This window comes from Coregonus clupeaformis, chromosome 24 (assembly GCF_020615455.1).
Source record: "Coregonus clupeaformis isolate EN_2021a chromosome 24, ASM2061545v1, whole genome shotgun sequence".
Taxonomy (NCBI): Eukaryota; Metazoa; Chordata; class Actinopteri; order Salmoniformes; family Salmonidae; genus Coregonus; species Coregonus clupeaformis.
Window position 1 is genome coordinate 32034482 of NC_059215.1, and position 288358 is coordinate 32322839.

Genomic DNA, 288358 nt, shown 5'->3' on the forward strand with positions numbered 1-288358 from the left:
AACATTGCCCGTTAATGCCACCTAGTGTGACACATACAGAAGCACTACTCATTTTTATTCCTGCCTGCCAGGACACAATGTCAGTAAACATGCATGGCAAAACCAGTCGATAGCTACATTCCTAATTTAAAATTATTAATTTATATTTATATTTATATTTATATATATATATTTATATTTATATATATATATATATATATATATATATATATATTTTTTTTTTTTATTATTATTTTTTTTTGCAAAAAAAATATTTTTGGGGAGGACAGTACACATGATACACAAAGTGACCGTCTCGGTTCAGAGACTGTGTTTCAAGCGCTGAATTGCAAAAGGATGGAAGGAGGATGGTGTTTTTTTCCAACATCTTTATCTGAGGAAAACTCTCCTGTGTTCTTCAATAGACTAGAAGCTGGTATCTTTACGGTAATACAGTGAGACTTCAGGGAAAGACCGCACAAGATCCAGCAGCACCCTCTGTGTGTTTCTCTCTCCATCTTTCACTCTTCCTCTCTCTCGCTTTTCCCATCACCTCTTCTCCCTCTAACTGTACCCTCCCACTCTCTCTCTCAAGCCCTTCTCTCCACTCTCCCTCTCGCTACCTGAATCAAGTATATGCATCCTCTCACTCCCTCCTCTTCACACAGAGCAGTTGCGTCTCTTGCTGGGGCCTGGCTGTGCAGTGGTGGCGGCAGCGACCGAGGCCGAGGCGGGGGTTGAGGCTGAGGTCAGCCAGTGCCTAGCCCCGTGTCAAAGGCTGGTGGAGGACACAGAGAGCGTGGGCGACGAGGGCGGTGGGAAGTTGAGCAGCTCTAGGACGGCCACGCCCACACTGCTGCGCCGCGTGAACATGCAGGAGGCCGCCACCCACTTGTTGCTGCGTGGGTTGTACTTCTCGATGGAGTTGAGGCTGGAGCTGCCGTCATTGCCGCCCACAGCGTACAGCCAGCCATCCATGGTCACCAGGTCGTGGGTACTCCTGCGGGAGGACAGGACAACGTGCAGACTCAGTAATAGCTCAGGCACACCACAAAGACTAAAAGCTAAAAGCAGCGGGTGGCCGCAGTGTGTTAGCAATCACCTGCTGGGTGTCAACAAACAGTGGTGATTCAACATGTAGAATTGTCGGGAAATGAACTGAAAAGTACAGCCGATGTTCTGTGGTCAGAGGCGATAGGATGGCCACCCGCTTTTTTCCTCTTGGTTCCATTGCAACAGGCAAGCTCAATCAAGTACAGTGTTTAAAATGAACTCAAATAGTATTTTAACGCAGGTCTGCTGGCCATTCAGTAATATTAATTGATCAATTAACTACTAGGCAGAAAAGAAAACCAGAAGGACTTCCCTGCCTAGCCTGTTGCTAAAGACTGAGCTCACTGCAGTGTAAATGGAGGCCTGGGGCGTATTCATTAATGCACAACGTAACAAAACGATTTGCAACGAAAGGTGAAAAAAGGTGTTTCTTATGGACAAATTAAGGCAGATCCCTCCCTGTTTCGGCCAGTTTGCTTCCATTTGGTTCCTATTGAATATGACTCTACTGAGACTAGATCAGGCTCTAGATGAATTTGAGCCATACTACTGATTACAGCAATGGTTTATTTATAGGGCCGGGAGCGTCCACTGTTGTCAGGTTTCCCTGCTCAAATCCTTTCTTATTGACGCTGTCTGTCTCCCTTTGTGTGTGTGTGTCTGTCTGTGTATGTTTGTGTGTGTGTGTGTGTGATACTAATTTAATTTTAATCTCCAAATCCTGGTCTCTGAGGCCCATTGTGTATGCAGGTTCCTCCAGAAACCCAGATAATTTGCTGAGTAAGGGCTGGAATGAAGGAATGAAAACCTAAAACCAGCCTTTATGCATTATAAAGGCATTTATGAGGAGCAAGATGGCTCTATGTATGCATTGATTATGCAGTTATAGCTAGAGGTGGTTGGTAGTAATTGTGATGCGGCTGGCGGTGCCCACCTGCGGATGTTCATGGGCGCCACACCCTCCCAGGCGTTGGTCTTGGGATTGAATCGCTCCACCGAGTTTAGGCAGCTGGTGCCGTCGTTGCCCCCGGCGACGTAGAGCATGCCCTCCAGCACGGCCACCCCGGCACTGCTGCGCCGACTCAGCATGTTGGCGATGGCCGTCCACGCATTACTCTGTTCCGACCAATCATAGAGGGTTGTTGGGAGTCACATGATCAGTTTTGAGCAACTTATCAGTGATTGTTGAGGTTGAACTCAAAACTTAGCTTCTACTTTTTGATCTGGGCAGAAGTTCAGCTTTATGGTCCGGTTTTAACCAGATTAAGCCTACTCATGGACTTTAAATATAGCCTGGTGGAACCAGCCTGATCACTACGTTCACCATTCTATTTAACAGAATGGTGAACGCAGCAATCAAGTTCGTTCCACCAGGCTACTGAAAATCATGCTCAGTTGAGATTCTTCTATAGGCTTAATCTGGGTCCAGGAAACTGGCCCTATGTCTTAATGTGCATATTGTAGAGATCTGTCCGTTTGTTTGTTTATTACCTGTGGTTCATATTTCTCCACTGTTGCTAGGTGTGAGGAGCTGTCATATCCTCCTACTGCATACAGACTGCCATCTAGAGAGAGAGAGAGAGAGAGAGAGAGAGAGAGAGAGAGAGAGAGAGAGAAAAAGAGAGAGAGAGGGAGGGAGCGAAAAAGAGAGAGCAAAAGAAAGAGAGAGTGAGTGCCGTGACAATAAGCTCAAAACGCTACATTTCAGCTCGCAAAAATAAAAAATGTTTGATGAGGCCCATATTTACTAGGAAGCGGGTAGTAGGCCAGGGATGGGCAAATTTGATGGGGGTGGGGGCCACAAAAAATTGGAACTCATCATGAGGGGCCGCAGTGGCTCATGGATCTGTGTACCGGCATCCACACCCAAGTATGCAGTCGGAGCCGGCCCTAGCCTTTTGGGGCCCCTAAGCAAAATTTAGTTGGGGCCCTCCCCACCTTGTGAGCAAAACATTTTAGCAGTCCCCTTGACAGCAAAGATACGTTTTAGAGTTAATTTCCTGCAATTCTACTCATTTTGCCGGAGACAAATGTTTTTAATATGATATATTTTGATCAATGGGGGGCCCTGGTAGGTAATTCGACCATGATTACTACAAGTTTAGCAGAAAGTTTAGATAGCTAGCAAAAATGTTAGCCGGAATTGGCTAATTGAATGACTGTCAGTTACTGACATAACAAGAGAAGAACTGCTGATGCACAACCAAAATTTGAAATTGCACCATGTATAATCCATTATTCTAACTCTCAACAGTAAATTGAGACCCCGACTGAGTTCCCCCAAAAAAATATCAGCGGGCCTACAAAAGGGGGTGGCCCACCAGTTGCCCATCCTTGCTCTAGGCTAACATACAGTAAGTATATCCTTTCTCAATAGGTGACATCATCACACAAGAGGTGGACAACACTTGCTCACCTAGAGTAGCCACACGGACGTATCTCCTTCGGGTGCTCATGGCAGAGATGGAGGTCCAGGTACTGGTGAGAGGGTCGTACCGCTCTGCACTGTTGGGGTGGAGGGGGGCATTCATTATATACATTTATGGAGTACAAACGTCATGTCATCTCAGTATTTGCATCCGTGACAGTCAAAATCTGTTGTGACAAAGCCCTATGGACTATAGTCAAAAGTAGTGCAGCATGCAGGGTGCCATTTTGGACACAAGGCTTATAATTATTATTATCTATATATTTCTTTATGTACCTGTTGAGACAGGAAGCTCCGTCGTAACCACCGGCGGCGTACAGTAGGCCGTGCAACACTGCCACGCCCAGACAGCTCCGCCGTGTCCCCATGGAAACCTCAGGTTGCCAGGAGTTGGTGACAGGGTCGTAGGACTCCACGGTGGCCAAATCAGAGGTGCCGTCATACCTGAGGGAGACAGAGTATATCAGAGAGAGAAGTGTATCTAGGCCAGGGATGGGCAACTGGCGGCCGGCGGATCAGTTGGGGTCTCAACTTACTGTTGAGAGTTAGAATAATAGACTACACAAGGTGCAATTTCGAAATTTGGCTGTGCATCAGCGTCACTCAATTAGCCCATGTCAGCAAAAAACATGATTTTGTTAGTCTACCGATCTAAACTTGTAGTAAGCATGGTCAAATTACCAACCAGGGTGGGGCCCATTGATCATCAGTTATCATATTAAAAATGGCTGACATTTGCCTCCACCCTATGGCAAAATGTGTAGAATTGCAGGAGATTAGCTGTAAAACTGCAGATTTTTCTCTCCGACCCATGGCAAATTGAGTAGAATTGCATGAAATTTGTTATAAAATTGCTAAATAACTTTCTCTTCGCTATCACGAAGGGGGGGGGGGATACGCAGACCCATGATGAGTTTAAATTTTAAATTTTAGTCATTTAGCAGACGCTCTTATGCAGAGCGACATACAGTTAGTTCTGTTTTTTGGTGGACCCACCCCCATCAAAGTTGCCCATCCCTGATCTAGGCCAACCACCCTGCCGCTAGGGTCTGGGCACATATTCACAAAGGGTCTCAGAATAGGAGTGCTGATCTAGGATCAGTTTTTCTTTTTCGTCATATTGAATAAGACGGGGGAGACCTGCTCCTAGATCAGCACTCCTAGTCTGAGACCCTTTGTGAATAAGGGCCCTAGTTCCTCTTCAGGTTTCTTACTTTAATCTCATCTCAAAAGGAGGCTTTATTTGTTAAGCAAGTCTTCACAAATGTATTTTGTTAACAGTTAAATACAAGAAACGTTCTTTAAATAAAATAAATTAATCATCTGTTTATCTATTTGACAGGGTATGTCATCTACCTCATTTCCATCAGTAGCACCTGGATAAAACTTTGACATTCCAGACAGTGATAGTAGTGCATCAGATACTACTTTGTTCTATCTTTCTCTTGATTTACAAAGACAAACGTATCTGTTTTGTTTCCCTCTCGGGTAGAGAAGACGTGCCTTGGCTTCAAAAGTCAGAATTTGCATAATTACACTTGAGGGGACTGCTAATGTTAGTCTGCCAACAGTTTCCTCCTACCACAGTTAACTGTTTATCTTATTATACAAATGCCAATAATCCAACATGTTTTCTTGAATGAGAAATTGGATTACAAAATACTGTATCTCACCATATCCTAGTTTCTCTTTCAGACATATTGTAAACTTGGTAACACTTTACTTGACACCCAGCGTCATAACACATTATGACACGGTCATAACCATGTCATAACAGCTAACATAATCTATAATATGGTCATAACACTGCCATGACACATATTTAGACCTGTTGTGACATATATTGCGTTATTTTATGGCCTTTTATGAAACCTACATAAGTGTCAAAGCTCACAAAACCTACCACACAAGGCAAAACATTATATCACACCATAAACATACTGTTTAAACATAGGCTACTGTATGTTATATAAAAAAAATGTAAATTGACCATGTTAAATTATCATTGTGATTGCACACACATTGATGTCAGACAATCACCTACCCCAATGCTCTGTTGCTGATAACTGGGATGAATGCAGGAGCAGATTTCAGGAGAAGGACGAGACACCTTCTTTTTGACTGATGACTGATATAAGGGCATGTACGTGATAGGCCTATCTGGCTTATATGATTATGATGCTCATAACGCTTCTTGACAGTGTCATAAAGTGTATTTTCTTAGTCCAAGTAAAGTGACACAGGATGGTCATAAAGCTTCATGACAGTGTCATAAAGTGTATTTTCTACAAGATATTTAAAATATGATGAAAAAAACATGACTGTAAATAATTCAATACAACAAAAACAAAGGATTTAAGAGAAACTTTCAAACCGAAAACAAACTTCTTGGCAGGAAAGAACTAATTTGAATAAATGTTGACACTTATGTAGGTGTCATAATCAGCCATAAAATAACACGATATATGTCACAATAGGTGGAAATATATGGGTCATGACAGTGTTATGACCATATGACAGGTTATGAAAAGTTATGTCGGCTGCTATGACATGGTTATGACCGTGTCATAACGTGTTACGACACTGGGTGTCAAGTAAACTGTTACCATAAACTTAAACTGCGCTAGCTAGCATAATTAACACTAGTGTAATCTTCCAGTGTTGAGGACATTGGTTATGGCTTCGAGAATACCCAAATCCAGACCATCTGGAGGTCAAAGGATGGTCTGATGAGGTCATTTATTACCCTCCCACCGCGTACAGCTTGTTGCCAATGGCCGCCACGCCCACCCGTGCCCGCCGAGTGGACATGGATGCCACCATGTGCCAGCGGTCAGTCCGGGTGTCGTAGGCCTCGCAGTCGCCGTGGATAGCAAACAGACTGCCGCCACCTGGGCAAAACACACAGACAACAACAACGTCATCTAAATATCTGAAGCGGTCATTCAAATACACTATATATACAAAAGTATGTGGTCACCCCTTCAATTTAGTGGATTTGGCTATTTCAGCCGCACCCATTGTGGACAGGTGTATAAAATCGAGCAAACAGTGATGCAATCTCCATAGACAAACATTGGTAGTAGAATGGCCTTACTGAAAAGCTCAGTGACTTTTAACGTGGCACCGTCATAGGATGCCACCTTCCAACAAGTCAGTTCGTCAAACTTTTGCCCTGCTAGAGCTGCCCAGGTCAACTGTAAGTGCTGTTATTGTGAATTGGAAACGTCTAGAAGCAACAACGTACAGAAGCCGCGAAGTGGTAGGCCACACAAGCTCACAGAACGGGACCGCCGAGTGCTGAAGCGTGTAGCGTGTAAACATTGTCTGTCCTCGGTTGCAACACTCACTACCGAGTTCCAAACTGCCTCTGGAAGCAAAGTCAGCACAAGAACTGTTCGTCAGGAGCTTCATGAAATGGGTTTCCATGGCAGAGCAGCCGCACACAAGCCTAAGATCACCATGCGCAATGCCAAGCGTCGGCTGGAGTGGTGTAAAGCTCGCCGCCATTGGACTCTGGAGCAGTGGAAACGTGTTCTCTGGAGTGATAAATCACGCGTCACCATCCGGCATTCCGACGGACGAATCTGGGTTTGGCGGAAGCCAGGAGAACACTTCCTGCCCCAATGCATAGTGCCAACTGTAAAGTTTGGTGGAGGAGGAATAATGGTCTGGGGATGTTTTTCATGGGGAAGGCCCTTTCCTGTTTCTGCATGACAATGCCCCAGTGCACAAAGCGAGGTCCATACAGAAATGGTTTATCAAGATCAGTGTGGAAGAACTTGACTGGCCTGCACTGACCCTAACCTCAACCCCATCGAACACCTTTGGGATGAATTGGAATGCCAACTGCGAGCCAGGCCTAATTGCCCAACATCAGTGCCCGACCTCACAAATGCTATTGTGGCTGAATGGAAGCAAGTCCCTGCAGTAATGTTCCAACATCTAGTGGAAAACCTTCCCAGAAGAGTGGAGGCTGTTATAGCAGTAAAGGGGGGACCAACTCCATTTTAATGCCCATGCTTTTGGAATGAGATGTTTAACGAGCAGGTGTCCACATACTTTTGGTCATGTAGTGTATCTATAGATATATGGGTATTAAAACACAGTGGGCAACATTTTACTTTTTACAGGTGCAATGCCCTAAAAAATACACAAATATTTCTAGACATGGTAAGCGCCAATCTTCTTTTGAATAATTGCTGCATCCAATCTACTTCAAATGTAATGTTTGAAAATGTAATGTTTTATGTATCTGTGAACAAGTTAGCTTTTAACCATGGGCCAAATTCAGGATCCCTATTTTCCTAATGGCGGTCTACAGTTTCAGTAATTTAAGAATGTGTATTTGTTGGGTTTGTATTATAAACACATTACAGTATGTATGTATGTATGTATGTATGTATGTATGTATGTATGTATGTATGTATGTATGTATGTATGTATGTATGTATGCATGTATGTATATACAGTACCAGTCAAAAGTTTGGACACACCTACTCATTCCAGGGTTTTTCTTTATTTTTTACTATTTTCTACATTGTAGAATAAGCCTGTACATAATAAAAATATTCCAAAACATGCATCCTGTTTGCAATAAGGCACTAAAGTAAAACTGCAAAAAATGTGGCAAAGAAATTAACTTCATGTCCTGAATACAAAGCGTTATGTTACGTTTGGGGCAAATCCAACACAACATATCACCGAGTACAACTATTCATATTTTCAAGCATGGTGGTGGCTGCATCATGTTATGGGTATGCTTATCATCACTAGTTAATTTAAGAAAATAACACTAATAAAGCTAAGCAAAGGCAAAATCCTTGAGACAAATTCACCTATCAGCAGGACAATAACCTAAAACACAAGGCCCAGATATACACTGGAATTGCTTACCAAGATGACATTGAATGTTCCTGAGTGGCCTAGTTACAGTTTTGACTTAAATCTGCTTGAAAATCTATGGCAAGACTTAAATGGCTGTCTAGCAATGTTCAACAACCAACTTGACAGACCTTGAAGAATTTAAAAATAATAATGTGCAAATATTGTACAATCCAGGTGTGCAAAGCTCTTAGAGACTTACCCAGAAAGACTCACAGCTGTCATCTCTGCCAAAGGCGATTCTAACATGTATTGACTCAGGGGTGTGAATACTGATGTAAATGTGATATTTCTGTAATTCATTTTCAATAAAATTGGAATAAGTCAAGGGGTATGAATATTTTCTGAAGGCACTGTATGTATGTATGTATGTATGTATGTATGTATGTATGTATGTATGTATGTATGTATGTATGTATGAATAGTGCTATGAAAAAGTATTTGCCCCCTTTCTAATTGTCTCTACTTTTGCATATTTGTGATACTGAATGTTATCAGATCTTCAACCAAAACCTAATATTAGATAAAGGGAACATAAGTGAACAAATAACACAACAATTACATATTTATTTCATAAACAAAGTTATGCAACACCCAATTCCCCTGTGTGAAAAAGTAATTGCCCCCTTACACTCAATAACTGGTTGTGCCACCTTTAGCTGCAATGACTCCAACCAAATGCTTCCTGTAGTTGTTGATCAGTCTCTCACGTCGCTGTGGAGGAATTTTGGCCCACTCTTCCATGTAGAACTGCTTTAACTCAGTGACGTGTGGGTTTTCAAGCATGAACTGCTCGTTTCAAGTCCTGCCACAACATCTAAATTGGGATTAGGTCTGGACTTTGACTAGGCCATTCCAAAACTTTTTAGCAATTTTCATGTAGACTTGATTGTGTGTTTTGGATTATTGTCTTGCTGCATGACCCAGCTGCACTTCAGCTTCAGCTCACAGACGGATGGTCTGACATTCTCCTGTAGAATTCTCTGATACAGAGCAGAATTCATGGTTCCTTCTATTAAGGCAAGTCGTCCAGTGTTTTGTTTTCGCCAGGCATAATGGGACCCATCTCGTCCAAAAGGTTGACTCAAGTTTGCCAAAAAGCACCTGGATGATCATCAAGACTCTTGGAAGAACGTTCTATGGACAGATGATTCAAAAGTATACTTTTTTGGACGACATGGTTCCAGTAATGCCTGGCGAAAACCAAACTCTGCATTCCACAGTAAGAACATCATACCAAAGGTCAAGCATGGTGGGGGTGGTGGTGTGATGGTTTGGGGATGCTTTGCTGCCTCAGGACCTGGACGACTTGCCTTAATAGAAGGAACCATGAATTCTGCTCTGTATCAGAGAATTCTACAGGAGAATGTCAGACCATCCGTCTGTGAGCTGAAGCTGGAGCGCAGCTGGGTCATGCAGCAAGACAATGATCCAAAACACACAATCAAGTCTACATGAAAATTGCTAAAAAGCAACAAATTTGAAGTTTTGGAATGGCCTAGTCAAAGTCCAGACCTGATCCCAATTGAGATGTTGTGGCAGGTCTTGAAACGAGCAGTTCATGCTTGAAAACCCACACGTCACTGAGTTAAAGCAGTTCTGCATGGAAGAGTGGGCCAAAATTCCTCCACAGCGACGTGAGAGACTGATCAACAACTACAGGAAGCATTTGGTTGGAGTCATTGCAGCTAAAGGTGGCACAACCAGTTATTGAGTGTAAGGGGGCAATTACTTTTTCACACAGGGGAATTGGGTGTTGCATAACTTTGTTTATGAAATAAATATGTAATTGTTGTGTTATTTGTTCACTTATGTTCCCTTTATCTAATATTAGGTTTTGGTTGAAGATCTGATAACATTCAGTATCACAAATATGCAAAAGTAGAGAAAGTTAGAAAGTGGGCAAATACTTTTTCATAGCACTTTATGTGTATGTGTGTGTGTGTCTCTGTGTGTGTATGTACCCTGGTGGGTAACCTCGGGGGCACACTGACCGACGGCAAAGAGCACGGGGCTGGCGCCCTCGCAGCGGCGCGGCCGGGTGCGGCTGTTACTCAGCACACCCCTCTGCTCGGGCATAAGATGGTACTTGAGGGCCTCGATGAGCAGGTCCTTGCACTCAGAGTGGTGGCGCACCAGCAGCTCCGTGTCCACATTGCTCATAAGGAAATCCCTCCGCAGCAGGGGCAGACGCACGCACTTCATCAGCTAGAGTGGGGAGGGGAGAGGGGGCAGACGCTTTTATCCAAAGCGACTTACACTACTGCGTGTATACATCCTCGTATGGGTGGCCTCAGCAGGAATGAAATCCACAATCCTGATGTTGTAAGTGCCATGCTCCACCAATTTAGCCACACAGGTGCACGTCTAATCTTACCCAGGGAACGTGCTGCCTGCGCCCATCTATGTCATGTTTGACCCAGCTCAGCACGGCCCGGTATACCTCCTCTTCTGACGGTACGTTCAGGTTGTCACTGGAGATCAGATCCAATACCTTAACAGAAAGAGGGGGAGAGGGGGAGAGGGAGAGGGAGAGGGAGAGGGAGAGGGAGAGGGAGAGGGAGAGGGAGAGGGAGAGGGAGAGGGAGAGGGAGAGGGAGAGGGGAGGGAGGGAGAGGGAGAGGGAGAGGGAGAGGGAGAGGGAGAGAGAGAGAGAGAGAGAGAGAGAGAGAGAGAGAGAGAGAGAGAGAGAGAGAGAGAGAGAGAGAGAGAGACACTCATCACGTGGGATGGGCCACAACAGTTAGCACGACACAAAAAGAAAACATTAACTCATTCACCTTGGCATGTTAATTTTGGAAGGACTTGAAAAAGGTCAGTGTGGTGTACGCTTAAGTGGGTGTGTGTGCGCATGCTGCAGAGAGGCTAGCACTGTTCCCAGAGTGGGGTTGGGCTGGGCCGTAGTGGCCAGCTGCTGCTGAGATCAGTGGAATAGCAGCAGCCTCAGAGGAAGAGCATCAGCTAATCCACAGGAACTACAAAGATACACAGCACAGTCCAGTCAAGCACAACACAGTACAGCATAGCACAAAATGAACAGCCTCTGCTCCTCTAGTACTATTATTACCCTGCCCTGTATCCCCCTCAACATAACACATAGGCTACTGCAGCATATACAGACACAGTGCGTGTGTGTGTGCATCTGTCTGACATGTAAAGTGTACCTGTCACAAGTGTGTGAGAGAGCTAGCAAGAGACAGTATCTATATAACAAATGTATGTGTACATCAGCCATGATGACACTGTGTAGTAGAATATGACCATGAGGTCCAGTCAAAACTCCAGTTCCCAGTCCCCTCGTCTAAAAGGAGGAAATCACAAGTTTCACAGCTCTGTGAGCTCAAAGATGCTCAGAGCAGTTGGTTAATAAATCCTACCCTGCTGCAGAGCTGTGACGGGCAGAAGAGAAAGACAAGAGAGAGAGGCAACAAAAATAAAGAGATAGAGAGAGGAGAAATCAAAGGGAAAGAAAAGGGAGAGCAGCACCATAGCTGGCTGCCCGCAGCTCTGTTTCAGACGTCACCTAGCCATTTTACTCTTGGTTAATGGACTGTGCCCAATACATTTCATTATGGCGCGGGTCTGAGACTTGACAGTCTGGGAGAGATATTGATTGATTGAATTGACCATTTATTTGACCATTTTCAAAATACATACAGTACTAGTCAAAGGTTTGGACATACCTACTCATTCCAGGGTTTTTCTTCATTTTTACTATTTCCTACATTGTAGAATAATAGTGAAGACATCAAAACTATGAAATAACACATGGAATCATGCAGTAACCAAAAAAGTGTTAAACAAATCAAAATATATTTTATATTTGAGATTCTTCAAAGTAGCCACCCTTTGCCTTGATGACAGCTTTGCACACGCTTCGCATTCTCTCAACCAGCTTCATGAGGTAGTCACCTGGAATGCATTTCAATTAACAGGTGTGCCTTGTTAAAAGTTAATTTGTGGAATTTCTTTCCTTCTTAATGCGTTTGAGCCAATCAGTTGTGTTGTGACAAGGTAGGGGTGGTATACAGAAGATAGCCCTATTTGGTAAAAGACCAAGTCCATATTAGAACAGCTCAAATAAGCAATGAGAAACGACAGTCCATCATTACTTTAAGACATGAAGGTCAGTCAATATGGAACATTTCAAGAACTTTGAAAGTTTCTTCAAGTGCAGTCGTAAAAACCATCAAGCGCTATGATGAAACTGGCTCTCATGAGGACCGCCACAGGAAAGGAAGACCCAGAGTTACCTCTACTGTAGAGGATACGTTCATTAGAGTTACCAGTCTCAGAAATCGCAGCCCAAATGCTTCACAGAGTTCAAGTAACAGACACATCTCAACATCAACTGTTCAGAGGAGACTGCATGAATCAGGCCTTCATGGTCGAATTGCTGCAAATAATCCACTATTTAAAGGACACCAATAATAAGAACAGACTTGCTTGGGCCAAGAAACACAAGCAGTGGACATTAGACTGGTGGAACTCTGTCCTTTGGTCTGATGAGTCCAAATTTGAGATTTTTGGTTCCAACTGCCGTGTCTTTGTGAGACGCAGAGTAGATGAACGGATGATCTCTGCATGTGTGGTTCCCACCGTGAAGCATGGAGGAGGAGGTGTGATGGTGTGGGGGTGCTTTGCTGGTGACACTGTCAGTGATTTATTTAGAATTCAAGGCACACTTAACTAGCATGGATACCACAGCATTCTGCAGCGATACGCCATCCCATCTGGTTTTGCGTTTAATGGGACTATAATTTATTTTTCAACAGGACAATGACCCAACACACCTCCAGGCTGTGTAAGGGCTATTTGACCAATAAGGAGAGTGATGGAGTGCTGCATTAGATGACCTGGCCTCCACAATCACCCAACCTCAACCAATTGAGATGGTTTGGGATGAGTTGGACCGCAGAGTGAAGGAAAAGCAGCCAACAAGTGCTCAGCATATGTGGGAACTCCTTCAAGACTGTTGGACAAGCATTCCAGGTGAAGCTGGTTGAGAGAATGCCAAGTGTGTGAAAAGCTGTCATCAAGGCAAAGGGTGGCTATTTGAAGAATCTCAAATATAAAATATACAGTGGGGGAAAAAGTATTTAGTCAGCCACCAATTGTGCAAGTTCTCCCACTTAAAAAGATGAGAGAGGCCTGTAATTTTCATCATAGGTACACGTCAACTATGACAGACAAATTGAGGGGAAAAAATCCAGAAAATCACATTGTAGGATTTTTAATGAATTTATTTGCAAATTATGGTGGAAAATAAGTATTTGGTCACCTACAAACAAGCAAGATTTCTGGCTCTCACAGACCTGTAACTTCTTCTTTAAGAGGCTCCTCTGTCCTCCACTCGTTACCTGTATTAATGGCACCTGTTTGAACTTGTTATCAGTATAAAAGACACCTGTCCACAACCTCAAACAGTCACACTCCAAACTCCACTATGGCCAAGACCAAAGAGCTGTCAAAGGACACCAGAAACAAAATTGTAGACCTGCACCAGGCTGGGAAGACTGAATCTGCAATAGGTAAGCAGCTTGGTTTGAAGAAATTAACTGTGGGAGCAATTATTAGGAAATGGAGGACATACAAGACCACTGATAATCTCCCTCGATCTGGGGCTCCACGCAAGATCTCACCCCGTGGGGTCAAAATGATCACAAGAACGGTGAGCAAAAATCCCAGAACCACACAGGGGGACCTAGTGAATGACCTGCAGAGAGCTGGGACCAAAGTAACAAAGCCTACCATCAGTAACACACTACGCCGCCAGGGACTCAAATCCTGCAGTGCCAGACGTGTCCCCCTGCTTAAGCCAGTACATGTCCAGGCCCGTCTGAAGTTTGCTAGAGTGCATTTGGATGATCCAGAAGAGGATTGGGAGAATGTCATATGGTCAGATGAAACCAAAATAGAACTTTCTGGTAAAAACTTAACTCGTCGTGTTTGGAGGACAAAGAATGCTGAGTTGCATCCAAAGAACACCATACCTACTGTGAAGCATGGGGGTGGAAACATCATGCTTTGGGGCTGTTTTTCTGCAAAGGGACCAGGACGACTGATCCGTGTAAAGGAAAGAATGAATGGGGCCATGTATCGTGAGATTTTGAGTGAAAACCTCCTTCCATTAGCAAGGGCATTGAAGATGAAACGTGGCTGGGTCTTTCAGCATGACAGTGATCCCAAACACACCGCCCGGGCAACGAAGGAGTGGCTTCGTAAGAAGCATTTCAAGGTCCTGGAGTGGCCTAGCCAGTCTCCAGATCTCAACCCCATAGAAAATCTTTGGAGGGAGTTGAAAGTCCGTGTTGCCCAGCGACAGCCCCAAAACATCACTGCTCTAGAGGAGATCTGCATGGAGGAATGGGCCAAAATACCAGCAACAGTGTGTGAAAACCTTGTGAAGACTTACAGAAAACGTTTGACCTGTGTCATTGCCAACAAAGGGTATATAACAAAGTATTGAGAAACTTGTGTTATTGACCAAATACTTATTTTCCACCATAATTTGCAAATAAATTCATTAAAAATCCTACAATGTGATTTTCTGGATTTATTTTTCTCATTTTGTTTGTCATAGTTGATGTGTACCTATGATGAAAATTATAGGCCTCTCTCATCTTTTTAAGTGGGAGAACTTGCACAATTGGTGGCTGACTAAATACTTTTTTTCCCCACTGTATAAAATATATTTTGATTTGTTTAACACTTTTTTGGTTACTACATGATTCCATATGTGTTATTTCATAGTTTTGATGTCTTCACTATTATTCTAAAATGTAGAAAATAGTAAAAATAAAGAAAAACCTGGGAATGAGTAGGTGTGTCCAAACTTTTGACTGGTACTTTACATAAGGGCGCTCCAGCCAGTGAAGCCTCCAGATACAATCTAAGACAATCATCAAGGATAACACAATAAAGCTTAACAGCTTATTTCCATTGTGGTCCTTTTGAAGGGGGGAGGGGGAATGCAACAAGATTAGGTGCCAATTGTAATGGCAACAGACAATGACAGACAAAATTGTTGTTTGTTTTATAACATGAGATAATTAGTACAATTCCCTTTCCTAATAAACAACTTTGGACAGGTACATATCCCTTGTCTCACATACCCTTAATATATAAAACAATCAATACCTAATATATACAAGACAATCACAATATGATAAACAAGGCACCAAAAGGCAGACCATATGCTATCCGGGGCATTTCCTTCTCAGCCACGTACTATAATCTTACGACTCAATTTTGAGACATGCTACTATTTAGCAATTTTTTCAGTGGGAACTTGAAATCACCTGTGGAGGTTATACGTTTCAAATTCTTCGAAAGACTATTCCAAAGAATGGCAGCGGAGTATAAAAAAGTTTATTTCCCCATACCACTTTTAAATCTAAAAAAGGTACAACGTCAGTTTCACTCCTTCTAGTGGAATAGTTATGGTTATCCCTTCCTAAGTTAAAGTAGTTACATAGGTACCTGGGGACCATACTGTGGACAATCTTATGTACAAGACTATTTAATCTGAGAGACTCTCTCCTCCACTTTGAGCCATCTAAGGCTTTCAAAGTGGGAATAGTCAAGATGCGTAAGTGCTGGAGGTTTAAGAATAATCCTGACTAACCTACTACCACCTTAAAATCTGGGGATTTCCTCAGTTTCAGTTTGGACCAGAACAAGATGGATTCTGTTTTTCCAAGGTGAAGTGACAGCTTACTGTCATGTTGCCATTTACTGACATTCAGAAGTTCAGCACTGAGGGCTTTCTCAACCACCTTTTTGTCTTTGTGGGACACCAGCAGCGCAGAATCATCTGCATATAGGAAAAGGTCACATGTACAGGCAGATTTCAGATCATTTATCTACAATAGAAAGGAAAGTGGACCCAGCACACTCCCTTGGGGTACCCCGCAGTTCAAGATTTTGGATTTAGACAGGGTCCCATCCACATCCACCATTTGTTTTCTTCCTTGCAGGTAAGAGCTAACCCATTTTACTGCTAAGTTGTTAAAGCCCATGGCTCTTAGCTTGATTAACAAAATCTCATGATCCACTGTATCAAACGCCTTTTGGAGATCTAACATAACCATACCACAAAATGTCCCTCTGTCTACTTCCTTCCTTATGTGGTCAGTTAGATATAGTAGGCAAGTGTCGGTGGAATGGGATTTCCTAAAGCCAGATTGGAGCTCATAGAATAGGTTATGTAAGGAAATATAACTGTCAATCTGCTCAAACATAATATTTTCCATGACCTTCGATAAAACACACAGGATTGAGACAGGCCGATAGTTTCCATGATCTAACTTATTCCCTTTTTATATAAAGGAATTACCCTTGCAAGTTTTAGTTCACTGGGAAAACACCCTAGTTCAATAGACAGATTTACAATGTGAGTTACACAGGGGGTGATAATTACCGCAGCATCCCTTAGAAATCTAGCAGGAATGTTGTCAAGGCCAGTTGCTTTGGAATGGTCAAGTTCTTTCAGCTTCTTTAGCACAGTTGACTCAGACACCTTTTCAAATGAAAATGCTGTGTTTACACTCATGGAGGGGATCCACCCCTGTAGTGTTCTGGTCAGGAAGAAAAACATTTTATAGCCCCCGCCTAACAGCTGTTAGAATTTTGGGGGGGATATGGATGAAAATACCCTCAAATTAAAGCTGACAGTCTGCACTTTAACCTCATAGTCATTGTATCATTTCAAATCCAAAGTGCTGGATTACAAAGCCAAAACAACAATAAATGTGTCACTGTCCCAATACCTTTGGAGCTCACTGTATGTGATCGTATACAAATGTAAACAAGGTTTGAAAATATCATGTTTTAGTCAAATGTTATACAGTATCTGTTTGGGCTTCTTGCGGTCAATTTGCAGTCTACAAATTATTTATAATTATGTTCCGGCCCCCTGATCATCTATTCAATTAAAAAATAAATACATTAAAAAATCGTCCCGCGGCTGAATCTAGTTGATAATCGCTGGCCTAACCTGTCATGTCTCCGACCCAATCTCTTTAAACTTCTTTTCACTAATAACACACCTAGGTACAGTGAGGGGAAAAAAGTATTTGATCCCCTGCTGATTTTGTACGTTTGCCCACTGACAAAGACATGATCAGTCTATAATTTTAATGGTAGGTTTATTTGAACAGTGAGAGACAGAATAACAACAAAAAAATCCAGAAAAATGCATGTCAAAAATGTTATAAATTGATTTGCATTTTAATGAGGGAAATAAGTATTTGACCCCTCTGCAAAACATGACTTAGTACTTGGTGGCAAAACCCTTGTTGGCAATCACAGCGGTCAGATGTTTCTTGTAGTTGGCCACCAGGTTTGCACACATCTCAGGAGGGATTTTGTCCCACTCCTCTTTACAGATCTTCTCCAAGTCATTAAGGTTTTGAGGCTGACGTTTGGCAACTCGAACCTTCAGCTCCCTCCACAGATTTTCTATGGGATTAAGGTCTGGAGACTGGCTAGGCCACTCCAGGACCTTAATGTGCTTCTTCTTGAGCCACTCCTTTGTTGCCTTGGCCGTGTGTTTTGGGTCATTGTCATGCTGGAATACCCATCCACTACCCATTTTCAATGCCCTGGCTGAGGGAAGGAGGTTCTCACCCAAGATTTGACGGTACATGGCCCCGTCCATCGTCCCTTTGATGCGGTGAAGTTGTCCTGTCCCCTTAGCAGAAAAACACCCCCAAAGCATAATGTTTCCACCTCCATGTTTGACGGTGGGGATGGTGTTCTTGGGGTCATAGGCAGCATTCCTCCTCCACCAAACACGGCGAGTTGAGTTGATGCCAAAGAGCTCGATTTTGGTCTCATCTGACCACAACACTTTCACCCAGTTCTCCTCTGAATCATTCAGATGTTCATTGGCAAACTTCAGACGGGCCTGTATATGTGCTTTCTTGAGCAGGGGGACCTTGCGGGCGCTGCAGGATTTCAGTCCTTCACGGTGTAGTGTGTTATCAATTGTTTTCTTGGTGACTATGGTCCCAGCTGCCTTGAGATCATTGACAAGATCCTCCCGTGTAGTTCTGGGCTGATTCCTCACCGTTCTCATGATCATTGCAACTCCACGAGGTGAGATCTTGCATGGAGCCCCAGGCCGAGGGAGATTGACAGTTATTTTGTGTTTCTTCCATTTGCGAATAATCGCACCAACTGTTGTCACCTTCTCACCAAGCTGCTTGGCGATGGTCTTGTAGCCCATTCCAGCCTTGTGTAAGTCTACAATCTTGTCCCTGACATCCTTGGAGAGCTCTTTGGTCTTGGCCATGGTGGAGAGTTTGGAATCTGATTGATTGATTGCTTCTGTGGACAGGTGTCTTTTATACAGGTAACAAACTGGGATTAGGAGCACTCCCTTTAAGAGTGTGCTCCTAATCTCAGCTCGTTACCTGTATAAAAGACACCTGGGAGACAGAAATCTTTCTGATTGAGAGGGGGTCAAATACTTATTTCCCTCATTAATATGCAAATCAATTTATAACATTTTTTACATGCGTTATTTTGGATTTTTTTGTTGTTATTCTGTCTCTCACTGTTCAAATAAACCTACCATTAAAATTATAGACTGATCATGTCTTTGTCAGTGGGCAAACGTACAAAATCAGCAGGGGATCAAATACTTTTTTCCCTCACTGTATGCCTCTAAGACCAACTCAGACCCTAACACAGACTATTGACTCCAACACCTCAAATCTGCCCAAAGGATTACTGGAGCGTTCACTTCTTTCCACATGATGCTAGTTTGCTAACTGTCCCATTCAATCTAATGGTCTCCTGGCATCTTGTAACAACACATACACCATGGCTGTGTGCAAGGCTGAATACATTGCAGACGCATGCCAGATCTCACAACACCTAACTAGCTAACCACATCACATGATATAGCAATGAGATGCCCGACTGTGCAGTCGATGACATGACAAGCAACGATTGGAAGCAAGTAATGTCTGCAATGTAGTCGGCCTGGAACGTGCCCATCTTTGGCAGTGCTCTGCCTAATTACCATTTCGAGGGTATGACCCTCAACAGGGCTGTCATAGGACAAGTCCAGACAATGAATAAGTGACTGCTATGCTGAGTTGATGTGACAGAAAACTATGATGAGTAAAACTACAAGAGACACTGATTGACAAGGAGCTGAGGATGTCTTTGTCTAGTGAGTGTTGAAAAGGCACTACGCACTTGTCTTTGCTGCTTGCTCTTTGAAGGCCCTAGAGCCGGTTGAGGAAAGGTTAGAACACGACCAGATGTGCTCCTCCTTTTGCCGGAAAAGGGGTGAGAGAGAGTGTCAGAGAGGGAGAGTCGGAGAGGGAGGAGACTAATGATAAGCTAACCTATCTCAGTGTGCATCTGACCTTGTTTGTCTGTCAATTTACCATTTAAAATACCAACTACCAGAGAAGTGGACAGCACTCACCAGTGTTATTTTCCTAGTGTGTCTACAGCTTGCAGTCTCCCAACATCAGCACGCAAGTCAAAGTGCACCAAAAGTGCCCTGATAGCTTTCAACAATTCCAATGCAACTCATTAGCTAAAGGAGATCCCAATGCTGCCACTAAATGCCACATCAAGTTGTTCTGTGAGGAAACGCATATAACATGCTATTTCAGTACTCTTTCTGGCCCCTACCTGCTTTAGCGGCAGCAGCATGAACTCCTCAGTCTTGGACACCTCCACAAAGTGCTGCAGGACGTACTTGTGCGCAGACTTGAGCAGGTCGCTGCAGGAGTGCGTGTCGGCAAAGCTGCGGATGCCCAGGCAGTTGGAAGGGTCCAGCTGGCTGAGGAGGAACTTACAGCAGGCATCCCTCACCCCGTTGAGCTGCAGCAGGCTGGCCGCTGGGAGCAATGTCTGGAAGTCGAATTGGATGGAGTGATATAGGACATGATGTAGAATGTGGCAGAATGATATGGGATGGGATGTGAGGAATGGTATAGGATGGTACAGTACAGGGTCGGAGACAATAGGTTTATGGTGTGATGGGAAAGGATGGGATTTGACAGTATATAAAATGGTTAGGAACATAAATACTTTTACGAAGTCATGTAAGTATCAGTATCTTATTGTGGAATACTTGAAAGGTTTTGAAGGGCAATTACTTAGCTCCAAATGACTTCAGAGGTAAGTAGACAAAGCTATTACAACAAGAGTCAAATACATCTTAAACACTGACAGATTTCGTGCCTTCCACAAACTTCTGAGTAACTCTCATGTTAACCCTTTGCTAGGTACACCAGTGGTCAGAGAAAATGATATGCTTCAAAAAAGTGTTCAAGACTAACATTTAGAATAATGATGGTACATTAGGGCTGCGTCACAAATGGTGGCTTTCCCTACATACTACTTTTCACCAGAGTACTATGCAATGCACATAAGTAATGCACTCTATAGGGAATAGGGTGTTATTTTAGATGCAGTAGTCTTTTCTCCCTACCTGCACGTTGCCCTCCCCCACCACGATTTCTGCCGTGTAGGCATACTGAACCAGCTGTTCCAACGCCTGGGGGTCAATGTCATGCAGGGTCACGTGGGTCTGGCGACTCTCCGACATCTCATCTGTATGACCAGAGGCAGACAACAGAGTTTTCCACTTAATAAAGTCTGCAGTACATGTGCCTGTGTGGACAATCCAATACAACACTCATATCTACATTTAACTGAAAGAAATAAGTGTGTGTGTGTGTGTGTTTAATGTGGTATACTCTATTGTCACATACAGTATATCTCACATAGACCACTTCGATTTCCCATAATACACAAATTCTTATAGAGCAGTCACTGCATAGCACTATGACATTTTCTATAATTTGTAGCAGTCTGTGTGATCAATTGTTTTGACTGTCAGACAATCTTTGTGTAATTCCGATTCCTAGATCTATGCAGCGCTTGCACTAAGCCAAACACTGGTGAAGAAGCATGATTACAGCAGCATGGAAGGGAGTTCAATTGTGCCAACAAGTAGAAAGAGCCATCACACACGCACAAGCACGCCAGCATTTTGGTTATATTGATTAGATTGTCGGCTATATCAGCAGATTTGAATAGGCCTAGGTTTAAAGCATGGTCAGTTGAAAAGAAGCCTAGTGGGAAGTCTTAAAGCCTCTCTCTCCAGGGACATACCCTCACAAAGCTCTAGTCTGAGCTGCAGGAAGGAGGAGGAAAACTGGGACACACACCTCACCTGGTGACCTATGACCCCAACAGGAAAGAGAACGCACACAGACAACAGGGAGGAGGAAGGAAATGGTCACTGGTGAGGAAGTAAGAGCAAACAAATGAGGTGTTGCTCACAAGGTGAGATGCCACTCACACATTGAGAGAAATGTAGCACAGTTCAATGCACAGTTCATTCAAGCATCAACCAAGAATCACCACAAACATGTCACACACCACTTTGTTCATGGTTCTAATAATTTAAACACATCCAATTCATTTATATTCCGTAGCAATGGAGAATCGTGCAATCTTCAATAGTGTAATGAGGCGTGGAAGAGAGACAGGTAGGGTAAAGAGAGGGAGACGGTGACTCAAAGGGGGTGACTAACACTAGTGGTGAACACTTGTGAGGGCGTGGAGGAACCGAAGAGCAGTGTCAGTAGCAGGGAGCGCGAACTCCGCAGAGGGATATTTACTTGTAAACATGGCATGGAAGTAGGGACTGCAGGAGGCCAGCACCACCTTGTGCGCCTTGATCTCCTTGTTGGAGACATGCAGCACGATGTCGCAGAGCAGGCCGCGCTGGCGCATCCTGTTCATGGACACGAACGAGTCGTGGTAGTGACGCTTGGAGTTGTGCGAGATGCTGTGGCCGTCACGGTTCAGCAGCTGCATGCCCCCTTCCATCATGGTGCCGTGCTCAGCAGCAGCCGGCTCCTGCCTGGGCCTCACTCTTGGCGACTGCAACACACAAGAAGAGCCATTTTGGTTTATTCCATACAAATACAACACAATTAAATTGACCCCAATTTGATAAAATAATAATTTACCCAGGGGGTAATTGTATCTAACTGTGTCATCTGAAAAGTGTTAGTGTTGTCACGATACCAGAATTTTGACTTCGATACCGGTACCAGGTTTAATATCACAATCACGATACTCTATACCAAAATTATACCACGGCAACAAAAAAAGGCTTATTAGTCAATTGTTTGGCATCTTCAGTATCATTATATTAGATTTTCTTTACGTCAACATTTTTCAGAGACAGCCACGTATGCATTAATGTATCAATTATACAATCAATTTGACTTTGTTTTTCCCAATCTAACAACATAATGGTAATTATTTATTTGAATGGTAAATCTCTATAGATGAGAATGGCGCTGCAATGGATAGCTGCCGTTTTACAGGCTCCTGACCAATTCTGCTATTTTGTGAGTTTTTTTTGCCCTGATCTTAACTTTTTCTGTACCGACATCTTTTCTTATGACCGAAAAGAGCTTCTGGACATCAGAACAGCAGATTTGTATGAAGATTTCTACTTCAACAAGTCGCTGATGCAGGATAAACTGCTCACCCCGGACAAGGCCCTAATCCCTGAGACTCGGAAAAGGAAGATATTGCGTAAGAGAGGCCGATGTGCGGGCACCCTGACGAAACTACGTTGGTGAGTAAATAAACCGCCTCTTCCCTCCGTTCTATTGGCAAAATAACAATCACTGGAGAACTGTATTATCCTATGTTTCTCAGAGTCGTGGCTGAACAAGGACATGGATAATATACATCTAGTTGGTTTTCTAAGCATCAGCAGGACAGAACGGCAGCCTCGGGTAAACTCAAGGGGGAGGTGTGTCTCTTTGTTAACAACAGCTGGTGCGCAATCTCTAATATTAAGGAAGTCTTGAGGTTCTGCTCACCTGAGTTAGAATACCTCATGATAAGCTGTAGACCATACTATTTACCAAGAGAGTTTTCATCTATATTTTTCGTAGATGTCCATTTACCACCACAAACCGATGCTGGCACTAAGACCGCACTCAACGAGCTGTATAGGGCCATAAGCAAACAATAAAATGATCATCCAGAGGAGGCTCTCCTAGTGGCTGGTGATTTGAATGCAGATACATTTTAATCAGTTTTACCTCATTTCTACCAGCATGTAACCTGTGCAACTACAGGCGACAAAACTTTGTTTACGAAGCATGTGACAAATAAAATGTGCGCTCTCTCTAACCAGTAATGACATCAAGGCAAGAGGGGGGTGGCCCGTTGGAGCACAGTCAATTCGCTGAGGCAATAGATCATCTTTGGGAGAGATGTGAGAGAGACCAAATAAGTGAATGAATAAAGTATTTCGTGACAATTAGCTTTGAAATCAGCATATTTTGCGTTATGGTTTGCACATTATCACAAACATAGTACTAGGGTAGTGAATTGATGTTAGCTTTAGCTGTCAGCTAAGAGGGAAAGTTAGCCTACAATAGCTGGAAGCTACCGGTATCTTCATGCATTGTAAGGTCTTCTCGCCTGTATGGACATTGTTTTGCTGAGCAAGAGGACAAATACATTAGAGTGTCTAGTTTGAGAAACAGACGCGTCACAGATCCTCAACTGGCAGCTTCATTAAATAGTAACCGCAAAACACCAGTCTCAATGTCAACAGTGAAGCGGCGACTCCGAGATGCTGACCTTCTAGGCAAAGTTGCAAAGAAAAAGCCATATCTCAGACTGCCCATCTTAATCTTTTCTTTTTATTGGCCAGTCTGAGATATGGCTTTTTCTTTGCAACTCTGCCTAGATGGTCAGCATCCCGGAGTCGCCTCTTCACTGTTGACGTTGAGACTGGTGTTTTGCGGGTACTATTTAATGAAGCTGCCAGTTGAGGATCTGTGAGGCGTCTGTTTCTCAAACTAGACACTCTAATGTATTTGTCCTCTTGCTCAGATGTGGTCCTCTGTAGCTCTTGGTCCTCTGTAGCTCAATTGGTAGAGCATGGCGCTTGTAACGCCAGGGTAGTGGGTTCGATCCCCGGGACCACCCATACGTAAAAATGTATGCACACGACTGTAAGTCGCTTTGGATAAAAGCGTCTGCTAAATGGCATATTATTATTATTATTATTATTATTATTATTATTATTATTATTATTATTATTATTATTATTATTATTATGTGCACCGGGGCCTTCCACTCCTCTTTCTATTCTGGTTAGAGCCAGTTTGCGCTGTTCTGTGAAGGGAGTAGTACACAGCGTTGTACGAGATCTTCAGTTTCTTGGCAATTTCTCGCATGGAATAGCCTTCATTTCTCAGAACAAGAATAGACTGATGAGTTTCAGAAGAAAGTTATTTGTTTCTGGCCATTTTGAGCCTGTAATCAAACCCACAATTGCTGATGCTCCAGATATTCAACTAGTCTCAAGAAGGCCAGTTTTATTGCTTATTTAAAATCAGCACAACAATTTTCAGCTGTTCTAACATAATTGCAAAAGGGTTTTCTAATAATCAATTAGCCTTTTAAAATGATAAACTTGGATAAGCAAACACAACGTGCCATTGGAACACAGGACTGATGGTTGTTGATAATGAGCCTCTGTACGCCTATAGATTTTCCATTAAAAATCTGCCGTTTCCAGCTACAATAGCCATTTACAATATTAACAATGTCTACACTGTATTTCTGATCAATTTGATGTTATTTTAATGGACAAAGAAAATACTTTGCTTTCGAAAACAAGGACATTTCTAAGTGACCCCAAGCTTTTGAACGGTAGTGTATGTGATTATGTATTGTACCAGAATTAGCTCATCGCCAGCTGCAGCCTTTCGAAGGGTGTGTGAGGTAAAGAAGCACGCACACAACATTTTCCTTTGGACTCTCTCATCCGGTGAATTCTCACGTTAAGAGTTATCACGTAACATCAGAATGTTGTATAAGCATCTAGACACCCTATACTGTATCTTACTAATTGTGTTCAAATTAATATTTAAATTCCTGTCAACTGTATGTTACGCCACCACCAGTGGCTAAAAGGTGCCATTTCTACCAAATGTCGCATATTTGATCATGGCCCACCGTAGGAAAACACCACTTCAGCAAATGGGATTATGCTATTATATTATTATAGCCTAGGCCCTATAGCGTGAATATAGGCTACCTTTGACAGTGCTGCAAAGGGTCCATATGGCCCACATTAGCTACAAGACTGCTGCGACTCAGTAGTATCTTTTGGGACCATCCTGGAAGTAAATCAAATTAAGCTTTATTAATATAGCACATTTCAGACATGAATGCAACACAATGCACTTCACATGATTTTTTAAAATAAAAAACAATGAAGATACAAAAATAAATACACTATATGGCCAAAAGTATTTGGACACCTGCTTGTCGAACATTTCATTTCAAAATCATGGCCATTAATATGGAGTTGGTCCCCCCTTTGCTGCTATAACAGCCTCCGCTCTTCTGGGAAGGTTTTCCACTAGATGTTGGAACATTGCTGCGGGGGTATTGCCAGAAGAGAATTAGTGAGTTCGGGCACTGATGTTGGGCGATTAGGCCTGGCTCGCAATCACAGTTCTAATTCATCCCAAAGGTGTTCGGTGGGGTTGAGGTCAGGGCTCTGTGCAGGCCAGTCAAGTTCTTCCACACCGATCTCGACAAATCATTTCTGCATGGACCTCGCTTTGTGCACGGGGCATTGTCATTCTGAATCAGGAAAGGGCCTTCCCCAAACTGTTGCCACAAAGTCGGAAGCACAGAATCATCTAGAATGTAATTGTATGCTGTAGCGTTAAGCGGCATTGGAACTAAGGGGCCTAGCTTGAACCATGAAAAACAGCCCCAGACCATTATTCCTCCACCAAACTTTACAGTTGGCTCTATGCATTCATGCAGGTAGCGTTCTCCTGGCATCCGCCAAACCCAGATTCGTCTGTTGGACTGCCAGATGGTGAAGCGTCATTCATCACTCCAGAGAACGAGTTTCCACTGCTCCAGAGTCCATTGGCGGCAAGCTTTACACCCTCCAGCCGATGCTTGGTATTGCGTATTGTGATCTTAGGCTTGTGTGTGGCTGTTCGGCCATGGAAACCCATTTCATGAAGCTCCCAACAAACAGTTATTGTGCTGACGTTGCTTCTTGAGGCAGTTTGGAACTCGGTGTTGCAAAAAAATATTTTTACATGCTACGCGCTTCAGGGCTTGGCGGTCCCGTTCTGTGAGCTTGTGTGGCCTACCACTTCGCAGCGGAGCCGTTGTTGCTCCTAGACGTTCCACTTCACAATAACAGCACTTACAGTTGACCGGGGCAGCTCTAGCAGGGCAGAAATTTGACGAACTGACTTGTTGGAAAGGTGGCATCCTATGACGGTGCCATGTTGAAAGTCACTGAGCTCTTCAGTACAGGCCATTCTACTGCCAATGTATGTCTATGGAGATTGCATGGTTGTGTGCTCGATTTTATACACCTGTCAGCAACTGGTGTGGCTGAAATAGCCGAATCCACTAATTTGAAGAAGTGTCCACATACGTTTTGCCAAGTAGTGTATTTACTACAGAACAAACATAAGAGGATAAAAACAAAAGACTAAAAAAGGAAAGGAAAAGCAAAGCTAAAAAGGTGTGTTTTAAGATCTCTTTTAATTATGTCCACAGTTTCGGCCCCCCTCAGATTCTCTGGCAGGCTATTCCAGAGGCAGGGGGCATAGTAACTAAAGGCTGCCTCTCCATTCCTCTTGGTACCAGGCTTTGGGATAGTTAAAAGGCCAGTGCCAGAGGACCTGAGGGACCTACTGGGTACATAACTCAAAAGTATGTCTGATATGTATTGGGGTGCACAATCGTGGATTGATTTAAAAACAATAGAAGAATCTTAAAATGAATTATTAAACTCAAAAGGCAACCAGTGCAGAGACTTCAGAACCGGTGTAATGTGTACTCTCCGTCTGGTCTTGGTCAGTACCCATGCTGCAGCATTCTGTATGTTTTGCAGTTGACCAATGGCTTTCTTGGGTTGACCAGACAGGAGAGCATTACAGTAGTCAAGCCTGCTTGTAATAAAAACATGGATGTGTCTTTCTGTATCAGCCTGAGAGAGAAACGGCCGCACCATGGCAATGTTCCTCAGGTGGTAAGAAGCTACTTTGGTCACATTCCTAATGTGTGATTCGAAATTGATTTAAGAATCTAATATTTTGGTGTTTTATCTTTATTGCCCGTGAATTAAAATGTGCGGCCAGATTCTCTCTCTGTGCTTTGGCTCCAATAATAAGTACCTCTGTCTTGATTTAGCTTGAGGAAGTTGTGAGCCATCCAAGTAATTAAATCACTAATACAGTCTTAATAATGTATCTGTGGTACTAAAATCCTCTGGTGAAACAGAAATGTAAATTTGGGTATTGTCTGCGTAGCAGTGAAAATCAATGCCATGCTTTCTAATAACACTGCCACGGGGTAACAAACTGAACAGTACCGGACCCAAAATCGAACCTTGTGGAACACCACATGTGATATCTATTTTATCTGAGTTATGTTCACCAAGTAGTAGCATATTGACAGTAAAACATTTCACCTGGCCAAGGCTGAACTTCAGTGTGTGTTTGTGTGTGTCTGTGGGGTGGTTACAGGGGTTATGTTACAACTAGATAACAGTAACACTACCTTGCTTTGGATCTAGAGAGAGTGAGTTTCATGCCTGATAACTTAGGGCCTACACTTTAAGAATCCACTGTCTACGATCTATGTATGCTATAGATTCCATAGACTCTATGGAGACTTTGTACTAAATATATCAGTGTGGGATACATTAGAATATCCTTTAACAAATTAATTGTTTATCCATTGGCAGAGTAGCGTGTCAAATGTCACCACTGCTGTATAGGGCTTGTGTCACACACACACAGAGACTTCTGCTAATACAGACATCATGTTCTAATGCCCACCGCAAATAGCTGGCATTGGGCTATTTTGCACATTGATACTTTGCAAACGTTGAAATGACATTCAAGCAGTGGAGGCTCCTTGGGGGAGGACCATCCTCCTCCGAAGAATTTCAGAAAAATTAAAAATAGTGAAACATTAAAAAAGTTCCTTTTTAGATAACACTATACTAAATATATTCATGTCACCAAATAATTGACTAAAACACACTGTTTTGCAATGAAGGTCTACAGTAGCCTCAACAGCACTCTGTAGGGTAGCACCATGGTCTAGCCGGAGGACAGCTAGTTTCCATCCTCCTCTGGGTACATTGAGTTCAATGCAAAACCTAGGAGGCTTGTATTTCTCACCCCCTTCCATAGACTTACACAGTAATTATGACAACTTCTGGAGGACGTCCTCCAACCTATCTGTAGCTCTTGCAGCATGAACTGACATGTCCACCCAATCAAAGGATTAGAGAATTAATCTAGTACTGAAAGCATAAGCTACAGCTAGCTAGCTAGCACTGCAGTGCATAACATTTAGTGAGTAGTTGACTCAGAGTGAGAAAAACAAAAATGAAGAAGCAAGAGAGCTAGCTATTTTTCATATTTTTTTCACTTTCACTTACTTAGCTACTGATTGCAGCTAGCTAGTTTAGCCTACTCAAACACCCGGCTCAAACAGAGAGGGATGCTATGTTAGCTAGCTGGCTATGGCTATCCAACACTTGAAGTCTTCCAAGTCAAGGTAAGCTTTTGGTTTTATTAATTTATTGCCACCGGAGCCTACCGGTGTAACTGCTCATCTCTTTGCTGTCTGTACACTGTAGTGCATGATTTGGCAGTTTTACTAACGCGTTAGAGCTAGTAGCTATGTTGACTATGACGTTATAATATGGTGACAACGATGTAGGCTGTGTGTAGCGGTTAGCGGTTATGATATGAAAGTTTGGCTCTGAAAGGTTTTTTCGCATGGTCACAGACTGCTGATGTGTTATGCATTGAAGTCCACAAGCGAAGGGAAAAGGTGAGGGAGGAGAGTGTGTAGATGCGAGAATAAATTATACAACGATCAAAGAGACCATGCTGTATGTATGTGGCTGCTATGAAGTGAACTGTGTTTGGAATGTGATCAGGGATGTATTCATTCCACCGATTCTGTTGAAAAACTTTTCAAATGGAATGAAATGGGGTTAAACATACCTGAATTTGTCCAATAGAAACTCTCGTTTGCAACTGTTGGACTAATGATTACACCCTAGATCAGCTAGATGCAGGCAAGAGTGTGCAAGGCGGTATTGAATGTGTCAATGTCTGTCATCTTGATTACTCAAATTTCTCTCGACCTGTGAACCTTGCGTACATTGTAAACTTTAATTCATAGGCTAGGTTGTAGCAACTTACATTTAAGTCATTTAGCAGACACTCTTATCCAGAGTGACTTACAGGCGCAATTAGGGTTAAGTGCCTTGCTCAAGGGTACATCGACAGATTTTTCACCTAGTCGGTTTGGGGATTAGAACCAGCGACCTTTCGGTTACTGGCACAACGCTCTTAACCACTAAGCTACCTGCCGCCCCAACTTCATGATGGGTATAGGGAAAATTCGCCTAAACCTTTCGCTGTTTCATTGAGCTGGGTGAATATGCTGTATTATAAATAAGGCTATGCTTATTTTTTTTAAAAACTCATCCTCCCTCATCTGAAACTGCACCGACCGCCACTGCATTCAATACCGTTGTATTTTCAACAGATACAAGTTTGCCACCACCTATGAATGAGAATGCATTGTGTCACTGCAGTGATAGGGCAGTAAAAGACACACTGACTATTATCCGTGGCCATGCCACCGATGACACACAAAGCTATCCCACATACACATAGCGACCTTTCCTTTTTCTGACTCATTCATCATTCTGGATGGCTGCCAGACATACGGCTTCAATTTATACAGGCAATTTCCCCGTTGTGACCATCACCATCTTTGTTCGTTTATCAACATGCATGCTGTCATCACGCCTTCCTACTTGAGCTTGTTTCTATTCATTTATATTTCTAAAGATGTGATGCTGCACCCCAACTGCCACACCATCTACTTCGAATAACAGTATCATCAGCAAGAAAATAAATGCAGAAAATTCTAATTACCGGTGATAAACGTTGCGGTTTCGTTGAACACACCGCCCCTCTTCACTGAAATGATGGGGAAAGTGAAAACAACACGAGACGCATCCAATTTGATAATCTCTACTGTCTGTCTACGATATGAAGAAAGCCTCTATTCAAGCCTGTTGTTGACGTACGTAAATGCAAACTGCATGAGCAATGAGTGACAATAAAATGTTAAGGTGGACCTACAGCAGTGATGCTTAGATACTACCGTTGCCGCGTGGATAAAACGAAACATTGGCAGGAATTATGTTTGTTTGCTGTGTAATTGTAAAACGTGTTTATGACATTCATAAATTATAAACCGGTATGTTCAAGATGCTATCTAGACCACCTTAAATCGACAGTGCGGCTGTAGCCCAGTGAGCACCGTCCGACGCCGACGTCCACGGACGTTGAGATTTGGTCCGTCCACCCTGGCCTTGATTTCAAATCAAATCAAATCAAATTGTATTTGTAGACCTTACAGTGAAATGCTTACTTACAAGTCCTTAACCAACAATGCAGTTTCAAGAAAAATAAGTGTTAAGAAAGTATTTACTAAAATAAACTGAAGTAAAAAATTGCTAAGTAAAACAAAGAAAATATAAGAAAATATAGAAAAATAACAAATAATTAAAGAGCAACAATAAAATAACAGTAGTGAGGCTATATATAGGGGGTACCGGTGCAGAGTCAATGTGCGGGGCCACAGGTTAGTCGAGGTAATTGAGGTAATATGTAGATGTAGGCAGTGGCGGCTCCTGAAAAAATTCTCAGGGGGGGCAATTTTTCTGATGATTTAGGTGACCTACACACATTTAAAAAAAGATATGTCCAGCAACAACATGAAGACAGGGGCAGCATATAAGTCAATACCAGAAGCATTTATTGACTGATCTCAAAAGTGTTGGCTTTCCAGGGTTGGTGGAGCCCTCAGTTTCATCTTTGCCTCGCAAAGCTAACTCAAACACTCCGCAAAACTTCACACACTGGATTAGCCGGCTGAGGATGTGGCGGTTCTTGCCGCCTTCAGGGTGAAAGAGTAAGCAGGGGTAGCAGAAGACTGCATTAGCTACATCGCAGCCTGCTAGCCAGGTTTTTCGTTCGTACCAATTTTTGGAAAATCCTCGGGTGTAGGACTTTCCCCCTTTAGTAGAAACCTGTTGAATTATTAAATTTGGTCTGGGAGGTCCTAATTGTTTCGTTGCCAATTTATCTTGATTTGTTCGCCGACAAAAAGGAACTTCTTTCAAAGAGACAATCGAGTTGCACTGAACGCTAGCCATCTTGACAGTAGTACGTGAATTGATTGACGCTGCTACCCGCTCTTTTCTTAGTTACGTTCATGGTTATGTTACGTATGACGAAAGCACGTAAGTGCAAGCCCTCAGAAACCCATAGAGATTGTATTGAAAGCTCTGATATTTGAAAAAAAAAGATTTTACATGAGAGTCTATGAGAGACTTCTGGGGCGATTTTCAACCTGACTGAAATCGCCCCAAAAGGGGCGGGGCCATTTGAAGCACGACTTTAGCCTGATTGGACATTTAGTGGCAGATCAGACGTCTAGATTAGAACACTGATAACTACTGTTGCCGTGATATAATTGATTAGAAAAAAAATCCCTTCCTTTTCCCGTTTGGCAGTGCGTCGCCCATATCGCCCTAATGAACACACCGCCCCTGGATGTAGGTAGAGGTAAAGTGACTATGCATAGATAGTAAACAGAGAGTAGCAGCAGCGTCCACAGACGTCGTTTTGTTGTCCGGCATCGATTTGGCCCAAACATAGACGTCTATGATTGGTTCAGATTTGGCCCATCTTCATTTCAACGTCCACAAACGTCTGGTCCGGACTTGATTTGGCCCAAACATAGTCGTCTATAATTGGTTCAGATTTGGTCCGGTCCGGACTCGATTTGGCCCAAAAATAAACATCTATGTTTTGGAAGTTTAGACAGCACAGTACAGTAGAGCTGGGGGTTTTTGCCCTAGCACTACACAGCTGATTCAAATAATCAAAGCTTGATGATGAGTTGGTTATTTGAATCAGTTGTGTAGTGCTAGGGCAAAAAACAAAATGTGCACCCAGGGCGGGCCCCGGGACCGAGTTTGGGAAACCCTGCAGTAGAGCACAGCAGAGTACAGTACAGTAGAGCAGAGTACAGAAGAGTACAGTAAAGTATAGTTCAGTACAATACAGAATAGTACAGTATAATAGAGCACAGTAAAGTACAGTATAATGTACTATATTGTACTGTACCCTACTGTACTTTACTGTACTGTACTCTACCGAACTAAACTGTTCTGTACTGAACTAAACTCTACTGTACTGTGCTGTCCAAACTTGTGAAATAGGCATCTATGATTGGTTCAGATTTGGTCCGGTCCGACCAAATGTGGTCTTGTTTGGGGTTGGAGCTCATTTGAATAATACCCAGCATGCATTGTAAGGGTTCATTTACATTTAGGGCAGATGCTCTTATCTAGAGTGAATTACAGTAAGTGTATTCAACTAAGGTAGATAAACAACCACAGATCACAGTCATAGCAAGAAAAAACGTTTCTGTAACCATTATTGAGAATGTTATAAAATACGTTTTTTTCTGTTGGTCTAAAAACTTTGAACATGGTCACTGCCAGTTCTAAAGCGTTTGAAAAAACGAATGACAGAAGGGAGCAATAATAAATATTCCATACTGCAATATTCAGTTTGCTCCATTTTCCTATTTTAATTGGAATTTTTGTAATGTGATATAATTCTTTCTTCATTGAGATGTAGAGATAAGTGAATGTATGTACGGTTAAAATTTGGCCATAGAAACAATGACCCAAAATATATGAATTTTCAACGTCCGTAAAATACATATTTTCAACATCTGTAAAATACATATTTATAACATCTGGAAAATACGTGTTTTCAATGTCTGGAAAATGAGTATTTTCAACATCTGGAAAATACTTATTTCCAAGGTCAATATGTATTTTCCACGGCCAGAAAATAAGTATTTTCAACTTTCATTCAGAACTGAAAGTTAACCTGATTTCAATGTCATATACATTCATGCTACACACTTATCACAACTGCTGCTGCCACAGACTCTTATTATGATTGCTAAATACTGCACAATTTAAACATTTGCCCCCCAATCCCCCCTTCCCCAAAACACATGTAAATATTGGACTATAAATTGTGCCTTCCTGTATTATACTTATGCTAACATGTTGAGCCATTTACTTTAAATTCGTATTCTTATCTTTTATTATTTCTTATTGATGTTGCATTGTCGAGAAGGAACCAGCAAGTAAGCAATTCGTTGGATGGTGTATATACCATGTGTATGCCGTACATATGACTAATAAAATTGACACCGAAAAGTACTAAGCTAACGTTAGCTAGTTTCTCCTTTCAGGCTATGTGCATTTTAAAACAGTTTTTATATCTTGCAAAAACACAGAGAAAGTGAATTGATACATGTTCTGCTATTGCTCATGATAACGATTGAAAAACTGAATCCAAATCCATTCAGATGAACAATAACCTCTGCAAAATCTATTGGATTTCTTCTTCTTCTTCAGTGGGGTTTATCGGTGGTTGGCATCCACCATTATGGTGCATTACCGCCACCTACTGTACTGGAGTGTGGATCTACTGGATTTTCTAAAACATTTTAAATTTAACGTCATACAACTTGCGTCAGATTGGTGGCGTTCGAGGTCGTTTTCTTTTGTTTTTCTTGTGCACAGATGATCAGTCTCACGATGACTGTGAAAGCATTTAACGCCACAAGATCCACATTCATATGATAATAATATAATAATAATATAATATGCCATTTAGCAGACGCTTTTATCCAAAGCGACTTACAGTAATGTGTGCATACATTTTTACGTATGATACAAACAATGTGACCGACCAGTGGGTTGCAAACCCGGATCTCATGCCAGAGGACCACATAGCTGAATATGAATACATCCAAGTCGTAAAGACAAAGCCCAACCTCCCAACACATTTTAAATTTTAGTCATTTAGTAGACGCTCTTATCCAGAGCGACTTACAGTTAGTGAGTGCATACATTATTTCATACAGGCCCCCCGTGGAAAACGAACCCACAAGCCTGGCGTGGGCAAGCGCCATGCTCTACCAACTAAGCTACACGGGACTACCTCAACAGTTTCCCCACATAGGACGACTAACAATTTACATCGGTCCAATTAATGGTCCCCATGGCACGCCCAAATGTCACCTACAGGGCTCCAAACTCCAATTCACATACAAGGGACGGTACTTATGTTTTGTATTGACTTGGGGAGCAGTCAATACAACTCTCCAGGTCCCAGCAGGCAACTGATGCAAGGTATAATTATAACCCAAGTGTGGTCACCAAACCACCTCTGTGGTTTGACCCTTTGATCTTGTCCTCAGGGTAGACCACACAGATGTTTTGTATCCAAAAATTCCATATAGAGGCATTGGCTTTTCAACAGGAGCATGTCCACCTTGCCTCCTGTACTTGTGCAACGAGAGCAATTTTGACGCTGGTGTGCAGCGCGACATAAAAAAAGATGAGCTGGAACGCCCCCATAGACTAACACCGTTGCATTGTGGGATCCGAATTGGTAGTCACGTTTTTGATCCAGCATGGCAGGAAAACAGAAAAGCAAAAGGTAAATTGCTCACAGTGAAATGTGGGTACTGATAACGAACACATTTGTTCTATTACATAACAATATAGCTAGCTTATTTATGTATTGTACGTGTCAAGTGTTTTGTGTCGTTCTTTATTTCCCTTGGAATGTTGAAAGCAGAGTTGGTAGCTCACTTGTAATAATCAACGTTAGCCTTAGCTAATAGTTAGCTAGCTTGCTTGGTTTGAAACATAATGGTTGGCTAACTCGCTAACCAAGTGAGTTGAGCGAGTGATTAACATGTAACGTCCTCCCCCGTTCAGTTTGTAAGTTTGTTTTGGCATGACTTATTGAAATGTAACGTTAAACGGATCAAACGAACTAACGTTAGCTAATTTCGCCAACTAAACTAACTTTACACGCCATCATAGTCACTGGGAGTGAGACTGTTGTAAAATATTTACATTTACATAATTTAGCAGGCAAAGTGTAGCTTGTTTGAGTGTAGCTAATTAACTGACCTTTGACTTTAATTAAATATATTTATGTTTGCTAAATTGGCTGTGTATTGTTTCTATGTTGCAGGAAGTTGGAGGACCTCAGTGTGGACGAGTTCCTGCTATCTGGCTTTGACTCGGCAGGTGAGGCTGATTCTGAGGATGACACTCCCACCCGGCATGGACAGAAATCGAAGAAGAAAGCAGGGCAATCAGCAGCTCAAGACAAGTAAGTGTTTCAGTCTCACTTCTTCAGTCAGTATCTGCCCCAGATACTTTAGTGTACCCGAAAAATACAAATGTCCTCCCAGGTCACCTGGTAGAATGTTATTTAATACATGAGTATGTCCTGTCTTGCAGGGGTGATGACAAAAAGAAAGGCAAGGCATCTCAGCACAAAGACTCACTGTCAAGGTTAAAAAGTAAAGATCCAGAGTTCTATAAGTTCTTGCAGCAGAACGACCAGACCCTGCTCAACTTTGACGACACCGACAGCTCCGAGGATGAGGAAGAGAGGAAGTACCACACGCTGCCCAAACAACTGGAGGTACTAGGGCTTTGACTTTGAAAAATGTTTCATGATGTGAAAACGTAATTCAGATTATGTATAGACTGAATATAGGGTAAGTTGATGCACATTTGTTTCTGATCTAATATGGTAGCCTATGCTTGATTTAAACCAGCAGCATTAGAGATTAACATCTAATTTTACACGTGTAAATGTCATATTTGAGGGGATGCTGATTTTACACTCAACATGTATTTGTTTATTTTCATGATTTGTATTCCTTAGCATGTTTTCTTTGTCTCTATAATGGTCTTTACATTTTTCAGAATAATGTTAACTTCAAGGTTATGTGTGACGCTAGGAGGCCAGTTCTGATGATGAGGAGGAACAAGGAGAGTCCACAAAGAAATCCAAGAAGACAGCAGAGGTTATCAAAGTAACAGAGAAAATGGTTGATGAGTGGCAAGCTGCAATCAAGGTAACACTTACCTACAGACTATCCACCTAGCATAGACCTCCTCCATTTTCCTCTACCAGACTTTAGGTGTAGTCATTGTAAACAGACACAACCACACCGGGATGCAGGTTGCATAATGGCCCTTTTAAATAACCAACTTTTGACGCATATTTTCTCTCCGCAAATAGAATAGTGCTGGGTCCCATCTTCCACCTCCCAAACCTCTGGGTTAACTACCGTCCCATGAGTGTCATGATAAAAAACAATGCCTACCGGGCAGCATTAATTTGGAAGGAAAACGTATTATTACATGAAGTCAAGACGCTTTTGTGTCTACTGTACCACAATGCCAGTGCTTTTGCCCTTCGTTCTTATATGCATCTTTTCTTGCCTCCCATCCTTTGTCTTCAGGATGAGCCTACACCTCGCCTCTTCAGAGAGGTCACACAGGCCTTCAAGGCTGCTGTGGCGACCACCAAAGGAGAGGGGGGAGATCCATGTCGATACAAAGTGGCCGACAGTTCAGGTAGGGATCATACCCCCCATGAGTGTGTATGATCCCCTCTTTAGTAGTGTCAACATACTTTAGCCCCAAGGACGATGACATAATTTGTGGTGTGTGTGTGTGTGTTCTCCAATAGTGTTCAACGCGTTGGTCCTGTTCTGTATCCGAGACGTGTACGTGGCTCTGCAGAGGATGCTCAACCTAAAGCCAGATAAAGACCAGAAGAAGTAATAAATGGACACCTTTCTTCTTTACAAAAGCTTTAACCATTTCCCTAACACTTAGTTTTGAGTAGAACAATAGCTAAACAGATGAGCCAATGTATTTTATTATCTGTGTCAAGGTGAATATTTTTTCAGGTGTATCCATTTTGGTCTTCCCTCTGATTTTCTCATCTTCAGGCCAGTGCTTCCATCGTGCAGTCCTAAATGGCAGAAGAACCAGGTGGACATCAGGATGTATCTCAGTGGGATCGTTCAGGTCTGTTTGTTTCATCCTCTGTCCCATTTTCCCCTTGTTTCCCCCCTCTTGTCTGAATTGTCACTGATACCTTTCCTTTTTCTTGCATACAGTATTTGTATTGGATGTACCCTCGTGTTTTAAAAATGTTTCTACCTTTTTACTCTTGTCGATGAACATTTTCAATTGATGTACCTCTACTTACAATGGCAAATAAATTGAACTTTAACTCTCCTACTCCGTTCACAGCTCTTGTCCTGTCTCACCGAGGCCACCGTCATCAGTGCAGTTCTGAGGCACGCCAACCAGCTGGTGCCCTACTACCTGTGTAACCCCAAACAGTGTCGCCACCTGCTCAAGGTGAGTTCCGGTTACCACAGCAGCACCTATATGTAGGCTGACCAAACTGCGTGATGATCATCAGGGGAATTATGCAAATAATGTCTCTGTAATGTAAAGCAGTTATGATTTAGTTCTAGGGATGATAACCCTGCAGAGATAAACCACATTAATATCAGTTGAGTTTATAAAGGGTGTTGTGGAGCACTGGAGGATCCCTCCCTAGGAAATGACATATTACTGCTGTCAGAAGAAAACCTTGTAACTCCATTTGCCCCAGTATTTATTTTTATTTTTACATGAATTGAAAGTAGTAACTCTGAAGTTTCATAAATGGTCAAATATGGATGTTTTTGTCATTTCCTGAAAAGTTTTTAAAGATGCAAGGCTTCTGACAGCGACACTATGCTCTGGACTGGTAGCCTTGCTATTGGGACCTGGGTCCATTCCGAAGTTAGCTCTCACAGTCCACTTCTCTCACCTTTTTCTAGCAACTGATCAAGCAGTGGAGCACCGGGGAGGAGACGAGCCGTGTGCTGGCTTTCCTGGCCCTCAACAAGATCTGCCGACACAAGCAAGACACCTACCTCAACCCTATTTTCAAGGTATGTCCTCTACGTCTGTTTCTCGCTCTCTTCCATGTGTGAAATATGCTTCATTCATTTGGCCCGCGGTAGTTAATACCCTTTAGGAGTGAGTAAGTAAGGTTTATGTCTCCACATCTGCATTAAAAATGCTAAGCAAATATAGCTACAGTGAGGGAAAAAAGTAATTGATCCCCTGCTGATTTTGTACGTTTGCCCACGGACAAAGAAATGATCAGTCTATATGTAGGTTTATTTGAACAGTGAGAAACAGAATAACAACAAAAAAATCCAGAAAAACGCATGTCAAAAATGTTATAAATGGATTTGCATTTTAATGAGGGAAATAGGTAAAAAAAGATTTCTGGCTCCCAGGTGTCTTTTATACAGGTAACGAGCTGAGATTAGGAGCACACTCTTAAAGGGAGTGCTCCTAATCTCAGTTTGTTACCTGTATAAAAGACACCTGTCCACAGAAGCAATCATCAATCAGATTCCAAACTCTCCACCATGGTCAAGACCAAAGACCTCTCCAAGGATGTCAGGGACAAGATTGTAGACCTACACAAGGCTGGAATGGGCTACAAGACCATCGCCAAGCAGCTTGGTGAGAAGGTGACAACAGTTGGTACGATTATTCGCAAATGGAAGAAACACAAAAGAACTGTCAATCTCCCTCAGCCTGGGGCTCCATGCAAGTTCTCACCTCGTGGAGTTGCAATGATCATGAGAACGGTGAGGAATCAGCCCAGAACTACACAGGAGTATCTTGTCAATGAACTCAAGGCAGCTGGGACCATAGTCACCAAGAAAACAATTGGTAACACAGTACGCAGTGAAGGACTGAAATCCTGCAGCGCCCGCAAGGTCCCCCTGCTCAAGAAAGCACATATACAGGGCCGTCTGAAGTTTGCCAATGAACATCTGAATGATTCAGAGGAGAACTGGGTGAAAGTGTTGTGGTCAGATGAGACCAAAATCGAGCTCTTTGGCATCAACTCAACTCACAGTGTTTGGAGGAGGAGGAATGACCCCAAGAAAACCATCCCCACCGTCAAACATGGAGGTGGAAACATTATGCTTTGGGAGTGTTTTTCTGCTAAGGGGACAGGACAACTTCACCGCATCAAAGGGACGATGGACGGGGCCATGTACCGTCAAATCTTGGGTGAGAACCTCCTTCCCTCAGCCAGGGCATTGAAAATGGGTAGTGGATGGGTATTCCAGCATGACAATGACCCAATGCACACACCCAAGGCAACAAAGGAGTGGCTCAAGAAGAAGCACATTAAGGTCCTGGAGTGGCCTAGCCAGTCTCCAGACCTTAATCCCATAGAAAATCTGTGGAGGGAGCTGAAGGTTTGAGTTGACAAACGTCAGCCTCGAAACCTTAATGACTTGGAGAAGATCTGCAAAGAGGAGTGGAACAAAATCCCTCCTGAGATGTGTGCAAACCTGGTGGCCAACTACAAGAAACGTCTGACCTCTGTGATTGTCAACAAGGGTTTTGCCACCAAGTACTAAGTCATGTTTTGCAGAGGGGTCAAATTCTTATTTCCCTCATTAAAATGCAAATCAATTTATTACATTTTTGACATGCGCTTTTCTGGATTTTGTTTTTGTTATTCTGTCTCTCACTGGGAAACTTACAAAATCAGCAGGGGATCAAATATTTTTTTCCCTCACTGTACCTAGTTAGTGGCAAAAGTGTATGCACATAAACATTCCTGAAAGGTGGCACATACAGTGGGGGGAAAAAAGTATTTAGTCAGCCACCAATTGTGCAAGTTCTCCCACTTAAAAAGATGAAAGGCCTGTAATTTTCATCATAGGTACACGTCAACTATGACAGACAAATTGAGGAGAAAAAAATCCAGAAAATCACATTGTAGGATTTTTAATGAATTTATTTGCGTTTAATAATACATTATTTAATTTAATAATATTTAATAATATATTATGGTGGAAAAATAAGTATTTGGTCACCTACAAACAAGCAAGATTTCTGGCTCTCACAGACCTGTAACTTCTTATTTAAGAGGCTTCTCTGTCCTCCACTCGTTAGAAGGATTACTTTATCCTATCCCAGGTATTCCTTAAAGAGGTGGGGTTTCAAATGATGTCCAAACATCATGCTTTGGGGCTGTTTTTCTGCAAAGGGACCAGGACGACTGATCCGTGTAAAGGAAAGAATGAATGGGGCCATGTATCGTGAGATTTTGAGTGAAAACCTCCTTCCATCAGCAAGGGCATTGAAGATGAAACGTGGCTGGGTCTTTCAGCATGACAATGCCAACAAAGGGTATATAACAAAGTATTGAGAAACTTGTGTTATTGACCAAATACTTATTTTCCACCATAATTTGCAAATAAATTCATAAAAAATCCTACAATGTGATTTTCTGGATTTTTTTCTCATTTTGTGTGTCATAGTTGACGTGTACCTATGATGAAAATTACAGGCCTCTCTCATCTTTTTAAGTGGGAGAACTTGCACAATTGGTGGCTGACTAAATACTTTTCCCCCCCCACTGTAACAGTACAAAGTGGAAGGTATAAAGTTGCCTGCACAATGTTGGAACTCCCAAAATGGACATTTTATTATTTTAAACCAAACTCTTAACACCCTTTAACCTCTTGTTTTTCCCTCAGCAAATGTACATCTCGTACGTGCAGAACTGCAAGTTCACGTCGCCCACTGTTCTGCCTATGATCAACTTCATGCAGCGGACGCTGACAGAGATGTACTCGCTGGACACACAGGCCTCCTACCAGCACGGCTTCATCTACATCCGCCAGCTGGCTATCCACCTGAGGAACGCCATGACCATGAAGAAGAAGGTAAGCAGTTCAGCACTCCTACTCTAAGATGCTTTGTGAATACGGGCCCTGGATGTTGGAAATAAGGATACGGCAATGATGTCATAGGACACCAGGAAGTACAGCTAAAGATGATAATAGAAGTAATGACATTATCTATACGATTGTTTTTATAGTGGTCTGTGATATTCTAACATTGGAGCTAAGGGTTCCAATATTGGTCTAGACCATTGCTTGTCTCAGACTGTATCCCAGTAATAATTTAGAAACCACCAACAATGGCATGTATATCAGTGCTGATGGTAAATGTGATGTGTGTGATCCCTGCAGGAGACGTACCAGTCGGTGTATAACTGGCAGTTTGTTCACTGCCTGTACCTGTGGTGTCGTGTGCTCAGCACCCTGCACCCCAGCGATGTCCTGCAGCCCCTCATCTACCCACTGTGCCAGGTCATAGTGGGCACCATCAAGTGGGTACACACACACACACAGACCTATGTGCTTAACTTGGGATCATACTGTTACATGGGCTATTATATTGTATCACACACACTACCAGGATATCACACAGAGAGCTATGGGGAAGGATAATACTGGATCTCTTTTCAAAAAGTAATATGAATATAAAGCTAAACCATCTGTTTTCACCAACTATTAGCATTAGTATACAGTTGTTGTATAGATCAACAATAACAAGTGCTTTAGTATGGATACCCTCTCTTAGGGTAGAATGTCTAGTTAGCATGATACGAGCAGCCTATGGTCTCCGCAGATTTTGTATTGTTTTTCAGTCTGACTTTAATTACGTTCACATAAAACATAAAAACGGACACAGATTAAGCCTAGTCCTAGACTAAAAAGCATGCTCAATGGAGAATCTCTATTGAAAGCGAAAAAATGTTTGGCCCAGTACTAAGCTTAATCTGTGTCTGTGAAACTGCACCCAAAAGTTGAACTTCACACTTTCACCAGCAGGTGGTAGTGTTGACCACTGTTGTGAATCTCCATCTGTCTTGCTGTGCAGGCTGGTACCCACTTCACGCTACTACCCTTTGAGGATCCACTGTGTGCGAGCCCTCACCCTCCTCTCTGGCAGCACCCACACCTTCGTGCCCGTTCTGCCCTTCCTACTGGAGGTAAGACCCCCTACCCCCTGCTCATCTCTCCTCCCAGAGCAATACCCTCCAGGGCCTGTATTTACAAAGCGTCTCAGAGTAAGTGTTCTGATCTATGATCAGTTTGGCCTTTTTTACTTGTTTATGAATAAGAGTATATTGACAGCAGGACCTTATCATAGATCAGCACTCCTACTATATGACTCTTTGTGGTCCTGCTGGATTTATCTCCAACCCTACTGTAGGTCAACTAGTTCAGGGCTCTCCAACACTGTTCCTGGAGAGCTACTGTCCTGTAGGTTTTCACTCCAACCCTAATCTAGCACACCTGATTCTAATAATTAGCTGGTTGTTAAGCTGAATCGGGTTAGTTACACCTGGGGTTGGAGTGAAAACCTACAGGAGGGTAGCTCTGGAAGAACAGGGTTGGAGAGGCCTGAAGTAGTTAAATGCTAACCAGGACCGTGATCAGCGGAATCCGGTATGTTAATTTACAACAGGGTCGGTTCAAAACTCTGCATGTATTCCCAGTAGCTCACTAGGAGGAGGGTTGGCCACTTGTGTGGCCTAGATCAGAAAGGATTGAATAGATGTGAGCAATACGGCGCGAGGACAGCATTGGGCAACAAAACCAATGGAGAAACAGTGTGGGAGTGTTGTAACATTTTGTTAGGTATCAGTGGAAAACAGTCCGTGTAGGTCTCAATAGCTAACAACGAAATAGGTTCTGAAAGATGAGGGGGAGGAAGTAAATCTGAGTGGTGTGTGTTTGTGACATCAACCTTATTCCCGCCCCCCACCCCCCAAAAAAACCCTGCGCTTGACTTTTCCTACTAGCACTGACTTTGCTGATAACTTCTTTATTGAGGGGAAATGGACTTACTACAACTGTGATATGTGGTCTGGATAAGAGCGTCTGCTAAATTACTAAAATGTAAATGTCAAATGTTAGAAACCTTTGTTATTAGTGCAGGTCACACACTGTCAACATTTTCAGTTTGACTGTGTGTGTTGGTTTGGCATGCGAGTATGTGTGGTGTGCATGCGTTTGTAAGGGTTTCCATTAGCTGGCAATTGAACGGTACGTTCATGCTGCGAACAGCCCGTTACATCTCATCCCAAAGATGCGCTATTGGGTTGAGTTCTGGGGACTGCGCAGGCCACTCAAGTAAACTGAACTCGCTGTCATGTTCCAGGCAATGTTTTTCCACTCCTCGATTGTCCAGTGTTGGTGATCGCATGCCCACTGGAGCTGCTTCTTCTTGTTTTTAGCTGATATTAGTGGAACCCGGTGTGGTTGTCTGCTGCAATAGCCCATCCGTGACAAGGACCGATGTTCAGAGATGCCGTTCTGCACACTGTTGTACTGGGCTGTTATTTGCCTATTTGTGGGCCTGCCTGTCTGCTTGCATGATTCTTGCCGTTCTCCTTTGACCTCACATCAATTAGCTGTTTTCGCCCACAGGACTGCCGCTGACGGGATGTTTTTTGTTTGTTGCAACATTCTCGGTAAACCCTAGACACTGTCGTTTCTGGATGCCGTCCGTTTCTAAGATACTGGAACCGGTGCACCTGGCACCGACGATCATACCACGCTCAGTCACTTGTTTTGCCCATTCTAACGTTCAAACAGTAACTGAATGCCTCTGCCTGATTTATATAGCAAGCCACGGCCACTTGACTCACTGTCTGAATGAGTGAACCATTTTCGTGAACGGGGTGGTGCACCTAATAAACTGGCCACTGAGTGTACTGTGAAGTGTAATGGGAGGGTGTTGGGTGTCGTGACAAACAATGGATGCCATTAGGGCTGAGATTTGCCAGAGACCTCGCGATAGGATATTATCACTATACTTAGGTGCCGATACGATATGTGTGATTTTTATTGCAATTCGACGTTCCAAACATATTGCTCACCAGATGTCTGCTGCAGAGGGACAAGGGAGAGCCATGAGAAAATGAGTTTTCATTAGTCATGGAAATAAAGGTGCTGAAAACAAATTGACCCCTTATTTGAAAATAAGAGAACAAGCTATGAAGGAACATTTATGGAGTTTTGGTGCAGGTACAGCCAACTAGTGCAAAAATAATATTGTGATATTCTGAAAACGATACGTCGTCAAAAATAATATCCCGATATGTAACTATCGATTAATTTTTGTCAATTATTTTCCCATCACTAGATGCTATGCCCAAATTTAAAGCATGCCGTGCTAAGAACGTTCAACTCTGGTAATGTTACAGCCCTTTAGTGAAGCCTGTGAAATCTGGTGCGTTATATTTGCTCTTTGCAAAGGGTATTCCTCAAGCTCTGATATACAACCTTAACTCCTAACCATAACCCTTACCTAACCCAAACCTTAACCCAGATACCAACGATCGTTCACTGAGGCAACGCTTTGGGCGAGAGGCAGCGCTGTGCCAGCGGCAGATTTTGTGATTTATGTTTTTCATTTGGAGTGACAACTACCAGAATTCAGTGGCTTCAGCCCTACAATCGTTGAAAACTTAGGACACAATTTCAATGTTTTGGTATTTATCTATGTCGTTTTCCAGCTGGCTAGGAGACAGCTCAGTCTTCAGAGCCAAGGCATTTTTTTTGCCAGAATCAGTGCAGTGTATCCTCCTTTCACTAGAGTAACAGTTTTGCCATAAAGAAATATTGTCTTTCTGGTGCTTCTACATTTTATGTGGCGCTTACATTAATGTTTTTTTCTCAAATATAAGAAATCAGCTTTCTGAGTATCTTTGTAAGCACAATCCATAAAGAAAAAGTAAATGTTTAATTCCAGCCAAAATAAAACATATATCTGTAGATGTATCGGTTATCAGTGAATATTTCCGCAAGGGGTTGGAACTGAAATTATTTTCCAATCGTTAAGTTCTGAACAGAACCATTCTTTTTTTCGTTCCGTTCCACTGTTCCGACCAGCAAAATAAAGTTTGGTATCGGTTCGAATCCAAACAAGGTACTGGTTTATATTGTTCCTGTCTGTTCCTTTTTAAACCTCTGAAATCATATATATTTTTTACATTTTTAGCTCGGCATTAAATTACTTAACCGATCATGCAGTGCGGATAGAGCAGCTTGCTATGCAACAGGCAAGCTGTAGCTCAGTGAGTTGTTTACATGCGTGATGGAAAGTGTAGTGCACGAGCTGAAACAGGTGGGGAGAGAGGGTAAAGGAGGAGGAGGCTTGGCTTGAAGTGCTGGCCATCTTGTGATGACATGCATTATCTGAATTAGGCCCACAGAATTATACCTACAGAGGAGCGGCTTCTGTTCAGTGTTGGCTTAAGATTGGACCAAAGAAGGTAGCTAGCTAACAAGCTTGTGTGTGCAGAGAGGCACCAGAATTAAAAACACGTCTTACGTTTTGTAGTTAATAAATCCAATGTGAAATGTGATAGCTATAGTATTCCTAACTAGCATCGAGAAAGTTTTCAGTTCTGTTCCCTGAACAGGTTCCAACCCCTGATTTCCACTCTAGAATCGGTTCCAAAAATCCCATACAGTGGGGAAAAAAAGTATTTAGTCAGCCACCAATTGTGCAAGTTCTCCCACTTAAAAAGATGAGAGAGGCCTGTAATTTTCATCATAGGTACACGTCAACTATGACAGACAAAATGAGGAAAGAAATTCCAGAAAATCACATTGTAGGATTTTTTATGAATTTATTTGCAAATTATGGTGGAAAATAAGTATTTGGTCAATAACAAAAGTTTCTCAATACTTTGTTATATACCCTTTGTTGGCAATGACACAGGTCAAACGTTTTCTGTAAGTCTTCACAAGGTTTTCACACACTGTTGCTGGTATTTTGGCCCATTCCTCCATGCAGATCTCCTCTAGAGCAGTGATGTTTTGGGGCTGCCGCTGGGCAACTAGGACTTTCAACTCCCTCCAAATATTTTCTATGGGGTTGAGATCTGGAGACTGGCTAGGCCACTCCAGGACCTTGAAATGCTTCTTACGAAGCCACTCCTTCGTTGCCCGGGCGGTGTGTTTGGGATCATTGTCATGCTGAAAGACCCAGCCACGTTTCATCTTCAATGCCCTTGCTGATGGAAGGAGGTTTTCACTCAAAATCTCACGATACATGGCCCCATTCATTCTTTCCTTTACACGGATCAGTCGTCCTGGTCCCTTTGCAGAAAAACAGCCCCAAAGCATGTTGTTTCCACCCCCATGCTTCACAGTAGGTATGGTGTTCTTTGGATGCAACTCAGCATTCTTTGTCCTCCAAACACGACGAGTTGAGTTTTTACCAAAAAGTTATATTTTGGTTTCATCTGACCATATGACATTCTCCCAATCCTCTTCTGGATCATCCAAATGCACTCTAGCAAACTTCAGACGGGCCTGGACATGTACTGGCTTAAGCAGGGGCACACGTCTGGCACTGCAGGATTTGAAACCCTGGCGGCGTAGTGTGTTACTGATGGTAGGCTTTGTTACTTTGGTCCCAGCTCTCTGCAGGTCATTCACTAGGTCCCCCCGTGTGGTTCTGGGATTTTTGCTCACCGTTCTTGTGATCATTTTGACCCCACGGGGGGAGATCTTGCGTGGAGCCCCAGATCGAGGGAGATTATCAGTGGTCTTGTATGTCTTCCATTTCCAAAAAATTGCTCCCACAGTTGATTTCTTCAAACCAAGCTGCTTACCTATTGCAGATTCAGTCTACCCAGCCTGGTGCAGGTCTACAATTTTGTTTCTGGTGTCCTTTGACAGCTCTTTGGTCTTGGCCATAGTGGAGTTTGGAGTGTGACTGTTTGAGGTTGTGGACAGGTGTCTTTTATATTGATAACAAGTTCAAACAGGTGCCATTAATACAGGTAACGAGTGGAGGACAGAGGAGCCTCTTAAAGAAGAAGTTACAGGTCTGTGAGAGCCAGAAATCTTGCTTGTTTGTAGGTGACCAAATACTTATTTTCCACCATAATTTGCAAATAAATTCATTAAAAATCCTACAATGTGATTTTCTGGATTTTTCTTCCTCAATTTGTCTGTCATAGTTGACATGTACCTATGATGAAAATTACAGGCCTCTCTCATCTTTTTAAGTGGGAGAACTTGCACAATTGGTGGCTGACTAAATACTTATTTTCCCCACTGTATAGTTTGGGCTCTAGTGTGTGTGTGTCAGTGGGTGTTAGCCTCCTGTGGTAAGTAGTGGTGGGGAGTCTACTCCAAAATAATAGATTCCTCAACCATTTCTGGGTGTCAAGCTTAGATTCCGCTAGGAATCGACTCCTAAGATTCAGTATTTTTGCAACGGAGGAAACTGTTTTGCATAGTCTACCTCGAGAACACAAACTCTTGCATCTTTCACAGCAAAGAAAGAGCTAGCGGGAGAGGGAGGGGCACCAGGCAGACCGTCAGAACCGTGCATCAGTAATGAAAAGATCTAGGCTATAGGCTATCGCAATGCTGTATTTTGCAATAGCTTGGCTTGCAATGTCTAGCGCAAGTTCTTTAAAGTAGGTATAATCAATGAGTAGGCTGAGCTATTCTACACGCAACAGACACTAGTGTTTTTCATAGCGAACAGAAAAAGGAGCAGGCGAGGGAGAGAGGATTGGGGCAGGCAGAGAGACGGTCAGAACAGTGCGCATAGGCTATATCTTGGTAATCTGTATCTAGCAATGCCTCATAAATTCACCTTAAGTATATATTAGGCTATCACTGAGTATAGCTAAACTATTCCGTCATAGTTTCAGTGAATTGGAGTTGAACATTGCCAAATGCATCAGTTTAATTAGGCCTAAATGTGCAATAAAATATATTGCCTATAGCTTATTTAATGAAAACATACAGGATGGTAGATCTCCACGAACAGGGTTGGAGAGCCCTCTCCTAGGCAATAGAACGCAAAGCAGCAACCCCGCTAAACATTTTGAAAATGGCACGTTCACTTTATCATCCATAAATAGTGAAGTGCAAATACGGTTCAGCAGCTCTAATCAGCAGGATGTTGGGCATTGTTATTAGGAAGGATGTCTACCATGGATGGAGCGCTAAAATAATGATTATGATCACACTTCAATTTAAATATTATGGGGAGACCGATACATTTGGCAGCCAAGCACGAATTATCAGTGTGTAGTATAAAAATAAAATAAAATAATAAAAAATAAAAAATAATGTATGCACTCACTAACTGTAAGTCGCTCTGGATAAGAGCGTCTGCTAAATGACTAAAATGTAAATGTAGCCTATTGTCTAGACATGACGTTGAAATATCTTCACAACTACAATAAACACCTCCTGGCTTCTGTCATAAGAGTCAAATCAATTTGGAAAAATTAAGAATTACAGGGGGCCGTTTGGGAAAAAACGAATCCTATGTGAATTGTCCTCTGACAAAACCAACGTCTCTAGTAATACTGGTCCGAATAGGGCTATAACATGGTAAATAATAGGCTTATCAGCGTACAGTGCACCGCATAATCCCGTGGTATCCGTCAAGGCTGCAAACAGCAAAGATATCACTGAAATATTCTAGTTCCTACACATCACCTTCTATAGTCAAACAAAATAAGCCTTTTATAGCAAATGGGCAGTATCATGCTCATGTCAGTCCTATAGAACGCAAATGTAGTCTTCCTTGTAGGACTTTGCAATAATGAGGTGGTGTGTATGTGTGTGCGCATCCGTTTCAGCGTGTTTTGGGAGTCGAGCAAGAGTCAACTCCTTTCGACTCCAGTCAGAGTCGACTCAAAAAATCCTGGACTCGTGAACCACTAGTGGTAAACTAGCATGAGAACGGCAGTATGGAGGTGACCGCTTGGCCTTGTGGGAGTGATCACTGTGTTATGTGTGGACGGTTTGACCAGAGCGATAAAGACAGGGCTGTGGTTACGCTCTGCTCCTAACGCGCTCTGCAGACCACATCCTTTCTGCCTATGGCGCAGCCGTCCACCCCTTCACCCCAGCACACAGACGCACACACTCCATTTCCTGTCTGTCTTCTCTTTTACTGTTCCCCTCGTTAAACGGAAAAGAGAGGCTGAGGTGCGCACTGTTTTAATTGGAGCAGCAGAAGCAACCCCCATGTGCTCCTCTGTGTTTGTGTGTGTGTGCTGGGGGTGGACTGCTGCGCCATAGGCAGAGAGGATGTGGTCTGCAGAGCGCGTTCGGAGTAAAGCGTAACCACAGCCTTGTCTTTATCGCTCTGGTCAGACTGCACACACATGCACACACTCCAGACCATCACGGTGACCACGCCCCACAAGGCCAAGCTGTTGCCCCCATACTGCCGTTTTCATGCTAGCTTACCACAGGAGGCCAGCACTCACTAAGACACGCACACACTCCATATACAATAACACAGACCACACATCATACACACACATGTCCATGCACACCACACATACTCGCGTGTGTGTGTGCGCATGTATCTCTCCAAGTGGGGGATAGCGGGGGGGTGGTATATGATTTGGAGCTTCCTGCTCCGGTGTCTTCCTCTGTATCAGGGCTGAACCATGTCTTCCCACTTCCCCCAGCAGACCGCCACCACATCCAATGTTTGTACAGACATACCGGGCCAGGAGCGCTCCACTCGCCTAGTACCAACGTCCTCTCACACACACACACACACATAGCGATACGCAAAGACACAAAATAATATACAGGGCTAGGCCCATCTAGCACACAAACACGCACATTGAGATGTACAAAATATAGGTAAAAACACAAATATACACTGGCACATACTGTGCTGATGCGCATGCACATTATTTTGCCGTTAATGGTGTGCTTGTTTAAGCTCTACTTTGGCAGTATCTTTACGTTGAACATTTACTAGTGTCTATTTACATTGAACATTTATTAGTGTCTATTGTCAGGAGTCTGAATGATTTTCCATGAGACAAGCCATGGAATGATTACCAAATGATGCTGATGTCTGGCTCGTGTGAGGGCACTGTCGCTGTTCTGTTTTGACATTGTGTAATTTGTGTCATGTCTTTGCAAATTTTGCGTGATTTCTGAACGCACTAATTTTGTGTTCATTGCTTGTTTAGATCATCCATCAGGTGGACTTCAACAAGAAGCCTGGCCGGATGAGTGTGAAGCCCATCAAATTTGATGTTATCCTGAAGCTCAGCAACACCAACCTGCAGGAGAAGGCCTATAGGGTGAGTACTGCTAGCTTAGCATGCTAACTAACTAGGCTTGTCTGCCACAGGAGAATACTTAGACTGGGGGAGTACTGCTAGCTTAGTTAGCATGTATTATCTGTGGCAGGAGTAGGCTTAGTACTGGGTAAATCCATTTTGACAGCACCTCTTTTGATTTGAACAAAACCTTACATGCATACAGTACCAGTCAAAAGTTTGGACACCTACTCATTCAAGGGTTTTTCTTTATTTTTACTATTTTTTACATTGTAGAATAATAGTGAAGACATCAAAACTATGAAATAACACATATGGAATTATGTAGTAACCAAAAAAGTGTTAAACAAATCAAAATATATTTTATATTTGAGTTTCTTCAAATAGCCACCCTTTTCCTTTATGACAGCTTTGCACACTCTTGGCATTCTCTCAACCAGCTTCACCTGGAATGCTTTTCCAACAGTCTTGAAGGAGTTCCCACATATGCTGAGCACTTGTTGGCTGCTTTTCCTTCACTCTGCCGTCCAACTCATCCCAAACCATCTCAATTGGGTTGAGGTTGGGGGATTGTGGAGGCCAGGTCATCTGATGCAGCACTCCATCACTCTCCTTGGTCAAATAGCCATTACACAGCCTGGAGGTGTGTTGGGTCATTGTCCTGTTGAAAACGATAGTCCCACTAAGCCCAAACCAGATGGGATGGCGTATCGCTGCAGAATGCTGTGGTAGCCATGCTGGTTAAGTGTGCCTTGAATTCTAAATAAATCACTGACAGTGTCACTAGCAAAGCACCCCCACACCATAACACCTCTTCCTCCATGCTTCACGGTGGGAACTACACATGCGGAGATCATCCGTACAAAGACACGGCGGTTGGAACCCAAAATCTCCAATTTGGACTCCAGACCAAAGGACACATTTCCACCGGTCTAATGTCCATTGCTCGTGTTTCTTGGCCCAAGCAGGTCTCTTCTTATTATTGGTGTCCTTTAGTAGTGATTTGTTTGCAGTAATTTGACAATGAAGGTCTGATTCACACAGTCTCCTCTGAACAGTTGATGTTGATGTGTCTGTGACTTCAACTCTGTGAAGCATTTATTTGGGCTGCAATTTCTAAGGCTGGTAACACTAATTAACTTATCCTCTGCAGCAGAGGTAACTCTGGGTCTTCCATTCCTGTGGCAGTCCTCATGAGAGCCAGTTTCATCATAGCGCTTGATGGTTTTTGCGACTGCACTTGAAGAAACGTTCAAAGTTCTTGAAATGTTCCGTATTGACTGACCTTCATGTCTTAAAGTAATGATGGACTGTCGTTTCTGTTTGCTTATTTGAGCTGTTCTTGCCATAATATGGACTTGGTCTTTTACCAAATATGGCTATCTTCTGTATACCCCCCTACACAACTGATTGGCTCAAACGCAATAAGAAGGAAAGAAATTCCACAAATTAACTTTTAAGAAGGCACACTTGTTAATTGAAATGCATTCCAGATGACTACCTCATGAAGCTGGTTGAGAGAATGCCAAGAGTGTGCAAAGCTGTCATCAAGACAAAGGGTGGCTATGTTAAGAATCTCAAATATAAAATATATTTTGATTTAACACTTTTTTGGTTACTACATGATTCCATATGTGTTATTTCATAGGTTTGATGTCTTCACTATTATTCTACAATGTAAACAGTTGTACAAATTAAGAAAAACCTTTGAATGAGTAGGTGTGTCCAACCCTTTGACTGGTAGTGTGTTTGCCCATATGTAGAAGTGCTCAGAAAGTGACCTTTTGGACCTGAATGCCCAAACATTCACAAGATAAAGGTGCTAAAAGTTGACCCATTTTACATACCCCACCATACCATGAGACATGCATGTCTTTATCACTGGAAAATATAATCGGTTGTGATTGTAAAGGCTTACTAACAGGGTTGTGAAACTATTTTATCATTTCTGGAGAATTTTATTTATAAAAATTGTCATTTTTTAACCTTGAACGTCAAGTATCTAAAAACATTTAAACTTTAAAAAAAAACACAAACAGAGTGCATTCGGAAAGTATTCGGACCCCTTGACTTGTTCCACATTTTGTAACTTTACAGCATTATTCTAAAATTGATTAAATATATTTTTTCCTCATCAATCTACACACACTACCCCATAATGACAAAGCAAAAACAGGATTTTAGAAATTGTTGGACAGAAAATACCTTAATTACATAAGCATTCAGACTCTTTGCTATGAGACTCGAAATTGAGCTCAGGTGCGTTCTGTTTCCATTGATCATCCTTGAGATGTTTTGTACAACTTGATTGGAGTCCACTTGTGGTAAATTCAATTGATTGGACATATGGAAAGGCACATACCTGTCTATATAAGGTCCCACCGTTGACAGTGCATGTCAGAGCAAAAACCAAGCCATGAGGTCGAAGGAATTGTCTGTAGAGCTCTGGGGAATGGTACCAAAACATTTATGCAGCATCGAAGGTCCCTAAGAACCCAGTGGGCTTCATCATTCTTAAATGGAAGAAGTTGGAACCACCAAGACTCTTCGTAGAGCCGGCCGCCCGGCCAAACTGAGAAATCGGGGGAGAAGGGCCTTGGTCAGGGTGGTGACCAAGAACCCGATGGTCACTCTGACAGAGCTCCAGAGTTCCTCTGTGGAGATGGGAGAACCTTCCAGAAGGACAACCATCTCTGCAGCACTCCACCAATCAGGCCTTTATGGAGAGTGGCCAGATGGAAGCCACTCCTTGGTAAAAGGCACATGACAGCCCGCTTGGAGTTTGCCCAAAAGGCACTTAAAAGACTCTCAGACCATCTGATGAAACCAAGATTGAACTATTTTGCCTGAATGCCAAGCGTCACGTCTGGAGGAAACCTGGCACCATCCCTACGGTGAAGCATGGGGGTGGCAGCATCATGCTGTGGGGATGTTTTTCAGCGGCATGGACTGGGAGACTAGTCAGGATTGAGGGAAAGATGAACAGAGCAAAGTACAGAGAGATCCTTGATGAAAACCTGCTCCAGAGCGCTCAGACTGGGGTGAAGGTTCACCTTCCAACAGGACAACGACCCTAAGCACACAGCCAAGACAACGCAGGAGTGGCTTCGGGACAAGTCTCTGAATGTCCTTGAGTGGCCCAGCCAGAGCCCGGACTTGAACCCGATCGAACATCTCTGAAGAGACCTGAAAATAGCTGTGCAGCGACGCTCCCCATCCAACCTGACAGAGCATGAGAGGATCTGCAGAGAAGAATGGGAGAACCTTCCCAAATACAGGTGTGCCAAGCTTCTAGCGTCATACCCAAGAAGACTCGAGGCTGTAATCGCTGCCAAAGGTGCTTCAACAAAGCACTGAGTAAAGGGTCTGATGTAAATGTGAGTTTTTATTGTGCAAAAATCTCTACCACTCAGTTTTTGCTTTTTCATTATGGGGTATTGTGTGTAGATTGATGAGGGGGTAAATAACAATTTAATCCATTTTAGAAATAAGGCTGTAACGTAACAAAATTGGAAAAAGTCAAGGGGTCTGAATACTTTCCGAATGCACTGTGTTGTAGCTTAGATCCTATTTTACATAATCTAAGGTTTTTGTGTTGTGCCCGCCATCGGTGCTCTTGAATACAGGGTGGGTGTCATGTTTTGGCTGATAAATGTACCACAATGGGAATAACATTTTATAACTTTCAAATGGTTGGTTGAAGGTCCACACATCAGATAATGTTGGTTTGAATGGGAATATCTGTTTTAAATGATACTGTCAATCCTCCATAGGAAACCTATTGAAATCATAGAAATATAGATCATAGAATAGACATGACCATTTAAGTTGACATTCGACGGTGGATGGACATGCTGTCATCTTTGTGGTAGTAATTAGAAGTAAACATTTCAATTGAATTTAAATTTCAATGGTGTACCAGCTAAATTTCACTGGTCTGAAGGGATTGGTCACTTCTATGAATTGTATTTCTATGATGGAAATTACACCCACCCTGTTTTCAAGAGCATTTTGTCTCAGCCAATGGCGGGTCTCATGGTGGGGTATACAAAATAGGTTAACTTTGAGCGCCTTTATCAACTGAATGTTTTGGCATTCCGGTCCAAAAAGTATCTTTCTGACCACTTCCATGGGCAAACATGTATGGAAAGTTTCCTTTAAATCATATCAAAAAGTGATATAATTCAAAGGTATTGACCCTACTTCCAGATTCATATGATATTGTTAGGGCTAGGATAAAGTTTTTAACTGGTAGGTGTAGTTCTGTCCTCAAGAAAACGAGTGGTCAATAGAGTATATTCTCATGCCACTTTTTACCTCTTGATACTTTAATCATCTCAATGAAGAATCCAATTAGGCTACCACTACTTAGGCATGCGGATTGTCTGTGCACCTCTCCTTTAACTGGGTTATTTCTATGACTTGTTTTGGCAAGCTTAATGGTGATGCACCTGTTTTCTAATGGTTGCCGATATTGTGGAAGTGCCTACAATGGTGTGGCTTGGCACCTTAGTACAAGGATGGCTGGAGGTCAGATAGGTCATGAATATCTCTTAGCCCTAGCTATTTTAGGATGTCTAGAGGGCATGTGTGACTAGCTTAGGATGTCTATTCTAGGAGTGGCCTAAGTCTACAGGTTGAAAGTAGCATGTCCTTCAAAGATCAATCTGCAGGAGTTGTGCGAAAATGGCTTTTGTTGTCCTGCATCAGCACATTAGTTTCACATCTTTGCTGTCTTGGTTGTAAGTCCTAGACAACTACCTCGCGCTAATCAGTAAGAATTGATTTAGTATAATGGCCATTATGCAATTCCACCCTCCCTCAAATAAAACAAATATATTGGGAAACGTACCAGATTAGATTACGGTGCACTACTCAACCTATTGTCTGTGTCACTTTAATAGAATAACGATGGCATTCTAACGCATGGCAACAAGAGCAGCTGACCAACTCCATGGCTTAGGCCCTACTAGTTCATGTTTTTTCACACTCCTCCCTGACACTGAGTGTTGCCCTCCCTGTGTGCATAAGGGGATTGAGGGCAGCCTGCAAAAGCCAACGTAAGGGGCTCTAACCAAGCCAAGAGGATTGCCAAGAGGATTGCCACACGGCCCTCTGGGATTATCCCTTGCACTCCGCTGGTCAGGACTGGCTTCGGTGCTGTTGCCAGGGGCAACCAATGCCACCGGCTCCACCAATTGCTTCTACCATGCAGTCAGTGCCTGGTGACTCACCCTTGCTACTGCCAGACATGGCTAAATGAATACCTATCTGACCATTAGACCAAGTAGAGAGAGTCTGACTACAGTAGGCTGTATTACATTTACATTTTAGTCATTTAGCAGACGCTCTTATCCAGAGCGACTTACAGTTAGTGAGTGCATACATCATTTTTTATACTGGCCCCCCATGGGAATCGAACCCACAACCCTGGCGTTGCAAACGCCATGCTCTACCAACTGAGCTACATCCCTGCCGGTCATTCCCTCCCCTACCCTGGACGACGCTGAGCCAATTGTACGCCGCCCCATGGGTCTCCCGGTCGCGGCCGGCTACGACAGAGCCTGGATTCGAACCAGGATCTCTAGTGACACAGCTAGCACTGCGATGCAGTGCCTTAGACCACTGCGCCACAGTACAGAAATTAGCGTTATTGCCATAAAAGAACTGAAATGGGTAGAGCATTCTCTCATACCCTCTGTTGCTTTGCTTCTGTAGCATTCAATGTTATTGCTGCCGGGTTGGCGGACCCATGCCAAATAATTAGGAATAAAGGACCATGTCTTTGGATGAGCTGGTGGTAATGTTATCTTAACTGAGGGTCAGGGGTTAAGTGTTGGTGTGTGGCCAGTCGAATATCCACCGGGGTTAGTACAGAGCCCTGGGGGATGCCACACGTTGGCAGCACCAGGTGGCAGACAGCAGGTGACCGCTTCGAGATAATCGGATATGTCAGGTAAATCCAGTCTGTACTGATGGCTGTACTCACATAAATAGCTGCGATCCGTAAAGTGTGTGTTTGAGACTTAACATGAGGAGTGGTATTAGTGCGCTGAGGTGTCACTGTAATCTAGCTCAATGTTTGCACGTGTATTCTCACAGATTGGCAACCCTCGTCACATTAACTCCCCTCCTTTCGCCCCAAAAGTATCTTGAATGTTAATGTGAAAATCACTGTGTGTGTGTGTGGTCATTTCAGCTTTTATTTTTTGATTGTGTACTTTTGTGTTTCAGGATGGGCTGATAGAGCAGATCTATGACCTGATCCTGGAGTACTTCCACTCTCAGGCCTGCTCTATCGGCTTCCCAGAGCTGGCCCTGCCCACCATCATCCAGGTAATACCACCACCTCCTCTTCTCTCCACCCCTAGTCAGCTAATGGAACCTCTTCACCATTTGATGCAATGGCATAATATCCATAACCTAAGCCAGGGAAAGGCAACTGGCCCTGGAAGGCAAAAACACTTCAAGTTTTAATTATCTTCTCCTAATCAAGGACTGATTCAGAGTTTCAGACATCAATATGCGGTCTTGGTTGGCTTTTTTTATTCTACACGTTTGGTAAATGGGCAGCTATTCAACATACTAACTAAAACATCTTGAGGTGTTGTTGACTATCAAGTAAAAAAATTATCTTAGCTGCTAGCCCCTCTACGGCAAACACAAGGCTGCAAGAAACTTGACTTGGTCTTATGGTGAGTAGGCCAGATGGAAAAAGAGGGTGAGAGAGAGGGGGATGAAGAGTAAAGTGTGTCTGTGCTGACCTTTAATGGCTCCACCGGCTTGCTGTTGTTTTAACGGCCCTGGCGACCAACCACTGAGCCCACTTCCTGTCAGAGACAGCCAGCAGTGGGTGGGAGGCGAGCTCCTCTACAAGTAATGCCGAAAGACTAACGAAGTCAGAATCTGCCCTCGCCAACGCAAACAATGCATGACTTCTCTTCTTCTACTCCAGTTTTTACTGTTGCTACACACACACACACACACACACACACACACACACACACACACACACGTGAGCGCTGGGCATAAAGTAGCGACAGTCCAGAGGGGAAAGACAATTCCAGACTAGGTGATTTTATATAGCGTTTTTCACTCTTTCTCTTCCCCCCCTCTCCTTTCTACCTCCCTCTTCCCTCCTCTCCGCTGCGCCACAGCTGAAAGCGTTCCTGAAGGAATGCAAAGTGGCCAATTACTGCAAGCAGATCCGCCAGCTGCTGGAGAAGGTACAGGAGAACAGCAGCCACATCACAGCCCGTAGACAGAGGGCCGCCTTTGGAGTGGCCGACGCGTCCGCCGTGGTGAGTTTGGCTGTGTGTGTGCCCGCCCGTGAGCAACTGAGCCTGTCCGTGCCAGGTCTTCTGGGCTGCTGTTCCAGAGCCCTCATTTCACCTCTTCAACATGCGCGCGCACACCTCTCTTTCCCATCAGTGCCTCTGCTCCCCCAAAAATATAGACATTCACCCAGTACATACATAAGATTTCATGATTAAATTCAATGTTAATTTTGAGATTTTTCAGTAGCCAGCAGGCTAAACTTCAACGGTTGATTCTTGAGTTGCGTTGGTTGTTGCATTCCAACTAATTGTTTCAAACACGCACACACAGACACCAGTGTCAGCTGGGGAGCACTCCAAACGACTGCCTAGAGCACTCCCACCTCCTCTTAACCCCCTGTACACCCCGTTCCCAAAACACACACACACACACCATCCTGGGCGAGCTCCCATAGGAAGTGCCTGTGAAGGTCTCCACCAGCCTAGAGCGTTTAACCATCATGTTCCCCCTGACCCTTAACCCCTAGACCCCTCCTCTGGCTGTGTCTGTTACACACACAGACAGGGAGGAGATAAGAGCCAAGGCTACACACTTAGCGGCTGCTGCAGTGAACCTGAGTAGGAAGCAGAGGGAAGGATGCTGGAGGAGACATCCCTAGGTGAACACTGTGGCGTTAGAGGAGGGCTCTGTGGTCATTAGACCCTCCTTTATAGGTTTGAACCAGCCTCACCCCCCCCCCCCCTCATCCCTTGCCTTAATGAGGGGACATTGTTGGAGGTGTGTGTATGCATGGGCAGAAGTGCCATTTCCTGTGTGCGTTTTCTTCTCACCGTATGCACTCTCTACCTGCCCCACCAAACACACACACTCCCCAGGCTGCATTGGTTTGCACCTCCAATCCTGGCTGAGTGCCTCGCCCCACACGCGTGATAAATATTTAAGAGTGAAATTAAAGAGGGGATGTCGCTGTGTGTAGTTTAGCCTTGAAGAAGTGTGTTTGTGTGCGCTTGCTTCGAGAGACTGAGACAGACAGCTTGGCACCGGGGGCTGCGCCTGTCGCCACGGCTCCCAGCCCAGAGGAGCCTGTCGCCATGGCATCCGTCCCCATGCTGCACGGCAACCATGTTGCCGGGTAGAGGCCAGCCCCCTTTCCGGCTGCCGTGGAAAGGCCATCACTCCCCTCTGGCCCCAGACACCCAAACGCAGATCACATTTGAATGGGCCTCCGCTGAAGCCTAAATAGCTTTTTTCTTGGTAGGTCTATGCTTTCTTAACAATTTTGAGCAAAATGTTTTTGCCATCTTCTAGAGTAGTTAGGCTAGGTGTGAGAGAACAGCGGAGCCTAAATCTCAACCCTAATCCGATAGCATTGTTTTGTCTGGGTTTTAAGTGTTTTCAAAAGCCCTGGGTCTTTCTGTTCATGTCTTGTCCTCTCCTCTTTGTTCTGGGGCCCAGCCTAATAACCGCCATTGTAAATTGTCGTAAATAGGTTTAGCTAACCGACGAAGGAAGCTGCGGTCTATACGGTCTATTGGATTTGGAGGTCAGATAATCCTATTGGGCCTGATCAATGCCATCAGCAAAGACCTTTAGGGGAAGGGCTGGCGTAGATCGTCCAGTCTCCTCTTTCAGCTTCTCTTCTCGCTCTGTCTCTCTCTCGCTCTGTCTCTCTCTCGCTCTGTCTCTCTCTCGCTCTGTCTCTCTCTCGCTCTGTCTCTCTCTCGCTCTGTCTCTCTCTCGCTCTGTCTCTCTCTCGCTCTGTCTCTCTCTCGCTCTGTCTCTCTCTCGCTCTGTCTCTCTCTCGCTCTGTCTCTCTCTCGCTCTGTCTCTCTCTCGCTCTGTCTCTCTCTCGCTCTGTCTCTCTCTCGCTCTGTCTCTCTCTCGCTCTGTCTCGCTCTCTCGCTCTGTCTCGCTCTGTCTCTCACACTCTCGCTCTCGCTCTGTCTCTCACTCTCTCGCTCTCGCTCTGTCTCTCTCGCTCTGTCTCTCTCGCTCTGTCTCTCTCGCTCTGTCTCTCTCGCTCTGTCTCTCTCGCTCTGTCTCTCTCGCTCTGTCGCTCTCGCTCTGTCGCTCTCGCTCTGTCGCTCTCGCTCTGTCTCTCTCGCTCTCGCTCTGTCTCTCTCGCTCTCGCTCTGTCTCTCTCGCTCTCGCTCTGTCTCTCTCGCTCTCGCTCTGTCTCTCTCGCTCTCGCTCTGTCTCTCTCGCTCTGTCTCTCTCGCTCTCTCTCTCTCGCTCTGTCTCTCGCTCTCGCTCTGTCTCTCTCGCTCTCGCTCTGTCTCTCTCGCTCTCGCTCTGTCTCTCTCGCTCTCGCTCTGTCTCTCTCGCTCTCGCTCTGTCTCGCTATGTCTCTCTCTCGCTATGTCTCTCTCTCTCTCTGTTTCTCTCGCTCGCGCTCGCTCTGTCTCTCTCTGTGTTTCTCCCCTTGTCAATAGCAAATAATGTTTGAAATCTACACTGAACAAAAATATAAATGCAACATGCAACCATTTCAAAGATTTTACAGAGTTACAGTCAATTGAAATAAATAAATTAGGCCCTGATCTATGAATTTCATATGACTTGGAATACAGATATGCATATGTTGGTCACATATACCTTAAAAAAAATAAGAAGTAGGGGCGTGGATCAGAAGACCAGTCTATCTGATGTGCCCACCATTTGCCTCATGCAGCGCTACGCATAGAGTCGATCAGGCTGTTGATTGTGGCCTGTGGAATGTTGTCCCACTCTTCTTCAGATCCTTGCGACATGGGGCCGTACATTATCATGCTGAAAAATGAGGTAATGGCGGCGGATGAATGGCATGACAATGGGCCTTAGGGTCTCGTCACGATATCTCTGTGCATTCAAATTACCATAAATAAAATGCAAGTAGGTTTCTTCTAGGTAGTGTTAGCTAGCGCTAGTCGGCTGTACCTGCGCCAAAACGCCTGTATTTTTCATCCAATAGCTTGTTCGCCATCTTCTTTTTAAATGGTGAGCCAACAAGTTTTAAGGACTTTATTTCCATGACTGATCAAAACTAGTTTTCTCATGCTCTCTTGTCTCTCTGCAGCAGACATAAAGTGAGCAATATGTTTGGAATATCAAATTGCAATAAAATCGCAGCATCGCAATGCGATACACATAGAATCGTGAGAATCGCAATACATATCGCGTTGAGTATTGTGATAATATCGTATCGTGAGGTCCCTGGCAATTCCCAGCCATAACACACACAAACAAATACGGAGTGGATATGTAACAAGTGTGTTTCATGATTGTGTGTGCCTGGTGGGCAGGCGAAGTGGGAGAAGCAGACTGCGGAGGAGGGGACGCCCCTCACCAGGTACTACAGCCAGTGGAAGAAGCTAAGGGAGAAGGAGATCCAGCTGGAGATATCTGGGAAGGAGAGGGTAACTATCAGACGCACATACCAACTGTTTTAGACTTCAAAGATGAAAGTATTTTCAGGGCATTCATCCAAATTCAACAAACGTCTCCATCCTATTTTACGAATGATACAAGTAACTTGGAAGGTTTGAGTAAGATAATGCATTGTCAGTGGGAGATTGGTGGAAATGTTCAAGGTTGCATGCAAACATTTTTGAAGAATATGACCTTTTTTATTAGTTTTCGATGATTTTTCAATGGGGTCAGTTCTCTACAGTTAGTGGTTTTAGAAAAGAAACTGAGATGTAGGCCTAATTTAATTGACAGAAGATCTCTCAATGTGGCTCCAGGCTTCCGTCTGGGGAGTGTTAACCCTAAATGTTTGTAAAGTGTTTTGTAAGTGACTTTGATGAATGTTCTGAATCTTGAGATCTTGAGCAATGGTCTCATTGTCATATGGTCCCAAATCACCTGTTTTGACAATAGGTTTTCCATAACACTATATTTTGAAATGGAACTGCATATTAACATTTCCTCTCTCATTTAAGATGGAAGACTTGGACCTCCCTGAGATCAAACGCAGGAAGATTCAGGAGAAGAAAGCGGTGGACAAGAAGGAGTTCAAGGATCTCTTTGAGTCCGACAGCGACTCAGACGACGACGGAGGACTCAAAGTCAAAGGTAACCCTATTTACATTGGAAGGATAACATTCCGAAACGGGGAGGGATGACTTGTCCCTGTCCATTAAGAAACAGTAATTTTGGTTTCCTGCTGCAAAATAATTCCCAAAGCGTGACCATAACGACCCTGAACCAGCGTTAACGCAGTTCGGCAATTTTGTCTCAAGGCCTTGCACAGGGATCTCAAAGTCTCAGAATTAGCTATATTTGAATTCCAATTCCAATTGCCTGACAAATCTCTTGATCTGCAGGCACTGTCTGACTACATTTCCTGTTAGAGCTGGCCAGTAAATAAAGACTGCTTGAAGGTCCTATGCTATGCATGTCTTGGCCACTAGGAGGCTGTATTGAGTTGCACAGAGACCATCTACAGCAGGGATCATCAACCAGATTTAGCCATGGTACGATGTTTTTCTTGAGCGGATGGTCCGTGGGCCGGAACATAATTACAAATAATTTGTAGACTGCAAATTAACCGGAACAGGCCCAAACAGATATGTTTGACTAAAACATAATCATTTTGAACCTTTACATTTTTTTTTTGATACCAGTTGTGGAACCCTGATCTACAGACTGTTGGCCAACAGCACATAAGCACAGTCTCTAACACACACTCATACACTGTAGTAGACTATTGAGCGCCTTTATGGCAAGGATACAGCTCCTCTTCCCTTTCCGGGATGAACATTTGGCTCATTCTGAGGGAATGTACAACTGGCCTTACTGTAGCCATGCTGCTCTCCCAGCAAAACATGCTCTGTCCAATTAGTTGAGTCTACTTCTCTCTCTCCTATGTTTCCCTTTCTCCTATATTTTGTTTTCTCTATCCTTCTATATTTCCCTCTCCCTTTCTTTCTCCTATATTTCTTTCTCTCCCTATCCTTCTATATTTCTCACCCCTCAGCTGAGTGCAGCTGTCACTCCTGTCTTCCTTTAAGCCCTGTGTGTCTGGACCTCTGCTATGGGTCATCCACAGGACACGGGCAGGGCAGGAGTCCTCTTTTACAGCTTTACAGTTGGACACGCTCGACGGAGGGAAAAAACCTTAGAGGTCGGAAGGAGAGAGTGAGGGGGCGGTAGGGGATTTTTTTTCATCTGGTCCTCATTGTAGGGAGAGTCTCCGCAAATGGGCGGGCAGCTGCCGGCGAGCCACCAGCCCACCTCGCCCCAACGGCCCGTCCCGTTGTTCTCTCACAGGAAGCACAGGCATGGATCCCGGTGGGGGTTCCTAATTCAAACCAGCCCACTGGAACAGCCAGAGGTGTCCGCTCCCCAGTACTTCCCCCTCTGCTTCCCTCCAGCTCACAATGCTTAACTGGCTGCCCCCGCATTTCCTCCGCATACACAAACCAACCCACCCTCCAGCCCTTGACAACCTTCCAACCTTTGGGCAGCTTACTAAACTGTGGTTGGTTGAAGTCTGCTGAGATGCCCCAGTGGTGGAGAGGAGGAAAGTGTGAGGGGAGAAGAAGACTGGTTTCTATGAATGTGTCTAGTTGTTATTGTGGGGGTGTTAAGTCCTCCAGGTCGTATGGGGGCAGACGGGCATGTAGATCCTGCTGTCCCTCACAACCCCAGTCTAGGTCGCAAATATACAGGTTAAAACGAGGATTCTAATATCCCATAACTCTTTGCATACATGCGGAAGAATTCTAAACCATGGGACCAGAAATGCGAACGAAAATTACTGGAAGTGAATGTTAGCAGTACAGAAAGTTTGCCATCAAAGTGGAAAATAAACACAATCGTAGTGAAGTTCAGCAAACACATAGCATAACTTTTCCTGTCATTCTATTCATTTAAACATTTTTTAAATTATCTACATCCACTTTATTTATTTCCAGACTGCTGGTCACATTTTCAATCCTTATCCTGTAGAATCAGCAACGGCGCTGGTCCCATTAATTTTTGTTTCTTTTTGAACGCTTCCGCATGGAATTATTACTTTGTCCTAACCTGTATATTTTCGACCTCAACCCCAGTCAGGATGTGTGTGTGTGTGTCAGGGTTTCTGTTAGCCCGTAATAGCCGACTTTTGGACGATAATAAAGCAGATAAATAAAATTTCCGCCTGGAAATTGTCTGGGAGAAGAATAAAAAAATGCCATTGCGAAATAATGCTTTTTAGCCTATTCATTGATGGAAATACCAATTGATGTAAATACATTTGACTGGTCATTCTTATCGGTCATTCTAGGTAGCTCACTGTGTATCTGTGTGTGTGTGTGTGTGTGGTCAATACGCTCTTAGTAGTAAGTGTTGGATAGTGTGGCAATTGAAGTGTCTGTGCCTCTCTCTCTCCTGGCTACCAGCATCTCATCAAACCCTACTTTAAAGCTCAGGGACCACTCTGCAGTGGCCTCTGCTACACACACACACACACACACACACACACACATACGGGATAGACTCGCCCATTTTACAGAAGGAATTTGTAGCTGTCTGAAGTGAAGCCTGCCTGCTATCTCCATTTTATATATTTAGGCAGCGACTGAGTGTAAGATGTGTGAAATTGGCTGTGGTAAACTGTCATGAGTAATGTATTCTCAGCTCCATCACCATGCAGGTAATAGGCAATTCCAAGGTGGTTAGATGCTACCTACCTGCCTGCATGTACACATTTCTGGGCCCATATTCATAAAGCATCTCAAGAGTACGCGAGCCTGATCTAGGATCAGGTCTCTGTTCATGTAAACATATTAATTATGATCCAAAATGAAAACTGATCACATATAAGGACTCATACTCTGAGATGCTTTATTAAAAGGATGCTTCAGGATTTTGGCAATTAAGCCCTTTGTCTACTTCCGCAGAGTAAGTTGAACTCGTGGATACCATTTTATGCAGTTTGAATGAAGTTGCTAACTAGCGTTAGCGCAATTGCTAATTAGCATAAGCACAATGACTGGAAGTCTGGTAACTGCTAGCATTCAAGTAGATATGATAAACTTCCAGTCATTGTGCTAACGCTAGTTAGCATTGGCTCGCGAAACTACCTTCCTTCATACTGGATGCAGATACATAAAAATGGTATCCACGAGTTCATCTGACTCTGGGGAAGTAGATAAATGTCTGCATTGACAAAATCCCGAATGATCCCTTTAGTACAGCCTTAAAGTGTTCCACTACCTAAGTGTATAATATTACAACCAATCTTTACAAAATGGTGTATCTGAGTCAGGGTTTCTGGTAGCCGGTAATAGCCGGCTTTTGTCTGATAAAATAAATAGAAAAGCGCTAAATAAAATTGGTGTCGGCCAATTGTCCGGGAGAAGAAGCAAAAATCCCATTGCGATATAATGCTTTTTATCCTCTTCATTGATGGAAATACCAGTCGATGGAAATGCATTTCACTGGTCATACTTATCGGTCTATAGGTTTATTTGCATAATTTAGTGGAATTATATTGGCGCATGTGTACAGTATATTCACTATGTATCTTATTTATCACACGCGTACAGCAGGGTTCCCCAACTGGTGGCCCGCAGTGGTTTTATTTGGCCCCCCAAGTTTTCGGAGCAATTTTCTTATTTTAATTAATTTTATTGTTGGACATAATAGACTAAAAACAACAGGAAATCAGCTCCATGTGATTTTGATTCAAGAAATCTGTTCCCAAGTATTCCCACGCATAATAGAGAGATACGTGATCGTATAGAAATGTAAGCAAGGTTTGAAATTATTATGTTTTAGTCAAACATTATACACTATCTGTTTGGGCTTCTTGAGGTCAGTTTGCTATCTACAAATTATTTTAATTATGTTCTGGCCCCGCGACCATCAGCTGAAGAAGAGATCGGCCCGCGGCTGAATCTAGTTGATGATCCCTGGCGTACAGATACAGAGCCTTTGAGTGGAAAATCTGTCAGACAGTACCAGAGCTGCTGCTGCAGCATCTTGTGGTGCTTTCTAGACAACTGGGAACTCAGAAAAGTAGGTTGGTCGGAGCTCTAGAAAGAAGCCAGAGTTACCGAGTTGGAATGCCGAGTTGGATGACCGTTCAAAACGATTTTTTCCAGTCGGAGATAGTCCCCGTCCCCCCCAGTTGTTGAACGCACTGAAGTCGGAAGTCGGAGATTTCCGAGTTCCCAGTTGTTTTGAACGCGACTTCAAATGGCAAGGGAAGGCAGGCTTTACACACCACTTTGCAATGAGCTGGAGGCAGTATGCATTTTGAAAACACACTTAATTGTTTGAAACCTGAATGTTTTAATACATATTATGAGGCATGTCTTTCCTTGCTTCAAAGTAGCCTATTAGATCTTCTGTCTTTCAAAATGTATATTTTCATATGTCGCATGAAACCAATCGCATGTGCAATGCCTTTTTGACAATGGCGTTTTCCCACTAATTGCATTAAGGAACGAACATTTGTGTTTAGTCTACTGCCTTATGTGCATTTCTGCGCTTATAATGTGAAGAAATAATAGTTTATCAACATTTTTTATCTAAACGTTCTGATCTGTTGCATCAGATTCATTGCATTCTTTTACATATATATATGTTTTTAATGTAGCCTAGGCCCATTGGTTGTATGAATTTGGGATCTATCGTCCCACAACTGTCCCAGAGTCTGTTTGGAATAGGCTATTTCTTTTTCGACAACTGACCAATAGAATAGGTAGCCTAAACTTTTCTAGTAGATTGATAAAGACTAGCGATTCTGCTGTTCATTACTCGTCTTGTTGTCTGAGAAAAAGTAAATGTGGACAGTTATTCTAACATGTTCAAAGTGCCCATCAGAATACGTTGGAAGGACCGCACGTCATTGAATCCTCGACTTCCATGTTCTGTTAATATGAATAACCATATTCTAAATGTGATTTCTGTCATTCTGATCATCGTGGGTGTACAACCAAATCAGGTTACGCACCCAGTGCATATGGGTCCGGTAAATCGAAATGTTTTTGGTCAAATGTCCGGTGGCACATTTTCCTTATGGAATCCCTGATCTGAGTAAAACCAAGTCAAAGCTAATGAGTATTCACTGGTACTTCATATTCTATTTCTCTTTCTTCTTGTCAGACAAAAAGGGAGGATCTGACGACGATGATGACGATGATGCTGATCTTCTTCAAGAGCTGTCTGACCTGAGTGATGATGAGGGGGTGGGGGAAGAACATGATGGTGTCTCAGGTTTGTGGACTGACAAATATGTGCTTTTCACACTACTGAACTCAACCAAGCCGAGCTGTACTGGGCTGGCCTGGTTACGCATCCACTGTAGTTTCTGGAACCGTGGTTGGAAAGGCTAATGTGAAAATTTAACATGCAAGCCAACACAGTACGGTTCGGTTCAGGTCTGCACACTAGTGTGAGTATTAGATGCCTGGTCCAGAATTTAACACCAGCCTCCTACCACTTTTGAATTGGCAGATCTGTAGGGAATATGATGAGATGTAATCAAAATGGTGATGGCTCCACCTAGCCTTCCAATTGAACTGAGGGGAGCTTCCAACATATTGTTCATTCCATCATAAGGAAACCTGCCATATTCTCCACTCAACCCCATTTTGGGCAGAACTAACCCCCATCATATTTCAGACCAAGCAATTTGCATCCATTGCTGCCTGATATTGCCTTGGGGAGGTCTTGTGGTGTGATTAGTTTTCTACATGTTTAAAATGATCGTATAACATCAGTATGAAAACAAAAATAATTCAAACTTGCAGTGTTCCAGACATTGATCACTCCTACTTAAGGGGCAATCAGAGATTGGTACATAGGCCCACATTTTTTGACTGGCATTGTTGTTTGAATCCCAGATTTCCCCTTTAAATGAATCCATCCTTCATGCTCTTCCTTCCCCTGTCTCTATAGATGATGATGATGATGATGATGATGGTGGTGGTGATGATGAAGAGGGGGCTAAAGCCTCCAAGGCACCCAAGCAGCTGTCTAGCGTGGCTCTGAAAGAGTTGGCAGAGGGAGACGAGGACTTGGTGGAAGACCTGGAGCTCTCTGACCAGGACTGAGACACACACACACACACACACACTGACGCATGCATGCACACACACACACACACACACACAGGCCCGTGCGTAAACACACAGAAACACACACTAAAACATGTGCATACACACACACACAACGATTGGGGGTGGAGAGGAGAAGTGTTGGTTTGTAGCTCCTCATCTTTCCATACTTTCAATCATTACTGCTTTCCCTGTGGACTCCTTTCTACTATATTTTGTTTTAGTTTGCTCCATCAATGTGTACAGTTCAAACATGTTCTTAATGTAATTGCACATTAAAAAACTGACCATGCAATTGTACAAACTATAAAATGATTCCTAGACCTATATGTTTGTTTCTTAGTGAGATACCCTACTGATGTATTTATGCATTGTTCATTTCAGTGTACAGGATTGTGAATTAACAAGTGTGGTGGGTTGTAGCCAATAAGTGTGTGCGTGCGTGTGTGTGCCCGCGCAAACGTGTGTGTGAGAGTACATGAGCACCTGTGTTCCACTGTTTGAACTTGGGATTCCCGTGCGTTTACTAGGATTGCCTTTAGTAAAGGCTGTTTGTTAGAAGAAAGGGCTTGACTATACTGTAGCTGGGCTGTACCAGGCTGTGCTGGGTATGGGGGAGGGGTTCCAGCCCCAGGGCAGCAGTGTGCCAGGCGGCCACGGCCATGTCTGATGCTGTGCCAGTCTTCTCTGCCCAGGTGGTGAAGCAGGAACACAGACTGTGCCTGTTTCCTTGCCAACTAACCCCCCCCCCACACACACTTTGCTACCTTTCTTCATCCTCCCTTTCTCCCCCATCACTACATTTCCTTCCCTCGTCCTTCCTCTGCTTCTTCAGACTGCCTCTATATCATTACTCCTCTCCTTCCTCCCTCTCTTCTTCCTTCTGGTAGTGAGTGTATCAATGGTAACATTGGTACAGAACTATGAATGCCATCCATTAACAACCCCTAGGCACTTGTGTAGATCTGAAAGGACTGAGTAGGTATGAGCAATATGGCTCAAATTCAACCTAGAGCCTAGCAGCAAGAAAGAATTGATGCTGCAAAAATTGTCTCTTGGTTTTCTACTCATGCTTTCTTAAAAAAAATTTTTTTTGACATAATATCTAATATTTTTTGCAGTGCATCTATAAGACCTTTTTAAAGGTTGTGTGCATACCTGGGTTTCCATTAGGAAAATGTGGCGCCCGACATTTGATCAGCAGCATTTTAATTTACTGGACCCATATGCATTGGATGAGTAACCTGATTAGGAAGTCCACCCACGTTGCTCAGAATGACAAACCACATTTAGATTATGGTAATTAATATTAACAGAACATGCAAGTGGAGGATGCAGCAATGTGTGGTCTTTCTTACCAAATTCTCATGCCCACTTTGAAGATGTTAGAATAACTGTTGACATTTTACTTTTCCTCAGCCAACAAGATGACTAACGGACAGCAAAATCACTAGCCTATGTCAATCTACAATCCCCCATAGTAGAGAAGTTGATCTATTCTATTGGTCAGCTTGTCTTGAAAGAAATAGCCTATCCCAAACAGATCAGGCTGTTTAGCTTATTGATAAACTATTTATTCACATAAGTGCAGCAATGCCCACAAGACAGTAGGCTACGCGCCAATGTAAATTCCATAATGCAATTAATCGGAAAACACCATTAGCCTATCAAAGCGCACCCCACATGCTAGCGTTTTCATGTGACAGATGAAAATATTTGTTAGAAATTTAGAAAGAGGGTAGATCTAACATGCAACAACTAGCATGGGTTGCTAATATGACTAGGATTGTGCCTTTGGCTAGGCCTACTGGACAATGAAAAAGTTGTACATATACTGAACAAAAATATAAATGCAACATGTAAAGTGTTGGTCCCATGTTTCATGAGCTGGAATGAAAGCTCCCAGAAATATTCCATATGCACAAAAAGCCTATTTCTCTCATTTTGTGCACAAATGTGATTACATCCCTGTTAGTGAGCATTTCTCCTTTGCCAAGATAATCCATCCACCTGATAGGTGTGGCATATCAAGAAGCTGATTGAACGGCATGATCATTACACAGGTGCACCTTGTGCTGGGGACAATAAAATGCCACTCTAAAATTTGCAGTTTTGTCACAACACAATGCCAAGTGTTGAGGGAGTGTGCAATTGGCATGCTGACTGCAGGAATGTCCACCAGAGCTGTTGCTAGAGAATGGAATGTTCATTTCTCTACCATAAGCTGCCTCCAACGCTGTTTTAGAGAATTTGGCAGTACATCCAACCGGCCTCACAACCGCAGACCACGTGTATGGCGTCGTGTGGCCGAGCGGTTTGCGGATGTCAACGTTGTGAACCGAGTGCCCCATGGTGGCAGTGTGGTTATGGTATGGGCAGGCAAAGGCTACGGACAATGAACACAATTGCATTTTATCTATGGCAATTTGAATGCACAGAGCTACCGTGACAAGGTCCTGGGGCCCATTTATCGTGCCTTTCATCTGCCGCCATCACCTCGTGTTTCAGCATGATATTGCACGGCCTCATGTCGCAAGGATCTGTACACAATTCCTGGAAGCTCAAAATGTCCCAGTTCTTCCATGGCCTGCGTACTCATCAGCCACCCATTGAGCATGTTTGGGATGCTCTGGATCGACTTGCGTGACAGCCTGTTCCAGTTCCCGCCATTATCCAGCCACTTCGCACAGCCATTGAAGAGGAGTGGGACAACATTCCACAGGCCACAATCAACAGCCTGATCAACTCTATGCGAAGGAGATGTCGAGCTGCATGAGGCAAATGGTGGTCACACCAGATACTGACTGGTTTTCTGATCCAAGCCCCTACTTTTTTTTTTTAAAGGTATCTGTGACCAACGGATGCATATCTGTATTCCCAGTAATGTGAACTCCATAGAATAGGGCCTAATTAATTGACTGATTTCCTTATATGAACTGTAACTCAGTAAAATCTTTGAAATTGTTGCATGCTGCATTTATATTTTTGTTCAGTATAAAATAATTGCCTCCACGGATATTGGTCAGATTTCAAACAATTAAGTAACGTTACATATTTTGAAAATGCAAACTGCCTCCAGCTCATTGCAAAGTGGTGTGTGACGCGCTGATGAAGCCTGCCATCCGTTTGCTGCATTTGCTGTTTGAGATGCTGTAGCAGCAGCTCTGGTGCTGTCTGACAGATTTTCAGCTCAAAGGCTCTGTATCTGTATGCTGTACACGTGATAAAATGCATAACGAATATAGACTACTGTACCAAGCCAATTTAATTTCACAAAATTATGCAAATTAACCTATAGACGAATAAGCATGACCAGTCAAATGTATGTACATCGACTGGTATTTAGATCTAAGAATAGGATAAAAAGTATTATTTCGCAATGGATTTTCTTCTTCTCCTGGACAATTGGCCAGTGAAAATTGTATTTATCGGCTTTTGCGATAAATACAATTGCGAGTAAAGTACATGTCTGTTAAATATTTTTATGACAGGCCTGATGGAAACAGAAGATTTGTTGGTAAACTAAAAATCATCTTGCTCTTTTGTCCATAATAATATCATCATGTGCATCATGATATCTGAGTGAGAGTGACTAACGAAAACATTGAGGGCCCCAAGGCTGGTAGTTCGACCATGATTACTACCAGTGACGATTTTAGCATGTAAATCTTGGTGGAGCAAACTCCCAATTAATTTTATTGATGCATGCCAGCAAAGCCACTACACAACACAACACTAAACAATACATTCATTGCACTATAATGGTGACAAACGGTGCCCACAAACTATTAGGGCCTACATAAAGCTGTACCAACAGCAGAGCTTTCTTTTCAGCACCATGGAGTCAATCCTTACCACTGCTACACCTGGCTATCAGCGGAGCCTTGTCTGGCAGCGAAACAATTTATTAAGCCTCATTTACTGCCTTTAAAAAAACAGCTGATATGGCTGACTTGCTTAACCTCTACGGGATCGGTGTCCCGTATACGGGACGGTTGAGCTAACGTGCGCTAATGTGATTAGCATGACTGTTGTAAGTAACAGCAAACCTTCCAGGACATAGTCTCAAATGGGCAGAAAGCTTACATTCTTGTTAATCTAACTGCACTGTCAAATTTACAGTAGCTATTACAGTAAAAAAAAAACATGCTATTGTTTGAGGAGAGTGCACAACAACAAAAAACGTATCATGGTAACTGGTTTGATACATTCACCTCTGAAGGTAAATAATGTACTTACATTCAGTAATCTTGCTCTGATTAGTCATCCTAAGGGTCCCAGAGATAAAATGTAGCATAGTTTTGTTTGATAAAATCCATTTTTATATTCAAATGTAGGAACTGGGTTCTACAGTTTGAACCCCTGCTGTCTCTGGCTCCACACCCACCCCACCCGGCCATCTAGATGTGTGAAAGTTAGTGTATAAGCTAATGATCTATCATGTATGACATTCCTGGTAGTGTGTAAACTTACATTTTGTATTACCATATCATTTTTGTATGTTCTCTATAGTTATGTACTTGAAAATGTATCAATTGACCAATTCGGCACATTTGGGCAGACTTGATACAAAATAGTCCAGTATTGCAATGCTTCACTGGATCAATCTGAAACTTTGCACACACACTGCTGCCATCTAGTGGCCAAAATCTAAATTGCGCCTAAACTGCAGTATCATATTGTGGCCTTTCTCTTGCATTTCAAAGATGATGGAACATTAATTTCACATTTCCACACATTTCAAAGTGTTTCCTTTCAAATGGTATCAAGAATATGCATATCCTTGCTTCGGGTCCTGAGCTACGGGCAGTTCGATTTGGGTGTCATTTTAGGCATAAATTGAAAAAAAGGGGTCCGATCCTTGAGGTTAAACAAATGTGGTTTCTACTGACAATTGAGATGTACAAACTATGGCATAAGGGGACGACGAGCGGATAAGAGGCAATCCGTAATTTCGATTAAGACATTAATGAGCGAGCTAGGACGGATGTAGTCAGTATAACTATTTGTTCAGCACTTTTGAAATGTAAAGTGACAGAATTCAGAACATGGGCCATTCTTACAGTATTCTCCCTGTACACCAAGTCAAAACCATAAGATAATAAAGGGGCCATATAAACAGACAATGAAAGCTCTTACAATATTCAATGATTACGTTTCTCTAAAACAGGCTATAGGCTACATGTGCACCACCAAGTCAGAACAGTAGGCTAAGTAATGAAGGGGAAAAGGGACAACATTATTAGGGTGAGGCACATGGGCTACTAAAAGCTTACTACACAACATACACTTAGTATTACTTTATTAGCTACAGTATACATATCTACCTGGCATATTACATAATTTATGCAGCAGCATACAATACATTTTTGGACTTACCTTGCTGTGCTGTGCTCACTTGAACAGGAAGGTGGCGCGGCTGTCCTTGTGGGCAAATTATGTCATGAAACTTTGTCATCAAAGTCTGGCTTTCTCTGGATTTATGGTGCTTTCAAGACAACTGGGAACACAGGAAAAAAACAAGGTTGAAACATGACGTCAGTGATCTTCAGGTCGGAGCTCTAGAAAGAGGCCCGATTTCCCAACTTCGAATTCCGAGTTGGATGACCGTTCAAAACGTATTTTCCCAGTCAGAGCTAGTTTTTTCAAGAGTTCCCAGTTGTCTTGAACTCACTGAAGTCTGAGATTTCCCAGTTTCAGTTGGTTTTGAACGCGGCAGAAGTCATGCTGGATTGACAGCATGGCCAATGTATTCAAACTTTTCTGGGCCATGGTGTTAAATGTTTATCCTTTTAAGCTTGGAAAATAGACCCTTAAACCCAGACTTGGACCACACACCCACTCCACTGAAAAGCTTTGCAACGCTTGCAGTTAGCCATTGATTCCTTCCTTTACATTGTTTGCAAAATGACATGTGACATGTATTAATGCCAAAATAACATGCAAAACAGGCAACAACAACAACAACAAAAAAGCTTTTAGCTAAACATGTGGGGCTCAAAACAGGTCGCCACTGGTTACTACTTACAGTGCATTCGGAAAGTATTCAGACCCCTTGACTTTTTCCACATTTTGCTACGTTACAGCCTTATTCTAAAATGGATTAAATACATTTATTTCCTCATCAATATACACACAATACCCCATAATGACAAAGTGAAAACAGGTTTTTATAAACTTTTGCAAATGTATAAAAATTAATAAAAAACAGAAACCTTATTACGTAAGTATTCAGACCCTTTGCTATGAAACTCGAAATTGAGCTCAGGTGCATCCTGTTTCCATTGATCAACCTTGATGTTTCTACAACTTGATTGGAGTCCACCTGTGGTAAATTCAATTGATTGGACATGATTTGGAAAGGCTCACACCTGTCTATATAAATCCCCACAGTTAACAGTGCATGTCACAGCAAAAACCAAGCCATGAGGTTGAAGATCTCCAAGACAGGATTGTGTCAAGGCACAGATCTGGGGAAGGGTACCAAAACATTTCTGCAACATTGAAGGTCCCCAAGAACACAGTGGCCTCCATCATTCTTAAATGGGGAAGTTTGGAACCACCAAGACTCTTCCTAGATCTGGCCGCCCTGCCAAACTGAGCAATCGGGGGAGGTGAGCAAGAACCCGATGGTCACTCTGACAGAGCTCCAAAGTTTAGTGGAGATGGGAGAACCTTCCAGAAGGACAACCAGCTCTGCAGCACTCCCCCAATCAGGCCTTTATGGTAGAGTTGCCAGACGGAAGCCACTCCTCAGTAAAAGGCACATGACAGTTTGCCAAAAGGCACCTAAAGGACTCTCAGACCATGAGAAACAAGATTCTCTGTGCTGATGAGATTCTCTTTGGCCTGAATGCCAAGCGTCACGTCTGGAGGAAACCTGGCACCATCCCAACGGTGAAGCATGGTGGTGGCAGGATCATGCTGTGTTGATGTTTTTCAGCGGCAAGGACTGGGAGACTAGTCAGGATTGAGGGAAACATGAACAGAACAAAGTACAGAGAGATTGTTGATGAAAACCTGCTCCAGAGTGCTCAGGACTTCAGACTGGGGTGAAGGTTCACCTTCCAACAGGATAACAACCCTAAGCACACAGCCAAGACAATGCAGGAGTGGCTTCGGGACAAGTCTCTGAATGTCCTTGAGTGGCCCAGCCAGAGCCCGTACTTGAACCCGATCGAACATCTCTGGAGATGCTCAGTTGGTAGAGCATGGCGCTTGCAACGCCAGGGTTGTGGGTTCGATTCCCACGGGGGGCCAATATGAAAAGTAAATAAATGTATGCACTAACTGTAAAGTCGCTCTGGATAAGAGCGTCTGCTAAATGACTAAAATGAAAATGAGAGACCTGAAAATAGCTGTGCAGCGACGCTCCCCATCCAACCTGACAGAGCTTGAGAGGATCTGCAGAGAAGAATGGGAGAAACTCCTCAAATACAGGTGTGCCAAGCTTGTAGCGTCATACCCATACTCATACTTGAGGCTGTAATCGTTGCCAAAGGTGCTTCAAAAAAGAACTGAGTAAAGTGTCTGAAAACTTATATAAATGTGATATTTCAGTTTATTTTATTTTATAAATTTGCAAAAATATATTAAAACCAGTTTTTGCTTTGTCATTATGGGGTATTGTGTGTAGATTGATGAGGAAAGAAAACAATTTATTAAATTTTAGAATAAGGCTGCAAAGTAACAAAATGTAGAAAAAGTCAAGGGGAATACTTTCTGAATACTTTCTGAATGCCCGGTTTAGATGGCTTGCCGCTAGACTAATTTACCAATCTAAATGGTTTTAGCTGACATTGGCTAATTGAGTGACCGTCAGTGACTGACATAACCAAATTTCAAAATTGCACCTTGGCTATTCTACTATTCTAACTCTCAACAGTAAGTGAAGACCCCAACTGAGTAAAAAAAAATATATATTTTTTTGTCTTTGGAAATTGTTCCGCGGGCCTACAAAACGGGCCACCAGTTTCCTATCCCTGATGTAGGCTGTATCTTCGAGCTGTTGGCTAGAGTGCATGTGCCAATAGCACAGCCTTTTATCCGCAACAAGTCAATTTCATGGAAACACATCTCTGGTGGGAAAATATGCATATTCTTTTTATGGTGATTTAAGCATATTCACATGAAAATCTGTCGCAATTTGGATGGAAACCTAGTTTGTGACCATAATCCATTGCACATCTACTTGTCCAGTCTGTTTCTTTTACACCTGCTACGGAAGAGACAGAAGAATGGCTGATAGTGAGGGGATATAGAGAGCAGCTGTTGCTTCGTGAGGTATCTCTAACTGAAAATACATGATCTAATACATGATCATAGTTGGTATTCAGCAATCATAAAAGTATGCCTTATTTACTTTGAAGAACCAAAAAATAGTGGTTTTTCTTAGACAGCATAGGCAGCAGCTCTATAGAGATGAGTTGATGACTTGGAATGAAATAATAAAGATATCAAATCTAATCAAACTATATTTGCCAAATGCGCCGAATACAACAGGTGTAGACATTACAGTGAAATGCTTACTTACAAGCCCTTAACCAACAGTGCAGTTTTTTAAAGAAAAAGTAAAATATAAAAAGTGTTAAGTAAACCGACTAGTCGAGGTAATTGAGGTAATATGTACATGTGGGTAGAGTTAAAGTGACTATAAATAAATAATAAACAGAGTAGCAGCAGCGTAAAAGAAGGGGATGGGGGGGGGTGGGGGTGCAGTTCAAATAGTCCAGGTAGCCATGATTAGCTGTTCAGGAGTCTTATGGCTTGGGGGTAGAAGCTGTTGAGAAGCCTTTTGGACCTAGACTTGGCGCTCCGGTACCGCTTGCCGTGGGGTAGCAGAGAGCACAGTCTATGACTAGGGTGGCTGGAGTCTTTGACAATTTTTAGGGCCTTCCTCTGACACTGCCTGGTATAGAGTTTCTGGATGACAGGAAGCTTGGCCCCAGTGATGTACTGGACCGTACGCAATACCTTCTGTAGTGCCTTGTGGTCGGAGGCCGAGCAGTTGCCATACCAGGCGGTGATGCAACCAGTCAGGATGCTCTCGATGGTGCAGCTGTAGAACTTCTTGAGGATCTGAGGACCCATGCCAAATCTTTTCAGTCTTCTGAGGGGGAATAGGCTTTGTCATGCCCTCTTCACGACTGTCTTGGTGTGTTTGGACCATGATAATTGGTTGGTGATGTGGACACCAAGGAACTTGAAGCTCTCAACCTGTTCCACTACAGCCCTGTCGATGAGAATGGGGGCGTGCTCAGTCCTCTTTTTTTTCCTGTAGTCCACAATCATCTCCTTTGTCTTGATCACATTGAGGGAGAGGTTGTTATCCTGGCACCACACGGCAAGGTCTCTGACCTCCTCCCTATAGGCTGTCTCATCGTTGTCTGTGATCAGGCCTACCACTTTTGTGTCATCGGCAAACTTAATGATGGTGTTGGAGTCATGCCTGGCCATGCAGTCATGGGTGAACAGGGAGTACAGGAGGGGACTGAGCACGCACCCCTGAGGGGCCCCAATGTTGAGTATCAGCGTGGCAGATGTGTTGTTACCTACCCTTACCACCTGGGGGTGGCCCGTCAGGAAGTCCAGGATCCAGTTGCAGAGGGAGGTGTTTAGTCCCAGGGTCCTTAGCTTAGTGATGAGCTTTGAGGGCACTATGGTGTTGAACGCTGAGCTGTAGTCAATGAATAGCATTCTCACGTAGGTGTTCCTCTTGTCCAGGTGGGAAAGGGCAGTGTGGAGTGCAATAGAGATTGCATCATCTGTGGATCTGTTCGGGCGGTATGCAAATTGGAGTGGGTCTAGGGTTTCTGGGATAATGGTGTTGATGTGAGCCATGACCAGCCTTTCAAAGCAGTTCATGGCTACAGACATGAGTGCTACGGGTCGGTAGTCATTTAGGCAGGTTATCTTAGTGTTCTTGGGCACAGGGACTATGGTGGTCTGCTTGAAACATGTTGGTATTACAGACTCAGTCAGGGACATGTTGAAAATGTCAGTGAAGACACTTGCCAGTTGGTCAGCGCATGCTCGGACTACACGTCCTGGTAATCCGTCTGGCCCTGCGGCCTTGTGAATGTTGACCTGCTTAAAAGTCTTACTCACATCGGCTACAGAGAGCGTGATCACATAATCATCCGGAACAGCTGATGCTCTCATGCATGCTTCAGTGTTGCTTGCCTCGAAGTGAGCATAAAAGTGATTTAGCTCGTCTGGTAGGCTTGTGTCACTGGGCAGCTCGCGGCTGTGCTTCCCTTTGTAGTCTGTAATAGTTTTCAAGCCCTGCCACATCCGACGAGCGTCAGAGCCGGTGTAGTACTATTCAATCTTAGTCCTGTATTGACTCTTTGCCTGTTTGATGGTTCATCGGAGGGCATAGCAGGATTTCTTATAAGTCCCGCTCCTTGAAAGCGGCAGCTCTACCCTTTAGCTCAATGAGGATGTTGACTGTAATCCATGGCTTCTGGTTGGGGTATGTACGTACGGCCACTGTGGGGACGAAGTCATCGATGCAGTTATTGATGAAGCCAGTGACGATGTGGTGTACTCAATGCTATAGGAAGAATCCCGGAACATTGTCCAGTCTGTGCTAGCAAAACAGTCCTGTAGCTTAGCATCTGCGTCATCTAACCACTTTTTTATTAACCAAGTCACTGGTGCTTCCTGCTTTAGTTTTTGCTTATAAGCAGGAATCAGGAGGATAGAGTTATGGTCAGATTTGGGAGAGCTTTGTATGCGTCTCTGTGTATAGAGTAAAGGTGGTCTAACGTTTTTTTTCCTCTGGTTGCACATTTAACATGCTGGTAGAAATGAGGTAGAACGGATGTAAGTTTCCCTGCATTAAAGTCCCCGGCCACTAGGAGCGCTGCCTCTGGATGAGCATTTTCCTGTTTACTTATGGCCTTATACAGCTCATTGAGTGTGATCTTAGTGCCAGCATCGGTTTGTGGTGGTAGATAGACAGCTACGAAAAATATAGATGAAAACTCTCTTGGTAAATAGTGTGGTCTACAGCTTATCATGAGATACTCTACCTCCGGCGAGCAAAACCTTGAGACTTCCTTAGTATTAGATTTTATGCACCAGCTGTTGTTTACAAATATACACAGACTGCCACCCCTTGTCTTACCGGAGTCAGCCGTTCTATTCTGCCGATGTAGCGTATATCCCGTCAGCTGTATGTTATCCATGTCGTCGTTCAGCCACGACTCTGTGAAACATAAGATATTACAGTTTTTAATGTCCCATTGGTAGGATAACCTTAATCTTAGGTCGTCCAATTTGTTTTCAAATGATTGAACATTGGCTAATAGGATTGATGGAAGAGGCAGTTTACTCGCTCGCCGTCGGATCCTTACAAGGCACCCCGACCTACGTCCACGATATCTCCGTCTCTTTCTCATGCGAATGACAAAATATCAAATAAAACGAATGTAATATACACAATAATTGAAATATTTTATTATATAAAGTAATGTGAATATATGATGGTTAGTAAGTGATAAGCAGTAATGGGCGGTCACTACCATGGGACTTTTATTAATTGTTTTATTCTGTGTTACAGCATTCAACCCAAATAATCAAAACCGAAATCAAAAACCGTGATTATTTTTTTCCGAATCGAACCGAAACCAAACCAACCTCAAAAAGCACTAATCGCTCAGCATTATAAATTGTCGTCCAAAAGCCGGCTATTAGGCCTACCAGCTAACGGAAACCCTGGTGCATACAGTACTTGCACACAATAGCAACCAGTTGAGCAGAGCTGAAGACCAAGCCAATGAAATCCCAGCGGTGGCCAATAGGGGATACATGTCAGTTTGACAGCTTCAGTGGAAACTGTTTTCTTTGAAGGATAAAGGTGGGTGTGAGCGCTCGCGTGTGCACTTTTCTTTGTTTGTTTGTGTGTGTGGAAGGGTCAGGTTTATCCCCACAGGCAGGGAGGCCTTTGCCTGCAGCTGAACCTCACACTCTGACAGCTGGTGTTGACCTGAACCATGCCCCCAGGGGTCCACTCCCCTACACACACACACACACACACACACACACACACACCATCCAACAGTCAGAGAAAACATTACAAAGAGTATTCACTGACTACTCGTATCACTGACTACTAGTATTCAAGTGAGGAGGAGAGAAAAAAGTAGTTGAGTGTTTCTGTAGGATTTATTTCACCAAGTGGTGAAAAGAAAAATAGAATCAAGACAAAACAGAGATGGGAAATCTAGACCATTTTAATGAATTGCTTACACATAGTAAAAAAAAATCCATAACACATTCTAAGATTTGCATTATAAAGTACTTTGTGCCTCTTCCCTCGACCAAGAGAAAACAAAGTGATGTTCTTTGGGATCCATTGCGAGGACTAAGTGTCATATCCTGTTTATCTACACTGAATAAAAATATAAACGCAACGTGTAAAGTGTTTAATGAGCTGAAATAAAAGACCCCTGAGATGTTCCATATGCACAAAAAGCTTATTTCTCTCAAATGTTTTGCACAAATTTGTTTACATCCCTGTTAGTGAGCATTTCTCCTTTGCCAAGATAATCCATCCAACTGACAGGTGTGGCATATCAAGAAGCTGATTAAACAGCATGATCATTACACAGGTGATGGGGACAATAAAAGGCCACTAAAATGTGCAGTTTTGTCACACAACACAATGCCACAGATGCCTCAAGCTTTGAGGGAGCGTGCAATTGCCATGCTGACTGCAGGAATGTCCACCAGAACTATTGCCAGAGAATTTAAATGTATTTTTTCTACCATAAGCCGCCTCCAACGCAGTTTTAGAGAATTTGGCAGTACGTCCAACCGGCCTCAAACGCAGACCACGTGTAACGACAACATCCCAGGACCTCCACATCCAGCTTCTTCACCTTCGGGATTGTCTTAGACCAGCCACCCTGTCAGCTGATGAAACTGTGAGTTTGCACAACCGAATAATTTCTTTACAAACTGTCCGAAACCGTCTCAGGGAAGCTCATCTGCGTACTCGTCGTCCTCACCAGCGTCTTGACCTGACTGAAGTTCGACGTCGTAACCGGCTTCAGTGGGCAAATGCTCATCTTCGATGGCCACTGACAAGTGTGCTCTTCATGGATGAATCCCGGTTTCAACTGTACCGGGCAGATGGCAGACAGCGTGTATGGCGTCGTGTGGGTGAGCGGCTTGTCAAATTGTGAACAAAGAGCCCTATGGTGGCGATGGGGTTATGGTATGGGCAGGCATAAGCTACAGACAACAAACACAATTGTATTTTATCAATGGCAATTTTAATGCACAGAGACACCGTGACGAGATCCTGTGGCCCATTTATCGTGCCATTCATCCGCTGCAATCACCTCATGTTTCAGCATGATAATGCACAACCCCATGTTGCAAGGATCTGTACACAATTCCTGTAAGCTGAAATTGTCCCAGTTCTTCCATAGCCTGCATACTCACCAGACATGTCACCCATTGAGCATGTTTGGGATGCTCTGGATCGATGTGTTTGACATCGTGTTCCAGTTCCCGCCAATATCCAGCAACTTTGCACAGCCATTGAAGAGGAGTGGGACATTCCAATGCCACAATCAACAGCCTGATCAACTCTATGAGAAGGAGATGTGTAATGCTGCATGAGGCAAATGGTGGTCATACAGATACTGACTGGTTTTCTGTTGCGTGTTGCGTTTATATTTTTGTTCAGTGTAACTACAGTGCCTTCAGAAAGTATTCACACCCCTTGACTTTTTCCACATTTTGTTGTGTTACAAAGTGTGATTTTAAATGGATTAATTTTATTTTTTTATGGTCAACGATCTACACAAAATAATCGATTGTGGAAGAATAAATCAATAAAAAAATATATACATACAGTACCAGTCAAAAGTTTGGACACACCTACTTATTCCAGGGTTTTTCTTAATTTGTACTATTTTCTACATAGTAGAATAATAGTGAAGACATCAAAACTATTAAATAACACATATGGAATCATGTAGTAACCAAAAAAGTGTTAAACAAATCAAAATATATTTTATATTTGAGATTCTTCAAACTAGCCACCCTTTGCCTTGATGACAGCTTTGCGCACTCTTGGCATTCTCTCAACCAGCTTCATGAGGTAGTCACCTGGAATGCATTTCAATTAACAGGTGTGCCTTCTTAAAAGTTAATTTGTGGAATTTATTTCCTTCTTAATGCGTTTGAGCCAATCAGTTGTGTTGTGACAAGATAGGTATTTGTTTAACACTTTTTTTAGTTACTATATGATTCCATGTGTGTTATTTCATAGTTTTGATGTCTTCACTATTATTCTACAATGTAAAAAATAGTACAAATAAAGACAAACCCTTGAATGAGTAGGTGTGTCCAAACCTTTGACTGGTAGTGTATGTGGAAAATAAAACGCTAATATATCTTGATTAGATACAGTACATGACCATATGTATGTGGACACCTGCTCGTCGAACATTTCATTCCAAAGTCATGGGCATTAATATGGAGTTGGTCCCCCTTTGCTGCTACTGTATAACAGCCTCCACTCTTTTGGGAAAGCTTTACAGTAGATGTTGGAACATTAGTGCAGGGACTTGCTACCATTCAGCCACAAGAGCATTAGTGCGGTTGGGCATTGATGTTGGGCGATTAGGCCTGGCTCGCAGTCGGCGTTCCAATTCATCCCAAAGGTGTTCGATGGGGTTGAGGTCAGGGCTCTGTTCAGGCCAATCAAGTTCTTCCACACTGATTTCAACAAACCATTTCTGTACGGACCTCGCTTTGTGCACGGGGGCATTGTCATGCTGATACAGGTAAGGGCCTTCCCCAAACTGTTGCCACACAGTTGGAAGCACAGAATCGTCTAGAATGTAATTGTATGCTGTAGCGTTAAGATTTCACTTCACTGGAACTAAGGGGCCTAGCCTGAACCATGAAAAACCGCCCCAGACCATTATTCCTCCTCCACCAAACTTTACAGTTGCCACAATGTATTGGGGAAGGTAGCGTTCTCCTGGCATCCACCAAACCCAGTCCAATGGCGGCGAGCTTTACACCACTCCAGCCGACGCTTGGCATTGCGCATGGTGATCTTAGGTTTGTGTGTGGTTGCTTGGCCATGGAAACCGATTTCATGAAGCTGCCGACGAACAGTTCTTATGCTGACGTTGCTTCCAGAAGTAGTTTGAAACTCGGTAGTGAGTGTTGCAACCGAGGAAATACGATTTTTATGCGCTAAGGGCTTCAGCACTCGGCGGTCCCGTTCTGTGAGCTTGTGTGGCCTATCACCTACCACCGGGGCAGCTCTAGCAGGGCAGTAATTTGACGAACTGACTTGTTGGAAAGATGGCATCCTATGACGGTGCCACATTGAAAGTCACTGAGCTCTTCAGTAAGGCCATTCTACTGCCAATGTTTGTCTATGGAGATTGCATGGCTGTGTGCTCTATTTTATACACTTGTCAGCAACGGGTGTGGCTGAAATAGCCGAATCCACTCATTTGAAGGGGTGTCCACATACTTTTGTATATATAGTGTAAGTATTCAACCCCCTGAGTCAATACATGTTAGAATCACTTTGGCAAGTCTCTAAGAGCTTTGCACACCTGGACTGTGGAATATTTGCACATTATTCTTAAAAATTATTCAAGCTCTGTCAAGTTGGTTGTTGATCACTGCTAGACAGCCATTTTCAAGTCTTGCCATAGATTTAAGTCAAAACTGTAACTAGGCCACTCAGGAACATTCAATGGTTTTTTGACAAGCAACTCCAGTGTATATTTGTCCTTGTGTTTTAGGTAATTGTCCTGCTGAAAGGTGAATTTATCTCCCAGTGTCTGTTGGAAAGCAGACTGAATCAAGTTTTCCACTAGGATTTTGCCTGTGCTTAGCTCTATTCCGTTTATTTTTATCCCTCCCAAAAGAAACTCCCATGCCGATGACAAGCATACCCATAACATGATGCAGCCACCACCATGCTTGAAAATATGAGTGATATTCACTGATGTGTTGTGTTGGATTTGCCCCAAACATAACGCTTTGTATTCAGGACAAAAAGTTAATTTCGTTGCTACATGTTTTTGCAGTATTACTGTAGTGACTTATTGCAAATAGGATGCATATTTTGGAATATTTATATTCTGTACAGGCTTCCTTCTTTTCACTTTGTCATTTATGTTAGTATTGTGGAGTAACTATAATGTTGTTAATCCATCCTCAGTTACAGTTGAAGTCGGAAGTTTACATACACTTAGGTTGGAGTCATTAAAACTTGTTTTTCAACCACTGAACAAATTTCTTGTTAACTAACTATAGTTTTGGCAAGTCGGTTAGGACATCTACGTTGTGCATGACACAATTCCAGTGGGTCAGAAGTTTACATACACTAAATTGACTGTGCCTTTAAACAGCTTGGAAAATTCCAGAAAATGATGTCATGGCTTTAGAAGCTTCTGATAGGCTAATTGACATCATTTGAGTCAATTGAAGGTGTACCTGTGGATGTATTTCGAGGCCTACCTTCAAACTCAGTGCATCTTGCTTGACATCATGAAAATAAATCAGTCAAAAAAAATTGTAGACCCCCACAAGTCTGGTTCATCCTTGGGAGCAATTTCCAAACGCCTGAAGGTACTACGTTCATCTGTACAGACAATAGTACGCAAGTATAAACACCATGGGACCACGCAGCCGTCATACCGCTCAGGAAGGAGACGCTTTCTGTCTCCTAGAGATGAACGTACTTTGGTGCGAAAAGTGCAAATCAATCCCAGAACAACAGCAAAGGACCTTGTGAAGATGCTGGAGGAAACAGGTACAAAAGTATCTTTATCCACAGTAAAACCAGTCTTATATCGACAACCTGAAAGGCCGCTCAGCAATGAAGAAGTCACTGCTCCAAAACCGCCGTAAAAAAGGCCAGACTACGGTTTGCAACTGCACATGGGGACAAAGATCTTACTTTTTGGAGAAATGTCCTCTGGTCTGATGAAACAAAAATAGAACTGTTTGGCCATAATGACCATCGTTATGTTTGGAGGAAAAAGGGGGGGCTTGCAAGCCGTATAACACCATCCCAACCGTGAAGTACGGGGGTGGCAGCATCATGCTGTGGGGGTGCTTTGCTGCAGGAGGGACTGGTGCACTTCACAAAATAGATGGCATCATGAGGAAGGAAAATTAAGTGGATATTGAAGCAACATCTCAAGACATCAGTCAGGAAGTTAAAGCTTGGTCGCAAATGGGTCTTCCAAATGGACAATGACCCCAAGCATACTTCCAAAGTTGTGGCAAAATGGCTTAAGGACAACAAAGTCAAGGTATTGGAGTGGCCATCACAAAGCCCTGACCTCAATCCTATAGAAAATTAGTAGGAAGAACTGAAAAAGTGTGTGCGAGCAAGGAGGCCTACAAACCTGACTCAGTTACACCAGCTCTGTCAGGACAAATGGGCCAAAATTCACCCAACTTATTGTGGGAAGCTTGTGCAAGGCTACCCGAAATGTTTGACCCAAGTTAAACAATTTAAAGGCAATGCTACCAAATACTAATTGAGTGTATGTAAACTTCTGACCCATTGGGAATGTGATGAAATAAATAAAAGCTGAAATAAATCATTCTCTCTACTATTATTCTGACATTTCACATTCTTAAAATAAAGTGGTAATCCTAACTGACCTAAAACAGGGACTTTTAACTAGGATTAAATGTCAGGAATTGTGAAAAACTGAGTTTAAATGTATTTGGCTAAGGTGTATGTAAACTTCCGACTTCAACTGTATCTCCTATCACAACCATTAAACTCTTTAACTGTTTTAAAATCACCATTGGCCTAATAGTAAAATCCCTGAGCAATTTCTTTCCTCTCCGGCAACTGAGTTAGGAAGGGTGCCTGTATCTTTGTAGTGACTGGGTGTATTGATACACCATCTAAAGTTAAATTAATAACTTCACCATGCTCAAAGGGATATTTAATCCTTAAGAGTCTACTATAAGTAACATAATAAAAAATCCCCATAAAAATCTGTCAGTTCTAGCTAGAGATATCAGGTTTTTTAATGGGCCCCGCATCTGCGGTGAAGGTTGCCGAGCTATAGCAGTGTTTGTCAGACCATGAGACACAGATGAAGAAGCCGGATGTGGAGGTCCTGGGCTGTCGTGGTTACATGTTGTCTGCAGTTGAGGCCGGTTGGACATACTGCCAAATTCTCTAAAACTGCGTTGGAGGCAGCTTATAGTAGAGAAATGAACATTCAATTCTCTGGCAACAGCTCTGGTGGACATTCCTGCTAAATGTATGCTTCCTCATCTTGCGACATCTGAAGCATTGTGTTGTGTGACAAAAGTGCACATTTTAGAGTGGCCTTTTATTTTATTTTGTATTTTGTATTATTTTATTTTATTGTCCACAGCACAAGGTGCACCTGTGTAATGATCATGCTGTTTAATCAGCTTCATGATATGCCACACCTGTCAGGCGGATGGATTATCTTGGCAAAGGTGAAATGCTCACTAACACGGATGTAAACACATTTCTGCACAAAATTTGAGAGAAATAAGATTATTGTGCTTATGGAACATTTCCGGGATCTTTTATTTCAGCTCATGAAACATGGGACCAAAACTTTACATGTTGCATTTATATTTTTGTTCAGTATATATTTCCTGAGCTTTATTATATTTCCTAGATATAGGACAGACACTTCAAACCTTATTCCTTGTTATAAAAAAAATGTCTGTATTTTTTGCCATTTATGAATGTGTTATTCAATGCGTGTCTATGGGCTATAGTAGTAAAGGCCAAATTCAATATTTGATCAAATAATGAAGAAAAAAAAAAGTTGACCTAAAGGGGTCCTAAAATTCAAAATAAAATAGCCAAATTATCCATGGTATGACCATCTTAAAACATTCCATATGCTAGCTTAGTACCCCCCTCCCCCATTTGCTTTTTTACCCATCTACCAATAGGTGCCCTTCTTTGTGAACCATTGGAAAACCTCCCTGGTCTTTGTGGTTTAATCTGTGCTTGAAATTCACTGCTCGATTGAGGGACCTTACAGGACTCCTGTAGCTCAGTTGGTAGAGCATGGCGCTTGCAACGCCAGGGTTGTGGGTTCGATTCCCACGGGGGGCCAGTATGAAAAATGTATGCACTCACTAAACTGTAAGTCGCTCTGGATAAGAGCGTCTGCTAAATGACTAAAATGTAAAATAATTGTATGTGTGGGGTACAGAGATCACAGGAGGCTGCTGAGGGGAGAACGGCTCATAATAATGGCCGGAACAGCGCAAATGGAATGGCATCAAACACCTGGAAACCATGTGTTTGATGTATCAGTCATTACCACAAGCCCATTCTCCCCAATTAAGGTGCCACCAACCTCCTGTGACAGAGATGGGGTAGTCATGGCCGTAACTACATATGAGGTCCAGACCTCTGTAATTTAAAAAAGATTATAACAAAAATATATATTTTGTACTCAATAAAGAAAATCAGTTACGGCTCAAAATGTAATTATTGCATTGATCAAAGCTCAGAACGCTTATATTCTTGATCTGACAATTCTAATCGCGACTGCCTCTTTGCAAATGAGTGGAATCATGAACAGTGATTTGTTCGTTATGTTCTCTTGTGTCCCCCTGATTTGCCTTTTAGGGGGACCTGAAACGAACTACCCCAGCTCGCAGTCGGCTCAAGTAGGCAACTAGAGAGTCAGAGATGCTGCTGACAGTGTGTTTGCGAGATGCTGGACAAAAGGGCATTTTAAAACTGTCCCTCGACTCCTGCTATGTCTACAGACATCCCCCAAACAAACAAAAACTGACTCTTGGAGAATGAGTGCACAACTGGTAAATAGTCGATTATAGATATGTCAGTCAGTCAGGTAGTTGGCTGCCGGCAGAGACTTCTATTCAAGTGACGTTGAAGGGCTTTGGCTAGTATTACTAAGCCAGCTAGAAGAATGAAGTAAGAAGCCAATGTTAAACGGAGCCTACCTCAGCAGGAGTAAAAAATACACTACTAAGTTCTCATAATAACTTTGCTTTACAGAGAGTAGGCTACTGAGACAGACAGTGATGTGGTGCTCAGTGGTGAGGCTAAGGTAGGCTGCAATGCATGCAGGAGGAAGCAGAGGAGACCGAGAGATAAAGAAAGCAAGCAGAGGTTAGTACAGTGGTGGGGTACCCTGAGAAATTTTTTATATTCCCTATAGGCCTACATTAAAATGCACTCAAAATGCAAACAATACAGTTTTAAAAATGTCAAATGTTTTTGTTTCGTCACTGCTGCTACGTGTCAGTGTGAATAATGTCTCATATTTCTCCCCTTTCAGGAGTATGACATAACAATTGTATAGCTAATAGGCTATGTGTTTGTAGATCGACTGAGGTGAATGAGTCAATGGGGTCATTTTTGTTTGTTATTGCTGTTCTCCAAATATAATTTAAATTGATAAAACAACAACTGGTTACGGCCCTGGGGGTAGTCATTTAAAAATCATGTTAAACACTATTATTGCACACTCCATGCAACTTATTATGTGACTTAAGCACATTTTTACTCCTGAACTTATTTTGGGTTGCCATAACAAAAGGGTTGAATACTTATTGGTTCGACATTTCAGCTTTTCATTTTTAATGAATTTGTAAACATAATTCCACTTTGACATTGTGGGGTATTGTGTGTAGATCAGTGACACAAAATCTCAATTTAATCAATTTTAAATTCAGGCTGTAACACAACAAAATGTTGAAAAAGTAAGGGTGTGAATACTTTCTGAAGGCACTGTACATCAAAAGTCCTAATAAATATTATATCCTCATATTTATCTGCTGAAGTAGCATTCAAGATTGGTGCTTTCTTTTAATAATATACAATTTGGAGAAAATAAAACGGCCAACAAAAAAGTTTGGAACAAAAGTACCACCAAAAGTTAGCGAGTCACATTTTGTTCAGTCATAAAGAAAGCGTTATTCGTGCAACTACATTTAATGAACCCCCAAAAAAAGTAACACGTATGTAACTTTATTTCCATCATAAGCATGATTCTGTACAATTCGGCGTGTTTGCATCTCCCACAGTAGTTAACAGGATTATACAATGACATTAGCTCTACGAGCCAACGCCACCGTTTCGTCACTGTCCCATATCAGTAACATTTCGCCCTTTTTATCAGGGCGTGTCAGAGAAAGAACTCAGCGTAGACTGTTGGCTTATGGGCACAGCACTGTGGTGTGTACCTGCGTCACCTTATAAAGAGTCCCCCTTGTCTCTTAAAGACAGTTATATGGTACCTGGCCCACTGTTCTCCTTTATGTACCACACCTCCCTAAGACTACTCATTTTTCCCACAAAGCAAAAAAACACAAAAAAAACACCAGAAACAAACATGAAATATCGTCCCGATTCCACACATCCGGTCATCTTTGGTTTTGGACAGTGGAATGCATAGTTGCAATAATGAGGGGGGTTTGGAGACCTTTCGCTCCAGCCTCCAGAATTCTCAGTTCCTCTGAGCTGTTTGCGCTCCTGAGACTGGGAGTGGGGAGAAAAGGGAGCGAGAGAAAAGAGGGAAGAGGCGTCTCTCTTTTAAGTGCTGGGCGCCGCCGGGTGTGTTGGGAGAGCAGACAGAGAGAGAGAGAGAGAGGCTTCTTTCAGCCCAGGAAGGAATAGTTTCCGGTAGTGTCTGTCTGTCTCACTCAGAAGAATGTCGTAGTTGTGGGGCTTCGCTCTTTTTTTTGGCAATCTGACTGAGACCAGCTGTCTGCACCCTCCCTCTCTTTCTCGTTCCCTCTTTCTCTCTCTCCCTCTGTTGCTTCATGACGTCTCTCCCTCCAGCCCACTGTCAGTCATGTCTTTGGATTCTGCTCGGCTACAGCCACAGTGGAACTTGATGTTGATTGGGCTGCTTTGATTAGTCTGTTTAGTTCATTTTCTTTAGTTGTTGTTGTTGTTTTTTTTTTTACAGTTTACTCCCCAAACCCAAAGGGAGATATATGCCCAAAGGGGGAGGAAATGGGGACAATTCAATGTATGTTACAAGGGGTTTCTCTGTACCCTCTCTACACCCCTCCTCCTCCTCTACAGTCCAGGTTGCCTGTGCAGCCAGTTGGGTCCTAGGAGGGGGTCTTGGCCCCCTCGTAGACCCCTGATGCGGAGCCGTTCTCCTGCTTGGGGGAGGAGTGACACGGGGGCGGAGGGACACTGTAGGGAGAAGAGCTGCTGCTGGCGACGGAGGGGGGTCGCAGTGGGACCGCCAGAGGGGTGTCGGACAGCAGGGGGTCCCTGTCCGGGGGGCGCAGGGCAGATGGCGGCACCGGGAGCGCCAGCGGGAAGCTGGTCATGCAGAAGATTCTGCCAACGCGCCGCGCCACCTGAGAGGGAGAGAGCGAATGCCACATGCCGAAGTTAGAGCCGCTCAGCTCACCATGTCACAGGCCGTGTCGCAAATGGCACCCTATTCCTTATATTGTGCCCTACTTATTACCAGAGCCCATGGGATGTAGTAGCCCAAAAGTAGTGCACTATGTAGGGAAGATGGTACCATTTGGAATGCAACCTAGTGTTCTACTGTACCACCAGCCTGAGAGAGAGGAGCGGGGTAAGGGCTATGGTACGGTATGCCTGACAATAGGACTCACTTTTAGGGGCTACGCTATCTATCTGCTTTGGCTAACTCTAGGATACACTACTAGCTTCCAGCACTCACATACACACACACACACACACACACACACACACACACACACACACACACACACACACACACACACACACACACACACACACACACATACACTCACACACTTGAGGTTTACTCACACAAGAACAGTCTACACATACAAACACATTTGGACTTTGGGGCTGCACACACACCACACACTTCTGCAGTGTGTTGCCATTCAGTGGTGTGTACCTGTGAGCGTATCTTGAGCGCGGGGCCCAGCTTCAGTCCCATGGTGTTGAGCAGGTGCTCCTCTGTGAGCAGCGGGAGTGTCTCTCCGTCGATGGCCTGCTCCCGAAACACCTTCAGGAGAGACACAGCCACTTCAGCCAGAGCCCAGACAGACACACACACATGCACACACACACAAACATGCAATCACACACTCACGCACTCATACACACACCAGCACTCATATACATACACACACAACTATGAATTCATACACACACACAAACCCACACTCATACACACATGCTCACAGAGCTTGCACCAACACTCACACCACTCTCATTTCCAACAGTGACGTGTGTGAGTATGAGTGTGTATAACATTGAGCGGGCTTTGGTGCTGTGAGAGATAACAGTGGTGTTATAGCTATAGAATCAACTAGTAGTAAAACTTCTGATTGATGTGACAATAAAATATACTCTACCCTACTCTTCCACCAGCCCGCTCCTGTCCCCTCTCTCCCCCTGTCTCTCTCTCTCTCTGGTTGAAAGTGTGGATAAACCAGATTCTTGGTCTGGTCCTTACCTGGGTGTACTCTGCACAGCCGGCCAGGCCTCCCACAAAACCACACACCTCCTCCACACTCCACTTGCTTATGTCCTCCACCGGGGGCGCCGCAGAGTCCTCGCTGTCCATTAACAGACCTCCCATACCGCCTGGGTGAGGAAGAGGGGTTGTAAATCACCAAGTCTTATTCTAAGGGCACACCGTAGCAAAACGTTTTGCAATGGACAATGAAAACGAGCGTTCCCTATTGGGCATGTTCAGGTAGTTCTCGCCTTGTTTCAGTCAGTTTTCTTCCGGTTGGTGCCTAATGAACATTACCCAGGACAGACCTTGACAAACAGCTAGCATATACCCAAGAGCGCTTCTCCCTTTCTTTCTCAATGTCTAATTCTCTTTCACGAACACACTTTTTCTCTCTCTCTCTGACTCTCTCTTTGTCCTTGTGGTTGTTCGGCAATTACGTGAATAGACATGATATTTTATTGCATTTAAGAATGTGATTCTTTATCTCATCTCATGTTTAAAAGTGTACTTCATCCGTGTTTGCTGTTTCTCACTGTTGTTGTGCCCCTCCCCCTCTCCCTCCACATGGTTGTGGTGATAACCCTGTGTGTATAGGGGTCAGTGGCAGGGCCCCTTCCAGAGGGAGGTCTACACGCTCATTTCTTTCATGTGAGAGTGTGTGTTAGTGTGTTCAAGTGTGCGTGCATGTATGTGAGAGAGTGTGTGTGTGTGTGCGGGTGCGTGTGTTGGCCCCCACTGTGAACCTGGCCATTTTGCCTCTGGTTCCCTAAGCAGTTTCTGTCTGTGTCACGACTTCGGCCGAGGCTGCTTCCCCTCCTTGTTCGGGCAGGCTTCGGCGTTCGTCGTCACCGGCTTACTAACCACTGCCGCCCCAAACATCATCACATGTCTCGTCTTGTCAATCACACACACCTGGTACCTGTCCCCTAATTAGTCTGTGTATACGTTTTCCCTCTGCCCCCTTGTCCTTGTGGGTGATTGTTAATTGTGAGAGTATGTAGCTCGGTGGAGCTACTCATAACTATGGGGGTGCCACAGGGTTCAATTCTTGGGCCGACTCTTTTCTCTGTGTATATCAATGATGTCGCTCTTGCTGCTGGTGACTCTCAGATCCACCTCTACGCAGACGACACCATTTTGTATACATCTGGCCCTTCACTGGACACTGTGTTAACAAACCTCCAAACGAGCTTCAATGCCATACAACACTCCTTCAGTAGCCTCCAACTGCTCTTAAACACTAGTAAAACTAAATGCATGCTCTTCAATCGAACGCTGCTGGCACCTGCCCACCCGACTAGAATCACTACTCTCGACGGGTCTGACCTAGAGTATGTGGACAACTACAAATACCTAGGTGTCTGGTTAGACTGTGATTCTCTCCTTCCAGACTCACATTAAGAATCTCCAATCCAAAGTTAAATCTAGAATTGGCTTCCTATTTCGCAACAAAGCCTCCTTCACTCATGCTGCCAAACATGCCCTCGTAAAACGGACTATCCTACCGATCCTTGACTTCGGCGATGTCATTTACAAAATAGCCTCCAACACTCTACTCAGCAAATTGGATGTAGTCTATCACAGTGCCATCCGTTTTGTCTCCAAAGCCCCATACACTACACACCACTGTGGCCTGTACGCTCTTGTTGGCTGGTCCTCACTACATATTAGTCGCCAAACCCACTGGCTCCAGGCCATCTATAAATCACTGCTAGGCATATCCCTGCCTTATCTTAGCTCATTGGTCACCATAGCAACACCCACCCGTAGTATGCGCTCCAGCAGGTATATCTCACTGGTCATCCCCAAAGCCAACACCTCCTTTGGCCGCCATTCCTTCCGGTTCTCTGCTGCCAATGACTGGAACGAATTGCAAAAATCTCTGAAGCTGGAGACTCTTATCTCCCTCACTAACTTTAAGCATCAGTTGTCAGAGCACCTTACCGATCACTGCACCTGTACACAGCCTATCTGAAATTAACCCACCTAACTACCTCATCCCTATATTGTTATTTATTTTGCTCATTTGCACCCCAGTATCTCTATTTGCACATCATCTCTTGCACATCTATCATTCCAGTGTTAATACTAATTGTAATTATTTTGCACTATAGCCTATTTATTGCCTTACCTCCATAACTTGCTACATTTGCACACACTGTATATATATATTTTCTGTTGTATTTTTGACTTTATGTTTTGTTTTACCCTATATGTAACTCTGTGTTGTTGTTTTTATCGCACTGCTTTGCTTTATCTTGGCCAGGTCGCAGTTGTAAATGAGAACTTGTTCTCAACTGGCTTACCTGGTTAAATAAAATAACATTGTGTTGCCAGGGTAGATTTCCCCCCTGTGCATTTACATTTAAATTTTAGCAGACACTCTTATCCAGAGCGACTTACAGTTAGTGAGTGAATACATTTTCATACTGGCCCCCCGTGGGAAACGAACCCATAACCCTGGCGTTGAAAGCGCCATTCTCTTCCAACTGAGCTACAGGGGACTATGTATTATTGGATTCCGTTACAGTGTAATTGCCAGGGATGTTTGTTTCCCCTGTGCCTGTTTTGTTGATCGCTATTGGAGCGCATTTGTGTGTCAACAAAGGAATAAACTTTGTATTCGTAAATTACTCTCCTGCGCCTGACTCCTTTCACCACACTCACCACAGTCTGTGTTTTTAAACGTTCAAATGTCTTTATTTAATGACAGTCATTATACACAGGTAACTAAAACCAGGTTTCTAATTAACCTAAAAAGAGATGCTCTAATGTCAAGGTTAAATTCTGTGTGTATTTGCAAATTTAAGCTACGGTGAATTCAAATGTCCTCCGGAGGGACAGTACTACACAAGAGGGAAGTCCCCTTAAAGGGGTTCCCAACCTCTTTTTCTCTGTGGACCGGCATGTAAACAGCTCAAACCCGACCAAGAACAAGCGCATCTACCGGTATTTCTTCTGATTTCATAGGCCGCATTGGTAGGCTGCAAACAGACAGTGGCACTACTTTTCATCTGGTATGCAATCCTAATAGCTATTTAGCAAGCAACCTTGACTTGAGAGAATTCTAAAGGACCGTTCGAAAATGACTGGGGAAACATGTTGTTCATAACAAACCTTCGCGCAATGTAGCAAACGTTGAACCAAACTGAACGCATCCCTGCTTCGTAGCACCACAACAAGACCACTTATGCTGTTTGGACTAAAAATGTATATGTAACGTTATCGTTGCATAACACTTCTCTCGGATGCAGCAGTTGTTAGTTAGCATGCTAACGCCCGTTGAGATTGTCTGGTAGCATGGCTAGCCAAATAGCATTCACAGGTTGCGGTTGGAGTGACTTTTAAGTATCATACAGTTGATTGGTGAGGATGTTATGATGCATGTGTATGCCCATGCATGTGCATGTGTTACTCACCAGTGTGGAAGTAGGGGCTTGTGTAGGGGAATCCAAAGGGCAGCGACTGGCCGTAGAGCCCTGGCAGAGGGGGCATGGCGCCAGGTGGAAAGTGGTACTTTACATCGCTCTTGCCCAGCCCCGGGGTGAAGAGGTGATGACTGGGTGGTGAATCTGCGCCCGCCGAGCTACAGGGGGCACTAAGCTGACCCGAGCACTCGCCCGCCTCTTTGGCACCGTCACACCCCCCCTTCCCGCTGCTCTCTTTCCCCCTGTCCCTGTGAAGCCCGTGCCAGTCGTTTGCCTTGGCACCCGAGCCCTCATGCCTATCCTCCCCCATCTCCGTCTCACTATCCGAGTCCTTAATTTCTTCATCCTGCCCGTCTGCATCTCCGTCCCTCCCTCGGCCCTCCCTCTCTTGGTGCTCTCCCCCCCTAGGCTGCTGGGGGCCTTTCCGGGAGCCCCCCTTCCTGAATCCGGCCCCAGCCCCAGAGCCTTGTCCCTGGGCATCTTTGGGCGTTGTGGCCCCCGAGAGCCCCTGGTGGTTGAGGGAGAGCATGGGGGTGTTGGTGTGTCGGAGCACCAGCATGGCGTTTTGGCGTCGGCTGAGCTCTTCATGGAGTGGGTGGCCCTCGGGCAGGTGGTGGAGGCTGCGCAGGGCGGGGTGGTCCGGAGGGAGGCTGTGGGGTAGGCCCAGGGGGTCAGAACCCCCCAACGCACGCTGCTGCTGCTGCCTGTGGAGATTCTCCAGCTCCTTGTGTCTGAGCAGCTCTGCTGACATCTCCAACCTGGGACCGGACATAGAGGAGAGAGGTTAGTGCTGGTGGTACCATACACATGCTATACAAACACACACTACTACAGCATTAACATCACAACACTGACAGCCACACATACACACGCATCACGACACTAGAAGACAATGACAAACCTGGCCAAGTTCTGCTTCCGAAGCATTTCCTGTTGCCGGGCAAACATCTCAGCTTGGGCAGGCTGGAGGAAACCATAGCCTGAGGAAAACACACAGAAATCACACATTGATAAGTACACATATTAAGAGATTTCTTACATACAGTGTACATGGAGTATTCAAATGCAATGACATAGACCCCCTGTGTAATATCAATGCCTCACAAAGAATCATTTAAAAAAAAAACACCAACAAAAAACAACATTAGGATTGATTCATGATTCTTAATCAATACTTCCGTAGAAAATGTTCACATTTCCCAATTTTGGTGGGAATACAGCTAGTGTCTACCATTAGCCAATTCTGGTTCTGGTTTGCATTAGCATCTAACTCACCATTAATAAGTGCAGGCCCTATATTCATTTCTGTGGTTAGCCTGCTAGCATTAGCATCTAATTTACCATTAGGTGTAGGCCCCATATTCATTTCTGTAGTTAGCCTGCTAATGTTAGCATCTGATTTACCAGGGGCCTGGCACAGGGCAGAGGGCATGCCCAGGAAGGGGGGCCGCAGGTGGGGTCCCAATGCGATGTGAGGGGCATTCTGGGTGGACAGCAGAGGCGGAGGATGGGACATCTCCCTGCGGACACACAATCAAAAACACACCACATTTAAACCAACAGAAATTAACAGTAAAAGCTACAAACCATTAAACAAATTGGACCATAACTGACATGGATTTTTTCATTGGAATACTCTGCTATTACTTTCACGTTAAATGCACACATTCATGCAGGTTATGGAACAGTTTGTCGGGCCTAGAACCCTGAGAAATAGCGAGAGTAGACTTATTCGTAGGCTGGCTAGTTGGTTTCGTAAGAGTACTATACAGTATATTAGAAAGCACTGAGTATAAAACTGGTTTAAGGTGAAAGCCTGTATCTACTACAGTGGATCTCCAGGACCAGGTTTGTGGTGTGTTTTGGTGACTGGCGCTGGCCATGTTTGTACCCTGGAGTTTAGCCTCACTCCCTTCCCCTCCTCCTCAACCACACACACGCACACACACCCGCACGCACACACATGCATACTCACACACATGCATACTCACCCTTACACACACACGCACAGATACACACACTCACACATACACATAATGAGGGCTGACTACACAATAGGAGTGTGTCAGGCTCCGACAGCTGGGGCGGCCCCCGCGTCTCGACCGGGGCCACAGGCTGAAGGACCTTCTAATTAACACTAATCCTCCTCTCTTCTCTCTTTTTTTCATCCCTTCTCCCTCTCTCTCCCTCTCCGGGCCGTATTGAGCGATGGAAAAGGCGGCCGTGTCCTGCAAACCCTATTTATGAAAAGGGCTCTCTATTATGTGCTTCTCCTTTTGTCCTCATTCTGAGCAAACAAAAGCTCCTCTCTCTCTCTTTCTTTCTCTCCTCCTCTCTCTCTTTCTCTCCCTGCTCTGTCAATCGTCCCAAAGGGGCAGGGGAGACAGGGGAATTTGATGTAAGAGGAAAAATGAGCGGTTGGTGAAGGGGTGGAGAAGAAGAGACATAATCATCTGTTCTTCAGCTTGGTGTGTTTTCAGGGAGCATGTGAAAGTGTCACTGGGTACGGGGGGTGTGTGGTGATCTGTTGATTGTCTATGTGTCTTCTGGCAAAACCATTTAGGCCTTTTCCTACATACACACACATTTTCTCTCTCTCTCAATCATGTGCAATTGGGCCAAATATCATCAGTTTGCTGCTTTGGAGATGGGACTGATATGCAGCACACACAAGGACATCATGATGGTGAATACCAAATTACACTCATATATTTAGGGGCCCCGTGTAGCTCAGTTGGTAGAGCATGGCGCTTGCAACGCCAGGGTTGTGGGTTCGATTCCCACAGGAAATAAATAAATAAAAATGTATGCGCTCACTAACTGTAAGTCGCTCTGGATAAGAGCGTCTGCTAAATGACTAAAATGCAAACTGTAAAATATTTGCATGGGACCACAGCTATTGGTTTGGAATATTTGTGTTAAATCAACTAGCACCTGCATGGCTCTGTCCTTACACATACAGCAGAGAGAGAGACGGGGACGGGGAGAGAGAGGAGAGAGAGATGGAAAGAGAGAAACAGCGAGGTGGTGGGGGTGAGAACCATTCATTGATCGGCGGCCCGGCCGCTAAAATGTTAATGCTAATCGTATGACCGCTCTCTCCGGCGGTGCCTCGCACTCTGGTGGCAGCTCCAATTAATCTTGGAGAAGGGCCGGGGCCGTGTGACCCCGGGGCCCGCTAGCCGAGGCCCCGCCGCTGCTTATGTAATTACACCGCCCAGTGTGTAATCACCTGGCCTAATCCCTCGGGGCTAGCAATTAGCCTGGGCCGCGCCGCTGTGCTACGGCTACAGTAGGCTAGGGCCCCTGTATGCGTCACCCCCTCTCTGCGTCGCCTAGCCTAGCCTAGTGCTAGCCCGCAGATGAATAACGGTCAATTAAAGCTGCATGACTGAGGCCACCAGGCGTCTGCTACAGCATAATTAGGCCTAATCACAGTGCGGGAAGGAAAGGGGGAGAGACTGAGGGAGGGAGAGAGACAGAGGGAGAAGGGTGGGGGAGAGAGGGAGGGAGCCAGACGTGCTCTCTCTTCTTCTATAGGAAGCAATTTGGGGGGAAGGAGGCAGCGACACTACATTGCCAAAAGTATGTGGACACCTGCTCGTCGGATATCTCATTCCAAAATCATGGTCATTAATATGGAGTTGGTCCCCCCTTTGCTGCTATAACAGCCTCCACTCTTCTGTGAAGGCTTTCTACTAGATGTTGGAACATTTCTGCGGGGACTTGCTTCCATTCAGCCACAAGAGCATTAGTGACGTCGGGCACTGATGTTCGGCAATTAGGCCTGGCTTGCAGTCAGCGTTCCAATTCATCCCAAAGGTGTTCGATGGGGTTGGGGTCAGGGCTCTGTGCAAGACAGTCAAGTTCTTCCACACCGATCTCGACAAACCATTTCTGTATGGACCTCGCTTTGTGCACGGGGACATAGTCATGCTGAAATAGGAAAGGGCCTTCCCCAAACTGTTGCCAAAAAGTTGAAAGCACAGAATTTTCTAGAATGTCATTGTATGCTGTAGCGTTAAGATTTCTCTTCACTGGAACTAAGGGGCCTAGCCCGAATCATGAAAACAGCCCCAGACCATTATTCCTTCTCCACCAAACTTTACAGTTGGCACTATGCATTGGGGCAGGTAGCGTTCTCCTGTCATCCGCCAAACCCAGATTCGTCGGACTGCCAGATGGTGAAGCGTGATTCATCACTCCAGAGAACGCGTTTCTACTGCTCCAGAGTCCAATGGCGGCGAGATTTACACCACTGCAGCCAATGTTTGACATTGCGCATGGTGATCTTAGGCTTGTGTGTGGCTGCTCAGCCATGTAAACCCATTTCATGAAGCTCCCAACGAACAGTTCTTGTGCTGACGTTGCTTCCAGAGGCAGTTTGGAACTCAGTAGTGAGTGTTGCAACAGAAGAGAGACGCTCTACGCGCTTCAGCACTCTGCGGTACCGCTCTGTGAGCTTGTGTGGCCTACCACTTCGCGGCTGAGCCGTTGTTACTTCTAGATGTTTCCACTTCACAATAACAGCACTTACAGTTGACCAGGGCAGTTCTACCAGGGAAGGAATTTGACAAACGGACTTGTTGGAAAGCAGGCATCCTATGACGGTGCCACGTTGAAAGTCACAGAGTTTTTCAGTAAGGCCATTCTACTGCAAATGTTTGTCTATGGAGATTGCATGGCTGTGTGCTCGGTTTTTTTACACCTGTCAGCAACGGGTGTGGCTGAAATAGCCGAATCCACTAATTTGAAGGGGTGTCCACATACTTGTGTATACATAGTGTATTAACCAGTTTCCTCTGCCTGTGTGTAGTTTACTGTGCATTCAGTTAAGTGCGTTACAAGCTCCCATATAACCAACCATAAACATATTTTCCTTATTTTATCAACAATATATACACTGAGTGTACAAAATATTAAGAAAACCTTCCTAATATTGAGTTGCACTGGCTGGATGTCTTTTGGGTGGTGGACCATTCTTGATACAAACGGGAAACTGTTGAGCGTGATCCCAGCATCGTTGCAGTTCTTGACACAAACTGGTGCGCCTGCCACCTACCACCGTACCTTGTTCAAAGGCACTTAAATATTTTGTCTTGCCCATTCACCCTCTTAATGGCACACATACACAATCCATGTCTCAATTGTCTCAAGGCTTAAAAATGATTATTTAACCTGTCTCCTCCCCTTCATGTACACTGATTGAAGTGGATTTAACAAGTGACATCAATAAGGGATCATATCTTTCACCTGGATTCACCTGGTCAGTCTATGTCATGGAAAGAGCAGGCATTCATAATGTTTTGTACACTCAGTGTATTACCTACTGAAAACCCTTTAAATGTTTATATATTTTTACAAACATTTAACAACACAATAATACAGCATTTTGCACACACTTTCACAGTCACAGAACACAATATTACATTAAGCAATGTCTCTCTCTTCAATGTGTGTCTCTCTCTCTCTAGCTAGCACTAGTAACATCCCAAGCCCCCATCTCGCTCTCTCTCTCTCTCTCTCTCTCTGTCTCTGTCTCTCTCTCTCTCTCTCTCTCTCTCTCTCTCTCTCTCTCTCTCTCTCTCTCTCTCTCTCTCTCTCTCTCTCTCTCTCTCTCTCTCCCCCCTCTCTCTCTCTCTCTCTCTCTCTCTCTCTCCCCACCCTCTCTCTCTCTCTCTCCCCACCCTCTCTCTTTCTCTCTCTCTCTTTCTCTCTCTTTCTCTCTCTTGCCTGCAGAGAGGCCAGGGGCTCCTTGGGAATTCACTCATGTGTGACGACCTGTCAGAGTGGCGACAGCGGCCCCTTCCCACAGCGGGACAGTATGTGTGTGTGTGCGTGTGCCTGTGCCTGTGTGCATATTAGTGTGTTTAATAGTAAATGGCTGAATACTGTGTGCATGTGTGTGTGTGTGTACGCATGCGTGTGTGTGTGTGTGTGTATGTGACAGGGCTGTCCTTAATGACGGGAGCGTGGGGGGATTAGGAGCACCGCGCGGCCGCCTTCGGCTCTCGCTCCACGGAAACACATTTACACAGGAAGCTCATTAAAATGGATGAGGCTTCCCCTCTCTTTCACTCCTTCTCCCTCTCTCTGTTTCTCTCCCTGCTTCTCTAACTCTCACTCTCTCTCTCTGATCCTCTCTCTTTCTCCTGCCATCTTGCTCCTTCTCTTTCTCCTTCTCTCTTTCTCTCTTTCTTTCCTTCTCTCTTTCTATCTCTTTCCCAATCTCTGGTTTCTATCCTATTGCCTTTCTCCTGTCCTCTTTTCCCTGTCCCCCCCGTATCTTCCTCAACCTCATCGTTCTCTTCTTTTCCTCTCTCCCTTTCTATATCACCAATATATAACCCTCTCCCTTTCTATATCACCATTTATATCCCTCTACCTTTCTATATCACATATTTATCCCTCTACCTTTCTATATCACATATTTATCCCTCTACCTTTCTATATCACATATTTATCCCTCTACCTTTCTATATCACATCTCTCTCCCTTTCTATTTCACCCTCTCTCTCCCTCTACCTTTCTATATCACCATCTCTCTCCCTCTACCTTTCTATATCACATCTCTCTCCCTCTACCTTTCTATATCACCCTCTCTCTCCCTCTACCTTTCTATATCACCCTCTCTCACCCTCTACCTTTCTATATCACCATCTCTCTCCCTCTACCTTTCTATATCACATCTCTCTCCCTCTACCTTTCTATATCACCCTCTCTCTCCCTCTCCCTTTCTATATCACCCGCTCTCTCCCTCTCCCTTTCTATATCACCATCTCTCTCCCTCTACCTTTCTATATCACCATCTCTCTCCCTCTACCTTTCTATATCACATCTCTCACCCTCTACCTTTCTATATCACCATCTCTCTCTCCTCTCCTTCTCCTCTCCCCATGCAGACCCCTATCTCTCTAGTGTCTCCACCCATGCCAAACACTGGGAATTGCCCTGCAGATAGCAAGTCTAAATCTGCATCTCAAATGGCAGCTTATGCCCATAGGGGCTCTGGTAAAAAGTAGTGCACTATATAGGGAATAGGGTGCCATTTTGGACAAATGGGAAAGCCAGGCTCTAAGTCTATCGACCCGCCTAATGATTTGTTTTTAACAATGGACCCTAATGGACCTCAGATAATCAATGATGGGGGGTCGATGGAAAGGTGAGATGCCTAGAGGGATGGCTTTGGTCTCCCCTCCTCTTTCTCTCTCTCCTCCCTCTCTCCCCTTCTATATTCCTCCCTCTCTGCCCTCTCTCTCCTCTCTTTCTCTCTCTCTCTCTCTCTCTCTCTCTCTCTCCCTCTCCCCCGCTCAATCCCTACCTCCCTCCCTCTCTCTCAGACCTTGGTGGGCAATGTTTTATGGGGGCAAGGGCAGCCCACACATCTCATGTCCTTTAACAATGTCAATGAAAGGGAGTTAGAGAAGTGCAGAGGGCTAGTTAACATCCCCCGGCCCTGTGTGGTTAATTACTCTCTATGCCGGCGGAGAACTGCTGCGGCTCACTGACCACAGCTACACTGCACTGCTGGGCCACACACACACACACAGACACACTGACACAGACACACACACACACACTCACACACACACACAGTCTATGCACATTATTGCATGCACTCACATACACAGTCTTCAAACACACACGCACACACACACATTGCACAAATACACACACATAGGACGCTAGGCTTGGAAATAGAATCCGTACAACCCCCACCTCCCTCCCACAGACACACACACACACACACACCCTTCCTTGGGCCGCTCCGTTTCCTGCTTAACTCTCCTCCACTGCCCCCCCCACACACACACACACACTTCCCCTGCGCCCTCCTGACGCCGCCCTGCCAGCCCATTATCGATCGCCCGCCTCTCCCCGTGCCACATAAATAATCGACAAGCAATTACCCGCCCACTCCCGCTGCCCCTGGCTTTGTTTGGGAGGCACAGCGGCCAGCGCCGGTGAAGGGGGGGGAAGAAGGAGGGGAAGAGGAGGAGGAGGAGGAGGAGGAGGAGGGGGAGGAGAGGGTTGCAGCAATGATTTTTTGTGGGACCCTAGTTCAGCCGTATATACACACATGTGTATACCCACACACACACACACAAACATACATAGAGGCTACACACATGCATACACACACACACACACACAAACAAACATACGTATAAGCTACACACATGGATACACACACGCATGCACACACACAAACACACACACAAACAACACACACACACACAGTATATTGTACAGTAAAATACCAACATCAGATCCAAGCGAAGGGGAAAGAGAGGAGGATGGAGGGAGAGGGGGATGGAGAGAGAGGGGAAGGGATGCAACGGTGAAATGCAAACTAGCAGAGCCTATTAACTTCACTTTCCTTCCCCCTCTTTTCCCAATTTCATTTTTTCTTAAATTCCCTCTCTTTAGTGCAGAATTCAGTTGTGTGTCTCAGGGGGAGTTAAGATATGCAAGAAAAACATTTCGATTACACACTTGGAACGGTGAACACAAGTGTGTAACAGTACAAATATAAGCACCCCAACTTTGGTTTTAGAAGTTGGGGGGACATCATTTTTAAAATTGATTTTTTATATACACTATCGTTCAAAAGTTTGGGGTCACTTAGAAATGTCCTTGTTTTCGAAAGAAAAGCAAAAAATTTTGTCCACTAAAATAACATCAAATTGATCAGAAATACAGTGTAGACATTGTTAATGTTGTAAATGGCTATTGTAGCTGGACACGGCTGATTTTTTATGGAATATCTACATAGGCGTACAATGGCACGTTGTGTTTGCTAATCCAAGTTTATCATTTTATAAGGCTAATTGATCATTAGAAAACCCTTTTGCAATTATGTTAGCACAGCTGAAAACTGTTGTGCTGATTAAATAGGCAATAAAACTCTGCCTAGAAGGTCAGCATCTCGGAGTTGCCTCTTCACTGTTGAAGTTGAGACTGGTGTTTTGCGGGTACTATTTAATGAAGCTGCCAGTTGAGGACCTGTGAGGCGTCTGTTTCTCAAACTAGACACCTGTGGGGCTCCTGTGTCTCTTGCTCAGTAGTGCACCGGGGCCTCCCACTCCTCTTTCTATTCTGGTTAGAGCCAGTTTGCGCTGTTCTGTGAAGGGAGTTGTACACAGCGTTGTACGAGATCTTCAGTTTCTTTGCAATTTCTCGCATAGAATAGCCTTAATTTCTCAGAACAAGAATGGACATTTTGAGCCTGTAATCGAACCCACAATTGCTGATGCTCCAGATACTCAACTAGTCTCAAGAAGACCAGTTTTATTGCTTCTTTAATCAGCACAACAGTTTTCAGCTGTGCTAACATAATTGCAAAAGGGTTTTCTAATGATCAATTAGCCTTTTAAAATGATAAACTTGGATTAGCAAACACAACGTGTCATTGGAACACAGGACTGATGGTTGCTGATAATGGGCCTCTGTACGCCTATGTAGATATTCCATTACAAATCAGCTGTTTCCAGCTACAATAGCCATTTACAACATTAACAATGTCTACACTGTATTTCTGATCAATTTGATGTTATTTTAATGGACAAAGAAATTGCTTTTTTTTCGAAAACAAGGACATTTCTAAGTGACCCCAAACCTTTGAACGGTAGTGTATATCCAGTCGGATAAACACTCCAAACAGCCTACCCGACCACTCGGAGGTGTCCGCATGGTCCTAAAGCACACCGTTGCCTGGTTTTGTATCACATTCAATTGATAAAACTGGGGGGGACAAAAATGCTATTTCAGAATGTGGGGGGGACATGTCCCCCCCCCGTCCCCAGTGAAAGTTGCGCCTATGCACACACACACGGATAGGAACATACACACAGATAGAAATACACACACACCGCAACCCAACCGCCCGGTCTCCCTGGCTGCACCACCACTGCCCTGCAAATAACGGTAAATATTCAACATTAAAAAATAAAGCCTACATCCTCCTCTTATACATACTGCATGAGCCCCAGTGTGTGTGTGTGTTTCTGTATATATGTTCCTATCCGTGTGTGTGTGTGTGTGTGTTTCTGTGTGTATGTTCCTATCTGTGTGTGTGCGTGTTTCTGTATATATGTTCCTATCCGTGTGTGTGTGTGTTTCTGTATATATGTTCCTATCCGTGTGTGTGTGTGTGTGTGTTTCTGTATATATGTTCCTATCCGTGTGTGTGTGTGTGTGTTTCTGTATATATGTTCCTATCCGTGTGTGTGTGTGTGTTTCTGTATATATGTTCCTATCCGTGTGTGTGTGTGTTTCTGTATATATGTTCCTATCCGTGTGTGTGTGTGTGTTTCTGTATATATGTTCCTATCCGTGTGTGTGTGTGTGTGTTTCTGTATATATGTTCCTATCCGTGTGTGTGTGTGTGTGTGTTTCTGTGTGTATGTTCCTATCCATGTGTGTGTGTGTTTCTGTATATATGTTCCTATCCGTGTGTGTGTGTGTGTGTTTCTGTATATATGTTCCTATCCGTGTGTGTGTGTGTTTCTGTATATATGTTCCTATCTGTGTGTGTATGTGTGTGTTTCTGTATATATGTTCCTATCCGTGTGTGTGTGTGTTTCTGTATATATGTTCCTATCTGTGTGTGTGTGTGTTTCTGTGTGTATGTTCCTATCCATGTGTGTGTGTGTTTCTGTATATATGTTCCTATCCGTGTGTGTGTGTGTGTTTCTGTATATATGTTCCTATCCGTGTGTGTGTGTGTGTGTGTGTTTCTGTATATATGTTCCTATCCGTGTGTGTGTGTGTGTGGTTCTGTATATATGTTCCCATCCATGTGTGTTTCTGTGTTTCTGTGTGTATGTTCCTATCCGTGTGTGTGTATAATAATAATAATTTGGGCGTGCTTATATTTGTCCTGTTACACAATTGTGTTCATCGTTCCAATTGTGTAATCAAAATGTTTTCTTGCATATCTTAACTCCTCCTGAGACACCCGCAGGGAGTAGGGTCGTAGCTAGGGTCACCAATGTCCAGCGCCCCTGGAGCAATTAGGGTTAAGTGCCTTGCTCAAGGGCACAGTGACAGATCCCCCCCCCCCTTGTCGGCTCCAGGATTCGAACCAGCAACCTTTAAGTTACTGCCCCAATGCTCTAACCTGAAGGCTACCATTTTGTGTTAGCCAGGCCTACCTCTCAGTGTAGTGGGCGTCTCTGTGCTGGGGCAGGCCCTGCTTGCGTCTCTGGCTGGACGAGCTGCCTGCTGAAGGGAGATGGGCCTCCAAACCCCCCGTGTTCCTCACTGCTGCCAGGGCCTCCTGGCGCACTCGCAACAGATCTAGAGTAGAGAGAGAGAGAGAGAGAGAGAGAGAGAGAGAGAGAGAGAGAGAGAGAGAGAGAGAGAGAGAGAGAGAGAGAGAGAGAGAGAGAGAGAGAGAGAGAGAGAGAGAGAGAGAGAGAGAGAGAGAGAGAGAGAGAGAGAGAGAGAGAGAGAGAGAGAGAGAGAGAGAGAGAGAGAGAGAGAGAGAGAGAGAGAGAGAGAGAGAGAGAGAGAGAGAGAGAGAGAGAGAGAGAGAGAGAGAGAGAGAGAGAGATTAAGCATAACTGGGCATGAGCAGTTCTATGTTCAACTCAAGGGAAAGAGGAAATCACAGCTATAAATTTCATTTCCTTATATCTCATCCTAAAAGTGTATATTTTTTCTTCAATTTAAATCTAAATGCATGGAGAGTGTTTAAGGTTTAGCTGAAACTGGAGTAGTAGTGCAGTACAATTGAAATGTGCTTCCTTTTGTAACATAAGTAGAGGATATGTATGAACGGGAGGTGTCGATAATGTTCTGCAGTTATGTGGAGCGAATGGCTATGTCCCAAATTGCACCCACAGGGCACCTCCTGTTCATAACCTGACATTCTAGAAACACACACACACATGCGAGCGCAGGTCCACACGTACACTACATACTCTACATTAGTACACACACACAAAATAAAGAGACACACTGAGTACCTAAATACTGGCACACTCATCGGAAAACACTCTCAAAATAGAGACGCACACACACGCACACAAACTTGCTTTTTCCCCTCTCTCTCTCTCTTGCTTCCACACATTTACATCGTTTTATGAGCCATTCAAAATGAAGTTCTATCTGATGGATAGAGAGAGAGCTAATTATATGGAGAGATAAACAATTTTAGAAAAGGAGATGGATAGAGAGAGTGCTACTACCACGGAAAACCGGAATCAGGCAGCGGGAACCGGGAAGTCTTGGCCTTTGTTCCATATTAGGATAGAGGAACTTCCCACATGGCCAAGAGGATCCCCATTTCTCTCTTCTCTCGCTCTTCCTCTCTCTGCCGCCCTCTCCCCCCTCTCCCCTCTCTCCCCCCTCTCCTCTCCCCTCTCCCCTCTCTCTCTCTCTCTGTCACCACGAGACAGGGCCTCTAATGAGAGGCTGTTAAAGAGAAAATCCATTCTGCTCTCTCTCTCTCTCTCTATCTCCCTCTCTCACACTTTCTCTCTCCTCCCTTTTTTAATTAGATCCTGCAGAAGCCAGGGGCCATTTCCACCACTGGTGTGTGTGTGTGTGTGTGTGCGTGCTGGGGCGTAGAGTGGGTGCTAGAGTTGGTGGTGGAGCGACAGATATTAATGTGGCCCAGCTCCGGTGTATTGATCTTTCTTGCTGCTGCCGGGCAGCGGTGGACTCGACTGGCGGCAGACTTCAACTCTATATATAGGTCCCTCAGGTTGACAATGGTCACCCAGTCCCTATCGACACCGCCTGGACTCTACCAGTCCCTATATACACTGCCTGGACTCTACCAGTCCCTATCGACACCGCCTGGACTCTACCAGTCCCTATCTACACTGCCTGGAGTCTACCAGTCCCTATCGACACCGCCTGGAGTCTACCAGTCCCTATCTACACTGCCTGGACTCTACCAGTCCCTATCGACACCGCCTGGAGTCTACCAGTCCCTATCTACACTGCCTGGACTCTACCAGTCCCTATCGACACCGCCTGGAGTCTACCAGTCCCTATCGACACCGCCTGGACTCTACCAGTCCCTATCTACACCGCCTGGACTCTACCAGTCCCTATCTACACTGCCTGGACTCTACCAGTCCCTATCATTTACATTTACATTTTAGTCATTTAGCAGACGCTCTTATCCAGAGCGACTTACAGTTTGTGAGTTTTTTTATTTTTATATACTGTGGGAATCAAACCCACAACCCTGGCGTTGCAAACGCCATGCTCTACCAACTGAGCTACATCCCTGCCGGCCATTCCCTCCCCTACCCTGCGCCAATTGTGCGCCGCCCCATGGGTCTCCCGGTCACGGCCGGCTACGACAGAGCCTGGATTTGAACCAGGATCTCTAGTGGCACAGCTAGCACTGCGATAGAGTGCCTTAGACCACTGCGCCACTCGGGAGACAAGGCCTGGACTCTACCAGTCCCTATCTACATTGCCTGGAATCTACCAGTCCCTATCTTCACTGCCTGGACTCTACCAGTCTCTCTCTCTCTCTCTCTCTCTCTCTCTCTCTCTCTCTCTCTCTCTCTCTCTCTCTCTCTTTAATGTAGGGTAGAGTAGGGTCACCTGGGGCTATGCCCTCCAAGGGGGAACCAGCAAACCAAAACTATACAATGGAGAGGGGAGAAGGGGTAGGATGGGGTACAGAAACTGAACAGAAATGGAGAGAGAGAGACAGAGAGGGAGAGAGATGGGAAAACAGACAGACAGACAGACATATAGACAGACAGAAAGAGAGACACACACACACTCACTCACTGACAAACACATACAGACACAGCCATGCACTGACACACACACACACACACACACACACACACACACAGTTATTTTGGAAGGTCCCACTCTGGACCCATCCCACTTATCCCTCTTTTGTCCCATCCCAGTTTCCCTGCATCTTCTCACGAATAGGCAGAAATCCCATCCGTTAAGCTTTCCTCCATGGGAGACTGCAGAGTTATTCCCGTTATTCCTGTGATACAGCCCAGCCAGGCTCATTATGGATTTGGGACTGCCAGGTATACCGAATCATATGCGTCCCAAATGGCACCCTATTCCCTACATTGGGGTCCTGAGTGGCGCAGCGGTCTAAGGCACTGCATCTCAGTGCTTGAGGCGTCACTACAGACCCCCTGATTGGATTCCAGGCTGTGTCACAACCGGCCGTGATTGGGAGTCCCATAGGGCGGCGCACAATTGGCCCAGCGTCGTCCGGGTTTGGCCGGTGTAGGCCGTCATTGTAAATAAGAATTTGTTCTTAACTGACTTGCCTAGTTAAATAAAGGTAAAATAAAAAAATATATATAAATATGGGCCCTGGTCAAAAGAAGAGCACTATATAGGTAATAGGGTGCTATTTGGAATGCAAATCAGGGTCTTCCTGCTTCCAAAGCCAATGGTATAAACAAGTAGATGAAGTGATGGAAAAACAAGAGCCCAGAGGAAGTGAGGTCCCCAAGGCTGTTGACTATGGTCATTTGGAGATGTGTTCCAACCATGTGATCGTAATGACTAGATGGTAGACAGTGCAGCCCCGCTTGGAGAGAAACAGAAAAAAGTACAGGAGAAACCAAACATGAGGCCCTCTTTCATCTTCCATGTCTACCTCCTCCTACTTTCTCTCCTCCAAATCCTCCTTCCTTTATTTTCTCTCCTTTCATCATAACACAGAGAGAGAGAGAGAGAGAGAGAGAGAGAGAGAGAGAGAGAGAAAGGGGGAGGCGGAGCCCCCCTGGCCACTTCCACTGCCCCCCTCCCCCCTCCCCCCTCCCCCCTGTCAGGTCCAAGGAGAGCCCCCCGAATCAACACCTTATGCACGCACACACACACACGCACACACCCATTCGGCTCCATCTGGCCCCCTTCACACACACACTTTCATTTTCAGTGCCCTCCACTTCAAACACATGAAAGGATGCTCTGCGGGGACCAAGGCAAAAGAGAAAGTCATAGAGAGAAAAAAAAGAAAAGGAGGAGAGGGGGGAAAAGGGAGAATATAAAAGCCCCTGTGCTAGGAGAGGGAGGGGGGTGAGAGAGGGGGTGGGGGGCAGGAGGGGGAGGGAGGCAGGGAGGAGGTTCGCATGGGCCTACCGGAGCTCAGGTCAATGTCAAGGGGGCTCTCACTGGAGCGATTCAGATCAACCTCTCCAGGAACAAACAGGGCCATCCCTCCATCACACCTCCACAACATCCCCTCAGAGGAGAGGAGAGAGACAGAAAGAGGAAAGGAAGGGGGAGGGGGGAGTGGCTGTACAGTGTTGGGATGTGCGCTCCCCTGTGCGACGAAGTGAGAGTTATTTTTTTCTTAAACAAAAAAAGTAAGACTCAGGGAAAACCAATTAGCTGCTTAATTAAAAGAGCTTGGAGGAGGGGAGAGAGGTGGAATAGAAACAGAGCGAAAGAGAAGAGGAGGGATGGACTAATATAGATGCTGTAGGGTCAGAAACTTGGCATCAGAGGCCTACTCAGAAAACCTGTTTTCACTGCCTAACTTAGGGGGAAAGAAGGCTTGTGTGTGTGTGCATGTGCGTGCGTGTGTGTGTGTGTGTGTGTGTGTGTGTGTGTGTGTGTGTGTGTGTGCGCGCATCTGTGCGTGCATAGTGTGTGTGTGTTTTAAATGACACACATATATGTATATAATTTCCTGGATGTTACTGCCAAAAGGCAAACACGTCATTAACTAATCATCAACATTCATCCTGTGTTTTTTACTTAAGGAAAGGCAAGTCTCCCTCTTTCACTCATCTATCCCCATTGTCTCCCTCCTTAAAATCTTGTTTTCTCTCTCTCTCTCTCTCTCTACCTCTCTCTATTTCTTTATTTTACACCTGGAAGGACTGCAGTAAGTCTGACTGTAGACAAAAGTGAATGTGAGCAGAGAAGAGAGTAAAGGATTTTATTGAAACTCTGAGGAGTGAGAGAAACCAGAGGGAGGAGGAGGAGGAGAGAGAGAGAGAGAGAGAGAGAGAGAGAGAGAGAGAGAGAGAGAGAGAGAGAGAGAGAGAGAGAGAGAGAGAGAGAGAGAGAGAGAGAGAGAGAGAGAGAGCGAGAGAGAGAGAGAGAGCGCGCGCGAGCATCCCTACGAGACGTCTGCATTGCGCCACAGTGTCCGCCTTAAAAACAGGGAAAGAAAAACGAAGAATACTGCACATTGGGCCATTAAACCCCCAGAATGCACTGCACATCAGCCCTAATTCTTCTCAGATGAAGGGGAAGGCAATTAAAGCCTTTATAGGCTTGGCCCCTTAGATTTGAAACCTGCAATTAAATATAATTACTAATCAAATTAAAATAAAAGTAGCTCAAATTATGATTGGGGTTGGGATGTGAAATTGGTTAGATTTATGCTACTGCGAAGGAGGTCGTAAAACCTGGCGGCAATTAACCTTTTCACGTGTGAGTTCCAAATATCTCTAACGGTCGCTCCAGCGTGAGTTGTTTTTTGCGCGTGATGTCAGAATGCTCTCACTGTTCCAAAATGTGATTGTTATGCAACAGGACAGTTAACCCACGCTGCCATCAAACAAAGGCACATTGCCTGCTAATTATCTATAGGCTATGCTTCAACTTGTCAATTTCAAATTATTTTCTAACAAGTTTTATTTTCTAACAACAATTTGAATTGAGGTGTGTTCCGCCTCCTCATTAATTCACATAGAAGTAGCCCATTTCACTGTTGCAGACAATTTATGTTTGAGGCTTTACTGAGTGGGACAAACTTCCCAAGCACTTCCCCAAACTTTTTCCCCCTTGCACATTTTCTGGCTGGCACTCGCATTGCCTTCATTGTTGTTTTCCTTACAAATAATAACTTTGGACATGTATGCGTTCCTATCAAAGTAAGTGCCTTATTTTCTGTATATCGTGTTGTTGTTTCTACTGTAGCATACTGTATGTATGTGTGGAGCATAATGTATTTACAGTTTTATTCACATGTTTTCAAGTACTGGTGACAAATCATGCATTTTGATTATTGCGTATAGTTTTTTTAATGACGGTTGTACTGATTATGATGAGCTAATGCTAAACTATTTGCCAGCTATGTGTGGCACCATGTTTGTTGACATTATAAAATGCATTCTGGGTGTCACGTAAACGTCTGTCAGACCAAAGATGTTATAACAAAACGAGGTGAAGGGATGGTTCACGCATCTTTCGAGTAAACTTCCAGAAATGAGTGAAGGGAAGTGAATGATGGTAGACGACACACCCCCTTCAACATGTATACTGCAAACAGACCAAACTCATCTTGTCTCCTCTTCTTATCTTTAGTTAACACTAATAAACAAACATGGCAGCGTGCACAAACTACCCATCGTCAGATTACTTTAGATTTTTAGTAAGTATTTTACTCAATTATATTGATCAATGGTAATTGCTATTAGCTAATTCATATTATGGCAGACAATTACATTGATGGAAGTTACAATCTATCTGCAATATTAAAGATGATCTATCCCCCCAAAAAAACAAAAAAACAACAACAAATTAACTAACTAAAATTCCTATTATGGTTTCTGTCAGCCAAGAGTTAGCTAAATATTACCACTTGTGTTACGTCAATGCGCTCAGTTAGCGCTAGGACTAATGTAGCCTACATTTTCCAGTGTGGATGATTATGTTATGCTGTCACTACTTCTGTGAATGTCTGAACATTGCATCTATAAATAAACTGGTCACATTCAGGACATAACTTTGTAAGGACTGTGTTTGTGCAAAAAATTTATGTGAAAAAACAGTGTGGCCAGTTCAAACACTGACTGTTGCGTCAATCGAAACTGGACGTTCTAAATAAGCGTTCTAATCACACCGGTTTGAGCGTATGCACCCGTGTGTTGGTACATGTCAAAGGGTTAATGATACATTGTTTTAAAAATGGAGGAAAGGTTAACAATTGATGCCCCACAAGTTTAAAGCGGTGAAATGAAAATACACCCTGTCACATAAAAAAATACAATTAGGTCACTTTTTTTCTTTTTTGAGGTGATTTGTCATCATTTTTTCTGTCTACCCAATTTTGAAATTCAATCCTCATCTTTCCAGTTCCAACCCAGTATATTAGTTGTACCATAAGTTACTGCCTATAAATTTCAACTCCAGAACAAAAAGAAAGAAAAAAAGAAAGAAAAGAGATGCATGGTTTCTATGGTATTTGGAGATTTACAGGGTTGGCTGGCAGCCAATGAGAGAGCGGCAGATCGATAGCGGCGTCCGTGCATGCTGGCTGGGAGCATTGTTTACAACGGAACGCAGCATCGGTCACAAATCACCCAGAGTGACATTTTGACATTGGGTGGGCTGGCACCCCAAATAGAAATGTCAGCAGTGTCCATGCTGGATATTTACACTGGGAGGGGGGCACACACAAAGACAGACGCCACACGGGAGAGGCCACAACCCCAGGGTTACTAGTGGTAGTGGTCGAGTAAGGTTAGTTGTGTGTCAGGCCAAGATAAGGTGTGTGTGGTGTGCAGTTTAGTACACTGACTGAATCCTGAAGTGCTGATATAACAAACCTTGTTTTAGAGGATGGTAGCCTTCACGACCAGACCTGAGTCGGACAGCATGTCCCCCCCCCACCCCAAGACACACACACACACACAGTTATTTTGGGAGGTCCCACTCTGGAGCCATCTCCATCCCACTTATCCCATAGCTATGGGTACTGGTCAAAAGAAGTGCACTACTGTATATAACACACACTAGTCTCACCATGGCTGGGCAGGCCCATGTTGTTGGCCAGCTGGTAGAGGCGCTGCTGCTGCTCCTCGTAGGAGCCTTGCTCGTTCAGCGCTGACATCATCCGCCTGTATTGCTCCTCCGGGGTCATGTGACTGTGGCCGCCCCCCTCCAGCACAGGGGTGTGGGATTTTTCTGTAGGGGGGGTAGGAAGAGAGTTAGTTTACCATCTACATTTTAGTCATTTAGCAGACATTATTATCCAGAGCAACTAGGGTTAAATGCCTAGCTCAAGGGCACATCAACAGATTTTTTACCTAGTCGGCTCAGGGATTCGAACCAGTCACTCAACACAATTTCATTACCTTGCCACTAACTCGCCACTATCTCACCACTAATTCGCCACTATCACACTACTAAGTCATCACTATCTCATTAACTCATCATTATCTCACCATTACCTCACCACTAACTCACCACTGACTTACAACTATCTTCCGATTAACCCTTTACACTCGTGGAAATTGGCCTATATGGATAGGGCCAAATTGAAATGTTTCTAACAAAATAAATATTAAAAGTATATGCAAAACCATGGTAGCAATTGAAAGGGAACAGTTTGGAGATTATGGGGAAATTATCAGACCAAGGGTGAGGACACAACAGTTCACCTGACATGAGACTGAATCCAAACATTGAACTGTTGATTTTATGTGCATTTTACATTTACTGTACGCCGCATTTGTTTATAATAAAATGTGAAAATACTCGGGATACATTCAGTAACATAGTACGAATATTCATGGAAATGTTGGGGTAGGTGCAACATAAGAAAAAATAATTACAAGGGTTTGAGTGAGAGGTCTAACTGGTGTTTCCAAGTGGAAACACCTCTCCAAACTATGCACAGTTCCTAAGTAATTTCAATACACTTTTATGACAAGGAAAGAGCCTTCAACTATAAGGTGCTTTTTTGAGCTCTCCTAGCTGTGCCGTTGAGGAACTGAAACAAGCACACTTGTAGTTTTTTGTTTGGAACACAGCTCTGCGTCCTCACATCACACAATTACTGTTGTTGTTTACACAATCCAAAAACGTTCCATTATAAATCACAATCTGGGTCAGGTGGGCATCATTTGAAAGCGTATTCTATTGCCAACATGACAAGTTAAGTTATAAAATACAATCTTACAGTGTTAAGCTTTCACAAGGCACTTCAGACAAACAGATTGTAATATTGGTGCACATAGAATTAAGTCATGCAGTGTGTAAAGTACTTAAGTAAAAATACTTTAAAGTACTACTTAAGTAGTTTTTTGGGGTATCTGTACTTTACTATTTATATTTTTGACAACATTTACTTTTACTTCACTACATTCCTAAAGACAATAATGTACTTTTTACTCCATACATTTACCCTGACACCCAAAAGTACTCGTTACATTTTGAGTGCTTAGCAGGACAGGAAAATGGTCGTCCAAGAGAACATCCATGGTCATCCCTACTGCCTCTGATCTGGCAGACTCACTAAACACACATACTTCATTTGTAAGTGATGCCTGAGTGTTGGAGTGTGCCCCTGGCTATCCGTAAATGAATACAAAAATAAGAAAATGGTGCAGTCTGGTTTGCTTAATATAAGGAATTTGAAATGATTTATACTTTTACTTTCATATTTAAAACCAAATACTTTTACTCAATTACTATTTTACTGGGTGACTTTCACTTTTACTTGAGTCATTTTCTATTAAGGTATCTTTACTTTTACTCAAGTATGACAATTGGGTACTTTTTCCACCACTGGAATCATGAGTGCATCAAGTGTCTTTTCCGCAGCTAATTTTCTTCACAATGCGACAAACATCGGCTCATTCTGTTCAGGGCAACCCAGGGTATGACACATGTCAATCCTTGTAACTGTACATCAAACATTGCGATCATAAGTGTTGATACAGTAAATTAAATGAGTTTTCAAATATGGAAATGTGAAGAGTACATTTGAACTCACGGGTGTGTGGTTTGCTTGTATGACATCAAAGTGGTATTTATTATAGACTCATCTCGATTAACAGCATTAAAGTAGCCCAATTAGCGGAAGGGATGGGGGCATCTTTTTGTTGCGCGTGGTACATGCTTTTAAAACGGATGTCAGTTGAATCCCATACAGCGCTGTAAAGTGAAGAGCCATAGCTCTAACTTCATATATAGTATGTTACTGTATGTCACTGTACAGCCACTGAGTTACAATTTAGGTGCTTATCAGTGACCAAATCTGCCATTTTCAAACTGTATACAGGATGACAGGGTCTGTGAGTGTAAAGGGCTACCTCACCACTATCTCATCACTATCTCACCATGAACTAAAAACTCACCACTATCTCACCATGAACTAAAAACTCACCACTATCTCACCATGAACTAAAAACTCACCACTATCTCACCATGAACTAAAAAAAGTTCATCCAAAGTTATCTTTCTTCAAAACAAAGACTCTTCATAAATAATTATAGTCCATCCACAAACAATGGGTCAGACATTCACCAAATATATATCAAAAAGGTTTATTATGTACTCAATAGTATAATGCAACCCACTATCACAAATGATTGTGAAATAGACACAAATAACTTATGCGAAAATTTGTGACAGACACACAAAAAATATAAAAAATGGTGTCCACCACACGATTTTGTATACAGTGCATTTAAATCACAGATGAAGGCAGTAGGTTACTTAAGACAGAAATGATAGGAGGGAGGTTGGTCGGGGAAGAAGGGTGGGCATATAATGTAAACATCTAGCAACCCAAACATTGCGTGTTCGAATCACATGATGGACAACTTTAGCATTTTAGCAACTTTGCAACTACTTACTACTTTTTAACTACTTACTGTAGCTAGCATTTTAGCTAATCCTAACCTTAACCCTTTAACTACTTAGCTAGCATGTTACCTAAAACTAACCCCTACCCCTAACCCTATCCTTAACCCATAGCCTAACCACCTAACTAAACTAAATAAATAAAAAATGTGTGTGCCTGTTTGAATTTCGACTAGACTATTTCACGATAATCTGTGCTAGTGTGCTGTATAATGAGCTTGGTGAGGGGTAATGTAGAAGTCACTCTGATCTTATATAGTATAAATACTTAGTTGTTTCTTGAGTATAAATGTATGTATGTGCGTGTGTGTGTGCTTGTGTGTGTGTGGTGTAATATCGCTGGTGGTGTGATGTGCGCTATCCTCTCTCTGTGTCGCTTCTTTTTTCTCCTCTCTTTCCTCTCCCCCCCACCTCTCTCTCTCTATGATACTGGGAGTAGAGGAAGAGAGAAGGAGGTAAAGGAAGGAGGAGGAGGTTTGGGAGAGAGAGAGGAGGGATGGTGGAGGTGGTTGGTGGTTGAGGGGGAGGTTGAGGAGGAGGAAGGGAATATTTTGACCATCTTCTCATTGAAACCTGAGCCTGATCCCGGGCAGGCGAGAAGGAGTGGTGTTTGGGGGAGAAGGGGAGGGAAGGGAGGAGAGGATGGGAGGAAGGGAGGAAGAGAAGAAGGAAGGGGAGGGGGAACAGGGAAGGGGGAGGATAAACACTCTGTCTCTGTCTCCTCCGCCATGTTCCAATTAATCCAACCACCCAGGGACCCTCAGGTGTGCGTGCGTGCATGCGGGCGTGCAAGCACATTTGTTTATACCTATGCACAATGTGGTGTTTGAATGATTCTCTTAGTTTACGTTTATTAGTGTCTGTATGATTGTGTCTTATGACGCAAGTATGTGTGTGTGTATGCGTGTGTGTATGTGTGTAAACTACTTGTCTCTGCCCGTCTGCATTTCTTTCTCTATAAGCTCTGCGCAGGTGCCAACTCCACCAAAGACAGAAAAACAGTCAGTGTGCCAAACCAAAACTCTCTCTCTCTCTCTCTCTCTCGCTCTCTCTCTCTCTCTCTCTCCTCTCTCTCTCTCGCTCTCATTCTCTCTCTCTTTCTCAGCCCCCCTATCTCTTTATCTCTCTGTCTCACACCCTCACACACACTCCCTCCCACACATGCCCCTGTGCGGCGTCGGTGTTTGGGTGTGGATGTGGCTCAGAGGGCTGAGACATTAGCTCAGCAGTGGTCTACATCTTAGTTAATCCACCTCTCCTGCTGCAGAGTCAAACACACACACACACACCAGTGGAGGATCCTCAGAGGAGGAAGGGGAGGACCATCCTCCTCAGTGAATGTCATAAAAATGTAAATGTTAAAACATTAAAAAGTTTTCATTTTTAGATAAAACTATACTAAATATTATCACGTCACCAATAATTGATTAAAACACACTATTTTGCAAAGAAGGTCTACAGTAGGCTCAACAGCACTCTGTAGGGTAGCACCATGGTGTAGCCGGAGGACAGCTAGCTGCAGTCTTCCTCTGGGTACATAGACTTCAATACAAAATCTAGGAGGCTCATGGTTCTCACCCCCTTCCATAGACTTACACAGTAATTATGACAACTGTGGCAGCATGAACTGACATGTTGTCCACCCAATCAAAGGATCAGATAATTAATCTCGTACTGAAAGCATAAGATACAGCTAGCTAGCACTGCAGTGCATAAAATCTGGTGAGTAGTTGACTCAGAGAGAGAAAGAAAATAGTTGAACAGTTTTGAACACATTAATTTCTTCCTAAATGAAGGAGAAGCAAGAGAGAAATAGAGAGAGATTTTGTCATTTTTTCCGACTTTCAGTATCACTTACTTAGCTAGCAAATGCAGCTAGCTAGTTTAGCCTACTGAAACACCCTGCTCAAACAGAGGGATGTTATGTTAGCTAGCTGGCTATGACTATCCAACACAACACTGGAACTCTTCCAAGTCAAGGTAAGCTTTTGCTTTTACTAATTTACAGCAAATCCCCTTATTGTATGGGACACCTTTAAATGTGCCTTTAGAGGCCATGCAATTCAGTACTCATCTCGAAAACAAAAGCAATTTAGGTCAAAAGAGTCCCTACTAACAAAGGAAATATAAGGTCTAACAGAACAGATAGATAGCAATAAAAACTGTAACATAGAGGCTCAGAATAAATTAGAGGAAAAACAAAAAGAAATGGAGAAACTTTTTCAAGAAAGATCAAGTGTAATATATTATAAAAATAAAGCAAACTGGATGGAATATGGGGAAAAATGCACCAAATTATTTTTTAATCTTCAGCATAGGAATGCTACCAAAAATAATTTACTGAAACTGGTTACAAATGACGGAGTCACCCATGTGATATTTTGAAGGAAGAAACAAAGTACTTTAAGCATATGTTTTCATTTCAGTCGCCTCCATCTCCTCTAACTGAAGCTAATTGTAGAGATTTTTTTTCTATTGATAATGTAAAATTAACAGCCATACAGAAAGACTCATGTGAAGCTGAAATTACAGAGGAGGAACCTCTGGATGCAATTAAAGACTTTAAGTCCGGGAAAACTCCAGGGTTGGATGGCATACCAGTCGAGGTATACCAAACCTTTTTTGATATACTCAGGGGACCGTTATTAGCATGTTTTAACCCTATCAAGCCCTGACTCAGGGGACTCTTATATGTTGAGTCAGGGTGGGAATATTCTATGTTGTGTTTTCTATGTTGATGTCTAGGTGTTGTATATCTATGTTTGGCCGGGTGTGATTCCCAATCAGAGACAGGTGTCGCTCGTTGTCTCTGATTGGGGATCATACTTAGGCAGCCTATTGGCACTAGTTAGTTGTGGGATCTTGTTCCGTGAGTAGGCTTGTTTTGTGTGTAGCCTTAGGACTTCACGTTTTGTTGGTTTGTTGTTTTGTTGTGTGTTTATCATTTAATAAACATGTACGCATTTCACGCAGCGCCTTGGTCTGACCCGTCCTTAAACGAACGTGACAGAAGATCCCACCAAACACGGACCAAGCAGCGTGCCTAGGAGGACCGAACACCCTGGACACAGGTGGGGAAGATGTGGTCGTGGGAGGAGATATTTGCGGGGAAAGGACCATGGGCGAAGGTAGATGCCCAGGCAGGAGAGGAGCAACGGCAACACGGAGGGCGCCGGTCGAGGAGGAAGCCCGAGAAGCAGCCCCAATAAAACATTTTGGGGGGGCACATGGGGTGGTTGGCGGAGCCTAGTTTCAGAGCAGAGCCAGCTCCCCGAACTCACGCCAGGAAGCGTGTGACTGGGCAGGCTCTGTGTTATGCAGAGCTACGTACTGTGTCGCCAGTGTGCCGGCACAGTCCTTTACGTCTTGTGCTAGCACCACGCACGTGCCGTGCGAAAATGGGCATCCAGCCAGGATGGGATGTGCCGGCTCAACGCTCCTGGTCTCCAGTATGCCTCCTCGGTCCCGCATATCCTGCGCCGGCTCTACGTACTGTTTCGCCAGTGCGCGTGCACAGCCCAGTGCGTCCTGTGCTAATGCCTCACACTTACTGTGCGGAAGTAGGCATTCAGCCAGGACGGGTTGTGCCAGCTCTCCGTTCCAGACCTCCAGTCCGCCTCCACAGTCCGGTACGGCCTGTTCCTGCTCCTCGCACCAAGCCAGTGGTGCGTGTCGCCAGTTCGGCCCGGCCCATTCCTGCTCCTCGCACCAAGCCAGTGGTGCGTGTTCCCAGTCCGGCCCGGCCTGTTCCTGCTCCTCGCACCAAGCCAGTGGTGCGTGTAGCCAGTCCGGCCCGGCCCGTTCCTGCTCCTCGCACCAGGCCTGTGGTGCGTGTTCCCAGTCCGGCCTGGCCCGTTCCTGCTCCTCGCACCAGGCCAGTGGTGCGTGTTCCCAGTCCGGCCCGGCCTGTTCCAGCTCCTCGCACCAGACCAGTGGTGCGTGTTCTCAGTCCGGCCCGACTGTCATGCCCTGACTCAGGGGACTCTTATATGTTGAGTCAGGGTGGGAATATTCTATGTTGTGTTTTCTATGTTGATGTCTAGGTGTTGTATATCTATGTTTGGCCGGATTTGATTCCCAATCAGAGACAGGTGTCGTTCGTTGTCTCTGATTGGGGATCACACTTAGGCAGCCTATTGGCACTAGTTAGTTGTGGGATCTTGTTCCGTGAGTAGGCTTGTTTTGTGTGTAGCCTTAGGACTTCACATTTCGTTGGTTTGTTGTTTTGTTGTGTGTTTATCATTTAATAAACATGTACGCATTTCACGCTGCGCCTTGGTCTGACCCGTCCTTAAACGAACGTGACAAACCACTCCTATGTAAATGGTAGATTATCAGACACTCAAGAAGAAGGTCTGATTTAATTATTACTGAAACAGGATCCAAGTGGAAAATACAAAGATCCAGTCCATTAAAAAAATTGAAGGCCCCTTATACTTCAGTGTTGTGATGCAAAAATTCTCGCAAAATGTATAGCTCATAGAATTAAAAAGGTATTGTAGGACATTATTCATTCTAATCAGACAGGTTTTTTACATAGAAGATACATTGGAGATAATATAAGGCAAGTACTGGAAACAATAGAACACTATGAAAAATATGGGAAACCAGGCCTGCTATTCATAGCAGACTTCGAAAAGGCATTTGATAAAGTACGACGGGTTTATATATAAATGCCTGGAGCATTTCAATTTTGGATAATCTCTTATAAAATGGGTTAAAATCATGTATAGTAACATTAGGTGTAAAATAGTAAATAATGGCTATTTCTCAGAAAGTTTTAAACTGTCAAGAGGAGTGAAACAAGGTTGTCCACTATCGGTATATCTATCTATTATGGCCATCGAGATGTTAGCTATTAAAATCAGAGCCAACAATAATATCAAAGGATTAGAAATCCAGGGCTTAAAAACAAAAGTGTCATTGTACGCTGATGATTCATGTTTTCTTTTAAATCCACAACTTGAATCCCTCCACAGCCTCATAGAGGATCTAGATACATTTTCTAGCCTATCTGGATTACAACCAAATTATGATAAATGCACTATATTACGTATTGGATCACAAAAAAATTCAAATTTTACATTACCATGTAGTTTACCAATAAAATGGTCTGATGGTGATGTGGATATACTCGGAATACATATCCCAAATGAAATAAATGATCTCACTCCAATACATTTTAATAGAAAGTTAGCAAAAAAAGATAATATCTTGCTACCATGGAAAGGTAAATACTTGTTAATTTGTGGAGAAATCACCTTGATTAACTCTTTAGTATTATCCCAGTTTACCTATTTGCTTATGGTCTTGCCTACACCTAGCAAACAGTTTTTTAAATTATATGAGAAAAAAAATATTCCATTTGATTTAGAACGGCAAGCCAGACAAAATTAAACGGGCCTATTTATATAATAGATATGAATTCGGAGGACAGAAATGATTACATATTAAAGCATTAGACCTATCACTAAAAGCTTCAGTCATACAAAAGTTATACTTATATCCAAACTGGTTCTCTAGCAAATTAGTAAGATTGTCTCACCCAATGTTCAAGAATGGCCTTTTTCCCTTTATTCAGATTACAACCTCACACTTTCAGTTATTTGAAAAGGAAATAATCTCCCAAATATCACTATTTCTAAAACAAGCCATAGAAAGTTGGTTGCAATTTCAATTTAATCCTCCAGAAACGACAGAACAAATTATGCAACAAATAATGTGGTTAAACTCAAATATACTAATTGATAAAAAAACATTATTTTTTTACAAAATGTTTAAAAAAGGTATAATCTTCGTAAATGATACAGTGGGGAAAAAAGTATTTAGTCAGCCACCAATTGTGCAAGTTCTCCCACTTAAAAAGATGAGAGAGGCCTGTAATTTTCATCATAGGTACACGTCAACTATGACAGACAAATTGAGAATTTTTTTTCCAGAAAATCACATTGTAGGATTTTTTATGAATTTATTTGCAAATTATGGTGGAAAATAAGTATTTGGTCACCTACAAATATGGATGATTTTCAAGTACATATGTTGTAGAATTAAACACCTATATGCCTTTAAAATGTTTATGGATTGAGAACCAGTTGAAGGGTTAATATAGAGCAGAGACATTTATGTGTTTTTCATAAACTCCCTGCAGCTGGTCTGGGTATGTCTATGACATGTGATGAAGATACAACTCCTCGTGGTGGCTGTGTGGAGATTGGAGTAACAATGGAACTAGTGTTATCATTTCTTTGTGCTTATGACCTTATGACCTGACACATGGCCACATGCACATAATCTCAAGGGCCAGGGAGGATGATAAATGATAAATGTTTAAATGTATGTGGTTGAGAATGGGTTATGGATGACATGTTTAAATCATGTTTAAGTATTAATGGATATGTTTTATAATGTGTTATGAAATGATAATGGTGAAACAGAATGAACATGATTGATACTTTGTACTCCAGATGCATGCCTAGATAGTGAATATAGTCAATACAGAGTGTGATTGTTCTTTAACGTACGTATGTACATAATTTTTTGAGTCATGCCACTAATAAGACACAGTGGCCCCACTTAGAGAAGCGCAAGTAGCCCTCGTGAGCAGCCAACATGTGATACTGAAAGATGCTATTGATTCACATAGGGAGGAGTAACCATCAGTTGTATCAATGTGTCTGTATAAAAAGGAGCACTCCGGTTCAGGACAAGCAGTTGTTGCTCCATGGAGCAAGCTCGGCTTTGTTATGCAAATAATAAAAGTCTAAATTCACAAGTTCCAGTCTCTTGAGAAATATTTTTAAGTTGACTACTCTTTGAGTCAAATATTTCTACGACATATTTGGCGAGCTAGCCAGGAGTTGACAATAGGGGCCAGAGACGGTGTACATCTGCAGTTATGAAACGGCTTGGACGGACCATACAAACAAAAGCGGCCGCTTTTAACAGGTAAGCCAAGTTCTTACTTATATATTATAAACGTTTGTGTGGTCCGATCCGGGGCACGGTATCAGCAGCAGAAATACCAAAGTAGGTCTCTCCAAATTTAAGAACCAGAAAATTAGAGACTAGGGGCTTTGAATTTAAGAATACATGTCGCTGTTGTTTGTCTGAACCGTCTGTTCAATTGATTTGATTCATTTGATTCATTTGATTCATTAGATTCATCCTGCTGATCGCTTTGTCTGAATCATTTCGGCACGGGTGGTTGTCCATCTGGTTGAGCGATCAGACAATAACATGTTAAGTCCTGCGAATATCGCTATAAACGTGTAGCGAAAGTGTATCGTTTATAGGCTGCTTAGGTAGGCAGAAATCCTGTGTAATACCGCTCCTTTTTCTGTGTTGAGGAAGTGTAACAGAAAAAATAGGGCAGAATTTACAGGTCGCTTAGGAAAGCGTAGTAAAAGTCCAGGTGTGTTGAGGAAGTGTAACACCTAGGGGGCTAAATAAATAGAAATCCTGTGGATACCGCTTTGGAGAGCTAAAATTAGCACTCCAGAGGTCTGAACGGGCAGGTGGCTACCTACGGTTACCGCTCTAATGAGGAATTCATTGTTAAGAGGTCTGCTCGGGTAGGTAGGGCATAATCCTGTGTTGTGGTGATGCCAAAATTAGGTAGGGTCGATCAGGTAAAAAAGTTAGGTCATCCGACGTAGTTGACACCATAAATTGGAGTAACACCGGTCATCCTGAGTAGGTGAATGGGTTAAATAGCTACAAGGGCTTCAAAATTTTGATAAAGTGTTAAAATAGAGTAGGTCTGCTCATCTCGTATGAGTGAATGGGTTGCTTGGGCGGCTGTGAGTCATTCAACTGTCTGATTCATTTGGGCACAAGTGGCTGCTCATCTGTATGAATGAGAATAATAAGAAATCCTGCAGATAACAGCTTATTTTCTGTGTTGGGGAGAGAAGCTGTGTTTGAGGTCGTTTGAAGTGTCGGTGTTTGGGGGAGAAAGGTTGGTGCACCTTTCCTGGACCGTTGTTTGAGTATAACCTGGTAGGAAGGACGCACCCGGTCTCACACCAAGAGAGGAAGAGTGAATGGTGTGTGGATATTCATTGACCAACTGAGTGTAGAAAAATTCACGTTACCAGGAGGGGTAGAATAAATCCTGTTGGAGGAACAGGTCACGTGTACCGGTGTGGTCATATGACGTCTATGCATTGTATTTTGATAAATCTTTTAGGGTATGTTTCTGACATTATATTTAGAAACTTTAGAGGTGATGTAGTATTATGATAAATTGACTACAGTAAAATAATAACTAGGATAGGGTTAACATTCCAAATTTGGGCCCTTTGATAGAATAAAATATTCCTGTAGGTTATACAAATAGTAATTAAGGGAGTTTGAGAACAACATTGTATAACTATGGAATAAGAGTGGTATAATGATGTAAATTAGTCGCACTCTGAAGTTTGAATGATGAGATATAGAGGTGTGTTTGATAATTATATATACGCTGGAATAATAAGCTTTTCTTGTAAATTATATCTTGGAGTTTCGTACAACAATGCCTGTCATATAATTTTGTAAGATCAGGGAATAGTGACCAGCATATATGATTCTAGGAAGATTCTATGACTGAGGGAAAGGATTTGGGTAATTTGTTGTTTGTTCCGCTGAGACTAGATGGTGATTAACTGATTTGTGGCAATAAAGAATAATTAGAAACATTAATGGTTTGGTAGATATGAATATATTGGAATATAATGAATTTTATGTGAGTGTGATTTAATACGAGGGATTGGATAAAATTATAGGTGTTGACTTGCCCAAACACGTAGACGTACGTGGAAATGGGAGAGTACATAGGACATGTGGTAGAATTAAGCATTATAATAAACTATCTATTATTTCAGAAGCAGATATATAATTCATTTGGTTAGGTCGTTAGATCTGGTGCCAAATCAATTAATGTGGGGTTTGACTTGTTGACTGCTAAGTTGATTACGTTGAGCGTGTGAGATCTGTGTCCTTCAAAGCTATTTTCTGATAAAGTGTGGTATGTGCCAGATACTAAAACTACTGACCATTATCATTGGAATAAAGGAGGATTAACTTGTCATTTCAATAAAGCATAGATTCTGCATCGCTGAACAGAGTCTAGGTTTTCTAAGTATAGTTTAGCTATAGTTGTGGGTTGTTTAGATTGAAGGAACAGTCAGGATAAGACTGGACGATTTAGCAGCCTGCGTCTTTTCAGACTGAAGGACTCACTTATTCAACAGGAAAGAAGGAGGAGTGTCTATAGTCTAAATCAGAAAGGACAGTTACATTTGAATAGCGGACTGGCAATTTGGATAAGAGATTTGGCCATAATTTGAATTGTTTAGGTAGACTGGAATGAAAGTAAGGTATTATAATAGTATGAATATAAATATATTATTAGTTATTGTTGGGATGTGAATAGACTTCACTAATGCCATGAATTAGTTTCCGGTTAAAAGAGAGTCATACTTGCTTGACTGTATCAAGCGGAAAGAGTTATTTAAAGCAAGTTTGAATAGTTGGATGGAAAACATTTATTTGACAAAATTCTAATTGTTATTACTTTATTCTATGGTTTGCGTCACCAGTGGTGTATGCGAGTAGTTGGTGAATTGTAGAATGATAATGTATTTTCGTTGCGTAAACCAGGGGATGCAAGGAGCTTTGGCTATTATGCTGAGTGAATAGCACCAATTTATAGTGGGTTCTAGATTTGTTGAATAAACAAACTTATATTTTAAACTAAAGTAATGCAATAGGCTACAATTATAACATTATCAGAAAAAGGCACTATACGCTCATCTGTGGTCCTCTGTAGCTCAGTTGGTAGAGCACGGTGCTTGCAACGCCAGGGTTGGGTGTTCGATTCCCAAGGGGGGCTAGTATAAGTATAATAATGTCGTTTGGAATAAGAGCATCTGCTAAAATGTTAACGGGTATGGAGAGGAGAGTACGTGGTAGTCATTGAATAAGGTTTTGCTAGATTAAACGAGTGACAATGGTGGAATATGTCTATAAATAATTTGGATTGTAACAAATGGATGATTTCAATATATGATGGTAAACTACAGCAAGTGTTTGGTGTTACTTGTAGCTTACTTAGAAAGGATAGTTAATTCATTCTGATAATGGCGGAGTGATGCTTTAATTGTGTGGCATGATTTTAGTTGATTACAAGAGAAATAGGATATAGTTTACGACGCATGGAGAAGTGAATGTCTTATATGGTAATAGATCAACTGAACCAAACATGACGTTACTACGGCAATTTAGGATGGTTAATGTTGTTGAGGTTCGTTTTTAAACCCTATGATAGAGGTAAATGCAGAACGCTGTTTGAAAGTGTTTTATTAGGTCTGCTAGTAAAAATGGAAGAATTTCCATTTTTGTCTGTGGGTGTTAAACATTGGGGCTTGCTGAAACGTGAGAACGCTATAAGGGACATTATGGGTTAAGTTAGGTGTACAAGGATCGCGAATTTTGTATGACTGTAAGTCGCTTTGGATAAAAGCGTCTGCTAAATGGCATATTATTATTATTATTATTATTATCGGCAGGAAATTGCTAGCTAGTTAGCGGTGAGAGCTAGTGCGGTTTTCGTTGGGTGACGTCACTTGCTCTATGAACTGGAAGTAGATGCTTTGTGTGGCATTGGTTGAACGACGGGTAACGGTGCTTCGATGGTGAATCCTGTCGATGTGTGCAGAGGGTCCCTGGTTCGAATGCAGTAAGGGACAGAAAGCAAATATTTTACATTGATGCTATTGATGTGTATTACTGGTTTCATTGATGACATTATAGGAAAGATGTTGTCCTACCAATCCATGTCGGATAGGATAACATAGTAATTAAAGTTGCATATTGGTGAATTTGATGTTTTATTGGTTTTTACTATAAATATAAAATAATTTGTCATCTGTTGAGGTACCGTTATGAGGGAAATTAGCGGTAGAGTATGATAGATATTGTAGAGGGTTTAAAAAATAAGTGAATTGGGTGATGAGACAGGTTGACTTGATGTTGAATGGGATTGTTTAATAGAAGTAATTATTTATATTTAGGAGAATGAGAATATGTTGTTAGGTAGTATTGCTTTGTGGAGACGATTTACTAATGAAGAACATGTCTCGATAGTTGAATAAGGAACGATATTTGATAATTGATCATTTTATTATGACATTATATAGTTTGTTTAAACAGCAGTGAGTTATGATGATGTTTTATTACTTCAGATAACGATAATTTGTTTATAGTACGTTGAACCTTGGGAGGTAGTTGTTGCTGTTGGCTTGATGGATTAAGTAGACATCTTTTTATGGGTTTTGGATTATGAAACAATAAGTTTATATAAAAAAAAACATAAATGAAACAGTTTGCGACGTTTAAATTACTAAAAAGGGGTTATAGGTTTATAGTGGAAGGTGTAGTTAACTTAATAAAATGTGTTATTATCTAGTGTCTTCTAAGTGGGAGTTTTCTTTTAAGGATTGATGGGAGTCTCCTATAATATTATGTTAGGGGTAAAGTAGGACACGACGTATCAAACAATTTTAAATCGATGCTGGGGTTAATGATTGTTGATGAGATAGGACTGGGGATATATGTATGATGTTTTGTGTGTAATTACTATCTTTGGATTGTTGATTATATGTTAACGACATGTATACTTTCTCTTCCAGGAACATGGGGATTTCTTTATTGGGAGGTTAAAAAAGTCTGTAGTCTAGGGTGGAACTAGTTAGTAAAATTAAGTAGTTTTATTTTTAGGTTGTCATAGGGAGCTACCAAAATAAATAAGGCCTGGCCATTTTTGTTTGTTTATTGTTTTACTATATGGTGTTCGAATAACCACAAACAAACTACTTAGTATGAAATGTTAGCTGTATAGGATTTTTATTTCTATTTTGGGTTTTTTGACAGGATGGAAGTGAAATATCTTAAAGGGGCATACGCATGTAATTTGGGTTTTATTTACTGAGTGATAAGTAAATACAGTGGGGAAAAAAAGTATTTAGTCAGCCACCAATTGTGCAAGTTCTCCCACTTAAAAAGATGAGAGAGGCCTGTAATTTTCATCATAGGTACACGTCAACTATGACAGACAAATTGAGAAAAAAAATCCAGAAAATCACATTGTAGGATTTTTAATGAATTTATTTGCAAATTATGGTGGAAAATAAATATTTGGTCACCTACAAACAAGCAAGATTTCTGGCTCTCACAGACCTGTAACTTCTTCTTTAAGAGGCTCCTCTGTCCTCCACTCGTTACCTGTATTAATGGCACCTGTTTGAACTTGTTATCAGTATAAAAGACACCTGTCCACAACCTCAAAAAGTCACACTCCAAACTTCACAATGGCCAAGACCAAAGAGCTGTCAAAGGACACCAGAAACAAAATTGTAGACCTGCACCAGGCTGGGAAGACTGAATCTGCAATAGGTAAGCAGCTTGGTTTGAAGAAATCAACTGTGGGAGCAATTATTAGGAAATGGAAGACATACAAGACCACTGATAATCTCCCTCGATCTGGGGCTCCACGCAAGATCTCACCTCGTGGGGTCAAAATGATCACAAGAACGGTGAGCAAAAATCCCAGAACCACACGGGGGGACCTAGTGAATGACCTGCAGAGAGCTGGGACCAAAGTAACAAAGCCTACCATCAGTAACACACTATGCCGCCAGGGACTCAAATCCTGCAGTGCCAGATGTGTCCCCCTGCTTAAGCCAGTACATGTCCAGGCCCGTCTGAAGTTTGCTAGAGTGCATTTGGATGATCCAGAAGAGGATTGGGAGAATGTCAGATGAAACCAAAATATAACTTTTTGGTAGAAACTCACCTCGTCGTGTTTGGAGGACAAAGAATGCTGAGTTGCATCCAAAGAACACCATACCTACTGTGAAGCATGGGGGTGGAAACATCATGCTTTGGGGCAGTTTTTCTGCAAAGGGACCAGGACGACTGATCCGTGTAAAGGAAAGAATGAATGGGGCCATGTATCGTGAGATTTTGAGTGAAAACCTCCTTCCATCAGCAAGGGCATTGAAGATGAAACGTGGCTGGGTCTTTCAGCATGACAATGATCCCAAACACACCGCCCGGGCAACGAAGGAGTGGCTTCGTAAGAAGCATTTCAAGGTCCTGGAGTGGCCTAGCCAGTCTCCAGATCTCAACCCCATAGAAAATCTTTGGAGGGAGTTGAAAGTCCGTGTTGCCCAGCGACAGCCCCAAAACATCACTGCTCTAGAGGAGATCTGCATGGAGGAATGGGCCAAAATAACAGCAACAGTGTGTGAAAACCTTGTGAAGAATTACAGAAAACGTTTGACCTGTGTCATTGGCAACAAAGGGTATATAATAAAGTATTGAGAAACTTTTGTTATTGACCAAATACTTATTTTCCACCATAATTTGCAAATAAATTCATAAAAAATCCTACAATGTGATTTTCTGGATTTTCTTTCTCATTTTGTCTGTCATAGTTGACGTGTACCTATGATGAAAATTACAGGCCTCTCTCATCTTTTTAAGTGGGAGAACTTGCACAATTGGTGGCTGACTAAATACTTTTTTCCCCCACTGTATGTGTGATTTATTTTGAAAAGAGCTGTACTAAGGACTTACTAGGGATACAACATTTATGAAATGTTTTGATGGTTATTAATGAGTAGTATACTATTGGATGAAACAATTAATTGAATGATTTCAATGACCTCTGAAATCTGTCCTGGCTTTATAGTGTGACCTGATCACCCGCACTATAAATTCTAGAGGCATGCTGTATTAGGGGGTTAGATATAATAAGGATAATTGTGAAGAAGTTTATAATTTGGACAAAATCCTATATATTTATATATATTAGTCCAAACAGGACAAGGAAGAAGTGAGAGAGTTAGTCCTGAAGGAGAGGTATTCCTTGAATAGTGTTATGGGATACAGTTAAGTAAAGATATGCTCAAGGGTTGTCATTTTCAGTTTAGTTATTATTTTTGGTTTAATAGGCAATATTGTTGTTGTTTTGTTTTTTGAACACATGAATCACGATGTGATGCATGTGTCCAAGGGGGGAAGTTGGGCTTACAGAGGTTTTAATGTTTTATAATGGTTTTGTGGGGAAATATGCAAGGTGTATTAAGGATATGAGCAGTAGTAATAATGTGTTATGGGTTAGGTTAAATCATTTTTGTTTTTGTGATAGGAGGCATGGTGTAGAGGTGGTCTGTCTATGAGATAAGTGGACTACAACAAGCTGGAAGCAGGTGTGCTTCATAATTTCAAGGCTTCTCTTGACAGATGAGAGGACATAAGTAGCATACTGTGTCTCACCTAACCTAACAATGTTCTTAAGATTTTATTTTCATGGGTGAAGATAACTCTGCCCAACTGAGTAGGATAATCTGAGTATTTTCTGTGCCCTGGAGACTATGTGATGGCAAAAGACTACAGAAGAAAGAGCTGGAAAGACCCTAGGTGGAGGGGCCTGTACCAGGTGTTGTTGGCTACCTTAATGATGGTAAAAGTGGTGGAGACAGATGCTTAGATCCATGTTTCCCACTATAGGAGTGTTCCAACCTCAGCCATTGGGTAGCATTGTTGTCTTTTGTGTGTGTCTGTGCTTGTGTCTTTGCAGCAGTAACTCCGAGCTTCCCAATGGGTAGGCTAATAGAAGGACACTCATCGCAGACCGATGTCGATAGATTGAGAGGGACTCTGGCTGATCCGGAGACCCTAGTGATGGGGAAGGTTAACAGCGAAAGGTGTCCATACATCATCATCCAGGTTACACCAACAGCGGTACGGATAGAGGGGAGCGTGATCGGGTGTCATCTAAACCATTGTACCAGAGTGAGGGAACTGATGACTAGGAGACCACAGAGACTTCCAAGACCTTCCAGACCGCTGAGAGATTCCAGACCACCGAGAGATTCCAGACATTCAAGATGTTATTACAGATGGTGTTGTAATGCATAGTAGAAATAGTTCAGTCCAGAGCGGTGTGAACCTCAATAAAAACCAAAAACCCTCTACCCGGCTGAAGAGGAACAACAAAGGCGTTGAAGACGTTCCTGTCCGACGCCACCTCTGCCAGGAGACCTGAATCCAGCATCAAATCAAGGCAATCAATTGCCTTCTCTTTTGTGCCTTTTCTCTCAGGAATGTGACAGGAGTCCATGTGGAATGAGCAGGAAGTGAGAGGTCTATGCAAATGCAACGTTCTTCATAGGGTATACTGGTTTGCAAATTGACAAAACAGAATGATGGTGGAGGTGGGGCGGCTCAGGGGTGACATTGGAATTGGGACATTGCCATGGGCAATCCAAGATGAACTATGAAGCTATCTGAAGAACATAATGAAGACGCCAGAAGATTGAGTGCCGGTAGAGTAAAGGAGTGTTAGTTAAGGTAGTATGTTGATTAAGGAGGTATTATACACTGCTAAATTTATAGTAATTTAGACTAGGAATGTATTAAGATAATGATCTGTTGTAATTCTTGTTATGAGGAAGTTAATGCTAGAATTATGATAGTATAAATATACATTCTGCCAGTGTCAATATGTGCCAAGGTGAGAGATTTAACTTTGAATGATGGAACCAAAGTGAATAACTAAGAATTGTCATTATACATTTGTTTTGGGTAATTCATCTGATAATGACTATGAATTATAAGGTGACTGATTGATTTGAATAAGTTATTAATATGTTAATAACTAATGATGTTGACATTGCAATGAATGGATTAGATATTGATTCTTTTGATTGTTATAATAATTATGATATGGGTAAAAAAAATAAAAATAAGGTTATGTAAGCTAAAGATGTTGACACTATTCTTAACATGTCCTAAATATTATGGTTAAACAAAGTTGCATTTATTTCTTATATATTTTGATGTGTTAGGATACTACCACGTATATTGGAAATACAACAAAACAAAAAGGGGAGCAGTGGTTACAAAGCTCAACAGCAACAATTGGAGGTTAGCTTAGAGGGAAACCTTCAAGACTTTTAACCAATACCTGACTGGGCTCCTTGTCCTCATCAGGATGGGTCAGACAATGAGGAAGATACATTGGTCTGAATATATATTCTTATAAAATGTAACCACAGATGGCAAGGCTAAGAATAAGTATATGCACATGCTTACACTCATTTTATGTTATCTTTTGTTTTATTGCTTGGGACTTAAAAGTCCCAGAGGGGGGAAATATATGGATAATTTTCAAGTACATATGTTGTAGAATTAAACACCTATTTGCCTTAAAATGTTTATGGATTGAGAACCAGTTGAAGGGTTAATACAGAGCAGAGACATTTATGTGTTTTTCATAAACTCCCTGCAGCTGGTCTGGGTATGTCTATGACATGTGATGGAGATACAACTCCTCGTGGTGGCTGTGTGGAGATTGGAGTAACAATGGAACTAGTGTTATCATTTCTTTGTGCTTATGACCTTATGACCTGACACATGGCCACATGCACATAATCTCAAGGGCCAGGGAGGATGATAAATGATAAATGTTTAAATGTATGTGGTTGAGAATGGGTTATGGATGACATGTTTAAATCATGTTTAAGTATTAATGGATATGTTTTATAATGTGTTATGAAATGATAATGGTGAAACAGAATGAACATGATTGATACTTTGTACTCCAGATGCATGCCTAGATAGTGAATATAGTCAATACAGAGTGTGATTGTTCTTTAACGTACGTATGTACATAATTTTTGAGTCATGCCACTAATAAGACACAGTGGCCCCACTTAGAGAAGCGCAAGTAGCCCTCGTGAGCAGCCAACATGTGATACTGAAAGATGCTATTGATTCACATAGGGAGGAGTAACCATCAGTTGTATCAATGTGTCTGTATAAAAAGGAGCACTCCGGTTCAGGACAAGCAGTTGTTGCTCCATGGAGCAAGCTCGGCTTTGTTATGCAAATAATAAAAGTCTAAATTCACAAGTTCCAGTCTCTTGAGAAATATTTTTAAGTTGACTACTCTTTGAGTCAAATATTTCTACGACAAAACAAGCAAGATTTCTGGCTCTCACAGACCTGTAACTTCTTCTTTAAGAGGCTCCTCTGTCCTCCACTCGTTACCTGTATTAATGGCACCTGTTTGAACTTGTTATCAGTATAAAATACACCTGTCCACAACCTCAAACAGTCACACTCCAAACTCCACTATGGCCAAGACCAAAGAGCTGTCAAAGGACACCAGAAACAAAATTGTAGACCTGCACCAGGCTGGGAAGACTGAATCTGCAATAGGTAAGCAGCTTGGTTTGAAGAAATCAACTGTGGGAGCAATTATTAGGAAATGGAAGACATACAAGACCACTGATAATCTCCCTCGATCTGGGGCTCCACGCAAAATCTCACCCCGTGGGGTCAAAATGATCACAAGAACGGTGAGCAAAAATCCCAGAACCACACAGGGGGACCTAGTGAATGACCTGCAGAGAGCTGGGACCAAAGTAACAAAGCCTACCATCAGTAACACACTACACCGCCAGGGACTCAAATCCTGCAGTGGCAGACGTGTCCCCCTGCTTAAGCCAGTACATGTCCAGGCCCGTCTGAAGTTTGCTAGAGTGCATTTGGATGATCCAGAAGAGGATTGGGAGAATGTCATATGGTCAGATGAAACCAAAATATAACTTATTGGTAAAAACTCAACTCGTCGTGTTTGGAGGACAAAGAATGCTGAGTTGCATCCAAAGAACACCATACCTACTGTGAAGCATGGGGGTGGAAACATCATGCTTTGGGGCTGTTTTTCTGCAAAGGGACCAGGACGACTGATCTGTGTAAAGGAAAGAATGAATGGGGCCATGTATCGTGAGATTTTTAGTGAAAACCTCCTTCCATCAGCAAGGGCATTGAAGATGAAACGTGGCTGGGTCTTTCAGCATGACAATGATCCCAAACACACTGCCCGGGCAACGAAGGAGTGGCTTCGTAAAAAGCATTTCAAGGTCCTGGAGTGGCCTAGCCAGTCTCCAGATCTCAACCCCATAGAAAATCTTTGGAGGGAGTTGAAAGTCCGTGTTGCCCAGCGACAGCCCCAAAACATCACTGCTCTAGAGGAGATCTGCATGGAGGAATGGGCCAAAATACCAGCAACAGTGTGTGAAAACCTTGTGAAGACTTACAGAAAACGTTTGACCTGTGTCATTGCCAACAAAGGGTATATAACAAAGTATTGAGAAACTTTTGTTATTGACCAAATACTTATTTTCCACCATAATTTGCAAATAAATTCATAAAAAATCCTACAATGTGATTTTCTGGATTTTATTTCCTCATTTTGTATGTCATAGTTGACGTGTACCTATGATGAAAATTACAGGCCTCTCTCATCTTTTTAAGTGGGAGAACTTGCACAATTGGTGGCTGACTAAATACTTTTTTTCCCCACTGTATCATCGGTAGGACTGGTGGAGTTATGTCGCACATGCAGCTAACAAAAACATATGGAAATGTCTGCTCTACCCAAAATTACAACAAAATAATTGCAGCATTACACAAAAATGTAAGAGGAAAGTGGAAGGGGGAAAATGTAAGGAACTTGTCTGTCGGCCTTGCATTAAAGAACATAATTGGTTAAAGAAAACTGTGATAAATAACAAAGTATACCAGTTTCATTTAAGGACCAAAGGATTGACAGCCGTCCCATATAGATTGCAAAATAGTTGGGAAGAGATTTTTGATATACCGATCCCATGAAATAGTGTTTATGAACTGATACGCAAAACGATGCCGGATTCAAAACTTAGAATTGTTCAATGTAAATTATTATATAAAATTCTTTCTACCAATAGAATGTTATTTATATGGGGGATACAATCTTCCCAGCTCTGCAGATTTTGCTGCGACGAGACAGAATCATTAGATCATTTGTTTTGGTACTGTCCATTTGTAGCTTGTTTTTGGACACAGGTCCAGGAATGGCTAAAGGATTGCAATATTTACCTGGAGCTAACCCTGCAGATAGCATTACTGGGTGATCTGAAAAGTAATAGTCAATCGATCAATAATATAATAATACTTTTAGCAAAAATGTTTATTGTCAATTTACAATCTGTAGAAACAATGGGAATAGAAAGGTTCAGAACTTTTGTAAAACATCACAGTACAGTTGAAAAATACAGTGGGGAGAACAAGTATTTGATACACTGCCGATTTTGCAGGTTTTCCTACTTACAAAGCATGTAGAGGTCTGTAATTTTTATCATAGGTACACTTCAACTGTGAGAGACGGAATCTAAAACAAAAATCCAGAAAATCACATTGTATAATTTTAAAGTAATTAATTTGCATTTTATTGCATGACATAAGTATTTGATACATCAGAAAAGCAGAACTTAATATTTGGTACAGAAACCTTTGTTTGCAATTACAGAGATCATACGTTTCCTGTAGGTCTTGACCAGGTTTGCACACACTGCAGCAGGGATTTTGGCCCACTCCTCCATACAGACCTTCTCCAGATCCTTCAGGTTTCGGGGCTGTCGCTGGGCAATGTGGACTTTCAGCTCCCTCCAAAGATGTTCTATTGGGTTCAGGTCTGGAGACTGGCTAGGCCACTCCAGAAGACCCAGCCACGACCCATCTTCAATGCTCTTACTGAGGGAAGGAGGTTGTTGGCCAAGATCTCGTGATACATGGCCCCATCCATCCTCCCCTCAATACGGTGCAGTCGTCCTGTCCCCTTTGCAGAAAAGCATCCCCAAAGAATGATGTTTCCACCTCCATGCTTCACGGTTGGGATGGTGTTCTTGGGGTTGTACTCATCCTTCTTCTTCCTCCAAACATGGCGAGTGGAGTTTAGACCAAAATGCTCTATTTTTGTCTCATCAGACCACATGACCTTCTCCCATTCCTCCTCTGGATCATCCAGATGGTCATTGGCAAACTTCAGACGGGCCTGGACATGCGCTGGCTTGAGCAGGGGGACCTTGCGTGTGCTGCAGGATTTTAATCCATGACGGCGTAGTGTGTTACTAATGGTTTTCTTTGAGACTGTGGTCCCAGCTCTCTTCAGGTCATTGACCAGGTCCTGCCGTGTAGTTCTGGGCTGTTCCCTCACCTTCCTCATGATCATTGATGCCCCACGAGGTGAGATCTTGCATGGAGCCCCAGACCGAGGGTGATTGACCGTCATCTTGAACTTCTTCCATTTTCTAATAATTGCGCCAACAGTTGTTGCCTTCTCACCAAGCTGCTTGCCTATTGTCCTGTAGCCCATCCCAGCCTTGTGCAGGTCTACAATTGTATCCCTGATGTCCTTACACAGCTCTCTGGTCTTGGCCATTGTGGAGAGGTCTGTTTGATTGAGTGTGTGGACAGGTGTCTTTTATACAGGTAACTTGTTCAAACAGGTGCAGTTCATACAGGTAATGAGTGGAGAACAGGAGGGCTTCTTAAAGAAAAACTATTAGTAGGTGATAGGTGATTGGTAGGTGATCAAATACTTATGTCATGCAATAAAATGCAAATGAATTACTTAAAAATCATACAATGTGATTTTCTGGATTTTTGTTTTAGATTCTGTCTCTCACAGTTGAAGTGTACCTATGATAAAAATTACAGACCTCTACATGCTTTGTAAGTAGGAAAACCTGCAAAATCGGCAGTGTATCAAATACTTGTTCTCCCCACTGTATATGGCAAATAGAAATCCAATATCGATGGTGTTAAAAGATAGATGGGTGGTGTTGAATGGAGTTGAAGGATGGGACTAATAACAACTAACAACAACTAATAACAACAAGATAACTAATAATGTAAGCATACTGTGTCTATAATAAGTATATAGGTTATAGGTTGAGAGCTTTTGTGAAAGAGCACAGTCAGAAAGATATGGCATATAGAAGCAAACCGGATGGACATCATGAAAATGATTGGAGAGGTTGAGGGTAGAGGAAGTTCAGGAGTAAAAACAAACAAAATATAATTATTGTAAAATTGACTATGTCCATAAAATATATATAGTATGTATAAGCTGGAAGTAGAGGCCTAAACATTGTTGTTCACTAGTTTACTCCAATTAGGGAAGGGGTGGTGGGGTTAAAAAGTAATAAAGGGAAATATATTTTAAAAAAGGAAATGTATAGACCACTGCGCCACTGCGCCGAGTGGCGCAGTGGTCTAAGGCACTGCATCGCAGTGCTAGCTGTGCCACTAGAGATCCTGGTTCGAATCCAGGCTCTGTTGTAGCCGGCCATGACCGGGAGACCCATGGGGCGGCGCAGAATTGGCCCAGCGTCGTCTAGGGTAGGGGAGGGAATGGCCGGCAGGGATGTAGCTCAGTTGGTAGAGCATGGCGTTTGCAACGCCAGGGTTGTGGGTTCGATTCCCACGGGGGTATGAAAAATAAAAATAATAATAATGTATGCACTCACTAACTGTAAGTCGCTCTGGATAAGAGTGTCTGTTAAATGACTAAAATGTAAATGTAAATGTATGTGTATATATGTATGTATGTGTATATATATATATATATATATATATATATATATATATATATATATATATATATATTTGTGAGAGAAAAAAACCATATAGAGGATTGGAAGTGATGCAGACAATTACATTGATGGAAGTTACAATCTATCTGCAATATTAAAGCTGATCTACCCCCTAAAAAAAAAATATATATATATTTATTTTTTAATTATTGCCATCGGGGCCCGCCGGTGCAACTGCTTACTGACTGTACACAGTAACGATACTGCATGATTGTAGCAGGTTTACTAACGCGTTAGTTATATTAGCTATGCTGACTATGACGTTACTTTAGCTAATATAGTGACAATGATGTAGGCTGTGTGTAGCGGTTTGGCTTGTAAAGTTATTTTTGCCTGGTCACATACAGCTGATGTGTTGTGCATTGAAGTCCACAAGCGAAGGGAAGAGGTGAAAGGACGAGAGCGCATAACGTAGATGCGAGAAGGAATAAAACGTGGCTGCTGTGAACTGTGTTTACGCGTGATCAGGGGTGTATTCATTCCGCCGATTCTGTTGAAAAAAAAGTTTCTTAAACAGAAGGAAATGGAACAAAACGGGGATAAATATACCTGAATTTGTCCAATAGAAACTCTCGTTTGCAACTGTTGAACTAATGATTACACCCACAATCAGCTAGATGCAGGCAAGAGTGTGCAAGACGGTATTGAATGTCAATGTCTGTCCATGTGTCACTGTCTGTCACATCAAATTTGTCTCTCGACATGTGTGCACCTCCGTTGTAAACTTTCATTCATAGGTTGTAGCAACCTCATGATGGGTATAGGCAGTGGCGGCTCCTGAAAAAATTATCAGGGGGGGCAATTTTTCTGATGATTTAGGTGACCTACACACATTTAAAAAAAGATATGTCCAGCAACAACATGAAGACAGGGGCAGCATATAAGTCAATGCCAGAAGCATTTATTGACTGATCTCAAAAGTGTTGGCTTACAAAAGCAAAATAAGTTATCACTGTAAAAATAATCAAGGGTGTTCTTTCACATTCCTCAACACTGCATAAACAATATGCATTTCCATAAACAAATGAAATATCAGCTGAAAATACAGCATCTTGGTATTTGTTCAGATTGCAGGATCAACAAGAGCTTTTACCACATTTTTTTGCCTCATGGTTGAATTGGAAATATGTGCACCTGAGCATAATTCACAACAAGCAAGCAGGAGCTTTTGATAGAGGCTACTGAAAACATTGATGCAAGTTATTGGTAATAAGAAATTTTTATAGACTTCCATATTCTGCCCTCTTGTATAGATTTGTGAAAATGAACAGTGAGACATTTTGCCTGAAAACAGAATTTGAAAATAATTTCTAGAAAAGGTAAACACAGCTATCTGTATGGCTTTGTAAAAATGAACAACCATATTCTGGCCAATTGTATAGATTTGTAAATATGAACAACCATATTCTGGCCAATTGTATAGATTTGTAAAGATGAACATGAACAGATTATTATTATTTTTTTACTTTTTTTAAAATGAAAAATAACTATTTTAAACAACATCAACTGTGAACTGATTTGGGCGTGTGTGTGTTAAAGAGACAGACAGGGAGGGACAAAGAGAGAGAGAGGCTACATTACTTGTACTGAAACTGTTCTCTTCTCTCTTTCAATGCAGCAAAGCGGTCAATGACTTTCTCATTGAAATCAGGCATGCTGAGGACTAGTTCACTCTCCATGGAAAGCATGGCCAGTGCATTCAGACGTTCCTGGCCCATTGAATGGCAAAAAGACCGTTCAGTCTCTCCAAAAGCACACTGGCGATTGAGACTGAGGTTGATTCCGAGATGGGAAGGAACTCAAAAAAGCGCTCCTGCACTTTGTGGTTGCTATCTATGTACCTCAGCACAAGCACCAGCTGTATCTGTGTAGAAACGTCCGTGGTCTCGTCAGCTTGGATAGCTACGAAGTTCGCCGACTTCACCTCCTCCACAATATGTTCCCTCATGACCGCTAGCATACACTCCAGTTACAGTAGCTCGTTTTGAATGGTCTTTGATGTGAACTTCTTTCAAAGAGACAATCCAGTTGCACTGAAGGCTAGCCATCTTGATAGTAGTACGTGAATTGATTGACGCTGCTACCCGCTCTTTTCTTAGTTACGTTCATGGTTATGTTACGTATGACGAAAGCGCGTAAGTGCAAGCCCTCAGAAACCCATAGAGATTGTATTGAAAGCTCTGATATTTGAAAAAAAAAGATTTTACTTGACAGGCTATGAGAGACTTCTGGGCGATTTTCAACCTGACTGAAATCGCCCCAAAGGGGGCGGGGCCATTTGAAGCACGACTTTAGCCTGATTGGACATTTAGTGGCAGATCAGACGTCTAGATTAGAACACTGATAACTACTGTTGCAGTGCGTCGCCCATATCGCCCTAATGAACACACCGCCCCTGGGTATAGGTACAATTAGAGTATCATGTAGTAGCCTAAACCTATCACATTTACATTTAACTGGGTGATTTATTATTTTTTTATTTATTTCACCTTTATTCAACCAGGTAAGCCAGTTGAGAACAAGTTCTCATTTACAACTGCGACCTGGCCAAGATAAAGCAAAGCAGTGCGATAAAAACAACAACACAGAGTTACGTATGGGGTAAAAAAAACATAAAGTCAAAAATACAACAGAAAATATATATACAGTGTTTGCAAATGTAGCAAGTTATGGAGGTAAGGCAATAAATAGGCCATAGTGCAAAATAATTACAATTATTATTAACACTGGAATGATAGATGTGCAAGAGATGATGTGCAAATAGAGATACTGGGGTGCAAATGAGCAAAATAAATAACAATATGGGGATGAGGTAGTTGGGTGGGCTAATTTCAGATGGGCTGTGTACAGGTGCAGTGATCGGTAAGGTGCTCTGACAACTGATGCTTAAAATTAGTGAGGGAGGTAAGAGTCTCCAGCTTCAGAGATTTTTGCAGTTCGTTCCAGTCATTGGCAGCAGAGAACTGGAAGGAATGGCGGCCAAAGGAGGTGTTGGCTTTGGGGATGACCAGTGAGATATACCTGCTGGAGCACATACTACGGGTGGGTGATGCTATGGTGACCAATGAGCTAAGATAAGGCGGGGATTTGCCTAGCAGTGATTAATAGATGGCCTGGAGCCAGTGGGTTTGGCGACGAATATGTAGTGAGGACCAGCCAACAAGAGCGTACAGGTCACAGTGGTGGGTAGTACAGTGGGGAAAAAAAGTATTTAGTCAGCCACCAATTGTGCAAGTTCTCCCACTTAAAAAGATGAGAGAGGCCTGTAATTTTCATCATAGGTACACGTCAACTATGACAGACAAAATGAGAAAAAAAATTCCAGAAAATCACATTGTAGGATTTTTAATGAATTTATTGGCATATGGTGGAAATGGTGGAAAATAAGTATTTGGTCAATAACAAAAGTTTCTCAATACTTTGTTATATACACTTTGTTGGCAATGACACAGGTCAAACGTTTTCTGTAAGTCTTCACAAGGTTTTCACACACTGTTGCTGGTATTTTGGCCCATTCCTCCATGCAGATCTCCTCTAGAGCAGTGATGTTTTGGGGCTGTCGCTGGGCAACACAGACTTTCAACTCCCTCCAAAGATTTTCTATGGGGTTGAGATCTGGAGACTGGCTAGGCCACTCCAGGACCTTGAAATGCTTCTTACGAAGCCACTCCTTCGTTGCCCGGGCGGTGTGTTTGGGATCATTGTCATGCTGAAAGACCCAGCCACGTTTCATCTTCAATGCCCTTGCTGATGGAAGGAGGGTTTCACTCAAAATCTCACGATACATGGCCCCATTCATTCTTTCCTTTACACGGATCAGTCGTCCTGGTCCCTTTGCAGAAAAACAGCCCCAAAGCATGATGTTTCCAACCCCATGCTTCACAGTAGGTATGGTGTTCTTTGGATGCAACTCAGCATTCTTTGTCCTCCAAACATGACGAGTTGAGTTTTTACCAAAAAAGTTATATTTTGGTTTCATCTGACCATATGACATTCTCCCAATCCTCTTCTGGATCATCCAAATGCACTTCAGACGGGCCTGGACATGTACTGGCTTAAGCAGGGGGGACACGTCTCGCACTGCAGGATTTGAGTCCCTGGCGGCGTAGTGTGTTACTGATGGTTGGCTTTGTTACTTTGGTCCCAGCTCTCTGCAGGTCATTCACTAGGTCCCCCGTGTGGTTCTGGGATTTTTGCTCACCGTTCTTGTGATCATTTTGACCCCACGGGGTGAGATCTTGCGTGGAGCCCCAGATCGAGGGAGATTATCAGTGGTCTTGTATGTCTTCCATTTCCTAATAATTGCTCCCACAGTTGATTTCTTCAAACCAAGCTGCTTACCTATTGCAGATTCAGTCTTCCCAGCCTGGTGCAGGTCTACAATTTAGTTTTTGGTGTCCTTTGACAGCTCTTTGGTCTTGGCCATTGTGAAGTTTGGAGTGTGACTGTTTGAGGTTGTGGACAGGTGTATTTTATCTGATAACAAGTTCAAACAGGTGCCATTAATACAGGTAACGAGTGGAGGACAGAGGAGCCTCTGAAAGAAGTTGTTACAGGTCTGTGAGAGCCAGAAATCTTGCTTGTTTATAGGTGACCAAATACTTATTTTCCACCATAATTTGCAAATAAATTCATTAAAAATCCTACAATGGGATTTTCTGGATTTTTTTTCCTCAATTTGTCTGTCATAGTTGACGTGTACCTATGATGAAAATTACAGGCCTCTCTCATCTTTTTAAGTGGGAGAACTTGCACAATTGGTGGCTGACTAAATACTTTTTTTCCCCACTGTATATGGGGCTTTGGTGACAAAACGGATGGCACTGTGATAGACTACATCCAATTTGCTGAGTAGAGTGTTGGAGGCTATTTTGTAAATGACATCGCCGAAGTCAAGGATCGGTAGGATACTCAGTATTACGAGGGCATGTTTGGCAGCATGAGTGAAGGAGGCTTTGTTGCGAAATAGGAAGCCGATTCTAGATTTAACTTTGGATTGGAGATGCTTAATGTGAGTCTGGAAGGAGATTTTACGGTCTAACCAGACACATAGGTATTTGTAGTTGTCCACATACTCTACGTCAGACCCGTCGAGAGTAGTGATTCTAGTCGGGTGGGCGGGTGCCAGCAGCGTTCGATTGAAGAGCATGCATTTAGTTTTACTAGTGTTTAAGAACAGTTGGAGGCTACGGAAGGAGTGTTGTATGGCATTGAAGCTTGTTTGGAGGTTTGTTAACACAGTGTCCAATGAAGGGCCAGATGTATACAAAATGGTGTCGTCTGCGTAGAGGTGGATCTGAGAGTCACCAGCAGCAAGAGCGACATCATTGATATACATGGAGAAAAGAGTCAGCCCAAGAATTGAACCCTGTGGCACCCCCATAGAGACTGCCATAGGTCCAGACAACAGGCCCTCCGATTTGACACATTGAACTCTATCTGAGAAGTAGTTGGTGAACCAAGGCTATTTAGTCTGCCAATCAGAATGCGGTGGTTGACAGAGTCGAAAGCCTTGGCCAGGTCGATGAAGACGGCTGCGCAGTACTGTCTTTTATCGATCGCGGTTATAATATCGTTTAGGACCTTGAGCGTGGCTGAGGTGCACCCATGACCAGCTTGGAAACCGGATTGCATAGCGGAGAAGGTACGTTGTGATTCGAAATGGTCGGTGATCTGTTTGTTAACTTGGCTTTCAAAAATATTCGAAAGGCAGGGCAGGATGGATATAGGTCTGTAACAGTTTGGATCTAGAGTGTCACCCCCTTTGAAGAGGGGCATGACTGCGGCAGCTTTCCAATCTCTGGGGATCTCAGACGTTACGAAAGAGAGGTTGAACAGGCTAGTAATAGGGGTTGCGACAATTTCGGCGGCTATTTTTAGAAAGAAAGGGTCCAGATTGTCTAGCCCAGATGATTTGTAGGGGTCCAGATTTTGCAGCTCTTTCAGAACATCAGCTGTCTGAATTTGTGTGAAGGAGAAGTGGGGGGTGGGCGCATGGGCAAGTTGCAGCGGAGGGTGCAGAGCTGGTGGCCGGGTTAGTGGTAGCCAGGTGGAAAGCATGGCCAGCCGTAGCATAATGCTTGTTGAAATTCTCGATTGTTGTAGATTTATCGGTGGTGATAGTGTTTCCTAGCCTCAGTGCAGTGGGCAGCTGGGAGGAGGTGCTCTTATTCTCCATGGACTTTACAGTGTCCCAAAACTTTTTGGAGTTAGTGCTACAGGATGCAAATTTCTGTTTGAAAAAGCTAGCCTTTGCTTTCCTAACTGCTTGTATATATTGGTTCCTAACTTCCCTGAACATTTGCATATTGCGGGGGCTATTCGATGCTAATGCAGTACGCCACAGGATGTTTTTGTGCTGGTCAAGGGCAGTCAAGTCTGAGGAGAACCAGGGGCTATATCTGTTCTTAGTTCTGAATTTTTTGAATGGGGCATGCTTATTTAAGATTGAGAGGAAAGCAATTTTAAAGAACAACCAGGCATCCTCTACTGACGGAATGAGATCGATATCCATCCAGGATACCTGGGCCAGGTCAATTAGGAAGGCCTGCTCGCTAAATGTTTTAGGGAGCGTTTGACAGTGATGAGGGGTGGTCGTTTGACCACGGACCCTTTACGGACGCAGGCAATAAGGCAGTGATCCTGGTTGAAGACAGCGGAGGTGTATTTAGAGGTTAAGTTAGTCAGGATGATATCTATGAGGGTGCCCATGTTTACGGATTTAGGGTTGTACCTGGTAGGTTCCTTGATAATTTGTGTGAGATTGAGGGCATCTAGTTTGGATTGTAGTTAAGCATATCCCAGTTTAGGTCACCAAGCAGTACGAACTCTGAGGATAGATGGGGGGCAATCGATTCACATATGGTGTCCAGGGCACAGCTGGGGGCTGAGGGGGGTCTGTAGCAAGCGGCAACAGTGAGAGACTTATTTCTGGAAAGGTGGATTTTTAGAAGTAGGAGCTCAAACTGTTTGGGCACAGACCTGGATAGTATGATAGAGCTCTGCAGGCTATCTCTACAGTAGATTGCAACTCCACCCCCTTTGGCAGTTCTATCTAGACGGAAAATGTTGTAGTTCGGGTTGGACATTTCAGAATTTTTGGTGGCCTTCCTAAGCCAGGATTCAGACACTGCTAGAACATCAGGGTTGGCGGAGTGTGCTAACGCAGTGAATAACTCAAACTTAGGAAGGAGGCTTCTGATGTTAACGTGCAGAAAACCAAGGCTTTTACGGTTACAGAAGTCAACAAATGATAGCTCCTGGGGAGTAGGAGTGATACTGGGGGCTGCAGGGCCTGGGTTAGCCTCTACATCACCAGAGGAACAGAAGAGGACTCGAATAAGGATACGGCTAAAGGCTTTAAGAACTGGTCTTCTAGTGCGTTAGGTACAGAGAATAAAGGGGGCAGATTTCCGGGCGTTGTAGAATAGATTCAGGGCATTATGTACAGACAAGGATATGGAAGGATATGAGTACAGTGGAGGTAAACCTAAGCATTGGGTAACAATGAAAGAGATAGCATCACTGGAGGCACCGATTGAGCCGGTCTCGGCGTGTATGGGGGGTGGAACATAGGAGCTACTTGAGGCAGTTTGAGAGGGACTTGGGGTTCTAGAGTGAAATTGTATAATAAGAACTAACTGGAACAGCAATATCAGCAATCACAGGTGTTATTAGAGAGAGCTAAGACAACAACTGGTAATGGTGATGAAAGTTTGGGCTGAGGCTAAACAGATAAACAGGACAGGGTACCGTGTAAAGGAACAGTTGTGGCATCAGCTGTGCAGCTGAGTGATCATAAGGTCCAGTGAACAGCAATATGTGAGTCAGAGAGCAGTTCGAATTGGTGCTACAGCACAGTGAGCAGGAAGCATGGCTGTTGTTTGCGTGCGCTAGCGGTCCGGGGCTAGCAGATGGATCTTCGTGGTCGTCGCAACGGGAAGCCTGTTGAAGCCACAGACGATTACGTCGGCAGACCAGTCGTGATGGATCGGCGGGGCTCCGTGTCTACTCTAGGAGGTCCCGTCCGGTTGACAGAGAGGTAGATAGCCGGGAGAATGTGCCTGACTCGAGGCTAGCTCAAGGCTGATTAGCCAACAACAACATCCATTTGGTTGCAGCTAGCTAGTTGCGATGATCCGGTGTTAAAGGTCCAGTGATTCAGTGATTCCGGCAGAAAATCCGATATGTTCTGGGTCGATAACGCGCTGTGCAGACAGTGCAGACTGGCCGATAATAGTCCAGGCTAGAGCTGGCTGGTAGGTAGTGCAGGCCATGGACAATGGTGAAAAACCGCTAACGGTGGCTAATAGCAAGTAGCTAGTTAGCTGGCTACTCCCGTCCGGTAGACAGAGAGGTAGATAGCCGGGATATGGTCCTGGCTCGAGGCTAGCTCAAGGCTAACTGGTGCTTGCTTCGGGGGCAGTGGTGATTAGCCTACAGCAACATCCATTCGGTTGCAGCTAGCTAGTTGCGATCCGGTGTTAAGGTCCAGTGATTCAGTTATTCAGGCAGAAAATCCGATGTTCTGGCTAGCTAGGTTCAACTGGAGATTCTAGATAAAGGTGAGTAAATAATATAATCCGTTCCACATTGAGTGAGGCGGGTTGCAGGAAAGTATATTTAGTAGAAGGATGAAAAGTCTGATAGGGAAATATATACATAAAATAAAAATAAAAATAAAAAACAGGCTATTTACACGGACACACAACAGAGAACACGACCGCACTACTACACCATCTTGGATACTTGGAATATGAATGACAGTCATCCAATATGCTCTAAAAGAAACAAGGCCATGCTCATGAAAGAAAATTGTCCACCCTCATCTGAAACGGCACTGACCGCCACTGACACACACACTCGCAACATCACATAGACTTCCTAAATGGCATCCAATTCCCTATGTAGTGCACTACTTTTGACCGGGACCCACAGGGCTCTGATCAAAAGTAGTGCACTATGAGTAGGGTGCCATTTGGGACGTAATATTACATTATGTAAAAATTGGCATTTTTAAACTACTCAATAAAAACACAAGGTCAATGAGAAAAAGATGTTGAGAAGCACCCATGGTTATTTACACTTAAATCCTTTCTAAGTTTGAAGCATTTACATTTTGAAGCGATAGCTAACTAAGATTGTTTTGCACAGTGTGTGTGCGTGTGTGTGTGGTTCGCTGGCTCTGTGTGTGTGTGTGGCATGTCATTTGTGCCCCCCTAGAGACGGGGCAGGATAGGAGTGGGCTGCCCTTGGCTTTGCCTGCTGTATAATGCATCAGTGACTGAGGAAGTCTTCCCCAGGACCCCGGAGACAAGACAGGGTGGACATGCCGGCTCCTCACAGGGACCCCAGTTTCATTCCACACAAGGGAGAAATTAATGGGAGGGAAGCGGCTGGATAAGAGAGGAAAGGAAGTGGCAATTCCTGATGGCATTCCCAACTCTCACTCACTATGGTGAACACACCGACTGTGTGTGTGTGTGTGTGTGCGTGTGCATGTGTGTGTGTGTGGCTCATGAATGTGTGAGAGAGCAAGGGGCTGAGTATGAGAAGGAAACTGAGAATGTGTCACGTGCATGTGCACATGTAGTGTGTGTGTGTGTGTGTGTGTGTGTGTGTGTGTTTGTGTGTGTGCACGCAGGCTAACCTCATTGTAACACTGACCCCATGCTGTCACTCAACACCAGCTCACACTTTCTGTAAATCAATGAAGCTCCACTCCTCCTCTCCCTCCTCCACCTCTCTATCCCTCCTCTCCTCTGTCCTTCTCTCACACTCCTTTGTCCACCAACCTTCCTTTTTACTCTCAAGTTAAAATTGACATATTTCAACACATCAGTAAAATCACACACACAGTGCAATCTTACCTTTGGGGGAAACGCTGCGTGACTTCTTGATGTCCGAGGGGCACTTGCTGCTGCTGTTGGGGGAGTAGGCTCTCCTCTTGCCTAGAAGGTCTTCTATGAACAGTCATGCACAGACATAGTGGTCAGTCAGGGCCTCCAAGTACACAGAGGTTTACCTATCTGTCTCCTGCTCTTTTCTTTATGTACCTGAGTACATGGTTGCGAGAGAGAGGTGCGCGCGTACGTACGTAGGTATGCGCGTGTGTATGTATGCGTGCATGAGGGGAGAGGGAATTATGTTGCTCTTTCGTGCTTTCTCTCTTCCACACTATTCCTAACATTCTATCTTGTATTCCCTCTTTTCTGTCTCTCTCTTTCCCCCATCTCTCTCTCGCTCTCTCTCTATTGCTCACATCAGTCATCACACAAAGCCTTTGGTTGTGCTATTACTTATAAGAATGAATGCTCCAAACCTCACAGTCAAAGAGGAGCAGTCAGAGTCAAGGGAAAGTCAACCTTGGCTTCTGTCCTCCTTTCATCACAAATCTTAGTTTCCCTTCGTTCTTCTTTAGTTCAGTGCATCATGTCTTTGCCCTGTGTTTTCCCATCTCTCTCTACTCTCTTTCACAGAAACACAAACACACACTCTTCCTCTCGCTTCACCTCTCTCTCTCTCTCTTTACCCTGTAGTTGCGTTTGAACACTCCTCCCGTTGGGGTATGGGGGAGTTTTCTCGCCTCTCATTAACACCCACTCCCCTCCCCTTTACCCACTCCATCACCCCCTCACTCACCCCCTTCCCCCTGCTGCCAGAGAGGAGACCATCTAGTGTACAATTACAGCACCAACCTCCTCTACTACCCTCTTCCCCCTCTCCCCTCCCCTCCTCCTCCTCAATCCCCCCATCCCGGCCATCCCGGCCCCAAACAAACCTCAAATCAATATCCGCCTAATCAGAGTGGGTGTTGATGCAGAGCGCAACACATGTGGTGCGAGCAGGAAGGAAGAAGTATTTTGTCATTTCTCTCTCTCTCTCTTTCTCTCTCTCAATTAAATTCGAATGGGCTTTATTGGCATGGGAAACATGTTTACATTGCCAAAGCAAGTGAAATAAACAATAAAATAAAATGAAATAAACAATCAGAAATTAACAGAAAACAGTTTCAAAAGAATAGAGACATTTCAAATGTTATATTATTGGCTATGTACAGTGTTGTAACGACATGCAAATAGTTTAAATGCAAAAGAGAAAATAAGTAAACAGATAAAAATATAAGTTTATTTACAATGGTGCTCCAATGCTTGCCCTTTTCGTATGGCAACAGGTTACAAATCTTGCTGCTGTGATGGCACACTGTGGTATTTTACTTAATAGATATGGGAGTTTAACAAAATTTTATTTGCTTTGACATTTTTTTGTGGGTCTGTGTAATCTGAGGGAAATATGTCTCTCTTATATCGTTGTACATTTGGCAGGAGGTTAGGAAGTGCAGCTCAGTTTCCACCTCATTTTGTGGACAGTGTGCATATAGCCTGGTCTACTACCTATGGCAGACTCGTTCAATAGCAAGGCTATACTCACTAAGTCTTTAGTCAAAGCTTTTCTTAATTTTGGGTCAGTCACGGCGGTCAGGTATTCTGACACTGTGTACTCTCTGTTTAGGGCCAGATAGCGTTCCAGTTTTTTGGTTCATTATTTCCAATGTATAAAGTCATTTCTCATGATTTGATTGGGTCTAATCGGGTGGCTGTTTTGGGGCTCTGTGTTTTTTTGTGCATTTGTGAACAGAGCCACAGAACCAACTGGCTGAGGGAGCTCTTCTCTCTAGGTTCATCTCTCTGTAGGTGATGGAAGGTTTGGTTGTTGATTCCTTTAGGTGGTTGTAGAATTTAATAATTTTGATAATTAGCAGGCATCATCCTAATACTGCTCTGCATGCATTATTTGGGGTTTTACATTGTACACATAGGATGTTTGTCACATTTTGTAAATTTTTGGTTGGTGAGTGGACCCCAGAACTCACAACCATAGAGGGCCATGGGTTCTATAACTGATTCAAGTATTTTTTAGCCAGATCCTAATTGGGATATCGAATTTTATGTTCCTTTTGGAACATTGTGGAAGTTACCTGAGGTGCTGTTGTTCAGGCTGAGGTAGGTATAGTTCTTTCTGTGTTCTAAGGCAATGGTGTCTAGATGGAATTTGTAGTCCTGGCAACTGGACCTTTTTTGGAACACCATTATTGTTGTCTTACTGAGATTCACTGTCAAAGCCCAGGTCTGACAGAATCTGTGCAGAAGATCTACGTGCTGCTGTAGGCCCTCCTTGGTTGGAGACAGAAGCACCAGATCATCCGTAAACAGTAGAAAAGGGTGCTGCAGACTGTTCTAGTGCCCTCGCCAATTCATTGATATACACTGAGTATACCAAACATTAGGAACACCTTCCTAATATTGAGTTGCTACTTACTACCAGACCCCGTTCAAAGGCACTTAAAAATGTTGTCTTGCCCATTCACCCTCTGAATGGCACACAATCCATGTCTCAATTGTCTTAAGGCTTCAAAATCCTTATTTTACCTGTCTCCTCCCCTTCATCAACACTGATTGAAGTGGATTTAACAAGTGACATCAATAAGGGATTATAGCTTTCACCTGGATTCACTTGGTCAGTCTATGTCATGGAAAGAGCAGGTGTCCTTACTGTTTTGTATACTCAGTGTAAATGTTGAAGAGGGTGGGGCTCAAGCTGCATCCCTGTCTCACCCCACGGCCCTGAGCAAAGAAATCGGTGTGGGTTTTTTTGTGCCAATTTTAACTGCACACTTGTTTGTGTACATTGATTTCATAATATTGTATGTTTTTTTCCCCCAACACCGCTTTCCACCAATTTATATAGCATGCCAAATTGAGTCAAAAGCTTTTTTTATCAACAAAGCATGAGACGTTGCATTTGTTTTTATTTATTTGTTTGTCAATTAGGGTGTGCAGGGTCAATACATGGTCTGTCATACGGTAGATTGGTAAAAAGCCAATTTGACATTTGCTCAGGACATTGTTTTCACTGAGGAAATGTAGGTCTACTTTGAATGACAATGCAGAGGATTTTCCAGAGGTTGCTGTTGAGGCATATCCCACAGTAACTATTAGGGTCGAATCTGTCAAAAAAAAATGGGATTGGGGTGATCAGACCTTGGTTCAAAATATTGGGGAAGATGCCAGAGCTGAGGATGATGTTAAATAGTTTAAGTATAGCCAGTTTGAATTTGTGGTCTGTACATTTGATAATTTCATTTAGGATACCATCAACACTTTAGGCCTTTTTAGGTTGGAGGGTTTGTATTTTGTCCTGTAGTTCATTCAATGTAATTGGATAATCCAGTTGGTTCTGGTAGTCTTTAATAGCTGATTCTAAGATTTCTAATTGATTGTGTATATGTTTTTGCAGTTTATTCTTTGTTATAGGGCCAAAAAGATTGGAGAAGTGATTTATCCACACATCTTCCTTTTGGATAGATAGCTCTTCATGTTGTTGTTTGGTGTGTTCCTATTTTCCCAGAAGTGTTTAGATTCTTCTTAAATTACATTGATCTGATTTCTGACATGCTGTTCTTTCTTTTTTCGTAGTGTATTTCTGTACTGTTTTAGTGTTTCACTATAGTTAAGGCGTAGGTTCAGGTTTTATGGGTTTCTGTGTTTTTGGTTGGATAGGTTTCTCAATGTCTTTCTTAGGCTTTTGCATTCTTCATCAAACCATTTGTCGTTGTCTAGCCGCATGCAACTGCTTCCTTCCTTCCATCTCTCTCGGTCTCTCTCTCTTCTCTCTCTCTCTCTCTCTCTCTCTCTCTCTCTCTCTCTCTCGCTCTCTCTCTCTCGCTCTCTCTCTCTCTCTCTTCCATGTATATTTTTATGGACGAGGTGGGTGGGTGGTTATTTTCTTGCTTAAAGAAAACCATACTTTCTTTCTATCAGGTGAAGGTCTCGCTTCTGTTTTGGTATTTTGCGTTGTTGCGTTGTTGAAAAGGGTAAAAAGTGAATAGGAAAGAAGATATGGTGTGAATCCTTGAGAATGGTTTTGGTGATACATATTATATCTTCAACTGAGTTCACTCCCTTTTATTGTTACCTTGACAATGAGGAAAGGTCCTGAATCGAGGGGCCAACCTTGAACGGAGACATTCTAACCCTTGACCCCTAACCTTACACTGCCCATCATTATGTTTCTACTCTCTTTAACAAGAAAGAAAGAGAGAGACAGTGTAGGAGGAAAAGGAGCAGAGAGAAAGACAGAGAAGGAGACAGAAAGAGAGAAAGAGATGGAAGAAAGCATGAAATAGTGTTTGGAGTGGCAGAGTTGGGGTCTTGGAGGCTTTTGTTTGGTTTGTGGAAAAGAGGAGCCCTAGTGTCGGAGAAAGGAGGTTTACTAATGATCACCCCGTTTGATGTTTTCTCTCTGGGCACCTGGAGATCCACTCCCTACCCTTCCCCAGAGACGGAGAGATAGAGAGAGATGTGGAGAAAGAGGGGGGGGGGGGCACTCTGCAAGTGCAAACACACACACACACACACATACAGATTCTCTCTTTCTCAATGTCCACTTGAATGAAAGGAGTAAGATCCAGTGTCTCTTTCCTTCTTTCTCCTATCTTCTCCTCTCTCCTATCTCCATTCCTAATATATGTCCAACTATTGGCCTTTAATGTGTGTAAATGCACAACCAGTAGTATAATATTCTTGATTATTTTAAACATGAATGATAAAATATTTAATACATTAGCCTATGTCAGACCTAAAATAAAATACTGGGATTGCCAAGCTTCCATACTATTTAAACCCCGTTCGTGGAAATAGGCTTACAGAAAGACAGGGCTGATATTCACAGGCGCACACGCACATGCACACACACACACACTTCTCTTGGGCCGACTTCACAGAAGACAGTGTCTCTCCTGAGCCATTGCCTGAGGGTCAGAGATTTTAAGGCGGAAAGCTTTTAAAGCCAAATTGCAGTGCCTTCAGAAAGTAATCACACCCCTTGACTTTTTTCACATTTTGTAATGTTACACCCTGAATTTAAAATGAATTAAATTGAGGGTCAAAAAGTATTCAACCCCTTTGTTATGGGAAGCCTAAATAAGTTCAGGAGTAAAAATGTGCTTAATAAGTTGCATGGACTCACTTTGTGTGCAATACTAGTGTTTAACATGATTTTTGAATGACCACCTCATCTCTGTACCCCACACATGCAATTATCTGTAAGGTCCCTCAGTCAAGCAGTGAATTTCAAACACAGATTCAACCACAAAGACCACAGAGGTTTTCCAATGCCTCACAAAAAAAGGGCACCTATTACTAGATGGGTAAAAAAATAAAAGCTGGCATTGAATATCCCTTTGAGCATAGTGAAGTTATTAATTACACTTTGGATGGTGTATCAATACACCCAGTCACTACAAAAATACATACGTCCTTCTTAACTTCGCTGCCGGAGAGGAAGGAAACCACTCAGGGATTTCACCACGAGGGCAATGGTGACTTAAAACAGTTCCAGAGTTTAATGGCTGTGATAGGATTGCATCCTACCTGGTAGGTCGCTCCTACCAGGTGTTGTGGAGAGGATCTGTGTCTGCACCACATGCTCTCACTACTGGTGTCCCCCAGGGCTCGGTTCTAGGCCCTCTCCTCTTTTCTCTTTACACAAAGTCACTCGGCTCTGTCATATCCTCTCCGATCATTGTTATGATCCCCTCTGACACCCATGTGGTGACACGCATTTCTGCGTGCCTGGCAGACATCTCAGCTTGGATGTCGGTCCACCACTTCAAGCTCAACTTCGACTAAACGGAGCTGCTCTTCCTTCTGGGAAAGGGCCGCACACTCCAAGACCTCTCCATCACAATTGACAACTCCACGGTGTCCCCCTCCCAGAGTGCAAAGAACCTTGGCGTGACCCAGGACAACACCCTCTCGTTCTCTGCAAACATCAAAGCAGTGACTCGCTCCTGCAGGTTCATGCGCTACAACATCCATATTGTATGACCAGGAAGCAGCGCAGGTCCTAATCCAGGCACTTGTCATCTCCCATCTAGAATGCTGCAACTCTCTGTTGGCTGGGCTCCCTGCTTGTGCCATCAAAACCCTGCAACTTATCCAGAATGCCGCAGCCCGCCTGGTGTTCAACCTTCCTAAGTTCTCCCTTGTCACCCCGCTCCTCCGCACACTCCACTGGCTTCCAGTCAAAGCTCGCATCATCTTCAAGACCCTGGTGCTTGCCTACGGAGCAGCAAGGGGAACTGCACTTCCTTACCTTCAGGCTATGCTCAAACACTACATCCCAATCCGAGCACTACATTCTGCCACCTCTGGTCTCTTGGCCCTCCCACCCCTACGGGAGGGCAGCTCCCACTCAGCCCAGTCAAAGCTATTCTCTGTCCTGGCACCACAATGGTGGAACAATCTTCCCCCTAAAGTCAGGACAGTCGAGTCCCTGCCCATCTCTTTAAAACGTCTGAAACCCTACCTCTTTGAAGAGTATCTTAAATAACTCACAGCGCCTCCATAAAAAAAAAAAAAAAAAAAAACATGCATCCTGTTTGCAACAAGGCACTAAAGTAATACAGCAAAAAATGTGGCAAAGCAATTAACATGTTGTCCTGAATACAAAGTATTATGTTTGGGGAAAATCCAAAACAACACATTACTGAGTACCACTCTTGTCACGTATACTCCCTCTCTGGCCTCTAGGTCACCAGGCTGCTCTTTATTATGCAAACCTGTCACCATCGGTATGCGCACCAGCGCCTCATCAGACTCACCTGGACTCCATCACCTTCCTGATTACCTCCCCTATACATTTGAAGTCAGAAGTTTACATACACCTTAGCCAAATACATTTACAGTTTTTCACAATTCCTGACATTTAATCCTAGTAAAAAGTCCCTGTCTTAGGTCAGTTAGGATCACCACTTTATTTTAAGAATGTGAAATGTCAGAATAATAGTAGAGAGAATTATTTATTTCAGCTTTTATTTCTTCATCACATTCCCAGTGGGTCAGAAGTTTACATACACTCAATTCGTATTTGGTAGCATTGCCTTTAAATTGTTTAACTTGGGTCAAATGTTTTGGGTAGCCTTCCACAAGCTTCCCACAATAAGTTGGGTGAATTTTGGCCCATTCCTCCTGACAGAGCTGGTGTAACTGAGTCAGGTTTGTAGGCCTACTTGCTCGCACACGCTTTTTCAGTTCTGCCCACAAATTTTCTATAGGATTGAGGTCAGAGCTTTGTGATGGCCACTCCAATACCTTGACTTTGTTGTCCTTAAGCCATTTTGCCACAACTTTGGAAGTATGCTTGGGGTCATTGTCCATTTGGAAGACCCATTTGCGACCAAGCTTTAACTTCCTGACTGATGTCTTGAGATGTTGCTTCAATATATCCACATACTTTTCCTTCCTCATGATGCCATCTATTTTGTGAAGTGCACCAGTCCCTCCCACAGCATGAAGCTGCCATTCCCGTGCTTCATGGTTGGGATGGTGTTCTTCGGCTTGCAAGCCACCCCCTTTTTGCTCCAAACACAACTATAGTCATTATGGCCAAACAGTTCTATTTTTGTTTCATCAGACCAGAGGACATTTCTCCAAAAAGTACGATCTTTGTCCCCATGTGCAGTTGCAAACTGTAGTCTGGCTTTTTTATGGCGGTTTTAGAGCAATGGCTTCTTCCTTGCTGAGCGGCCTTTCAGGTTATGTCGATATAGGACTCGTTTTACTGTGGATATAGATTATTTTGTACCTGTTTCCTCCAGCATCTTCACAAGGTCCTTTGCTGTTGTTCTGGGATTGATTTGCACTTTTCGCACCAAAGTACGTTCATCTCTAAGAGACAGAACGCGTCTCCTTCCTGAGTAGTATGACGGCTGCGTGGTCCCATGGTGTTTATACTTGCGTACTATTGTTTGTACAGATGAACATGATACCTTCAGGCGTTTGGAAATTGCTCCGAAGGATGAACCAGACTTGTGGAGGTCTACAAATTTTTTTCTGAGGTCTTGGCTGATTACTTTTGATTTTCCCATGATGTCAAGCAAAGAGGCACTGAGTTTGAAGGTAGGCCTTGAAATACATCCACAGGTACACCTCCAATTGACTCAAATTATGTAAATTAGCCTATCAGAAGCTTCTAAATCCATGACATCATTTTCTAGAATTTTCCAAGCTGTTTAAAGGCACAGTCAATTTAGCGTAGGTAAACTTCTGACCCACTGGAATTGTGATACAGTGAATTATAAGTGAAATAATCTGTCTGTAAACAATTGTTGGAAAAATTACTTGTGTCATGCACAAAGTAGATGTCCTAACCCACTTGCCAAAACTATAGTTTGTTAACAAGAAATTTGCGGAGTGGTTGAAAAACAAGTTTTAATGGCTCCAACCTAAGTGTATGTAAACTTTCGACTTCAACTGTATATGTCACTCCCTTTGGTTCCTTCCCTAGGCGTTATTGATTATGTTACTCTGTTCCTGTCTGTACGCTACTCTTGTTTTGTGCCATGTTTTATTTCTCATTAAATGCACTCCCTGTACTTGCTTCCCGACTCCCAGCATACATTGTTACAACTCTTCATATTTTCAAGCATAGTTGTGGCTGCATCATGTTATGTGTATGCTTGTAATCGTTAAGGACTGGGGAGTTTTTCAGGATAAAAAATAAATGGAATGGAGCTAACCCCAGGCAAATTCCTAGAGGAAAACCTGGTTCAGTCTGCTTCCACCAGACACTGGGAGATGAATTCACCTTTCAGCAGGACAATAACCTAAAACACAAGGCCAGATCTACACTGGAGTTGCTTACCAAGAAGACAGTGAATGTTCCTGAGTGGCCGAGTTACAGTTTTGACTTAAATCTACTTGAAAATCTGTGGCAAGACCTGTAAAAACATAAAATATTGTAAAACAATCAACTATTCAGGCTTTCAATTAACTTTTATCTCCCTGGTTTATACAGTAGTTAAACTTCAGCGAGATTGTGCCAGGTGAAATTCAACATAACTGTTAGTACACAATTGAAGACACTAGTTTGAAAAGAATAATGGGCAAATGTTGCACAATCCAGGTGTGGATAGCTCTTAGAGACTTATCCAGAAAGATTCACAGGTGTAATCGCAGCCAAAGGTGCTTCTACAAAGTATTGACTCGGGTGTGAATACTTATGTAAATTAGATATTTCTGTATTTCATTTTCAATAAATTTGCTAAAATGTCTAAAAACATGTTTTCATTTTGTCATTATGGGGTATTGCGTGTAGATGGGTGAGAGACATTTTTTTTTTTGAATTCAGGCTGTAACACAACAAAATGTGGAATAAGTCAAGGGGTATGAACACTTTCTGAACGCACTGTAAATGGTGCTTCTTAATTTAGAGTCAATCTAATTCACATAATTTAAAAAATCCCCATCAAAATGTGTCAGTTTAAACTAGAGATATATTTTCTTGCATGTGCTGCGTCTCAATCTACTGCATATGGCTATGTCGCCCTTCCGCATCTGCAGTGGAAAGAAAGTGGCAGAGCTACAGCGCTGTTTGTCAGACCAGGAGACATCCCGAAAATTGGTCTTCTCACAAAAAACGTCTGTAGCGTCCAAACGGTTTGAAAGATGAGACTCTCTCGAACGCAATGGTGTTTTCCGTTTTGCTCTACTACCCCCACAAGTGTCACAGGACTCGTCTGACGGTAACCCATACAAATTAATGGAAGTATGGAGGTAGTTTTGTGCCAACAAAAATAAGGCGTTAAATATGTGTAAAATATATATATATATATACATTCCTGAGCTTTCTTATATCTCCTAGATATAGGACAGACACTTCAAAACCTTTTTTGCCATTTATGAATGTGTTATTCAATGTGTTTCTATGGGCTATAGTAGTAAAGGCCAAATTCAATATCGTATCAAAAAATACAATGTTTTTGTTTTATATACCTAAAGGGGTCCTAAAATTCAAAACCAAATAACTAAAGGATCCATGGTATGACCATATGTTAGCTTAGTAAACCCCCCCCCCCCCAACAGCTTAGACTTCTAAAGGTTTAAAACGTTGGTGCTTCCATTTAACACCAAACCCGCCTTAAACCAGTCTGAGCTTGGTTAGCGCAAATGCTATCTCCTTAACTCCCACCACCAATGCTTATAACCAAGTTCACTCCTTTGCTCATTCTCATGCTAGTTTTCCCTCAGCCATCCATTCAAAACTCCAAAACTCCAGGGAGCCTTGTCCTGTTCTGCCCTCTGGCCAGCTGTATAGTAAACCCACTCCCTTCCAATCCCTCCTACGGAGGAGAATGAGGGACGAGAATGGAGAAATGGAAAGAAAGAAATGGAAACAGCCTTCAACAGAGGAAGAACTAACCTAGCCTAGGCATCTCCATAATCTACCACAGAAGCCGTCAAGCAACCATAGGGACATCCTCTGTCTCGCTCTCTCTCTTCTCCTCTCTTCCTTTCATCCTCATCCCTTCTTTCTTTCTCCTCTTTTTCTATATATTTTCTTCCCGAGGAGGGCCCGCTGACAGCTCAGACAGCCAGACTCCTTAATTCCCCCTCTTATTCCGTTAATCTGTCATCTTTATCAGGCTGGGGGGGGGAAGTGGAGGGGGGCTGGGGAAGGGGCTGCGGCCCCCGATCAATCTCTACATTACAGCTGACAGAATGGTGCTAATAACTTATTGATCCCCCTTCTGTGAGCCGGGCCTCCGCCGGCCCTGAAAGCCCCTCATTGATTGGCTACGGACCGACGTGGGGTAGGGGGGAGGGAGGATCTTCCGTTCATACTGAGAGAGGATTCACCACTGCCACTGCAGCGCCACACACACACACACACTAACACACATGCTGTTCCTCTCTCCCTCAGCGCAACCCCAGGGGAGCAGAGATAGATGGTGGGGGGGGAGCAGTAAGGCAAAGGGAGAGATGGATAGAGATTAGGGAGTGAGATGATTGAAGAGGAAAAAATTACGCTACAATAACCCATTAATTTATAGGAGAGGGCTGGGTTCACGCACTGTATATCAGTGATCAGGGTGTGTGTGTGCGTGTCAAAGTTTGGATGCCCAGAAAGACTCATCACAATGGTGCATGAGTTCCATGATGGCATGATGGCTAGTGTGCAAGATCACGAAGAGTCCTCTGAGCAGGTTCCAGTCATAGTTCTAGCACCAACCCTGTTCAGCATGATATTCTCCGCCATGGTGCAAGATGCCTTCCCAAATGACCACACTGGGATCCGCTTCAAATACCGCTTTGATGGGGGGCTGTTCAACCTGAGGAGGATGCATGCCAAAACAAAGGTTGAGTAGGTGACTGTCCGCGACCCAGAGGTGGGTAGTAACGTGCTACAAGTAACGCGTTAGATGTACTTAAGTACACTAGTACTTTTCTAGTTACTATCTGTGGGCTGTACTTGTGCTCTTATTCAATTAATTTCTGAAGGACGTAATTTACTTTTTACTTTTTACTCTGTTACATTTTACCAAATCACTTCAGGTACATAGCTTTATATTATTATATCTTCGCTGTCAGATGAAAACCTTGTCACTCCAAATGTAGTGATTTTTTAAAATTAATCGGTACTATTGGTTCCCCCTTTACGTCTGTAAGAACGATTCATGACCCCTTGACCAATTAAATGTATTCAAAATAGCTTGTCATCAAAACTCTTAGTCCATTGGCTTTCAAAGTTGTCTGTCAAACCCAGCATCTCCACCATGGCTCTTGAAGTGGCTCTTGAAGTGAAGCGCACATCTTCACTCCTAAGGACATGTTTGTGGGTTCTTAGCCAAACACGATCAGAGGTAAGTTGCACTATAATTACCTTCTGCCTTTGTAATATTATATATTTCTGGAGTAAGATAAGTATTTCTCTGATATAATTTTGCTGTTGAAATTGTGTTTTGAGGGTGAGTGCAAATGAAATGGCTAGGTAGCTAGCTAACTAGCTAGCTAGTTTGCTTTGGCTAACCCAGAATCTGACAGAATGTTTACTGTCCAGTTTTTAGCTACCCATATGACCTCTGCTTTTTGGTCTAAGTTAACTAGCCACCTTGTCATTTGCACAAAGAGTGAACAGATAAATCAGATGTGTGTGGCAATAGCTAACTAGCTAGCTATCATATTAGGTTGCCTCTAGATAAGCTGGCTAAGCTAGCTACAGTGTCAACCATGTCATGTAGCTAGCTAGCTAACTAAACCCCCGGGTGCACGTTTTGGTTTTTGCACAAGCACTACACAGCTGATTCAAATAATCAAAGCTTGATGATGAATTGGTTATTTGTATCAGCTGTATTGTGCTAGGGCAAAAACCAAAATGTGCTCCCGGGGAGGGGCCCAGGACCGAGTTTGGGAAACCCTGAGCTAGATCAATTAGACAGCTGAGTGCAGAATCCTCCCACTCCATTGCTCTCTCTCAATGTGTGGTGTGTGTGTGTCTAAATTCTGTTTTTAAGCACATCTGTCATATAGTGAAACATCTCAGTAAGCTTTTTGTGCCATTTGCTACTATAAATAAATTAGCGGCACAACCGAGGGGTAGGAGAATGGGTCAGCCAAGGAAATAAAAGACCCTTCAAAGAGGAAAGGAGAGGTTTGTAAGAAGAGGAGGATGGAGGGTATATCCTACCTTGGCAGGAAAAATATGATTGAGATGACTATGGCAATTGATATCTGCACTGTTTGATTATTTATTACTTACATGATTCTTTCCTGAATACCTACCTTGATTTAATTCCATGCGGAAATGTCTGATTTGCATACTAGTAACATGATTGATACTGAAATGTCGATATTGATTGTTTGACTGTTGTAACACTTCCCTGATCCTCCTTGATACTTTCTGAGTAAAAAGTGAAACATCACACTTGGTGTTAATCTTTTTAGTAGGCTACGCATTCACCATCACATGTACTTGAAATTATATTGTGAAATACATGTTTATTAATGCTATTGAAATTGTGAAATTATTCCAATGTCTCAAGTACCGTTTACTTTTTTATGAAATTGAGCACAGTAGCTAGGTTTCCATCCAATTTGTGACCGATTTTCATCCAAATATTCTAAAATGTGCATTAAAAAAATATGCAGATTTTCCCACCAGTGGTGTGTTTCCACCAAACTGACTTGTTGCAGATACAAATCAGTGTGTGATGATGTAATGCACACAGAATGTACTTTTCAATTAAGTTTTCATGTACCAAATAAAAATCAAATGTTCAATGAGTTTCCATCGCATTTCAACTCTACCGATAGTTTTGTTACGAAAACTGTTGCGTTAAATAGCAAATGTGCCTACTCTGGTCTTGGCACGTGCGCTCTAGCTTACAGCTGGCAGATACAGTGTGGGTAGGCTAGTCTACATGATGAGATTATGGATAAGTTTTTATTTGTCAAAACAGCTGTCAAGCATCGATCATCATGTCACCAGAATAAGAACCTCAACATTTATTGGAAAGGAGCATCAAGCTCATTCCATGCACTTTCACCACCCTGTGAAGTTCATCATAATTTATTTAATATGTAGCCTAATTTAAACTGAATGGTTTCCCGAATCGTAATGGGAGGACCACACACCATGTCATCGCGTGACTTCAAGTTTACTTTGATATGATGGTTATTAGATCAATATTTGCGCATAAAGGCTTTTACACCGCCATTTCTTGCATAATTTATTTTACAGACACAAAAAGATCCCACCATGTTGAACGAACAAATTATCTGTCGGCATTTATGAACTTGTACCGAAACTTCCTGTTTCCATCACAGCTGTTGTGATATTTTTTTATAAGGTATGACTTTACTCGCATAAAAACTGTGGATGGAAACGTGGTTAAAAGTCAACTTTGAATAAGACCGTAATTGAAACTGTACAGACTACCTGTGCTGTAGGACATCGGCAAGATGGTGCTGGCAGGCTTAAATAATAAATGAATGTCAAATCAATTGCACCAAGTTGTTGTTCTTTTTGTTTGCTGTCACAATTTACCATAAGGGGTAAAAAAATTACCAAACAAATTTTGGAACTAGTACTTAAGTCGTTTTCTGACCGCATAATTCTTTACTCTTACTAGAGTAGTTTCTAGAGGGCTACTTTTACTTGAGTAAATTACAATCTAATGAACAGTACTCTACCCACCTCTGCTGCGACCTCTTGTTTGCAGAGCACTAGCTCCTGGCTCGCATGCTGATCTGCAGATCCTCAAGGACAACTTTTAATCTGCTTGTAACAACTTCGGCCTCACAATCAGTACAAAGAAGACCAAAGTTATGTACCAATCTGCCCCATGTAATCCTTTACATGGACCCAACCATCTCTGTGAAAGGTCAGAAACTGTCAGCTACGCAGCGGTCTAAGGCACTGCATTGCAGTACTTGAGGCGTCATTACAGCCCCGGGTTCGAGCACAGGCTGTGTCCCAGCCGGCTGTGACCGGGGGACCCATGAGGCAGCGTACAATTGGCCCAGAATCGTCAGGGTTAGGGGAGGGCTTGGCCGGACGGGATTTCCTTTTCCCATCACGCTCTAGTGACTCCTTGTGGCGGGCCGGGCACCTGCAAGCTGACTTCGGTCGCCAGTTGTACGGTGTTTCCTCCGACACATTGGTGCGGCTGGCTTCCGGGTTAAGCGAGCAGTGTGTCAAGAAGCAGTGCGGCTTGGCAGGATCATGTTTCGGAGGACACATGGCTCTCGACCTTTGCCTCTCCCGAGTCTGTACGGGAGTTGCAGCAATGGTACAAGACTGTAACTACCAATTGGATATCACGAAATTGGGGAGAAAAAGGGGTAAAAAGTTTTTAAAAATACAATAAATAAACTGTCAGCTGTGGACAAATTCACCTACCTTGGTAGCACAATGTCCTGTGCTGTTCACATAGACAATGAAACAAACATCAAGATCGCCAAGGCTAGTGCAGCCTTTGGCCATCTGCGAGATTCGGTGTGGGAAAGAACAGGCATCAAACTGGTAACAAAACTGATGGTTCACCAGGCAGTTATATTACCGACCCTTACTTATGGCTGCGAATCCTGGACTGTCTACCAACGCCATGCCAGGACACTTAATCACTTTCACCTGAACTGTTTGAGGATGCTCCTGAGGATCATTTGGCAGGACAGAATCCCAGACACTGAAGTCCTCAGCCATGCCGACATGATGAACATTCCCACACTGCTTATGAAAGCATAGCTCAGATGGGCGGGCCATGTGACCAGGATGCCTGCTACCCGTCTCCCTAAGTAGATCTACTTCTGAGAGCTGAAGAATGGGAAGCGAGCACCAGGTGGGCCAAAAAAACTGCTTTAAAGACACCCTGAAGGCCTCCCTCAAGAGCTTTAACATCGATTTAAGGTCATGGGAAAGCCTTGCTCAGGATCGTCCCACCTAGCGGAATCTCATCCAGGATGGCGCTACCACCTCTGAAACCAGCAGGACCAAAAATGCCATGGTGAAGAGAGAACAGAGCAAGACCAGTAATAACAGTGCCGTCTCTCAGGAGACTCTACCAAGATGCCATGTCCAGTGTGCCAAAGAGTGCTCCGGGCTCAGATTGGTCTCATCAGCCATCTGAGCACTCACCGTACCCCAGACTCATCCCAATGAATCGTATCATGGTCATCATCAACCTATGATGGACGATCAAGGAAGGTGTGTGGGGTTTAATAGGAGTGTGATGAACCAAGATGGTACTAACACTCCCTTTGATGCAAATAATACCCTGTGAAAAAGAAATTTGGCACACACACATACACACACCCTCCATGACCCCCCACCCCCCTCCCCGACACACACATTGCCGTCTCCTCTATAACTACGTCTGGGAGACTGAACGGAGAGAGAGCGAAGAGAAAATAAGTGATCCAAAAAACACCTTATCCGCCCATTAGTCTTTCTGGTCTGACCGCAGAGCCAAGGTTTACAGTTTCCACAGGCAGCCAGACGCTCAGCCCGGCGCCCCTGCTCTCTCCCATCCTCCTCACCTCTCTCTCCCTCCCTCTCTCCCTCTCCCTCCCACAGTCCCAGAGTAGCCAGAGGCCTGGGAGGCGGACGGAGGAGGGTGGAAGGGAGGAGAGGGGGGAGTCAGCCCTCCTGTCTGTCCCTCAGATTTAATTAACGGCCTACTCCGGCGCGGAGACGGCCCAGCAGCCTGCTTCCCTTTCCTCTGACCCACGCGCACACACACACACACATACACACACACACTCACTCACACACTGCAGCCACACCCGCTGTCTGCCCTCCCCTGATACCGGCACCACACTCATTCATCGCTCTCTCTCTGTCTCCCTCTCTCTCCCTCTCCAAACTTTTCTTCCACTACACCACCTATCCCCTTCTCTTTGTCTCTGTCTCTGTCTCTGTCTCTGTCTCTGTCTCTGTCTCTGTCTCTGTCTCTGTCTCTGTCTCTGTCTCTGTCTCTGTCTCTGTCTCTGTCTCTGTCTCTGTCTCTGTCTCTGTCTCTGTCTCTGTCTCTCTCTCCCTCTTTACTCCCCTTCTCTCTGTTTCTCTAACCACAGGCCTGTTATGGAAGTTAGACACAGTGTGGAGTGAGCTGAATAAAATAATTGATGCTACAACAGAACAGAGAGCAGTTAGTACTAAACTATAGTATTACAGAGGTACAGGACTAGAGTCAGAAGTACTGTCTGTTTGGGGGTCCATCTCAAATGGCACCCTATTCCCTATATACGCCCAGGTCAAAAGTAGTGCACTATATAGGGAATAGAGGTGCCATTTAGGACCCAGACTGGTATTGGAGCAATCCCACCACAGCCAGAGTCACCATTGAAATAGTTTCTATAGAAACAAAAGTTCACACCATGACATGATAGCTACAGTGCATTCGGAAAGTATTCAGACCCCTTTACTTTTTCCACATTTTGTTAAGTTAGCCTTATTCTAAAATTGATTAAATTGTTATTTTTCCTCATCAATCTACACACAATACCCCATAATGACAAAGCAAAAACAGTTTTTATGAATGAAATATCACATTTACATAAGTATTCAGACCCTTTACTCAGTACTTTTTGAAGCACCTTTGACAGCGACTACAGCCTTGAGTCTTGACACTACAAGCTTGGCACACCTGTATTTGGAGAGTTTCTCCCATTCTTCTCTGCAGATCCTCTCAAGCTCTGTCAGGTTGGATGGGGAGAGTTGCTGCACAGCTATTTTCAGGTCTCTCCAGAGATGTTCGATCGGGTTGAAGTCCGGGCTCTGGCTGGGCCACTGAAGGACATTCAGAGACTTGTCCCGAAGCCACTCCTGTGTTGTCTTGGCTGTGTGCTTAGGGTCGTTGTCCTGTTGGAAGGTGAACCTTCTGCCCAGTCTGAGGTCTTGAGTGCTCTGAAGCAGGTTTTCATCAAGGATCTCTCTGTACTTTGCTCCGTTCATCTTTCCCTCGATCCTGACTAGTCTCCCAGTCCCTGCAGCTGAGAAACATCCCCACATTATGATTCTGCCATCTCCATGCTTCACAGTAGAGATGGTGCCATGTTTTCTCCAAATGTGATGCTTGGCATTCAGACCAAAGAGTTCAATCTTGGTTTCATCAGACCAGAAAATCTTGTTTCTCATGGTTTGAGAGTCCTTTAGGTGTCTTTTGGTAAACTCCAAGCGGGCTGTCATGTGCCTGTTACTGAGGTGTGGCTACCGTCTGGCCACTCTACCATAAAGGCCTGATTGGTGGAATGCGGCAGAGATGTTTGTCCTTCTGGAAGGTTCTCCCATCTCCATAGAGGAACTCTGGAGCTCTGTCAGAGTGACCATCGGGTTCTTGGTCACCTCCCTGACCAAGGCCCTTCTCCCCCGATTGCTCAGTTTGGAAGAGTCTTGGTGGCTCTAGGAAGAGTCTTGGTGGTTCCAAACGTCTTCCATTTAAGAATGATGGAGGCCACTGTGTTCTTGGAGACCTTCAATGCTGCAGACATTTTATGGTACCCTTCCCCAGATCTGACACAATCCTGTCTCGGAGCTCTACGGACAATTCCTTTGACCTCATGGCTTGGTTTTTGCTCTGACATGCACTGTCAACTGTGGGATCTTATATAGACAGGTGTGTGTCTTTCCAAATCATGTCCAATCTATTGAATTTACCACAGGTGGACTCCAATCAAGTTGTAGAAACATCTCAAGGATGATCAATGGAAAAAGGATGCACCTGAGCTCAAATTCAAGTCTCATAGCAAAGGGTCTGAATACTTATATAAGGTATTTAGTATTATTAAAACCTGTTTTCGCTTGTCATTATGGGGTAAGGTGTGTAGATTGATGAGGAAAACATTCAATTTAATCGATTTTAGAATAAGGCTGTAACGTAACAAAATGTGGAAAAAGTAAAGGGGTCTGAATACTTACCGAATGCACTGTATAACAATGGAAACGGTTTATCCCATCATGACAAGTATGGTCAAAAAACTATTCAAAAGTTTGTCAAGTATTAAACCTTTTAAAAACTCACCATATACATGTACACTCACCAAACCTGATCTTACCATACAGGTGTGTTCATTCTCTGTCCTATTACCTCCATGTGTCCCAGTGTGTGTGTGTGTGTGTGTGTGTATGAACATGCACTACTGTGTATATTGAGTGTGTATGTCTCTCTCTAATTTCACTGGCAGACAGAATGTGAGCTAGTGGCTGATGGGATTGGACTTGTTTACAGACACGGAGCGAGCCGCTTAGCCACCCTGTTAAATCTCCCTTTAATGCTCAAACTGACAGATTTTAGGCCCAGGCCCCCTCCGGCGCTGGCCACACCGCGCTCAAATCTCCCTCCCTCACCCCTCATTCCCCCCCCCCCCCCCCACCCTCATCCCTTTGTGTCTTTCTCCATTAAGATTACCATTCACGAGCTGATTTCCCCATTAAGCTTAGCAGCCGATTAGACAGGTCTTTTTGGGAAATCCGTCCCAAACTGGGGTCTAAAAACACTGGGCGTCTGAGACTTTAACACCCCCGCGCCCCACCCAAATGAGGGAGGATAGGCAGACACCCCTCCATGACCTCGTCCCCCCACACCTCCACCGCCTCATCCCTCTGTATTAGCAACCGTATGGGCAATTAAGCTACTAGAAGGATGAGCTCAGAGAGATACAATAGAGGACGAGGTGTTGGATTTGGGGGATGATTATGCTACATGTATGACCCTCTGACTAATGGGATGAAGAGGAACAGACCGTCCACAGGGGGTAAGGATCTGCTCTCCGAACACTGTACTACTTGACCATGGTAAGGGTACTTCTTTATGGGTTAAATCTGTGGTTGGTCAGCTTTGTTGGTAACACTTGAGAAATTTGTATTGGCTGTTTTAAAGAAAACCAAACCATGGGTTACAGTTTCTCCTGGCCCATAGACTACTTTCAGAGTAAGGAACCATCTAACCTCAAGTTGTAAAATCCTGAACTTCCCCTTTAAGATTACCTTTATAAAGGACATTTGACACTAAGGTAACGGGGATACCTAGTCAGTTGCACAACTGAATGCATTTAACCAAACTGTGTCTTCCACATTTAACCCAAGAACTCTGAATCAGAGAGGTGCGGGGGGCTGCCTTAATCGACGTCCAAGGCACCCAGGGAGCAGTTGTTGTTGGAGGTTAACTGCCTTGCTCAAGGGCAGAACAGCAGATTTTTCACCTTGCCGGCTCAGAGATTCAACCCAGCAACCTCTTGGTTACTGGCCCAACGCTCTTAACCGCTAAACTACCTGCCGCCCTTTACAAATGTAACATTGATGTAAAGTGTTAGCACTTCGTTTTTATTCTGTGACTCACCTCCAGCCTTTTGATATTTCTTGTGACAAACTCTATAAACCAAAACTCTTGGGTCAGCTGGTCTAAACCTATTTTTAACCCACAAACCAGCAGGTCCCCACCTAACCAACATTTGAGAGATAGTTTGGGTAAAAAAAAGGATAATTGTCTGTGTAAAAGTACAGTATGTCCTTGCAGTAACACAAGGCCCTTCCAGACACCTCTGACCACAAAAACAGTCGGGGACTTCCGACATGGCTTATCTCAATTATTGGTAGTGAATGTCTACTGAATAGAAAACACACACACACACATATGCACAAAGCATGATATGTAAGGACAAAAAACAGAAAAGAGACCATACACCAGCGCACAACAGCTAGAGTATCTAAATACCAATTAGTTCTATCGTGTCTAACTTTTGCCATGTTACCCAGAAATATTACACACGTATCTACCTGAAAGCATAAACATCCAACATTCAGTCTAATTCCGGACTAAAACAGTCTAATTCTGAACTAAAACAATCTGATTCAGAACAACTAAAACTAATGAAACAGTGGCTGGTGTTAGGGGTGTTTAACTGTGGGGCTGTAAGCTGTTAGAAGGCTTTTAGCTTAACACACACCATGGTTCCTTTACGCCCATGAAACTGGATTAATGGCAAACAAAGCTATTTATTTCATGGTAATTTAAAACAGGGGATTAAGGAAAAACCTGGAGTACAATAGAAAAGGCAAATAAATTACATTTAGTAATTGACTTGAGAGCCACCTTCAGGAATCAGTAATAAGCTTACAGTAAGTTCCCCAATCAAACAAATTACAGCAAATTATGGGACTAATGCATAATAGTGATTACTCATGTTGATGGAAGAATACGTAACCTCATTACAAATAAGAGGAATACGGAGAGAAAAAGAAAGAAAGACAAACACACACACACACCTATCCTACCTGTGTGTCCTGTGTTGGTGCTGAGGTCAGTTGCGGGCTGGCTCTCGGGCATGCCGTGCTGTCTGGTATGGTGGAGGTTGGAGATGATCGTAGAGAGGTCACTGTCACGACTGAAACACAGACAGAGTCAGGGGGTTAGCAACACACATTGCTTTACATGACACATTAAGACACAACAAGGCACACACACATAGTAACACAACATAGCAAAAAGCACACACATTTCAACAGGGAAAGACACAACATACCATAACATGACACAACACAACAGTACATAGCTACAGCTACAGTTAATTAAAGCTCCATTCTACCCGGTAACTCACAACACGCTTCATCCTCAGAAGAAAAATCTACTACAGAATTATGAAATATAACAAAACGTAATGCAGGCGAGGGAGAGTCTGATCTATAGAATACAAAAGACCGAACAAACACTAGCGTATATCCACACACACAAATTCACCACATACAGTTGTGTGTGCGCATGTGCGCACACACGTAAACGGACACACCTATACTAACCAAGAACCTCTCATATACCCACTGTTTTTCTGTATTCTGTAGAAATTGGAATTCAAACAGACTTCATTAGTGACTAATCAACCTGTGTGTCTATTCTTCCCTTGGCTTTGAGGTGTGTATGACACCCCAATGACAGACTCCTGCATCAAGTACCTTTTGGTCTCATCCCTACTCATCTTGAACCTTACAGTAAGATGCTTTATTCAACACATTCAGAACTCAACTAAGTCACTTAAGAGCTTAAAATTAGATTATTGCTCCCCCAAATTCAGATGGGAGAAGAGACCAGTTTGTAGTGTCTGTCTAGATACACTACAGGGATTTGTTTTAAACATTCAAGTAAAGTAAACTGCAGTAGGCCAACTAGAATACTGATCCTCAGTCAGTCTGACTCGCTAAAGGCCAGACTTCAGTTCAAATAGTATTTGTTTTACTTCAAATACTTTAGCTGCATTTGACTGAGCTTGCCTGGCACAATGGAACCAATGGCATAGTCCCAAAAGTGCAAACCCTGCCCATCGGGCACTCCAGAACTCAGTGAAAAGGGACCTTATTAGGTTACAGGGACGATGCACATTTAGCAACATTTCTGTAAATTTGCCAGCTTGCCAATTTTGAACTGTAATCCCTAGATGCTGAAAGTATTTGAAAGGAAACTAAACGCCCTCTCTCTCCCACAGTGACACCACTGCCCTAGCCTCTTGTCGAGTCCAAACCGGAGGAGGGTTTTAGAGGTTAGGGCTTGGATCTGCCTGCCCAATTCCCCACAAGCTCCCTCTAACCCAGCAGCAGCAGCCATGCACACAACTGTGTCATGGAGGTACTTCCACTCAATCTGATTAGCACTCTGATTGCATTAAGCAGCATAATGATGGAAAACAGGCACTTAGCATTTGAGGGAATATCCCAGACAAATTTCTGTCACTATATGGTAATGGGTAAAACGTTTTGGTTCACTGAATGTTACATTTGTTGTTCAAGAGTGACATCCTCAAGTGTCTTCTTTATTGTACAAAAGACAAAAGACAGATAAATCAGATACAGATACATCTCATTAAATTAAATAGTTTTTCCTGGTTTCCTTACATTTGGAGCATCAAGTCTGAACTGAATATGTCCAAATCAAGTTTAGTGAACATTCTAGTTATAATGTTGTCTAACATAAAAACAGGAGCCAAAAGGTTCCCTATATGTTCAGGGAACATTATTGCTAACCAGGAAGAGACAGCGGAGGGGGTCATGGTAACAAGGCAGAGTGGCTGGGGATGGTTCTGATTGGTCACCACTTCGAGGAGGCCACATGGTTTGCGGCTGCTGGATTCTGGCTTTTTACAGCACAATGATTATAGGCTCCAGCTCCATAATGCCAGCCTGTCGTGCTCCGAGCTGTTTTTCAAATTGTACAGAACAGATGCGTGGGAATTTATTTTGTCTGATTCTGACCACGTTGGGTTACCAGTCGCTTCTCAGTTAGCGGGAATCAGTGAGTCAAACTCAAAACACAAAGAAACGCAGACAAAACATCCTGTCTGGTTGCTAAGCGAGCAAGGATGCTTTTGTTGTGCCGTGAAATCACACTTTCGGTGACACTAGTCCGACAAAGCCCTAGACCTAAATCAAAATACAGACAAGTTGTAAAGAATATAAAATTTTATTTTTTTAATGATTTTATTCCACTCAATTCAGAGGTCTACTTTCTTTAGGTTCATAGTCAGATGGCTGGCCAACTCAGATTAACCATGCAACTCAGGTCCGCACTCATCCAAACCGCTAGCAACTAAACCCCCGACCCCACCTGCTCCCTATCACTCAAAGTGATAGTGATAATGTCACACTGAACTTCTCACTGAGGCTACGGGGTTATTATCCCGTGGTAAAGTAACAACGCTAAGCTGTGACAAGCAAGGACATCGTTAGCGCAGGTAATTAGCACACTTTTCCTGCTCTGTCCCCATGTGGTTGGCTAAAGAGGGACAGCCCCTTCCCCCCACATGGGTGGCCAGGCCAAGGTCATAATCTCTGCCTAGGGCTATAGGGAATGGACATGGGGAGATGTGGTGTGAGCGGGGCTGGGGAGGGGGTGTTTTAAGACCTAGCCGCCTGACTCAGCTCTCCCTCATGAATGGGGGGGTGGGGGGGGGGGGCAGCTAAGCAGGACATGAGCTGCCGTTTTATCACCCAGGCCGCACGCCGGAGACAATCATCTCATCCTCAGCTCATCCCTAAACTGCTCAATACCCCCCTAATCATCTCCAGTTGGTTCAGCCCACAGGACAGACAGACTGACAGACCAACAGACCGACCGACAGACGCCATGACCCAGATGCTACTACTGTAATAGCCAGGCCCTAATGCAAGGTAACTTTGACATGGATTACTATGAACACTACCTGTATTCATAAGCAGCATAGAAAGGAGGTTATTTTCATTGCTTACTGTTTGAGAATCAGAGACAATCAGAAACAGGATCCATTTAATCCAGTGAGCTTCAAATTCTACTCATCAAAAAAGAAATTCAACTTTTAGAAAACATTGTTGGGAGTTTAGCCAGTAGCTAGGTTTCCATCCAATTGGCGCATTTTCCCACCAGAGATGTGTTTCCATCAAATTAACTTGTTGATAAAAGGCTGTGCGTGATGATGTAGTACACATAAAAATACCTTTTGCGGTTAAATTCCCATTGCATTTTCAACTCTACTGATGGTTTTCTCACATATTTTTTGCATTATTTAGCAAGTGTCCCCACTCTGGTATTGGCATGTGCGCTCTAGCCAACAGTGCTATCTGCGCGCTGTTGGCTAGAGTGCATGAATAGCCTACATATTTGTATTTGTCAAATGGCAGCCAAGCATATTATGTCATCAGAATAAGACCCTCAATATTTATTGGAAAGGAGCATCAAGCTCATCACCTTGCACTTTCAGCACCCTGTGAAGTTCATCATAATGTATTTAATCTGTAGCCTAATAAACTGCATGCTTTCCCGACAAGTTGTAGTGGGAGGACCACACAACATGTCATCACGTGACTCCAAGTTTACTTCGATATGATGGTTATTATATCAATATTTGCGCATAAAAGCTTTCCCACCGACATTTTCTCGCAGAATTCAGTTTACCGACACAAATAGATCCCACCTTGTCTAGCGTATTTAGTTTTGTCGACATTTGGAAAGTTTACCGAAAAATGTTCTTTCCATCATTTTTTATCCAACGTAATTTAATTGCATAAAAAGGTTGGATGGAAACCCGGATATTATAATAATTTATTCATGCCAAGTATATTTTCTCAAAAATCCGTTGTAAATCTGTATAATATTGAGACATTTTCTTTTCGGGAACTAGTCAAAGAGAAAAGACAGATTACCAAACTCCCGATAACACTTTCTATGTAGTACGTATAATGCTCTATAACGTCCTTTATAATGACTTATAATGTGTTATAACACTGACTATAAGTGTTAATAATAACTCATAAGCTGTTATAAAACTCATGAACTACAGCAGGACCCAAACAGAAAATAGCTCCCACAGAAAAGGCTCACTGGGAAAGTTACTGGAACTTGGCAGCTGCTGCTCTTACATTACTACAGGAGACACTACTCACACTCTCCAAATGCCATGAAAAGCATATTCTCCTGGCATGGGACCAGAATAGCGGCGGGTGACCCCACGGTGCCACGCTGTGACATTGGCAAAGAGGAGCCGAGGTGACAAAGCTGGAGGGCATAGTGTGAGCTGGCACTGGCTGGCACGGGTTGGCAGTCTGGGCACCCCGATGCCATGTCTGACACCACGAATGAGACTGCATTCACAGACAGGTGTACGGGGAGGGGGGGGACGCGCGCAGCTGCCATGGTGGGGCAGAGGAGTTGTCACGCAGGTGTAGAGAGAGGGAGTTTGCATCCCAAATAGCACTGTATTCCCTATATAGTACACTACTTTTGACCAGTGCCCTTCTAGTCAATGGTAATGCAACATATAGAGAATAGGGTGCCATTTGGGACACACCCGGAGAGAAGACAGCCTGCTTGGAACAGCTGCTGCCTGCAGGTATGCTGCTACTGCAGCACTCTCCCTCCTCCTCAAGACAACAAACAGACCACACAGCCAGTTCCAACCTGCAACTGCAGGTGATCCACAGCCCTTACTCAAGTCTGCCCTGACTCACTTTCAAATATTACCGTGTGATATAGGCTCATGCCAATACAAAGGGAGAGTTAAAACAGGACACCGCTTTAATAACCATTGCTGAATGATCCTCATTCTCTGGATGTAAGTAAGTAAGACATTTTGTTGAGAAAAATTAATAAATAATGTGAAAGAAATGTAGGCTTAATGTAATAACATAGATTACCACAAATTGTATGTTTTGTTTTGTTTTCAGACAAAGACTTGTGTTCGTATACCGCTCACGTTTGGATGGAAAGACAGCCTGCAACTGGGACAGAGCAAGAAGAGGGAGTCATAAATAAATCCAGAAATATATACATAAATAAATAACAACAGGCCAGGATATCTCTTGGGCTTTACCTGTTGTTCCTTACAGAAGCTGATGTGGGGTCGATAAGGCTGCAGAGAGAAAGGAAAGTACAATGAAATAAAATATTCTGCCATGTGGAGGCTTGGTATGGTTTTCTACCTAGGCTAAACTGAGCCAGAAAATGGTGTCTGAATCTAATCTCAGTGTTTATTGAAGTAGAGGTATGTTGAATCATTGATCAAACCAAATATTCTCCCAAAGGTCCTATGTGATCTCAGATGTTGTTTCTGTTATGATCTATTATCTAATGTTAACTATTGTCTCAGTGAGTTGTCGCTTTGTGCAGAGGCGATATTACGCTTTACAAAGTAAATGCATGAGTCCAATGACCATGATAATTTGGGATTCAATTAAACAATTCTTCAAAACAGGGACAGAGATTCAAAAGAGAACAAGATTCTTTAGGACTTAAACTCTAAAAAAGGCACGAGGGTAGGTTTCCTATAGTACATAATCAAACAGCGTTTTTGAACAGCCCCCTGTTTAAGGTACAACCCTCCATATGTTTAAATGGAGAGACAGTGACTCCTGAGCATCTTTTGTTTGCCCCTCCACACAGCAAGCGCAGTAAGAAGACAAATACTCAACTTCCATGTGTGGAAAACTCGGTTCTTGCTACAAGCATCTCCTAATCTGTCATTGGATTGTTGGAACCCTGTTGCCATGGAGAAGTGGTGTGAAAGGCGCAAATAAGTCTTCAGCCTTTCTCCAGAAAGCTTGAAAAAACTTTATGTTCACTAATTAGTGCTTTGGGTGAAAGCCCTTTCCAGGAATTCCTCTGTTGCCATAATGTCCCCTTGCTGGCTTTAACCTTAGACACAATTCACCAAGAACACCATAAGAGGAGATCTCAAAGGAGTAAGAGAAAGGTTAACCCTAAGCATTTGTTAGCTGTAGGTATGTCATACACAATAAAATGTCAACACGAACAATACAGTACTATTATAATATTTATAGCTGTTGTTTTAGGAGCAAATAGCTGTCTATAAGGAGAGGAACAGACACAGGCCAACCTCTATTCTTGGAATAAAAAATTAAACTTAAGAAAACTGTCTGGACAATTCTAAGACAATGCTATAACTGAGTATAGGGCTCATACCTATATCTACCCATTCTTCCACTACACAACTGTAAACACACATCTTTCAGTCTTACCTACTGGTTTTAAGGAGTGCTACCTCCAACAAACTTTATCTCTGCGGAACTGAGATTTTTCCCTTAGCGAGCATTACTGTTGCATCTACATAAACAAAATTTACAACAATTACATGTTCTATTTCTACAGTACTAAAAACTGACAAAAGACAAAATGCCAATTTACGCAGCTCATAAATTCTACTCCAGTACATACCAGCATTGATAGAGCCTTGTCAGGTATTGTTATGCTAGTAGAGGTTGTGCAAGTTGGCACTCCCCCTGGGTTCAGCCTCTAGCACCTTGCACATGAAAAGTTAGCTCTGCCACCTACACAGAGTCACAGCGCAATGTTGTGGTGGCTATGTTAGCATCCGGCGGTTCGCGGAAGGCTATGCCTGATGGAAATGGGTATGGCAGCTTTACACAGTTACCTCTCTCTCTTTGTCCCTCTGCGGAAGGGCCTGCCACCACCACCCTCATGACAACCTCCCTCCTCCCATTTCCTCCCATGTAATCTACTTAGACGTTTATACTACACAAATAATACTGCTCTTTTCCCTTCAATAAGTAATGTGGGAAACATTTTGCTTTTGAAATAGGAAGAATTGAATTGTTGTGTATATGAAATAGAAAAACATGACATAAATGCACGACTTAGTGAGATTTCCAGGGTTATAAACGTATGTGTTGTGTGGCTTTTTTCTCCAGAGGGTGCCACTTAAAAGCCCAACATCAGCAGGTGGAATTTATATAACCCTCTCTATCAGCATTTTGGAATCAAAGCCTTATTATCTACATGACGTCCAACTCAAACAACACTCAGGTAGGCTTTGTTTTTCCCTTGAGTATAAGACACCTAAGCTACCACCGTCAAATATTTAGCAACGAATTCCATACATTTCTCTTACCGATTGCCTCAATACACTTGCAAGCCACAAACTATTGAATATCTGACTCATCATCAAATACCTTTGTCTTGCTTTATTGGAAGTTTCTGTTTCTATGGTATTTGTTTTCTGATCAGGATCTAGCCTTCTCCCTATTCCCTGGTTGTGTCTTTGCAGTTTGAGTTAAGGGAGAGAGGGACTAACCCATACATCGAAGAGCTTTAACTTTTGTTCCAGATGTGGCAATGGGTCGGACCATTAATCATCGTGTGGGTTCCAAAGTGGCACGGGCACTCTTTGCTTACTCAGCAGGAACGATGCACAGTTCTCCGCACTGTTCTGGTGGGCCTACTTAACTAATCACCCATAAAGCCGATGGCCATTAACATTAATCCGGTTAAAAGATATAGAGCTCTCTAATGAACTTGACAAGTCCTCTTCAAGGATGACAACACCTCCGAAGACCTTTCTGACAACTAGGAAATCCTGTTACTATGTAGCCACAGTACCTTAGCCTGATCCAAGAGCCTATTCCTCTGTGTTATAGCACGTCCAAGCGGTAACATCCAAACCATTTAAAAAGTGCTAGGTCAATATCTGATTGTTCCAAATATTATATTTATTTTGAAAGGGAAAATATGAATGAACGTTAAATGATCTATAGGTCGAAGGTATTACACTTGAATATTATTTTAACCTTGAAGAAGCAACTTGGGGCAAGGGAGTTGAGCTCACAAAAACAGTAAACTCCTCATGAAACCCTAAATTGATGCACAAGTGGACCCTACCACAATGTTTTTAAATTTAATCAGGTATTTTCTGCATCAGGATGAGAATGACATAGTATAATTATCTCAATTGAATATGTTGCAGGATGTAACCAAGTGTGATGTGACACAATGCTAGCGAGAATCCTGATGATGTGTGAGGTAGAGAACAGACACAATTTTACATTTTTATTTTAGTCATTTAGCAGACACTCTTATCCAGAGTGACTTACAGTTAGTGAGTGCATAAAACAATTTCATACTGGCCCCCCGTGGGAATCGAACCCACAACCCTGGCGTTGCAAGCGCCATGCTCTACCAACTGAGCTACACGGGGCCCCACAATCACACGAATGTACAGCATCCTGTATTTTTCACCATCCATTGACCAAATCCAATTTGTTAAGACCCCTCTACGACTCACTTACTGGGTCTGTGGTCAATAGAAATCAGATTTCCTTAATTGGACATCCCATTATCCCTTTTGCTCAGACCCATTGCATTTGGAGTAAAGTAGGGTCGAGACGGATGCCCGGGACAGATCGGAGCTGTGGCTCCAGCGAGTCCGCCGCCTTTTAAAGGGTAAAAGCCTGACATATTAGTCATAAGTGTTCTTTAAATTCATTATCATCTTACCACGCGAGCGGCGCATGTGTCAGGGGGGGAAATAAGCCTCTTTAATGAGGTTAGTGGATCCATGTAAAGCTTTACAGTTGCCGTGCTGTCCTCCATGTCACACACCAGTCTCGAGAAGGCAGCAACGGCAACATCCTCTCCTTCAATGAGATTGCACAAGTCGCTTCTCATGCAGTGAGCGTTAAAATTAGTTTCATTGAGGAAGTTAACGAGCAGATACTATTGACATTTCTGACAAGCTTGGCTGACAACAGAACGATACTTATCTATTCGTGTTCCTCATATTTGCATGCACAAAAAAAACACACACACACACACATTTTACATGGATAAAAGTTAAAAACAGGATTTGGGGAGATTTCTATTCCCAATTCCTTTGATTCTATTTGACTAGCATAGCACACACAAAAGTGGAGTATGTCATCAGAGCGAAGTCTCTTTCTCTTTTGTTCATGACCTGTGCTGGTGAGATATGTGAGCCGTTTCAGGAAAATAGGCGTATGTTGCATGTCACTACTTCACAGGAGAGGCATTTTTTAAATCAAAATGCATTTTTTAAAATGTGAACTTTCATGTTCCTTAATAACAAACTTGTATGCCATCTGTACATACAAATAAAATTGTAAACAGAGTAAGGTGGTGTAATAAACAACCAAAGATTTCAAGACTAAAAGGGGTGAAAGTAGTCAGCCACATCTAGCTAAGTGGATGGGTCACTATTGTCTAGACATGTACACATGTTCATGAAATACAATAGATCGTAATCACCCCCAGACACACTGGATAACTTAATGGGTCATGTAATCATCTAGTGAAGTGGAGTCTTTTGTTTTCGATCTAGTGGAGTCTTTTGTTTAGCTAGCTAAACAATGAACCTAATGGTGCTTTCAAGACGACTGGGAACTTGGAGGAATATGAGGTCAAATCATATGACGTCAGTGATCTTCAGGTTGGAAAGTCGGGGCTCTAGAAAAAGGCCTGAGTTCCCGAGTTGGAATTCCGAGTTGGAGGACCGTTCAAAACTATTTTTCCCAATCAGAGTTCTTTTTTTAAAATTGTTAAATTAAGAGCGTAGTTGGTTTAGCCACGGAAAAAGACAGGAAGCTTCCCGCTAGACATTATTGGCTGAGATAATGGATGGGCTGGCCATGCTGAGAGATTAGTTCGGATTGGTATGCCATGTAGCATGCTTCTGTCTATAACATGAGCTGCTCAGTATGTGTAGGTAGTCCTTTCTACCACAGCTTTTTTGAAAGATATGAAGAACTGCAAAAGTGTTGCTACTGTTCTCCACTTTCTGGAGGATGATTGTGCCATGCTGATTCTCTCTGACTCTGATAATGAATCAGACATTGAGAAAATCCCTGATTTAGGTAAAAATATATTTTCATTGAACCAGACATTGTAGAGTCTTCTGAAACGGCGATCAACAGTGTTGTTGTCACGGAAGAAGTTGACCCAGTGGAATGCCCGGTGGAAGCAGAGTATGATAGCTAAAGAGATGGAGAAAATTCTGGAATTCGATTGCAAATATGCAGTCGAAAAGAGAACACACAGAAGGCTGTTGTATAAAACACCTGTCTCCGGATTACATCTTCAAACTAAGGGCAACCATGGCATCTGTGACAGCGAGAGAGAAGCGTTCATCCATGTATACGGGTAAGATAGTCTAGCTAGCTACATTTTCAGATATTATACGTTTCTAATTTTGTCAGAAAGTAGTTTTCATTGCAAGATAAAGCATACTGTTAGCTAACTAGCTAACATTAGCTGGCTGGCTCGCTAGCTAGCTAACGTGCTAACATGCATGGTGGCTAGCCATGACAATCAGTTTATATTGCTAGTAGTATGGGTTGGGATTATTGCCGCATTCAAAACAACTGGGAACTCAGAAATCTCCGACTTCCAACTTCAGTGCATACAAAAAAAGAACTCTGATTGGGAAAAATAGTTTTGAACGGTCCTCCAACTCGGAATTCCAACTCGGGAACTCAGGCCTTTTTCTAGAGCCCCGACTTTCCAACCTGAAGATCACTGACGTCATATGATTTGACCTCATATTCCTCCAAGTTCCCAGTCGTCTTGAAAGCACCATTAGGTTCATTGTTTAGCTAGCTAAACAAAAGACTCCACTAGATCGAAAACAAAAGACTCCACTTCACTAGATGATTACATGACCCATTAAGTTATCCAGTGTGTCTGGGGGTGATTACGATCTATTGTATTTCATGAACATGTGTACATGTCTAGACAATAGTGACCCATCCACTTAGCTAGATGTGGCTGACTACTTTCACCCCTTTTAGTCTTGAAATCTTTGGTTGTTTACTACACCACCTTACTCTGTTTAGCACATGGCCTCACATGTGAATCCTTAAAGAGATGGGTGGGGCTAAGGCTTTAGAGGGTGTGAACGATGCTGAATGGGTGTAGACAAAGAAGAGCTCTCCAGTTGGTGTACCAAAACATTCAAGAGCCATTTTCTCAAAAGTGGGGTTACAAGTTTATCAACTTTCAAAGCAGAATTACTTTCCCCTTGTTCCTCAACTGCAGTGTATGATATACCATTTTCTAGTTCTGTCTCTACTTTTATCCAATGTAAAAAACACCATTTCAAATTTTGCTACATAGGACCGGATTGAGCCGGTCGGTCACATATACTCTCTCTCTTTCTTTCTCTCTCTCCTTCTTTCTCTCTCTCCTCCTCAGGAACTATGAATTATCTCTCTCTCTCCCTCTCTGATCAGGCCTAGTAATGCTTTGTAATTTAAGCTTATGTATTGTGCAGGACGGCAGGTAGCCTAGCAGTTAAGCATGTTGGGCCAGTAACCGAAATGTTGCTGGTTTGAATCCCCAAGCCGACTAGGTGAAAAATCTGTCTATGTGCCCTTGAGCAAGGCACTTAACCCTATTTGCTCTGGATAAGAGTGTCTGCTAAATGACTGAAATGTTTGTGAATCCCTTCATTTTACAATGTTAATTAAATATTTGCTTTTGATATAGATTTAAAAAAAAGGGGGGGGGGGGTTAGATCAACTTTAATATTGCAGATAGATTGTAACTTCCATCAATGTAATTGTCTGCATCACTTCCAATCCCCCGTATGTTTTTTTCTTCTTCTCACATATACATATACATATACATACATACACATACATATACACATAAATACATATACATACATATAGACATTACTTAATTCTTTCTTGACCTTTCTATTACTGTAACTCAGCTATAGTCTCTTGTATATTTCTAAATGATCTTTATGGAGTCAGATAATTAATTTAATATACTTTGTTAACATATTCATTGCATAGTCTTATTATGAGTTGCAGGTGAGGTGTATATAATATGTGTATATATAAAATATTACTCCACTACATTTGGTTAATCTTAATGGGGTGACCACAACCACGAACCTGCCTGTGCATGTGTGTGATTGTGTGTGTATATATGTCTCTGTCTGTGTGGATGGGCGAGTGGGTGTGCATGTGCGTGAATTTGAGTGAGTGCCCTACAGTGTGCGATGACAACCCAACTTTAATGTAACCGCTAAACACCATCCACCATTACCCAATATTAGGCTCGTAACTACTCCCCCACCCACAACTAAGGAACATTTCAGCTTTGAAAAGTAAATTGTTGGTCTTTGATCCACATTCACAACAACGTGCTTCAATGTATTATCTGTCATTTTGAGATTGAAACAGTTGCATCCAAAAATATATCATTTTTTCTTCAAATCTTATTTCACCTAATGCAAATACATCAAGATTTTCTTATATACAGTAAATAGTAATTTGTAACACAAGGAATATGATATCAATTTCATTACACAAATATTGTAGCCAGATGCCAATAACCACCAACATTTTCCTACTGTACTACTGTCACCAATACCAAACAATACTAATAACAACAATACTACTACCAATCCCTACCGCCTATTTTCTGAAATTAAACATAAAATAAAGGATCAAAAAAATAATAGCTGTGACTTCGTCACTATTTTTATTTCCCTATTGCTGTGGCTTGCGAAAGTATTCACCCACCATTTTTCCTATTTTGTTGCCTTACAACCTGGAATTAAAATGGATTTTGGGGGGGTTTGTATCATTTGATTTACACAACATGCCTACCACTTTGAAGATGCAAAATATTTTTTTGTGTGAAACAAACAAGAAATAAGACAAAAAAACAGAATACTTGAGCGTGCTTAACTATTCACCCCCCCCCCACCTCCCAAGTCAATACTTTGTAGAGCCACCTTTAGCAGCAATTACAGCTGCAAGTCTCTTGGGGTATGTCTCTATAAGCTTGGCACATCTAACCACTGGGATTTTTGCCCATTCTTCAAGGCAAAACTGCTCCAGCTCCTTCAAGTTGGATGGGTTCTGCTGGTGTACAGCAAACTTTAAGTCATACCACAGATTCTCAATTGGATTGAGGTCTGGGCTTTGACTAGGCCATTCCAAGACATCTAAATGTTTACTCTTAAAACACTAAGTGTTGCTTTAGCAGTATGCTTAGTGTCATTGTCCTGCTGGAAGGTGAATTTCCCTGTATTTAGCGCCATCCATCATTCCTTCAATTGGTGTTCTCGGGGTGATGAGAGGTGTTGGGTTTGCGGCAGATCTTATTTAGGGGCTTCATAGCAAAGGGGGTGAATACATATGCACGCACCACTTTTCCGTTATTAATTTTTTAGAATTTTTTGAAGCAAGTTATTTTTTTCATTTCACTTCACCAATTTGGACTATTTTGTGTATGTCCATTACATGAAATCCAAATAAAAATATATTTAAATTACAGATTTTAATGCAACAAAATAGGAAAAACACCAAGGGGGATGAATACTTTTTCAAGGCACTGTATGTATGAGATTATTGAGATTATTCCAAACGCTGAGAAACTAGTGCAACAGCACAACTTGCGTACTGTGACAGACTGGATTATCTGCTCATTTTCTACCCAGTCCTGGCATGAGTTGAAATGAGAGTGATGTACAGCTTTGGCGCCAGGAAAAATCCCCACTGAGGTGAAACTACCCATAACGTCTGTTTGAGATGACTTTCTGACTATTGTCTGAAGCTTGCTGAGGTACTGATGTCTGAAACACAGTTTATGGCAATGGTATTCAGTCTTATAGCTTTTCGGCAAAAGTAGTGTTAGAAGAGACGGCTTGATAGTATATATATTTTTTTTAAAGTATTTTTCTCATACTGTATATGGACAATACTGACAACAGCAGCAGCAGCAAAACAACATCATGCTCTCATAAGCGGTAGCTAATGCATCAGAGCTTGTTTCTGCCTCCATGCTGTTTTTCCCTTTCTTCAAGCCCTCCTTTACCCTAACCGTTGTCATGTAAAAGGCCACACCATCTCCATCAGAAGGGGCTGGTTGTTTAGTTATTTCTGGGGTTTTGGCTTATCATGTGGCCATTTATATGCACTGAGTGTACATAACATTAGGAACACCTCTGGAACGCTTTCCACACCTTGTAGAGTCCATGCCCCCAATGAATTGAGGCTGTTCTGATGGCAAAGGGGGGTGCAAATCAATATTAGGAGCACGTCAGTTATTTTATTGCACTCACTTTATCCTGTACTGTAGAGCATTATTAGTATTATAAAGGGTTATTAAGCATATTCAACTCTATGAAGACCAAAATACTGCACAGCGGTGGGAAGTGTTTCAGTGACTCAAACATTGCACTGTAGAATGAGCAAGAAAGACAAGCAAGAAAACACAAATGTCTTACATGCCAACACAAAACTTTCTGTAAGCACAGAGCTTGTACACTTCTACACACCTTAAAGCAATGAACTGAGACAGGTTGGGAATGGGTATGGACAGATCATAGGTGATGAGTTCTTTGTATATCCCAATATCATTCCGACACAGGAGTTCTTCCAGACCTTACCTCTTTCTTATGATACTGTAATGCAGCTCATCCTCCTGCTTGATGTGGGCATGGTCTCCGCTGGCGCGGTCGCTGCCCTCGCTGTCGTCACTGCTAAAGACGGAAGAGAGCTCCCTCTTGGGCACACGGTTGGGGGGCAGGGGGATGGTGCGCTTCTCTGCCAAACGCCCGCGGTTCTACAGAAAAAGGTGAGAAGCTCTTAGAAATGCAGTTTGATGCTAACATGCTAACAGCATGCACGTGCTAACATGCTAACATTAAGGATGTGATCATTTTTATTTATTTATTTATTTTTATTTCACCTTTATTTAACCAGGTAAGCCAGTTGAGAACACATTCTCATTTACAACTGCGACCTGGCCAAGATAAAGCAAAGCAGTGCGATAAAAACAACAACAACACAGAGTTACATATGGAATAAACAAAAACGTACAGTCAATAACACAATAGAAAATCTATATACAGTGTGTGCAAATGTAGTAAGTTATCGAGGTAAGGCAATAAATAGGCCATAGTGCAAAATAATTACAATTTAGTATTAACACTGGAGTGATAGATGTGCAGAAGATGATGTGCAAATAGAGATACTGGGGTGCAAATGAGCAAAATAAATAACAATGTAAATAACAATATGGGGATGAGGTAGTTGGGTGGGCTAATTACAGATGGGCTGTGTACAGGTGCAGTGATCGGTAAGCTGCTCTGACAACTGATGCTTAAAGTTAGTGAGGGAGATAAGTGTCTCCAGCTTCAGAGATTTTTGCAGTTCGTTCCAGTCATTTGCAGCAGAGAACTGGAAGGAATGGCGGCCAAAGGAGGTGTTGGCTTTGGGGATGACCAGTGAGATATACCTGCTGGAACGCATACTACGGGTGGGTGTTGCTATGGTGACCAATGAGCTAAGATAAGGCGAGGATTTGCCTAGCAGTGATTTATAGATGACCTGGAGCCAGTGGGTTTGGCGACGAATATGTAGTGAGGGCCAGCCAACGAGAGCGTACAGGTCACAATGGTGGGTAGTATATGTGGCTTTGGTGACAAAACGGATGGCAGTGTGATAGACTACATCCAATTTGCTGAGTAGAGTGTTGGAAGCTATTTTGTAAATGACATCGCCGAAGTCAAGGATCGGTAGGATAGTCAGTTTTACGAGGGCATGTTTAGCAGCATGAGTGAAGGAGGCTTTGTTGCGAAATAGGAAGCTGATTCTAGATTTAACTTTGGATTGGAGATGCTTAATGTGAGTGTGGAAGGAGAGTTTACGGTCTAACCAGACACCTAGGTATTTGTAGGTGTCCACATATTCTAAGTCAGACCCGCCGAGAGTAGTGATTCTAGTCGGGCGGGCGGGTTCAAGCAACGTTCGATTGAAGAGCATGCATTTAGTTTTACTAGCGTTTAAGAGCAGTTGGAGGCCACGGAAGGAGTGTTGTATGGCATTGAAGCTCGTTTGGAGGTTTGTTAACACAGTGTCCATGAAGGGCCAGATGTATACAAAATGGTGTCGTCTGCATAGAGGTGGATCTGAGAGTCACCAGCAGCAAGAGCGACATCATTGATATACACAGAGAATAGAGTCGGCCCGAGAATTGAACCCTGTGGCACCCTCATAGAGACTGCCAGAGGTCCAGACAACAGGCCCTCCGATTTGACACATTGAACCAGGCGAGGCAGTCATTTGAGAAACCAAGGCTATTTAGTCTGCCAATAAGAATGCGGTGATTGACAGAGTCAAAAGCCTTGGCCAGGTCGATGAAGACGGCTGCACAGTACTGTCTTTTATCGATCGCGGTTATTATATCGTTTAGGACTTCGTTTAGGCTTATTATATCGTTTAGGCTTATTGAAATTCTTGATTATCGTAGATTTATCGGTGGTGACAGTGTTTCCTAGCCTCAGTGCAGTGGGTAGCTGGGAGAAGGTGCTCTTATTCTCCATGGACTTTACAGTGTCTCAAAACTTTTTGGAGTTAGTGCTACAGGATGCAAATTTCTGTTTGAAAAAGCTAGCCTTTGCTTTCCTAACTGATTGTGTATATTGGTTCCAGACTTCCCTGAAAAGTTGCATATCGCGGGGGCTGTTCGATGCTAATGCAGTATGCCACAGGATGTTTTTGTGCTGGTCAAGGGCAGTCAAGTCTGGGGTGAACCAGGGGCTATATCTGTTCTTAGTTCTGAATTTTTTGAATGGGGCATGCTTATTTAAGATGGAGAGGAAAGCACTTTTGAAGAACATCCAGGCATCCTCTACTGACGGAATGAGGTCAATATCCATCCACAGATAAACATGCTAACACTAAGCACATGCTAGCATGCTAATACTAAGCATGTGCTTAATATGCTAACAATAAGCATGTGCTAACATGTTAGTAGCTAGCGTTCTAAGCACTCTTCCACTCTAAACATCTGACTTGGTGAGCAGTGACCACCATAATATTCCACATCAGTCATACACAGAAATCAATGCTGCTGCTGTCACGGAAGCAATAGCATACATTTATATTAGGAGTGATCATTATATGAGATTCATTTGTTCTACAATACATCACTTTTTCGAAACAGCATTTAGCATTATTCAGAGGCAATACTAAGAACATAAAAAGTACCACATGGGCTCAATCTCCATAGTTGAACATAACAGCTGAATTAGTCATTTGTATGACCGGAACATACAAATAAAATTATGATTATTATTAAGTACAAATATGGAGGCTATTCATGAAACAAACTACCAAAAAAAACTAAAAAAGGGATAAATGTACTATTTTAAAGGAAAACACCACACCAAAACTATCTTTTGGTATTAGAAATGGGAAACCTGACAAGTGTGATCAATGGTCCTCGCAATGTGCTTGAAAAAGCAAGCCATTACTACTGCACAAGCCCACTGAAATGTGCTCAACTGACTAAAAGTAGGATAGACTCCATTCAGGAAACACAGGAAAAAAACTACTCTCCAAAATCATATGCTTTTCCTGAAGAATAGGCATCATGTCCTGGCTGAGACACCGCTGACAAGTATATAGGCCAACTATATGATATAGTTATTAACTATGGATGTGAGTAATAACACAGTATAGGTTTCAATTGACATTATACCTCCATACAAACATACTTATCAAATTTACCACAGAAATCATGATAGGGGGATCGCCTAAACAACCATTGTTTACCATAGCCAGAATCCTAAGTGATAAGGGGGTCATATAAAGGGAGGACAGGAAATGATTATGGTTGGAGTGTTCACTGCTTTTGGGCCACAAAGCTCTAATGAGCGGAGCGAAAGGGAAAAGAAAGGAGGATTGTGGCCCTAAGGGGTTATGGGAGTGAAGCTGGGTGACCTTTAATGTGACCTGAAGAGGTCACTGCAGATTAACACGGCTCTATAGAGATAAATATGGGGGGAGAGAAGAGAGAGAGAGGCAGAGGGATAATTGGAGGAAATGGGGGAGAGAAACAGAAGAGGAGGAAAGAAAGAGAGAATTTAATTTGAGTAAAAGGAGAAAAAGGAGAAAAAGCAATAGAGATAAACACAGAGTGGACATAACTTTGAAACGCTCTCTCTCTCTCTATCCCCGCCCTCTCTCTCTCTCTCTGTCGCTCTTTTTTTCTCCCTCCCTCCCTCTCGCTCTCTCAGTGCCTACATCTCCACTCTACTCTCCCGGATGCCTCTGAGCCCTCCAGCTATCCCTTCCACCACACACAACCCCCCTCTCTCTCTCCCTCCATCCCACAAGGGGCGAAGACATGAGTGGCAGGCTGGGGCAGGGGCGCCTAGCCAAGAGGCAAACAGGTGCAGCCCCTCTGGAGGCTCTCAAGTGGCAGACATTAAAATGAGGGAGGGGGGAAAAGAGGATAAAGATGAAAACATCCCTCAGGATGAGCAGGGCCACATAGTTCTGCAAAATAAATCTATTTTTCTGTCTTACCGAAAGAGGGTTTTTCTTTTCTTCTTTCCACAGGCAGATCTGTGGAAAGCAGTACCTTTGTATAAGTTCTTCTCAACTGTGTGAGGACAGTGGAGGACTTCTCTGCTATTCCCGCTCGACTCCCTCTGACTTAGCTACTTGGACTAGAGGTATGGAGTATTATCTCTCTCTCTCTTTCTCTCTCTCTCTCTCTCTCTCTCTCTCTCTCTCTCTCTCTCTCTCTCTCTCTCTCTCTCTCTCTCTCTCTCTCTCTCTCTCTCTCTCTCTCTCTCTCTCTCTCTCTCTCTCTGTATAAGACAGACACACACCTGTCATATACGCACACACGCATACACACACACACCTGCCTTGTGAACTCACACACTCTCTCAAACACACATACACACCTGTTCATGGACACACACACCACACCTGTTCCTGAAGAATTCCCCTGCATGTAAAGAGGGTTTTTACTTAGCAGACAAGCATTGTGTGCTGGTCCACTGGAATATTCTGCCTAGGAAGAAGCACATAGATTGTGGCTTTGTGTGTAGACAACCACCCACATGGCCCTGACATACCCAGGCCACCAGCCCCGGAAAACCCCTATCCTTTCTTTAGCAGCACTGACGCAGAACTGGGGGTGGGCTCCCACTGTTTCCGGCAACACTTCCACAGCGCAGAGGAGGGCTCTCTAAAACAAAACATGAAACAAAACACACCCCTGGCAGTCCACGTAGGAGTGTAAAAAAGACACAATCATAATAAACACACACAAACACACACACATCAACAGGAGAAGTAGTATTAAATACACACATGTATAAACATATATGTAAACACACACAAACACACTGTAAAAAATATCTAGTTGTTTCAACTAATTATTATTAAGTAACTGGTTCCATAGCCTTTTTTTGTTTACTCAACTTTTCACTCGAAGTGTTACCTAAACTGAAAAAAACGTGTTGGCCCAAACTTAGCTCCAACGTAAAAATTCAGTCAACTTAAAATGATGTGTTTGCTCAAATTGTCTCATATGTTCTTCCACCAGACATGGTGGCATAGCAGGAAGATTGGAATGCTGTGAACCAAGAGGTTGTGAGTTCAAATCCCAGGTGAGAACATGTTGAATAATAATTACTGTACAAATGAACATGCTATTACAATGTAATCATGTGTGTCAAATATGTAGGTTGAAAACATTGTATGTTAAAAGCACTGTGTGTAACTAGTTCCATGGCCTTTTTTAGATGCCCAAATAATATTTTTTGTTGAATAAACATATGAGACAAGTTGAGCAAACACATAGTTTTAAGTTGACTGAATTTTTGGCTGTTTTTTGTGGCAACTATTTTGTTTTAGTTCAAGTATCACTAGGACCGAAAAGTTGAGTAAACAATAAAAAAAGGCTGTGGAATAATTAGTTGAAACAACTCCATTTTGTTATTTTAAGTACACACACACACTAAAGGCAGCCTTACTGTGTGGTCAACCCTCTGTCAGCAATGGAAAAAAGTATTTCATAAACGATCCACTAAAAGCACCTTTATGAATATCCCCTCCTACACATTCTGTCTGACGGCCAGCCAATAAATATATCTGTATTTCACATCACACACAAACAACACACACACATTTGTGTGCACACAGACAGACAAACACACACACACAGGTTTAGACTTCAACAAAGTAGGAGTATACTATACAAGACCTGTGGCTGGAATTCTTCCCAAAAAGCTTTTGCATTTCACTAAAACCACTTATCCGACCAAAGTGTGTGTTTAACTCCATGCTGGCGTCGGCTATCCACCGCCGTACCACACACACAGACACCAGTAACTTTAGTAGCATTGGCTCTATACATTCATAAAATAATATAATTGTTTTAAAACTACAGAAATATCCTGTTGTTGTTGTTAGTGTTTTATCAAAACCACAGGCTTATATTTAATGCCAAACAATACTGGCAAACAGTAATATTGTATTTTATTGAAGACACATTTCTTTACTAAGTTTATTCCAGACCTTAAATGAAGCCTCTGTGGAAAAGTCTATTCATGTGTTTTTTCTCCCTGCCTTATTTCCTAAAAGGTGCTGTACCCTGCCACTGGCTCAAACCAGCATGCGCACACACAGCGGTAGCCGGCCGCGACATTCCTGCAGCTGCGGCGGTCTCTCTCTCTCGCACGCGCCCCCCCAGCGTTCTCCCTGGGGGATGAATGCCTAATGAGTCACGCGCCTGTCTGCCGTTACCTCTCAGCGTGTGTGTGTGTGCGGAGGCGGTATGAGGGGGGACTTGGCGTGAGGACTGGCAGAGGGGGAGGGGTAGTTAGGAGACGACAGGGGGGTTGAGGGAGAGAGGAGGAGGGAGGAGGGAGAGGAAAAAAGTACCGTCATTGCCACATTCACATAGGTCCAGTGAAAAAAAGAGCTAAACAAACGTGTTTGTGTGCACTTAACTCCTTTTTTTGTTTATGCTGACCTCCACTATGTCTTACTCACCCACTCACCCACCAAGACACTGACATTTCTATAAATAAAGTAAGCTACAATTCTGAAAGTACATTACAGACTTTAGAAGTTACATTAGGGACACATTTCAAATCATACAACCCCTCCCACAAATCATACAACCTCCTTTTCACCATATTGTACACATGGCACATATATAAATGCTTAGTCACGGACTATATTTAATAGTGGAAAAGACTGTGATAAAAGTGTGTGTCTGTGTGTTTGTGGAGGGGGGTATGTAGTGGCAAGGCAACACTTGGTTTTTCATGGCCAGAATATTATTTTTTGGGGGGGAGAAAGCACTATGGGAAGGACAGGCATGTAACCAAACGCCCCCCTCCCCCCTCCCCCCGCCACCTCCCTCACACACACACACACACACACACACAGACACACACACACCGTCCTCCCTCTCCCCTCTCTGCCCCCACCCCTCGCCCCCAACACGAACGGGCAGTTGCGGCCCAGTGGTCAGGGCGAGGGACGAGCGGAGGGAGGGAAAGGGGTATAGGAGGGCGAGAGGCGGTGAGGGGGAGCAGGGGCGGTGGTGGGAGGTTAGTGGCGGTGCAGCCAGGTGTGCCAGCGCCTCTCTCTCTCTCGCCTCTATCTTGTGTTTGGATAGGCCCGCCAAGGCAGCCGTGCGAGAGCTTTAGACAGGTAACGACTCTGCCATTCTCTCCCCAGACAAAAACAGAGCGGGGGAGAGGCAGGGAGGGGGTGTCTAAGGGAGATAGAGAGAAAGCTGAGTGCAGCAAGGTTGAGTTTTGCAGAATAAAACGAAAATATACGTCTGAGAAGGCTTTATATCCGCCCCAATGTCTGAAAATAATTACAGATAGATTTTTGTATACAAACAAATTACGCAAACCTGTATTTATAGCATTATAGCATATATCTTTCATTCAATCACACTACTCTGCATACCGTGGCATGTGTGAAACACTGAGTTGAGTGACTACACTCTTAGAAAACAAAGTGTTAACTAGAACCTAAAAGGGCTCTTCGGGTGTCCCCATAGGAGAACCATTTGATGAACCCATTTTGGTTCCAGGTAGAACCCTATTGGGTTCCATGTAGGACCCTTTCCCCAGAGGGTTCTACATGGTACCCAAAAGAGTTCTACCTGGAACCAAAAAAGGGTTCTCCTATGGGGACAGATGAAGAACCCTTTTAGAACCCTTTTTTCTTAAGAGTGTAGCGTCAGTGAAGAGGCCCCACAGAAAGAGGACGAGACCACTCGAACACTCTGCTATCATATGAGGTCAGACGTCTGTTCACATACTGGGAGGAGAGAGAAGTTCCATAAATATCTCTGCTGGCTTTGTCATCATCAGCTGCAAACAACTGATAGACGAGCAGTCCACCTTATTTAGCTTACTCCATCAGTCCCACCCAAAAACACACACACATGCACACACACAGGAGACAGGAGAAAGGCAAGGTATATAGGGGCTCTGATCGAGGCCAGAGACTTCACTCTCCCTGTCAATCTCTGGTCCTGTCATATAGTCTCTTACTGAGAGTGCAGGCTAACACTGGCTAATGGCTAATTCACTGGCTTAATGGATCATTGCAGACGGAATTATTCATTGATATATAAAGTGGCTATGTTGAGTGTATGTGTGCGCGCTTGTGTTTGTGTGTGCGCGCGTGCGTGCGTGCCTGTGTGTTTGTGTGTGTGAGACAGAGGGAGGGAGTGTGTTACAGTATGTGTAACCCTGCCAATAAGTTGCACTTTTAGTATTGATTGCTAAAACTATGGCTACCCAAATTGCAAGACCCCTAGTGGATATGCAAATCATTAGAGACTCAGTTATTCTCTAATTTGGCCAATTGACTAAGAAACACACTAGAGTCCCGAACCATGCATCGCTCCTGCCCTAAAGATGGATACTGTGGTTGCCATGGTAGCATAGCCTTAGTGCCATGTGGGACACACAGAGAGACCCACACACATTGCACACCTACAGCACAAACACACTCACGAAAAGACATACACACATTTGTGCATACGCATGCGCACACACACACACACTCCAACTCCCTGCGGGGAGTGAGCTGTTCAGAAACACAGAGGCGTCAGTCCTGCTTATCCCCAGCATCACAGTGGCACTCAGCCAATAGCAAGTCCCCAACAAATGGCCATATCAAATCACTAACCAAGGGTGCGTTCAGCAGGACGCAACGTTTTGGAACGTTCAGATATAAATATGCTATTTAGAACAAACATGCCTCTCCAACATAGAATAAGAAATCACGTCGGCTCTCTTCATGGAATTTCTATCTGCAACGTTTGAGAACGTTTTGCATGGCCCTGCTCTGTACAATATCTACAGCAACTTATATTGGTATTGTACCGGTAACTTCCTGTTCTTCCTGTCTTATATATAAGAAAGGCACTAATATGGATCACGCCCTAATAACCACTGACTCTAGTCCATATATCAAATGAATGTCTACTTCTATGGCTTAGCAGTGTCACACTGGGTTACAATGTGCAACACATTGAAATATACATGAAAATCACACAAGAAATCTGATTTTGAAATGGGAACCTATGGTTCTTTTAGTTTCAACGACCCTAAAATGACTGTGGTTGGAGGTCAAATATATTCAAAGGCAGGGATGTACAGGCTATAATAATAATAATAATAATAATAATAATAATAATAATAATAATAATAATAATAATAATAACAAAGAGTAATCTCCCCTAACATGGAGGTGTGTGTGTGTGTGTATGTGTGTGTGTGTGTGTGTGTGTGTGTGTGTGTGTGTGTTTGCTAGCGTTTGTGCGTGCATCTGTATTTAACATGATTTTTGAATGACTACCTCATCTCTGTACCCCACACATACAATTATCTGTAAGGTCCCTCAGTCGATCAGTGAATTTCAAACACAGATTCAACCGAGGGGATGCCGAGTGGCGCAGTGGTCTAAGGCACTGCATCGCAGTGCTAGCTGTGCCACTAGAGATCCTGGTTCGAATCCAGGCTCTGTCGTAGCCGGCCGTGACCGGGAGACCCATGGGGCGGCGCGCAATTGGCCCAGCGTCGTCCAGGGTAGGGGAGGGAATGGCCGGCAGGGATGTAGCTCAGTTGATAGAGCATGGCGTTAGCAACGCCAGGGTTGTGGGTTCGATTCCCACATGGGGTATGAATTTTTTTTTTAAAATAATGTATGCACTAACTGTAAGTCGCTCTGGATAAGAGCGTCTGCTAAATGACAAAAAAAATAAAAAAAACTTTTAAAAAACACAAAGAACAGGGAGGTTTTCCAATACCTTGCAAAGAAGGGCACCTATTGGTAGATGGGTAAACATACAAATAAAAGCAGACATTGAATATCCCTTAGAGCATGGTGAAGTTAATAATTACACCTTGGATGGTATATCAACGCACCCAGTCACTACAAAGATACAGGTGTTCTTCCTAACTCAGTTGCCGGAGAGGAAGGAAACCGCTCAGGGATTTCACTATGAGGCCAATGGTGACTTTAAAACAGTTAGAGTTTATGGCTGTGATAGGAGAAAACGGAGGATGGATCAACAACATTGTAGTTACTCCACAATACTAACCTAATTGACAAGAGTGAAAAAATGAAAAATATTCCAAAACATGCATCATGTTTGCAACAAGGCACTAAAGTAATACTGCAAAGAATGTGGCAAAGCGATTACATTTTTGTCCTAATTATAAGTGTTATGTTTGGGGCAAATCCAATACAACACATTACTGAGTACCACTCTCCATATTTTCAAGTGTAGTGGTGGTTGTATCATGTTATGGGTATGCTTGTAATGGTTAAGGACTGGCAAAATCCTAGAGGAAAACCTGGTTCAGTCTGCTTTCCACCTGACACTGGGAGATGAATTCACCTTTCAGCAGTACAATAACCTGAAACACAAGGCCAAATCTACACTGGAGTTGCTTACCAAAAAGACAGTGAATGTTCCTGAATGGCCGAGTTATAGTTTTGACTTAAATCTACTTGAAAATCTATGGCAAGACCTGAAAATGGTTGTCTTGCAATGATCAACAACCAATTTGACAGAGCTTGAAGAATTATGAAAAGAATAATGGGCAAATGTGGCACAATCCAGGTGTGGAAATCTCTTAGAGACTTACCCAGAAAGACTCACAGCTGTAATCGCTGCCAAAGGTGCTTCTACAAAGTGTTGACTCAGGAGTGTGAATACTTATGTAAATTATATATTTCTATATTTCATTTTCAATAAATTTGCTAAAATTTCTAAAAACATGTTTTCACTTTGTCATTATGGGGTATTGTGGGTAGATGGGTGAGATACAAAAATCCATTGAATCCATTTTGAATTCAGGCTATACCACAACAAAATGTGGAATAGGTCAAGGGGTATGAATACTTTCTGAAAGCACTGTATGTATGTGAGTGCGTATATGTGTGTGTATGTGTGCGTGTGTGTGTTGTTCTTTCTCTCTATGTGGTCAGGATGCAGGAGAGGGGGAGGCCCCTGATTGGAGGAACGCTTTACAAGCCGGAGGTGAAGAGTGTAATTTCCTCCCGGCCTCCGCCAGTTCCGCTGGAATAACAGAGCGCAGAAATCCCGGTTCTCCCTGGAGCACACACACACACACACACACACCACTTACCCCTCTCTCAAACAGTGACCACACACACCGGAGCATGAAGAGCACACGTCTACAGAGCAGTTAAACACAGGAGCCACGAGCAAACATGGCTTTATTAACATGTTCTATTTTATTCATGTATGTCATACCTCAACAGTACAACCTCAGTATATCAAATACAAGCAGACAAACCAGACATTTGTCAATTATACAACGAGTGGGTCTAATCCTGAATGCTGATTGGTTAAAAGCTCATTCCAGCTGGTGTCTATTCCACAAGTTACCACCGGCTAAATCTATTAAGTTAAAATGCCTATTTACATAGTTCCATCTGAATGCGCAATCCACTGTCTCATCAGCTCAGCCAAGCAATTTATAAACTTGATCTCTACTATAAAAAGCATCCAGACATTATCTCACATTTCTTTTAGACTAACATTTTGTTTTCATCAGCAGAAATTTGGATAAACCTCGCTGTCTGTCTCTCCGACATTTGCAACATTGTTTCAATATTCAAAATCAATCTCCAGCTGTCCCATAGTAATGGATGTGCCAGGAGTCAGGACGAGACAGACAGACAGGCAGGCAGCGTTTCTCAGCCAGTCGAAATCATGAATCAGCTGGGATCATTTTTATGGATATATACAAAGAAATGTAAATTGAAAAAAATAAAACAAAACGAAGTGCAGCGAGTTCGCTGTCTTTCCAGCTTCAGTTTGAAGTGATTGTGTTAGCGGTGTTGTTGGCTAGCTCCTCTGAACAACACAGTGTCCTGAGGAGTGAGCACATTTTCTATGCCAGGCGAAATCGTGCCTCATTAGCTCATTGTTATTGATATATCCAAATAAATGTCTGTAGAAAACAGCTTCAACAAATGCAAGTGCAGCTACTTTGCTGTTATTCTGGCTGCACTTTTTGACGTGACTGTAAGTTAGCCATAGTTAGCTAGCTAGCAAGCAAGGGATAAGAACATTGCCAGCCAGTATGGCAATGGAACATTTAGAATGACCGACTGGGTGGCGTCCATAGATACAGAACATAAAGACTGAACGACTGGGTCGCGTCTCTAGCAACCGAACCGATAGAACGAACGACCATATGAAATAACACATAAGGAATCATGTAACCAAATTTTATATTTGAGATTCTTTAAATAGCCACCCTTTGCCTTGATGACAACTTCGCACACTCTTGGCATTCTCTCAACCAGCTTCATGAGGTAGTCACCTGGAATGCATTTCAATCAACAGGTGTGTCTCCTTAAAAGTTAATGTGTGGAATTTCTTTCCTTCTTAATGTGTTTGAGCTAATCAGTTGTGTTGTGACAAGGTGGGGGGGGTATACAGAAGATAGCACTATTTGGTAAAAGACCAAGTCCATATTATGGCAAGAACAGCTCAAATAAGCAAAGAGAAACGACAGTCCATCATTACTTTAAGACATGAAGGTCAGTCAATATGGAACATTTCAAGAACTTTGAAAGTTTTTTCAAGTGCTGTCGCAAAAACCATCAAGCGCTATGATGAAACTGGCTCTCATGAGGACCGCCACAGGAATGGAAGACACAGAGTTACCTCTGCTGCAGAGGATAAGTTCAGAAATTGCAGCCCAAATAAATGCTTCACAGAGTTCAAGTAACAGACACATCTCAACATCAACTGTTCAGAGAAGAATCAGGCCTTCATGGTCGAATTGCTGCAAAGAAACCATTACTAAAGGACACCAATAAGAAGAAGAGACTTATTTGGGCCAAGAAACACAAGCAATGGACATTAGACCGGTGGGAATATGTCCTTTGGTCTGTATTCCAAATTGGAGATTTTTGGTTCAAACCGCTGTGTCTTTGTGAGACGCGGTGTGGGTGAACGGATGATCTCTGCATGTGCATTTCCCACTGTAAAGCATGGAGGAGGAGGTGTTATGGTGTGGGGCTGCTTTGCTGGTGACACTGTCTTTGATTTATTTAGAATTCAAGGCACACTTAACCAGCATGGCTACCACAGCATTCTGCAGCGATACGCCATCCCATCTGGTTTGGGCTTAGTGGGACTATCATTTGTTTTTCAACAGGACAATGACCCAACACACCTCCAGGCTGTGTAAAGGCTATTTTACCAAGAAGGAGAGGGATGGAGTGCTGAATCAGATGACCTGGCCTCCACAATCCCCCGACCTCAACCAAATTGAGATGTTTGGGATGAGTCAGACCTCAGAGGGAAGGAAAAGCAGCCAACAAGTGCTCAGCATATGTGGGAACTCCTTCAAGACTGTTGGAAAAGCATTCCAGGTGAAGCTGGTTGAGAGAATGCCAAGAGTGTGCAAAGCTGTCATCAAGGCAGTGTGCAAAGCTGTCATAAAGGCAAAGGGTGGCTATTTGAAGAATCTCAAATATAAAATATATTTTGATTTGTTTAACACTTTTTTGGTTACTACATGATTCCATATGTGTTATTTCATAGTTTTGATGTCTTCTCTATTATTCTACAATGTAGAACATAGTACAAAATAAAGAAAACCCCTTGAATGAGTAGGTGTTCTAAAAATGTTGACCGGTAGTGTATGTCAATCATTATTTGAATATGTTGGTAACCCGTTGTATAAAAGTGATAATGCCCTCGAAGCCAGTATTTGGAGGATGTATTGGCATGGTTTGCCCGCCCTCGACTTTGTCTCGGGCCTAACAACACCAGTAGCTATATATCCTCCAAACACCGGCTTCTCTGGCATTATTACTTTATCAACACACACTTTTGTGTCATATTGTATATATCCCAATGGTGACAGTAACTGATAGCAAAACAGCATACTAAACAGTATACTTTACTATAGGCCTAGTATAGTAGAGCATAACACAAAACACTGAAAATGGCTCTAAATGTTATGTTGCTCAATTGTTACAGGGTGAATATGTACAGTAGCTCTGTATTAATGTGGTGTGCGTGCGCGTGCATGTGTGTGAGATCATCACAGCGAGAGTGCTAGTGTGTGCCATTCGCCGGCGGGCGGCACGGGGGAGGAAGATGCCAAGACAGACGAGACAAGCCCCGCTGCCTGCCATTCTCCTCCACGCCTCTCGTGAACCTGCCGACTCTCTGTGCTGTGCTGTTTGTGTTTGTTATTCACTAGGGTAGCCTCTGTAGCTCTACCTCCCGAGAGAGAGAGAGAGAGAGAGAGAGAGAGAGAGAGAGAGAGAGAGAGAGAGAGAGAGAGAGAGAGAGAGAGAGTGAAAGTGAAACTGGGGAAAACTATAGGTTTGGACACATTCAGCACAATGGTAACATACTGTCATACAACATTATCATGGCTTTTCAACCTGTGCCACTTTCAGCTACTTGAATGCCAAACAGGAGGCTGTCTACAATGTATTACCTTCTGCTGTGCCAAGGATGACATACATAAGATGATAAGATGTGAGATACATGTAGGCCTACAATGTGTTATTTGGCAGTAATTTCAGATTTGTTGAAATCCCAGCCTTGGTTTGTGAAAACAATTCACAGGAACCCGCACTGCTCATAAACAATAGATAGAATATCACCAACCATCACAAGTCATCAGACAAGCACGTCTGTAGAGAAAAGCCTGCCATTTCTGACTAAGCAAACAACAGGCACTGACAACAAAGAGGTGTGCACACTGCTGTAAACAGGACGATTACAATAGGCTTTTGTGTCAGGACTCAGAAAGGCAACTCCTCCTGGCAAGTTACTTGAGTCATGTCACTCTATGACTGTTAATTTACTGTCAGTAGAAATTACGTACATTTTTTTTAAAGAGAGACAATTTTCAGACAACCCGACAATATTGATTGTGCCGCTGTTTAGCTGCAGTATCATTCATTTAGTCTACAGAGTGAAACCACTATGCTATAACTTCAGTATACCCATGACCTAATATCCATATCTGAAAATGATATGTTAAATTCCCCCAAAAAACGAATCTACTTCTATATTCTCCACAAACTCTCTTTTTAGCCAATGCATTCCATTTGCAATTCATTTTCCATTAACTATATGTGGTTGTAGAGTATATCTGTATTCTTGGCTGTGAAAAACGTCACCAGTTTACCTATATCACTCAAACACCAGCTTATCTAAACCACCTTTGCCTTGCATGCATCACACACAAAAATCAGCAGTAGCCACACTCAGTAGCTCGCTAAGCCTCTTACGCCCTCAAGATTAGCGCTTGGGAGCGATGACAGATGCACTCCGTAGTGATAGAAAACACACACACGGCACACCTGTGTGAACAGATTCGGCGACAGTGAGCCGGCGACGGTGAGTCTGCAACGGTGAGCCAGTGACGTGCTCGCTCAAAGCTAGCACACTGGCACAGACACCACACCTGTGACGCCTCACAGCCTGCTTGGCATAATGCCATTAGCTCAGCCAAACGGGCACGGCATGGCAAACACAGCCCAGTGAAACAGCTAGGAGAGGAACAGCAGCAATGGACAGAAGAGCCATGAGAATGAGATCAATCTAGCAAAAGGAGCCTGACTAGTCACCCATTCATATTACTTATTAACTTTGCCTAGAATTGTGCCATTCAAACTCGGCTTAATTTTGTGGTTTGAGCCAGTGTTGATTTCAATGCCGTGTATATATCTGTGAATAATGACATAAAGAAGTGCATACTCAACCGGCAGAACAAAAACTTAAGGCCAAGCACCACACACCACATATGGTAATTTTCCCCCTTAATAATATCCCAATCAACTTCTACCAGTTGAATGTAAACACACATGTAATACTTTTTTGTATTACAATTCTTCTGAAATATTGTATTAAAATATGCAAATGGAGTGAGCTAAGCACAGGCAAAATCCTAGAGGAAAACTTGGTTCAGTCTGCTTTCCACCAGACACTGGGAGACAAATTCACAGTTTAGCAGGACAATAACCTAAAATACAAGGTCAAATATACACTGGAGTTGCTTACTAAGACGACATTGAATGTTCCTGAGTGTCTAAGTTACAGTTTTGACTTAAATCGGCTTGAGAATCTATGGCAAGACTTGAAAATGGCTGTCTAGCAATGATCAACAACCAACTTGACAGAGCTTGAAGAATTCAAAAATAATAATGTGCAAAAATTGTACAATCCAGGTGTGCAACGTTCTTAGAGACTTACCCAGAAAGACTCACAGCTGTAATCGCTGCCAAAGGTGATTCTAACATGTATTGACTCAGGGGTGTGAATACTTATTTAAATGAGATATTTCTGTATTTCATTTTCAATAAATTTGCAAAAATGTCAAAACCCATGTTTTCACTTTGTCATTATGGGGTATTGGGTGTAGATGGGTGAGAGAAAAAAATCAATTTAATCAATTTTGAATAAAGGCTTTAACACAACAAAATGTGGAATAAGTCAAGGGGTATGAATACTTTCTGAAGGCACTGTTTGGGAATATATCATATGAAACTATCAGGACTCATCACCCAAGCATTGAGTATTCAAGACCAATATTATTCTGAATAAATTATGTCACTAAAGGCAGATTGCTTAAAAAATACCAATGCTGCTTACTCTGTGTCTTCAATTAAAATAAAACGTTTAGCCCAGTCGTCAACACAGCCAATTGGAATCAGCAAGGCAACATACACTTTTGAAACCAATGATAAATCAAGAAAAACAGATGTAAGAATTTAAATGCTGATGGAACCATAATCTTACCACTGGAGACGAAATTCGACACCCAGGGCAATCACAGATTGGAGGATGTACCTGTAAGATTCCTTTGGACATAAGGGTCTTTAAACTTTTCCCTGAGAGAGAGAGAGAGAGAGAGAGAGAGAGAGAGAGAGAGAGAGAGAGAGAGAGAGAGAGAGAGAGAGAGAGAGAGAGAGAGAGAGAGAGAGAGATAGTTATAATAAAGCAATAAACCATACTTATACAGCACCCATTGATATCAGCAACTTTAAATCAATTACATGTAATAACCTACACACATCGAGGTGATTACACATGACAGGATCTTCAATAGCCTTAAATAGGCCTATATATTTGTATAGTAAACATAAGACTGTGTTATCAGAGTCTACACATAAACATGAATAAAACAGTTTGTGCAACACAAAATGTGGATAATTGTTAAATAATCACGAATCCAAAACTAAAACATAAACATTACATTTGGAATTGCAAGTTTTTCTAACTAAATTACCTAGTTTCACTGATGAGTTCTAGTTGAGCCCCGTGTGGTAAGATCCATAGACAGTAGGCTACTGTCATTGTATCTAATCTCAGATATGAGACATTCCATTATCAGCCTATATTTTTTTACTTCAGGGCAACACCCTCCCCCAACAGAACTTGGGGTGAGGTGGGGTTCAAAAACAAGTGCGCACGCGGTCATCGCAATAACGCGTAATTATTAAAATAGGCCCAAAGTTAGTCAATAATATTCATTGTTCTAATACTAAATCAATTCACAAACATCTTCTGATACGTTTGTTTTGTCTGAGCCAATGTATAACTTTTCAAACCAAAATAGTAGCAAACTAATAACATCATTATTTTGGATAGTTGCATCGCAACCATAAGCTCCCCGAAATAACCAAAAGAGTAAGGAATAGCCTAGAACTTCAAGTAAAATAATGCTGTTCCCTGTCTCCAACATCATTCTGGTCTTTTGAGGTGTCAACACCCACTTAGCCTGCTGTTATACCCAACACTCAACGGAATGATACCCACAACGTCTATTAACTGCCATACTATATTTAAACAATTCTGTACCCAAATATTAACGGTTTTCACCTTAGTCCACGACTCCTGACTCCCCGTTATGAGAATGGTCGCTGCCTGTGAAGATACAGCGAGGGTATGTGCCTTTTCTCATCTCCCTTCTTACGCACTGTAGTTGGTGTACTGCTGAGTAACCCTTTAACTACGAAACGCAGAACCAAACCAGGGAAACCGATTTCCACTCACCAAACAATGACAAAAACCTTAAATTGGGTATGGTTCTCAAAATGAACATACTTTTTAAAAATGTAGACATAATGTTTGCTGTTGCCTACCTTTGTGCCTTATACTTCGTTTCCAATCTTTGGCGGTCTCCCTTCCACTGACAAACTGGAACTCATTCGGGGTGAGCCACTCGCCCCGGTATTTGATTGAGGGTCCCTTACTACCTTGGCACAGTTTGTTAATGTATAGTAAAGCCTTGTTCTCCCCGCATTCCACCTCGATGCATGGTTCCCCGTTCTCAAAAAACGGCTGAAAGTCGGGGATGGAGGAAAACCTCTCCAGCGTTAAGTCGTCCGGGTGATGGTGAAGGTGCTGGTGATGCAGTGCCGTGTCGTGGAGCCCCAAGTACACGCGGTGATGGGCGAAAATATGGTCGTACTGCGGTGGGGTCACCACAGTGATAGCGGTGGCATTTAAAGGGGCCAGGTATTCGGACTGGTTGAAGGCAGCCAATGCCAGTACGTCCCCATCCAGTCTCTCCTTTTTGATGGCAGGCATGTTACTGGGAGCAAAGCGCCGGTAACAAGTGATTAGCAGCTCCTCCGAACTTGTGTGTCCTCTTTTCGGAGTTGGTCAGCCGCCCCAGACTTGAAGACGCGCCAATTTGTTTTACGCAGGGCTCCTGTGTCGCTCTGTGACAGCGGTCTGTTGAACTTCCCCGACAGATTGCCATTCACTAGTTTCCAGGTCTCTGTAGTCGCCGCGCTCTCCGCCACCACACTCCACCACTCACCACTTGCATGACAGTTCTCGCCGTGCTCCTGCGTACCACATTTAATCGGACTTGCGCTACTAATACCTGACACGTTGGAGTGGCCATACCTTAGCCATGGACATCACGTTATCCACAAGGATCATTGACACTTCCCAACGTGTCTCTTCAGTTTAGTATTTTCTAAACAGTAGGCCTATTGTTATGATGTTGGTCTCTCTTATTTTAACTGCCTTTATTTATTGCAATTAACAGGTTTACAGTCATTGTGCCTTCCAATATGCTGGTATTACGCAATACTGTCTCTACTTGAATAATAAACAATACTAGGCTATATAACGTCTTGTTTGATGTATTAGAAATAGTACAGAAAGATGCAAGTGTAGGCTACTTTGCTACATTCTGCCATATGCCATAAAACTATAGCCTATGGCTATCTGAGCATTGCAAACTTCCCTATTTTTCAAGATATTTAAAAGTATTTGCATGGAACAAATTCAGCTGATAGGACTTTTGAAATAGTTGTTTTTTTTTACCCTGTGTAGGCTATATCGTTAAAAGTCACGCTGAAGTTCATAGACCCAGACCAAACAAGATTTCCACTCTCTGCGGCTTCTCAACTTGGCCCATTTAAACAGCCGAGGCTTTGCGAGCGCGAGAACTTGAAGGGGGGTGCGCGACGGACGTCATTATTGCGCAAATATTCATAATCATATATCAGCAGTTACATATAGCCTACAACAATAATACATATTGAAACAACAAAATTCAATGTCAGTTGATGGTTAGGCCTACCAAGGTAGGGATATATTATTTTATAGGCTGTGCTACCATAGAAATCGGCCCCATTGTCTAAAAACAACAACAACACATATAGGCCTATATATTATATTCCATTAAATTCAACAACAGCTTTGAAAACAGATATATTCATTATTTTTAATTGGTCTTTGCTCATAGTTCTACCCGCCACAACCTCTGTTCAGAATGTGGTGGGCGTTGAAGTTTGTATACTTTTCTATGTTGTGCCCTCAGTGCTTGAAGTCAATATTTTTCTTGTACTCTTTGTAATCATCTTCCCACTACTGTAAGGGTCACTCTCCTTTGAGAAACCTATGGCCATATATCATAAAGAATAGTAGACTTTATTCAGTATAATCAAATTTCAGCAATTTCTCAAAATCTACCTGCATTTGTGAAACTCCAAATCAACCATAGCAGACTACATTTTATGTGTTTGACCTTAACAAAATTCTGAAATCACTTATATTACCTAAAAATACCAATCACATACAAATCTAATCCCACACAGGTTGTTGTGAAATGAACAAAGGTGTGAGTGCAATTAGATAATGGATAGAAAGACCTGTACGTGTTGTTCGCCTTCACATAGTCCCATAGTGGTAATAGCTACCATTGAAGAGGGCAAGGGCATGATCCAATGGATCTCTGAAAATTCAGAGTATACAGTCACATCAGGGCCAGTACTCAAAGCTGATCTAGAATCAGGTCCCCCTGTTACATAATATTCTTATTCATTATGATCTGAAAGGCAAAACTGATCCCAGATCAGCAGTCCAGGCCCTGACCCTTGTCAACTTAGCACCACCCAGGTGGAGCCATCCTCCACACCACCACATGGAATAGTCATTCCACAGCAGAGGTTGGGCCCAGAGTCCTGTGTGTCAGACGCATATAAATCACACCAAAAGGCCCCTGTCACGCACAGGAAGGAGCTATGCACTGCAGAGGGGCCCGAGCGCAGAGAACCGGAGATAAAGTGTTGCTGGATAGCCCTATTGCTTGCGTTATACACTTATAAGCAAACACATGCATGCACACATACAGTGCCTTCGGAAAGCATTCATACCCCTTCCCTTTTTCCACATTTTGTTACGTAACAGCCTTATTATAAAATTGATTAAATAAATGTTTTCCCTCATCAATCTACACACAATACCCCATATTGACAAAGCGAAAACAGGTTTTTAGACATTTTTGCAAATGTATTAAAAATAAAAAACAAAAATACCTTATTTACATAAGTATTCAGACACTTTGCTATGAGACTCGAAATTGAGCTCAGGTGCATCCTGTTTCCTTTGATCATCCTTGAGATCTTTCTACAACTTGATTGGAGTCCACCTGTAGTAAATTCAATTGATTGGACATGATTTGGAAAGGCACACACCTGTTTATATAAGTTCCCACAGTTGACAGTGCATGTCAGAGCAAAATCCAAGCCATGAGGTTGAAAGAACTGTCCGTAGAGCTCCGAGATCTGGGAAAGGGTCCCAAAAAATGTCTGCAGCACTGAAGATCCCCAAGAACACAGTGGCCTCCATCATTCTTAAATTGAAGAAGTTTGGAACCACCAAGACTCTTCCTAGAGCTGTAGATTGATGAGGGGAAAAAACAATTTAATCAATTTTAGAATAAGGCTGTAATGTAACGAAATGTGGAAAAAGTCAAGGGGTCTGAATACCTTTTGAATGCACTGTACGTACACACATACTGTACACACACACACACACAGAGATCTACTTCTCACACTGAAATTCTCTGGTCCCTAATTCATCCATGTCAACACATCAGGGTGAATGAGGGAATGAGCAGCATCGGAGCTTTCATGACATGGTGGAGGGAGACAATTCTCATCATCACTTCCGCAAAGCTTTTTGAACCATCACCTTGTTTATTGACAAGGATAAACACAATATATACAAAAGTATGTGGACGCTCCTTCAAATTAGTGGATTCGGCTTTTCAGCCAAACCCTTTGCTGACAGGTGTATAAAATCAAGCACACGGCCATACAATCTCCATTGACAAACATTGGCAGTAGAATGGCCTTCCTGAAGAGTTCAGTGACTTTCAACGTGGCACCGTCATAGGATGCCACCTTTCCAACAAGTCAATTCATCAAGTTTCTGCCCTGCTAGAGCTGCCCTGGTCAACTGTAAGTGCTGCTATTGTGAAGTGGAAACGTCTAGGAGCAACAACGGCTCAGCTGCAAAGTGGTAGGCCACACAAGCTCACAGAACAGGACCGCCGAGTGCTGAAGCGCGTAGTGCGTAAAAATAATCTGTCCTCGGTTGCAACACTCACTACCGAGTTCCAAACGGTCTCTGGAAGCAACGTCTGCACAAGAACTGTTCGTTGGGAGCTTCATGAAATGGGTTTCCATGGCCGATCAGCCGCACACAAGCCTAAGATAACCATGCGCAATGCCAAGCATCGGCTGGAGTGGTGTAAAGCGCACCGCCATTGGACTCTGGAGCAGTCGGAACGCTTTCTCTGGAGTGATGAATCATGCTTCACCATCTGGCAGTCTGACGGACGAATCTGGGTTTGGCGGATGCCAGGAGAACGCTACCTGCCCAAATGCATAGCGCCACCTGTAAAGTTAGGTGGAGGAGGAATAATGGTCTGGGGCTGTTTTTCATGGTTCAGGCCCCTTAGTTCCAGTGAAGTGAAATCTTAAGGCTACAGCATACAATGACATTCTAGACGATTCTGTGCTTCCAATTTTTTGGCAACAGTTTGGGGAAGGTCCTTTCCTGTTTTAGCATGACAATGCCCCCGTGCCAAAGCGAGGTCCATACAGAAATGGTTTGTCGAGATTGTTGTGGAAGAACTTGACTGGCCTGCACAGAGCCCTGACCTCAACCCCATCAAACACCTTTGGGATTAATTGGAATGCTGACTGTGAGCAAGGCCTAATCGCCCAACATCAGTGCCCGACCTCACTAATAGTCTTGTGGCTGAATGGGAGCCCCCGCAGCAATGTTCCAACATCTAGTGGAAAGCCTTCACAGAAGAGTGGAGGCTGTTATAGCAGCAAAGGGGAGACAAACTCTATATTAATGCCCATGATTTTGAAGTGAGATGTTCGACGAGCAGGTGTCCACATACTTTTGGTCATGTAGTGTATGTCTTCTGTTAGCAGTGGGTAAAGTTATAAAGCCGGGATTCAAGCTGATCAGCGGTAGATCTGTGTTATAGCGCTCTTGACATTTAAAGGTATCTTCCGGTTGAGCCGACTCCAGCCACCCGAGACATGGACTGCTCTTCATGCTCTAGTCCAACAGGTGGTACCGGTGCATCAAGGCTCAGACCAACAGACTCTAAACAGCTTCTATCCCCTGGCCATAACACTGTTAACTGGCTAACAACTACTGCTCTCCCTCTCCCACAGATTATCCACACTGACTCTATGCCCATCCACAGGTCTCTACCCACTCTGACACACACACTTTCACTGTCACTCTTACTCACATGCACATGCACATGCACACACACTCACATACACACACTCACATACACCCTCACTCACACACTAATTACTTATGCCACACACTTACACCCACACGCACACACCCCCTCACACCTACGCTGTAATGATTATTGATTAGAATTATTAATACCATTATTGATTTCCATTAACATGATTATTTTTCTATTTATCCTGCTATTGGTCACTATTACTCCTGTTTACATGTATATATTGCCATTAGTATATTATCATAAGTATTTATATATTCCTGTTACCAGTCACTTTTCAGTCCTGTTTACATGGATATCCTACTACCAGTCACTTTTTATGTATAAACTTACCCCAACCACACCAGTAGGCTACCCCTGCACATTGAATAAGGTAGTACTGGCACTGACCTGTATATACTCACATTCTCATGTTTCTTCCACCTATTTCATTCTTCTTGTATGTTTAAAAATATTTATACATTTTCTATTATTATGTACTGCATATTAGTATTACTATCACTGCATTTTGGGGAAAGAGCTCTCAAGGTAATAATTTCACTGTACGGTTTTACACTTGTTGTATCCTGTCCATGTGGCGAATAAACGTTGAAACTTGAAACATATGCAGCCTTTTCGTGAATGCAGTCTCTGCAAACGTGGGAGCATTCCCTTTAAAAGGTAGGCCTACATAGTCGACAAAGCGCGATCGGATTGAATCCCGGCCTAGATCAAAAATGGCTTTTAACTATTCTGAACCATGGATGACCGTGAAAATATCTGATCTGTAAAGACTGTAGATATCAGACCATGGTTCATAGCAATATTACAAAATGGTGTGGTAGGCTACATCTAATCAACCAGGGTATTATAGTAACAGGCAGGAACAAAACCTTGCATAAGCAACGGACCCACAAGGTAGAATGAACAACTGTTTCTAGGAAGGTGAAAGTTTTATTTTATTCGCCCCCGTCACCACACAAACACCTCTGTGGAAACGTGTGCTCTGATGTAGAAACGTAGGTGCTGGGGCGCACCTTTAGGAGAGCCCTGGGGAACCCTGTCGTCACTGTCATATCGGGGATACCCATGCCCCCTCACACCCACTCCCAGCCCGTGACTCATTGGCTCCATTGCATTACCGCACCTAGACACCCACCATGGAGGGGTTCCCCCAAACTCTGACTGACATGACAACATCTCAGCCTCCAGCAGTTTTCTGAAGAGGGTTGGCTGTTATTGGGCGTATTATTTCGTTATTGTTCTACCACCACCACCCTCTTATTCTTTCTCTTTCATTCTATATCCATGTGTGGGCGTAACCTTAATTATTAAAACCTCGCTTTTGATCGCAAGTGCTACTAGGATACCCTCTTTTCTTTGTCACAGAAAAAATGGGATTCAATTACATTTTTGTTCAAATAGAAATTACAAGAAAATTCTGTGTGTTCGCAACAAAATATTAAGTGAATGGCGTTTTGTTAATCCACTCCACGTCGGCCGTACAGATCCCCCCTAATGACGCCCCTGCCTCTGCACGGTTGTTTGCAGCGGCCCGGGAGCCGATGCGCTGCCGGCGGGGGAGAGAGGCAATAAATAACCCGGGGAGAGGAGCGGAGACCGCCGGGCGGTGCACAGTCTGACCTGACAAATACTAACTGGAAAACCATCAGAGAGTGAGAGCCCACCCCTAGTGCTTAGAACCAGCCTTTCAGACATGAGCTGCAATATAGGCCTAGGCCTACCCCCATTGGAAAAAGCAGCGTCTCTCCCTCCATCTCTCCCCCCAATCGATATCCAGACACTGTCTGAGACAATTAACTATTTAGAGAACTGTTTTGAATTTCTTGCTTGCACAATTTTATAAGCCTTTTATCTTATTGCCCCCACCAAAAAATGTTGCCTCGCTCTTCCAAAGACATCAAAAATGTGGTTTCAGATTAAACTGACGGTGGCACTAAGAGAGCCCTTTGACTTCCAATATTTCAGCATGGCGAGCAGACACTGTAACATTACCCGCAGAGGCTCATAGGGTTTTTGCTGTCGTGCCGGCGCCTTTCCTCTCTCTCGCAGGATCTAAGGGGTCAGGCTGCTGTCTGTGATCCCACACGGCGGCTCTTCCAAATGGATTTATTTCCTTGCTGGACGTTCCAGGCAGGCAAGCAGCCCAGGAGGATACTCATTTTAGACCAGCGTCTGTAGCTGTCAACGACAGAGCCCCCCCCAAGAACACACACACACTCACTCAAGCATGCCTGCATGAACACACATACACTAACCACACACACACAAATGAAATCCAATGTTATTTGTCACATGCTTCATAAACAACATGTGTAGACTAACAGTGAAATGCTTACTTACAGCCCTTCCCAACAATGCAGAGAGAAAGAAAATAGAGAAGTAATAGAGAAGTAATAACATATAACAATACAAATAATAATAAATACACAATGAGTAAAGATAGGGGGTACCAGTACTGAGAAATGTACATATAACTAGGAATAAAGTGAGTAGGCAACAGGATAGATAATACACAGTAACAGCAGCGTATGTGATGAGTAAAAAAAAGTTAGTGTAAAAAGGGTCAATGCAGGTAGTCCGGGTAGCTATTTGGTTAACTATTTAACAAACTATTTAGCAGTCTTATGGCTTGGAGTTAGAAGCTGTTCAGGGTCCTGTTGGTTCCATACTTGGTGTATCAGTACCACTTGCCGTGCGGTAGCAGAGAGAACATTCTATGACTTGGGAGGCTGGAGACTTTGACCATTTTTAGGGCCTTCCTCTGACACCGCCTGGTATAGAGGTCCTGGATGGCAGGGAACTCTGACCCAGTGATGGATTGGGCCATACGCATTACCTTCTGTAGCGCCTTGCAGTCGGATGCCAAGCAGTTGCCATAGCCAAGCTGTGATGCAGTCAGTCAAGATGCTCTCAATGGTGCATCTGTATAACTTTTTGAGGAACTGAGGGCCCATGCCAAATCTTTTCAGCCTTCTGAGGGGGAAGGGGTGTTGTCGTGCCCTCTTCAAGACTGTGTTGATGTGTGTGGAGTGCACCATGACAGATCCTTAGTGATGGGGACACCGAGGAACTTTAAGCTCTCGACCCACTCCACTACAGCCCCGTCAATTTGAATGGGGGTGTGCTCGGCCCTCCGTTGCCTGTAATCCACGATCAGCTCCTTTGTCTTGCCAACGTTGAGGAAGAGGTTGTTGTCCTTGCACTACACTGACAGGTCTCTGACCTCCTCCCTATAGGCTGTCTCATTGTTATCAGTGACCAGGCCTACCACAGTTGTGTCGTCAGCAAACTTAATGATGATGTTGGAGTCGTGAGCAGCCACACAGTCGTGGGTGAATAGGGAGTAAAAGGAGGGGACTAATAACGCACCCGTGAGGGGCCCCCGTGTTGAGGATCAGCGTGGCTGATGTGTTGTTCCATACCCTCACTACCTGGGGGTGGCCAGTCAGGAAGTCCAGGATCCAGTTGCAGAGGGAGGTGTTCAGTCCCAGGGTCCTTAGCTTAGTGATGAGCTTGGAGGGCACTATGGTGTTGAACGCTGAGCTGTAGTCAATGAACAGCATTCTCACATAGGTGTTCCTCTTGTCCAGGTGGGATAGGGCAGTATGGAGTGCAATAGAGATTGCTTTATTTGTGGATATGATGGGGCGATATGTGAATTAGAGTGGGTCCAGGGTGTCTGGGATGATGGTGTGGATGTGAGCCATGACCAGCCTTTCAAAGCATTTCATGTTTTCAGAAGTGAGTGCTAAGGGGCGATAGTCATTTAGACAGGTTACCTTGGCGTTCCTGGGCACAGTGACTATGGTGATCTGCTTGTTACAGACTGGGTCAGGGAGAGGTTGAAAATGTCAGATAGCATATGATAGCAAAATGTGAAGAATTGCAGGAAATTAGCTTTAAAACTGCTAATTTTTTATCTCAGCCTCATGGCAAAATGTGAAGAATTGCAGGAAATTAGCTCTAAAACTGCTATTTTTCTCTTAGCCTCATGGGAAAATGTGTAGAAATAGCATTATAAAACTGCACATGTTACTCTCTGCACCATGGCAAAATCTGTTTCCCCCCCCAATTTTGTTTTCAGTTTTATAGCTAATTTCCTGCAATTCTACACATTTTGCCATGACGGGGCACCCTGAAGTATAGTGCCACGGGGCCCCAAATGCGGTAGTCCGGTCCTGCGCACACACACACACACACACACACACACACACACACACACACACACACACACACACACACACACACACACACACACACACACACACACACACACACACTCAAGCATGCCTGCAAGAACACACATACACACTCATTCAAGCATACAAGAACACACACACCAAATGTATCATATGAACGGCAACCATATAATTAAACAAGGACAAAAACAAACATGTAAGGAGGAAGTCTTTGTAGTTTGTTCTATGATTCTAAAATTTGACCGTTCCAGTCTTCATCTTGCACAAATCACCATGGCCTGATGTGTCCTCCAACCAGCCCCTGTTGGTATAAAACAAAATGTGTGCCCTTTCCACCTCAGTAGAATCTCAATTAATAATTTGTGCAGTAAAATATAGCGTAAGTTTGTGGGAGTTATTGGCACAATATTCCCCCCACAGGAGGTTGGTGGCACCGTAATTGGGGAGGACGGGCTTGTGGTAATAGCTGGAGCGGAATTAATGGAATGGTATCAAATACAACCATGTGTTTGATTCCATTCCATTCGCTCCTTTCCGGACATTTTTATGAGCCGTCCTCCCCTCAGCAGCCTCCTGTTATTCCCCTCCATATTTGTGCGAGTCAGTGATAGGAACATAAATTATTTCTTATCTCTTCCGCAATCCATTTTTCAAAGGGTTCAGCGTGTTTGAAGGGTAGCAGCGCCAACAGCCAACTCCAGATAATACTAGGCTAGCCTTCAAGAGATTCCACTTACAGATTTTAAATTAAATGCTATTTCTAACATTGGAATAACCCTCATTAAAATGGTCAGTCCTTAGGCCTATTCAACAACCAATAAAACCAAATTAAGGTTATGGCAAACAAACATGCAATGTCTCACTTGTTTCAAATAGACTATGAACGGTTGCCAAGATAGCCAATCAACAAGGAAATAGAAGTCCTTGGTCTTCTTCAAGAAAATATGTGTGGAAGGTATTAGTCTTTTACTGTCAATGTTGGTGGGCCCCCAACCAAGAATCGCCATAACGTTTGGCATTTTCTTGCCTGACTAAAATGTTATAGGCTACCCCTGGCTGTAAACAAACAAAACATCCAAATTATGTTTGAAACTTTTTTTTAATGGACTGTCATTTGGATATAGGCTTGAAACAGGATTGAAACAAGAATTAAAGGAAATATTCAGAAATACATATCTAAGTATGTAAAATAACTGAACTATGTCTTTATGTCTTTCTTATTGGCAGACTAAATAGCCTTGGTTTCTCAAATGACTGCCTCGCCTGGTTCACCAACTACTTCTCAGATAGAGTTCAATGTGTCAAATCGGAGGGCCTGTTGTCTGGACCTATGGCAGTCTCTATGGGGGTGCCACAGGGTTCAATTCTTGGGCCGACTCTTTTCTCCGTGTATATCAATGATGTCGCTCTTGCTGCTGGTGACTCTCAGATCCACCTCTACGCAGACGACACCATTTTGTATACATCTGGCCCTTCATTGGACACTGTGTTAACAAACCTCCAAACAAGCTTCAATGCCATACAACACTCCTTCAGTAGCCTCCAACTGCTCTTAAACACTAGTAAAACTAAATGCATGCTCTTCAATCGAACGCTGCTGGCACCCGCCCACCCGACTAGAATCACTACTCTCGACGGGTCTGACCTAGAGTATGTGGACAACTACAAATACCTAGTTGTCTGGTTAGACTGTAAACTCTCCTTCCAGACTCACATTAAGAATCTCCAATCCAAAGTTAAATCTAGAATCGGCTTCCTATTTCGCAACAAAGCCTCCTTCACTCATGCTGCCAAACATGCCCTCGTAAAACTGACTATCCTACCGATCCTTGACTTCGGCGATGTCATTTACAAAATAGCCTCCAACACTCAAATTGGATGTAGTCTATCACAGTGCCATCCGTTTTGTCTCCAAAGCCCCATACACTACCCACCACTGTGACCTGTACACTCTTGTTGGCTGGTCCTCACTACATGTTCGTCGTCAAACCCACTGGCTCCAGGCCATCTATAAATCACTGCTAGGCAAATCCCCGCCTTATTTTAGCTCATTAGTCACCATAGCAGCACCCACCCGTAGTCTGCGCTCCAGCAGGTATATCTCACTGGTCATCCCCAAAACCAACACCTCCTTTGGCCACCATTCCTTCCAGTTCTCTGCTGCCAATGACTGGAACGAATTGCAAAAATCTCTGAAGCTGGAGACTCTTATTTTCTCACTAACTTTAAGCATCAGTTGTCAGAGCACTTACCGATCACTGTACCTGTACACAGCCCATCTGAAATTAGCCCACCCAACTACCTCATCCCTATATTGTTATTTATTTTGCTCTTTTGCACCCCAGTATCTCTATTTGCACATAATCTCTTGCACATCTAGCATTCCAGTGTTAATACTAATTGTAATTATTTTGCACTATAGCCTATTTATTGCCTTACCTCCATAACTTGCTACATTTGCACACACTGTATATATATTTTCTGTTGTATTTTTGTTATGATTTACCAGTATTAGAACCCAAATGCAGACAAGTACACCAAGCCAGAGAAGGTTTAACAGGTTTATTTAAAATGTTCAATAGTCCAGGTTTCCAATAATAGGGGAAGAGCAAGTCCAGGTTACAGGGAGGGTAACAGATCCAGGTCAGGGCAGGTGTGGTACCGTAATGTCCTAGTGTCCGTGGTGAGTCCAAAAGAGAGGTCCTGTAACGATCCCGGCAGTCTGAGTCGGGTCCTGTCTGGTGACTAGTTTTTCCTGTTCGTGATCTCCAGTTTCCCGAGGGTTCGGGAACGCTCCGGGGAGCTCTCTTGTTTTCCGCACCTGCATCCCATCAGCAATCTGCACACCTGGTCCTGATCATCACCCTTCTTAGGCTCTGGCCAAACATCCAGTTCCTGCCGGATCGTTAGCCATGAACAGTAGGGGTATCAGAGTATCAGTCCTAGAGCTTCTAGCGTTAGTTTTGTTGTTTTGTACCTTGTTGGTTTATTGTTGACTTACCTCCGTTTTTGTTCCATCTCCAGTCACTCGTCCGGAACCCTCACCCTACCTCTGCCTGATGGTCGGCGGCTGCCGAGCCATCATTGGACCAACAACTGCACCCTCAACAACTCATCCACGCCGCCCGCTCTGTTCCCTGGATTATCCTGCACCTTTGTTGAATCTGTAATAAACCCTCACCTTCGTTCAACTCTCCTTGTCCTGGTCTGCTTCTGGGTTCTGTCTGAGGGAACCGTGACAGAACGATCCGGCCAGTAATGAACCCAGCGGACCTGGACTCTGTTCGCCATGCCATTACCCATCAGGAGAAGATGTTGGGCCATCATAGCACGGTACTACAGGAGATCGCGTTGTCAGTTCGGAACCTTTCTACCGGTCTGACGGAGGTCCAGAACCAACGCAAGTTTCCGGTGGAGGATCCACTACCGGTTTCACCCATCTCGCCTGCCGCTTCTGGAGCTGTGTCCTTCCGTGAGCCCGAGGTTCCGACGCCGGATAGATATGAGGGGAGCTGGGAAGATGCCGTTCCTTCCTTATGCAGTGTGGATTAGTGTTCGATCTACAGCCCTACTCTTATGCCACAGACAAGGCTAGGATAGCCTTTGTGATTGCGCTGCTGCGTGGTCGAGCGCTGGAGTGGGCTTCAGCCGTTTGGGAACGACAAGACCCCTGCATGGCTTCATACCAGGGGTTCACGGCCGAGATGAGGAAGCTCTTCGACCATTCCGTCCGAGGAAGGGACGCAGCTAGGCGCCTGTTTTCGCTTCACCAAGGAACTCGCAGCGTGGCCGACTTCGTGATCGAGTTCAAGACGTTGGCGGTGGAGAGTGGGTGGAACGAGGAGTCTCTGCAAGCGGCCTTTTACCAGGGTCTGTCGGAGCAGCTCAAGGATGAGTTGATCTCCTATCCGGAGCCTAGTGACCTGGACAGCTTGGTAGCCTTGTCTATTCGGGTGGATAATCGAGTCCGAGAGCGAAGGAGGGAGAAGCAATGGGGTCCGTCCAATCGATCAGCTTCTCAGTTCCCAGTCGGGTCGGGTGGTGGACCAGAACACGTCGATCATTCTCCACCACAATGGATTAGTGGAGAGGTCCTCTCTCCCGATTCTGAACCCATGCAAGTGGGGGCGGCACGGGTTAACCAAGGAGGAGCGTCAACATAGACGTAAGACCAACTGCTGCCTCTACTGTGGTAGCTCGGGACATTACATCTCCACTTGTTCCCGGCGGTCGTCAAACTGCCCGGCTCGCTAAAGTTGGGAGGACTTTTAGCGAGCCAGTTTCAACCTCTCAGTACCTCTGTCAGACCCCGTTTCCCGGCTACCCTTGTGAACAGGAATCAGAGCTTAGCGCTTAACGCTTTTATCGATTCAGGTGCCGATGGAAGCTTTCTTGATGCCGAGTTGGTGGAACAGCTGGGGCTTTCCAAGGAGCAATTGCCGGAAGCCATTGAAGCGACCACTCTGAACGGCAGTAGTCTGGCACGTATCACGATGAGGACTGAACCGGTTAAGATGCGGTTGTCGGGGAATCATTCTGAGATGATTTCATTCTTCATTCTGCCGTCTTCCCATGTTCCTCTGGTCCTTGGATACCCCTGGCTGAAGGAACACAATCCCACGTTCGATTGGGTGACGGGCAAGGTAACGAGTTGGAGCCTTGATTGTCATGCTAACTGTCTCAAGACTGCCTGCCCCCATTCGGTTCCCAGTCAGGTGATTGAGGCTAAACCCCCAGATTTGTCCCTGGTTCCCGAGACATATCACGATTTGGGGGAAGTTTTCAGTAAGCAGAAGGCTCTGTCACTCCCTCCCCACCGACCATATGATTGTGCCATCAACCTGGTTCCTGGAGCTGTCTACCCCAAGGGAAGGTTATACAGTATCTCCCGACCTGAACGTGAGGCGTTGGAGACCTACATCAAGGAGTCCCTAGCTGCTGGTCTCGTTCGTCCCTCGTCATCACCCCTGGGGGCAGGATTCTTCTTTGTGGGTAAGAAGGATGGCTCTCTTCGACCGTGTATTGATTATCGGGGGGTTGAATGACATCACGGTCAAGAACAAGTATCCCCTGCCCTTGATGAGTTCTGCCTTCGACTCCTTACAGGGTGCTACGGTGTTCACCAAGCTAGACCTACGCAATGCGTATCACCTGGTCCGGATCAGAGAGGGGGACGAGTGGTTGACGGGTTTCAATACACCGATGGGTCACTTCGAGTATCAGGTGATGCCGTTTGGACTGACCAATGCTCCAGCGGTATTCCAGAGTATGGTGAACGGCGTCCTGAGAGATATGATCGGTCTCTTTGTGTTTGTTTACCTGGATGACATTCTGATCTTCTCGAAGGAACCTTCCGACCACGTCCAGCATGTCCGGCAGGTTCTGCAGCGATTGTTGGAGAATCGCCTGTTCGTGAAGGCCGAGAAGTGCGAGTTTCACGCCCACACGACATCCTTTCTCGGGTACATCATCTCCAGGGGAGAGATTAGGATGGACCAGGAGAAGGTTAGAGCGGTTCTGGAATGGGCCCAGCCCGGTACGAGATTGCAGCTCCAGAGATTTTTGGGGTTTGCGAATTTCTACCGCAGATTCATCCGGGGATTACAGCCGTGTGGCCGCTCCATTAACTGCCTTGACTTCCAGTATCAGGACCTTCAAGTGGAATCCGGAGGCGGATCGAGCGTTTCTGGATTTGAAGAGGCGATTCACCAACGCACCGATTCTCTCTCAACCGGACACGGCCCGTCAGTTCGCCGTTGAAGTGGGACGCGTCTGATGTGGGAGTTGGCGCCATCCTGTCGCAGCGATGCTCCACGGACAGTAAACTCCATCCCTGCGCCTACTACTCTCGTCGCCTTTCGCCTGCGGAGAGGAATTACGATGTGGGTAACCGGGAGCTTCTCGCGGTGAAACTTGCCTTGGAGGAGTGGCGCCACTGGTTGGAGGGGGCGGAGCAACCGTTTATTGTCTGGACTGACCACAAGAATCTTGCTTACGTGCAATCGGCTAAACGTCTCAACTCCCGTCAGGCCAGGTGGGCGTTGTTTTTCGGACGATTCAAGTTTGTCCTGACGTTCCGACCTGGATCTAAGAATGGCAAGGCGGACGCCTTGTCCCGGATGTTCTCCAAGACGGAGGAGAGTGGGTCCAAGACCGAGACAATTCTCCCCCGGAACTGCGTCGTGGGAGCAGTTATGTGGAAGATTGAGGAGGAGGTGCTGGCGGCCCCTTCGGACTCAGCCCGGTCCCGGTAACGGTCCACCCGGTCGGTTGTTTGTGCCTGAGTCGGTTCGTCCTGCTGTCCTCAAATGGTCCCACGCCAGTAAGATGGCTTGTCACCCTGGCGTGGCTCGGACAATGGCGTTTCTTCGCAGACGCGTTTTTGGTGGCCTGCCATGGCCGAGGATACTCGGGGTTTTGTTGCTGCCTGTCCAGTGTGTGCGCAGAATAAGAGTACCAATCGGCCCAGCTCTGGACTACTTCACCCCCTTCCTATTCCCCGGCGACCATGGTCGCATCTGGCCCTGGACTTCGTCACTGGGTTGCCCGCTTCTGAGGGGAACACGGTCGTTCTGACTATCGTGGACAGATTCAGCAAGTTCGCCCACTTTGTGCCTATTGCCAAGCTTCCCTCTGCCTCGGAGACGTCCGAGATCCTGGTGAGGGAGGTTTTCAGGGTCCACGGTTTGCCCAGTGATATCGTTTCCGACCGTGGCCCTCAGTTTACCTCTGCTGTCTGGAAGTCCTTCTGTTTGGCCATTGGAGCTACAGTCAGTCTCACATCTGGTTTTCACCCCCAATCCAATGGTCAGGCGGAGAGAGCCAACCAGAAGATGGAATCCACGCTACGCTGTCTGGTCTCTTCCAACCCCACCTCCTGGGTCTCTCAGTTGCCTTGGGTTGAGTATGCCCACAATACTCTCCCTACATCTGCCACTGGGATGTCTCCCTTCCAGTGCCTGTATGGCTACCAACCTCCCTTGTTCCCTTCTCAGGAGAAGGAGCTCTCAGTGCCTTCTGTTCAGGCCCATATTCGTCGTTGCCACCGGACCTGGCATCGGGCCAGAAAGGCACTCCTTAGAGTTTCGGACCGGTATCAGCTCCAGGCGAATCGTCGCGGATCCCCGCTCCCACCTACACCATCGGAGATAGGGTCTGGTTGGCCACACGGGATCTTCCTTTACGGACTGAGTCTAGGAAGTTGTTACCGAAGTTCATTGGTCCGTTTGTGGTGGAGAAGGTGATCAATCCAGTGGCAGTTCGACTCAAACTACCGAGGACGCTCAGAGTCCATCCCACCTTTCATGTCTCCTGCCTCAAGCCTGTCTTCCTCAGTCCTCTGTTGCCTCCTCCGCCTCCTCCTCCTCCTCCTCGGATGATCGGAGGTGGTCCTGCCTACACGGTGCGTCGCATCATGGATTCCAGACGGCGGGGCCGGGGTTTCCCAGTATCTCGTGGACTGGGAGGGGTATGGTCCTGAAGAGAGGAGTTGGATTCCGCGGCGACAGGTCCTAGATGCTGACCTCATCAGTGATTTCTACCGCCTCCATCCTGGCGCTCCGGGAGGTCCGCCCGGTGGCGTTCGTCGGAGGGGGGGTACTGTAACGATCCCGGCAGTCTGAGTCGGGTCCTGTCTGGTGACTAGTTTTTCCTGTTCGTGATCTCCAGTTTCCCGAGGGTTCGGGAACGCTCCGGGGAGCTCTCTTGTTTTCCGCACCTGCATCCCATCAGCAATCTGCACACCTGGTCCTGATCATCACCCTTCTTAGGCTCTGGCCAAACATCCAGTTCCTGCCGGATCGTTAGCCATGAACAGTAGGGGTATCAGAGTATCAGTCCTAGAGCTTCTAGCGTTAGTTTTGTTGTTTTGTACCTTGTTGGTTTATTGTTGACTTACCTCCGTTTTTGTTCCATCTCCAGTCACTCGTCCGGAACCCTCACCCTACCTCTGCCTGATGGTCGGCGGCTGCCGAGCCATCATTGGACCAACAACTGCACCCTCAACAACTCATCCACGCCGCCCGCTCTGTTCCCTGGATTATCCTGCACCTTTGTTGAATCTGTAATAAACCCTCACCTTCGTTCAACTCTCCTTGTCCTGGTCTGCTTCTGGGTTCTGTCTGAGGGAACCGTGACAGGTCCGGTAGTGGAGAGCAGGATGGTGGTGGCAGGAGTGAAGCGGAGGCAGGAGTCAGGTTCCAAATATCTGTGGCACAGGAGAAAAAGTAAATAGAACAGGCCAAAACACAAAGAGCAAAAATAAACAGGTTGAGTCGGCAGCGAGACTAACATGGTCATCTTGACTATGATCTGACGATGAGTGGTAAGTTTGACCGGGTCTTAAAGGCTGAGGTGATTATGGTGAATGAGCTGCAGCTGGAACCCTGACTCCCGCACACCAGACTTCACTCCTGCAATCAAGGACAGACAGAGGGGAGGGAGAGAGCAGAGAGAGAGCTACCTAGCAGCAGTAGGCCTAACAGTACCCCCCCTCTACGGACGCCACCTGGCGGCCGACGGGTTTATCGGGATGTAACCTATGAAACTCTCGGACCAGAGCAGGATCCACAATGAAGCTCCTGGGCACCCAGGAACGTTCCTCAGGACCATAACCCTCCCAATCCACCAGGTACTGGAAACCACGACCCCGGCGGCGAACATCCAGAAGTCGCCGGACAGTGTAGACCGGACCCCCACCCACGATCCTGGGCGGAGGAGGGGGACGAGAGGGCGGGCACAGAGGGCTAACCGACACAGGCTTAATCTGGGAAACATGAAAGGTGGAATGAACCCGTAGGGGAGGCAGGAAGCTGTAGCTTAACCGCGCAGGGGTTAACAATAGACAGTATCTTGAACGGTCCTATAAAACGAGGCGCCATCTTCTTAGACTCCACCTTCAATGGAAGGTCCCGTGACTTCAGCCATACCTCTTGACCAGGAGAGTAACCGGGAGCCTGGGACCGGTGACGGTTGGCTTGCCTCTGCATGTACGCCGAAGCTCGGGACAGAGCTACCCTGGCCTTCCTCCAGACCTTGAAGCAGCGGCGCATGTGGGACTGCACCGAGGTACCGCCAGTTCCCTCTCTTGAGAAGGGAACAGGGGAGGTTGATAACCCAGAGCACACAGAAAAGGAGACAAACCAGAGGAAGCGTTAGTCAAGGTGTTATGAGCATATTCCACCCAGGGGAGCATGGAGCTCCATGACCCAGGGTTAGACCCTGTGACACAGCGAAGAGCGGTCTCCATCTCCTGGTTCGCTCTCTCGGCTTGCCCGTTGGTCTGGGGGTGATATCCAGAGGACAGGCTGGATGTAATGCCCAAAGCTTTACAGAAAGCTTTCCACACCTGGGAGACAAACTGGGGACCCCTGTCAGAGACAATATCCGTGGGTAGACCATGAGAGCGGAACACATGTTCAACCAAAATATCAGCCGTCTCTCTGGCAGTGGGCAGTTTAGGTAGGGCCAAAAAATGAGCGAACTTAGAAAAACGATCAATCACCGTAAGAATTACAGTCTTTCCAGACGAGGGGGGAAGTCCAGTGACAAAATCCATAGCGATATGCGACCAGGGCCGGCTGGGTATAGGTAGAGGTCGTAGATGACCAGCGCTGGCCTGGGTGGAGTTCTTACTTCGTGCACATACCGTACAAGCAGCAATGAAGGCTCGAGTGTCCGCCTCCATCGTGGCCCACCAGAACTTCCGTCGCACAAAGTCAAGGGTCCGCGAAACTCCAGGGTGACAGGTAAGGGGAGACGAGTGAGCCCACTGAAGTACCTGGGAGCGAGCAGACTCAGGGACAAACATCCGGTTAGGGAGGACCCCTCCCAGGGTCAGCTTGATGATGTTGAGCCTGTCTAACAATCCCCTCGATGTCACATGTGACGACCGCAATACTGCAGGTAGGAGGCAAAATGGGTTCAGGGTTACTACCAGTATCAACAGCCGAATGAACACGAGACAGGGCGTCAGGCTTGACGTTGCGTGACCCAGGACGGTAAGACAGAGAAAAATTGAATCTCCCAAAAATAGTGCCCACCTGGCTTGACGGGGGGTTGAGCTGCTTCGCTGACTGGAGGTAAGCCAGATTCTTATGATCCGTCCAAACGATGAAGGGTTGTTCCGCCCCCTCCAACCAATGTCGCCACTCCTCGAGAGCCAGCTTAACGGCGAGCAGTTCACGATTGCCAACATCATAATTCCTCTCTGCCTGAGAAAGTTTCCTTGAGAGAAAAGCACAGGGATGCAGTTTGTTATCTTCAGGAGAACGCTGTGACAACACCGCACCTACCCCAGTGTCGGATGCATCCACCTCCACGACAAACTGGCGGTCGGGGTCCGGCTGCATCAGAATGGGAGCCGAGGCGAAGAGATGTTTCAGTTCTTCGAACGCTGATTCGGCCCCTTCATTCCAAGCGAACGGTCGTGAGATGGAGGTGAGAGCGGTGAGTGGCGCCGCAATGCGGCTGTAGTCCTTGATGAACCTCCTCTAGAAGTTCGCAAACCCCAGAAATCGTTGAAGTTGTTTGCGGGTAGAGGGGGCTGGCCAGTCCGTGACAGCAGAGATCTTAGCTGGGTCCATCCGCAACTCCCCCTGAGCGATGATGTAACCCAAAAAGAGGTCTCAGACACATGAAATTCACATTTCTCCATCTTCACAAACAGTTTGTTCTCCAACAACCTTTGCAACACCTGGCGCACATGCAGTTCATGTTCCTGGGAGGACTCTGAGAAAATCAAGATATCATCCAGATAGACAAAAACAAACCGATTCAACATGTCCCGAAGGACATCATTGACTAGTGCCTGAAAAACAGCAGGGGCATTAGACAACCCAAAAGGCATAACCAGATACTCAAAATGTCCCAAGGGTGTGTTGAAGGCAGTCTTCCATTCATCACCTTTACGAATGCGCACCAGGTGATACGCATTTCGTAGATCCAGTTTCGTAAAGATGGTAGCACCATGAAGGAGGGGAAAAGCAGAATTAATCAAAGGCAGAGAATACTTGTTCTTAATGGTGATGTTGTTAAGTCCACGGTAATCAATACAGGGTCTGAGGGTCTTATCCTTCTTAGCAACAAAAAGAATCCCGCTCCTACAGGTGACGAGGAAGGACGCATAATACCTGCCGCCAAGGAGTCCCGAATGTAGTTCTCCATAGCCTCCGTCTCCGGCCGGGAGAGATTGTACAGGCGACTGCTGGGGAGCGGGGCTCCTGGCTGGAGGTCAATGGCACAGTCGTAAGGGCCGGTGAGGAGGAAGAGAAGTAGCTCTGTGTTTGCAGAAAACGGATGCCAGGTCATGATACACGTCAGGAACATTAGAAAGATCCATGGACTCCAGTGGAGGTCGAGGCACAGTACTGGCAGGAGTCAGAGCAGAACACAAACAATTCACATGACAAAATGTGCTCCATGAAACAATTCTACCTGTCACCCAATCAATGTGTGGATTGTGTCTTATGAGCCAGGGGATACCAAGGACCAGAGGGGTCTGTGGGCAGTCGATAATATGGAATTGAATGTTCTCCTGATGATTTCCCGACACTCTAAGACAAACAGGAACAGTCTGATGGGTAATATGGGTCAACAATTGTCCATTCAGACCCTTAGCCTGCAGCGGACAGTCCATAGGAACAGTCTCCAAATCCATTTGTTGAGCCCACTCTCTATCCAAAAAGCTTTCGTCTGCACCAGAGTCAATCAGCGCACTAACAGAGAGATTCTGGAACTGCCACTGGAGGGATGCCTGGAGCAGAATGCGGGGAGAAGAGGAAGAATCCGCTGCTCGGCTCACCAAAACTTCTCCCATTAATGATGAGCCGGCCCTTTTCCCGGACGAACTGGGCAGGAAGGAACGAAATGACCAGCTTCTCCACAATACAGGCAGACCCGAGCCTGAATGCGACGTGCACGCTCCTCTGAGGACAACCGTGCACGACCCACCTCCATGGCTTCGGGTTCAGTGCTCCTCGTATCGACTCGGGAAGACACGGCTTTCTCCGTAGGGAAGATGCGGGGAGGAGTTTGTTGATGACAGACAGGTTGCTTGGAACTAACACTCCTCTCCCGGCGGCGCTCCCGAATCCGATTATCCAACCTGATGGTGAGTGAAATAAGATTATCCAGCGTAGGCGATTCATCATATGACACCAATTCATCTTTTAAAGTCTCAGACAAAGCATTGATGAACACTCCTTGTAATGCCTCGTCATTCCAACCACTCACTGCTGCTAAAGTCCGAAACTCCACTGCCATCTCCGCCACACTGCGAGCCCCCTGCCGAAGAGAAAACAACCGTTTCGCAGCCTCCTTGCCTCGTGCGGGGTGGTCAAAACCTTCCTCATCTCAGTGGTGAAGGCAACGTAAGCGTTGCAAATGTCTGACTGACTCTCCCAGACCGCGGATCCCCAGGCACGAGCGGAACCGCTAGTAGAGTTGATAAGGTAGGCAATACGGGCTCTTTCTGAGGCGTAGGTGAGGGGCTGTTGTTCAAACACTAACGAGCATTGAGTCAAAAAATCGCCACAGGTTCCCATGTTCCCGTCATAGCGCTCTGGAGCAGGAACAAAAGGCTCTCTGATCTGGGCTGAAGGGGTAGTAAGGGCAGACACTTGATTGGTGAGTAATTGAACCTGATTAAGCAGCACCTGACTGTCCTCAGCAATCGTCTTAAACAGGGTATCATGTTGGCCAAGTAAAATGCCCTGATTGGCTATGGCAGTCCAAATTTGAGTGCACTCTGGGGTGGTATCCAAGCTACTGTCTGCTGGGTTCATGATGGTCAGATCATACTGTTATGATTTACCAGTATTAGAACCCAAATGCAGACAAGTACACCAAGCCAGAGAAGGTTTAACAGGTTTATTTAAAATGTTCAATAGTCCAGGTTTCCAATAATAGGGGAAGAGCAAGTCCAGGTTACAGGGAGGGTAACAGATCCAGGTCAGGGCAGGTGTGGTACCGTAATGTCCTAGTGTCCGTGGTGAGTCCAAAAGAGAGGTCCGGTAGTGGAGAGCAGGATGGTGGTGGCAGGAGTGAAGCGGAGGCAGGAGTCAGGTTCCAAATATCTGTGGCACAGGAGAAAAAGTAAATAGAACAGGCCAAAACACAAAGAGCAAAAATAAACAGGTTGAGTCGGCAGCGAGACTAACATGGTCATCTTGACTATGATCTGACGATGAGTGGTAAGTTTGACCGGGTCTTAAAGGCTGAGGTGATTATGGTGAATGAGCTGCAGCTGGAACCCTGACTCCCGCACACCAGACTTCACTCCTGCAATCAAGGACAGACAGAGGGGAGGGAGAGAGCAGAGAGAGAGCTACCTAGCAGCAGTAGGCCTAACAATTTTTTGACTTTATGTTTTGTTTTACCCCATATGTAACTCTGTGTTGTTGTTTTTATCGCACTGCTTTGCTTTCCTCTGTAGCTCAGCTGGTAGAGCATGGCGCTTGTAACGCCAAGGTAGTGGGTTCGATCCCCGGGACCACCCATACACAAAAATGTATGCACGCACGACTGTAAGTCGCTTTGGATAAAAGCGTCTGCTAAATGGCATATTATTATTATTTATCTTGGCCAGGTCGCAGTTGTAAATGAGAACTTGTTCTCAACTGGCTTACCTGGTTAAATAAAGGTGAAATAAAATTTAAAAAAATAAAGGAATGTGTCTTTAAATAAGACAACACCTTAAATGTTGTTAAATGCATATGCTGCTAGTGTCACAAATTTTGTATTGGAGTGTTGAAGGAAGACCAATTAAATGTATTGTTCACACCTGAGCGCCTCTCCAACCACCAACAAACATTAAACAGGCTTTGTAAAGAGTTAATATCTGCTTGCAAATAATACATCTCCTGATCTCCTGGCCAATATTGCATTTTGTTCTGTGTGATTTGAAACCGGCAATCAGCACTGCGGTTTGAAATAGCCCTGAAACCGGAGTCAAGACGTCGATGAGTTGCCGACACGTTTCAATTAGCGAGCCGCCCTGGCCGATCTATCCCCCGGGGCACCGCAGCTCAGCCTTCACGCCCCATACCGACTCCACACGAAAAGGAGTTTAGGGGCTCAAGGAGTTTGGAAAGGACTGGTAAAATGATACCTTCCTAAGTGTTTTTAATTACACATCATAACTGTTGTTTTCATCACGATGCTCGAGGATTAGAGATGGAGGCATAGTTGCTTGTTTGCAGTGCTTGGAATCCTTTTTATTACACAGTAATGACCAAGTTATAAAAGCCAATGAATATTCCTATTGGCATTAATGAAAACACATATATTGTCCAACATGAATAGTCTGCTGAATTTGTGCAAACAACATTCAATCCCCTGAGATAGGTCTATGAAAAATACATGTTTCAATATTTTGGGGCTGAATTTGGCCTCCATAAACCAAAACTTTGAACAAATTATTTCTGATATGCCTAATCAGTATTCTACTTAATGTTAGATGGTTCCTCACCCTGAAAGTAGTACTCTAGAGAAACCATAATCCATGGTTCGGTTTTCTTTAATCAGCCACTACAAACTTTAGCTAACTTTAGTCACTGCTAGTTGAAATCAATAGGAGTGGTGTCTGTTAAAACAATCTAGGACAAATTACCAAATAACTGAGTTGATTTGAGTTGATTTGGCCTTACAAATCTTCAGGAAAGTATCCTTTTAATAGAGGATCAATGTCATATTGGCATTTTGAGCTGTAGAATGTGTCAATTTCCAGACCATTGAAGCAACATGTGTGGTATGAGAAATTCATAATTCTAAAACCTTTAATGTATGTTATATGATGATAATTTCAGCTCTAGCCAGCTACTTAATTTGGTGCTGGGATCAAAGGCTTTTAAAGTTCAAAACCCAGCCCATCCCATTCTGAAAAGTCTAGTATACAATCAGCGCTGCATGCAATGCAACATGGAAGAATCTGATGGCGTTTTCGATTGAACTATTTTGCAGGTTAGCAGTGTTAATCAGCAAACTTTCCAATAAAAATCCCAGTCATACCATACCACCACCTCATCGAAATCATGATTTGCCAAAATAATTGTCATTTTTTTAGCAGACGCTCTTATCCAGAGCGACTTACAGGAGCAATGGGCACGGGCACATCGGGCTCAAGGGCACATCGACAGACTTTTCACCTAGTCGGCTCAGGGATTAGAACCAGCGACCTTTCGGTTACTGGCACAACGCTCTTAACCACTAAACTACCTATTTATGAGATGTGCATATGAGAATGGAATTTAATTCCTAATAATAATAAACAAAATTGTAGCTACAGTATAGATTTAAACGTTTTGGTGTATTAGGCGGCAGGTAGCTTAGTGGTTAAGAGTGTTGTGCCAATAACCGAAAGATCGCTGGTTCTAATCCCCGAGCCGACTAGGTGAAAAATCTGTCGATGTGCCCTTGAGCAAGACACTTAACCCTAATTGCTCATGTAAGTCGCTCTGGATAAGAGCGTCTGCTAAATGACTAAAATGTAAATGTAATTCCATTTTTCAGAGAGGAAAATGCACAAATTACTGCATAATTGGATCTTGTGTGTGTATATGGGGTGTGTAATATGGATGCGAGGCAGCCTTGGTGTCAGGACTATCCCTGCCCCTGAGCCATGTTGCACGGCTCTGACAGTCCTCATTAACAACAGTAGGCTGCACACTGTTGAGGAGTGTGCAATGGGGGCTGGGGGTTACGGGTGAGCCACGGGGGCTCAGCGACAGCTCACTACCCTCCTACCCCCCACTGCCCGCATCCCCCCATCTGCCTCTGGCCTCCCACTCCTTGGCTGGATGGTAGTCCTGCATCAGGCTCACCGCAGGTGCTGCTCCCCCTCCCCACAACCCCCATACCCTCCCCGTACCCGACTCCCGATCGATATGGCTCTTCGCCTTTCATCTGACCAGAGCTTTGGAGGAGCCGCACTTCCTGGAGAAAACCCAATACAGCACTCACTCTCGGGGTAGCTTACTGTTTGTATGTGTGTGCGTGTGCGTGTGTGTGCATGCATGTGTGTGTGTTGTCTGCGCACAAGCATGTGTGTGTTTGAGAGTTATAAATCAATTAACACGATCCCTTCAGATTCATTCCTTTTATTACTGTCAATACTATTTTCTCTTTTAACTAATGAATGAATGATGGCGTGGCTGATTTAAAGGGATTTTAAGACATGAAGTTCTCTGGACCAATCTAGAAGCAGAACTACCACCTGACATTATATGGTTAACATTCATCAGGAGGTGTTATGAAAATGCCTAATGGCTATTAGAGTAACATGCTAACATGTACAATATCCTCATGTTTACGATTGGTGCCCTGATTCTGATCACACAGTATGTCTACCAGTTGTTGAGGTTTGCTTGCTGACAAGAAGTGGTTTAAGAGAGGTGAGGTGTAGTGTGGTAGGTTGCTAAACTAAGCTCTCACGATGAGTCACCTTGCCTTAAAGCTGTAATTCACTCCACATACAGTGGGGAGAACAAGTATTTGATACACTGCCGATTTTGCAGGTTTTCCTACTTACAAAGCATGTAGAGGTCTGTCATTTTTATCATAGGTACACTTCAACTGTGAGAGACGGAATCTAAAACAAAAATCCAGAAAATCACATTGTATGATTTTTAAGTATTTAATTTGCATTTTATTGCATGACATAAGTATTTGATACATCAGAAAAGCAGAACTTAATATTTGGTACAGAAACCTTTGTTTGCAATTACAGAGATCATACGTTTCCTGTAGTTCTTGACCAGGTTTGCACACACTGCAGCAGGGATTTTGGCCCACTCCTCCATACAGACCTTCTCCAGATCCTTCAGGTTTCGGGGCTGTCGCTGGGCAATACGGACATTCAGCTCCCTCCAAAGATTTTCTATTGGGTTCAGGTCTGGAGACTGGCTAGGCCACTCCAGGACCTTGAGATGCTTCTTACGGAGCCACTCCTTAGTTGCCCTGGCTGTGTGTTTTGGAGTCGTTGTCATGCTGGAAGACCCAGCCACGACCCATCTTCAATGCTCTTACTGAGGGAAGGAGGTTGTTGGCCAAGATCTCGCGATACATGGCCCCATCCATCCTCCCCTCAATACGGTGCAGTCGTCCTGTCCCCTTTGCAGAAAAGCATCCCCAAAGAATGATGTTTCCACCTCCATTCTTCACGGTTGGGATGGCGTTCTTGGGGTTGTACTCATCCTTCTTCTTCCTCCAAACACTGCGAGTGGAGTTTAGACCAAAAAGCTCTATTTTTGTCTCATCAGACCACATGACCTTCTCCCATTCCTCCTCTGGATCATCCAGATGGTCACTGGCAAACTTCAGACGGGCCTGGACATGCGCTGGTTTGAGCAGGGGGACCTTGCGTGCGCTGCAGGATTTTAATCCATGACGGCGTAGTGTGTTACTAATGATTTTCTTTGAGACTGTGGTCCCAGCTCTCTTCAGGTCATTGACCAGGTCCTGCTGTGTAGTTCTGGGCTGATCCCTCACCTTCCTCATGATCATTGATGCCCCACGAGGTGAGATCTTGCATGGAGTTCCAGACCGAGGGTGATTGACCGTCATCTTGAACTTCTTCCGTTTTCTATTAATTGCGCCAACAGTTGTTGCCTTCTCACCAAGCTGCTTGCCTATTGTCCTTTAGCCCATCCCAGCCTTGTGCAGGTCTACAATTTTATCCCTGATGTCCTTACACAGCTCTCTGGTATTGGCCATTGTGGAGAGGTTGGAGTATGTTTGATTGAGTGTGTGGACAGGTGTCTTTTATACAGGTAACGAGTTCAAACAGGTGCAGTTAACACAGGTAATGAGTGGAGAACAGGAGGGCTTCTTAAAGAAAAACTAACAGGTCTGTGAGAGCCGGAATTCTTACTGGTTGGTAGGTGATCAAATACTTATGTCATGCAATAAAATGCAAATTAATTATTTAAAAATCATACAATGTGATTTTCTTGATTTTTGTTTTAGATTCCGTCTCTCACAGTTGAAGTGTACCTATGATAAAAATTACAGACCACTACATTCTTTGTAAGTAGGAAAACCTGCAAAATCGGCAGTGTATCAAATACTTGTTCTCCCCACTGTAGCTCCTAATCTCAGTGAACTAACTAAATCTTTAGTCACACAATCACACATGTGTACGGTATCACTGTTTATGGTCATCATTATTGTATCTTATTATACTATTTTATTTTATATTGTATTTTGTACTATCTTACTGTTTCATGTTTATGTTTTGTACTCAGGTATCATTCGAAAAAGAGATCACGGATCTCAATAGGATCTCCTGAATAGAAAATGATCATAAAAAATGATACTGAAACACTCAAAAATGTATTATGACTGGTTTCATAAAGGTGTTATAGTAAAGTGTTACCAAAAAACATACTGTTTACACTCAGATGTTCCTATGTTCCTCTGAGGTACCTCTGGTAGCTTCATACTATACTGGGTATAATAGTGTTACTCCCTGAGAGGGAAGTTCACCGTTAGTTAAAGATCATCCTCATAAATACTCCAAAAGCTGGAGAGACAGCATAATCCATCTCTCTTCTCTGCCTCCGCAGACAGTTTCCTGACTCTTGTTTGGGAATTCCTAGCCCTACCTTCCTGTATTAAAAGACAGAGGTTGTGTCCCAAATGGCACCCCATTCCCTATTTAGGGAATAGCGTGCCATTTGGGACGCTGCCACAGACTGAGCCTCTTCACTCCACAGCAAAGTGCTAAACAGGGGGGACTGGATTGGTCAGGTCACACAAAAGCCAGATATAAACCAACCAAGGAACGTTCTTCTGGAGAAGACAGAAAACGTACACTTCTGCAGGCCTGCAGAACAAAACACTTGGATCCCAAATGACACCCTATGGGCCCTGGTCAAAAGTAGTGCACTATATAAGGAATAGGGTGCCATTTGAGACGCACACTTACAAAGTCTATTGCTCCGATGCAATACATTCATTACAGTAATTAGCTAAGCTGCCTTCATCAGGGTTTTACATAAACCAAGAAACAACCACAGTGAACTAGGGTGAAGCACAATTGAAAGGGCTCTGTGCAGAACCTGTATATTTGTAAAATATAACTAAAATCCCATGGTGTTGAATTAAATTGGTGGTCATGTATCCTGCTCTTTGTACAGAATGAGGAGATATTCTGGGAGTCCAGGTATTATTTTATTATAAATTACCTCTAAGTGGATCAGCCCTCTTCAGGTCCTGTGTGGCTCAATTGGCTTGTAACGCCAGGGTCGTGGGTTCAATTCCTGCTGGGACCATTTATACATAAATATTTGCATGCACGTCTGTAAATTGCGTTGGATAAAAGCCTCGGCTAAATGGCATATATCTTCAGTTCCTGTTAAGCTGATTCTGGGTGGGGTAGGCTATAAACACACACACACACCACCGCAAAGAGAAACTACAGTCAAGATGCTGTCCAAACAGATGTTTAGTCTGCCCAAAGCGGAGCGGCCCACTGCCTCTTGTTTTGATTTGACGCCCTGAATCATCGCCTTTCGTGTAACCGTAGAGGCAATGTCACGTGGGTCAGCTCTTTCCACCCCACATGGCAGCACAGAGATGCGGCGGCAGCAGCGAGACAGGGGGAGGAGGAGGAGGAGAAGGGGGAGGAGGGCCACAGCTGCCAGACCCATGGGGACCGACTGAGCCCTGGCCGGCCCTATGAACATGACGCAGTGTGGCCATCAGGGACTTGTCTTTAAAAACGTCCCTCTGGAAAAAGTCTGCACCAGAGTGACGCACCCTCCGAAGAGGAAGAGGAGAGAGACCATGAGGGGGAACCGTCCCAAACATTTCCAAACAATCGAAAAAGGCACGGTTTATCCCTGACTGATGGTAACCAAATGTCGAATTAAGGGTAACGTTTTGCTGTTGCGTTGCCATGACAGAATAGAAAACCAAAGCTTCTTTATAAGCTCACATGACCAGGGATAATAAATATGTGATGAACACCCAACCCTGGGAGTTGGTCAAGTGACGGGATGAGATTTCATTGCAGTGTGTGTGTGTTCCCTGTGGTCAAGAAGTGGTTTGTGTGAACCACTTCTTGATCCAGTTTGTATAGAACTCAAATCCTATATAACTCACTGTTATTAAAACACATGAGAAAGTAACACATGTCCAGCTCCCACATTTCACTGAAAAGTTGCACTCCAAACAGTATTGACAACCGGCTTCCGTTCGTAACATCCAAATGAACACCAATAGCCTACTAAGGGGGATAGAAACACATGGCTTTACGCTGCTACACATTTACATTACATTTTAGTCATTTAGCAGACGCTCTTATCCAGAGCGACTTACAGGAGCAATTAGGGTTAAGTGCCTTGCTCAAGGGCACATTAACGTCATTTAGCAGACGCTCTTAGCCAGAGCGACTCACAAATTGGTGCGTTCACCCTATAGCCAGTGGGATAACCACTTTACAATTGGGGGGGGGTAGAAGGATTCCTTTATCCTATCCCAGGTATTCCTTAAAGAGGTGGGGTTTCAAATGTCTCCGGAAGGTGGTGAGTGACTCCGCTGTCCTGGCGTCGTGAGGGAGCTTGTTCCACCATTGGGGTGCCAGGGCAGCGAACAGTTTTGACTGGGCTGAGCGGGAACTATGCTTCCGCAGAGGAAGGGAGCCAGCAGGCCAGAGGTGGATGAGCGCAATGCCCTCGTTTGGGTGTAGGGACTGATCAGAGCCTGAAGGTACAGAGGTGCCGTTCCCCTCACTGCTCCATAGGCAAGCACCATGGTCTTGTAGCGGATGCGAGCTTCAACTGGAAGCCAGTGGAGTGTGCGGAGGAGGGGGTGACGTGAGAGAACTTGGGAAGGTTGAACACCAGACGGGCTGCGGCATTCTGGATGAGTTGTAGGGGTTTAATGGCACAGGCAGGGAGGCCAGCCAACAGCGAGTTGCAGTAGTCCAGACGGGAGATGACAAGTGCCTGGATTAGGACCTGTGCCGCTTCCTGTGTAAGGCAGGGTCGTACTCTCCGAATGTTGTAGAGCATGAACCTGCAGGAGCGGGTCACCGCCTTGATGTTGGCGGAGAACGACAGGGTGTTGTCCAGGGTCACGCCTAGGCTCTTCGCACTCTGGGAGGAGGACACAGCGGAGTTGTCAACCGTGATGGCGAGATCATGGAACGGGCAGTCCTTCCCCGGGAGGAAGAGCAGCTCCGTCTTGCCAGGGTTCAGCTTGAGGTGGTGATCCGTCATCCATACTGATATGTCTGCCAGACATGCAGAGATGCGATTCGCCACCTGGTTATCAGAAGGGGGAAAGGAGAAGATTAGTTGTGTATCGTCAGCGTAGCAATGATAGGAGAGACCATGTGAGGATATGACAGAGCCAAGTGACTTGGTGTATAGGGAGAAAAGGAGAGGGCCTAGAACTGAGCCTTGGGGGACACCAGTGGTGAGAGCACGTGGTGCGGAGACAGCTTCTCGCCACGCCACTTGGTAGGAGCGACCGGTCAGGTAGGACGCAATCCAGGAGTGAGCCGCGCCGGGAGATGCCCAGCTCGGAGAGGGTGGAGAGGAGGATCTGATGGTTCACAGTGTCAAAGGCAGCAGACAGGTCTAGAAGGACAAGAGCAGAGGAGAGAGAGTTAGCTTTAGCAGTGCGGAGAGTCTCCGTGACACAGAGAAGAGCAGTCTCAGTTGAATGACCAGTCCTGAAACCTGATTGGTTTGGATCAAGAAGGTCATTCTGAGAGAGATAGCAAGAGAGTTGGCTAAAGACGGCACGCTCAATAGTTTTGGAAAGAAAAGAAAGAAGGGATACTGGTCTGTAGTTGTTGACATCAGTGGGGTCGAGTGTTGGTTTTTTGAGAAGGGGAGCAACTCTCGCTCTCTTGAAGACGGAAGGGACATGGCCAGCGGTCAAGGATGAGTTGATCAGCGAGGTGAGGTAGGGGAGAAGGTCACCGGAGATGGTCTGGAGAAGGGAGGAGGGGATGGGGTCAAGCGGGCAGGTTGTTGGGCGGCCTGCAGTCACAAGTCGCAGGATTTTATCTGGAGAGAGAGGGGAGAAAGAAGTCAAAGCATAGGGTAGGGCAGTGTGAGCAGGACCAGCAGTGTCATTAGACTTAACAAACGAGGATCGGATGTCGTCAACCTTCTTTTCAAAGTGGTTGACGAAGTCATCCACAGAGAGAGGAGGAGGGGGGAGGATTCAGGAGGGAGGAAAATGTGGCAAAGAGCTTCCTAGGGTTAGAGGCAGATGCTTGGAATTTAGAGTGGTAGAAGGTGGCCTTAGCAGCAGAAACAGATGAAGAAAATGTAGAGAGGAGGGAGTGAAAAGATGCCAGGTCGGCAGGGAGTTTAGTTTTCTTCCATTTCCGCTCCGCTGCCCGGAGCTCTGTTCTGTGAGCTCGCAGTGAGTCATCAAGCCACAGAGCTGGAGGGGAGGACCGAGCCGGCCGGGAGGATAGGGGACACAGAGAGTCAAAGGATGCAGAAAGGGAGGAGAGGAGGGTTGAGGAGGCAGAATCAGGAGATTGGAGGGAGAAGGATTGAGCAGAGGGAAGAGATGATAGGATGGAAGAGGAGAGAGTAGTGGGAGAGAGAGAGCGAAGGTTGCGGCGGCGCATTACCATCTGTGTAGGGGCAGAGTGAGTAGTGTGGGAGGAGAGCGAGAGAGAAAAGGAAACAAAGTAGTGGTCGGAGACATGGAGGGGAGTTGCAGTGAGATTAGTAGAGGAGCAGCATCTAGTGAAGATGAGGTCAAGCGTATTGCCTGCCTTGTGAGTAGGGGGGACGGTGAGAGGGTGAGGTCAAAAGAGGAGAGGAGTGGAAAGAAGGAGGCAGAGAGAAATGAGTCAAATGTGGACATAGGGAGGTTGAAATCCCCCAAAACTGTGAGGGGTGAGCCATCCTCAGGAAAGGAACTTATCAAGGCGTCAAGCTCATTGATGAACTCTCCAAGGGAACCTGGAGGGCGATAGATGACAAGGATATTAAGCTTAAATGGGCTAGTGACTGTGACAGCATGGAATTCAAATGAGGAGATAGACAGATGGGTTAGGGGAAAAATTGAGAATGTCCACTTGGGAGAGATGAGGATTCCTGTACCACCACCCCTCTGACCAGATGCTCTCGGGGTATGCGAGAACACATGGTCAGACGAGGAGAGAGCAGTAGGAGTAGCAGTGTTTTCAGTGGTGATCCATGTTTCCGTCAGCGCCAGGAAGTCGAGGGACTGGAGGTTGGCATAGGCTGGGATGAAGTCAGCTTTGTTGGCAGCAGAACGGCAGTTCCAGAGGCTGCCTGTGACCTGGAACTCCAGGTGAGGGGTGCGTGCAGGGACCACCAGGTTAGAGAGGCAGCAGCCGCGCGGTGTGGTGCGTTTGTGTAGCCTGTGCAGAGAGGAGAGAACAGGGATAGGCAGAGGCATAGTTGACAGGCTGTAGCAAATGGCTACAAAAATGCAGAGGAGATCGGAATGAAATGAGCTAAGCATCTGGGAGAGGAGAGAGCAGGGCCTCCCTCACCAAAAACTTCTACCTCAGAAACTAAAATTGTTTCACTGAACCACCCGGAACAAAAACTCTCCCAACTTCCACCTTTAGAAATCAGAATTGTTGTGAACCACAGCGGTTCAATGTTTAAAGGAATAGACTCAACCCACTTTATTCAGCTAGCTAACTATGACACCATAGCTAACTAGCATGCTAGCATCCAATAACACACAGTTTAACACACAGTTTAGCACCAACACTTGGTCACAACAAACCACCAATAGTGTGTTAACTAGCTAACACACATGCTGTTACACAGAACCAGACATTAGCCCTGCTAACTCCCAGTCAGTATACAATATGTGAGTTAAGGAAGCTGATGCTCCCTGTGGTCCAGGGGGAGCTGTCGGGGAAGCGCTACAGGAATGCTCGGTGAGGCCGCTGCCTTGGCTGGTAGATGAAGTGTTGATCACGGGGGTGGCGTGGGGTGATTAATGCGCAAAGGAATGCACTGTAAAGAAAACAACGCCATAAATCAGCGCTCCCAGCCGCCATGCTAATTGTAATTTAAATGAATTTGTCTCCCGCCCGGTGCCGGGAATTGCAATTGGTATTGACCACAAAAGGTCCACCGGTGGTTGTTGGGAAATGAAACAGTGACGCGTCTCAAATGGCACCATATTTCCTATATAGTGCACTACCTTTGACCAGATCCCTATGGACCCTGGTCAAAAGTAGTGCACTACATAGGGAATAGCACTCTCATTGGGGACACAACCAAAGGAGCATGCTAAGAGCGATGTGGAGCCTAAGAAAATAAAAGAGGGGGGAACATGTAACAGGTGAGTTACGGTTGTGCTTTGTGTGTGATGATGTGTTCAGTCAAAGTGTGATGTCTTTCTTTTCGAGGGATATCAGAGGTTGTGCTATGGCATAAAATGTAACATGCAAATCAAGTGGCTTATTGAATCTCACTTAGGCCTAGGACAGGTTGCGTACTGTACATAACAAAGAGGTCCACTGTTACTATGTGCTTTTGCTTTAGTTTGAGATGTATTTAATACCTTGATTTTCACATGGTAGTAGCCAAATGTGGTCTATGAATTATGAATTAACAGTCATCTGTTTACAAATATTGGCAGGTTCTTCCCTATGGGCTCTTGTCAAAAGTGATGCACTACCTAGGGTCCTGGAGGGCCGAAACACTTCTGGTTTCTACCTGGTAGTTAATTGCACTCACCTGGTGTCCCAGGCCTGAATTAGTCCCTGAATTAGGATGAACAGCCCTGACCTAAGGAATGGGGCACCATTTGGGATGTAAAAATTATGACTTTTATATGCCAATATATTGAGATTTGTCTGGTTTTGGCTCACACCACACATAGCCAGGTACCCATTCATTAAATCCATCTCTCGCTAGCTAATTGGGATGTGAACAGACCTGTCTGTGTGTGGACTGGAAATCAGCTAGAAGAGAAGAGTGAAAGGAAACATATCCTAAATAGGATATACAAATATTGAATTTGATATTTTGGGACAAAGTTTACACATTTGTGCAGGAAGACAAGCCACAGATATCCAGAGATACAAATTTCACTACCAAATGCATAGGACCTAGCATCAACAATGCAACAGTGTACTGTTATAGCGTTGAGAAATTGACTAGGTTTACAGGCAGTATTTACAGTTTTTACTTCTGTATTCAGCAGATGGGACCAACAGTATAATGAAATAGTGCATTGTTTATTTGACACATTTTTTGACATTTCTGATTTTTTGACATTCTCTCTGTTGCAATGATTATGGATGTGATAGATAAACCAGTTACGAAAGCTACCATGCCCCAAAATGACACAACGCCTCAAACGTAAAGCCCAGAAGACTCCACACACTCAGAGAAGAAGACCACAGGCTTCTCTGCTCCACCGCCCACCCCCCCCCCACCCACCACCCCTCTCCGGCAGGCAATCTATATTTCATAGGCGGGCTGTGGAGCTCCAGCGCCCAATTATCAGCAGATAAGGCACAGGAAGCCCTGCAGCGGCGTCAGAGCTATTTAGACAGGGGGGAAAGGAGGGAAGGCAGGCAGGGACTCAAACCCCCAGGGGCACTTCACCCTCCCACCCTCCCTCCCTCCCCACACTGCTTTTTCCCTTCTTTTCTTCCCTCCCTCTCTCCCTTCCTTCCTTCCTTCTCTGACAGCGTCCTCCCTTACCTTACTGCAAGGGTTCAATTAGCTGCGGCGGCAGCTACACTAGCACCCCAAGCCCTCAGCCAGGGAGCAGGGAGGGAGCCATTATATCACAGCCACCACCATCATGCAACACTGAACTCAACCTCTACCCAGCAACCTCAGAGTTGGCTCTGGGTTGATCTCCCACACATACTTCCCCGTACAGGGAAGCGTTGGCTTCCTCTGGAAAACAATAAGCTCATTTGTACAAACGTGAACGTAGCACTGAGGTGAATGTGTAAATACTCAACATAAGACGAGGATGGCTTATCTTTATGATTCCTAAACCTTTTTTTCGCGGTTGACAACAAAAACAACACTGTGACCTCATAGTGACTGAATCTGGAGTCAAATTGTATCCCGTTTTCTGAGGCTTTGACCTGTATACCTTGACCTCACATTAAGTCATTCTTGTCTCTGCCAAAGTGCTTCCTGTGAACTCGTTTCCTAAATATTACGGTGTCATCGGCTTTATCAGATAAACACTTTAATGTCAGGGTTTTTCACCCCCCAAAAAAATTAATGAGTCGAGAATAAATTACTTTGAACCCAGAGTTGACTAGCTTGAGGTAAAGCTCTATGTTGCGTTGGCGTCACACTTTTTATTGCCTCTGTCTGCTCAGGAGAGGAGCTCCAGGAACTAGTGCTGTGCAAGGTCGGACAAAGATCAGGCACGACTCATGGATACGAGACGGATATCGATTTGGAGGGACAAACGACACACACACGCAGAGTAGGGAAGCCCATAGATCAGCCAGAGACAGGATGCAGGCTGGGTCAGAGAGGAGGGTGTGTGTATGTGTGTGTGTCAGAACGCACTGTGTGTGTGTGTGTGTGTGTGAGTGAGAGTGTGAGTGTGAGTGTGAGTGTGAGTGTGAGTGTGAGTGTGAGTGTGAGTGTGAGAGAGAGAGAGAGAGAGAGAGAGAGAGAGAGAGAGAGAGAGAGAGAGAGAAAGATAGAGAGCGAGAGAGTGGGGGCCAAAGCGGAAAAGGCCAGGCAATGCTCCCGGGCATGGAAAGCAGGCCAACTCTACCCCCCACTACAGAGACACTCCAGACTCCCTGCTGAACGGTCATGTCAGGGTACCATCTCTGTCTCTCTCTGTCTCTCTCTGTCTCTCCCTCTCTCTCTCTCTCTTTCTCTCTCTCTGTCTCTCTCTGTCTCTCCCTCTCTCTCTCTCCCTTCCCCTCCACCCTTTCTTCCCACATGAAAAAATACTATAGTATACTATGGTATAAACACTATAGTATTCACTGTAGTGTTTTTGCAGACTATAGTATACTGTAGTATTTACTGTAGTGTTTTTGCAAACATTACTGTAGTGTTTACTATAGAGTTTTTGTTTTATTATCTTTGACATAGAAGTGGAAACCTACTGGTTTTTCCACAACCTTTAGGTAGGTAAGACTGGGGTCTGAACGGATATTTCAGGGTATGTGCAAATTCAATACTGTAGTATTTACTATAGTTAAAAAAGCGTAGTGTTTTGCGGACTGTTTTTCTTTTCAGACAATACTGTAGTATCTACTACAGTGTTTAAAAAAAAGATATATACACTAACCGGACAGTTTCTTAGGTACAACACCCTGTTCATGAAAATGGATCGCTTCTACAGACAGTGAGTCACGTGGCCGTGGCTTACTATATAAAGCAGGCAGACAGGCATCGAGGCATTCAGTTACTGTTCGATTCAACGTTAGAATGGGCAAAACAAGTGACCTAAGCAACTTTGAGCGTGATATGATCGTCGGTGCCAGGCGTGCCGGATCTAGTATCTCAGAAACGGACGTCCTCCTGGGGTTTTAATGCACAACAGTGTCTAGGGTTTACCGAGAATGGTGAGACAAACAAAAAACATCCAGTCAGCGGCAGTCCTGTGGGTAAAAACAGTTAGTTGATGAGAGAGGTCGAAGGAGAATGGCAAGAATTGTGCAAGCTAACAGGTGGGCCACAAATAGACAAATACAGTGCCTTGCAAAAGTATTCATCCCACTTGGCGTTTTTCCTATTTTGTTGCATTACAACGTGTAATTTAAATTGATTTTATTTGGATTTCATGAATGGACATACACAAAATAGTCCAAATTGGTGAAGTGAAATGAAAAAAATAATTGTTTAAAATAATTCAAAAAAATAAATAACGGAAAAGTGGTGCGTGCATATGTATTCACCCCCTTTGCTATGAAGCCTCTAAGTAAGATCTGGTGCAACCAATTACCTTCAGAAGTCACATAATTAAAGTTAAATAAAGTCCACCTGTGTGCAATCTAACTGTCACATGATCTCAGTATATATACACCTGTTCTGAAAGGGCCCAGAGTCTGCAACACCACTAAGCAAGGGGCACCACCAAGCAAGGTGCACCATGAAGACCAAGGAGCTCTCCAAACAGGTCAGGGACAAAGTTGTGGAGAAGTACAGATAAGGGTTGGGTTATAAAGAAATATCAGAAACTTTGAACATCCCACAGAGCACCATTAAATCTATTATTAAAAACTGGAAAGAATATGGCACCACAACAAACCTGCCAAGAGAGGGCCGCCCACCAAAACTCACGGACCAGGCAAGGAGGGCATTAATCAGAGAGGCAACAAAGAGACCAAAGATAACCCTGAAGGAGCTGCAAAGCTCCACTGCGGAGATTGGAGTATCTGTCCATAGGACCACTTTAAACCGTACACTCCACAGAGCTGGGCTTTATGGAAGAGTGGCCAGAAAAAAACCATTGCTTAAAGACAAAAATAAGCAAACACGTTTGGTGTTCGCCAAAAGGCATGTGGGAGACTCCCCAAAAATATGGAAGAAGGTACTCTGGTCAGATGAGAGTAAAATTGAGCTTTTTGGCCATCAAGGAAAATGTCTGGTGCAAACCCAACACCTCTCATCACCCAGAAAACACCATGTTTTTCATCGGCAGGGACTGGGAAACTGGTCAGAATTGAAGGAATGATGGATGGCGCTAAATAAAGGGAAGTTATTGAGGGAAACCTGTTTCACTCTTCCAGAGATTTGAGACTGGGACGGAGGTTCACCTTCCAGCAGGACAATGACCCTAAGTATACTGCTAAAGCAACACTCAAGTGGTTTAAGGGGAAACATTTAAATGTCTTGAAATGGCCTAGTCAAAGCCCAGACCTCAATCCAATTAAGAATCTTTGGGATAAGATGGAATGGGCTTTTCGCAGCATGAATGTACCACTGTCCAATCTGCAGCAACTGCGTGTCAGCATGGACCAACATCTCTGTGGAACGTTTCCGACAACTTCTAGAATGCCTGAAGAATTCAGGCTGTTCTGGAGTCAAAGTGGGGTCTGACCCGGTACTAGATGGGGGTACCTAATGAACTGGCTGGTGAGTGTAAATAGTACACTAAAACATTCTATATTAAGTACTACACATGATCGAGGGATACTACAATGTGTAATGTAATTCTGCAGTATACTATAGTTTACTGCAGAATTCTATAGTAAGGACTGTAGTATTCTTTAGTAAACTGTAGTATTGTTTCATGTGGGTTTAGCTCTCTTTCTCAATTGATTGTCTGCAATGGCATCTCTTAACTGCCTAGTGCTCAAGTTGTAGCCCTTCACAGAGAGAGAGAGATTGAGAAAGAGCAAGACAGAGAGAAAGAGAGCAAGAGAGAGAAGTTTCCCTTTTTTGAAGTGCATGTTCCATTGCGAGAATACCGCGGCAGCGGCAGCGCCAGACATCTGGTTACAGTTAACACCGTGACGCGTTTCCTGTGCCAAGCCGGGCCACGGTTCATGAGTCAAACGCCACAACAGCAACACTTGCTTGCTCGCTAGTGCTAATGTCACATGTATGTTTTTTAAATTTTTTAATTTGACCTTTATTTAACTAGGCAAGTCAGTTAAGAACAAATTCTTATTTACAATGACGGCCTACACCGGCCAAACCCGGACGACACTAGGCCATGTGCTCCCCTTCCATCGCTATGTCGGCTCGCTGTCAGCGGTTGAGGCCCTTTAATCGCTATTTATAAACACTCTGACCTAAGCTGAGGTCTATGGCTTTGGACACCACTTTAACACTTTCAAAACATTGTTCCAAAGTACAAGTAAAACCCATGATAACACCATCACAGGAAACGTATCTAGAAGCACAACTAGAGATAACAGGCGATGCATCATGCAGTGTTACTCTGCACTTTGTGTATGACCTTGATCAACCACTGAGAAACTGAACACATGATCAGTTTCATACAATTCCAGTCACTCTATACCTGATAACGATGATATTGATAAGTCATACTATATAGAACAGTACTAATGTTATGAAGCATGACTCTCCATATGCTTTTTTAGTCCAGGACTAGGCTTAATCTGTGTCTGGGAAATCAGCCCCAAATAATCAGTTTGCAGATCTGTGTTAAGCAGATAGGTCCTGCATTATAGTCTTTGTGTGAGATGGAGGAGTGGAAAAGTGTGACCCCAAAGAGTAGCGGTGGAATGTGTAACAGAGGTGAGGGTTGAACCCACACACAGCCATGCTCTACAGGGAAACCCTGTATACTGTGTGGGCTACGCCGGGGCTTGTGGGTAACAAAAGCGAGAAATGAGGGGGAGAGACCCAAGCCAGATAATTGAAAAAGCAAAGAAGCAGAGGTGGAGAGAGGCCTCAGAAGGGATTTCCTGCATTGGAGGGACACCATTTAGACAGATTTTGTTTCTAAATAACACAAATTTCAGTAACCGCAAAAGTAAGGGTGTACCACTGTTGTAGGCTACTTCTCAAAAGAGAGGATGTTCTTGAATTCAGATGGAAAGTTCATACTCCATACACTGAAAAGACAAAATGTAAACAGAAATGTATCTGTGCCATATTGCCTACCGAATCCTTGTGTCATAAACTTGACTCTTGAAATATCGCTTGGATTGTTAAAGGGCCAGTGCAGTCAAAAACGTGATTTTCCTGTGTTTTATATCTATTTCCACACTATGAGGTTGAACAATACTGTGACATTTTGAAAATTATGATAATGCCCTTTTAGTGTAAGAGCTGTTTGAAAAGATCACCTGAAACTTCAGCTTGTTTTACATGGGTGGAGTTTTGGCCTGTCTGGCAACATCACATTTTGTCAATACCTGGGATAGGATAAAGTAATCCTAAAAATCCCAAAAATCCCCAAAATCCCCAAAAAATAAAAATAAAAAAACATTGTAAAGTGGTTATCCCACTGGCTATAAGGTGAATGTACCAATTTGTAAGTCGCTCTGAATAAGAGCGTCTGCTAAATGACGTAAATGTAAATCTAAATCACCAGGGGGTATAAGTTAATAGACCAGTAACAAAGAGAGTTTCAAACCTCTCTGCCAATAACTTGTTTTCAGGTTACATATCACTTTCGTTATGCTCCCATTAGGCTCCTCCAATTGTGCCCCTCACTCAGACCATTACCAGACAGTCCTCGGAAAATTCTTGCTTGAGAAATTGCTTTTTGCTAAGAAGCTATTTTTGTTTCTTTTTGACCTTATTAATTGAAAACGATCAAAATAAGGTACCCAAAAATTATTTGATATTGAGATAAAAACAGCTGCATAGGACCTGTAGACTTTCACACTCGTACCCGTATACGGGTTGAAAATGGAAGATTTGGGCACTGATAAGCGCCTAAATTGGAATGCAGTGGCTGTACAGTAACATGCTATACATGTCGTCAGAGCTCAGGGTCTCCGCTTCACAGCTCTTCAAGGTTTTGACTGACAGTCGTTCTTAACTTGAGCATCACGCACGACAAGGAGTTGCCCCCATTCCTCTCCAACTTTTGCATATTTTCTGCTATCTGAGTGAGGGAAATGCTGTAAATTACGAGGACTCTATGTATTTTGAAAGATGAGACATTGAGGATTATAATAAATAACGCTTGATGTCATACAAGCAAGACAAGCACCCATGAGTCCAAATGTGCACCTCACATTGCTATACCATAAAACTCATGTCATATACAGTGTCAACATTTATGATCACTATGTTTGATGTACAGTTACAAGATGGCATACCCTGGGTTGTCCTGAACAGAATGAGCCTGTTTGTTGTATTGTGAAGAAAATTTGCTGCGGACCGCGCATCTGAATGCACTCATGGCTCCATTTTATGCACACCAAAATTACGATCTGCTTATCTGAATTGCCTTGTGAAAGCCTAATACTGTAAGATCGTATTTTATAATTTAGCTAGTCATAGAACAAGCTTTCAAATTATGCCCAGCTGAGCCAAATTGCGATTTATAATGGACAGTTTTTGGATTGCGTAAACAAAAACAGTAATTGTGTAAATGCTAGGATGCAGGGCTGTGTTCCAAACAAAACAACTACAAGTGTGCTTGCTCTAATTCCTCAACGGCACAGCTAGTATAGCTAAAAAAATAAAAGCACCTTACACCTTATAGTTGAAAACTCTTATTTGAGTCATAAAAGTGCATTGAAATTACTTTGGAACTGTGCAAACTTTGGAGAGGTGAATGGCCACTTGAATACACCAGTTAGACCTCTCACTCAAGCCCTTGTAATTTTTTTGTCTTGACCTACCCAAAACGTTCCAATAATATTCTTATCATGTTGCTGAATGTATCCAAAGTATTTTCAGATTTTGTTATCAACAAATGCGGCGAAAAGTACAGTAAATGTCAAATGCACATAAAATCAACAGTGTAATGTTTGGATTCAGTCTTGTGTCAAGTGAACTGTTGTGTCCTCACCTTTAGTCTAATAAATCTACAAACTGTTCCCTTTTAATTGCTACCATGGTTATGCATATGCTTTCCATATTTCTTCTGTAAGGAACATTTCAATTAAGCCCTATCCATATAGGCCAATTCCCACAAGTGTAAGAGGTTAAAGATTCAATCATCCCACTCAAATTCCAATATTCATATAATTGCCTAGAGATTCAAAGGATATAAAGGGGGGCAAATGGTTCTAACCAATCCAATCTGAGCTGAAAATACATGTTTAGGTTTGCAATTGAATCAGAAGACGGCAAACGAGGACAAACGAGGACAAATGAACGTTTAAGGAGAGTGTATTGATCTGTGTGAGGGTCACGGTGAGGTCAGCGCTATCTGATGATAAATAAAAGGGTCCTCGGCGCGGCCAATCCCCTCCTGACCCACTCTACCGTTACCAGGGCGAATGACCCAAAGCTGCACCTGCCCGCCGCACAGGATGCATGTGGGTGACTAAGACATGACTAAGACGGTGGAGCTAGCTGACGCTTTATCACTGGAGCTAACTGATGGCGCTTTTCAGTCCTATATGCACTCTTGTTTGTCTCTCTCTCTCTCTCTCTCTCTCTCTCTCTCTGTCTTTCCATCCTGGTCTCATTTTACCCTCTCGGTTTTTTCTCACTTTAATTATCCCTCTCTCTGTCTCTTTTCTTTTTACATTCCTACCATTTCTCCCTCTCCACTCTCTCCATGCCATATCCCCTCCCTTCCTCCCTCCCTCTCTCCCTCCATCCCTCTCTCCCAGGCAGGCGGCAGTAACCGCCCTCCAGCATAATATCCTGCAGGTTCCCTCAGGTTCCAACCTGTCAATAACGCAGCGTTTTAGTATTTGTGGCACAAATCCCATTCAAGTCATGGTACCGATATTAGCATTTTCCATGCATCATGTCCAAAACATCTGAAAGTACGTATCTAAAATTGTCACTTATGGATTAGTTGAACATGATGTGCGAAAATCCTTATATCGGTACCATGACTTGAATGGGATTTGTGGCAGCACCGACAACCAACATGGCGATTAAGGTCTGTTCTCAGTTTACTGCTGAGTTAGATACATGGTATGATGGTCACATCTTGTATGGAACAGTCATAGGAATTACGGAACTGGAAATGGAAATGCAGCTTTTGGTTGAAGCTTGAATGAGAGCCAAGTAGATCTGCTACCACTAAATGTTTTTCTATATACATTTCAGTGAAATACACAATCTATGTTGTTTATTTGATTTGGGAGAATGACGGCCTCCTCTCATTGAAGCCACGAAAGTTGACCATGGTACTGCAGGCATTGTTTGCAGAAAACAGCATCCCCCATTATAGTGAATGGAAAAATGTCAATCTTCGTGGTCAATCTTCATGTAAAAACAATTATAAGACAGTCAAGGTACCAATAATTGCTTCTCATACACGACATGTATAACCTTGAACCGATTATTTTAAAATCGCACACAGAAGAAGTTCAAAGGATAATTTAGTTGCTAATGGCAGCCTGCTGTACCCCGGTCGGCCTTCAACTTGAGTTACTCAATGAGAGGGGGCAGCATTGAGCTAGCCTGCAACGTCACTTCCTGGAGTAGCTCAAACTGCGTATGTTATGTCTCCATGAGACGCCATCTTAACCAACTTAATTTGGTTTCAATGCGCTATTGAGTCTTCACATAGGAATGAATGGAGTCAAGTGATCGATGGCTTTGTCCATTCATATATACAGTAATTGTTTTTCTTTTAAAAGTCAGCTAACCCATTCATGACCATAACGGAAATGTATTATTTCCTTTAGTACACTTGTTCTCTGAGCTTACCGATGGACAAATCTGAAGACATTTTTATAAATTGGCCAAAGCGTTTGTCTACAATGTGAGTTTTTTTTTATATTGTACTACAGCGCTTGCAAAAGTATTCTGACCCCTTGGATTTTTTCAATTGTTATTGTGTTACAAAGTGATTTTAAAATGGACAACATTGTAGTGACTCCACAATAATGACCTACAGTGGCTTGGCATTTTTCTTATTTTGTTGCCTTACAACCTGGAATTAAAATTGATTTTTGGGGGGTTTGTATCATTTGATTTACACAACATGCCTACCACTTTGAAGATGCAAATTATTTTTTCTTGTGAAACAAACAAGAAATAAGACAAAAAAACAGAAAACTTGAGCGTGCATAACTATTCATCCCCCCAAAGTCAATACTTTGTAGAGCCACCTTTTGCAGCAATTACAGCTGCAAGTCTCTTGGGGTATGTCTCTATAAGCTTGGCACATCTAGCCCCTGGGATTTTTGCCCATTCTTTAAGGCAAAATTGCTCCAGCTCCTTCAAGTTGGATGGGTTCCGCTGGTGTACAGCAATCTATAAGTCATACCACAGATTCTTAATTGGATTGAGGTCTGGGCTTTGACTAGGCCATTTCAAGACATTTAAATGTTTCCCCTTAAACCACTCGAGTGTTGCTTCAGCAGTATGCTTAGGGTCATTGTCCTGCTGGAAGGTGAACCTCCGTCCCAGTCTCAAATCCCTGGAAGACTGAAACAGGTTTCCCTCAAGAACTTTCCTTTATTTAGCGCCATCCATCATTCCTTCAATTCTGACCAGTTTCCCAGTCCCTGCCGATGAATAACATCGCCACAGCATGATGCTGCCACCACCATGCTTCACTGTGGGGATGGTGTTCTCAGGGTGATGAGAGGTGTTGGGTTTGCGCCAGACATAGCGTTTTCCTTGATGGCCAAAAAGCTCAATTTTAGTCTCATCTGACCAGAGTACCTTCTTCCATATGTTTGGGGAGTCTCCCACATGCCTTTGGTGAACACCAAACGTGTTTAGTTATTTTTTTCTTTAAGCAATGGCTTTTTTCTGGCCACTCTTCAGTAAAGCCCAGCTCTGTGGAGTGTACGGCTTAAAGTGGTCCTATGGACAGATACTCCAATCTCCACTGTGGAGCTTTGCAGCTCCTTCAGGGTTATCTTTGGTCTCTTTGTTGCCTCTCTGATTAATGCCCTCCTTGCCTGGTCTGTGAGTTTTGGTGGGCGGCCCTCTCTTGGCAGGTTTGTTGTGGTGCCATATTTTTTCAATTTTTTATTAATGGATTTACTGGTGCTCCGTGGGATGTTCAAAGTTTCTGATATTTTTTTATAACCCAACCCTGATCTGTACTTCTCCACAACTTTGTCCTTTACCTGTTTGGAGAGCTCCTTGGTCTTCATGGTGCCGCTTGCTTGGTTGTGCCCCTTGCTAAGTGGTGTTGCAGACTCTGGGGCATTTCAGAACAGGTGTATATATACTGAGATCATGTGACAGATCATGTGACACTTAGATTGCACACATGTGGACTTTATTTAACTAATTATGTGACTTCTGAAGGTAATTGGTTGCACCAGATCTTATTTAGGAGCTTCATAGCAAAGGGGGTGAATACATATGCACGCACCACTTTTCCGTTATTTATTTTTTAGAATTTTTTGAAACAAGTTATTTTTTTCATTCACTTCCCCAATTTGGACTATTTTGTGTATGTCCATTCCATGAAATCCAAATAAAGATCAATTTAAATTACAGGTTGTAATGCAACAAAATAGGAAAAATGCCAAGTGGGATGAATACTTTTGCAAGACACTGTATGGCACAGACAAAGAGACAAACATAGAATTCTCAAATTCTTTACCATCCACAAAAACTAAAGACACAAATACATAGCCTACAGGATACACCATACCACACACATGATGGATACATGAATATGTACACTAAGGGAAACACACGCACACACCAGGTACAAAACATTACACACACATGCACATACACACATGCACACATACACACACTCTGTAAAACTTTATTTGGATAGTCCATCTGTAGATGCTCTACAGACTATCAGTAATATTTGAACTAACTATCTACTAACCCTAACCCTAACTTTAACCCTTATCCTAACCCTAAACTTAACCCTTACCCTAACCCTAGCCCAAACCCTAACCCTTATTATAAACCTAACCCTAACGCTAACCTTAGCAAGTAGTTGCTTATCAACAGATAGTTTGTTGATAGTATTTCGTATTTATTAGGATCCCCAATTAGTTGCTGCAGAGGCAGTGGCTACTCTTCCTGGGGTCCAAATAGGAATCAAAACACAACAAATAAAATACATAAAATGCATAATACATGGCACTACATTTACATCACAAGTTAGCCATTCAGCAGGTGCTCCCATCCAGCAACCCAAAGCTAGTGCATTCATCTCAAGATAGCCAGGCGAGACAACCCCATATCATAGTCGTATCACAAGTATACAAATCACATCGCTGCATAATACAATACATAATACAATGCAAAATATAATACAAAATACATAAACATTTACTGTGTGTCTCTTCACAGTCCCCGTTGTGCAGTAAGGTGTTCTTTTATCTGTTTCTTGAATCTGGTTTCATTGCTAGCTTGAGTTACCTGGGGTGGCAGTGAGTTCCATGTAGTCATGGCTCTATTTAATACTGTGTGTTTCACAGCCTCTGTTCTGGATCTGAGGACTGTGAAGAGACCTCTGGTAGCATGTCTTCTGTGGTACCGATGAGTGTCCGAACTGTGTTCCAACTGCTTGAACAGACAGTTTGGTACCTTCAACACATCAACACCTCGCACAAAGACCAATAGTGATGCAGTCAATCTCTCCTCAACATTGAGCCAGGAGAGACTGACATGCATGTTACTTACATTCGCCCTCCGTGTACATCTAAGTGCAATACGTGCTGCTCTGTTTTGGACCAACTGCAACTTACCTATGTCCTTCTTTGCCGCACATGACCACACAACTGGGCAGTAGTCCACGTGCGACAAAACTAGTGCCTTTAGGACCTGTCTGGTCGACTGAGATGTCAAGAAAACAGAGCAATGCGTTATCATGGACAGACCTCTTCCCATTTTAGCGACCATTGAGTCTATACAGTATGTTTTGACCATGACAGCTTTCTATCTAGGGTTACACCCAGCAGTTTAGTCTCCTCAACTTGCTCAATTGCCATATTATTCAATAATAGATCTAGATGAGGTTTAGGGTTGAGCGAGTGATTTGTCCCAAAAACACAATATTTTTTATTTAGCACCAGCCTATTGCTTGTTACCCATTTTAAAACTGACTGTGTTAAGGGTGTTAGTTAGTTATTTTACTGTCGTAGCCGACGTGTATACCGTTTTCATCAGCGTAAATAGACACAGGCTTTATTCAAGGTCAGTGGAAGGTCATTAGTAAAAACAGAAAACAATAAGGGCCCAGAGCATCTAAATAATGTGTGACCCAAACTGTACACACAGAGGACACACAGAGGACACAAAGAGGACGCACAGAGGATGCACAGAGGACACACAGAGGATACACAGAGGACACACAGAGGACACACAGAGGACACACAGAGGACGCACAGAGGACACACAGAGGACACACAGAGGACGCATGGCACTGACAGTCTTGTGAGAGCCTCTCTCGAGTCTGGGATGAGGGTCCTCCCTAGGCTACACAGTACTGTAGGTGTGTGAGGAGTGCATGTCATCCTGATCCCAGCCGTAGCTACAGTTTAAGCATGTGGCAGCATGAATACCATCCTCTCCTAACTCGGAGGTAGCGCGTCTCTCTCCTGTGATCTCCTGTTACTGCGGTCAGCGGCTCAGACTTTATGAAATCCTCTCCTCTCTACTGGAGGTGTCGGGTTGCCATTTTGCGAGCGGCGGTGGGGCGGCTTGGCAGAGGCTTGATCTACAGTGCCTGCCTGTGTCATCCCCCAGGCTGCAGCATTCAGAGAAGCACCACACCACGCCCTCCAGGTACAGGTATGATTTAAGCACCCGGGTAGGCCCCCCCCTCTCAATCACTATACACTCACTGTAAAGGGCTTACTGTGAATTTGACAGTAGCTTATAGGCAGCTCGGTGACAAGTAAAATTCTGTATTTCATATTACAGTACACATACTTTAATATAAATACGGTATCAAAGCAAGTACTGTGTAATGACACACCGTAAAACTGACTGTATTATACTGTAAAAGAGTAAATGTTACTGTAATCGGAACGAATGAATGAATTCATGAAGGGGAGGGGTTTGTATTTCACAGTATTTTACTGTAATTACAAGGTATTGGTGCAAGCAGGTTGGCTGTTAGGTAAAGTGTTTACACGTTACAGTATATTAATTAATATTTGGTGTTTTATATCACTTGCACTTCTAGCGGCCTTAATAAAGGCTTGCAAACTGGCAGCGACTACAGAGCAAAACAGAGCAAAACAACACAGCAAAATGCTCAAGCATTTAATGTTTAAGACTTGCTGCCACTCCCATCTGTCACCTATACAAATTGATGGGACACTATAACCATATAGGAGTTAAATTAGTGCAGCATTCTCACTCACGGGTGCAACAAATATAGCCTCTTACAAAGCACCCCTCAAAATATGTTATTGAGCCAGAAACAATAATACCATTCACCCACTGTGGTCAAAAGTGTTTTTGCCACTCCAAAGATACGTAAAGTACTTTATTCTGTGGGGTGGAATTACAGTACCATTCGAAATACAGCTATTCTTTCCCTACCCACAACATTTTCCCACAATGCACCATAATTTACAGTATGCTGCAGTAAAACATTTCAGAGTATTTTGCTGTTGATAATACCCCAAATGACCGTATAATTTACAGTTTTCCATTACAGTGCTCTCACACTCTCTTAGGCTTTGCGATTTACTAGAGATCTGTATTGATTGAACCTGCTTCTTTTATTTTATTTTTTTCTGAACCTGCTTCTTGCTTTACTTGCCTGAAAATAAATTAGGGCAGTTGATGGCTGTAATTAGTGGTGTTTCCATGATTCTGTTTCAATAGCATTGTTATTGGATGTTTTATAAGCAGCTGCTCTCCTGATTTTTGCCACACTTACAGACTGGTCTGCCCAATATACCACAAATGTTCCACAAACCTGCTCAGTGGGTCATCTTTCATTGTGTCATGGCTGCTTTGATAGAACAGACCATTCTGGAGAAGCAGGGGGGAGGTTGTTGTTGGGTCGTCCCATTGAGGTGAGGTGCACTTGAGGGTCAGCAAAGAGGGGACCCTCTAACTGCGGTGAGGGTGCGATGGCTCTCCCGCTCAACGTGGAATGGAATGGCACTCATGAATGATGCATGGCGGACATCTGCCACCACTGAATTATAGATCTGTGGAGCCCAAGCATATGGGGACAGCCTAGCATGTGTTAATGGATGTGGCATGTGGCAGATATCATGTCAAACACATACAGTACATATCCATGGTGAATGGAAATAACCAAGACAGCCCACATGAAAAAATACTATATTATACTATGGTATAAATACTTTAGTATTCACTGTAGTGTTTTTGCCAACTTTACTGTAGTATTCACTGTAGTGTTTTTGTGGACTTATGTCCACAGAAATACTACAGTACATACTGTAGTATTTACTGTAGTATGCTGTAGTATTTAAAGTTAACTATAGTATAAATACTGTAATAAAAGAAAACTGTAGTATATACTACAGTAATTAATTTAGTGTTTTTGCAGATTGTAGTCTACTGTAGTATTTACTGTAGAGTTTTTGCGGATTGTAGTATTCTGTAGTATTTACTGTATTGTTTTTGTGGACTGTTCTATACTCTATTATTTACTGTAGTGTTTTTGCGGACTCTAGTATACTGTAGTATTTAATGTAGTGTTTTTGCAGACATTACTGTAGCATTTACTATAGTGTTTTTGTTTTATTATCTTTGACATAGAAGTGGAGGATTTCTCCTTCAGGAAACATACTGGAGAAATACTAAAAGAGCAACATTTCCATAACCAGTAGGAGGGTAGGTAGGTAGGTAGGTAGGAAGGTAAGTAGGACTGAAGTCTGAACGGATACTTCAGAGCTTCTGCTCTTTTCTATAACCTGTAGGGAACACAATATATGGTCTATACTTGTTATGTAGGTTTCTCTCTTATTCGTGGCAAAAATTGCGATATGGGGGAGGGGAATGGGCAGGGTATATGCAAATGAAATACTGTAGTATTTACTATTGTTACAAAAGTGTAGTGTTTTTGTGGACATTACCGTAGTATTTACTACAGTGTTTTTTGTGGATTCTACAGTATACTACAACATAATATAGTAAGTACTACAAATGATCGCGGGATACTACAGTGTGTAGAGTTTACTATAGAATGTTTTTTCATGTAGGCGTGAAGAAGATTCTACTGTATAAACCAGGTCCAATGGCAAGAGCAGTGGTGTAGTGGATGGTAAACACACATAAAAACACATAAACGCAAGTAATTGCCATTTGCGCACCTTATTTACCCAACTATCGTGGAAAAATAGGGACCGTTATTTTCTTCATTGTGAAAGGCGGTCAGTGTTAACCCACCTATATTTTTACCACTACATCACTGGGCAAAAACTTTTACAAAATATTGAATGTGCCAATGTAAAATGTTCAGGTGATGATAATGCATTGCGTTTTGTTTGACATTTGCTCGAAATTATTGAACCAATCTACTGGGGAATGACTCAGTGAATAACAGGGTTGGGCTCAATTCCATTTCAAATTAGGAACTAAACAGAAATTACAATTTCACATTTTCTCTCACAGAGAAGCGTTGAGGAAAATTGGAATTGGAATTTCAGTTTACTTCCTGGAATCGGCTGAAGTCAAATGGATTTGACCCCAACTTTAGTAAAAACTACCTCCAACTTCCTCACGCTGGTAGTTTGTAAAGGTTAACATGATGGAGCTAGTCTTCTTGGCATCCCTCACACTCCCTAACTCAGGCCTGCTTGAATAGTCTACACTCTCTGGTTACAAATCCACCTGTCTTTAAAGAGGGCAGATTTTCTTCCGGACCAGTTGAGTGGATGGCCCAGTCCGCCAGGGACCACTTCGATCTCAGCTTTTCTTCTGAGGATTAGCCTCTTATCAGCAGTGTAAAAGCTGGGCTACTAGCATATCTGTAGCCCTTTCCTGCAGTCAAATGACCTAGTGGCCTCATGGATGGAACGTTATTAATATTTTTCATAATTTCATCATTAATAAACATATTTTTTCAAATAAACACAGAAAATCCGGGGTTTCTATGTCAAATGTTTTTGTTATATTTCAGTTTTCTGTGATGCATATAAAGTGCAATATTGGGATGCAAACTCAAAAGTTTTACAATTTCAACTCTATATCTGACATGGTGTAGGTGTCTTCTTTTTTTAAGCCCATAACCATGTGTGTGAGATGTATACTTTTGTTTCAAAGTAGATTTGTTTAAGACTACCAAGAAATACCTTGTGTGACCCTGATTTAGCCCACTGCAGTAAAAGGTTAATTAACGAGCACCTTGCTCCAAACCACCCACATCTCACTCAGGCCTCTTTTGTGTTGTGTTGTTATTTAGCTCAGCTCTACCGGAGTAAAAGGCGAGTGATCAGAAAAGGGCAAAGTTGACATCGGTGTAGTAGATGAACTGAAAGTTGCATCATACGGAACCCCCTCGCCCTCGCACATATCTACACCACAGGTTTCAAAGGGAATCCTCTCGCCCACCAATGTTCCATGGCGACTCACTGTGTGTGTGTGTGTGTGTGCGCACATGCATGCGTGCGTGTGCGCATGTGTGTGAAACTGTGCTACCACTCACTCACCAACTATTTTCATGGCCATTGATGCCTGCTGATACCTGACAGTGGAAACAGGCGTAGGGTGTAGGGTGTAGGTGGGAGATTGGTGGTAGGAAACACCAAGAACTCCTTCAAAGTTCAGAGCATGCGGAACAGAATGGAATCAGCCCTGTCGCTTCTCACAACCACATCTCTGTCATGTGTATGTCCTTCTATGTATGTACTTAAAACATTTAATACAACTACAGTGAGGGAAAAAAGTATTTGATCCCCTGCTGATTTTGTACGTTTGCCCACTGACAAAGAAATGATCAGTCTATAATTTTAATGGTAGGTTTATTTGAACAGTGAGAGACAGAATAACAACAAACAAATCCAGAAAAACGCATGTCAAAAATTTTATAAATTGATTTGCATTTTAATGAGGGAAATAAGTATTTGACCCCCTCTCAAAAAGAAAGATTTCTGGCTCCCAGGTGTCTTTTATATAGGTCACAAGCTGAGATTAGGAGCACACTCTTAAAGGGAGTGCTCCTAATCTCAGCTTGTTACCTGTATAAAAGACACCTGTCCACAGAAGCAATCAATCAATCAGATTCCAAACTCTCCACCATGGCCAAGACCAAAGAGCTCTTCAAGGATGTCAGGGACAAGATTGTAGACCTACACAAGGCTGGAATGGGCTACAAGACCATCGCCAAGCAGCTTGGTGAGAAGGTGACAACAGTTGGTGCGATTATTCGCAAATGGAAGAAACACAAAAGAACTGTCAATTTCCTCGGCCTGGGGCTCCATGCAAGATCTCACCTCGTGGAGTTGCAATGATCATAAGAACGGTGAGGAATCAGCCCAGAACTACACGGGAGGATCTTGTCAATGATCTCAAGGCAGCTGGGACCATAGTCACCAAGAAAACAATTGGTAACACACTACGCCGTGAAGGACTGAAATCCTGCAGTGCCCGCAAGGTCCCCCTGCTCAAGAAAGCACATATACAGGCCCATCTGAAGTTTGCCAATGAACATCTGAATGATTCAGAGGAGAACTGGGTGAAAGTGTTGTGGTCAGATGAGACCAAAATCGGGCTCTTTGGCATCAACTCAACTCGCCGTGTTTGGAGGAGGAAGAATGCTGCCTATGACCCCAAGAACACCATCCCCACGTCAAACATGGAGGTGGAAACATTATGCTTTGGGGGTATTTTTCTGCTAAGGGGACAGGACAACTTCACCGCATCAAAGGGACGATGGACGGGGCCATGTACCGTCAAATCTTGGGTGAGAACCTCCTTCCCTCAGCCAGGGCATTGAAAATGGGTCGTGGATGGGTATTCCAGCATGACAATGACCCAAAACACACGGCCAAGGCAACAAAGGAGTGGCTCAAGAAGAAGCACATTAAGGTCCTGGAGTGGCCTAGCCAGTCTCCAGACCTTAATTCCATAGAAAATCTGTGGAGGGAGCTGAAGGTTCGAGTTGACAAACGTCAGCCTCGAAACCTTAATGACTTGGAGAAGATCAGCAAAGAGGAGTGGGACAAAATCCCTCCTGAGATGTGTGCATTCCTGGTGGCCAACTACAAGAAACGTCTGACCTCTGTGATTGCCAACAAGGGTTTTGCCACCAAGTACTAAGTCATGTTTTGCAGAGGGGTCAAATACTTATTTCCCTCATTAAAATGCAAATCAATTTATAACATTTTTGACATGCGTTTTTCTGGATTTTTTTGTTGTTATTCTGTCTCTCACTGTTCAAATAAACCTACCATTAAAATTATAGTCTGATCATGTCTTTGTCAGTGGGCAAACATACAAAATCAGCAGGGGATCAAATACTTATTTCTCTCACTGTAAATACTGATAAACTTGTCTTTCTTACACTCACACTTGTCTTTTCTTAAAGGGAGAATCCACTCTTAAACTATATTTTGGAATTTTTCATTAGTCCACTGTTGATACAGTCCCAAAATGTTTTGCATGTCAGCAGTCAAGTTTTCAAGATATTGGGCTTTTTTACAATACATTTGACATTTTAGTAATCTAGCAGACACTCTCATCCAGTCAGTGCATTCAACTAAAACAACCACATACCAAAAAAATCTTTTGGTATTTTATTCATGTCAGCAGTCAAGTTTTCAATATATTGACTTTCAAGAAGCAAAGTGTCACTAGCCAAATCATCACGATGATCCAAAATGCATCATATGATGCAAAAATGGTGTTCAGAGATGGCCCAATAGTTTTGTACACACCTACAGGGGGCTAATTATCTGGCTAATAGAATCAGCGAGCATGGGGTCAGCTGAAGGTGAGTGTGAGCGCACTGACTGCTACAGATGAAAAAGATGGAGGGGGAGAGAGGGAGGGAGCGGGCAGTGCCCTGCCCTGGCGATTGCCAAATGGAGGGGCTGGGGGGTGTGGGGTAGGCCAGAGCATTTATGCATTAGCAGGCCCCGGCACACTAATTGCTTCTCGCACACTAATTGCTTCTCACTTAGACAAATCTCCCGCAAATCTCCCGCAAATCACGGCTGCACCAGCAGCGTTGCTGGGGCCCCTCGGGACGGGAGACGGCAGGCAGGCGGGCAGAGGAGGAGAGGAGGGAGGAGTGGATGGGGGGGTGGTTGCCGAGTGGAGCGTGTGCACCAGAGGCGCCTCGGAGCAGGATGGAGGGAGGAGGAGGGTTGCTCCCCTGAGAGAGTGGAGAGAGAGAAGGGAAAAAAAGCTCCAGCACTTCAAGAGCACCTCTCTCTCTTTTCTTCTCTCTCTCTCCGCTCATGAACAGTCCAGGATGCATGCGCCCCACACCCCTCAACCCCTAACCTCCCCTATCCTCAGAACCCCCACCACTTCTCCATCCCCCACCACCCTTTCCATGAGCTCTCAGATCTCTGCCCTACCACCATGCTCACCCATCCTCTCTCTCTCGCTCTCCATCACTCCTCTGAAAAGAGCGGAGAGTGGAGGAAGATGAAACTCTACAAAGAGGGAGAGAAAAAAATCTATAACACAGATGGATAGCCGGATAACAGGGTCCGGCATGCTCCAGCAGTGAGGCAATCCAGAGGGTGCCCACACAACTTCCACACAGGCGGAGAGACGAGGAGAGCAGAGGAAAACAACATGCTGTGAAGAAGGTGGTGGTGATCTGCTGAGGCCTATATAACACACACACAAACACAGACGCACACGCACACACATGCATGGATGCACATAGGCACATGCACACAGAAGCACACACACACAGTCAGACACACACAAGCACATACACACATGTGAGCACATACACACAGCTTTAGTACCCATTCAACCTAATCAGTGAAACTATGTACAGTACATTAGCGTTAACTGGTCAAATGAATGGCTCCCTTATAAAATGCCAGTAAAAGAAGAAAACCATTCGGCCTGCCAACTGACTCTGGAGGTCATCTGAAATACTGAATGGCTGGAGGCAATAGCTCTCTGATCATCTAATACTGTACATTGTACACATACAGTATACTCGCTGGGCAGTACCTATTATGACAGCGCCCACACTCATCAAACTAATTTCTGCTTTTCTGAAATCATTTATAGTTGTCACATTTGAAACATGCATGGCAAGCTAACTACACAAGGACATGTATATACTGATGTGATGTCTTGTTATAATACAGCATGTTCAAATCTAGACCTATAACTAAAGGTAATATACTGGGAAGTGACATTTTTATGTGAACAAGTGGGAGATTAGTCTAAAGCAGGGTCCATAAGAGATTAGTCCCAAACTCGGTCCATAACTTTGAGGATGCTGCCCTCTTGTGGAAATACAAGATACCCAAAGAATGCAGAATGTATATGTCATGTTGAGAAGGAAAGTGCAGTCATCACCTTAAAAAATAAGATTAAGAATGAATTTTATAAGGCGCTAGGCCTACGACTTTCTTTAGCCTTCTTCACAAACACACTGCTAGGGCCTAAGAATATCTTAGCATTTGAGGTTGCATGGACATGTACATTTGCCTACATGTACACACTAAGAAAAGAGGGTTCCTCAAGGGTTCTTTAGGAAGGGTGATGGTTCTATGTGGAACCATAATGAATCAAAGAACCCTTTGAGACCTTCAATGGTTCTTTGTAGTTCACAAAATGGTTCTTTGCTCTTTTAGGGCTAATTTAAATTTACGGTGGCAGAATATTTTGGGGCGTGGTTTGAGCACCACTCTTTTTGTGCAACCCTGAGAGAGAGTGTCATTCCAGTTTATCTAATCCAGGGATGGGAAATTTGCGGCCAGCAACCCCCCTTTAAAAATAAATACATTTTCAATTAACTTTTGCGAGTTAGAATAGTAGAATATGCAAAGTGCAATTTCGAAATTTGGTTGAGTATCACCAGTTTTCCTCTTGTTATGTCAGCACAGCCTGGTCTCATAGACTAGACATAATGTAGTAAATGTAAATCTGTAACACTCAAATTAGTATGATATGTTATGTTTATTATGGTTAGTTGAGGTGGGAGTATAAAGCGAATGTCTAGCAACTTAAAGGTTGCGAGTTCAAATCTCATCAAGGACAACTTTTGCATTTTAGCTAATTAGCTACTTTTCAAATACTTAGCATGTTAGCTAACCCTTCCCCTAACCCAAACCTTAACCCTTTTAGCTAACCCTTCCCCTAACCCTAACCTTAACCCTTTTAGCTAACCCTAACCCTAACCTTAACCATTTAACCTAACTTCTAAACTTAACCCTAACCTTAACCCTAACCCTAACCCCTAGCATAGCTAACGTTAGCCAGCTAGCTAACGTTAGACACCTAGCCACCTAGCTAGATTTCGTAACATACCATATGTTTTGCAAATTCATAACATATTGTACATTTAGAAAATTTGTAACACATTGTACATTTTTTATTGTACACATCAATTTAATCCATTTTGAATTCAGGCTGTAACACAACAAATTGTGGAATAAGTCAAGGGGTATGAATACTTTCTGAAGGCACTGTATGACTATGGCCAGTTATGGCTATGGCAAACCAGAATAAAAAAAAAAGCTGTATGGTTCTTCAAAAGGATCTACAAAGAACATTTGAGATTGAGAAAGGTTCTTTATAGAACCATTCTCCATAAAGGTTCTATAAAGAACCATAAAAAAAGGGTTCTATATAGCCCCAAAAAGGTTTGTTACCATAGTGGAACCCTTTTTTGGTGCTATATAGAACCTTTTTTTAATGGTTCTTAATAGAACCTTAGGAAAGGGTTCTTTATAGCACCATACAGGTTCCATTTAGAGCCTAATGAGCATGGTCATTTATAGAACCTTCAAAAAAAGGTTCTATATAGCACCAAAAAGCGATATGCTATGGTTACAAGCGAAATAACCCTTATTTGGCACTATGTAGAACCATTTGTTTTTAGTGTGTCGGTTATGTCTACAACATTTTATATGCATTCGTATAGTCATTATCTAGCCTACCCTGTCACACGTGTAACAAAATGTAAATTGACTGGTCTGGCTAGGCTCAGCTACTCCAGGAATCCACTGAGGTTAAGCTTAGCCTCTTCCTGGCTTCACAACTTATGAAGCCGATGCAGTAAAAGACACTAAGGTAAAGCTGAAGCGTAACAGATTCCGCAATAGAAATGTAAAGGTAATTTCCGATTGAGCCGACATATGCAGCGTTTACCGTGAATGCAGCCTCCGCTAAAGCGGGAACATTGCCTTTAAATTTCAGTCACGATGTAAAGCTGAACTTCCACAATGCGGATTGAATAGAGCCCTAAGTCTGATAATAATATGGCATTTAGCAGACGCTTTTATCCAAAGTGACTTACAGTCATGCGTGCATACATTTTTTTGTGTATGGGTGGTCCCGGGGATCGAACCCACTACCCTGGCGTTACAAGCGCCGTGCTCTACCAGCTGAGCTACAGAGGACCACTGATCATGCTTTCCTGTCAATTCTGTAACACATGCTATTGACTGACTGGCCTAGCCTATATAGACATTCAGATCAACAATAGAGCTAGCGTATATCAACACCATTTGTACACCATGTGTAAATAGCTATTTAAACCGACGTTAGGCTATCGTGTATTTAAACCAATGTTACGCTATCGTGTCCAAAAATGGTATTGATATAGTCAAGTCTAGCCTACTATAGGTTGAACGTTGTACACTTTCACATCAGATAGTGTCCTCCTTGCTATAACCTATTGCATATGGGACTAGTGTAGCCTACACTTCAAATATTTATTAGGCCTACACTAATTGTGGTTGTATTGTGAATCGAAGAAAGGAGCTTCTTGGAGTCACTCAGATCAAAACACAGACTATAGGATAGGCCTAATACAGAAATATTTGTCACTACAATGAATTGGCAAAATTTCATAGATGTGTACACTTAATTGTACAAGGTTTTATGTGCATTTTGATAATCGGATACTTCATCACATTTGCACTATTTCACTCAAGGACCAGCAGTGGAGGGTTTTCTCCTTAAAAATAATATTGCCCAGAATGCGATTCGAACTCACAGCCACCATATGCCAACACCTTGGAGTAGATCCCTTTAGTGGATCACACCACCACTCCGGGCTAGCAGTAGTGGGTCAATTACTGCTATTTGACAACACCATGATAGCCATGGCCTTTGACGTTTATGATGTCTGAATACAAAGTTACATGTTATATAATGCTCCTACTTTTTTCAGTCAGTAACCTAGTCAAGGAAGCATCATGCAAATATATATTGGCACACTCCACTTAGACCATAGGTAACAAATTAAACCAAGTAGTTGTATGTAATTTACCTGTTGAACAAATGCGATTGGATGGTGGCCCTACCGTTTTAGGTCTCTGATAGGTTGATTAATTATTTGTCAATTGTTTCAAGGCTTAAAAATTATTATTTAAACCGTATCCTCCCCTTCATCTACACTGATTAAAGTGGATTTAACAAGTGACATAAATAAGGGATCATAGCTGTCATCTGGATTCACCTGCTCAGTCTATGTCATGTATACTCAGTGTATATTTCCTCTTCTAATCTTTATAGATAATATAAATACATTTGTACAATGAGCACTTGTTGTCTCTCATCGTTACAGTTGTTGGTTAGCTAGCTAGCAAATTTTATCCATATTAGCATAGACGTGATGAGCCAAAACACCTCAAAACAAGACATGGTATCAATAACAAGATACCACGAGCTGAAACAAGCCACCTACGATTCCCCACATGGCTTTTTTGCATAATAGGTAAAAGCAAAAAAATGTGCAACTCATGCGGTGGATGTTGAACAGCTAGTGGAATCTATCCACTGTCACCATATCTACCTTACCATAGATCTAGAAAGGAAGCCAATCAAGACATTTGTGGAATGGCCTCCCTTTTGCACATGGTGAGAGGATTTCTTTATACTTCAGTAACACTTCCTTTAAAGACCTACTTTTTAGCATGTTTACATTTCCTGCACAAATGAGAAAAGTAACAAATGATAGTTAACTGAGCCACACAATCAATGCTAATTAAAACATGCTAATTTGACTTACTGGTTTTTGGACAAAATGCAATCTGCATTTTCAGTTTTGATGGGGTAAGACAGTTGAACTAAGTCATGATGTTTTTATAAGTTATACTAATCAAGAATCAATGGGTACATGTCATTAATTTTAAAGGTTGTAACAGATTTATAGATTTTATTGGCGACAGCTATTCTTCCTGGGGTCAGACACGTAACGAAAAAGACATTACAGACAAAAATACTTTACAATTTACATACATTTAAAAACATGAACATAGATATTACAGACTTACACACATACATTACTACATATACATATGCCTTAACTAGGTTAACTGGGTTAGATAGGGGAGAGGCGTTGTGCTGTGAGGTGTTGTTTTATTTGTTTTTTAAAGCAACAGTGAGCTCCAAAAGTATTGGGACAGTGACAAACTTTTTGTTGTTTTGGCTCTGTACTACAGCACTTTGGATTTGATGATACAATGAGTTTAAAGTGCAGACTGTCAGCTTTAATTTGAGTAAAGTGCAGACTGTCAGCTTTAATTTGAGGGTATTTTCATTCATATCGGGTGAACCGTGTAGAAATGACAGCACTTTTGTACATACAGTGCCTTGCAAAAGTATTCATCCAACTTGGCGTTTTTCCTATTTTGTTGCATTACGACCTGTAATTTAAATGGTTTTTATTTGGATTTCATGTAATGGACATACACAAAATAGTCCAAATTGGTGAAGTGAAATGGAAAAAATAACTTGTTAAAAAAATTCTAAAAAATAAATAACGGAAAAGTGGTGCGTGCATATGTATTCACCCCCTTTGCTATGAAGCCCCTAAATAAGATCTGGTGCAACGAATTACCTTCAGAAGTCACATAATTAGTTAAATAAAGTCCACCTGTGTGCAATCTAAGTGTCACATGATCTGTCACATGATCTCAGTATATATACACCTGTTCTGAAAGGCCCCAGAGTCTGCAACACCACTAAGCAAGGGGCACCACCAAGCAAGCGGCACCATGAAGACCAAGGAGCTCTCCAAACAGGTCAGGGACAAAGTTGTGGAGAAGTACAGATCAGGTTTGGGTTATAAAAAAATATCAGAAACTTTGAACATCCCACGGAGCACCAGTAAATCCATTAATAAAAAATTGAAAGAATATGGCACCACAACAAACCTGCCAAGAGAGGGCCGCCTACCAAAACTCACGGACCAGGCAAGGAGGGCATTAATCAGAGAGGCAACAAAGAGACCAAAGATAACCCTGAAGGAGCTGCAAAGCTCCACAGCGGAGATTGGAGTATCTGTCCATAGGACCACTTTAAGCCGTACACTCCACAGAGCTGGGCTTTACTGAAGAGTGGCCAGAAAAAAAAGCCATTGCTTAAAGAATAAAATAAGCAAACACGTTTGGTGTTCGCCAAAAGGGCATGTGGGAGACTCCCCAAACATATGGAAGAAGGGACTCTGGTCAGATGAGAGTAAAATGTAGCTTTTTGGCCATCAAGGAAAACGCTATGTCTGGTGCAAACCCAACACCTCTCATCACCCCGAGAACACCATCCCCACAGTGAAGCATGGTGGTGGCAGCATCATTCTGTGGGGATGTTTTTCATTGGGAGGGACTGGGAAACTGGTCAGAATTGAAGGAATGATGAATGGCACTAAATACAAGGACATTTTTGAGGGAAACCTGTTTCAGTCTTCCAGAGATTTGAGACTGGGACGGAGGTTCACCTTCCAGCAGGACAATGACCCTAAGCATACTGCAAAAGCAACACTCAAGTGGTTTAAGGGGAAACATTTAAATGTCTTGGAATGGCCTAGTCAAAGCCCAGACCTCAATCCAATTGAGAATCTGTGGTATGACTTAAAGATTGCTGTACACCAGCGGAACCCATCCAACTTGAAGGAGCAGTTTTGCCTTGAAGAATGGGCAAAAATCCCAGTGGCTAGATGTGCCAAGCTTATAGAGACATACCCCAAGAGACATACCCCAAGAGAGGGGGGGGTATTGGGACAAATGCACTTATATGTGTGTTAAAGTAGTCAAAGGGTTTACAATTGTTCCCATATTCCTATCACTCTACAAACTTGTTGGATGCATTTGCTGTTCGTTTTGGTTGTGTTTCAGATTATTTTGTGCCCAACAGAAATTAATTGTAAATCATGTATTGTGTCATTTTGGAGTTACTTTTACTGTAAATAAGAATATAATGTTTCTAAACACTTCTACATTAATGTGGATGCTACCATGATTACGGATAATCCTGAATGAATAGTGAATAAGAATGAGTGAGAAAGTTACATGTATTAATGTAAAATATTTTTGTGTCAGTAACTGTCCATGAGTTTCTAGTAGATAGACCATATGGTTCAAGAGAAAATAGCTTAATTAATTTTAAAAAGCATCTAATCAACAATGACAGCACTTGCAATTATTGAATTGTTTTCACAACTGCCACCAGTTTGGCCCCAAAACATTTACAAGACATATCTTGAAACCCTCATGTTAAACACCAACGGTATACACTAAGTGGATGTGTTATATTTAGCTTTGTCATTCAATTTTTCCTATAAAAACACCTTATTTTATTTATTTTGCATGTTATGAAAATTACATAAAAATCTGGTAAATTACTGGTAATATTGTGTTCAGTAATGTGGGGTCCTGGCTCAGTGGAGTATAATTGAATGCTGTTGCATTAAAAATGTAATGTGTGCACAGATATGTGTGTCACACAAGTTTGTAGGCTATGAGTTGCTAACATGTTTATCTGAGGGGATCTAGTTTCAGGCATTTATTTTACGCCTGCTATGTTAGGTTAATCTGAAGTATAGGCTTTCAGTTTAATTGCACAACAAGCCTCCGTGCATTTGTAACTGGTAATGTTCCCCCCTTCGCAACCCTATATGTTTAAAAGTATTATAATAATAATTGTGATGAGTGTGATAGAAGGAGTCAGGCGCAGGAGGTTAATCACCAAATGCAGAGTTTATTCCGTAGTACACACATAGCGCTGGATAGCGACAAATGAAACAGGCACAGGGGAAATATCTACCCTGGCAATACAAGGTAACGGTAGCTCAAACAATAACAGGCACAGGGAAAATATCTACCCCGGCAATAACAAGGTACGAGTAGCTCCACCGAGCTACACTACTCTCACAAAGAAACAATCACCCACAAGGACAATGGGGGCAGAGGAAACACTTATACACGGACTAATGAGGGGATTAGAACAAGGTGTGTGTGATTGACAAGACAAGACAAATGGAATTATGAATAATGGAGCGACAGTGGCTAGTAAGCCGGTGACGACGAACGCCGAAGTCTGCCCGAACGGAAGTCGTGACAGTACCCGCAGGAACCTACCCACATCCTGATTTACCCATTCCACCTGTCCATTTGACTCGGGGTGGAACCCAGAGGTCAGGCTGACCGAGACCCCCAGACGTTCCATGAACGCCTTCCAAACCTTGGATGTGAACTGGGGACCTCGGTCGGACACTATATCCTCTGGCACCCCGTAGTGCCGGAAGACGTGAGTAAACAGGGCCTCTGCAGTCTGCAGGGCCGTGGGGAGACCGGGCAGAGGAAGGAGGCGGCAGGACTTGGAAAAGCGTTCCACAACGACCAGGATGGTGGTGTTACCTTGGGAGAGGGGAAGATCAGTCAAGAAATCAACACTAAGGTGAGACCATGGTCGTTGTGGAACTGGTAAAGGTTGTAACTTACCCGCTGGGAGGTGCCTAGCAGCGCACTGTACGATCGATACCTGGGTGACCAGAGGAGGGTGACGTGTGTGCCCAGAAGATCAGACGATCACGGATAAGAGCAGGCACGTACCACAGCCCAGCTGGACACTGAGGTGGAGATGGATCTGTGCGTAATGCCTGCTCTATATCCACGTCCATCGCCCATACTACCGGTGCCACAATGCAGGAGGCCGGGAGTATGGGGGTGTTGTCTCTGGGCCTCTCCTCTGTGTCATACAGCCGGATTGTATGTCTGCCTTCACGTTCTTCGTACCCGGAATGTATGACAGTGAAAAATCAAACCGGGTGAAGAATAGAGCCCACCTGGCCTGGCGAGGATTCAGCCTCCTCGCTGCCCGGATGTACTCCAGGTTACGGTGGTCCATCCAGACGAGGAAAGGGTGTTTCGCCCCTTCGAGTCAATGCCTCCACACGGTCAAAGCTCGGACAACAGCAAACAGCTCCCGATCACCAACGTCGTAGTTCTGCTCCGCCGGGCTGAGCTTCTTAGAGAAGAAGGCACAGGGACGGAGCTTGGGTGGCGTGCCCGAGCATTGGGATAGGACAGCACCTATCCCTACCTCGGACGCATCCACCTCCACTACGAACGGTAGTGATGGATCGGGGTGGGCCAGTACCGGGGCTGAGGTGAACAGACCCTGCAGTCTCCTGAAGGCCAGGTCAGTCTCAGCAGACCAGCGGAGCCGGGACGGCCCACCCTTCAACAGGGATGTAATGGGAGCTGCGACCTTGCCAAAGCCCCGGATAAACCTCTGATAGTAGTTGGCAAAGCCAAGGAAGCGCTGCACCTCTTTAACCGTGGTTGGAGTCGGCCAATTACGCACGGCTGAAATGCGATCTCCCTCCATCTCCACAACTGAGGTGGTAATGCGTTATCCAAGGAAGGAGACGGACTGCTGGAAAAACATACACTTCTCTGCCTTGGCATAAAGGTCATTTTCCAACTGTCGGGCCAGCACTTTGCGAACCAGGGACACATGCTCATCCCCCTCCCGAACACGCACCAGGTTGTATGCACTCCTGAGATCTAATTTGGTGAAGAAGCGCGCCCCATGCATGGACTCAATCACTGAAGGAATGAGGGGGAGAGGATAACTAAATCTTATAGTCTCCTTGTTCAGTGATCGATAATCAATGCACGGGCGCAGACCACCATCTTTCTTCTTCACAAAGACAAACAAAACAGGCACAGGGGAAATATCTACCCTGGCAATACAAGGTAACGGTAGCTTCAACAATAACAGGCACAGGGGAAATATCTACCCCGGCAATAACAAGGTACGAGTAGTTCCACTGAGCTACACTACTCTCACAAAGAAACAATCACCCACAAGGACAAGGGGGGCAGAGGGAAGACTTATACACGGACTAATGAGGGGATAAGAACCAGGTGTGTGTGATTGACAAGACAAGACAAATGGAATGATGAATAATGGAGCAGCAGTGGCTAGTAAGCCGGTGACGACGAACGCCAAAGCCTGCCCGAACAAGGACGGGAGGCAGCCTCGGCGGAAGTCGTGACAATAATAACATACAGTACCAGTCAAAAGTTTGGACACACCTACTCATTCAAGGGTTCTTTATTTTTACTATTTTTTACATTGTAGAATAATAGTGAAGACATTAAAACTATGACATAACACATATGGAATCATGTAGTAACCAAAAAAGTTACTTCAAATAGCCACCCTTTGCCTTGATGACAGCTTTGCACACTCTTGGCATTCTCTCAACCAGCTTCATGAGGTAGTCACCTGGAATGCATTTCAATTAACAGGTGTCCCTTCTTAAAACTTAATTTGTGGAATTTATTTCCTTCTTAATGCATTTGAGCCAATCAGTTGTGTTGTGACAAGGTAGGGGGGTATACAGAAGATAGCCCTATTTAGTAAAAGACCAAGTCCATATTATGGCAAGAACAGCTCAAATAAGTAAAGAGAAATGACAGTCCATCATTACTTTAAGACATGAAGGTCAGTCAATACGGAACATTTCAAGAACTTTGAAAGTTTCTTCAAGTGCAGTCGCAAAAACCATCAAGCGCTATGATGAAACTGGCTCTCATGAGGACCGCCACAGGAATGGAAGACCCAGAGTTACCTCTGCTGCAGAGGATAAGTTCAGTAGAGTTACCAGCCTCAGAAATTGCAGCCCAAATAAATGCTTCACAGAGTTCAAGTCACAGACACATCTCAACATCAACTGTTCAGAGTGGACTGTGTGAATCAGGCCTTCATGGTCGAATTGCTGCAAAGAAACCACTATTAAAGGACACCAATAAGAAGAAGAGACCTGCTTGGGCCAAGAAACACGAGCAATGGACATTAGACCGGTGGAAATCTGTCCTTTGGTCTGGAGTCCAAATTGGAGATTTTTGGTTCCAACCGCCGTGTCTTTGTGCGACGCGCTGTGGGTGAACAGATGATCTCCGCATGTGTATTTCCCACCATAAAGCATGGAGGAGGAGGTGTTATGGTGTGGGGGTGCTTTGCTGGTGACACTGTCTGTGATTTATTTAGAATTCCAGCATGGTTACCACAGCATTCTGCAGCGATACGCCATCCCATCTGTTTTGGTGGGACTATCATTTGTTTTTCAACAGGACAATGACCCAACACACCTCCAGGCTGTGTAAGGGCTATTCTACCAAGAAGGAGAGTGATGGAGTGCTGCATCAGATGACCTGGCCTCCACAATCCCCCGACCTCAACCCAATTGAGATGGTTTGGGATGAGTTGGACAGCAGAGTGAAGGAAAAGCAGCCAACAAGTGCTCAGCATATGTGGGAACTCCTTCAAGACTGTTGGAAAAGCATTCCAGATGAAGCTGGTTGTGAGAATGCCAAGAGTGTGCAAAGCTGTCATCAAGGCCAAGGGTGGCTATTTGAAGAATCTCAAATATAAAATATATTTTGACTTGTTTAACACTTTTGTGGTTACTACATGATTCCATATGCGTTATTTCATAGTTTTGATGTCTTCACTATTATTCTACAATGTAGAAAATAGTAAAAATAAAAAATAAACCTTGAATGAGTAGTTGTGTCCAAACTTTTCACTGGTACTGTATATGATTGTGTTTTTCATTTATGGAATGAGGGGTCCAGAGGCGTGGCAGCTTAATATTGCGAGTGAGTGAGTGAATTATCAACCAGATTTCCAATAACTCCTACACTGCATAGTGAAAGTCTTCACACCCCTTGCACAGTTGTCACATTTTCCTGCCTTATATTTATTGATCTAGACAACCTACTCCACATTTACAAACTAAAATAACAATTATTTACAAACTGAGAAGTATTCGGGAACATAACTGTTATTTTCAATTCTTGAGAACCTGTTAATAATGTTATTTTTTGTTGCAAAATAAACCATAATGTCTACTATATAATTCTGTAATTCAGTGAAGTTCTAATGCTACACTGAACAAAAATATAAACGCAACATGTAAAATGTTTCATGATCTGAAATAAAAGATCCCAGAAATGTTCCATATGCACAAAAATATAATTTCTCTCAAATTTTGTGCACAAATTTGTTAACATCCCTATTAGTGAGCATTTCAACTTTGCCAAGATAATCCATCCACCTGACAGGTGTGGCATATCAAGAAGCTTATTAAACAGCATGATCATTACACAGGTGCACCTTGTGCTGGGGACAATAAAAGGCCACTCTAAAATGTGCAGTGTTGTCCCACAACAATTGGCATGCTGACTGCAGGAATGTCCACCAGAGCTGTTGCCAGAGAATTTAATGTACATTTCTCTACCATAAGCCTCCTCCAAGGAGATGTCTGAAGTCAATGGGAGACACAGTACTGTGATTGACATTCCAGGGCTGTTTGACACAGACATTGACAATGTGGAGATCAGGTAAGAGATCGCTAAAAGTATCTCTATGGCTGCCACAGGCCCAACGTCTTCCTCCTGGTCTTAACTGTGGGAGTATGCTTCACACAAGAGGAGAGGACATCTGATAATGTAATCAAGAACATGTTTGTAGAGAATGCATCCAGGTACACCGTTGTACTATTCACTAGAGGAGATGACCTGGAAGAGCATCAGCATACAAACATTTGTTGAAAAAGCAGGATGCCACATAAGGCAAATAATTCAGAAATGTGAGAACAGATATCATTCATTTAACAACAGTCACAAAATAAATCACACTCAGATCACAAAGCTCCTGGGTAAAATTGACACCATGATGAAGATGAATGGAGGAAGAAGCTATACCAATAGGATGTTCCAGCAAGTGGAGGGAGCCCTGAAGGAGGAGCAAGAGAGAATGCTGAATGAAAGGGAGGAAGAGATAGAACAAGAGATGGAAGAGTTGAAGGTCAAACAAGAGGAATAAAATGCAAAAATGAAGAAAATCATGGAAGAGAAAGATAATTGATGGAGAGAGAAAGGAGAGAGGAGGAATTTAAAAAGAAAAAAACGGAGATATTGAGGCTAAGAGATGAAGATGCAGAACAGAAAGAAGAACTGGAAGAGCTCAAAAGGCAGAGGGAGATATTTTAAAAAAGAACAAGAAAACAAGGAAAGAGCTCAAAGAGAAGAGGAGCAAAGAAACCATGATTATCAAAAAGCAATATGTGAAAAAGAGTAAGCCTGTCTTGAGAAGAAGACTTAGACAGAAGCAAGAAACCAAGCTGAAAATGAATTTAGTGTAAAATTTGAGGAAAAAGTTGCAAAAGCTAGAGCAGAGGGGTATAAGGATGCACAATCTAAATTATTATTGGATGCAAAGAGAAGAAACGCCTGGGGCAAAGTTTGTGCAACTGCTGGATCAGTTGGACAAATTGTGGGATTCACTTCTGGTGTTCTGGTAGGAGCTGTTGAGGAGCTGAGCAAGCAGATTTTAGAAAATGAACCAAAAACTTGCATGCATAAGATACTAAACGAATGATGTATAGGCCACTAAAACTTTGTCCATACAAAAAAATTAAGAAATAACAAAGGTAGGAAATGAACGCGTTTGAGCAGATCACTTTTGTCATCGTTGGTTCCTGTGTGTTGCGTAATGGGGACAAAAATGTTCTGACTTCATGAACTTTACAAAGGTCATGAAGTTTTGACTGCAGTCGAAGTTGCTCTTCACCTTCATCCTGCAGCCATCACCTGCATTGTGAGAGGTTCTATTGTCAATCAATCATTAGTTACCCACGCGAACGTAATCAAATACATGACTGAAAAAGAAACCACATTTTCTGTGATGCACGTATACAGTGGATATATACAAATTAATGTGATGTTTGAGTCTCTCTCTCTCACTAATTGATTGTACAATGTACACAGATATTATTTCAGTTTGTGAGTGTGTCATATGCGGGTTGGAGACAGAGAGAAATACAAACTTTTATAAACAATGGCAACACTGCCATGTTGATCTGTGCCTTGCTGTTGGAAAACCAAATTAGTGTCCGACTTTCTTCTGTCGCAGTTGCACCTCCCCCGACTTCACTCCTCGACTTTCGTCTACAGTCGGTTGCTTAAGCCTTACCACTCAAACGCGCCCGATGCATCTCACGAGGGTAAACATTATTTATACTCAAAGACAATCAAATGCAAGCACTGAATGCCACCATTCCCATTCAAACTCGAAAACCAAATTGGAAGTTCGCCAGACTTCCAATAGTTGAGTGTACAAGACGAGATTTGGGAGGTTGGCTACGCAAGACTAAGAAAAAATAGACAAATCAGTTTGCATCCACGTTTGAGAAATGTTGACTCAAAAAAGGTTAATAGGAAATACAAATATCAAGAGTCAAGCTGATAGGAGCCATAAAGAATCCTCTGAGGAAGAACTTTAGGCCAGTTGGGTAAAATGAAAGAAATCTGTACAAGAGAAACAGCATACTGTGAAAGGCAACACAATCTCTAATTAAGATGTTGCAATTTGTCACATGTATGGACATGTTGTCACGACTGTCAGTGAGATGCGGTTGAAGAAGTCAGGCGCAGGACACGGAACTCTCGGAAACGTACTTCAATCCGATACTGAAAAGATGAACACAGAATAACTCCACACAGGGAGGAAATAACCCGCTCACAAACGACATACGTGAAGGGAAACAATCACACACAAGATCCCGATGAGAGACAGGAGTAATTAAAGGGCAACAATCAAACATAATGTGGAACAGGTGTAAACAATACAGACAAAACTAGATAGACACCGATAACATCGATCGGCAGCAGCTAGTACTCTGGGGACGACGAACGCCGAAGCCTGCCCGAGCAAGGAGGAGGAGCAGCCTCGGCAGAATCCGTGACAGTACCCCCCCCTTGACGCGCGGCTCCAGCCGTGCGCCGACCCCGGCCTCGGGGACGGCCAGGAGGACGCGGAGCAGGGCGAGTCGGATGACTCCGGTGGAACTCTGTCAACAGGGAGGGATCTAGGATGTCGCTCCTAGGGACCCAGCACCGTTCCTCCGGACCGTACCCCTCCCACTCCACGAGATACTGCAGACCCCCATCCGACGCCTCGAATCCACGATGGAACGGACTGAGTACGCCGGAGCCCCTTCGATGTCTAGTGGGGGCGGAGGGGCCTCTCGTACCTCATTCTCCTGGAGTGGACCAGCTACCACCGGCCTGAGGAGAGACACATGGAACGAGGGGTTAATGCGATAATTAATAGGCAGTTTTAACCTATAACATACCTCGTTCAATCTCCTCAGGACTTTAAATGGCCCCACAAACCGCCGACCCAGCTTCCGGCAGGGCAGGTGAAGGGGCAGGTTTCTGGTCGAGAGCCAGACCCGATCTCCAGGTGCATAAACCGGACCCTCACTGCGGTGGCGATCGGCGCTCGCCTTTTGCCGTCTGATGGCCCGCTGCAGATGGACATGCGCAGCGTTCCATGTCTCCTCCGAGTGCCGAAACCATTCATCCACCGCAGGAGCCTCGATCTGGCTCTGATGCCAGGGTGCCAGAACCGGCTGATAGCCCAACACACACTGGAAAGGCATAAGATTAGTGGAGGAGTGGCAGAGTGAGTTTTGGGCTATCTCTGCCCAGGGAATATATCTTGACCACTCCTTATGCCGGTCCTGGCAATAGGACCTCAGAAACCTACCCACATCTTGGTTTACTCTCTCCACCTGCCCATTACTCTCAGGGTGAAAACCCGAGGTAAGGCTGATCGAGACCAAACGTTCCATAAACGCCCTCCACACTCTAGAGGTGAACTGGGGACCCCGATCAAACACTATATCCTCAGGCACCCCGTAGTGCCGGAAAACATGAGTAAACAGGGCTTCGGACGTTTGTAGGGCTGTAGGAAGACCTGGCATAGGGATGAGACGGCAGGCCTTAGAAAACCGATCCACAATGACCAAGATCGTGGTATTCCCCTGGGAGGGGGGAAGGTCCGTGACAAAATCCACCGACAGGTGAGACCACAGCCGTTGTGGAACGGGTAGAGGTTGTAACTTCCCTCTGGGCAGGTGTCTAGGCGCCTTACACTGGGCGCACACAGAGCAGGAAGAAACGTAAACCCTCACGTCCCTGGCCAAGGTGGGCCACCAGTACTTCCCGCTAAGACAGTGCACCGTCCGACCAATACCAGGATGACCAGAGGAGGGTGACGTGTGAGCCCAATAAATCAGTCGGTCACGGACCTCGAGCGGCACGTACCTCCGTCCCTCTGGACACTCTGGGGGAGTAGGGTCGGTACGTAACGCCCGCTCGATTTCCGTGTCGACCTCCCACACCACCGGTGCCACTAGACAAGACTCCGGTAGTATGGGAGTGGGCTCAATGGACCTCTCCTCTGTGTCATATCGTCGGGACAGGGCGTCTGCCTTAACGTTCTGTGACCCTGGGATATAAGTGATCTTAAATACAAACCGGGCAAGAAACATGGCCCACCTAGCCTGATGAGGGTTCAGTCTCTTCGCTGCCCGGATGTACTGTCAGTCAGAATGAGAAAAGGGTGGTTAGCCCCCTCAAGCCAATGTCTCCACACCTTCAGGGCGTGGACCACCGCTAGCAGCTCCCTGTCCCCCACGTCATAATTGCGTTCCGCCGGACTGAGCTTCTTGGAATAGAAAGCACAGGGGCGGAGTTTTGGAGGCGTGCCCGAGCGCTGAGACAGTATAGCACCGATCCACGCCTCGGACGCATCCACCTCAACTTGGAACGCCAAAGAGGGATCCGGATGTTCCAGCATCGGAGCCGAGGTGAACAGGTCCTTCAAATGACTAAACGCCCTGTCCGCCTCAGCCGACCACTGCGAACGCACCGGGCCCCCCTTTAGCAGGGAGGTAATGGGAGCTGCTACCTGTCCAAAACCCCGGATAAACCTCCGGTAGTAATTGGCAAAACCCAAAAAACGATGTACCTCCTTTACCGTAGTGGGAGTCTGCCAATCCATCTCCACCCCTGACGCAGACAACCGGTGTCCCAGGAAGGAGATGGACTCCTGGAAAAACAGACATTTCTCTGCCTTCACATACAGGTCATGCTCCAACAGTCTACCCAGCACCCGACGTACCAGGGACACATGCTCGGTATAGTGTATATCGGTATAGTGTATATCAGAATGTCATCAATAAACACTACTACCCCCTGTCCATGCAAATCCCGGAAAATCTTGTCCACAAATGATTGGAAGACTGAAGGAGCATTCATTAGACCGTATGGCATGACGAGGTACTCATAGTGACCCGAGGTGGTACTGAATGCTGTCTTCCACTCATCTCCTTCCCGAATGCGCACCAGGTTGTAAGCGCTCCTGAGATCCAATTTTGTGAAGAAGCGCGCCCCGTGCAATGACTCCGTCATACTAGCAATCAGAGGGAGAGGATAGCTGTATTTAATAGTGATCTGATTGAGACCACGGTAATCAATACATGGGCGTAAACCCCCATCCTTCTTCTTCACAAAAAAGAAACTTGAGGATGCAGGTGAAGTGGACGGCCGTATGTATCCCTGTCTCAAGGATTCGGTGACGTATGTCTCCATAGCAGCCGTCTCCTCCTGAGACAGAGGATCCACATGGCTACGAGGGAGCGCAGCGCCAACCTGGAGGTCTATCGCACAATCCCCCTGTCGATGAGGTGGTAATTGAGTCGCCTTCTTCTTACAGAAGGCGCGTGCCAAATCGGCATACTCAGGAGGAATGTGCATTGTGGGCATTTGGTTCGGACTTTCCACCGTCGTTGCCCCTACGGAAACACCTACACACCGCCCCACACACTGATCAGACCATCCCTTGAGAGCCCTCTGTTGCCATGAAATGTTGGGGTCATGAAATGTTAACCAGGGAAGCCCCAACACCACAGGAAACGCAGGAGAGTCAATTAAATACAACTGTATAGTCTCCTCATGACCCTTCTGCGTCTTCATCTTCAGTGGCGCTGTAACCTCCCTAATCAATCCCGACCCCAAAGGCCGGCTATCTAGGGCATGGATAGGGAAGGGCACATCGACTGGTAATATAGGGATTCCTAACTTATATGAGAAATGGCGATCGATAAAATTCCCAGCTGCGCCTGAATCGACTAGCGCCTTATGCTGGGAGTAAGAAGAAACCTCTGGAAACACAACTTGAATACACATATGAACAACAGAGAGCTCTGGGTGAGTTGGGGCCTTACTCACCTGGAATGACTCATCAATGCGTTGCCTGCTGCCTCGAATCCGAGGAGACCCTCCCCAGCACCGAACCGTCGTGTGTCCTCGGCGGCCACAGTTGGTGCAGGGGACAGCCTCTCTCCTGGCCTCCCTACTACCAGCACCCTCGAGCTCCATAGGGCTCGGCTCGGAAGTGCTGGGGGATGGAATGGACGGCCCCAGCTCCGGACGTCCGCGGGTAGCCAACAGGGTATCCAGGCGAATCGACATGTCCACCAGCTGATCGAAGCTTAGGTTGGTGTCCCTGCAGGCCAACTCTCGACGAACGTCCTCTCTTAAGCTACACCTGTAGTGGTCGATGAGGGCCCTCTCATTCCATCCCGAATTGGCAGCCAGAGTCCGGAAGTCCAGTGCGAATTCCTGCGCGCTCCTCCTCCCCTGTCTGAGGTGGAACAGACGCTCACCCGCCGCCTTCCCCTCCGGGGGATGATCGAACACCGCCCTGAAGCGGCGGGTGAACTCCGCATAGTTCACAGTAGCGGCGTCTATTCCTCCCCACTCGGCGTTGGCCCACTCCAGTGCCTTGCCGGACAGACAGGAGATGAGGGCGGACACGCTCTCGTATCCCGAGGGTGCCGGGTGAATGGTTGCCAGGTAAAGTTCCACCTGGAGCAGGAAACCCTGACACCCGGCTGCGGTGCCATCATAAGCCCTCGGGAGCGAGAGCCGAATCCCACTGGACTCCTGATGTGAGACGATAGGAGTGGCCGATGGTGGTGGTATCGTTGGAGGAGGTGTGGGCAAACCTCCTCTCTCCCATCGTCCCAAGGTGTTCATCACCCTTTCCATGGCGGCACCAAGATCTTGAAGCATAGCTGCCTGTTGTAGGACGCGCTCCTCGAGTGATCCGGTCGGTGCCGTCGCTCCTGCTGACTCCATGTTGTGGTGTGTGATTCTGTCACGACTGTCAGTGAGATGCGGTTGAAGAAGTCAGGCGCAGGACACGGAACTCTCGGAAACGTACTTTAATCCGATACTGAAAAGATGAACACAGAATAACTCCACACAGGGAGGAAATAACCCGCTCACAAACGACATACGTGAAGGGAAACAATCACACACAAGATCCCGATGAGAGACAGGGGTAATTAAAGGGCAACAATCAAACATAATGTGGAACAGGTGTAAACAATACAGACAAAACTAGACAGACACCGATAACATCGATCGGCAGCAGCTAGTACTCAGGGGACGACGAACGCCGAAGCCTGCCCGAGCAAGGAGGAGGAGCAGCCTCGGCAGAATCCGTGACACATGTAATCAGTAGTGGAAAACGTACTCAATTGTCAAACTTGAGTAAAAGTAAAGATACTTCGGGATTTTGGCAATGAGGCCCTTTATCTAAATGGTATTCACGAGTTTATCTGACGTAGATTAGGAAGTAGATTAGGGGCCTCATTGACAAAATCCTGAAGTATCCCTTTTATAGAAAATGATTCAAGTAAAAGTGAGAGCCGCCCAGTAAAATACAACTTGAGTAAAAGTCTAAAAGTATCTGGTTTTAAATGTACTTAAGTACAGTGGTGGAAAAAGTATTCAACTGTCATACTTGAGTAAAAGTAAAATGTAAATGCTAGACTTCAAATCCCTTATTTCAAGCAAACCAGACGGAGCGATTCTCTTGTTTTATTTACGGACAGCCAGGGGCACACTCCAACACTCAGACATCATTTACAAACACAGTATTTGTGTTTAGTGAGTCCGCCAGATCAGTCAGTAGGTATGACAACATGTTATATTGATGGGTGAGGGAATTGGACCATGTTGTTGTCCTGCCTGAGCATACGAAATGTAATGAGTACTTTTGGGTGTTAAGGAAAATGTATAAGAGTACAAATAACATTTTATTTAGGAATGTAGTGGAGTAATGTGATGAGTACTGAGGATACGAAGAGGCAGGACGCAGACGCAGGAATCAACAAGGTAAAGGTTTACTTAACGATGAGAAGAGAATAACAAGGAGCGAGTAAACGACACGACGCTTACAATTACACACAACAATGACTGAACAGTCCAGGGCTATATAGTGGTGGTGATGAGATGATGAGGTGCAGACCGGTGGCTCAGAAGACCGGCGAATCAAAGCACCGGAGGGGAGCAACGGGAGGAGACGTGACAAGTAAAAGTAAAAGTTATACGTAAATGGTACAGTACAGATACCTCAAAAAAATACTTAAGTAGTACTTCAAAGTATTTTTACTTAGTAACTTTACACCACTGCATGTAATGCCAAAACGTCAAATAACTAGCGTATTACAATGAGGTTGCGTTTGAAAAGTGGGACAACAGTTATCATGCTAGCTCCAGAGTTGTCAGATTAGCATGCTTGCTCCAGTGGTTATGTTAGAGTTTGGGTTAGGATGGAGTTAGGGTTAGGTATTCTAGCGACTGGCTAGAATTAGAGTAGCCATTTCCTGCAGACAAATGACCTAGTGGCCTCATGTATGGAATGTTATTAATATTTTTCATAATTGTATAATTAATTAATAAAACATTTTAAAAAATAAACCTGCCGTTTCTATGTCAAACGGTTTTGTTATATTTCAGTCTTGTGTGATGTAAATAAAGTGTAATATTGGGATGCAAACTCAAACTTGAATACATTTTAACTCTATATCTGGCATGGTATAAGTGTCTTGTTTTTGTTAAGCCCATAACCATGTTTGTGAGGTGTATACTTTTGTTTCAAAGTAGATATGTTTAAGACTACCAAGATGCACTCTGTGTGACCCTGATTTAGCCCACTAAAGTAAAAGGTTAATAATGTTGTTGGCAACAATATCAATAATTCAATATGATATCGATATGAGCAAGGCATATCGTGATATCGGTTTATCCTTCCTGTTAACCCACACTATTATGTAAAATAAAATAAAAGCACATGGCTGTTCCCGCATGCACAAAACCCTCTCAAGGGGCTCTCAATTTAGAGAGCAGAGCAGGGAGAGACGGAAAGGAGAGGTGCTGCACTGCAACCATGCACGCCACCAAGACACCCTCTATTTAATCCCTCTTTGATCCCTCTTTGTAACGTATTGAATGAAGCTGTGTTGAAAGTCTATAGAAAATATTTCAATTTTTATACACTCAGGCAGAGAGGACCTGACCTCTAAAAAATAAGGTGGCAAAGATCCATGTTTTATACAATTATAATGTGTGGTGTTAAAACAAAGAGATACTATTCATTTTCTATGGTTGTGTTTACCTAATGTTATTCCATGGTGGTTTTGCTGAGAATTTTCATCAATCAAAAAAATCTAAACTAACAAGTAAATTATTGAGCAATTGACTCTTTTTAGAAAAAAAGCTTGGGGTTGCCATAATACATCTTTCTCCCAGTAATACTGAGAACTTTGACTCACAGTTAAAACGTTGATGTGCAGTAACGATGAACTATGTTTATAATCAGATATAGGTAAGTTAGAGGTCAAGATTGCCCAGTCCTGAATGAGTAGGCTTGTGTAGTGTCGAGTCAATGTTGCTAATTATGCTGTAACAAAGGAGTCCGCTTATACTGAACTTTGATCATAAGTTTTATTCATATCACAAGATTTCAGCATAAGTTTACAGATGTCATGATCACCCGGAGAGCAGTGTCCCAAAAGAATATGTCTGCTGCTCTGACCTTCTTTGTTCCCATCCAGTACTTATAATCTTTCCCAAAATATGGGTGGCTCCCTCTACTGTCCAATCCCCTGTCTACAACCCACAGACTCCCTCTGTTCTATGGGGCGTCACTCTAAAACAACTCCCTCTGAAACTGAATAAACATCCTCTCAGGTTCCACTTGAAAACATTAGCAAAGTCATAATTCTTAATACACTACATATTTCCCCCCTTCGAGACTAACTAAAAGTCTCGAAAACAAAAATAATAGGATTATGACAAGTAACAATTTATCTTATTGAGTATCTTTAACAATAAACCCAAAACACTTTTCTCTGGAGTGTAAATACCTTTCTATGAAATATGAACACATCTTTATGAAGTGTGAATACATTACTATGAAATATGAACAAATCTTTATGGAGTGTGAGAGCGAAAAACCTGTCTGGCAGCCTTCTTTCCAAATATCCATCCATCAATCAAGACAGTAAAATTCTCTCACGGCCCCTCTGCCCCAGGCAACCACCTAGGTACTCCAGATCAATTCATAAATCTTTATCAATGCATTTGAAACTATGATGCCATTAAATACACATGAAAGCCCCAGCAAACAAAATACTATCCAAAATGTCCACACTAAGGCTGGTCGACCCATCGGACCCTACTGTGGATTATCTCTATCCCTGCCCAGACTCCATGTCCCTAAGCTTCCACGAAATAAACAAAAACATCTAAGATCCCCACATGTATCCAATAACATCAAATATCATTCTACAAAAATTAATACCTAAGAATATGACACAAATTATGTATTACACATGCAAATATGTTTATATTTCATTGCAGACACTGGAATGTAGTCCACTACACTTCATTTCCTCAGCAGTCTCGACTTCCAATGCATCTTCGATGATGGAATTGGAACATTTCCACACCTTCCTTGTTCCATCTCCTCCTTTCCCTTCATATTCTCCTTTCATATTGTCCCTTCATATTGTCCTTGTTTGAGTATTTCAATCTCTACATATTCCCCCAAATGCTTCTGGAAGAAAAGAAAAGACCAAACAGTATCTTTTGCAAAACAACACATTCAAATTAAAACATCAATATCAACTAAGAATATAAAAAATGATATAAAATGATATATGAATTAATCACATTATTCTATTTCCCCCCTTTGATTCATAACAAAATACTAAATCACACTAATATTGAAAAACATTTGAAAAATGATCAAATAATCAAAAAGGATATTTATCCATCAATACTCCATCCAGTCCCACTTGTCCATCTTCATCCAGATCAGGAACAGTCAACAGCGGCATCTGAGTGTTGTCTCCAGGCATCACAACTCCAACCCATCTCAATATCATAGCTTTCGCAAAGGTCAGTAACAAAGTACAAAAGCAAAACATCACACACAGTGCTATCAGAGCTGCTACTAAAATCTGAACCATCACTGCTCCCACTGGGCCTAACTGATCTTGCAACCAAGTCTTCGCTGACCATCCAGCTCCTTCAGATCTACCAAATGCATCCCTTATATTATTCAATGCATCTATAACACTAGTGATATTATCAGAACTATCTGGAATCAAAGTATAACAATCATCCCCCGTCAAATTCATAGCCAAACATAAGCCACCTTGTTTTGCTAGAATATAGTCAAGAGCCATATCATGTTTTAACAGCGTCAGTCTGTGACTTCTTTGAGTATTCGACAGAAGGTTAAACCCTCTTATCGTTTCATTTGCAAAACCCTGCAAAGTATAGGTAATATTATCTATGTTATCTTCCCAAATTGTACACCATACCATGGAAAAATCCCCACTTCTCTCTTAGACTTATCCTCCAATGATAGGCTTCCCAGACTATGAAATTCCTCTAAAATTGGTGCTGGAGCTATCTGCTCCCTTGTAATCAAATGCGATATATTTATGGCTTTAATAACTATCAATGTTGAAAGAGTTAAATTGCTTCTCACTGTTGTTATAATAGGCTGAAGTGTTGATGTCCTTGTTGTTACTTCATCCATTCTCCCTAAGACTCTGAACTCCTGACTTGTATTTCCATCTATCACCACTAGTGTCACTACATTCACTCTCAGTCCTAACTCTAATCCCTCACTTTCAAACTGTTGATTATAAAAATACACTTATAATCACCTTGATCTTCCTGCTGGGAATTGTAAATATAGATACCGCAATCACCCTCAATTTTCATTCTTCTCTCATCATTCAGCAACGCATACTTTCTCAATGCCACTGCTCCTAACAGATTTAAACTCCTACCATTTCCATCTTCCCACTGAACTCTAAATATTTCCTTCACCACTGTTCTCTCTCTCTTACTACTAACTAACATTGAAACTTAGCTTACTGTCCTAGAGTTCCTTCAACCCTAGTTTTCCTAACTTTTTTAATCTAACCTTTTCTCCTAACTTTTAAAAACCATTCCACTGATTTATTCACAAAATCCCTTTACCACCAAATTTTTTGAATATGTGATCGGGTAATCCCCACCTGCTTCTGACTTCTTTACACACAGACTTGGCAAACGATTGAACATCTTTTAGCCTAGTTTGAAATCTCTTGGTGTAGGAATGTAACCAAGAATAACAGTCACCCCTTTTAACTTTATTTTTCAGACAGATTGTCTCCTTCCTATGATATTATCTTTTCAAGCAAATATGATTCCCAAAAACCCTACTCTTTTAAAATCTTCTACCAGACAGCCGTCTAGTGTACATCTTATTGTACAGTTCAATTTACACAATGCATCTCTTCCCAACAATGCAATAGAAAAGCTTTTCCACTATCCACCTCTCCTAGTCCTTTTATTTTCACTTCAATTGTTGGATATTTTTTTTCTTCTCCCTAATCGGTGCTATCAGCTGACACCCCCCTTCGGATCTTCTAGGCACTCTAGAATCCTTGCTCCTTTAAGGGTTCACCTGTCCTCCAGATGATCTTCACTTGCTCCTTTATCTTCCTCAGAAATTCCCCCTTTCCAGAAACTATCTATGGATATGAAACAACTTTTACCTCTAGTTGTGGCTGATACAATTGCATTTGACCTTGTTCAGTTGAAGCTGTGGCAGTGATTGTTGATTCGGTTCACCCTGATTCTTCATAACGAAAGCTTGTTTCTTCTCCTTCTTATTCTCCCCCAGCTGTATTTGATTGAGTTTTCTGAGAGTTTCTTGGTCCTGTTCTTTCTGGTTGTGTTCCTTTTTTCTGTACAAATCCACTTGATGGGCTATATGATCTGTATAGACACCTTTTGTCATGCTTCCAAGTCCAACCACCTCTGCCAGTTTACTCCTTACTGGTGAAGGCAGTCCCATCTGCAATTTAGCTCTCAAAATTGACTGCTCAATTTGACTCACATCTGGATCATTTCCAGTAATATTTCTCCACACTTGATGAACTCTTGACACATAGGCTCTCGGATTTTCTTGTTGTCCTAGTGGGTCAATCAGAATGTTATCAGGATGTACATTTGTTGGAAATGTATCTTTCAATGCTCTCCACAGACAATTCCTACTTGCAGCCAACAATTCAGGGTCGTTCACTGCAGTCCCCACATATCTATTCAGTCCCGCTCTCTGAAAAATGTCTTCCATACCTGGAATCCCCAGGAGATTAGCCAAAAGTCTCTTAATGTCTCCTATAGCAGACTGTGTTCCCACCGTAATTTCTTCTAATTTTGAAATCCAAGGATAGGCTCCATCTTGAAGAGTAGGCAGCTTCTCAAGTATATCTGACATATCGGTACTTTTCAAAGGCTTATATTCTAAGTTTTGACCTCGAATGATCACCGGCATAATTTTCTTACTAGTGCCCTCTTTCCTTGGCCTCAATGTATATTTTTTCTCAAATTCTTGGGATTCTTTTCTCAGCAGTTTCTTCTTCTGTATCTTCAGCTTCTTGAGTTGTTCCTCCAGTTCTTTTACTTCTCCTAAATCATTCGCTTTATCCAGGCATGATACGCATCGGTCTATATCTCTTTCTATTTCTTCTGTGCTAGTCATTGTTGGATAAAATCCCCTTGAATATGAAGCACCTTTACTCTCCCACTCTTTATCGCTGTCTTCATCTTTGCTTTTATCAGAACTCGAATCTCTTGTATTCTTCTTCTTCAAACATCCATCACCCCTTCTTTCCGCTCTGGCCAACCTCCGTCTGATCACAGGGTCATATCCACCCATGATCTCTTCTGGATCACTCTGATCATCATCATCATCATCATCATCATCGTCTTCATCAAGTTCCGTTCTCCTGAATCTCATTCTACCCTTAGTTTCCAGACATCTCGGTTTTTTCTTACTTCTGGAGTTTGGAGTCATTTTTATGGTCGTTTCTGCTTGTCCTCTCTCTATTATTCGTTCATCTTCATCTCTGATGCAATAATCACCCTCCTGAACGATCACCGGAAGCTGAGGATAGACGTCCTTAAGCTCTACTTCTTCCTCATAAGGTGGGGGTCTTTTTGCTGAATCCGTATGTGAGAAAGGTGTACTAACTTCTGCCATTAGTTTTTCTGTCGCCTTTCCTTGTTTCACCATTTTCTCTATACCTTTGCTTATTTTATCGCTGGCATCTTTTATCAGTTTTTGTCCTTCATTCTCAAACAACTTAAGAACACCCAGCTCTCTTTGTCTCTTTTCTTTACGTTGTTCCCTTTTTTTCCCTTTCTTTTGATATGCTTTATGAATTGACAGAAGCTCTTTCATTATGTTGATTACATCAGGGTTAAGAGTCCCTTCCACTGGCCATGGTTGTTCAATGTCAGGCCAACGTTTGTTCCATTTGCCGGATAACCTAGCAATACCATTAACTAAAGGATTACTATTTTGTACTATATCAACAGGTGTAATTACCTTCATAGTCCTGATATCCTTTTTCCCCATTGTAACAACTCTTTTATATTCCTTTATTGTGAATTATTTTATTATTTTAGAATATATAGCTTATAGTGTCCTCCCTTTAATTATTAATATAAACTAAAAAAATAAAAAAAATATTTCTAAATAATAAAAACGAATCAATAAAAATATGAATATTCAAAAATAATATATATATATATTTTTTTTATTAAACAATTAATCAATAAATTTATTAATAATCAAAAATAATTTTTTATTTTATTTTACTAATTTATCAATTAGTGGCTATCTTACCACCTTCAATCAGGAAAAGTACAGGAAAGTAGACAACTTCAGAGCAATCCAAAAAGAAAATACCTATAATCCAGCAACACTACAGTACTCATAAACCAATTATTTAATAAGCACCCAATTATCTTAATTTTACAGAATAATGTCAGTACTCGATTCCCAACACAACTCTAATCAAACCCACTCATGCACAAAAACTCCAAAATGCAATTTTTATTTTCATCAATTGATCAGTCTTTTGCCAAGTCCTTGTCAAAATGTCATAACATCAAATATCCTGTAGGGGAAGGCTTTGTAAACAGAACAGCACTAGCCTGATTTTTGACGAGATCCGGCTCAGCAGACTCTGTCGCGTCACACCCTGTCACATGATGTACACGTCAGCACTTCCGCTCTCTCTCTCTCTCTCTCTCCTCGTTCCTCTTATCGTCTCTCATATGACAAAAGAACAAAGAAACAGACAAGAATCTAGTAGTTTATGCAGTCACTGAGTTATTTTAACCATTCAATATTCCTCCAGTCACATTCGCGCTAAGAAATAAGCAACCTTAACTAAGGAATATTTATAGATAGCTCAATAACATTTTTATTTTATTTATTTATTTAATTATTTTTATTTTTAATCCGTCAACATCTCTCTCTCATTTATCATTTCAATAGGTCTCAAGAAAACAGTTTCATCTTCAAACAACAGCCGATGTAACAACCAGAATACACCATTAGACTCTAAATGTCTAATTCTTTGTTCCTTCGTTCGTCTGAGCCTCCCCACAGCACAGTGTAGCAGAGGAGTGACCTATTTACCCTTACGTCACTCTAGTGTCGTAAAATCACACGCATGCGCAGTACATTCATCACTACGATTTCACAGTGGAAGGAGTTCTCTCTCAGCTCTCTTCACTCCAGACAACAGAATGTTAGCAGTCTGCTATACCTCCTCTCTTTTACCCTTATAGACAAACAATAACACTTAACAGAGCTCACAAAACATCAGGCACCAAACCCAAACTATCTAAACACAATATTGGTGGCTCGACCCATTCCAATGGACCACCAAGGAAAAAATACCGAACATAACCCGCATCAAAATTGGCATGTAGCAAGAATAAATTAGCATTTAGCATTTAGCATTAGCATTAGCATGTAGCATGAAGCATCATTAGCAGGCCACATTTAGCATTTCTCCCTCCGCCGTGCCGTAAAATTCTTTATGAGTGCTAAATTTGTGCTACCACGAGGTCCCTGTGGAATTGAAATGAGTGGTCACATCAATCAAACAATTCGTCAACTATCAGCTGAGCGGTAACATACAATATCAATATACCACGGCCTTAAGTCCCCAGGACTCACCTAATTACACCTAACGTGTTATTAGGATTTTTGGCCCACCTTAGAGGTCGCCTTTATAAAAAGGCTTACCGTTGATTCACAGCGGTTCTAAGTTACATACATATGCCTAGGCCTTATTCCTCTCAATCGATTGTTCTTGAACTCTTATTCAAGCAAAATATCTCTATAGACACTCTATAGACACTCCCCCCTTTTGCGCTGTTTACCAGTGCAAACAAATTTAGAATGGTTAGGCCAGACCCCTAGTCCACAGCAATAAAAGCAACAGCAGCACACACCGGTCCTTTACGGTACATCTCCTGAGTGCACACACCCAAAAGCTGACGAACGAAATCACACACAAGACCGTGAGAAATCTCACCTTAAGCCGGCGTCTTGAGCGAGAGTCACGTCGTTGCTCATGAATATAACACTGAAGAGACGCAGACCGCCTCATCACTCGTCGCCAAATTTGTAGTGTCGAGTCAATGTTGCTAATTATGCTGTAACAAAGGAGTCCGCTTATACTGAACTTTGATCATAAGTTTTATTCATATCACAAGATTTCAGCATAAGTTTACAGATGTCATGATCACCCGGAGAGCAGTGTCCCAAAAGAATATGTCTGCTGCTCTGACCTTCTTTGTTCCCATCCAGTACTTATAATCTTTCCCAAAATATGGGTGGCTCCCTCTACTGTCCAATCCCCTGTCTACAACCCACAGACTCCCTCTGTTCTATGGGGCGTCACTCTAAAACAACTCCCTCTGAAACTGAATAAACATCCTCTCAGGTTCCACTTGAAAACATTAGCAAAGTCATAATTCTTAATACACTACACTTGCTTGGCTGTCTCCTTGACTGAATATCCCTGTTTTCCAGATAATAGCTTTTACCTAGCCTGGGTACCAGTCTATTTCACAATTACATGGAGTACAAGGAGTGGCATGTTAGCTAAACAGATGGGTACACAGGCTAGCTTTAAGCCTATAGCCATAGCCCCAGGAATTAACCACATAACTGTATACAGACATGTAAGCAGAAAGGCATATGGCCTATACTCTTTGCAAATTATGTTATAGTGCCGCTCAAACTCAACCTCGAAGCCAGTTCCACTGCGTTTTTTTATTGTTCCCCTTTAATCAGCTATGGATTTAGACCTGAGACCCCAGGTGGGTGCAATTAACTACAGTATCCGTAGTTATACACCACACACGCAGGAACAGACTATTTGCGGACTATTTGCGCTGCTGCTACTCGCTGTTTATTATCTATTATCTATGCATTGTCACTTTACCCCTACCTACATGTACATATTTCCTCAATTACCTCAACTAACCTGTACCCCTGCACATTGACTCTGTACCGGTACCCCCTTTATATAGCCTCGTTATTGTTATTTTATTGTTGCTCTTTTATTTTTTACTTTAGTTTATTTAGTAAATATTTTTTTCTTAACTCTAATTTTTCTTAAAACTGCATTGTTGGTTAAGGGCTTGTAAATAAGCATTTCATGGTAAGTTCTACACCAGTTGTATTTGGCGCATGTGACAAATACAATTGTATTTTATTTTATTTCATTTGAAATGGTATTACACTGTAATAACATAGGTGTGTTACTGACATGTACAGGCCCAAGGTGGTAAGGCAGGACACACAACTATCTCTATGGCAGTTATTTCAGTTAATGTGGAAGTCTGCATAGATCACAGACAATCTGAGACAGTCGCCACATTTCAAATGTGCTCCTACACTCTTATCCAAAAGTGCTCCTACACCCCTATCCAAACACAACCCCCCCCACACACACACACACTTGTATAACGAACCTTGTGGGGACACACAATTCAGTCCCATTCAAAATCCTAGTTACCCTAACCCTAATCCTTACCCTAACATTAACCTGAGAACCAAGATGGCGTAGCAGTGCGGTCGTGTTCTTTGTTGTGTGACCGTGTAAATAGCCTGTTTTCTGTATTTTTTTGTATTTTTCGTACATATTTCCCTATCACACTTTTCATCCTTCTACAAAATATACTTTCCTGCAACCCGCCTCACTCAATGTGGAACGGATTCTATTATTGACTTACCTTTTATCTAGAATCTCCAATTGAAACTAGCTAGCCAGCTAATTAGCTACTTGCTATTAGCCACCGTTAGCGGTTTTCACGCAGAACATCGGATTTTCTGCCGGAATCACTGAATCACTGGACCTTTAACACCGGATCATCGCAACTAGCTAGCTGCAACCAAATGGATGTTGTTCTTGGCTAATCAGCCTTGAGCTAGCCTCGAGCCAGGCCCATCTCCCGGCTATCTACCTCTCTGTCAACCGGACGGGACCTCCTAGTGTTGACACGGAGCCCCGCCGATCCAACACGACTGGTCTGCCGACGAAATCGTCTGTTGTGGTTTCAACAAGCTTCCCGTTACGACGTCGACCACGAAGATCCATCTGCTAGCCCCGGCCCGCTAGCACACGCAAGCCGTGGCCTCTTGCTCGCCAGTGCTGTAGCAGCCCCCGAACTACGTCCGAACTCTCCTATTGCTGTTCACCGGACCTTATGATAACTCAGCTATACAGCTGATGCCTGCTGGACTGTTCCTTTATATGGTACCGCATCCTGTTTATGTTTACCCTCAGCCCAAACTTTGTCACCATTACCAGCTGTTGTCTTAGTTCTCTCGAATAACACCTGTGATTGCTTTATGCCTCTCTCCCATGTCAATATGCCTTGCTTATTGCTGTTTCGGTTATTTCTTATTGTACTAGTTCACTGTAGATCCCCCAGCCCAGCTCAACCTGCCTTAGATAGCACCTTTGTCCCACCCCACATACACGCGGAGACCGACTGAATCGGTGCTTCCAGTGATGCTATCTCTTTCATCGTTACCCAACGCTTAGGTTTACCTCCACTGTACTCATAGCCTTCCATATCCTTGTCTGTACATAATGCCCTGAATCTATTCCACAACGCCCGGAAATCTGCCCCTTTTTTTCTCTGTACCCAATGCACTAGAAGACCAGTACTTAAAGCCTTTAGCCGTATCCTTCTTCTACTCCTCCTCTGTTCCTCTGGTGATGTAGAGGTTAACCCAGGCCCTGTAGCCCCCAGTATCACTCCTACTCCCCAGGCATTATAATTTGTTGACTTCTGTAACCGTAAAAGCCTTGGTTTCTTGCACGTTAACATCCAAAGCCTCCTCCCTAAGTTTGAGTTATTCACTGCGTTAGCACACTCCGCCAACCCTGATGTTCTAGCAGTGTCTGAATCCTGGCTTAGGAAGGCCACCAAAAATTCAGAAATGTCCGTCCCCAACTACAACATTTTCCGTCTTGATAGAACTGCCAAAGGGGGTGGGGTTGCAATCTACTGTAGAAATAGCCTGCAGAGCTCTATCGTACTATCCAGGTCTGTGCCCAAACAGTTTGAGCTTCTACTTCTAAAAATCCACCTTTCCAGAAATAAGTCTCTCACTGTTGCCGCTTGCTACAGACCCCCCTCAGCCCCGAGCTGTTCCCTGGACACCATATGTGAACTGATTTCCCCCCATCTATCCTCAGAGTTCGTACTGCTTGGTGACCTAAACTGGGATATGCTTAACACCCCGGCCAACCTACAATCTAAACTAGATACCCTCAATCTCACACAAATTATCAACAAACCTACCAGGTACAACCCTAAATCTGTAAACATGGGCACCCTCATAGATATCATCCTGACAAATGTGCCCTCTAAATACAGCTCAGCTGTTTTCAACCAGGATCTCAGCAATCACTGCCTTATTGCCTGCATCCGTAATGGGTCCGCGGTCAAACGACCACCCCTCATCACTGTCAAACGCTCCCTAAAACACTTTAGCGAGCAGGCCTTTCTAATTGACCTGGCCCGGGTATCCTGGATGGATATTGACCTCATTCCGTCAGTAGAGGATGCCTGGTTGTTCTTTAAAAGTGCTTTCCTCTCAATCTTAAATAAGCATGCCCCATTCAAAAAATTCAGAACTAAGAACAGATATAGCCCCTGGTTCTCCTCAGACTTGACTGCCCTTGACCAGCACAATAACATCCTGTGGCGTACTGCATTAGCACCGAACAGCCCCCGCGATATGCAACTTTTCAGGGAAGTCATGAACCAATATACACAATCAGTTAGGAAAGCAAAGGCTAGCTTTTTCAAACAGAAATGTGCATCCTGTAGCACTAACTCCAAAAGGTTTTGGGACACTGTAAAGTCCATGGAAAATAAGAGCACCTCCTCCCAACTGCCCACTGCACTGAGGCTAGGAAACACTGTCACCACCGATAAATCTACAATAATCGAAAATTTCTAAAAGCATTTTGCTACGGCTGGCCATGCTTTCCACCTGGCTACCACTACCCCGACCACCAGCTCTGCACCCTCCGCTGCAACTTGCCATGCCCCCCCGCTTCTCCTTCACACAAATTCAGACAGCTGATGTTCTGAAAGAGCAGAAAAATCTGGACCCCCTACAAATCAGCTGGGCTAGATAATCTGGACCCTTTCTTTCTAAAATTAGCCGCCGAAATTTTCGCAACCCCTATTACTAGCCTGTTCAACCTCTCTTTCGTTACGTCTGAGATCCCCAAAGATTGGAAAGCTGCCGCGGTCATCCCCCTCTTCAAAGGCGGTGACACTCTAGATCCAAACTGTTACAGACCTATATCCATCCTGCCCTGCCTTTCGAAAGTATTTGAAAGCCAAGTTAACAAACAGATCACCGACCATTTCAAATCCCACCGTACCTTCTCCGCTATGCAATCCGGTTTCCGAGCTGGTCATGGGTGCACCTCAGCCACGCTCGAGGTCCTAAACAATATTATAACCGCGATCGATAAAAGATAGTACTGCGCAGCCTTCTTCATCGTCCTGGCCAAGGCTTTCGACTCTGTCAACCACCGCATTCTTATTGGCAGACTAAATAGCCTTGGTTTCTCTAATGATTGCCTCGCCTGGTTCACCAACTACTTCTCAGATAGAGTTCAATGTGTCAAATCGGAGGGCCTGTTGTCTGGACCTCTGGCAGTCTCTATGGGGGTGCCACAGGGTTCAATTCTCGGGCCGACTCTATTCTCTGTGTATATCAATGATGTCGCTCTTGCTGCTGGTGATGCTCGGATCCACCTCTATGCGGACGACACCATTTTGTATACATCTGGCCCTTCATGGACACTGTGTTAACAAACCTCCAAACGAGCTTCAATGCCATACAACACTCCTTCCGCAGCCTCCAACTGC

General features: G+C 43.5%; 3 protein-coding genes across 8 annotated transcripts; 1 reads left to right on the forward strand and 2 right to left on the reverse strand.

Annotated features, from left to right (window-relative positions):
• Positions 1-244: 244 nt before the first annotated feature.
• On the reverse strand, positions 245-30527 carry LOC121538298 (kelch-like protein 17). The gene is made up of 12 exons (XM_041846173.1): positions 30388-30527; positions 22006-22270; positions 20808-20929; positions 20003-20224; positions 10722-10838; positions 10339-10552; positions 6207-6351; positions 3737-3904; positions 3449-3537; positions 2524-2597; positions 1967-2148; positions 245-979 (listed from the first exon to the last, which is right to left on the reverse strand). Exons 2-12 carry the CDS (start codon positions 22217-22219, stop codon positions 751-753), a joined length of 1776 nt encoding a protein of 591 aa, XP_041702107.1. The 5' UTR covers positions 22220-22270; positions 30388-30527; the 3' UTR covers positions 245-750.
• Positions 30528-34981: 4454 nt separating this feature from the next.
• LOC121538297 (nucleolar complex protein 2 homolog) lies at positions 34982-68057 on the forward strand. Its single transcript, XM_041846171.2, has 19 exons — positions 34982-35058; positions 35605-35745; positions 35877-36063; positions 36386-36502; positions 36893-37007; positions 37123-37213; positions 37388-37466; positions 37695-37805; positions 38276-38389; positions 41021-41209; positions 41519-41658; positions 42213-42324; positions 50329-50442; positions 56656-56757; positions 57579-57722; positions 60981-61094; positions 61620-61752; positions 66778-66888; positions 67573-68057. The coding sequence occupies exons 1-19, from the start codon at positions 35033-35035 to the stop codon at positions 67725-67727; spliced, it is 2295 nt and encodes a 764-aa protein (XP_041702105.2). The 5' UTR covers positions 34982-35032; the 3' UTR covers positions 67728-68057.
• Positions 68058-88780: 20723 nt separating this feature from the next.
• LOC121538295 (sterile alpha motif domain-containing protein 11) lies at positions 88781-202046 on the reverse strand. 6 transcript variants are annotated; one of them, XM_041846166.2, is made up of 13 exons: positions 200829-202046; positions 199534-199574; positions 182768-182943; positions 168351-168460; positions 147608-147700; positions 113359-113520; positions 105798-105942; positions 96046-96161; positions 95543-95621; positions 94633-95399; positions 91208-91338; positions 90644-90754; positions 88781-90101 (listed from the first exon to the last, which is right to left on the reverse strand). In XM_041846166.2, the coding sequence occupies exons 1-13, from the start codon at positions 201274-201276 to the stop codon at positions 89844-89846; spliced, it is 2637 nt and encodes an 878-aa protein (XP_041702100.1). In that variant the 5' UTR covers positions 201277-202046; the 3' UTR covers positions 88781-89843. The 6 variants fall into 6 exon arrangements, with proteins under 6 accessions (XP_041702100.1, XP_041702099.1, XP_041702102.1 ...); XM_041846165.2 differs by having other exon boundaries at positions 199483-199574; XM_041846168.2 differs by lacking the exon at positions 200829-202046 and adding an exon at positions 200566-200636 and having other exon boundaries at positions 199483-199574.
• Positions 202047-288358: the final 86312 nt, after the last annotated feature.

Coding starts and splice junctions, on each gene's coding strand:
- LOC121538298 (XM_041846173.1), bottom strand. CDS start 22,219: ATGATGGAAGGGGGCATGCAGCTGCTGAACCGTGACGGCCACAGCATC. Junction 20,225..20,807: donor TGGGGGAGGGCAACGTGCAG/GTAGGGAGAAAA, acceptor TTCGACTTCCAG/ACATTGCTCCCAGCGGCCAG. Junction 2,598..3,448: donor CGTCCGTGTGGCTACTCTAG/GTGAGCAAGTGT, acceptor CTCTCTCTCTAG/ATGGCAGTCTGTATGCAGTA.
- LOC121538297 (XM_041846171.2), top strand. CDS start 35,033: ATGGCAGGAAAACAGAAAAGCAAAAG. Junction 36,064..36,385: donor CGCTGCCCAAACAACTGGAG/GTACTAGGGCTT, acceptor GTGTGACGCTAG/GAGGCCAGTTCTGATGATGA. Junction 38,390..41,020: donor ACCTCAACCCTATTTTCAAG/GTATGTCCTCTA, acceptor TTTTTCCCTCAG/CAAATGTACATCTCGTACGT.
- LOC121538295 (XM_041846165.2), bottom strand. CDS start 201,276: ATGCCTGCCATCAAAAAGGAGAGACTGGATGGGGACGTACTGGCATTG. Junction 199,575..200,828: donor ACGAAGTATAAGGCACAAAG/GTAGGCAACAGC, acceptor TCTCTCTCTCAG/GGAAAAGTTTAAAGACCCTT. Junction 95,400..95,542: donor CGGAAGCAGAACTTGGCCAG/GTTTGTCATTGT, acceptor GTCCGGTCCCAG/GTTGGAGATGTCAGCAGAGC.